Source organism: Dermacentor albipictus, unplaced genomic scaffold, assembly GCF_038994185.2.
Source record: "Dermacentor albipictus isolate Rhodes 1998 colony unplaced genomic scaffold, USDA_Dalb.pri_finalv2 scaffold_11, whole genome shotgun sequence".
Taxonomy (NCBI): Eukaryota; Metazoa; Arthropoda; class Arachnida; order Ixodida; family Ixodidae; genus Dermacentor; species Dermacentor albipictus.
The window spans coordinates 4,159,972-4,448,329 of record NW_027225565.1 but is presented as its reverse complement, the minus strand read 5'-3'; the positions used below and the strand labels follow the sequence as shown (position 1 = coordinate 4,448,329).

The 288,358-nt window shown below is 47.2% G+C and overlaps 2 protein-coding genes and 1 long non-coding RNA gene across 4 annotated transcripts; 2 read left to right on the top strand and 1 right to left on the bottom strand.

The window, feature by feature from the left end:
* Positions 1 to 63,102: 63,102 nt before the first annotated feature.
* On the bottom strand, positions 63,103 to 73,207 carry LOC139051358 (serine/arginine repetitive matrix protein 1-like). Its single transcript, XM_070528378.1, has 5 exons — positions 72,899 to 73,207; positions 72,432 to 72,785; positions 68,136 to 68,393; positions 67,559 to 68,100; positions 63,103 to 63,250 (listed from the first exon to the last, which is right to left on the bottom strand). Exons 1-5 carry the CDS (start codon positions 73,205 to 73,207, stop codon positions 63,103 to 63,105), a joined length of 1,611 nt encoding a protein of 536 aa, XP_070384479.1.
* Positions 73,208 to 134,948: 61,741 nt separating this feature from the next.
* LOC139051311 (uncharacterized) lies at positions 134,949 to 273,211 on the top strand. Its single transcript, XM_070528317.1, has 9 exons — positions 134,949 to 135,213; positions 139,206 to 139,366; positions 161,002 to 161,217; positions 172,686 to 172,848; positions 183,207 to 183,338; positions 206,668 to 206,787; positions 240,305 to 240,355; positions 241,089 to 241,269; positions 265,396 to 273,211. Exons 2-9 carry the CDS (start codon positions 139,329 to 139,331, stop codon positions 265,596 to 265,598), a joined length of 1,104 nt encoding a protein of 367 aa, XP_070384418.1. The 5' UTR covers positions 134,949 to 135,213; positions 139,206 to 139,328; the 3' UTR covers positions 265,599 to 273,211.
* Positions 273,212 to 275,334: 2,123 nt separating this feature from the next.
* Positions 275,335 to 279,918, top strand: LOC139051264 (uncharacterized). Of its 2 annotated transcripts, XR_011509294.1 has the most exons (4): positions 275,335 to 277,177; positions 277,323 to 277,366; positions 278,502 to 278,576; positions 279,330 to 279,918. It is a non-coding gene; the product is annotated as an uncharacterized lncRNA (long non-coding RNA). The 2 variants fall into 2 exon arrangements; XR_011509293.1 differs by having other exon boundaries at positions 275,335 to 277,366.
* The last annotated feature ends 8,440 nt before the right edge of the window (positions 279,919 to 288,358 follow it).

The following is a 288,358-nucleotide window of genomic DNA, read 5'->3' as shown; positions in this document are numbered from 1 at the left end:
ACTTTCCCATTTAAATATTATCGTAAAACAACTGACAGTTGATCAACGTGAGTAAGGACTGGAGCCGAATCAACAATTAAAGAGTATTTTGCGCGTTTCACTTCGTCAACGAGACGTTCCTTGACAGCCTTTGCCGTATGTTCTATAAATTCATCACAAATCGTTTTTGACAGATACGATGGGTGACTTTTTCCTTTGTTCCCGTAGCGTTTGATGTGCTCCTCTAGAAAGGGATCAAACTGGGCAATTGCCTCAAGCACTCCCATATAATTGCCATTTCTCGGAGAACCAAAAATCTCCTCACTTCCCCTAAACGCTAGGTTGCGCTCAGCTAGAAGCTTAAAGGGACACTAAAGCGAAGCAATAAATCAGTTTAGGCTAATGAAGCATTGTTTGCGAACCCTGTAGGCTGTCATTTCAAAAAAATAATTTGATTATTAGATGAGAAAATGAAGGTGCAAGTATCAGTGTTTGAATTTCGCGCCGAAACCCCAGTGCCGGTACGTCAACGTGACGTCAGGGATTCCAAAGTATGTTTTCGCATTTGGACCGCGTTGGCTGAATAAAGGTTCCCGAAACTTGCCATGTTTAATAATTGGTTCCTTTAGAACACAATGTAGTCAATCTGTACCGCTATATATATTTAGTAGGCCCTAGAAGATGACATCAAAATCAAAGACGTCAGAGCCCCCATGTGCGGGAGCTTAAGTAGGAGCCGCCACCCGTATTTCGTTCTTGCGCTTTTTCTGGCCTACTAAACGTCTTATCGTCGTAAGAGTGATGTTTTTCGTGTTGTAGAACGGCAATTTACTGATGCAGAAGAAATCGTTTCTCACTTTAGTGTCCATTTAACTACAACGACTACGCGCTTCAACACCTCTGTCCAGTAAGCGGTCTCAGTGACAAGATGCTTAACCAGCTCCTTGTCAATTGTGCTGCTCGAGTTAGAGCGGGCGAGCCATGCTGCCACGTAGTTCCGGTGCTGAACGCTATTTTCGTGTGCGCAAACCTTTTCTTCTGCTCTTTTCCAATCAGAAAAGCCGTGCGTGGTGAAAGCAATGAGCTTGCTTGAAATCTAAATTGTTTGCACACGAAACAATAGACGGAACCTTTGGACTCCGAGTACATTAACCAGTGTCGTTCGTACGACTCCCCATTTACAGCTTCTCGCACAAAAAGATGAGGTGACACATAGCGTTTCAGAGTTTTGTATTGGCTTTCGGAAGACGGAAAATGTTCTCCCCGATTTTGAACATACAATGGGCATTCTCAAGGCATACACTCCGAAAGCTGTTAGTATCTGTCAGTGTCTCGAGATCCCTTAACTATATTAAAAAATCCCTATCTGTGTCTGCTCCGTCGATATGTAAACTAGCATATGAAATATTCATCCGTACCAAATTAGAAGATGCGTCTACATTTTGAATTGCGCATCAAAACTACTAGATTGACACTTTAGAAGCTACTCAAAATCATGCCTCCCGTTTTATCTTATCGAATTATGACAACACTATCAGCCTATCTATTGGGCGGCCCCTTTTAGCATCAAGACGTATAATTTCGCAACTCTGCCTATTCTATAAGTTCTACTGTAACTTTCCTGACCTTCGTTCCTCGCTTTTATTTCCACCCGTGCGCTCACAACATCGTCTATTCAATTCTTTAAGTATCCAACGCCTTCGTGGTTCTAGAAACGCTTTCAACAAATCCTTCCTTCCCGCTGCAATAGAACAAGGGAACTCGCTCCCGGAATCCGTTGTTGTAGAGCGAAACCCTTCGAAATTTCGAGAGTTACTAAACACCCATATTTGCAACAAATTATGCAAAAATCTGTTCTTTTTAGTGTCTTTTCAGTTGTTGCTTTTTTGCTTTGTACATGACCTTACCTTCGATGTTCGCATTATTGTTTTGCCCCCCCCCCTTATGTAATACCCCTCATGGGGCCCTTAAGGGAATAATAAATTATTATTATTATTATTATTATTATTATTATTATTATTATTATTATTATTATTATTATATTATTATTATTATTATTATTATTATTACAACGTCCGGCCACTTAGCAGGTTCACTTCGGAGAATCTTGCAACGTACCTCTTGCTGCGGGGGTGTCTGTACTTCTCTGCTGCCACAACGAGAAGCCGTCTCATTCGTCCTCTCGAAGCACACTTTGTGCATGGGAACATGATTATTTGAAGCCAAACCAATAAGAAACAAGTGAGTCGGTTCTTGGACTGTTATTTCCTGGTGCGCGTAAGTAGAAGGAGGCTCATAGGGGAGGTATCGCACCTGTTGATGAGCAGTAGTAGAAATTGGACGTGGCGGACCGGACACCTGGAGCTCTGTGGCAGGGGCCCGGCCGAGTAGCATAGACGTTGCTGACTCAGGAACAGGACCGGGCTCGATTAGCGTCGGTTGCTCAGAAATATGGACGACCGAGGTTTGCACCGTTTTCACAGGATCCAGACAACCAAGACGAGTCAAACCTTTCTTCTTGCCAGGAAACCATGGTGATGCAGTTGGCAAGTCCTCCACAGAAGCACACTTGGTTGTATTGGGAGTTTGACATGGACTCTGGGTAGAGTGATCATACAGCTCCGCGGAAGCTGCATTCAGTGGGTACCTTGTCATCTTTGGTAGCTTCTTTTCAAGCTCTTCTCTTTCTAACATCGCCTTTCGTTCAGATGCACCACTTTGATGCTTCCGACCGAGCATTTTCGTATGAATGGATGCTTATTGTTCGCAGGGCACTTCGTCAATCCAACGCGACCACAGATGTCCAGCGGTGGCCGTCCTGATGACTGGCAATGCTGCCTGGATGGTCCGTAGCTGGCCGACAGTGGTGCGTCCCGCGGGAGCTTCTCCAGCGGGTGGGCATATGCAAGCTTAACCGGCCTATCGGAGATGAATCGTAGCCCGCGATTAACTTCCTTTCATCGACGCGCGCCGTGTCTGTCTGTTACTAGCGCCAAAGCAGGCGTTCACATACGCATAGAGTTCCTAGTACCAATTCCCTCCTTCTCCGTACAAACTCACTCCTTTTCCCGTTCCGTTCCCGTCTTCCTATTGGCTAGGAGCAATCGTCTGTTCTGGGAAGTTCTCGATTTTGCTTTCGCCCCCTCGACGCCGAGAGCGAGAACGAAGGGCAGAGGGCGATCCTCACCCGGGAGAAGTTACGCGCCGTCCTTCGCCTCTGAGTCATCTTTTTCTATTTCTTTATGGAAAGTTCGGCGGCCAGTCTGATCTACTTTTTCCGTCGAGCGCGCGCGACGGTGCGCAGCCACAAGGCAGGAAAGGGCTCTGGAGACAGGCCTTTGTCTCCAACTCTCTAACTTCCCCCTTCACTCTTCTACAACCCTATAGCCCGAGCAGTGAAAATTCCATGCCTCACGGCACGCGGACAAAAGCATGTGTGACGTCTTCTTTCCTTTCCTGCCTAAACTCTGCCATCAGACTCATCATCATCTCCTATCGGACTCATCCTCCATCGCCTAAATAACTATCCCGGTAAAAAAAAAAGTCGAATGGGAGGCACTGTTTGATACTGTAGCACATCCTTTCTATGAGAAGGGCAGTGGCGGAACTATTTGAGACGCGGAGGGTGGCGTGATGGTGACGAGGGGCAAGGGAGATTTAGGTCCTCATCCCACATTACATGTTTTAGGTGTTTCCCGCTAGCCCCACTTCTACAAACAGCACTGGACAGACGGACTGACAGGAAACCACGAAAGCTCTTCTGTTGTAAAATGTGGTATCAAACCGCCGCATCATGGGCGCGCTGTCAATGCGCAGGCGCCACGTTCTTTTTCTATGTCCACTCATTTTCCCTTTCCCCTTCTTGCTTTATATATACGTGCATTAAACTCTTGTCCGTCGTTCTCGGCTAACCACTGGGTTGTCAACGTATCCCTTCTTACATGACGGCAGCAACGCTGCCGCTGCTATGTTACATCTTCCAAGCAAACGCTCCTAGCTTTGTAATAAAGAGGGCCCTGCCGGGGTGGCGAGGGTTTCCGTTTGTGCAGCTCGACAAGCTTTCCCCAAATGATCAGGCTAAATGCATGCTGTTACATTAGGCGGAGGGCCCCGTCTGCTCGTTCTGGTTTTCTCGCTTCATGGTGGTCGTGGGCTATCGTGTCTCTGAAAGAGATAATAGAAGGAGCGGCAAAAACCGGTGCTCGTAAAAAAAAAGAACGCATATGTCGCCTTGAAGAAGACAAGTCCACTTGTCGAATCGTGCGCTCCTGCTTTCACGACCACTATGATGCAGTACTGCGTCCCAGGTCTTTCAGCGCATTTGCAACGGTGCGCAGAAAACGGACCCATTTCTGGCACCCTCGTCAGCACATCCAAGGGGTTACAAATTTAAAGTAAGCGAAATAGGCAAACGCCATTATTTGTGCAAATATTATCTCGAAGAACTTCTGGGGCAGGCCGGGCTGAAGAATCAGTGCTAATGCTGATGATCGTAGTGGTATTTGTGCCGGAGGTCACGACGACGACAACGATGACATGTTAAAGCAGCACATGCCGAATCTAGCAGCATGGTCAAAAACAAGTTGAGGGAGGGGAGATTATTTAACTAAAGTGGCATAAAGGAAAGGAAAAAGATACCATTGCCCATTACTATTCCAATCGTAATTCCTTACAAAGCTCGCTGACTTTACTGTATTTCTAATTTTTCTTGTGGGGATTTGGGCTCTCGTGGTGGTTGTATGGAGCCGTTGAGTTGCGATTCCTGGGGTTCCGATACGTATTCGCAATGTTGGAAACCGACAGTGAACACTGCCGGTTAACAACACGAGTCAGCGCTTCTGTGTTGCTTAGCACCGATGAGCTGACCAGTGTGGGTATCTTCGAAAAGAAAGTCGCCAAATTTAGTGAGTTTCTAGTCACTTTAACACGAATATTGCCTGCCTTAGCGGCTTTTTAGTGACATTTTGACCGTCAGTTCCTTTTTCCGGCAGCACCATATGAGTAACTGCTTCGGGCACTGTCGAAGATATCATAAGTAGACGCATCCAAATAGTTGTGTTTTCGGCGACAGCAGAAAGCGCTGTTGGAGGCATAATTCCTTGCTTTCAACTTCGGCACTTTTTCACGACCGCTGACTGGGGCGCTATTCTGGACATTCCGCCATTTTCTTCGGTGCGTGACGTAGGCGCGACGCAAACAAAATGGCGCTGGTGGCCCAGTTTTGCTTACGTAACGTGACGCCAACTTGACGTTTTGCCTAAGAAACTGAAATGAAGCCACTGAATGTAGCGTTATCGGTAAAGCAAAACAGTTTTCCTCCGCAGTAAAAATAAAGCAGCTATCTCAAAGCGTATGATTATTCCGTCGAAAACGCTTCTCGCTTCCGTCGTCTGCTGCGTACAAGCCGTCGTCTGCTTCAATAGCTAGGATGCGTGTCCCTGGAAAATGGAATGAGTCATCGCATGTTGGCGCCAACGCGCTTGTTTTCTTTCTTGAGACAACATACGCGACCTACCAGTGGTGATGCGCGCACGTTCTAGGCCTCGTTATCGCTATTTCGTGAAACGCAAGTGACTCAGCCCGACTCGGCTGGCTGAGAGACGGCCGAATATCACCGATAGCGTTGCGCGCGCCAGAGATATCCACTAGAACGACGCAAGCGCCGGCGCTGCCATCTCTTGTTCATTTCGCTGGTTTCTCGCACCGCGGGAGGAAACTTCAAGGCGCCGCCTTGCGTACATTTCTTTTTATAAATTAGAAAGAGGCCATTGTCATAACTTCTGATTGTGCGAAAAGGCATTTTTCTCGATTACAATACAAATGCAGCAGTGAAAAGTGGACAACATTGCTGAAAGTTTGCTATATTCAACCAATATTATTTCGTATAAACGCGTTCTTTCAAAAAACGATGGCCCCAAACACAAATGCCAACACCACCCGAGAGCGATGCAAATACTATGAGCACGCGTTATGAACAAAAGATTTTCGTGGCGCCAAACGACGGGGAAAATGTGGCGATACGCATTCCTCTCGGCTGCCATTGCATATGGCTGCCCATTAGCATAATTCGCGCGGCTCGTCGCAGCAAAAATTATGGCGGTAAATCTCAGCAATGGCGGCCCAGCGCAACGTCACGCATCGTCAAAATGACGATTACGAAACAGCCCTTCCGGTGACGCTCCTCACGAGATATTCCTTCAGCCAATCAGCAAGCTGGCATGGCGCATATCTTGGATCGCCACCACATATTCGCGCAATAACAGATGCATTGCACTGGCTTCTGCACGCTACCGCTCAAATTCTTTTTGAAGCGCTAACATCACAGTATATCTGCCAAGGACCAAAAAAATGTATTAGTCTGTAAAATTTGCAGCTCCACGTCACGTTTCGTCATCTTGATGAAAACGCAAAATTGCATTTTGCAATACTTCCGCTTCCCGGCACAAATTTCAAAACGCGTGACCTTTCGACAGCCAATCAGAGAGTAAACATGGCGGATAATGGCGGCCGTGCAGCCGCCATGCGTGTCCAGAATAGAGCCCCTGGTCATCGCAGGAAGTGACTTAAGGTGACACAGGAAGTGATGTGCGAAGCTTAAAGTAATGCTGAGTGCCGCAGGAGCACAACATGAGAACTACCCCACTCAGGCCGCGAAGCCTATACCGACTCAACCTACGTGGCGAAATCCTGTCCGAGGCGGCGCTAAACGAAGGCAGCCGTGTATCATTCAAAGTTCGTTTGGGGGCGCTTGCGAAGGCGCGCGCGAACGCGTATCTTTATCATGTTTGGCGCATTTCGCGGGCTCTTGTTTTTTCTCGGCAGAAACAACCGGGCAAATTTCAGTACGAAAAAAAAAAGATCCTTGAATCCGAGGTTATCTCAGGCGTCCCACTGCAAGTTTACAATTGACATTCTAGCGATTCAAGAAATACATAAAAAGCTGACCAAATAAAATGGAATAATAATTATTATTTAGTGATCAAAAAATACTGCTTGTAGGTACGCACGACTACCGCAAATATGCAGTATATACGATTTCGCTAGAGCTGTCGGTTTTTGTAAAATCTTGGTCGAAGTTCGCTGGCACATTAATTATAACGACTGCTGCATCGCAAACCGCTTTGCACATTGGACTGCGTAAACTTAAACATTCATTAGAAACGAAATATGACTCTTATTTATTTATTTTTTAGAGAAACGCCAAATTTCAAGAATGTTCGGCCGCGCGCTGACGCACCAGATTAAGTTTCTTTTTTTTTCTTCTTTTTTTTTACCAACGTGGTGGCTTCTCGTTCCTGCAGACTCCTGCAGGCTTTCACAACTTAAGGTATGGAAGAAATGAATTTTCACGTGGTCGCGTGCAAGATAACGCTATTCTGTGGAGTTTTTCGAACGAAGGGATTAAGCCCGCTTGCCGGGTGCTTCGTAAGTGCTCGCGAGATGGGGCAACGGTATAGAGCGTTGGCGGTCATTTGCCACCCTCGCTGCACAGTCCCGCCACAGCTTCGGCAGCGCATAGGTGACCACGCTTCCGTAGGATTCCGCATGGGCATATGGGAGGGTGCTACGAACGAGCACGCCCATTTTGTCAATTTTTAAAAAAACGTAAGGGTGAGGAAGGCCGTTTCAACATCAAATCCACCCGAGAGGGTGTTAGTTTCCTTGGTGTGGAGGAGTGACATTTTTCTGACCGCTTGACAGAGCGCCAGGCGCCTGACTGTGCCACAGATGATGACTCCGCCCAAAGCTAGCCACCATCAAGACGCGTCGAAGGTGTTACTGCAGTGTCAGCGCCTAAATTGTCTTCCAGCTAATCAATTAATCAATCGACCGGATAACAAACAAATGAGCAACTCAATCAATCATGTCGGTCAGCTTGCCGGCCGTATTCACAGAATCGCGAACCTATTGCCCTACAACTGACATTCATAACCGTTCGAGCTAATGTGACGTGTTTGCGAATGTACTGGTCAAGTAACATTAGGTTAGGAGAAGAATGATACTGACCCGCCGTGGTTGCTCAGTGGCTATGGTGTTGGGGTGCTGAGCACGAGGTCGCGGGATCGAACCCGGCCACGGCGGCCGCATTTCGATGGGGGCGAAATGCGGAAACACCCGTGCACTTAGATTTAGGTGCACGTTAAAGATCACCAGGTGGTCGACATTTCCGGAGTCCTCCACTACGGCGTGCCTCATAACCAGAAAGTGGTTGTGGCACGTTAAACCCCATTTTTTAATTTAAGAATGATAACTGTTTTCTTATTGACCAGCGAGTGCTGAACAGGTTTAGAGTAGCCGTAGCCATTCCCGTAGCCACGTATTCTTGAACCAAGGTGCGCATGAATGAGCCGTGTTCTAAGTAGCATGCTATTCGTAGCGATCTGTAGCTTCACGATATTTGGTGTAAGCATCCAAGCAGACGGTGCATTCTGTGGGGCGCACACACGCCCATCTTCCCCCGCGCCGTCTCGTCGAGTGGCGGCATAGACAGGGGAGAGGCGCACTATGCTCTCTCCCGATTCTCCCTTGCGACGCGCGCGCGCCCTTCCTCCCCGACTCGCGGGCAGGTAGCTGACGGGCGAGGAGGACATTCCCCTCGCCCTGGTAAAAAGGTACAAAACAGCGCGACCGAGGGAGACCCTCTCTCTCTGAGGCCGGACCCCTAACCTGCCGGACTGGAGTACCTGCCGCAACCCGTGAGTGACCACGGTGCCTGACTATCCCGGGCAACGATGCCAGCCTATTTATTACTATTACAGAGAGGACATCCCTCTGCCAGTGTTCTTTATTGCCGGTAGCAATAAACGTTCTTACAGTTGACGCCGCTGGTTGCCTTATTCGTTCGAATCCGACGTAGCCGCGATTCCCGCGCTACGGGTTGGGGGAGTAACACAAAGCGACTGCGTGGGGCTAGATCCGGAGCTCGCCTTCAGCCCTAGCCGCACGCAGAGTGGAACCCCCACAATTCTGAGTGCGTGTTTACTCGATTTACACGTATTTCGCAACACATGAATTATCTGCCCATGCGGACACCATCTGCAACAAAAAACCCAAGCAATTGGATTGAAAGTAAGCTAATTACAATAATTAACTGTCTGGTTACTACTGTACGCCACGTGTTTACATTGCTCAAGAAAATGATAGCAAAAGGCTAATTACATTTTTCTACACATCGAAAGGGGCTATGTAGAACTGGAATAACTGGCGCCATATTATTTGTTCAATTTACCTGATGACTCACTCGGATCCGCAATACGCGGCTGTCTCCAGTCTCTGTGTGACGTAAGAGCGTGGCGTAAAATGAAGCTGCCGTTGCAATTCGCTCTCCCTACGGTCTTACTTCGATTGGCGCTGCACGCAAATCCCGAATGGATGCATTGTAACTTGTGAGGAAGCTTAAGCGCGGGCCCATCTCTGAAGAGGCCTATTTCCATACACGTAAAACGCAAAAACGTTTTTCTGACACAACCCCTAGGCTGATCTTGATGCATTTATCACACTTGAAAGAAAAAGTTAAATTCTAGTGACTGTTCGGAGCGGAATATCGATTTAGGGTCTGATTTTGTTAAAAGAATTATCAAAAATTGGAAAGTTTGAAAAATATAGAAGCACAAAGTTTACAGATTATTATCTCTGGGCCATAAACAGATAGTGCGGTTTTGTAAACGCCATCCATTAAATCATTGAAAACGGACAAATTGGACACGTCGTTTTATGCCTTACGTCAACTTGTGAACGTGAAACTGAAAAGGTGTCTCCTGAAAATTTCGGTTTTTGCCAATGTTTACTAAAAAACTGACAACTGAAATCGAAAATTCGGAAACAATAGTCACTAGATTTTAAGATTTTCTTTGAAATGCTACACACCTCTTAAAATTTGTTTCAGTGGTTGAGCAGATATACAAATTTTCCATTTGCATGTATTTACATAAGAGCACTCGAGCTAAAGCTTCCTCTTAAGCAGCAGCAGCTAAACGGAGCGCTTCCTTATCAGGCGTTATACATAAGATTCATTCTACGCAGCCTACTGTACGACACAGGAAGGCTGCACTGCAAGCCACGCTTCGCGGTGGTGCGTGTTTATTCGGGTAACTTGGACAAATAATTGCGTGCAGAGTTGTTTCGGTTTGCATGGCCGTATTGAAAAGTAGAACCACGGAACGGGACTTTCATGACGAAGCCCTTAAGATAAAACCAATACCTAAAAAAATACCCCGGCGGGCGGGCATGACGCCAGGAAAACAGCCAGGGCAGACAAACTACGCGAAAAGCACAAGCAAGAGCAAGCGGCGGTCTTCGTCGATGCTGCTAACCAGGGACACAACACATACGCCCTGGGTGCCGTGGACGGAGAATTCTAAATCGTAAATGTGCCCTCAACTAGAGCCGCATCAATCAAAGAGGCCGAAGAAGCGGCCATAGCGATAGCCATCATTAACCCAACTGCCCACACTGTCATTAGCGACTCTAGGAGCACTAATCTCAGGCCGCTAATATTTATGAGGGGCAGCGTGGGGCTGAATGCAGCCAAGATCCTGAGAAACTTCGATCAGGAAGACAGAACCAAAGCCAATCTTCTCTAGGTCCCCACTCAGTCTGGAAATCCCGGGAACGTTGAAGCGCGTAAATTGACCCGAGGTTCAACAAAAAGGGTCACGCTCTCCTTGGAACCGGACACACCATTAGGAGAGGCAATGACTTCCTACAAAGAACTTCCTAACCTATATAAATAGAGCAGGAGAATGTACACTGTACAACACATTAGGCTCACCAAAGCGCACGCATGCACTGTCCTCCACCGAGTTCGATATAGCACCCTTACTACTCCTCATCGCTTGGCGATTTTCACAAGTGGATAGGTTGACCCAATACGCAAGAACTGGAATAAAAACGCCGTGGTCATCCAAAGTCACATCCTCTGGGATTGTGAGGGCCTTCCCCCACCCAGAGAGCTTCTGCCAGCTCTCTTAGGCCATGGGAGACCACATGACGGTACCCCGAATAAAGAGTACACAAAGCAATCATTGCCTGTGCGCAAAACGTCGCCGCAACAAGCGGCCTAAAATTTCTCCTGAATTAGGTTGTTTCCTTCTCCAACTTTTCTGCCGCAAAGACTCTTTTGAGCAGTATTATTTTATTTTTTTATTTATTTATATACTTATTTATTCTAATATACGTTATTGACATACGCTTGTCTTCGTGATGCCTGCACAATTACTATATAGAGCACAAGAGACGAAGTTATGTCCCATACAAACACTACCGTGCTTCATAACGTTAATGTAGCCTATTTACTGAAGTTTAGTTCAATAGCGAATAAGTCGCACCCTCGGAAACCTTTACTACAGCGGGTGATTGAGCAACAGTAAACACAGTAGAGCCCATCGACAGTGAAATTTATTTGGCATGGCCGTCCTTTTGCGCGGGCCTAGTTTAATTCATTGAATGTATCTCCCCATTCCGTTCCTCGATCCTGAATGGGAGGCAAGGCTGATGCGAAGTGTAGATTTTCTCTCGATTTGGCCCCCATGCACTCCCGGTCACTGGGACCTTTCTTTACTTGCGCTTGCCCCTTTTGGTAGCCTTGCCACCAGTCCCCTTGGCCCGACGAGACCTCGACGAGGAGCTGCTGGCCGACATCCTCGAGTTGACCCGCTTTCTTCCGCGGCTTGATGACGAACGTGTACCACGGGCGTGGCGGCGCCGTCTCCCGCCGCTCCTGGTACTCGCAGCAGAGGTGCTGCTCTGGGAATGGCGGCGGCGGCTCTTCCTGCGGCCCCTCTTTGTTCCGCGGCTGCTCTGCGAGGTGGTGGTGGACCCGCCGCGACGGCCGCCCTTGCGCTTGTGGCCACCGTGGCGGCTGCGCGACGAGTTCGTGGATCTCCCGCGGCTCCTCCTTCTCTTGGCATGATGACTGCGGCCGCCATGGGAGTGACTGTGCGAGCGGTGCCGACGCTTCGGAGCCTCGGCCGCAGCAGTGTGAGCATCTCTGGGAGAGGCGCTCCTCGAGCGCGTCTTCCGGCTCACCCTGTGCGTCTTGGGTCCCTTGCTGGTGGACGGGACATTCGCATCGGCGCCGGGTGTCGGCGCCTCGGCGGCCTTTCTCGTCTTTCTGGAAGCCGTTGTCGCGATGGGTCTGGCTGTTACCGACTTCGCTGACCGGGTCCTCTCATTAGATGAAGGCTGCTCCTTAGCGGTCCTTCCACGCGCTCGCTTGGCACTGGGGGCCTCTTGAGAAGGACTGCCTCCATCGTCGGCAGCAGGCGGTTGCCGCTTCGTCGTCCTGGTCCTGGTTTTGGGCGGGGCCGCTCCCTCCTTGGCGGGCTTCTCATTCATGGTGGTCCACGCTCGGTCCTCCGTCCGCCCTCGCTGCCAAGCAACCTGTCGCTATCGTCTGCCTAGGAGCAGACAGGCAAGCGGTGTCCCAGGCGAGCCTTCTGGAGGAGCCGCGCCAGCGGTGGGAGCACGGCCTCCTGCCGGGGTCCGAGCCACCGCCGCTCCGATGGCCGTTCGAGCCTCGCTCTCGAGGCCCGTGCAATGGCTCGTGCAGTGCCGGGCTTCTTTTTCCTCGGTCGCGCTTGTTATCTGGGTGAGCCATTGATCATGATGATGATGATGGTGGCCTCATGTTATGGCCCATACCCACACTGATGTATTGGCCGAGAATTGCGTGCTGAAACGATTACCTTTTCTTTTGAAGTGTTGCAAATTCGATGAATAAAAGAAAGAAAAGTAAGCATACAAAAACAAACAAATTACAAGAGAATAATCAAAGTTTAAGTATAAACCCCATGCAAGCGATCTTCCTCGCGACAAGTCGCCTACAAGTCGTAACCCATGCGAGCGATGACTTCGAGCGACGTCGCCCCAGTGCTGCCGGCACGAGGGCAGCAATATAGGCGCCAAAACTAGCCTAACGCGTGCTTTACTAGCTGAAGTCGGTGTGTTTTACTGTAAAAAGCAGCATAAAATATTTCTGAAAGTCTTGCAGTAGGTTCTTTCCTTGCACGTAAAAGAATTCAATCATTTGCTCGTTCTGTGCGACAGTCGGAAGTACTTGAGTTATGTACATCCACTTCCTGCTTCGCGCGATTCGCTAGTAGCTCATAACAGTTCCGGGCGACGAGCGACAAATTCTATATTTGCAGAACCGAGCGATCGCGCGACAAGACCGAGCGATCTGTTCACGCGACGGCCCGATCCGTCGCTGGAAGCCGTCACTCGTCGCTGTCGCGCACAATATCGCGCTCATGGGGTTTAGCCTTTATTCCTTTTGTTGATTATATGTAACCGCGAACGGCATCAAACACGTCCTTGTGTCTGACCCCTATAACTGACCCACCGAACGATAGTATGATTTCTGATGATATCATTAACCCTAACATAGCAAGCGGAAGGTATAGATGTCCTTTTCTTATCAATTTGTGTCGCCGACATACCAAAGAATAATGATCTAGTGATTCTGTTTCTTCGCAGTATTGACAAAGAGGCGATAGCGTCAGACCAGTCCTTTGCAAATATAAGATTAATGGAGGGACGCGGCAGCGTAATCTCGTGATCGCTACTTCTGATTGTCTTGATGGACACCACTGGATTTTTCACGGAAGGTTAGGTGCTGATAATCCTTCGATGTTGTTATTGATTGATTGACTTCTCTATGAATAGAATATTTTCTACGTCTAACTGCTGTTATGTGCGCCACCAATGGATCAGGGCCATTGTACGCGAAGAACTGCGCAAGGTCTTTCCTTTCCTTGCAACCTCAAGTGGCCTCGTTCGCCGACATCGTGAAAGAAGAGGTGCAGCGATCGCTTGGAGTTCCTGAAGTGCAACCTCAATTACCGCAGCCCCAGCCAGAAGCGATGACATACGCCGCCATAGGCAGGTTGCGAACGTAGTTCCCGCGCCTACTAGGGCGCCCCTCGCGGCGGCGAGCGCGGAAACGGCAGGATACGACGGGCCCGCTTGCGTTCGGAAAGCATGCCTGTGCACTGTCACGGCCTCTCAATTGAGCGGTCGTGGCACTGTTTCGCGCGTAGCTGTTGCCTTTTCTGAGCAATGCCGGAGTGCAACCTGAGCTGCTGCGTAGTGGGCTGCAACAGCACGTACACCAACTCAGGAGGAACAAAGTTTTACAGGTTTCCAAGCCGACCGACTCCAAGACGACTGGATAGCGCTCGTCCGACGGCATAAGCTGTGTTATGTTCCGGCGTTATGCCAAGTGCGTTAACGCTGAATTCTTTGCTTTTACAGCAATGATGGCAGCAACGGGACACCTGCAGTCAGTAGCGTAGCTAGGTCGTCTGGCACCCGGGGCCCATAAGTCTTTTGTCACCCCCTCCCCCCCCCCCCGTGTTTAGTCGAGGAAGGCGAGGATATCAACAATTTCCGTGTGTCTTCAGACGTATATGACACCCCCTCACCCCCCCCCCCCGTTGCTACGCCACCGCCTGCAGTGCGTACCAGGATATGCAGCAAACAAAGTAGTTTGTTCCCACACTGTACCGCAGTAAAGCTGTGTAACTCTTTCCCAATCCTCTCCCATTCAAACAGCGCTATACGGCTTGCTAAGAGATTTCAGGAGGGGTTGCAGCTGGCTGAGCTGGCATACACCCTTCTGCGCCCAGCATATCAACTAAGGGGCAGTTGAGATCACCAAAATTTTTGACAACGTGGTTTATTGGAACCTCCTTTGCACGCACTGACATAAATACATAATACAATACAATACATATACAATACATAAAAGTATTGCACTTCCAGTAACTTGGACGAAAATATTTTCCCAGCGTTCATCCTCTTTTTTTGTGCTTGGGGAGAGCAACCTTAGAATACCACTGGTAGGTCTTACGAGTCGTTCGTACGCCCCACGTTCTTGGATGAGATGTTTTGTTTTCGTATTTGCCGTCCTGTATGTACAGAGAAACTACCGCGGCGTCCTTGCACTTCCGTGCGGTGCCAGCACGGCAATCGCAGCTCCTCGCTAGGATTTGTCTGCTGTCGCCGATCTTCAAGAATCAATGTCGCCTATAATTTCATGCGTCCAAACCGTAGATAACGAAGTAACTTACGCTGAGCTTCACGCATCTCGCTGGTGCATTATTTTTCGTTTGCGGAATAAACCTAGCTGTTACTTCCGATCAGTGCGAGTTCAACACTTCCCTCACGTCGTAGACGTGCCCTACTTCAAATAGAGGACTTCCTTTCCCTAAATTCTTTTCACGAAAAAAGCTATGAAGATCTTGTAATTCCCGAGACCCGGTTAAAATTAATATCGGCACGCTGCTTCGCGCCATCGCTACCGTTTGACAGGTCGCCAAACACACAGCGCGAGCTGCTGACGCCTTGAGTAATCCTACCGCATTCGCGCAACTATTCGTCAGATGGCGCTAGGGGTCGGAAAGACAGGGCGCCGCCTAGCACTTGCAACGTGCCCATGGCACGCCGACATCTCAGTTGAAATAAAGAAAAAGAAATGGGCATGGGCAGGGCATTTAATGAGGAGGTAACATAACCGATGGTCATTAAGGGTTACGGACAGGATTCGAAGAGAAGGGAAGCGTAGCAGGGGGTGGCGGAAAGTTAGGTGGGCGGATGAGATTAAGTTTGGAGGAACAACGCGGACACAATTAGCACATGACCGGGGTAGTCGAAAAAGTATGTCAGAGGTCTTTGCCCTGCAGTGCGCGTAGCCAGGATGATGGTGATGAAGATTCTTCCTCGTAAGTTAGTACCTGTAGAATGCAATCATTTTACACTTTTCAAGGAATGCGTAAGCTGCCGGTCATGATTTGGCAAAGCTTGCCGTGGGCGCTCCGATCCATGTTTACTCTTTCTGTGAATTGTCCTTACACGACAAGGGTCCCCTGTGTGTGATTCTCCTAGATAAACGTACTCCTGCACAGATTCTAGAGGCTGACCGGCGATCATAAATTCTGGTTCTCCGGCCAAGCTATTGAGCATTACTTTTGTCTACTGCATATTAATCTTCAACCCTAATCTTGCATGATCTCGGCTAAGGTCCTGAATAATTTGTTGTAATTTCATTTATTTTCCAACAAATTGATGGGCGCCCTACAGGAGAGAAAAACTGTCGTAGACACCTTCAATAATTGCCGGTGACCCGTCCGCATAACATCATTTTAACAGCTTTAAAATACTACACTGGATTTGGTTTTGAACACCTGCACAAAATACTTTAAGATTATTATGAAATTGCCTCGTGTACAAAGTGAAAAAATAATAGGTATTAGAAAGAGGTAGGACAACTGAAATAACAAAAAAAAACGCATCCCTTAATAAATGGCACTCATCGTATTCATGAAGCATCGCGCTTGAAACTGGCACGTTCACGCACGCATGAAAAAAGACATACACGACATTGTGTACGTCCTTTTCCATGCGTGCATGAGCGTGTCAGCTTTAAGTGCACTGCTTTATCAATATCATGAGTCACCAACTAGACCATCAGTATCTATTAAGGAATCTCATCATATACAATTAGCAGAATATTATTGCACATGACACTCGGAATATTGTTACGACAGCGTGTTCGAACGTACGGCACTTACGGTGCGCATAAAAAAATTCCGAAATCGTTTATGTACTTACGACAGATTGGCACAACAGAATATAAAAAAAGGCAAACGCAATATCCTCAGATTGAAATGAATAATGTTGTGTGGTAGTTCTACAGTGTCGCGCATGTTTTCAGAACACAAGAGAACCATTTTCTACATGAAAAAATATACGCTATTACGGGTTCAATACATTAAAAACAGCACCTAAGAGAGAGAGAGAGATAACATTTATTTTTAATGAGATGGGGTGACTTCCTTGTAGCAGCTGATAATCATTAGAGAAACGGCATCTTGCATTTGACAATGCGCAGGCGTCGAGGAGTGTACCAAGGCAAACTTAAAATTCGTTCTCTCTCTACATCACATTTCACTGCGGTTCGTTGATAGGTCATTGAGTTGTTAACACTTCTGTAAGGTTCCATACGCATAAATACAAAATCAGCAATTAACCATTTTTCGTTGTACATACGAAGTTTGTCGGGCAAACTGAAACACATCTTTTTTTTTTTCAGAATAGAGAAACAATGCCACATACAAATTTATTTCTGTCATTTTTTCGCATGTTCAGAGTACATTTGTTAAAGGAAGCTGACGGCTGGTGACCTACTCCGCTATCTTCAGTTACAGGTAATGGAAGGACGAAAGCACCCAGAGCTTCTCATCTCACAGAAACGAACCTCAACGACCTCTTGCATAAAAGGATGCACGCATACGTCACTATCCAATGAGACAGTTGTTGAAAGCGCTGCGCCCACAGACGAAGAAAGATATTGGGGCTAGACTTTCAGAACACGCTGCGCTGCGGGCTCATGCTCAAAAACACTCCAGAGGGCGACAGACTACACACTACAGCTCATTCGCCGGGTGGCTAATCGGCACCACGGCATGGGCGAGGGCAGCTGCTTCCACTTGTGCAGGCATACGTAACCAGCAGAACCATGTACTCCACACCATATGCCAAACTCGAAGTCGCGGGCTTAGCTAAATAAAACACAATGATCAGACGAAACACAAAGGCAGCCCTGAGCCTTCCAGACCACGCGGCCACCGCAAGGCTAGAGGCCTTAGGCATGCACAAAACGATCAAGCAGCTCTTAGACGCTCTCCACTCAGGCCAAGTCCGTCGTCTCTCGCTTAGCGCGTCTGGCCGCATGGTCCTCCGGAAGCTCATTCTCGAGACCATCCCAGAGGTTAGAGTACATGACAATTCCGCGAAGGTTCAGGGGGCATATTTATGCCCCTCCTCTACCCCGCAATATGGACCCCGAGTTCCATCAGGGCCGTCGGCAGGCCTGTAGTGAAGCCATTTGGCGGCGCTACGGATCGCAATATGGAGTGGTCTACACAGACGCCGCGAGACACGGTCGCGGCGACCTCATGACCACGGTGGTAGTGGATCACAACGGAGGATTGATAGAACACACAACAATCACGGCTGGCCGAGTGGTGCAAGCGGAGGGAAACGCAATTGCCATGGCCATGCATGCGGAAGCGAATACCGTCATCAGCGATAGCTAGCACACCATCGGCAATTTCGCCCGCGGTAGAATTTCAAAAAAGGCGTACCATGTCTTCACGCGGCGCCTTCCCAGCGGCTTGAAAACCCTCGTGTGGAACCCCGCTCACGCGCCTGTGCTCGGCAACGCGTCGGCTCACAGTTTGGCTCGAGATCTCGCACGCCGAGCCTCGTCCGCGGATGCGAACGGCGTGAACGAGGTGGAAAGACACGAGGAACCCTGCGAGATTTATCGTGAAATAGCCCATAGGTATCGCTTGAGGCGTCGCGCGCTCCCACCACCGTCGAAGCAACTCGATAAAACGCATGCGGTCGCGTTTAGGCGACTCCAGACAAACACATGCCCACACCCAAAGTACATTAACAAAATCACAGGGGGCAAGGAAAGCGACCATTGTAGGCTCTGTTCACAAATAGGAACACTCACACACATAATGTGGGAATGCACCTCGCTCGCGTTTTCTCATCTCCCCATCAGCAGCGAGACTGACTGGACAGCCTGACTCACTTCCGGGGATGTGCACCGACATCTTGAACTGGTGGACTGGGCGGAGATGGCCAAGCAGGCCCGGGGCCTTAATTGAGCCTGCTCCCTCAGCCACGTCCCTCTTTGCCCTTCCCCCTATCAATAAAGTTTACCACCACCACAAAAAGTGGTTTCTAGCAGTGCTGCACATTAATTGCAAATTATTTAAATTGCACATTAATTGCAGATTCCTCAAATATTATGTGAAAGTTCACGTGCCCTATTCTTGGTCAATCCCCCATGTTGGGCAAGAGCCACATTACAGGGCCATCATTATCATTATCATCATCAGTGCAGCGGTAATTCCCGCTTTTTTTCGTCGTCCTTCTCTTCGTCCGATTTTCTTCTGTCTGTGAGCAGAGCTTCGTCCTGTACACAAATGGATATTTTTCGTCACTTCCACAGCAGAGATGTGATACGAAATGCAAATTCCGCGTACGTTTTCTATTCCACTTTCATCCACTGTGCAAATGAGAGATAACAACGTCAGCAGGTGTACGTGGCACTCGGTGCGAGGTGAGACGATGACGTTTCCTCCGCGTGCCTGGTCTACCAATGCCCATGTTAGGATCGAGAAGCCAGCCAACAACCGTTTGTCACGTCAGCAGTCGTGCCTGCTGGAAGCTCCCACGAATCTTTTCTCAAGAGCACGTCGCTCTTAAATGAGAACGCACGCAAAAAAACAAAAGCCGTCGGACTCGGCGCGCTCGCTGCTCCGAGGACAACGTCCGACGATCCTACCCACCACTACTTCGCAGTTAGTCGCCTCGCAACGCATCCGGAGCGCCAACCAATGCCACACCAAGATATACGCGAACTTCGGCGGCGACGTGTGCGACTACCGAGGCAAGCAATTCGACTGACATGTGCAGGCCGCGCCAGCGCCTCCGAAGTTCGCGGCAGGTAGCGGGGCAACCTCACTCCCGCCGACCTCCACCACAGCGACATCGCCCTCAGCCGTCCCAAACATAGCGCGTTTCCAGAGAGCCGCGCTTCTGACAACCACGACGCAGTGGAACATCATTCTTACCAGCTTCGCAGCGAGCCACGACAAGGCGACACTGCATCTCGAGTGCTTGTAGGCGACCTGTTGTCAAAGCCGAGGTGCTGCCGGGCCTGTGACTACGCTGGCGCTGATGCCGCCAAGTTGGTGCCTCCGGAATTAGCCCGGGCCGCGAAGAGAACGCGCCTTCTGCGAGGCGTGATGCCGGGCTCAGTTCGACAAAGCTGGCAGGTCGCCACCGGAAGCGGCTGGCAGCCACCTCAGGACCACAAGGAATGTTTCCGTCACCGGTGCACGCCCAGCGCCTTTTCGAGTTGTCCAGGTGGGGACATCGTACAAGACGTACAGACGCTCTCACGATGTTTTGCAACGGCCGTCGCCCATCGCGCAGCTACGCAAGCGGCTTCAAGGGGAGCAAGATGTTGCGGATTCCGACTGAAGCTTTGCGCTGTTGGCAACAGTCGCGCTGCCCATCGCGTCCTCTTCGTCCAGTCAGGTGTGCGACGGAGCCTTTCGGGACAATCAGTGGGAGTGGCGATGATTCTGCTTTCTGGCAAGCCGCCTGGTACGGGAAGAGAGCATCCAGTGCGAGAGCGCGGCCGGGCAATATCCAGCCTGCTGGACTCGCCATCCAGCACCATCCGCGGTGCAGCAGACACCGCTGGTCCTCGACCACCTGCTACCCGTGACGCAATAGCCACCTACGCGTTTTTCGTCGGGGAAAAGCAGGCACGGCGTGCCGTCGCGAGGGCTGCTACCCCCGCGTGACACCAGGCGGAAAAGCAAGAACAGCACGACCACAACAACTAGGTCGAAAGTGACGCCGGAATGTAAGCTCCAAGGGAGATACAACAACGGCATATTTCTTCTGGCTTCTTCCTGGCTCACTACTGACGCGCTTTTTTGTGATGTTTTCGAGGCTGCCTCCTCCAGGGCGCGGCATGGTGCTCGGCACCCGTGTACGACGAGACGCCGCCGCTGCACACGCCGCCTTCGTGTTCGGTTTCGTGGGCGCCGAGCGAACAGCGACGCCCAGCGGACCTGCTGTCTTGGCGGATCGCGGATGCCGTATACATTTGAACCCGATTAGACGCGGCTGTCAGATGTGCCAGGCGCTCCCGTGGAAGCCGGCGGCAAGTCTATTCATAGCGCACGAGATTCGCTCCTTCGAGCTCTAGAAAGACCGCATCCTCGCCAACGGCACAAGCGGCAGCCAAGAAGGAGAATAGGCGCCGACATCGCACGACGCCGCGCATGGCTACACAGTGAAGCTGGAGCCAAATATCGCTCCTGTCGGTGTTCACATTAGCACTGACATCGCTCCTCTTGTGTGTGAGTGCCATAGCGGGGCGAGGGAAAGGCACCGTTATTTCTTTTTTTTTTCGTTGCCGTCTAGAGCTGTCTTAAAATGCAAGCTCACATTGGACAAAAAGTATTTCAATGTATTGCGCCAATCAACAAACTTAATAAAGTAAAGATATCGTTACTTGTTCTAATGTAATAGATCTTTTAAGATATTTAAAGAACCATGCTTATGGTTACCCTGAAACAGGTAGTTTTATCGCGTGCTTTGACCGAGCAACGAGTTTCAGTAGAAAGCGTTCCCGTTTCGAGTCAAATTTAACATCGCTGTACAAAGTTTGTATTTATTAAAAGGATGTGCGCCGTACGTGTGCACAGGAAAGAGCAAGCTAGTGGATAGAGTTGTCAATGGGCGTAAGTACGTGCCGTTTGGGTTGATACCGACGGCTGCCACCATAACGCAAGTCTGCTAGTGCACGACTGTGGGGATTACGTCGTCGAGTGACTCACCGATGCGCTATGCGCGAAGGAACGCTTGAGAGAAAGCAAAGGCCGGTAAGCTTTTCCGCAATGCACGCCTACCATAGGGCGTATCACCCTAAAGTCTTCCTCGGGGGACCCGCTCAATTCGTCAGGCGTGGGGCGACGGCAGGCTTCTATTGAAGCCGCGGTGATTTGGTGGTTGATGTGAAATTCCCGCCGTTGTGGGAAGCAGACGGACGCTGCCGTTTCGCATTAGAAAAGGGCTATTCAGCAGAAAAAATTTTCCAGCTGGTAATTCGGCTTCTGCATCGTTATGGAGCAGCAGTAATAGTATATTCCAGGTGCTTGAGGACAGCTATAGGGACTAGTTGGTGCGGCATATCTTATTTAGTTGTAGCAGGACAACAACAAGGCCCATCTGACACACACAACGCTATTTTTCAACAAGATATTTATTTCCCGTTCTCGTCACTATATGGCGCTGTGTGCGTCAGATATGTGCCTTTCTGTTGTCCTTTTCAGTTTGCGCTACAGCAAAGTAAGGTTGCGTGTGCTTTCGCATGCCCACACTTAATGGAATGGTACATGCTGCATTAGCATAGCACTTGCAGACATAAATGTAAGCGCAGCTCGTACACTACCCTATGAAACCACGTGGCAGGGCCGGATTAAAAAAAAATGGGGGCCCTTGGCGAATGCGCATGCAGGCCCCCTTTCCCTATACTAAAGACCCCCCCCCCCCCCGCGTCGCCTGCTTCGCTACTGGAAATATGCCATCTTTCATTTTAATTTCACCAAAGTGAACAGAACGAAGTGCGATCAACGGGATTATTATTATTGTCATTATTATAAGGAAAACAACAAAACTATATTGAAACGCGTGCTCTTATAAACACCAACACATGTGTTCACTTTGTGATTAATCTGCATTCTATTTTCAGCAAAAGCTACGCTTTAAGCTTCGCGGATGCGTTGTTTGTACTACTGAACCATCCCTATTCAGCAACGCGGGCTGTGCCTCAAGCTCGACGTACAACATACGCACCGGATCTTACGTGGCGGTCGGGTCCCGGCACTCCCACTTGGCACCTGGTGCCCGACTGCTGGGGTAGTGACCACCACCCTATCATCATCGGCCTTCATCCGTTGCAGGCCCGCCGATTGCGCCGCAAGTGTTCTGCGGTGAACTGGGACACCTTTCGTTCCGTTCTCCAAGATACCTCTGCGTACTCGTCACCACTACTTGTTGACCACATACAAAGCGCGCTCAATGAAGCTACAACCATCAGCTGGGTAGACGTCGATCGACCGGCGCCGGATATCGGCCTGCTCAACTTGTGGGCTGCTCGCAGGCAAACTGAGCTGGCAGCATCCCGAGACCCCACTTCTGCACAAGCATGTACAAGACTGAATTTCCTTACTGCTAAGGCCAGCAGATATGAACGCTACCTCTCACGGAGGCACTGGCATACGTGGTGTGAGCGGTTTTCATCCAACACATCGAATGCTTCTCTTTGGCGAACGTTCCGTGCCATGGAACACGGTTGCCGCCGTCTAGACGCGGCAGCCACAGCCTGCTTCGCTGCTGGCTTCTCGCCGGATGATTTCGCCAGAGAAGCTGCCCAGCAGTTTTTCCCGCAGTACGACGTGTTGCTTCCTTGGCAGGCATTCCGACACATATCGACATGTTACCATCTACAGCAGACTCCGAGGGGATTGCAAGCTCTTTCACCATGCCTCAGTTGCTTGTAGCGATAGATGGTACCAGTCGCAAGACAGCACCCGGTCCAGACTCTATTATTATGAGGCCTACAAGAACCTGAGTTCCGCTGTGCTGCCTCAACTCCTCGACATCATTAACAAGGTATGGCTAAATGGCATTGTCCCTCCAGGCTGGAAATCAGCTATTGTGATCTCGATTCCGAAACCAAGCAAGCCGCCGACTGACCTTGGCAAATTCCGACCCATTTCCCTAACGTCAACGCTGTGCAAGCTTGCTGAGAAAATGCTAGCCACACGACTGTCGTGGTGGCTAGAGCACCACGGTTTCTACCAGCCTGCTCAAATTGGCTTCTGTCCATCCATAGGTACTGAAGATGGGCTGGCTGTCTTGGCATCCTCGGTTTTATCGTCAACTCGTAGCCACAGTGTCCGTACTGTCCTCGCTATGGACGTCGAAAAGGCGTATGATACCATCAGTCATGCTATCATCTTGGCTTCAATTGACATGCTGCATTTTCCCCCTAGAGTACGGAATTTTGTCAAATCTTTCCTTGAAGACCGACATTTTGCAATTCACCTCCGTGGTGACGCGGTCGGCTCATTTGTCCCTCTTCGTGGCGTACCCCAGGGATCTGTATTGTCACCCACATTATTCAATATTGCTTTCATCCCTCTTGCATGGCGCTTACACGATGTACCCGATATAAAGTTCTTGTTGTACGCTGATGACATCACGGTATGGAGCACTCATCACGACCTGCAGACTCAAGCTGCTGCCCTTCAATCAGCTTTAGATATCACGGCGACTTACGCTTCTTCAGTCGGCCTTAGGCTTCCCGTCAGCAAATCTGCTTACATGTCAGTCCCCAATCGCTGGGGCCGGCGTACACTCTGCAACACCCATTCGTCTTCATCTATCCGGAACCCCTCTTCAACAATGTTCAACTATAAAAATTTTGGGTCTGATGGCACACGAGTCGGGAACCGGAACTACTTGGCTCTCCAGCGCTAAAAAGCAGGCAATTCAGATGTTGGGTCTGATTAGGCGTATTGCTCCTAAAACGGGCGGCGCCAGCTCATATGTTGCGCGACAATTGGTGAAGGCGGTAGTGCAACCACGCCTTGTTTATCAAGCCCAATTCCAGCATTTGACGAGGGCACACTGGGATCGCCTTGAGGCTGTTAATCGCGAGGCAATGAGGGTCATAACTTGCCTTCGCCGCATCACCCCGGTCGTGGCTCTCCAAGAAAATGCACAGCTCAACGCACAAGATGAGCTGGTGCAGCAGCGACGTGATGCTCGCAGGCTTAAGGCCAGCCTTTCACACTCAACGTGTTCTCTCAAGGCTTGCGCTTTCTCGAAATCCCTTCTACCACCACCATCGCCAGTGCTTCCTCCCTGGCGTTTTGTGCAGCTGAATTACAACAAGCCTAGTGATATACATCGCCCGACATCAACTCACGCGGCGGCGTCACTTCGTGACCGAATTATAGCTCAAGATACCCACCTGCTGCTTGGCTCCATAGTCCTTTACGTTGATGCAAGCATTCAGGACTGTGAAACAACCACTGCAATTTATTGCCTATGCGCACCTGCCCTTAATAAGACGACCTGGTTTCAAATCCAAGAACCTCCTTCCTCCTTTTCTGCTGAGCTCCTTGCTGTACCAGAAGCGTTGTGCTCTGTGACCGCCTTTCCCATGGTCCCCACGGCCCGCATCGTCATCCGCACGGATGCCCTCCAGGCGACGCGGCTTCTGCGACGCGTCAGTCGCAGCCCTGACATATGCCAACACATCCATCTTCTGGCGGCATGCATCCCACAGCCAATATCTGTCGAGTGGATCCCACGCGACCTTCTAAGCATCCAAAGCCGTGCGGATTCCGCGTCCCGTCTAGCGACCTCTCCATCGTCACTGCCTCAAGTCTTTGATGATGCCACCCTCCTATCATCAAGAAAGGAGCACCTCGGGCGCCGCACACGTGCACTCATACCTCCGTGTGCGGTAAACCTCCCCCGCAGTCTTAACCCGTGTGGGGGAGCTTGAGCTTCGGAGGATTAGGGTCGGGGTTGCCCTCACTCCTGCCGCGATTAGGAAGTGGCCGCACTTTCGCCCCTTATATCCTCGTCCTGAGTGTCCACTCTGCAAGTCGCGAAATGCTGAAGCCGACATCCACCATCTGCTGTGGGTTTGCCCGGCACTGAAAGCGACGAGGCTCCGGCACCTCGCAGAGGCGGGACTCTCGCCGCATAATCCGAGAAATTACACTGCTTGGACGCAGGGACCGCATTATGGATCCCACTTGGACTTCATTAGGTCCGCAAATCTTTTCTCATTCATTTATTCATCCTTATTCACCCCCATCCCATGCCCCTGTATGCCCGGAGGCATTTACCCTCGCATATAAAAAAGAAAAAAAAATTTGTGAACTCAAGACGAACAAGAACGTAGAAAAGACTACACAGCTCATATGTCGATCCTTCTGAATCTAGGCTTTGTTTGAATCACTAAGTTTAATCCCGCGAGGAGACGCATGGTTCTATCCAAAACATTCTTTATTAAAAAAATTCAAGCATCAGACTGCAGTATTCGTTTCAAACGTTACTCTCTAAATATGCACTAGGTACATACAATACTTAAGGCAATACGAACACCAAAAAATGCACTACAATACAGATGAAAATTACCACCCATCATTACAAAACATTATTTGAAAATATTTTTGTTAAAGGTAAGACAAGCAAGGTCGACATCAAATAAACGTGGCACTATCTAAAACAGCAAAAATACAGTTCTTTATATGCACGCTAAATATCACAAGAAAAACAAACAAGACACAAACAACGAAGATTTCCATATGTTGAATTACACTGCTCAGCGTTTCATTGGCAACGTGGAGGCTGGCAGGCGACACAACGAACTTTTTGAAACTATTCATGTATAGCGCAAACAGTCCTCTTTTAAAGTGGCATCTTTCACGCCTTCGCTTTGGCGAAATCAGATACAGTCTGTACGAAGGACAGATCGCGGAGGAGGTCACTATCAATGGACATGATAGCAAGCGAGTTTACCTTGTCGTCAAGGAGGCTCGAACGAAGGCAATCAGCGACAACTTGGAAAAAAATCCTTCGGTCTCACAGTTTGCCACGGGTATGCTTAAGTACATTCGCAAAGCAATAAAAACGTTCGGAAACACATCAATAAGCTTTCTTTCGTGCAGCAACTTCATTATTCCCAGGGGACTCGTGTCCTGGCACACAGAGTTGTGCAGAAAGTTCGCAAACTGAACGATTTCATCGGAAAACGCTTGCTCCAAATCATTTTGTAGGTTTTCACAAACTTCTCAGCCAGCTTTGCCAGAGAGGCCTCGCACGCAACTTCTGTCAGCAATTTTAAGAATCCGATCCTTTCGCAGAATTCACTGTAGGCAGCCTTTCGCACTCGCAAAGCAGAGCCTAGACTGTCAAGTACAACAATGTAGGTCTCTACGATAAACGTTTTTCTAACTGGTAGCGCACTATCACTTGTTCCGTCCGAGTGCTTACTCAAAACGATCCGTTTGCCCTCATCCTTATAACATTTATTGGTACTTAGCGTGCGTGCTCTCTCTTCGAAGGTATCAAAGAGAGGTCGCAAAACATTAACAAAGCCTTCTAGAAAGCTCAGCACGTATACCGCAGTTGAAATGTCTAGGCCTGGTTTCTGAAGTGCTACGCTCGTTTCATCAAAGCGCTCCAGGATTTCACTCCAGAAAATCGCCATGAATGCAGTCTCTGGTTTTGTCATTTTCTTGAAGAGAGGGTGCTCTTCGCACCTAGTGCCACCGTTTTCTTCCTCGTACTTCGATATAGCTTCAAGGAAACAACAGACTGCATTGAAATTTTTTAGAATGGCCTAACACGATTCAGCGTGTCTTGACCACCTGGTCTCAGAGAGACTTTTCAAAACAAGCTGCTGGCCACTTTCGCCCATGCTGTCCAAAAGATACCTCCATCGCTTAGGTGAGGCACAAAGAACACATACAGTCTCTGAATTATAGTGAAAAATTTGACTACCTAAAGGCAACTGTCAACGCTACACGCGCCAAGTTCAGTGAATGACCAGCACACGGGACGTACTAGATTGCCAATTCGTTCAGGTGTTTGGTGTCAGCTTGCAGTCCTTTGTATTTTCCTGAACTATTACTCGCATTATCATAAGCTTGCACCTACAATTATCAATTGAGATGCCATTGGTCGTCAAGAGGGACATCACGGTATCGAAAAGATACAAGACGGTATGCGAAACAAATCCAAGAAAGCGTTCGTGCACTTTCCCATTTAAATATTATCGTAAAACAACTGAGAGCTGATCAACGTGAGTAAGGACTGGAGCCGAATCAACAATTAAAGAGTATTTTGCGCGTTTCACTTCGTCAACGAAACGTTCCTTGACAGCCTTTGCCGTATGTTCTATAAATTCATCACAAATGGTTTTTGACTGATACGATGGGTGACTTTTTCCTTCGTTCCCGTAGCGTTTGATGTGCTCCTCTAGAAAGGGATCAAACTGGGCAATAGCCTCAAGCACTCCCATATAATTGCCATTTCTCGGAGAACAAAAAATCTCCCCACTGCCCCTAAACGCTAGGTTGCGCTCAGCTAGAAGCTTAAAGGGACACTAAAGCGAAGCAATAAATCAGTTTAGGCTAATGAAGCATTCTTTGCGAACCCTGTAGGCTGTCATTTCAAAAAAATAATTTGATTATTACATGAGAAAATGAAGGTGCAAGTATCAGTATTTGAATTTCGCACCGAAACTCCAGTGCCGGTACGTCAGCGTGACGTCAGGGATTCCAAAGTATGTTTTCGCATTTGGACTGCGTTGGCTGAATAAAGGTTCCCGAAACTTGCCATCTTTAATAATTGGTTCCTTTAGTACACAATGTAGTCAATCTGTACCGCTATATATATTTAGTAGGCCCTAGAAGATGCCATCAAAATCAAAGACGTCACAGCCCCCAAGTGCGGGAGCTTAAGTAGGCGTCGCCACCCGTATTTCGTTCTTGCGTTTTTTCTGGCCTACCAAACGTCTTATAGTCGTAAGAGTGATGTTTTTCGTGCTGTAGAATGGCAATTTACTGATGCAGAAGAAGTCGTTTCTCACTTTAGTGTCCATTTAACTACAACGACTACGCGCTTCAACACCTCTGTCCAGTAAGCGGCCTCAGTGACAAGATGCTTAACCAGCTCCTTGTCAATTGTGCTGCTCGAGTTAGAGCGGGCGAGCCATGCTGCCACGTAGTTCCGGTGCTCAACGCTATTTTCATGTGCGCAAACCTTTTCTTCTGCTCTTTTCCAATCAGAAAAGCCGTGCGTGGTGAAAGCAATGAGCTTGCTTGAAATCTAAATTGTTTGCACATGAAACAATAGACGGAACCTTTGGACTCCGAGTGCATTAACCAGTGTCGCTCGTACGACTCCCCATTTACAGCTTCTCGCACGAAAAGATGAGGTGACATATAGCGTTTCTGAGTTTTGTATTGGCTTTCGGAAGACGGAAAATTTTCTCCCCGATTTTGAACATACAATGGCCATTCTCAAGGCATACACTCCGAAAGCTGTTAGTATCTGTCAGTGTCTCGAGATCCCTTAACTATATTAAAAAATCCCTATCTGTGTCTGCTCCGTCGATATGTAAACTAGCATATGAAATTTTCATTCGTACCAAATTAGAAGATGCGTCTACATTTTGGAATGCGCTTCAAAAGTACTTGATTGACACTTTAGAAGCTACTCAAAATCATGCCTCCCGTTTTATCTTATCGAATTATGACACCACTATCAGCCTATCCATCGGTCTGCCCCTTTTAGCATCAAGACGTTAAATTTCGCAACTCTGCCTATATTCTATAAGTTCTACTGTAACTTTCCTGACCTTCGTTCCTCGCTTTTATTTCCACCCGTGCGCTCACAACATCGTCTATTCAATTCTTTAAGTATCCAACGCCTTCATGGTTCCAGAAACGCTTTCAACAAATCCTTCCTTCCCGTTGCAATAGAACAAGGGAACTCGCTCCCGGAATCCGTGGTTGTAGAGCGAAACACTTGGAAATTTCGAGAGTTACTAAACACCGACATTTGCAACAATTTATGCAAACATCTGTTCTTTTTAGTGTCTTTTCAGTTGTTGCTTTTTTGCTTTGTACATGACCTTACCTTCGATGTTTGTATTATTGTTTTGCCCCCCCCCCTTATGTAATACCCCTCATGGGGCCCTTAAGGAATAGTAAATTATTATTATTATTATTATTATTATTATTATTATTATTATTATTATTATTATTATTATTATTATTATTATTATTAATTTATTATTATTATTATTATTATTATTATTATTATTATTATTATTATTATTATTATTATTATTATTATTATTATTATTATTATTATTATTATTATTATTATTATTATTATTATTATTATTACAACGTCCAGCCACTTAGCAGGTTCACTTCGGAGAATCTCGCAACGTACCTCTTGCTGCGGTGGTGTCTGTACTTCTCTGCTGGCACAACGAGAAGCCGTCTCATTCGTCCCTTCGAAGCACACTTAGTGGATGGGAACATGATCATTTGAAGCCAAACCAATAAGAAACAAGTGAGTCGGTTCTTGGACTGTTGTTTCCTGGTGCCCGTCAGTAGAAGGAGGCTCATAGGGGAGGTTTCGCACATGTTGATCAGCAGTAGTAGAAATTGGACGTGGCGGACCGGACACCTGGAGCTCTGTGGCAGGGGCCCGGCCGAGTAGCATAGACGTTGCTGACTCAGGAACAGGACCGGGCTCGATTAGCGTCGGTTGCTCAGAAATATGGACGACCGAGGTTGGCACCGTTTTCACAGGATCCAGGCAACCAAGACGAGCCAAACCTTGCTTCTTGCCAGGAAACCATGGTGATGCAGTTCCTTTTCACGCTCTTCCCTTTCTAACATCGCCTTTCGTTTAGATGCACCACTTTGATGCTTCCGACCAAGCATTATCGCATGAATGGATTCTTATTGTTCCCAGGGCACTTCGTCAATCCGACGCGACCACAGATGTCCAACGGTGGCCGTGCTGATGACTGGCGCACGGTGCCTGGATGGTCCGTGGCTGGCCGACAGTGGTGCGTCCCGCGCGAGCTTCTCCAGCGGGTGGGCATATGCAAGCCTAACCGGCGTATCGGGGATGAATCGTAGCCCGCGATGAACTTCCTTTTATCGACGCGCGCCGCGTCTGTCGGTTACTGGCGCCAAAGCAGGCCTTCACATACGGATAGAGTTCTAGTACCAGTTCCCTCCTTCTCCATACAAACTCACTCCTTTTCCCGTTCCGGTCCCGTCTTCCTATTGGCTAGGAGCAATCGTCTGTTCTGGGAAGTTCTCGATTTTTCTTTCGCCCCGTCGACGCCGAGAGCAAGAATGAAGAGGAGAGGGCGACTCCTCACCCGGGAGAAGTTATGCGCCGTCCGTCGCCTCTGAGTCATCTTTTTCTATTTCTTTATGGAAAGTTTGGCGGCCAGTCTGATCTACTTTTTCCGTCGAGCGCACACGACGGTGCGCAGCCACTAGGCAGGAATGGGCCCTGGAGACAGGCATTTGTCTCCAACTCTCTAACTTTCCCCTTCACTCTTCTACAACCCTATAGCCCGACCAGTGAAAATTCCATGCCTCACGGCACGCGGACAAAAGCATGTGTGACGTCTTCTTTCCTTTCCTGCCTAAACTCAGCAATCATACTCATCATCATCTCCTATCGGACTCATCCTCCCCCGCCCAAATTACCATCCCGGTAAAAAAAAGTCGAATGGGAGGCACTGTTTGGTACTGTAGCACATCCTTTCTATGAGAAGGGCAGTGGCGGAACTATTTGAGACGCGGAGGGTGGCGTGATGGTGACGAGGGGCAAGGGAGATTTAGGTCCTCATCCCACATTACATGTTTTAGGTGTTTCCCGCTAGCACCTCCTGTACCAACAGCACTGGACAGACGGACTGACATGAAACCACGAAAGCTCTTCCAAGCAAACGCTCCTAGCTTTGTAATAAAGAGGGCCCTGCCGGGGTGGCGAGGGTTTCCGTTTTTGCAGCTCGACAAGCTTTCCCCAAATGATCAGGCTAAACGCATGCTGTTAATTTAGGCGGAGGGCCCCGTCTGCTCGTTCTGGTTTTCTCGCCTCATGGTGCTCGTGGGCTATCGTGTCTCTGAAAGAGATAATAGAAGGAGCGGCAGAAACCGGTGCTCGTAAAAAAAAAGAAAGCATATGTCGCCTTGAAGAAGACAAGTCCACTTGTCGAAACGTTCGCTCCTGCTTTCACGACCACTATGATGCAGCACTGCGTCCCAGGTCTCTCAGCGCATTTGCAACGGTGCGCAGAAAACGGACCCATTTCTGGCACCCTCGTCAGCACATCCAAGGGGTTACAAATTTAAAGTAAGCGAAATAGGCAAACGGCATTATTTGTGCAAATATTATGTCGAAGAACGTTTGGGGCAGGACGGGCTGAATAATCAGTGCTAATGCTGATGATCGTAGTGGTATTTGTGGCGGAGGTCACGACGACGACAACGATGACATGTTAAAGCAGCACATGCCGAATCTAGCAGCATGGTCAAAAATAAGTTGAGGGAGGGGAGATTGATTCAACTAAAGTGGCATAAAGGAAAGGAAAAAGATTCAATTGCCCATTACCATTCCAATTGTAATTCCTTACAAAGCGCGCTGAGTTTACTGAATTTCGAATTTTTCTTGTGGGGATTTGGGCTCTCGTGGTGGTTGTGTGGAGCCGTTGAGTTGCGTTTCCGGGGGTTCCAATACGTATTGGAAATGTTGGAAACCGACAGTGAACACTGCCGGTTAACAACACGAGTCAGCGCTTCTGTGTTGCTTAGCACCGATGAGCTGACCAGTGTGGGTATCTTCGAAAAGAAAGTCGCCAAAGTTAATGAGTTTCTAGGCACTTTAACACGAATATTGCCTGCCTTAGCGGCTTTTTAGTGACGTTTTGACCGTCAGTTCCTTTTTCCGGCAGCACCATATGAGTAATTGCTTCGGGCACTGTCGAAGATATCATAAGTAGACGCATCCAAATAGTTGTGTTTTCGGCGACAGCAGAAAGCGCTGTTGGAGGCATAATTCCTTGCTTTCAACTTCGGCACTTTTTCACGACCGCTGACTGGTCATCGCAGGAAGTGACTTAAGGTGACACAGGAAGTGACGTGCGAAGGTTAAAGTAATGCTGAGTGCCGCAGGAGCACAACATGAGAACAACCCCACTCAGGCCGCGAAGCCTATACCGACTCAACCTACATGGCGAAATCCTGTCCGAGGCGGCGCTAAACGAAGGCAGCCGTGTATCATTCAAAGTTCGTTTGGGGGCGCTTGCGAAGGCGCGCGCGAACGCGTATCTTTATCATGCTTGGCGCATTTCGCGGGCTCTTGTTTTTTGTCGGCAGAAACAACCGGGCAAATGTCAGTACCAAAACAAACAAAAAAATCCTTTAATCCGAGGTTATCTGAGGCGTCCCACTGCGAATTTACAATTGACACTGTAGCGATTCAAGAACTACATAAAAAGCTGACCAAATAAAATGGAATCATAATTATTATTTATTAATAAAAAAATACTGCTCGTAGGTACGCACGACTACCGCAAATATGCAGTATATACGATTTCGCTAGCGCTGTGGATTTTTAAAAAATCTTGGTCGAAGTTCGCTGGCACATCAGTTATAACGACTGCTGCATCGCAAACCGCTTTGCACATTGGACTGCGTAAACTTAAACATTCATGAGAAACGAAATATGACTCTTATTTATTTATTTTTTAGAGAAACGCCAAATTTCAAGAATGTTCGGCCGCGCGCTGACGCACCAGATTAAGTTTCTTTTTTTTTCTTCTTTTTTTTTACCAACGTGGTGGCTTCTCGTTCCTGCAGACTCCTGCAGGCTTTCACAACTTAAGGTATGGAAGAAATGAATTTTCACGTGGTCGCGTGCAAGATAACGCTATTCTGTGGAGTTTTTCGAACGAAGGGATTAAGCCCGCTTGCCGGGTGCTTCGTAAGTGCTCGCGAGATGGGGAAACGGTATAGAGCGTTGGCGGTCATTTGCCACCCTCGCTGCACAGTCCCGCCACAGCTTCGGCAGCGCATAGGTGACCACGCTTCGGTAGGATTCCGCATGAGCATATGGGAGGGTGCTACGAACGAGCACGCCCATTTTGTCAATTTTTAAGAAACGTAAGGGTGAAGAAGGCCGTTTCAACATCAAATCCACCCTCGAGGGTGGATTTGATGCGGACACCATCGCAACAAAAAACCCAAACAATTGGATTGATAGTAAGCTTATTCAAGAGCACAATAAGCTATGCTTCCTATCCAATTTTAATGGGTACCATAACCCATCTATTAGAGATAGACGTGCTACTACAATGGCTTCAGCTCCGGGAAAAGCTGCAGTTTATATATCATCGCATATTGCTCACACAGTGATTGACCTGGAGCCATGGTATAGTGGTAATCAAGAAGTTGTCGGGGTCCTGACACGACCAGTGAAGACTCCTGTCATTCTAGTGTCATTCTACGCCAGACCTCAGCGCACACGTTTGAACTTGGGGTGGATAGCCCATCTCCGGTCTACGTACCCGGGAATTCCTATTCTCGTGGGTGGAGACTTCAATGCCCCACATACACAATGGGGTACAAGTACAACTCCCGAAGAGGATACCAAGTTAAAAACATCATGAGCGATGCCACTTTTACACTGCTGAACCATCATGCTGTGGCTACCTGTACTGTACCCGCAGTATCTAGAACAAACGCTCCAGACCTCACGTGGTGGATGGGTCCTGGAATACCGCAGTGGCGGGTGGAACCAGATACATGGGGCAGTGATCATATGCCAATAATAATTGGTTTGCACAGAACGTGCATAAAGAAAATTCGACGACGAGTAACAGTCACGCATTGGGATAAGTTTCGGGAATCATCGATTGATAAAGTACCCTCACAGCCCTCAGAAATTCGTCCCGCTTTGAAAGAACTGCTACGGAGGAACACCACTGTAACTACAGTTGAGGAGGAACAACCTCAACCGGACCTCACCCTTTTGTAACTTTGGGCAAAGCGACGTCAGGCAGAATTGTATGCGTCGAGAAATCCCGATGCACCAGGTAGCCGTGCACGTGCTAACCATATAGCGGCGAAGGCGCGTCAGCACGAAAAACAACTTTCTCGACGACGATGGTATGAGTGGTGCGAGAATCTTGGATCGGGCATTGGAAACAGAGCACTTTGGCGTACGTTCCGGTCAATGGAACGCGGTCATGAGCAACCTGACCATGCAGCGAGCGTTAGGTTAGCGATGCAGAGTTCGCCTCATCAATTTGCAGAACACGCTGCTGGAGCGTTTTTCCCGAAATACGATCAAGCGTCACCTATAAACTGCCCCGAAATTGATGAGTCTGACACAAACTCGAAATCCGATATATCCAGCCCTTTCAGCATGGCCGAACAAATAGCGGCGATTGAAACTTCGAGGCAACGAACAACACCTGGTCCCGATAGTATTCCTTATGAGGTTTTCAAGAACATGGAAGGAGCAGCTCTCGACGCACTTCCTCAGGCCATTAATAAAGTATGGGAGACTGGAAACGTTCCACCTGATTGGAAGCATTCAATTGTTGTCGCGATTCCGAAAACAGGAAAGTCTCCAAATAGCCTGCAGTCTTTACGCCCTATTTCACTAACCTCAACTGTCTGCAAACTCGCTGAAGAGATGCTGGCCACACGAGTTTCCTGGTGGCTTGAACGCCACGATAAATATCATCCTGCTCAAATTGGATTCCGTTCTTACTTGGGAACTGAAGACGGACTTTCTATCTTATCAGACGATGTTTTACAGGTTTCTCCACACAGTCACGCTGCGCGCACGGTAGTAGCAACAGATATAACGAAAGCTTATGACAATATAGACCATGAAACCATTATAGCCAACCTCATCGATCTGGGACTTCCACCGCGGGTGATAAAATTCATCTACTCATTCCTTCAGAATCGCACATTTGCGATTAGAGTAGATGGAAGGCAAGAAGGATACTTCACATCGAACAGAGGAGTCCCACGAGGTTCGGTTCTGGCTCCTCTTCTCTTCAACGTTGCTCTAATACCTCTAGCCTGGCAACTACATCGGATTCCAGATGTGAGGTTCTTGATCTATGCGGATGACGTCACTTTGTGGTCCGTGCATAAAGATATATCTAGACAAACTCAACAGCTTCAAGAAGCCCTTGATGTGCTGAACAACTACGCTCGGAAAGCAGGATTGGACATTTCCGCCAAAAAATCAAGCTATGTTGTGGTGGCCAACAAGAAAGGACGCACAAGAATCACGCAGCACCCCTTTACATTTAGACTCGGCGCAGTGACAATCCCTGAGGCTTCTGAGGTCCGCATACTGGGTCTCGATATTCACCAATCCGGCAGTGGTGCACACTGGCTCCGTAAAACCAGACAGAGTTCGACAAAAACACTTCACCTTATTCGTCGCATTGCAGCAAAAGCAGCTGGAGCTCGTAGTGACGTAGCTCGACGGTTGGTGCGTGCAGTCTTGCAGCCACGAATTTTATATCAAGCACAATTTCAACGGCTGACGTTGGCACAGCTGGCACAGTTGGCGATGATTAATCGCGATGCTATGCGCACAATCACAGCACTGCCCCGCATCACTCCGATACCAACCTTACAGGAACATGCCCAGCTCAACACAATTGCAGAGCTAATTTTGCAACGTGAAAAAGCACGTGAAATAAAAAAGTAACTTATTCCGGCTGTCGCTGCGTTGCATGCTCATTTTCACCGCGTCTCTCGGATTGACAATCAGCCCTATCCAATGCCTCCCTGGGAATTCACCAGCATCACAACTAATAAGCCGACGAAGTTACGACGCAGCGATACAACACGTACTATTCACGAACACAACATCGTCGATGCATCGTGCGTAAACACCTGCAAAGTCTATACGGATGCTGCCATTCTCCCACACGGTGGAAGGACATCATTCCTGAGTACTACGCATAATTTCATCAGCGGCCACCAGCGCTATTTATCTACGGAAGCCAGCGCTCTAGTAATGGCACTTCAAGCCATCCACGACGCTGTGCAAGATGCGACATCTAAGCTTCCTACCATCAAGCAACTAGACATCTTCACAGATTCTTTAGCAGCTATTCAGGAACTCAAGAAGGTTGATAAGGCGATGGAAATCTGCGAGAGAATACACAATATGAATAGTAAGACAGCTACGTCCGTCAAGGTACACTGGATTCAAGGCCATTCAGCGAACCCTCACAACATTGCTGGTGACAAGCAGGCACACTGCCCTCCTAGTCCTGATCCTCCACCTATTCCCCTCCCACCCCAACCCCGTAACTCGCTGCGAGCCCGTAAAAATGTTCTCCGACAGGAACGCGCTCTTATCCCACCGTGTGTCTGCTCCCTCCCCCTTCACCTTACTAGGGCGGAGGAAGTTTTGCTTAGGAGGCTTCGGGCCGGGGTGTGGCCCTTACAGCGGCTGTTATCTCAAGGTGTAACTGGTCGCATTTACCACTGGGTGCTACGTGTCCATACTGCTCCGTTCCTGTGGTGGAATCAGATGCATACCACCTAATATGGACATGTACGGGTTTACAATCGGAACACTCGCGTCTCCTACTGCAAGCCGGCCTCTGTTACAGTGTGACAACCAGCAATGATCGCTGGATACATGATAACAGATTTCACAAAACACTGCTTAAATTCATACACAACACAGGCCTCACAGCACACATATAACACACATATACGCAACAACAATTATGCCTTAAGGGCAAGCCTTCATCGCAATAAAAAATAAGAAAGTAAGCTAATTACAATATTTACTCTCTGGTTACTACTGTACGCCACGTGTTTACATTGCTCAAGAAAATGATAACAAAAGGTTCATTACATTTTTCTGCACATCGAAAGGGGCTATGTAGAACTGAAATAACTGGCGCCATAATATTTGTTCAATTTACCTGATGACTCACTCGCATCCGCAATACGCGGCTGTCTCCAGTCTCTGTGTGACGTAAGAGCGTGGTGTAAAATGAAGCTGCCGTTGCAATTCGCTCTCCCTACGGTCTTACTTAGATTGGCGCTGTACGCAAATCCCGAATGGATGCATTGTAACTTGTGAGGAAGCTTAAGCGCGGGCCAAACTCCGAAGAGGCCCATTTAAATACATGTAAAACGCAAAAACGTTTTTCTGAGACAGCCCCTATAGCTCATCTTGACGACATTTACTACACTTGAAAGAAAAAGATAGATTCTAGTGACTGCCCGGAGCGGAATTTCGATTTAAGGTCTGAGTTTTGTTACGGAAATTTTCAAAACTTCGAAAGTTTGAAAAAAAAATGGAACCACGAAGTTTAACAATTAATATCTTCGCACCATAAACAGATATTGCGGTTTTCTAAACGCCATCCATTAAATCGTTGAAAGCGGACAAATTTGATATGTCATTTTATGTGTTGCGCGAATATCTTACGTGATGTACAAAGGTTCTGCAAAAGCTGTATTTCCATATTACTAAATTTTTCGAGATTCATGTGTAACCTATCAATTTTGTCCGCTTTAGATACACTGCTACATGCATTTCACAAAATCGTGGTATCCTTTTTTATTGCTAAGTTACAGGGTTATAAACTGCAAAGTTAAACTGAGAATGTGTCTCCTGAAAATTTAGATTTTTGCCATTTTTTACTAAAATATTGCCAACGTAAATGGAAAATTTCGAAACAATAATCACTAGATTTAAAGCTTTAATTTTACATGTTGCAAACATCGTAAAATTTCGTTCAGGCGTTAACGAGAAAAACGAATTTTCCATTCGCATGTATTTACATAAGAGCACTCGAGCTAAAGCTTCCTCTTAAGCAGCAGCAGCTAAACGGAGCGCTTCTTTATCTGGCGTTATACATAAGATTCATTCTACGCAGCCTACTGTACGACACAGGAAGGCTGCACTGCAAGCCACGCTTCGCGGTGGTGCGTGTTTAATCGGGTAACTTGGACAAATAATTGCGTGCAGAGTTGTTTCGGTTTGCATGGCCGTATTGAAAAGTAGAACCACGGAACGGGACTTTCATGACGAATCCCTTAAGATAAAACCAATACCTAAAAAAATACCCCGGCGGGTGGGCATGACGCCAGGAAAACAGCCAGGGCAGACAAATTACGCGAAAAGCACAAGCAAGACCAAACGGCGGTCTTCGTCGATGCCGCTAACCAGGGACACAACACATACGCCCTGGGTGCCGTGGACGGAGAATTCTAAATCGTAAATGTGCCCTCAACTAGAGCCGCATCAATCAAAGAGGCCGAAGAAGCGCCCATAGCGATAGCCATCATTAACCCAACTGCCCACACTGTCATTAGCGACTCTAGGAGCACTAATCTCAGGCCGCTACTCTTTATGAGGGGCAGCGTGGGGCTGAATGCAGCCATGATCGTGAGAAACTTCGATCAGGAAGACAGAACCAAAGCCAATCTTCTCTAGGTCCCCACTCAGTCTGGAAATCCCGGGAACGTTGAAGCGCGTAAATTGACCCGAGGTTCAACAAAAAGGGTCACGCTCTCCTTGGAACCGGACACACCATTAGGAGAGGCAATGACTTCCTACAAAGAACTTCCTAACCTATATAAATAGAGCAGGAGAATGTACACTGTACAACACATTAGGCTCACCAAAGCGCACGCATGCACTGTCCTCCACCGAGTTCGATATAGCACCCTTACTACTCCTCATCGCTTGGCGATTTTCACAAGTGGATAGGTTGACCCAATACGCAAGAACTGGAATAAAAACGCCGTGGTCATCCAAAGTCACATCCTCTGGGATTGTGAGGGCCTTCCCCCACCCAGAGAGCTTCTGCCAGCTCTCTTAGGCCATGGGAGACCACATGACGGTACCCCGAATAAAGAGTACACAAAGCAATCATTGCCTGTGCGCAAAACGTCGCCGCAACAAGCGGCCTAAAATTTCTCCTGAATTAGGTTGTTTCCTTCTCCAACTTTTCTGCCGCAAAGACTCTTTTGAGCAGTATTATTTTATTTTTTTATTTATTTATATACCTATTTATTCTAATATACGTTATTGACATACGCTTGTCTTCGTGATGCCTGCACAATTACTATATAGAGCACAAGAGACGAAGTTATGTCCCATACAAACACTACCGTGCTTCATAACGTTAATGTAGCCTATTTACTGAAGTTTAGTTCAATAGCGAATAAGTCGCACCCTCGGAAACCTTTACTACAGCGGGTGATTGAGCAACAGTAAACACAGTAGAGCCCATCGACAGTGAAATTTATTTGGCATGGCCGTCCTTTTGCGCGGGCCAATTTTATTCATTGACGGCATCTCCCAATTCCGTTCCTCGATCCTGAATGGGAGGCAAGGCTGATGCGAAGTGTAGATTTTCTCTCGATCCGGCCCCCATGCACTCCCGGTCACTGGGACCTTTCTTTACTTGCGCTTGCCCCTTTTGGTAGCCTTGCCACCAGTCCCCTTGGCCCGACGAGACCTCGACGAGGAGCTGCTGGCCGACATCCTCGAGTTGACCCGCTTTCTTCCGCGGCTTGACGACGAACGTGTACCACGGGCGTGGCGGCGCCGTCTCCCGCCGCTCCTGGTACTCGCAGCAGAGGTGCTGCTCTGGGAATGGCGGCGGCGGCTCTTCCTGCGGCCCCTCTTTGTTCCGCGGCTGCTCTGCGAGGTGGTGGTGGACCCTCCGCGACGTCCGCCCTTGCGCTTGTGGCCACCGTGGCGGCTGCGCGACGAGTTCGTGGATCTCCCGCGGCTCCTCCTTCTCTTGGCATGATGACTGCTGCCGCCATGGGAGTGACTGTGCGAGCGGTGCCGACGCTTCGGAGCCTCGGCCGCAGCAGTGTGAGCATCTCTGGGAGAGGCGCTCCTCGAGCGCGTCTTCCGGCTCACCCTGTGCGTCTTGGGTTTCTTTCTGGTGGACGGGACATTCGCATCGGCGCCGGGTGTCGGCGCCTCGGCAGCCTTTCTCGTCTTTCTGGAAGCCGTTGTCGCGATGGGTCTGGCTGTTACCGACTTCGCTGACCGGGTCCTCTCATTAGATGAAGGCTGCTCCTTAGCGGTCCTTCCACGCGCTCGCTTGGCACTGGGGGCCTCTTGAGAAGGACTGCCTCCATCGTCGGCAGCAGGCGGTTGCCGCTTCGTCGTCCTGGCCCTAGTCCTGGGCGGGGTCGCTCCCTTCTTGGCGGGCTTCTCATCCATGGTGGTCCACGCTCGGTCCTCGGGCCTCCGTCCGCCCTCGCTGCCAACCAACCTGTCGCTGTCGTCTGCCTAGGAGCAGACAGGCAAGCGGTGTCCTGGGCGAGCCTTCTGGAGGAGCCGCGCCAGCGGTGGGAGCACGGCCTCCTGCCGGGGTCCGAGCCACCGCCGCTCCGATGACCGTCCGAGCCGCGCTCTCGGGGCCCGTGCAATGGCTCGTGCAGTGCCGGGCTTCTTTTTCCTCGGTCGCGCTTGTTATCTGGGTGTGCCATTGATCATGATGATGATGATGGTGGCCTCATGTTATGGCCCATACCCACACTGATGTATTGGCCGAGAATTGCGTGCTGAAACGATTACCTTTTCTTTTGAAGTGTTGCAAATTCGATGAATAAAAGAAAGAAAAGGAAGCATACAAAAACAAGCAAATTACAAGAGAATAATCAAAATTTAAGTATAAACCCCATGCAAGCGATCTTGCTCCCGACAAGTCGCCTACAAGTCGTACCCCATGTGAGCGATGACTTCGAGCTACGTCGCCCCAGTGCTGCCGGCACGAGGGCAGCACGAGGGCAGTCGGTGTGTTTTACTGCAAAAAGCAGCATAAAATATTTCTGAAAGTCTTGCAGTGGGTTCTTTCCTTGCACGTAAAATAATTCAATCGTTTGCTCGTTCTGTGCGACAATCGGAAGTACTTGAATTATGTACATCCACTTCCGGCTTCGCGCTATTCGCTAGTCGCTCATAGCAATTCCGGGCGACGAGCGACGAATTCTATATTTGCAGAACCGAGCGATCGCGCGAAAAGACCGAGCGATCTGTTCACGCGACGGCCCGATCCGTCGCTCGAAGCCGTCAGTCGTCTTTTTTTTTTCTTTATTGCCTGTTTTGTACTTCTATATCAAACAACAAATGACATTTGAGAAAACAAGACAAATTTGCAAGTTTTCAGCACCAAGTGTCAGCCTTACTGTGCTGACTATTTTAGAATTCTTTGAGCGCGGTCAAGGGTTCCACCCTCGACAGCCACGCAGGTACACAATCTTGTGCTTTCTGAATTTCCACAAATCTCGACATGCATTCTCGGAAAAGCATTCGTGCAGGCCGAGCATCCGGATCGCAGTGATAGCCCGCCATACGGGCGCGCCATAGACAGTGAAGGCCAACTAGCATAATAAGGTCAAATGGCAGTCCATCATCGTTTTCTATAGATAAATATCTAATACCCTGTGGATCTAAAGGAAAGTCTTTTTTCATAGTCCTCTGAAGTACATCCCAAAAGAAGACACCCGCCCAACAATCTAGAAATACATGATCGATAGTTTCCGGTTTCTTACAGATCAAGCAATGCGAGCCCCAGGGTCAGAAAAACCCACGATCTTCTAAAAAGGTTTTGACATTCAACGTACCCATGTGAAGCTTAAAAAAGAAAGACTTGGTCTCTGGCGTTACTGGCATTCTTTTCACCCGCTTAAGCACGTCTTGCCCTTGGCCTCCACTGTATATGGCCCTGTACATTGGCACAGGGAGAACTAGATCGCATACATCTTTGTACAATGTTTTACGTTTCACTGAAAAAAGGTACTCATTTGAAAATCTAACGGACAAAAACCGTACACTTAAAATAACTTCTTTAAGGAATCCACAAACAGGACCGCTCATATTGTCTGTGCAGGCTACTGTTACGAACTTCCAACCGGTGCCACCAGTGTTACGGACATCCAACCGGTGCCACCAGTGTTACGAACTTGTACCGCTGCACCACGATTACGGCTTTGTGGTCCCGTAGCGCTCGTCACCCGTTTCGTGACAGAGCGTTGGTAGCGAAGACTCCGAGCCTGGCGTCGATGAGAATAACAAAAGGGACTTTATACATTATATACAGGTTATCATACAGGACATGAACGGGTCGGCACTGGGGCCGAGTGCTCACAACAAACGCGACTGTTCTCGCACGACGACGTCCGGCGAAAACGCGTGACACATCTCACCCCAGTCGGGAGCGACACTCTTTCCCGGTGGGACGGCGGATCCTGTTTTTCAGGCGGCGTGTCGCTGCTTTTATAATCCCCGAGGACCATTGTCACTCAAACGGCCCAATACAAAGTCAGCACACGACGGTCGTCCGAGGGGTCCAACCAGCGACCGCGCTGGCCACCCGGTTCAAAGTTCGCGCGCGCGGTGACCTCCAGGCAAAGGGAGGTGCGGCGCCGGGCTGTCTGGCACACGCTGACATGTCCAAACTTGCGGCTCGCCGAGGCTTCTCCCGCGCGCTGCCTGACGGCTCAGCATCTTGACTTGTGAAGGGAGAATTAGGGCGCTCGCAGGATAGATTCCGCATCTTGCAGATTCGGAATCCGGGCTTGTGGTAATGGCACAACACTACATAGCTAGGTAATGCGCTCCTTAGCCTCACTTGGCACACCGTGCGCAAGAAAGGATCGCTTAAGTCGCGGAAAAATAAAAACCGGTTTACGACCTGTCGTATAAAAAGGTGCGTCATTCCCAAACCTCCGTCTTTAACTCGCCTGAACAAATTCGTTCGACTGCATCGTTCCCAATTCGAAGCCCACGCAAACACTGCGAATACTCGGTGCAACTTCTGTATATTTACCCTCGAACAATGCAATACCTGCATTACATACCATATTTTCGCGACAAAAAATAGATTGCAGACTGTAGCTCTTGCAAACATTGACAGATGTCCACCTTTCCACTTGTTTGCTTTTATCTGTGTTTCTCTGGTTTGATCTTGCCAATACTCATCGTTATTTTTGTAATATTCCAGTGGGACGCCTAGGTATTTAACGGGTGTCGTCAGCCACTTGACATTGGCGAAAGTGACAGGGGTGGAAGGCCATTCTCCGTGCCAGAAGCCAAGACACTTTCCCCAGTTTACCATGCTTCCAGTTACCTTGCCAAAACCTTTCACTACAGCGATAGCTGCAGCTACACTCTCTTTATCTGTACAACAGACTGCGACGTCATCCGCATACGCCAGAATTTTAACTTCCGATGCATTTAATCTGAAGCCGTGAATGTTGCTGCTTGCAATGATCGCTAGGCACATTGTTTCTATGTATATACTGAACAGAAGGGGACTCAGGGGGCAGCCCTGGCGTACAGAACGCTTTAGGTTAATGGCGGCCCCCACTGACTTGTTAACAATGAATCGCGTAGTGCAGTTCCGGTACGCCAAAGCTACCCCGTCTCTAATGATGGATCCGACATTAATGTGGTCTAGGTTGTCAAGCAAAATACCATGAGGTACACAATCAAACGCTTTCTCGAGATCGAGCTGTAGAATTGCCACCCCTGCTTGCATAATGTCGCAGCACTCCATCACACACCGCATCTTATGTATATTAGTCACAATCGAACGCCCCATAATTCCACATGTTTGGTGAGGACCAACCAATTCCTTAATTACTTTCTGTAGCCGCCTTCCTAGCACTTTCATCAAGATTTTATAATCACAGTTAGTTAATGATATAGGCCTGTATGAGGAAACCAATTTTAACTTCTCTGTCTCTTCTGTCTTTGGTATTAATACAGTATGAGCTTCCCCAAAAGACCGGGGCAGGACATCTAGTTCGTAAGCCTCATTAAAAAGAACTGTAAGCAGATGAGACAATTCTTTTTAAAACGTCTTGTAAAACGAAGCGCTCAGACCGTCAGGCCCTGGCGACTTGCCGAGATTCAGGTTATCTATAGCCTTTTCTACTTTCGTTTGTGATATGGGTGATTCCAACTCTGTTCTGGTGTCATCTTGCAGTCGTGGCATTCTCTCAAGAAATTCTTCTTTAAATCTCTCTGCATTCACAGGTCTGGAAGCAAAAAGCGCTTCGTAATGTCGAGTAAAAGCACGTCCTATGCTGTCATTGTCTGTCATTACTATCCCGTTATCTTCAATAACATCTATATGGTTCCGCCGGGCGCGACATTTTTCGAGTCCAAGTGAGCGTTTTGTTGGACATTCATCTATAGCCATCGCTTCTACCCTGGCTCTCACTTGCGCTCCGCGATAACGGTTCTCATCATAAAGCTCCAGTTTCTGTTTGATACTACGCAGATCTTCGGCATACACACCTGGCGTTTCACATTCAAGCGCTGTTAGCTTTTCAAAAATCGTCTTGAGCTCTTTCTCTTTCTTTTTGGCTTCAAATAATAAAATGCTGGATCTTTCTATCGCTTTAATTTTTATCTGTTGTTTAAAGATTTCCCACTGCTCTCCTATTCTTTCCCCACTATCTTCATGAATATTCTTAATTGCACGAATCACAGCTTCATTGAAAGATTCATCCCTTAATAAATATAATAAATAAATATCGCGCTCATGGGGTTTAGCCTTTATTCGTTTTGTTGATTGTATGTAACCGCGAACGGCATCAAACACGTCCTTGTGTCTGACCCCTACAACTGACCCACCGAACGATAGCATGATTTCTGATGATATCATTAACCCTAATTTAGCAAGCGGAAGTTATAGATGTCCTCTTCTTATCAATTTGTATCGCCGACATACCAAAGAATAATGATCTAGTGATTCTGTTTCTTGGCAGCATTGGCAAAGAGGCGATAGCGTCAGACCAGTCCTTTACAAATATAAGATTAATGGAGGAACGCGGCAGCGTAATCTCGTGATCGCTACTTCTGATTGTCTTGATGGACAACACTGGATTTTTCACGGAAGGTTAGGTGCTGTTAATCCTTCGATGTTGTTATTGACTGATTGACATATCTCTATGAATAGAATATTTTCTACGTCTAACTGCTGTTATGTGCGCCACCAATGGATCAGGGCCATTGTACGCGAAGAACTGCGCAAGGTCTTCCTTTCCTTGCAACCTCAAGTGGCCTCGTTCGCCGACATCGTGAAAGAAGAGGTGCAGCGATCGCTTGGAGTTCCTGAAGTGCAACCTCAATTACCGCAGCCCCAGCCAGAAGCGATGACGTACGCCGCCATGGCACGCCGACATCTTAGTTGAAATAAAGAAAAAGAAATGGGCATGGGCAGGGCATGTAATGAGGAGGTAACATAACCGATGGTCATTAAGGGTTACGGACAGGATTCTAAGGGAAGGGAAGCGTAGCAGGGGGTGGCGGAAAGTTACGTGGGCGGATGAGATCAAGTTTGGAGGAACAACGTGGACACAATTAGCACATGACCGGGGTAGTCAAAGAAGTATGTAAGAGGCCTTTGCCCTGCAGTGCGCGTAGCCAGGATGATGATGATGAAGATTCTTCCTCGTAAGTTAGTACCTGTAGAATGCAATCATTTTACACTTTTCAAGGAATGCGTAAGCTGCCGGTCATGATTTGGCAAAGCTTGCCGTGGGCGCTCCGATCCATGTTTACTCTTTCTGTGAATTGTCCTTACACGATAAGGGTCCCCTGTGTGTGATTCACCTAGGTAAACGTACTCCTGCACAGATTCTAGAGGCTGACCGGCGATCATGAATTCTTGTTCTCCTGCCAAGCTATTGAACATTACCTTTGTCTACTGCATACTGCATATTAATCTTCAACCCTAATCTTGCACGATCTCGGCTAAGGTCCTGAATAATTTGTTGTAATTTCATTTATTTTCCAACAAATTGATGGGCGCCCTACAGGAGAGAAAAACTGTCGTAGAAAGCTTCAAGAATTGCCGGAGACGCGTCCGCATAACATCATTTTTAAGTGCTTTATAATACTACTCAGCATTTTGTTTTGAACATCTGCACAAAATATTTTAACATTATTATGAAATTTCCTTGTATACAAAGTTACAAAATAATAGGTCTTAGAAAGAGGTAGGACAACTGAAGTAAGAAAAAAAAACCGCATGCCTTAATAAATGGCACTTATCGTATTCATGAAGCATCGCGCTTGAAACTGGCACGTTCACGCACGCATGAAAAAAGACATACACGACATTGTGTACGTCCTTTTCCATGCGTGCATGAGCGTGTCAGCTTTAAGTGCACTGCTTTATCAATATCATGAGTCACCAACTACACCACCAGTATCTATTAAGGAATCTCATCATATACAATTAGCAGAATATTATTGCACATGACACTCGGAATATTGTTACGACAGCGCGTTTGAACATACGGCACTTATAGTGCGCATAAAAAAATTCCGAAATCGTTTATGTGCTTACGACAGATTGGCACAAAAGAATATAAAAAAAAGCAAACGCAATATCCTCAGATTGAAATGAATAATGTTGTGTGGTAGTTCTACAGTGTCGTGCATGTTTTCTGAACACAAGAGAACCATTTTCTACATGAAAAAATATACGCTATTACGGGTTCAATACATTAAAAACAGCACCTAAGAGAGAGAGAGAGAGATAACATTTATTTGTAATGAGATGGGGTGACTTCCTTGTAGCAGCTGATAATCATTAGAGAAACGGCTTCTTGCATTTGAGAATGCGCAGGCGTCGAGGAGTGTACCAAGGCAAACTTAAAATTCGCTCTCTCTCTCTACATCACATTTCACTGCGGTTCCTTGATAGGTCATTGAGTTGTCAACACTTCTGTAAGGTTCCATACGCATAAATACAAATTCAGCAATTAACCATTTTTTGTTGTACATATGAAGTTTGTCGGGCAAACTGAAACACATCTTTTTTTTTTCAGAATAGAGAAACAATGCCACATACAAAGTTATTTCTGTCATTTTTTCGCATGTTCAGAGTACATTTGTTAAAGGAAGCTAACGGCTGCTGACCCACTCCGCTATCTTCAGTTACAGGTAATGGAAGGACGAAAGCACCCAGAGCTTCTCATCTCACAGAAACGAACCTCAACGACCTCTTGCATGAAAGGATGCACTCATACGTGACTATCCAATGAGACAGTTGTTGAAAGCGCTGCGCCCACAGACGAAGAAAGATATTGGGGCTAGACTTTCAGAACACGCTGCGCTGCGGGCTCATGTTCAAAAAAACTCCAGAGGGCGACAGACTACACACTACAGCTCATTCGCCGGGTGGCTAATCGGCACCACGGCATGGGCGAGGGCAGCTGCTTCCACTTGTGCAGGCATACGTAACCAGCAGAACCATGTACTCCACACCATATGCCAAACTCGAAGTCGCGGGCTTAGCTAAATTAAACACAATGATCAGACGAAACACAAAGGCAGCCCTGGGCCTTCCAGACCACGCGGCCACCGCAAGGCTAGAGGCCTTAGGCATGCACAAAACGATCAAGCAGCTCGCATGGTCCTCCGGAAGCTCATTCTCGAGGCCATCCCAGAGGTTAGAGTACATGACAATTCCGTGAAGGGTCAGGGGGCATATTTATGCCCCTCCTCTACCCCGCAATATGGACCCCGAGTTCCATCAGGGCCGTCGGCAGGCCTGTAGTGAAGCCATTTGGCGGCGCTACGGCTCGCAATATGGAGTGGTCTACACAGACGCCGCGAGACACGGTCGCGGCGACCTCATGACCACGGTGGTAGTGGATTGCAACGGAGTATTGATAGAACACACAACAATCACGGCTGGCCGAGTGGTGCAAGTGGAGGGAAACGCAATTGCCATAGCCATGCATGCGGAAGCGAATACCTTCATCAGCGATAGCAAGCACACCATCGGCAATTTCGCCCGCGGTAGAATTTCAAAAAAGGCGTACCATGTCTTCACGCGGCGCCTTCCCAGCGGCTTGAAAACCCTCGTGTGGAACCCCGCTCACGCGCCTGTGCTCGGCAACGCGTCGGCTCACAGTTTGGCTCGAGATCTCGCGCGCCGAGCCTCGTCCGCGGATGCGAACGGCGTGAACGAGGTGGAAAGACACGAGGAACCCTGCGAGATTTATCGTGAAATAGCCCATAGGTATCGCTTGAGGCGTCGCGCGCTCCCACCACCGGCGAAGCAACTCGATAAAACGCAAGCGGTCGCGTTCAGGCGACTCCAGACAAACACATGCCCACACCCAAAGTACATTAACAAAATCACAGGGGGCAAGGAAAGCGACCATTGTAGGCTCTGTTCACAAATAGGAACACTCACACACATAATGTGGGAATGCACCTCGCTCGCGTTTTCTCATCTCCCCATCAGCAGCGAGACTGACTGGACAGCCTGACTCACTTCCGGGGATGTGCACCGACATCTTGAACTGGTGGACTGGGCGGAGATGGCCAAGCAGGCCCGGGGCCTTAATTGAGCCTGCTCCCTCAGCCACGTCCCTCTTTGCCCTTCCCCCTATCAATAAAGTTTACCACCACCACAAAAAGTGGTTTCTAGCAGTGCTGCATTTTAAATTCCAACTTTTACAATTCTCTTAGTGATATTTGTGAGAGACATCCTAGCGTTACATTTATTCATTGTGCTGTTTCTGCCAGTTAATGTCTGTTTCCATTACTAAATTGCACATCAATTGCAGATTCCTCAAATATTATGTGAAAGTTCAGGTGCCCTATTCTTGGCCAATCCCCCATGTTGGGCACGAGCCACATTTCAGGGCCATCATCACCATTATCATCATAAGTGCAGCGGTAATTCCCGCTCTTTTTTCGTCGTCCTTCTCTTCATCCGATTTTTTTCAGTCTGTGAACAGAACTTCGTCCTGTAAACAAATGAACATTTTTCGTCACTTCCACAGCAGAGATGTGATACGAAATGCAAATTCCGCATACGTTTTCTATTCCACTTTCATCCATTGTGAAAATGAGAGATAACAACGTCAGCAGGTGTACGTGGCACTCGGTGCGAGGTGACACGATGACGTTTCCTCCGCGTGCCTCGTCTACCAATGCCCATGTTAGGATCGAGAAGCCAGCCAACAACCGTTTGTTACGTCAGCAGTCGCGCCTGCTGGAAGCTCCCACGAATCTTTCCTTAAGAGCACGTCGTTCTTCAACGAGAGCGCACGCAAAAAAAAAAAAAAATTGGAGGACGCTTAAGCTTCGCCTTCAAGAGTGGAAGGCGACAGCGTTCCCGTCGACCCGCCAAGGGGTGTAAGACAATGCGCTACGGCGCAGCGATCACTTACGAGGCGCCCCGCATCGGACACGGTGAGCGTCGAGCAACGCAGTGTTCGGCGCGGCAACGAAATGTGCGCCTGAGCAAACAGAACGAACCAAAGAACTCGGTGTCTCGGAGGAGGAAACGATCTACGCCAGCCGAACGTCGTGATCGGCACGGGCAGAGAGATAGATAGATAGTAATCTAAAGAAAGGAACGGCTCTTGAGTCTGCAACCCGTGTGAGAGAACGGCGAAGCGTCGTCAGGGGAGAGGGAGTCGGGGCATGCGACGCGCCTGGCACCGGTCCGCGCACAGCCGTGGCGCGCCACCTTTCGGGGCAGTGCCGTACGTTGAGAGGAGGGGGTCTTCTGTGTTTGCCGCAAGATGGCTCTGCGTGTGCGGTAAGCACAGAAGAAATGTTGCGGAAACGTACTGCGCTACTCATGTAAATGCGACTTCTGTAAGTTACATGCTCGTAATTACCGATATACACCGCAGTATAACTTTCTACGACACGTTTCTGAGGCAACACCGCATTCACTAGAAGCGCTTTTGTACTTCTTTCAAGCATCGAACTCGTGGCTAAGGTAAAACCATCTGGTAGTCCGGAGAAGGCTCTTCCGTTTAGCGGGAACCGCGGCCAAGGGCCGCTGTAACCGCTCCTGGGGAGCAAGACATTCTGCGTCCGTTCACTGTTTTTCACTATTTTTATCCACGGCGAAGTTAAAGCACGGCCTTACCGTGTTGAGCACTTCAGAGACGCGCTTTCAATACTGATGCTGCTGCCGGAAGTGGTGGCCCTCGGGGCTTATCAGATGAATCATGTGTGGGCCGTAACTTTTTCCAACGAGGCGGCAAAAAAGAAGATACTTGACGCTGAAGCATTTCTTGTTAAAGAACATCGATGCGTGGTCATTGACCCGTGCAATCAGGGTGTCAGGCTCAAGCTCTTCTGGCTGCTGCACGGTGTTCCTGATGAAGACGTCCGAACAGCGTTGGCACCGTTCGGGAGAGTGACCGAAGTGACGAGGGAGAAGTGGAAAGTACAAGGCTGCAACGACAAAGGAACCACAACACGGTCTGTGGTCCTTAAACTCAAGCCCGGAATGACAGCGGACGACCTACCACATCAGCTTCGGGTCGCGGAAGACCTGGCTCTCGTCATTGTCCCGGGCAGAGCACCCCTCTGCCTCCGGTGCCGTGGCACCGGACACATTAGACGAGAATGCCGGGTTCCACGCTGTGGGCTGTGTCGTCGCTTCGGCCACGACGAGACCCAGTGCGTGAGAACGTACGCCAACGTTGCTGGTCCAGGCGGGAGCGAAGACACATCGGAGCTCCTTATGGATCAAGAGGATGCCGAGGAGGCCGCTAAGGAAGCAGCTGAAGGGGCGGATGCTCAGTCTACATCTCTGGACATGAAGACCGAAAATGTGAACTCGGAGGGGACTGATAAGGGCAACGTGCCCGATTCGACGCCTCCACCTGCCAAGGTTCAAGTCAAGGAAAGTGGTGTTGAGGCGACGAGTGCGTCTTCAACTATCCAAGCAACCCCAACCAGCGCGGTTGACAAGACAGTCAGCATCTCCGAGAGCATGGACATGACTTCCAACGCTAAAGGTGCCGGAAAACGGTTGCGCGACGATGTTGAGGACCGCAGCCGAGACACCGACGGCGCGGGTACCGAAAGACCGGCACAGAAAACCCAGACGGGCCGAAGGTCGACGTTGAAGGTCAAACTCAACGTGCCGCCAGACAGACGGCTGCTACACGGGCCACCTCCGCCTTAGCGGAGGTAGTGTCCCGGGAAGAACTTCCAAAACCCGATCTTTGATCGGGAATGGGCCTGCGACTACGTGGGTTGGCAGTCGTCGGCTCGAAAGGGAGGGCCATGTTCAACGAGCATCACTGCATACCAGAGTCCGTATGTTTCCTAAGAAAAATTGTGTAGGGGCGTACTCTAAATCTAACCAAAACAATGGCAGACGCTATTAACCTCACCAGTCCGCTTCGTTTGGCGACATTAAACGTCAGAGGGTTGTCGCAGAGGCGAAGACAGTGTCAGATAAGTCGCATATGTTACTAGAAAAAGACATTGATTTGATGGCTGTACAAGAAACAAAAATTGAATCTGAAGAAAAAACGGCTCGTTTGGTTGAAATTTTCAGAAATAAGTACAATGTATGCGTTTGCCACGCGAGTGGTACTTCTGGGGGCTGCCTTTTGTTTATTAGAAATAGCATTGGGATAATAGAGCAACAAGTTACTTGATGTGAAGAGGGGCGTTTGCTTATTTGTGATTTTTCTTTTTCTGGATTGCTGTGGCGGGCGGTTTGTGTATTGTAGGGGTTGAGGGACGGACTTCGGGATGAAAACCTAAACTTGGGAGTATTTATTTTACATTATTTACAAGGAGACGTCAGTAACAGTCGTACACTCATTACGGGCCGGCAGCAACTCGGACGCTGCGGCCCGCGGCAAGAAGTTCGAGAGAGGTGAATCAGGGAATCAGGGAATGTCCTGGTCTCTCCGGAAGGCTTCTTATAAACCCTTCGAGCACTGTAAGTCACGTCATGTTCGACCAATGGGAGAGTCCGCTCAGATGACGCCACTTTCAGCCAATGGTAGGCGCCCGTATCGCGTTGTCACACCCGGCGGCTTTCTGCGGTCTTGCCTCGCAGTGGTGCAATCCACTTCTTCTAAGATGGAGAAGGAGGGGGGGCGCTCATGCTCCATTGTACAAGGGCCCACCTGCTCCCGGTGACTCGGCTCCGCAGCGGTGGCAAATGCCTTCTTCAAAGGCGAAGGGGGACGATTGAGCTCCATTGTCCCAGGGCCCCTTCTAATCCCGGCGGCGCACGACCTGGGGGCCGCAAACTTGTTTGCACTCGTCGGTTGCTCCTCTGGAATGTGCTTTCCTGCTTCTGCATTCCTCAATTAGCTGTGCTGCGTTTCGAAGTGGTTTGGGGAACTCGAAGTAATCGCAGGAAACAGCTCCATATCTAACAGCTCGTCCTCGCCCCGGTTGTTCTGAATGGCCGGTGAACTCAATTCGCTGGCCATGAGGAACGCTGAAAAAAGCTGCAGGGTACTGGGGTCGAGCCTCGTTTGACAACCCTCGGGATCCTGGGCCCTGGAGAACATACGTCAAACAAACCAAACAACACAGCGCTGCACCACGCGTAAGCGCAGGCTCTTCACCCCTGACTCGCCAGGCTATTACTGAGTCAAAATCAACCCTGATCTTTTAGTTCCCCAATTTTGACAAAACAGTTGTAACCACCCTTCCAAACAGCTATCCATTTCTCCTCGATTGCCGACAAGACCAGAGTACCATTGTTGTTGCAAGACAAAATGTCGTTGACGATGCAAACAACAAATGAAAACAGCCGAACATAACTTAAGTGGCCTAACTACACGAACAGCATGTTTCCAATCTATCGCAGTGGCGTACTTATCGCACGTATTGGTGCCACTGAACAATCTGGTCAACCTCACAAGTACGTAATCACAAGCGCACTAGCCTTGTGGTCACTAAACAAAACGCGTACTTGCGTTGTAGGCAAACTCTTCATTACGCTTACTCACGTTTCTTCTTTTAGTCCCTCTAGGACACGTGACTTAAACGAACAATTAAACTCGCGGGACTTACACACTCCGCAGAACCCTTAAAATGATGCGTCTTCTACTAACTCTTTCCACGCACGCTCACTAAAGAAGTCAGAATACGGCTGCCCTCCACACACACTAGCAACCCAGTCATAAAGTCTGTTTCCTTCCGTCCACACAGGACACGCGCTAATGGAACTAAGAACGCTTCTCCGTGCAAATCACGCACTTACTGAAAACCTACGCGCTTAACCTTAGAAAATTCAAAAACACTTAAAAAGAAAGAAGGTTAAATAACACACGCACTTTACCATAGGCCTTCCGGCGATAACCTTGACCTTCAGGTTACTCACACACACACACACAAAAAAGCCTATCTACTTATTAATGAGCATCTCGCGAGACAACAGGTTTACATAAAACGCATCTTTCAAATCTTGGAGCTTTCTCAAACCAAAACATAAACAAAGCTCATACCTTAAACGTTGAAAGAAATCCTAGTCTCAAATCGCGAAAACTTTCCGATGCTCAAAATTAAAACAAAATAACACGTTTTACTTCTACGGAAGCTCTCTTGGCCTCCCTTTCCAAACGCTTATGACTGACTCATACTTTGAGCCGCACTCGGGGTGGGCGTGGTCTGAAAGCTACTCTGGCTGCCGAGAGACAACAAAAGGGCTGACTAACTATCAGCTCCCCCAAGACGTTACGGTCTCCTGCCAATTTGCGTCCTGGCGCCCCGCTTTCTTCACAAACTCGATTGACCGCGTCGCTACTCCCCACCTGGTCTCGTCCTGCCACCTTGCGTTTCTTCGAACTGCACGCTGAGCTGTGAAAAGAACTACGGAACGACGAGGAGTTTAACTGCCTCGTGCCCTTTGTCCGCGTCCGTGCAGAACATGCTTCGCGGTCCCCTTTTGACCTGTGGCTCGAACGTTCTGGATGCGTCAACATCGTCCTGAACGACCGCACCTTCTTCCTCGCGCCCTGCCCTTTTGGGTTTCTCGCCATCTTTGGCGGCGCTACATTAATTACCGACTTTCGGTCTTTACCGCGCTTCTTTTTACGGCGCTTTCTCTTCGCACTCACTTTCATGTCGCCTTCTTGTGCCTCGTGCTGGCCGGTACACGTTTCGTCGGCCCGGATAGGTCTCTTACCCGCACAGTCTGAGTGATTCTCACTTAAATCAACACTCGCTCTGCCTCGACTGGCGGACAGCTCAACCGACTCTGGAACAATGCAGCAGGCTTTACTCGAGTTAGACAACTCGCACTCTTGCGAACTGCCCTCTACTACATTGCCCAGCTCACGCTGTGCATCGGCACACAGCCCGTCGGTATCGATCGCTGTCTCACGCGCACAGTCCGAATGATTAACTGAATCATCCCTATCTAGGCTATCTAGACTGGCGGAGAGCCGCACCGATCCCTGAACAATGCAGTTGTTCTCTCGTGGACTACGGAGCTCGCCAACCCGAGAACTACTCTCAACTGCATCGTCCAGTTCGCACCTCACTTCTGCACGTAGATCTGGCTCTACATGGGTGCTCGCGTCCGTCGGGTCAGCAGTACCCTTTTCGTCGCTAGCAACCTCGCTAACATTACCAGCGACGCACACACGCGGTAACTGTGCCAATTTGTTCGCAGCTGGCCTAGCTGTCTCCACAGTCATCTGTTGGCACAGCACCTCGTCGCTCTCACTACGGCCTTTAAAGGCCTCTGTTGCCACTAAGGCAACGTTAGCAGCTAGCCCTTTCCCTTCACTTATGACTCTGCAGCTAATCTCACAGGCACTACTCTTTTCGTCGGCTTTTGGCGAAAATCCGCTAGATGCTTCCTCATTCTTTCGCTCTGTACTACCTACAGAATTCTCAGACAGCCGTTGTCTCTGTGCCAATAACTGATCACAATACTGTATCTCTTTGATCAGTGCTGCATTCTCTCTCTCATACTTTCGCTCACGCTCAAGCTTACGTTCCTGATACTCACGTTTGCGTTCATTCTCACGTTCGTGACGCTGACACCTAAGAGTAAGTTCTTGAAGCTCCTGCTTCCGTTCATTCTCGCGTTCTTCACGCTTAAGCTCACTCCTAAGTTCACGACGCTCCCGCAAACGTACACGACGCTCTCGCTCCCGTGGTTCCTGTATCACCTCCCAAGAAAGCTCAATGCTTTTATCATCATTGCCACTATCATTAATCGCCTTTATGATAGCTGGCGTTTTCATCCGTTCGTCCGCCTCAACTCCCAAATCGTCGCACACCAACAACAAGTCTAACCTCGTCAACCTTCTAAGATCCATGGCAGCTGCCCCGACAGGTGGTTAAAACTGTTTTCCTTAATTAATTTGTGCAAACACACAATGCATCAAACTCCCGATTCCCAGAACTATCAAAATGAACACACAGCATTTGAGTCTGGCGAATCGTAAGGAAAAAAACCACGCGCTCACTTACGGTTGCAGCACCCTGCCATCCGGTTCATTCGTCCGCTGTTCCCGGTTCCTCCGGACTCCCTGGGTCGAAGGCTCGCTCCTTCTTCGCTACTCCCAGTTTCTTCCGACCTCTTTCGACGAAGGCTCTCTCTTATTCATTCTTCCCGGTTCCTTATGATCTTTCTCGACGAAGGTTGATCCGTAGCGCTGCCACCAGCTGATGCATTGGGAGGCGATCCTACCGCTGCCAACCAGATGTAGGGGTTGGCGTACGGACTCCGGGATGAAAAACCCAACTTGGGAGGGATTTATTCTACATTATTTACAAGGAGGTGAGACGTCAGTAACAGTCGTACAGTCATTACGGGCCGGCAGCAACTCGGACGCTGCGGCCCGCGGCAAGAAGTTCGAGAGAGGTGAATCAGGGAATCAGGGAATGTCCTGGTCTCTCTGGAAGGCTTCTTATAAACCCTTCGAGCACTGTAAGTCACGTCATGTTCGACCAATGGGAGAGTCCGCTCAGATGACGCCACTTTCAGCCAATGGTAGGCGCCCGTATCGCGTTGTCACACCCGGCGGCTCTCTGCGGTCTTGCCTCGCAGTGGTGCAATCCACTTCTTCTAAGATGGAGAAGGAGGGAGGGCGCTCATGCTCCATTGTACAAGGGCCCACCTGCTCCCGGTGACTCGGCTCCGCAGCGGTGGCAAATGCCTTCTTCAAAGGCGAAGGGGGACGATTGAGCTCCATTGTCCCAGGGCCCCTTCTAATCCCGGCGGCGCACGACCTGGGGGCCGCAAACTTGTTTGCACTCGTCCGTTGCTCCTCTGGAATGTGCTTTCCTGCTTCTGCATTCCTCAATTAGCTGTGCTGCGTTTCGAAGTGGTTTGGGGAACTCGAAGTAATCGCAGGAAACAGCTCCATATCTAACAGTATACGCCCCTAATAATGCTCGAGAACGTGAACAATTTTTCGTTTATCTGAGGTCTTTCTTGCGGTGTGAAAGACATGTTCTAATGTTTGGCGACTTCAATTGTGTATGCCGGCCGATAGATCGATCGAAAAAGCAACTTAGCCACGATAAAAGTCACTTCTGCATGAAATTTTGTGTGATGTTGATCTAGAGGATGTTGGGAGTGTTCTTGGTTCTTACAGTCATGTGCAATACACGCATTTTCAAGGAGACAGCCACTCAAGGTTAGACCGCATCTATGTTCCTGTTCACTTAGTTCCACTACTTTCTGAATATGGTGTAGAATGTGTCAGTTTCAGTGATCATTGTTCGGTAACGGTTACGATAGATATGAAAAAGAAAGAACAGAAATTTAATATACACCTATGGAAACTTAATGACAACCTTATGCAAGATGAAGTATTTCTTAAAAGAATAAAAGAGAAATTAGGCGCTGTTCTCCTTGAGGATGCAAAAAATGTTGTAGAAGCTTGGGAGATGTTGAAAACCGAAGCGAAAACAATTGCTTTAGAGAGAGCATGCGTGTTGCGGCAGAAACAAAAGCAAGAAGAAAAGCAACTGCAATGCACGTTGGCATACCTGTTGAACATGGAAAGCGGCGGGGCTGGTATATTTGCACATGATATTAAACAAATTAAAGCGAAACTTGAAGTGATTGATGAAGAGAGATATCGTGGCGCGGTTTTAAGAGCACGCGCTGAACGTGTATGGCTGGGTGAAACGCCCACCAAGCGAGCTTTAAGTGAAGAGAAGAGGTACGCTATGACCAAGGAAGTAAAAGAAATCGTTTTTCAAGGGCAGCTTACAAATGACGGGGAAATGATAGAACGTGCTTTCGTTGACTACTATAGCACGCTGCTAAGCAAGAGGACAAGCGACATCTCTGCGTTTAAGAGTGAATATTTACCTCTTATGCCGAAAATTGATGGTCAACTCAAGGATGCTCTTGAGAGGCCGATTTCTGTAGCAGAAATTGAAAAGGCTATAGATGACCTTAGTGTAAGGAAATCGCCTGGACCGGATGGACTTGGGGCAGCGATATATAAAATTTTCAAGGTTGAAATGGCTGGGGCTCTGCACCGCGTCATAACCAAGTGTTACGAACAAAAATGGTCGCCTCCTTCTTTCCGACAGACACACGTAGTACTGATACCTAAATCAACAGACCCCATTAAACTTCAATCCGTAGAGACCTACCGGCCAATAAGCTTAGCAAACATTGATTATACAGTATTTATGAAGGTGCTCGCCCATCGCCTACAAAGTGTAGTCAAATCCCTGGTAGGTACACATCAGACATGCGGTATAAAAGGCAGGACTATATTCACAAATATACATATAGCGCGAAGCATACTTGAATGTTGCGATACCATGGGAGATCATGTAGCTATGCTACAACTAGATTTGGCCAAAGCTTTTGACAGGGTGTCCCACGAAATCCTGTTTATACTTCTTGATTATGTTAATGTCGGATCAGTCATTTTGGACGGGGTAAAAATGATGTATGATGGTTGTACCACAAACTGAATTATTAACAACAAACTGAGCAGGCGGATTGCAGTAATGTCTAGCATAAAGCAAGGCTGTCCGACCTCGGCCTTGCTCTTTGCACTTTATTTAGAACCTTTCTGTTTAAAGTTACTACATAGCCATAATATTCGCGGGTACACATTCCGTGGTAGAGAAATAAAAGTTTTAGCTTATGCCGACGACATAGCAGTGTTCTGTCGCGATAAACAGAGCATTGCAGAAGCTGTGAGGGAAGCCCAAGCTTTTTGCAAGGCTTCCGGTAGTGCCATAAGTTGGTCAAAATGTTTAGGGCTTTGGCACGGGAATTGGCCAGATGCACCAGAGGTCTTTTGCAAAATGCAGTGGAGTGTATTACCCGGCACTTATCTTGGGGTTCCGCTCAGTGCCTACCGTGAGCCAATCGAATACTGGACGAGCGAGAGAGACGGAATGAAAGAGCAAACTAACAAATGGGGAGGCCACAACTTTTCGATGTTTGCTAGGGCCAAAGTATGTAATATCTTTTTAGTAGCTAAAGTTTTCTACGTCCTGCAGGTGCTATGCATGAGCCGATCTTCAATTCAAAAAATACACAGAGTGTTTGCAGAGTTTATTTGGGGTTCGGTGTGGGAACGCACGAGCAGAAGTAATTTGTTTCACACATTGCGCAATGGGGGACTTGGTTTAACGCATTTGTTTTTCAAGCAACTTGTATCGAGATTTGTTTTCTTCCGCGACCAAAGCGATGGGTTTCTGCGGACGGTAATCCAAGTGAGATTGCGCGACGCTTTGCCCGATTTTGTTGTATCGTCGCACGCAATCAAACCGATGGCACTAAAGGGCTATCTGCGTGAATTTTCCATGGCGATACGTCTTCTAAACGCTCGTTTTTCGAAAGACTACTTGTTTGCAGTGTCACGAAAACAATTGTATAAGGATCTTGTTGAACTGTTTATACCTACACCAGTGTATCGTTCTATGTATTACTTAGGGCCTGAACGAGATGTTTTCAAGCGTGTCAATAATATGCCTGTACGAGCTAACACAAAATCATTCTTTTTCAAACTGCATACCGGCACACTGCCTGTTAAGCCATGGCTAAGAAGCAAGGGCTTGTTTGTCCCATGGTCAGACAACTGTCTTATATGTAACAAGGAAGAAACTGTCGAACATATTTTTCTTGACTGCCACGATGCCCGCTTTCTTTGGGACATCCTGCAAAGAACTTTAAAAAAGGAGCTTCCTATCACTGCGTTCGGCATAAGGTTTTTGCCATGTGCTGAACCTGACGGTGTGCCGGTGGACATGTTGATGCTATTGTGTATGCAAAGTGTGTGGCGAACACGTATGGCTGTACGCAATGCTGATGTTGATGCAAGGCCAGCAATGTATTATTTTACTGAGAATGTTAATTATACAAGCGAAGTGTTGAAATCGCTAAGTGATCCGCCAAATTGGCTTTCAGTGTTGGACAGTTTGGATTCGATGAAGCCATTTTAACATGACACGTCAGTCTTAGTAACGACTAGACGTTTTAACATTCGGTTTTATTTGACAATATTTGTATGTACTTGCCAAGCCGGTAATAAAGAAAAAAAAAACTCGTGGCTGAGTGGTAGCGTCTCCGTCTCACACTCCGGAGACCCTGGTTCGATTCCCACCCAGCCCATCTTCGAAGTTGCTTTTTATGTATGAAGTGCCTGCAGTGATTTATCGCTCACGGCTAACGCCGCGGACGCCGACACCGACGCCGACGACACCGGCTTTTCTGCGACACGACCTCCTTAACGCTATCGCGTTAACACCGTCGGACTCGGCGCGCTCTACGCTTTGGTGCTGCTCCCGAGGACAACGTCCGACGATCCTACCCACCACTACCTCGCAGTTAGTCGCCTCGCAACGCATCCGGAGCGCCAACCAATGCCACACCAAGAGATACGCGAGCTTCGGCGGCGACGTGTGCGACTACCGAGGCAAGCAATTCGGCTGACATGTGCAGGCCGCGCCAGCGCCAGCGAAGTTCGCGGCAGGTAGCGGGGCAACCTCACTCCCGCCGACCTCCACCACTGCGACATCGCCCTCAGCCGTCCCAAACATAGCGCGTTTCCAGAGAGCCGCGCTTCTGACAACCGCGACGCAGTGGAACATCATTCTTACCAGCTTCGCAGCGAGCCACGGCAACGCGACCCTGCATCTCGAGTGCTTGTAGGCGACCTGTTGTCAAAGCCGAGGTGCTGCCGGGCCTGTGACTACGCTGGCGCTGATGCCGCCAAGTTGGTGCCTCCGGAATTAGCCCGGGCCGCGAAGAGAACGCGCCTTCTGCGAGGCGTGATGCCGGGCTCAGTTCGACAAAGCTGGCAGGTCGCCACCGGAAGCGGCTGGCAGCCGCCTCAGGACCACAAGGAATGTTTCCGTCACCGGTGCACGCCCAGCGCCTTTCCGAGTTGTCCAGGTGACGACATCGTACAAGACGTACAGACGCTCTCACGATGTTTTGCAACGGCCGTCGCCCATCGCGCAGCCACGCAAGCGGCTTCAAGGGGAGCGAGATGTTGCGGATTCCGACTGAAACTTCGCGCTGTTGGCAACAGTCGCGCTGCCCATCGCGTCCTCTTCGTCCAGTCAGGTGTGCGACGGAGCCTTTCGGGACAATCAGCGGGAGGGGCGATGATTCTCCTTTCTGGCAAGCCGCCTGGTACGGGAAGAGAGCATCCAGTGCGAGAGCGCGGCCGGGCAATATCCAGCCTGCTGGACTCGCCATCCAGCACCATCCGCGGTGCAGCAGACACCGCTGGTCCTCGACCACCTGCTACCCGTGACGCAATAGCCACCTACGCGTTTTTCGTCGGGGAAAAGCAGGCACGGCGTGCCGTCGCGAGGGCTGCTACCCCCGCGTGACACCAGGCGGAAAAGCAAGAACAGCACGACCACAACAACTAGGTCGAAAGTGACGCCGGAATGTAAGCTCCAAGGGAGATACAACAACGGCATATTTCTTCTGGATTCTTCCTGGCTCACTACTGACGCGCTTTTTTGTGATGTTTTCGAGGCTGCCTCCTCCAGGGCGCGGCATGGCGCTCAGCACCCGTGTACGACGAGACGCCGCCGCTGCACACGCCGCCTTCGTGTTCGGTTTCGTGGGCGCCGAGCGAACAGCGACGCCCAGCGGACCTGCTGTCTTGGCGGATCGCGGATGCCGTATACATTTGAACCCGATTAGACGCGGCTGTCAGATGTGCCAGGCGCTCCCGTGGAAGCCGGCGGCAAGTCTATTCATAGCGCACGAGATTCGCTCCTTCGAGCCCTAGAAAGACCGCATCCTCGCCAACGGCACAAGCGGCAGCCAAGCAGGAGAATAGGCGCCGACATCGCACGACGCCGCGCATGGCTACACAGTTAAGCTGGAGCCAAATATCGCTCCTGTCGGTGTTCACATTAGCACTGACATCGCTCCTCTTGTGTGTGAGTGCCATAGCGGGGCGAGGGAAAAGCACCGTTATTTCCTTTCTTTTTTTTCGTTGCCGTCTAGAGCTGTCTTAAAATGCAAGCTCACATTGGACAAAAAGTATTTCAATGTATTGCGCCAATCAACAAACTTAATAAAGTATAGTTATCGTTACTTGTTCGAATGTAATAGATCTTTTAAGATATTTAAAGAACCATGCTTATGGTTACCCTGAAACAGGTAGTTGTATCGCGTGCTTTGACCGAGCAACGCGTTTCAGTAGACAGGGTTCCCGGTTCGAGTCAAATTTAACATCGGTGTACAAAGTTTGTATTTATTAAATGTATGTGCGCCGTACGTGTGCACAGGAAAGAGCAAGCTAATGGATAGAGTTGTCAATGGGCGCCTGTACGTGCCGTTTGGGTTGATACCGACGGCTGCCACCATAACGCAAGTCTGCTAGTGCACGACTGTGGGGATTACGTCGTCGAGTGACTCACCGATGCGCTATGCGCGAAGGAACGCTTGAGAGAAAGCAAAGGCCGGTAAGCTTTTCCGCAATGCACGCCTACCATAGGGCGTATCACCCTAAAGTCTTCCTCGGGGGACCCGCTCAATTCGTCAGGCGTGGGGCGACGGCGAGCTTCTATTGAAGCCGCGGTGATTTGGTGGTTGATGTGAAATTCCCGCCGTTGTGGGAAGCAGCCGGACGCTGCCGTTTCGCATTAGAAAAGAGCTATTCAGCAGAAAAAATTTTCCAGCTGGTAGTTCGGCTTCTGCATCGTTATGGAGCAGCAGTAATAGTAAATTGCAGGTGTTTGAGGACAGCTATAGGGACTTGTTGGTACGGCCTATCTTATTTAGTTGTAGCAGGACAACAACAAGGCCCATCTGACATCTGACGCTATTTTTCAACAAGATATTTATTTCCCGCTCTCGTCGGTATATGGCGCTGTGTGCGTCAGATATGTGCCTTTCTGTTGTCCTTTTCAGTTTGCGCTACAGCAAAGTAAGGTTGCGTGTGCTTTCGCATGCCCACACTTAATGGAAAGGTACATGCTGCATTAGCATAGCACTTGCAGACATAAATGTAAGCGCAGCTCGTACACTACCCTATGAAACCACGTGGCAGGGCCGGATTAAAAACAATGGGGGCCCTTGGCTAATGCGCATGCAGGCCCCCTTTCCCTATACTAACACCCCCACACCCCCTCGCGTCGCCTGCTTCGCTACTGGAAATATGCCATCTTTCATTTTAATTTCACCAAATTGAATGGAACGAAGTGCGATCAACGGGATTATTATTATTGTCATTATTATAAGGAAAACAACAAAACTATCTTGAAACGCGTGCTCTTATAAACACCAACACATGTGTTCACTTTGTGATTAATCTGCATTCTATTTTCAGCAAAAGCCACGCTTTAAGCTTCGCGGATGCGTTGTTTGTACTACTGAAGCATCCCTATTCAGCAACGCGGGCTGTGCCTCAAGCTCGACGTACAACATACGCACCGGATCTTACGTGGCGGTCGGGTCCCGGCACTCCCACTTGGCACCTGGTGCCCGACTGCTGGGGTAGTGACCACCACCCTATCATCATCGGCCTTCATCCGTTGCAGGCCCGCCGATTGCGCCGCAAGTGTTCTGCGGTCAACTGGGACACCTTTCGTTCCGTTCTCCAAGATACCTCTGCGGACTCGTCACCACTACTTGTTGACCGCATACAAAGCGCGCTCAATGAAGCTACAACCATCAGCTGGGTAGACGTCGATCGACCGGCGCCGGATACCGGCCTGATCAACTTGTGGGCTGCTCGCAGGCAAACTGAGCTGGCAGCATCCCGAGACCCCACTTCTGCACAAGCATGTACAAGACTGAATTTCCTTACTGCTAAGGCCCGCAAATATGAACGCTACCTCTCACGGAGGCACTGGCATACGTGGTGTGAGCGGTTTTCATCCAAGACATCGAATGCTTCTCTCTGGCGAACGTTCCGTGCCATGGAACACGGTTGCCGCCGTCTAGACGCGGCAGCCACAGCCTGCTTCGCTGCTGGCTTGTCGCCGGATGACTTCGCCAGAGAATCTGCCCAGCAGTTTTTCCCGCAGTACGACGTGTTGCTTCCTTGGCAGGCATTCCGACACATATCGACATGTTACCATCTACAGCAAACTCCGAGGGGATTGCAAGCTCTCTCACCATGCCTCAGTTGCTTGTAGCGATAGATGGTACCAGTCGCAGGACAGCACACGGTCCAGACTCTATTATTTTGAGGCCTACAAGAACCTGAGTTCCGCTGTGCTGCCTCAACTCCTCGACATCATAAACAAGGTATGGCTAAATGGCATTGTCCCTCCAGGCTGGAAATCAGCTATTGTGATCTCGATTGCGAAACCAAGCAAGCCGCCGACTGACCTTGGCAACTTCCGACCCATTTCCCTAACGTTAGCGTTGTGCAAGCTTGCTGAGAAAATGCTAGCCACAAGACTGTCGTGGTGGCTAGAGCACCACGGTTTCTACCAGCCTGCTCAAATTGGCTTCTGTCCATCCATAGGTACTGAAGATGGGCTGGCTGACAGAAGCAGACGGTGCATTCTGAGTGCGTGTTTACTCGATTTACACGTATTTCACAACACATGAATTATCTGCCCATGCGGACACCATCTGCAACAAAAAACCCAAACAATTGGATTGAAAGTAAGCTAATTACAATACTTATCTCTCTGGTTACTACTGTACGCCACGCGTTTACATTGCTCAAGAAAATGATAACAAAAGGCTAATTACATTTTTCTACACATCGAAAGGGGCTATGTAGAACTGAAATAACTGGCGCCATATTTTTTGTTCAATTTACCTGATGACTCACTCGGATCCGCAATACGCGGCTGCCTCCATTCCCTGTGTGACGTAAAAGCGTGGCGTAAGATGAAGCTGCCGTTGCAATTCGCTCTCCCGACGGTCTTACATCGATTGGCGCTGCACGCAAATCCCGAATGGATTCATTGTAACTTATGAGGAAGCTTAAGCGCCGGCCCAACTCCGAAGAGGCCCATTTAAATACATGTAAAACGCAAAAACGTTTTTCTGAGACAGCCCCTATAGCTCATCTTGACGACATTTACTACACTTGAAAGAAAAAGTTAAATTCTAGTGACTGCCCGGAGCGGAATTTCGATTTAAGGTCTGAGTTTTGTTACGGAAATTTTCAAAACTTCGAAAGTTTGAAAAAAAATGGAACCACGAAGTTTAACAATTAATATCTTCGCACCTAAAACAGATATTGCGGTTTTCTAAACGCCATCCATTAAATCGTTGAAAGCGGACAAATTTGATATGTCATTTTATGTGTTACGCGAATTTCTTACGTGATGTACATGGGTTCTGCAAAAGCTGTATTTCCATATTACTAAATTTTTCGAGATTCATGTGTAACCTATCAATTTTGTCCGTTTTAGATACACTACTAGATGCATTTCACAAAATCGTGGTATCCTTTTTTATTGCTAAGTTACAGGGTTATAAACTGCAAAGTTAAACTGAGAATGTGCCTCCTGAAAATTTAGATTTTTGCCATTTTTTACTAAAATATTGCCAACGTAAATCGAAAATTTCGAAACAATAATCACTAGATTTAAAGCTTTAATTTTACATGTTGCAAACACCGTCAAATTTCGTTCAGGCGTTAACGAGAAAAACGAATTTTCCATTCGCATGTATTTACATAAGAGCACTCGAGCTAAAGCTTCCTCTTAAGCAGCAGCAGCTAAACGGAGCGCTTCCTTATCAGGCGTTATACATAAGATTCATTCTACGCAGCCTACTGTACGACACAGGAAGGCTGCACTGCAAGCCACGCTTCGCGGTGGTGCGTGTTTATTCGGGTAACTTGGACAAATAATTGCGTGCAGAGTTGTTTCGGTTTGCATGGCCGTATTGAAAAGTAGAACCACGGAACAGGACTTTCATGACGAAGCCCTTAAGATAAAACCAATACCTAAAGAAATACCCCGGCGGGTGGGCATGACGCCAGGAAAACAGCCAGGGCAGACAAACTACGCGAAAAGCACAAGCAAGACCAAACGGCGGTCTTCGTCGATGCCGCTAACCAGGGCCACAACACATACGCCCTGGGTGCCGTGGACGGATAATTCTAAATCGTAAATGTGCCCTCAACTAGAGCCGCATCAATCAAAGAGGCCGAAGAAGCGGCCATAGTGATAGCCATCATTAACCCAACTGCCCACACTGTCATTAGCGACTCTAGGAGCACTAATCTCAGGCCGCTAATATTTATGAGGGGCAGCGTGGGGCTGAATGCAGCCAAGATCGTGAGAAACTTCGATCAGGAAGACAGAACCAAAGCCATACTTCTCTACGTTCCCACTCAGTCTGGAAATCCCGGGAACGTTGAAGCGCGTAAATTGACCCGAGGTTCAACAAAAATGGTCACGCTCTCCTTGGAACCGGACACACCATTAGGAGAGGTAATGACTTCCTACAAAGAACTTCCTAACCTATATAAATAGAGCAGGAGAATGTACACTGTACAACACATTAGGCTCACCAAAGCGCACGCATGCACTGTCCTCCACCGAGTTCGATATAGCACCATTACTACTCCTCATCGCTTGGCGATTTTCACAAGTGGATAGGTTGACCCAATACGCAAGAACTGGAATAAAAAAATTACCGACGATTACGTTACTTCCTAATGCGAAATTAGAGCGCAGCAAATAAGCTGTTTCACCTTTTCGATAGATTGAGGCAAAGAAATCGAGCAACACATGTATGCGCTATCACAGAATTTTTTTTTTATTTTTCACACGTATTCCTTTAACAAAGACTCCACTAACAGTTCTTGACAGTCATGAAGGAAGCTTTGTGGTCGGAGAAATAGACTGATATATGTTCGACTTGGTACACCAATGCTTGATTCTCAAAGACGAGATCTATACAAGTGCCTCGCGAGGTTGTCACAGCCGTGGGACGCGTTACGAGCGAGAGGAACGGGATGTTCTCCCGCATAGGTGTTAGGAAATTGCTGTTTGTCTTTATGTCAACATTAAAGTCCCCCACTACTAACATCGGTGTGGATCGATGGACGGTTAATGCGAGTTGCAGGAAGTGCACGACGTCTTTCGTGAGTGCGGTAGCGGACTCACGAAAGCGGTATCAGTCGGTCGCTGCTAGCGCTGGGGGGATGAAAGGGGGGCGGAGCTGGTTACGAGGCCGACGATAACGCCGACGACGACGCGAAACCCAGGAACGGACGCCAAAGAGCCATTTGTGTAGCCAGCCCTCCTCCACAGTCTCTCCTCCTCCCTTCCATCATCCTCCCTCGCCCGGAGAGCCGACAGCGCGCATGCGCGGCGGCGGAGCAGCAGATTCGTCGGCGAGCTGGTTACGAGGCCGACGACAACGCCGACGACGACGACGACGACGCGAAACCCAGGAACGGACGCCAAAGAGCTGCGCTCTAAAACGCCATAGTCATCCAAAGTCACATCCTCTGGGAATGTGAGGGCCTTCCCCCACCCAGAGAGCTTCTGCCAGCTCTCTTAGGCCATGGGAGACCACATGACGGTACCCCGAATAAAGAGTACACAAAGCAATCATTGCCTGTGCGCAAAACGTCGCCGCAACAAGCGGCCTAATATTTCTCCTGAATTAGGTTGTTTCCTTCTCCAACTTTTCTGTCGCAAAGCTTCTTTTGTGCAGTATTATTTTATTTTTTATTTATTTATATACTTATTTATTCTAAAATACGTTATTGACATACGCTTGTCTTCGTGTTGCCTGCCCAATTACTATATAGAGCACAAGAGACGAAGTTATGTCCCGTACAAACACTACCGTGCTTCATAACGTTATTTGTAGCCTATTTACTGAAGTTTAATTCAATAGCGAATAAGTCGCACCCTCGGAAACCTTTACTACAGCGGGTGATTGAGCAACAGTAAACACAGTAGAGCGCATCCACAGTGAAATTTATTTGGCATTGTCGTCCTTTTGCGCGGGCCAATTTTATTCATTGACGGCATCTCCCCATTCCGTTCCTCGATCCTGAATGGGAGGCAAGGCTGACGCGAAGTGTAGATTTTCTCTCGATCCGGCCCCCGTGCACTCCCGGTCACTGGACCTTTCTTTACTTGCGCTTGCCCCTTTTGGTAGCCTTGCCACCAGTCCCCTTGGCCCGACGAGACCTCGACGAGGAGCTGCTGGCCGACATCCTCGAGTTGACCCGCTTTCTTCCGCGCCTTGACGACGAACGTGTACCACGGGCGTGGCGGCGCAGTCTCCCGCCGCTCCTGGTACTCGCAGCAGAGGTGCTGCTCTGGGAATGGCGGCGGCGGCTCTTCCTGCGGCCCCTCTTTGTTCCGCGGCTGCTCTGCGAGGTGGTGATGGACCCTCCGCGACGGCCGCCCTTGCGCTTGTGGCCACCGTGGCGGCTGCGCGACGAGTTCGTGGATCTCCCGCGGCTCCTCCTTCTCTTGGCATGATGACTGCTGCCGCCATGGGAGTGACTGTGCGAGCGGTGCCGACGCTTCGGAGCCTCGGCCGCAGCAGTGTGAGCATCGCTCGGAGAGGCGCTCCTCGAGCGCGTCTTCCGGCTCACCCTGTGCGTCTTGGGTTTCTTTCTGGTGGACGGGACATTCGCATCGGCGCCGGGTGTCGGCGCCTCGGCAGCCTTTCTCGTCTTTCTGGAAGCCGTTGTCGCGATGGGTCTGGCTGTTACCGACTTCGCTGACCGGGTCCTCTCATTAGATGAAGGCTGCTCCTTAGCGGTCCTTCCACGCGCTCGCTTGGCACTGGGGGCCTCTTGAGAAGGACTGCCTCCATCGTCGGCAGCAGGCGGTTGCCGCTTCGTCGTCCTGGCCCTAGTCCTGGGCGGGGTCGCTCCCTTCTTGGCGGGCTTCTCATCCATGGTGGTCCACGCTCGGTCCTCGGGCCTCCGTCCGCCCTCGCTGCCAACCAACCTGTCGCTGTCGTCTGCCTAGGAGCAGACAGGCAAGCGGTGTCCTGGGCGAGCCTTCTGGAGGAGCCGCGCCAGCGGTGGGAGCACGGCCTCCTGCCGGGGTCCGAGCCACCGCCGCTCCGATGGCCGTTCGAGCCTCGCTCTCAAGGCCCGTGCAATGGCTCGTGCAGTGCCGGGCTTCTTTTTGCTCGGTCGCGCCCATTAACTGGGTGTGCCATTAATTTAGGCTTCATCATCTTTTTCTCCGCAGGAGAGCTACCTTTTATAGAATTCCAGCGTTTGACTCTCAGTTATCGGTGTAAATAAATGTACGGCAAATAATAAGCGAAATTTATTTTTGAAAGTATGCTTCTAAACGAATCCCTTCTTTTTTAGCTCCCGCGAGATTGATGGCCGTAAATAACGTTTCTCGAGATATAAACAACCACTTGGGCTTCTGGGTATCTGCAACTATAGGTATGTGCCCATTCTGCACCAGTCCCTGAGATTGGGTACGTGCTGCTGAGAGATAATGTGTGTGGTATTATGCCTTAGATGAACTCGCATGTGTGTCATACTTCGCTGTGCACGTACACATCTCATCAGCACTCTTCCCTCGAGAAGCAGCACACATTGCCATTGACTATATAACCGCTACAGGCGACGAAACTGTGGGCGTGTCGTCCGATACTGCATCGCACACCTGGCTAACGCGGACTTGCTTCGCGTCGTCGAGATTGCAACATTGCGTTACAGCGCCGTGTTCTAATGCGACAGCATTAGAACACGGCGCTGTAACACGGGCTATCTATCTATCTATCTATCTATCTATCTATCTATCTATCTATCTATCTATCTATCTATCTATCTATCTATCTATCTATCTATCTATCTATCTATCTATCTATCTATCTATTATTCTATCCATATATCTGTCTATCTATCTACGTTTGTATCTAACCATTCTCCCTAAACCTACTGGTGCAGCGGTGGCGTAGAGGTAGAGCATCCACTTAGTGTGCAAGAGGACCGTGGTTCGAATCCCGGTGCTGTGCAATTTTCCACCGGATTAAAGAAATCCGCGTGATGATAAAATTGCACAAAAAGGCCTGGAGTGCGGCCTGATCCCGGTGACCAGAACCGGTAACGCACTCCCTCGGCAGAGCAGGATTGGCCACCCTGGTGCAGTACTTCACCAGAGGGTGCTAAGAATCCCTGGTTCCGGACAGGCCGCCATTGAAATCTGAACCTGGCAACATTTAACGCTAGAACGTTATCTAGTGACGCGAGTCTAGCAGTACTACTGGAGGAATTAGAGAGCAGTAAATGGGATGTAATTGGGCTCAGTGAAGTTAGGAGGACAAAAGAAATATACAGTGCTAAAAAGCGGGCACGTCCTGTGCTACAGGGGCTTAGCGAGGAGACGAGAACTAGGAGTCGGACTCCTGATTAATAAGGATATAGCTGGCAGCATACAGGAATTCTATAGCATTAACGAGAGGGTGGCAGGTCTTGTTGTGCAACTTAATAAGATGTACAAATTGAAGGTCGTACAGGCCTGCGCACCCACATCCAGTCATGGTGACCAGGAAGTCGAAAGCTTCTATGAAGCCGTGGAATCGGCGATGGGTAAAGTCTAAACAAAATACATTGTACTGATGGGCGACTTCAATGCCACGGTAGGCAAGAAGAAGGCTGGAGGCGAGTCAGTGGGGGAATATGGCACAGGCTGTAGGAATAGCAGGTGAGAGTTATTAGTAGAGTTTGCAGAACAGAATAATATGCGCATAATGAATAGCTTCTTCTACAAGCGGGATAGCTGAAAGAGGACGTGGAGGAGCCCGAATGGCGAGACTAGAAATGAAATAGAAAACGAAATAGGAGTCATTTAACAAGCATAAGACAGCTGACATATAGAAGTATAATATGGATAGAATTCAGCGTACTCTCACGAACGGAGGAAGCCTAAAAGCAGTGAAGAAGAAACTAGGAATAGGCAAGAATCAGATGTATGCGTTAAGAGACAAAGCCGGCAAAATCATTACTAACATGTATGAGATCGTTCAAGCGGCTAAGGAGTTCTATAGATATTTATACAGTACTAGTGGCACCCATGACGATAATGGAAGAGAGAATAGTCTGGAGGAATTTCAAATCATACAAGTAACAATGGAAGAAGTAAGGAAAGCCTTGGGAGCTATGTAAAGGGGGAAGGCAGCTGGAGAGGATCAGGAGACAGCAGATTTGTTGAAGGATTGTGGGCAGGTAGTTCTAGAAAAACTGGCCACCCTGTTTACGCAATGCCTGATGACCTCGAGAGTACCGGAATCTTGGAAGAACGCTAACATAATGCTAATCCATAAGAAAGGGGACGCCAAAGACTTGAAAAATTATATACCGATCAGCTTACTGTCCGTTGCCTACAAAGTATTTAGTAAGGCAACTGCAAATAGAATTAGGAAAACTTTAGACTTCTGTCAACCAAAGGGCCAGGCAGAATTCCGTAAAGGCTACTCAACAATAGTTCATATTCACACTATCAATCAGGTGATAGAGAAATGTGCGGAATATAACCAACCCTTATATACAGCTTTCATTGATTACGATAAAACGTTTGATTCAGTCGAAACTTCAGCAGTCATGGAGGCAATAAGGAATCAGGGTGTAGACGAGCCGTATGTAAAAATACTGAAATACATCTATATCGGTTTCAAAGCCACTGTAGTCATCCATAAAGAAAGCAACAAAACAAAGGCGTCAGGCAGGGAGATACTATCTCTCCAATGCTATCCACAGCCTGTTCACAAGAGGTATTCAGAGACTTGGATAGGGAAAAATTGGCGATAAGAGTTAACAGAGAATACCTTAGTAACTTGCGATTCGCTGATGACATTTCCTTGCTTACTAACTCAGACGACCAACTGCAATGCATGGTCACTGACCTGGAGAGGCAAAGCAGAAGGGTGGGTCTAAAAATAATCTGCAGAAAACTAAAGTAATGTTCTACAGTCTCGGAAAAGAACAGGAGTTTACAATAGGTAGCGAGGAACTAGAAGTGGTAAGGGAATACATCTACTTAGGAGAGGTAGTGACCGCGGATCCGGAACATGAGACTGAAAGTGACCCGAGGTTCATCAAAAAGGGTAGCGCTCTCCTTGAAACTGGAACCCCCGATAGGAGAGCTATGACTTCCTAAAAAGAACTTCTCAATCTATATAAATAGGGCAGGAGAATATACACTATACAACACAGCAACCTCACCAAAGCGCAGGCATGCACTGTCCTCCACCAAATTCAATATAACACCCTTACCACTCCTCATCGCTTAACGATCTTCACAAGTGGAGAGGTTGACCCAGTACGCAACAACTCGAACAAACACGCCACAGTAAACCAAATTCACCTCTTCTGCGAATGTGAGGGCCTTCCCCTACCCAGAGAGCTTCTGCCAGCTCTCTCAGGCCATGGGAAACCATATGACGGTCCCCCGAATAAAAAGTACAAAAGCAATCATTGCCTTGGCGCAAAAGGTCGCCGCAAACAAGCGGCCTGATATTGCTTTTGAATAAAGCTGTTTCCTTGTCCAACTTTTCTGCTTTAAAGCTTCCGTTGTGCAGTTTTAGTTTATTTATTTATTTATTTATTTATTTATTTATTTATTTATTTATTTATTTTATTCTAATTGACGTTATCGACATTATTTTTCGCTTGTCTTCGTGTTGCCTACATGAATACTATATAGAGCACAAGAGAAGTAGTTATGAGCCGTACAAACACTACCGTGCTTCATAACGTTATTTGCAGCTTATTTACTGAAGTTTAATTCAATAGCGAATAAGTCGCACCCTCGGAAACATTTACTACAGCGGTTGATTGAGCAACAGTAAACACAGTAGAGCGCATCCACAGTGAAATTTATTTGGCATTGTCGTCCTTTTGCGCGGGCCAATTTTATTCATTGACGGCATCTCCCCATTCCGTTCCTCGATCCTGAATGGGAGGCAAGGCTGATGCGAAGTGTAGATTTTCTCTCGATCCGGCCCCCGTGCACTCCCGGTCACTGGGACCTTTCTTTACTTGCGCTTGCCCCTTTTGGTAGCCTTGCCACCAGTCCCCTTGGCCCGACGAGACCTCGACGAGGAGCTGCTGGCCGACATCCTCGAGTTGACCCGCTTTCTTCCGCGGCTTGACGACGAACGTGTACCACGGGCGTGGCGGCGCCGTCTCCCGCCGCTCCTGGTACTCGCAGCAGAGGTGCTCCTCTGGGAATGGCGGCGGCGGCTCTTCCTGCGGCCCCTCTTTGTTCCGCGGCTGCTCTGCGAGGTGGTGATGGACCCTCCGCGACGGCCGCCCTTGCGCTTGTGGCCACCGTGGCGGCTGCGCGACGAGTTCGTGGATCTGCCGCGGCTCCTCCTTCTCTTGGCATGATGACTGCGGCCGCCATGGGAGTGACTGTGCGAGCGGTGCCGACGCTTCGGAGCCTCGGCCGCAGCAGTGTGAGCATCTCTGGGAGAGGCGCTCCTCGAGCGCGTCTTCCGGCTCACCCTGTGCGTCTTGGGTTTCTTTCTGGTGGACGGGACATTCGCATCGGCGCCGGGTGTCGGCGCCTCGGCAGCCTTTCTCGTCTTTCTGGAAGCCGTTGTCGCGATGGGTCTGGCTGTTACCGACTTCGCTGACCGGGTCCTCTCATTAGATGAAGGCTGCTCCTTAGCGGTCCTTCCACGCGCTCGCTTGGCACTGGGGGCCTCTTGAGAAGGACTGCCTCCATCGTCGGCAGCAGGCGGTTGCCGCTTCGTCGTCCTGGTCCTGGTTTTGGGCGGGGCCGCTCCCTTCTTGGCGGGCTTCTCATCCATGGTGGTCCACGCTCGGTCCTCGGTCCTCCGTCCGCCCTCGCTGCCAACCAACCTGTCGCTGTCGTCTGCCTAGGAGCAGACAGGCAAGCGGTGTCCCGGGCGAGCCTTCTGGAGGAGCCGCGCCAGCGGTGGGAGCACGGCCTCCTGCCGGGGTCCGAGCCACCGCCGCTCCGATGACCGTTCGAGCCGCGCTCTCGAGGCCCGTGCAATGGCTCGTGCAGTGCCGGGATTCTTTTTGCTCGGTCGCGCACATTAACTGGGTGTGCCATTGATGATGATGATGATGGCCTCATGTTATGGCTCATACCCACACTGGGGGATTGGCCAAGAATTGCGTGCTGAAACGTTCACCTATTCTTTTTGAAGTGCCACTTATTCGATGATAAAAAAAAAACATATAACGAAAGGGAGATAAGAAAACATACAAAAACAAATAAAATACAAGACAAAAGTTAAAAAGTTATTCGTTTTGTTGAGTGTATGTAACTGCAAACGGCATCAAATACGTCCCTGTGGCTGACCCCTATAACTGACGCACCGAAAGATAGTATGATTTCTGGTGATAACATTAACCCTAATTTTGCGAACGGAAGTTCTAGATGTCTCTTTCTTAACAATTTGTATCGTCGACATACCGAAAAATAATGATCTAGTGATTCTGTTTCTTGACAGTATGGACGCAGAGGTGATAGCGTCAGACCAGTCCTGTGTAATTATAGGTTTAATGGAGGGACACGGCAGCGTAATCTCGTGACCGCTACTTCTGATTGTCTTGATGGACACCACTGGATTTTCCACGGAAATTTCAGGTGCTGATATTCTGTCCATGTTGTTATTGATTCACTGACATCTCTATGAATTGAATATTTTCTATATCTGATTGCTGTTATGTGAGCCACCAAAGGAAGAACCGGCATTATAGGTCCACTCAGGGATGCTCGCGCTAATGCGGCTGCCATTTCATTTAAATGTAGGCCACAATGTCCAGGTACCCATAATAGTTTTAGAGAATTCAACTGCGGAGGAACTAATGTTAGAAACGTCTTTATTGGTGGCGAATTGGGTGAAGCCGTAAGCGAAGTACAGACCGAAAGCTAATCTGTTATAATAACCGCACTTATTGAGTTCGACGGTAGTTTCCGAAGCGCTAATACAATTGCTAAAAGCTCGGCTTCAAAAACAGGTGTGAAGTCTGGCAGTCTCAGGGAGAATGACCAGCCAAGCGGAAGCGAGAAGATGCCTACGCCCGCCTTTTCGTTGTTCACTGAAGCGTCTGTAGCTATTATGTTATTTGTTTGCACGTGTGCTAGGAAATCTTGCAACAGGTTATTTAAAAAAGTGGCTGATTGAAACTTAGAGTTTGGGGGGAAAATGTCATCAAAATCTATCTTAATATTCTGATGTGATTTGGTTGACGGAATTACCTCTCGAATGCTCACATTCAGGCTATCTAATTGTTTTTGAACAAATATGATCTGTGGAGTGTGAAATCGAGGCCAATGAGCAAGGAAGAAGGAATTTGGATCATTAATGAATGCGTATTCAGATCGTCTAAGCGGCAAGCTGTAAAATTTCAGGAATGCTTGAACTGTTAAGATGCGAAATCTGCAGGGCAATGTTGGAAGGCGCGCTTCTTGGTAGATAACATTAATAGCCACAAACCCGGGGAGTCCCAGACACAGGCGTAGGGCCTCACGCTCCAAAAGAACCAGAGGCTTTATTTTATAAGCAGGGCCGCCTGAGAACAAGACACACCCAAATTCCAATATGGGGCGCACATACATTTTATAAATCATCAACAATGAATCCCTACGTAGTCCATATTTCCGGTTACTCATTCTGCGCAGAATACCTAAAGCACGTTGTGCCTTACCTGCTACACTCTCTATGTGTGGACTCCAGTTGAGTTTTCCATTATATGTGATTCCCAAATATTTTAGAGACTCAAACTGTGGAATGGGTTTTTGCTTGGAAGTTATAGAAATTGAAACCGGATCTATGACCGAGAACACTAAAATGGCGCTTTTGCTTACGTTTAATGACATACAAATTGTCTGAAGCCATACTTCTAGCATGCTCATGTATCTTTGTAATTTTTGGTATAATGTGTTAATGTCAGTGTCGGCAGCAAAAAATGCAATCTCATCTGCATACACGTAAACGTGCACGTCCTGACAAGTGGGGATAGCGCTCAATAATATATTAAATATAAGTGCGGGTAGGACAGATCCTTGGGGAACTCCGCGAGTTTGTCTGAATTTAGACGAAGAACATCCGTCCTTGAAGCAATAAAATTCTCTTGATCGCAAAAATTCTGCTACCCACGCGGTTATATAATTGGGGAAATTACGAAGCTGCAGCATATCCAGTAGAATTGAATGTTCGACGCTGTCATAAGCTTTAGCTATATCTAATTTCATCAAAGCACAATATTCTCTCATTTTCCGGGCAAGTTGGATGCGGCTCTCTAAATCAGCATGGGCACACCATATTGAGCAATTAGCTCTAAAGCCTATTTGATTTGGACTTAATATTAAATTATTTGTCATCCAGATAGTAATTCGGCAGTGTAATACCCTCTCTATGACTTTGACCATATTAGAAGTAAGAGAAATAGGTCTGCCCGCGGTCAAAAAATCCGTCAGGGCTATCTTAATGGACTTGTAGAATTCTTGAAGGTCAGTCAGGAATTCTTACAGGTACTCTCCCAATACCAATAGGATTCTTAAAGGTCAGTCAGGAATTTCTGCAGGCACTCTCCCAATAGCAGTAGGATTCTTAAAGATCAGTCAGGGATTCCTACAGGCACTCTCCCAATAGCAATAGGATTCTTAAAGGTCAGTCAGGGATTCCTACAGGTACTCTCCCAATACCAATAGGGTTCTTAAAGGTCAGTCAAGAGTGTCTATATGCACCCTCCCAATACAAACAGGGCTCTTAAAAGTCATGTAAAAAGTCTTACAGGCAACCCTCCAATGCCACTAAGAGTCTTGTCGTTTATTGGAGATCCTTTACATGTAGCTTTCGTACACCAGTAGGGCGCTTAAAGGTTAGATAGATTTCTAAGGGCATCATGACCGTCCGAAATGAAAACGTCCGCGCAGCCGATTAACCGAGTTGAACGTGTAAAACCTCATGAAAAATCTGCAGTAATCAAAACCGCGATCAGTCTTTGTTTAGTGTTTTTACTTTTATTTAGCCTTTGTGGTGCCGAAATCGGCAGATGCATGAGGCAACTAGCAACCGAGTGGCTTTCCGCAGCACATCGGTGAATGATATTTCTTCACCTCATGCTAATTACGGTTACACAAAAACATGAGTTGCGCTACCTTAAGAGTGTCGAGGAGAGCAGAAACTAATTGCCGCTATTTTAGCACAGCTACCGCGTGAGTATATTATGTATATATAGTATATATAAGCGACATCACAAACTTGGGCCAGTTAGAAGCGGAATGAAGGCTGCGCTACAATATTTTTCGGTGACTTGTCATCAACTCATAAGCTCAGCGGGTGATTAAGATCTCGTACTCTATTTTTGTGGCTGCGAGCAATACACCATGCATCTATGCGTTGCTCTTTTGCACCACTGATTTCATCAATGTAACGACAAAACCGAACTGGTCATGTCGAGTGCAAATAAAGCTTCAATTTCCTTAATTTTGTTTGTCCTGTTAAAAATGGAGTGTGGAATGCGCACATGCCTGCCTACTGACTGGCATACAAGCTGGTTGAGACGCACAACAAGAATGTTATTCCTTCAGCCTGCGTAGGACTAGCTGTGCCAATATGTCTTAAAATTGATTCAATCATGCATTTGTGCCATTAACGGACAAACTAATAGGGACCGATAGACTGGTAGACCAGTAGACTTGTAGAGACCAATAGACTGGTAGCCCATCAGACCGGTAGACCATCAGACCGGTAGACCATCAGACTGGTAGACCTTCAAGGTCCGAAATTACGTATAGCCATCAGACATGTAAGCCAGTAGCTTGATGGAATTTTTGACTGGGATGTTTTCTATGTTATAACCTAGTCCTTGTTTTTTAGGTATCGGGATTACTTTAGCTACTTTCCAATCGTTAGGTATCCAGGCTTTGTGTAAGGAATAGTTTATAACGTTTAGAAGGTCGATCCAGGAGATATATCAAATAAAATTTTTATCATGTGCACGGCAATTCCATCAGGACCAGGGGCTGACAAAGTTAAGTTTCGAATCACTTGGGATAATTCAGGCAATGTAACTTCAGTATACACTAAGGATGGGGCTACTTTTTGCAAATTGTACGACATCGATGACGTGAATCTGCTCTCCAAGCCTTTAGCCAGGAGTTCAAGAGATTTTCTCATTTCATCGGGAGACAGATTGACATAATCAATATTAGCTGGCGATGGCAGAATTTTCCGATATCTCATATATCTAAACAACGATTTTTTGTTTTTAGATTTAGAAAGGAAATCATAATGTTTCCTATCATAATCCTCTTTAGCTTTAGCAACTGTACGTTTAAAGACTGCAGCTTGAAACTTGTAATCAAACCAATTTTTGGGGCACTGGTTGTAGAGGAGCTGCTTCCAAGCTGCCTGTCGGCGTAGGTGGTCTCGCGTGCAGTGTGTATTCCACCAGATGTTTGCTTTGCAGATGTAACACTGAATTCAGCCTTTTTGTATGTTCATTTAATTACCGCACAAAGTTTCATAGCCTTGGTGTCTTCCTGCTCTTCGGAATGAGAAGCCAAATGTACCTTAAGATCGGATTTAAATTTATTATAATCTACAAATACGCGTACCTGGGAGCACGATGGCATAATCGGGCAAGCAACTTCAACCATTATTGGAAAGTGGTCACTGTTGGTTGCACAGTCCAAGGCTGTCCAGGATGAGTTAGTGAAGGACGAACTTACGAAACTTAAATCCAGTGCGGAGCGGGACTGTTTACAAATATATGTAGGAATTCTAGAGTTCAGACAACACAGATTATTATCATTGTCCAATCCCACAAGCGTTTGCCACATTGGTCAGTTCGAAAGCCCCAGCACGTGTGATGGGAGTTGAAATCTCCAACCAGAATTTTGTCCTTGCACCATGAAGTCACTGCTGAGTTCAAACATCGAGTGTTCTGTACACCCGCAGGAAAGTATGCGTTTACTAACGAGAAAGGTAGACACCCTGGTATAGTTGTATCTAATGCGAGAATTTCACTTTCGGGGGACATATGTTTATATGAAATCTTTGCTTTAAGGCTAATTCTGTTATTGATAAAGAAAGCTAAACCTCCGCCCTTCGATGGACGGTCCAGTCGGCAAGATCGATAGTTCGTCAATTGAAAACTTTGATGTACTGAAAGCCATGTTTCTTGCAAAGCAATGATATCCGGGGAGAATTTCGATGATAGATACAATAAATCTGTTGCTGCTGAGTAAATTGATCGGCAATTCCAATGAATAATTTTGAGGAGACCTATGGTTGCGTAAGTATGGACTCAGTAACTGCCTTACCTAAAATGTTTTCCTTTAAAAAATCTTCCTTGGTAAGGCTGTCTTTCTGATACTTTTTTGTCTTTGCCTGAGTTAGAGTCGTAGCTTTTTTAGACAAAGGGGACCTACATCGTTTTAACGATCGAGGATCCATGTCCATTTCATCTGCGCCCTCTGTATTATCGTTGGAGCCTGTGCATTGGGTCTGGTTAACATCGACTGGTGTGATTACAATTTGGGCATCTTGCGACGTGTAATGGGCGGTTACTTCCTCGTTTGAAGTAGGTGGACACTCAGTAGTTCGCGAAGTTATACCAACTGCTGTTGTTGTTGCAAATATGAAATCGAGGGTTCGACGGAAGCCCGTCTGGTCGGGATGAATCATTGAAGAAGTAAAACGAAGGACACCGACCAACATAGAAGTGCTAAAAAATGAAAAAATCTAAAAGACGTTTCGGCTTCGCTACGGAAGCCTTGTTCACAATGGGATGACGGAAGGTTCATGGAAGCTTATGTATGCTTTAGAACGTGACGTAAGCAGCGCGTGTATGACGGGGGGGAGGGTACCCTCATTTCGATTAAGCGTGTGACGTGTTTTTTGTATCTCCAGTGACTCCAGATACAGACGCGATTTGTGGTTTCTTTCTTGGCCGATAATTCTCGAGCGATCCCAGTCGATATTGTGGCCCGTTGCATCCGCGTGCTCGGCAAGGGCATTCGACACTGTACGCTTCTTTTCGACATCTTTCTGATGCTGCCTCACTCTCTGTTTGAAGTTGCCCGATTCACCGATGTATGCGTAGTCGCAATCTGCGCAGGGTATCTTATATACCACGCCGGGAAACGATTCTCTCGGAAGCCTGTCCTTACCGCCGACGAGTGCTTGCCTCAGCTTACATACGGGCATGTGCGCCACCTCAACGTCATAACCACGTAGAACGCGAGACAGGGTTTCGCTTATCCCTGGAACGTAAGGTATGGCAGCACGCTTTCTTGGTCGGGGATTGGTCTGACGTGCTGGATTGGACAGACGGCGCTCCACAGCAGTCAAAAAGGATGTGGGGTAGCCGCTTGCCGAGAGATCACCTCGCACGTGGTCCAAGTCAGTGGAACGGCTTTCTGCTGTGGTGCAAATGCGGTTCGTACGGTTGAGCAGTGAGGCAGCAACCGACCTTTTGTGAGCGTCTGGATGAACGCATTGAAAGTTCAGGTAGCGGCCAGTGTGTGTGTCCTTACGGTACACGCTGAACGAGAGCCGTCCATCGAGTCTGGTGACAAGTATATCTAAAAAAGGGAGTCTGTTGTCGACCTCTGTCTCAACTGTGAATGTTTGGAAAGGCGTGCTCTCGCGTCCTTCAGCCCTAGGCCAAAAGTTTTTCTGCGCTATGTGGACGACCGTTTCTGTCTGATTCGGCGCAGCGCTTTGGATTCGTTCACTGCGCACCTAAACAGTCAAGAAAAGGCCATTGCCGAGTCCCTGCTGAAGTCCTTCCGACCAAGTTCAAAGCCTCGTGGGGTGGATCCACAGGAGAGGAGGAAGTATGAAGTTATGCCCTATGTCCACAGCGTCTCGCACGGCCTGAAGAGGGTCGCTGGTAAATTCGGCATACAGGTTTTCTTTTCGGCACCTTCTGCGCCTGTGTCGTGTGGTTCTTTCTCTGTCTTGTCCTTTTTTGCGCAGTTTTTCTTTGTTCCCATAAGCGAAACCCTGTCTCGCGTTCTACGCGGTTATGACGTTGAGGTGGCGCACGTGCCCGTATGTAAGCTGAGGCAAGCACTCGTCGGCGGTAAGGACAGGCTTCCGAGAGAATCGTTTCCCGGCGTGGTATATAATATACCCTGCGCAGATTGCGACTACGCATACATCGGTGAATCGGGCAACTTCAAACAGAGAGTGAGACAGCATCAGAAAGATGTCGAAAAGAAGCGTACAGTGTCGAATGCCCTTGCCGAGCACGCGGATGCAACGGGCCACAATATCGACTGGGATCGCTCGAGAATTATCGGCCAAGAAAGAAACCACAAATCGCGTCTGTATCTGGAGTCACTGGAGATACAAAAAACACGTCACACGCTTAATCGAAATGAGGGTACCCTCCCCCCCGTCATACACGCGCTGCTTACGTCACGTTCTAAAGCATACATAAGCTTCCATGAACCTTCCGTCATCCCATTGTGAACAAGGCTTCCGTAGCGAAGCCGAAACGTCTTTTAGATTTTTTCATTTTTTAGCACTTCTATGTTGGTCGGTGTCCTTCGTTTTACTTCTTGAATTGTTGCAAATATCTGCGCCATCTGGCTAGTTAGAATTTGTGTCAGGGACTCACAAAGGTTTCCAGCTAGGCGCTCCATAGATTTTTCCATTGCCCTTTCGATGGCATTAGCAATAGAAATTGAAAGAGACGCATCCGTTGCTGTCACCTGGCGGGCTGTGACGCCATCGTATCCCTGTGTCCTAGAATGAATTTCCACTACGGCTTCTCTACGCGAACGTCTTCGTTCAATGATTTCCAGAATTTCAATTTCCCGTGCGTTTGCTGAGCAATTAGAATAATCTGCAGGGTGCGCGTCATTGCAAAGGCAGCACCTTTCTTCCTTGCTTTTGCATTCGCTAGCATTGTGCTCTTCACCACAAATTCGGAATCTGGAAGCAGATCTACATCCTTTTAACGTGTGTCCGTAGCGCCAGCATTTCACACATTGGAGGGGACGAGGGCACAGAGGTTCCACTCTGTAGATTAGAGGCCATGCCTTTATCTCTGAGGGTCGAATTGTCCCTGCAAATGTGGCTATGATCGACTCAGTAGGGATCCTGTTTTCCTCGACCGTACGTCCGCACCGATAAACTGAAATTACACCCGCGGGTGAAAGCATCTCTAATACCTCTGTCGGTGTCATGTTCACGTCGACGCCGCGGACAAGCCCTTTCACGCATGCCAAGTGGGGAGGAATAAATGCGCTCACCGGATTGGCGGCAAACAGCGAACACTTTAACAGGTCTTGTACACAGGACTGGTCGGCCGAAAAGCAGAGGACTCCACCTCTGCATAACTGGCAGACTTCAGAGATGGTCTGGAAATGGGCCGTCGCCGATCGCAATTCCGCCTGAATCGCTTTCGGATTCTTCATCCGTATGACTCCGTTATTAGTTGGGACAAGAGCCACAGGAACTGATGTGATGCCGTTGCGTAGAAACTGATCCACAGGTAACTCCTGCGGAGGAATAGAAGCGGACCAGGGGAAGGCCCCTGGCCGTGGTGAAGAAAAAGACATCTGCGTGGTCTGATTAGCTAAATAATAATAGGACTAGCAAAACTGTTGAGAAGCGATAAAAGAGAAAAAAAAACAGCTATGCAATCCTAGGCCAAACCCCTGTGAGGCTACCTTTTATAGAATTCCAGCGTTTCACTCTCAGTTATCCGTGTAAATGAATGTACCGCAAATATTAAGCGAAATTGATTTTTCAAAGTATGCTTCTAAACGAATCCCTTCTTTTTTAACTCCCGCGAGTTTTGTGTACGTAAATAACGTTTCTCGAGATATAAACAACCACTTGAGCTTCTGGGTATCTGCAACTATAGGTATGTGCCCATTCTGCACCAGTCCCTGAGATTGGGTACGTGCTGCTGAGAGATAATGTGTGTGGTATTATGCCTTAGATGAACTCGCATGTGTGTCATACTTCGCTGTGCACGTACACATCTCATCAGCACTCTTCCCTCGAAAAGCAGCATACATTGCCATTGACTATATAACCGCTACAGGCGACGAAACTGTGAGCGTGTCGTCCGATACTGCATGGCACACCTGGCTAACGCGGACTTGCTTCGCGTCGTCGAGATTGCAACATTGCGTTGCATCGCCCTGTTCTAATGCGACAGCATTCTTTAGGTACATCACTCACATTGCCGGGGGTACCTATCTATTGTTACGTTTCACCTCCGACGTGCGGTATAGCCGGCGCGGATGCATGGGACGGCGGGGCTTCGTTCACAGCGGCGGACATTTTGGCCAGTTCAGCGCTGCCGCAACGACTCCCGCCAAGCGCGTCCAGGCATGTTTCAATGCCACGTGTCTTCGTGTGTGCGTGTGTGTGTGTGCATGTTGGCGCCCACGCTTGTCAAAGCGCGGCAGCCGGGGAGAGGAGCTCCCTAACTGTGAAGCGCGGAGGTCTGACCGGCACCGGCCCAGCGGATACGTCACTTCTTGTGACAACGTGTACGGGCGCCGCCGTCACGTGCGCCTCATCCAAGCCGTTCCTTCTTGCCGTCGACTCCGAGAGTATAAAAGCAGCCGCCCCCGGACGCCAAGAGAGAGGCTTCGAATTCTTCCGTCGAGTAACGTGCTCTCACGTCTCTCCACTTCGGTCGACTTGACCGGCCGCTCTTTTGCGAGGCTATAATAAACAAGTTGTTCTGTTAGCAATCGACTCATCCTTTGCCAGGACCTTCCGATGCTTCTAGCTGTGCCCCAGGCCGCCAGGCCAACGCTGCCCTTGGGCTTGCGACCCAGATGCAACAACTGGTTGCCAGCGGTGAGATCGCGACAACGGAGGCCAGCAGCGAAGATATGCGGTCGACTGTATGCTGAGCAGCACAACGACCACCCGGGAGTAGTGCAACGAGCCCTGTGTGATGACTGGTTGCCTGCAGCGGAACGACTGCGCTGAATTCTTGGCAGCGAGGTTCGGCGAGTGCGGGACTTTCTTCTTCTGAGTTTTGCCAGGCTTTTGTTAGTGTCAGAAACAAAGCTGGTAATTGTGGTTGTCGTTGCTGCCGGGTTAGTTTGCGGCAAGACAATAGTAGGCATTAGAGAAAGCAGCATTCAGAGCAGCCATGGATTGGAAGTCGTTGCGCAAACCGAAATTGCTGAAGCTTGCAAGAGAGTTGGGTCTGGATGTCTCAGACAAACTCAGAAAACCAGAACTGCTAAGGGCTATTCTTGAGTTAGAAGCTGAGGATGACGAGCTGTCGGAATGCCTTGAGACCATTGAGGAGAGGGAGCGCGAACGTAAAGAGCAAAAAGAGAAAGAGAAAGAGGAGCGCGACCGTCAACACGCTTTGGAAATGAAGCGTCTCGAGGTAGAGATGTCAGGCACACGGTGCAGGAGAACGAGCATCGTTCAAAATGACTGACCTGCTGCGGCCGTTTAAGCTTGGAGAGGACATTGGTTTATTCCTGGTTAACTTTGAGCGAACGTGCGAGAAGCTGGGGTTCTCTCGGAAAACGTGGCACAGCGCTTACTCACTTTGTTACCCGGCGAGGCGGTCGACGTAGTCGCTCACTTGAAGAGTGAGGAGGCAGAGGATTTCGACCAAGTGAAATCGAGTCTGCTAAAAAAGTACAGGCTGTCAGCGGAGGCATTCCGTCGGAAGCTTCGGGAAAATGAGAAAGGCAGAAGTGAGTCATATACAGAGTTTGCCTACAGGCTTATGTCAAACATGCAGGAGTGGCTCAAAGAAGAGAAAGCGTTTGGTGACCACGAGAAAGTTCTGCAGTGTTTCGGGCTGGAACAGTTTTATAGTCGGTTACCTGAGAACGTGTGGTACTGCGTCTTGGATAGGCCAGACGTTAGTACGGTGGCTAAAGCCGCCGAGCTAGCCGAGGAGTTTGTGACGCGTCGGGCTCGCGGAGCTAAGGACGGTCAAAAGGGTGAATTTGGCTCCAAGTTTGAGAGGACGAAATTCACACCTATGAGAGCAAGGGGGGGGGGGGGGGGGGACACGTAGTGCGGATGCGAGTGAAAGCAGTCCAACCGAACGTAAGGAGACGGCGGCAGCCGAAGCCGAACGCAGAAAGCGGTTCCAGACGAGGCAAGTGCGGGTGTGTTATACGTGCCAGAAGTCGGGTCACTTTTCGGCGCAGTGTCCAGAAACAAAAACAAAAGTCGTGTTTTTGTCATTATGCAGCACTGACGAGAACATGAAGCTTCTCGAGCCTTACATGCGAGACCTCCTCGTGAACGGGAAAGAGTGCCGAGTGCTTCGTGATTCCGCAGCTACAATGGATGTAGTTCACCCCTCTTACGTAGAACCCGATATTTTCACGGGCGAGTCGTGGAAGCAAGCCGTGGAAGCTCATAGCGTGTGACTGCCCGTAGCAAAAGTGCTTATTGAAGGACCTTTCGGAGCACTTGAGACGGAGGCCGCAGTGTTATCTATGCTGCCCCCCCCCCCCAGTACCCGTACCTATTTTCGAACAGGTCCGATCACCTCCTGCGCGAGAAGGGGCTTTTGTTTGGTGAGGCTAGCGTTCAGGCCTTAACCAGATCGAGAGTTCGGGAGCTCGCTGCAAAGGCGGTAGTTGCGGGGCCGACGTTGTCGAACAATGAGAAAGGTCGGAGGCGCAGCAAGCTGATATTCAGAGCATGTCCAAACTTAATAAAATAGAGCCTGTAGCGTTGAAGGCACCAGATACTGGAGAGGAAATGCCCGACGCGAGAAAGTTATAAGAGCTATCTGCAGATTTGCTTATCGCGCCTACGTCAGATGGACGTATTAGGTTGCTAAAAGTCAGCTGGTCGGCTTTGATAGCCGAGCAAAAAAGGATGGCAGCCGAGAAAACATGCGCTGCAATGTCAAGGAAGGTATCGCCAAGAAAAATGCTCGTTTTGTGGAAAGAAGTGGGGTCCTGTACCGGAAGTATCTAGACCGCAGGGGAGTAGAGCTCGATCAGCTGATCGTGTCTCAGTGCTACCGTCAGGATCTGTAGCGCTTGTCGCATGGAGGTTCGTGGTCCGGACACCTAGGAGTTAAGAAGACTAAGGACCATCTCTTGCAAGAGTACTATTGTCCAGGGTGTTTTCGTGACGCAGAACACTTTGTGAGGACATGTGGCACCTGTCAGCGGGTCGGCAAACCAGGGGACAAATCGAGGGCGCCGTTGAAGTTGGTACCTATCATTACGGAGCCTTTTAGACGGCTCGTTATTGATACAGTGGGACCTCTGCCGGTAACAAACACGGGGTACAGACACATTTTGACTGTGATCTGCCCAGCGACAAAGTTCCCTGAAGCAGTGCCGCTTAAAGAACTCAGCCCAGTTGAGATTGTCAATGCACTACTGTCCATATTTGCGCGAATTGGTTTTCCTGCGGAAATCCAGTCAGATCAGGGCACAGTGTTTACTAGCGCTTTGACGACAGCATTTCTCGAAAGGTGCGGGGTAAAGCTGTTACACAGCTCAGTGTACCACCCACAGTCGAATTCCGTTGAGAAGCTCCACTCCGTCATGAAGCGCGTGTTGAGAGCATTGTGTTTTGAACAACAAACTGACTGGGAGCTGTGTCTGCCTGGGGTGATATCTGCATTAAGGACCGCGCCGCATGCGGCTACGGGGTTTTCGCCAGCTGAGCTGGTGTACGGTCGCTCGCTGCGGTCTCCGCTTCGCATGCTTCGAGACTCGTGGGAAGGCAGGGGCGACGACCCAGTCGTGGTGGAGTACGTGCTTAGGCTCCGCGAACGCTTAAGAAGGGCCCAGGAGTTGTCAGGTGAAGCAATGGCAAAGGCCCAGCAGAGGGCCAAGGTTTATTATGATCGGACAGCCAGGGCCCGTCGTTTTGAGGTGGGCGATGAGGTAATGATATTGCGCACATCGCTAAAAAACAAACTCGACGTGCAGTGGCAGGGCCCAGCACGGGTTGTTCAAAAACTGTCGGACGTTAACTACGTGGTGAGTCTGCCAGGAAAACGGAAAGCACGGCAAGTTTACCACTGTAATCTGCTCAAACCCTATAAACAACCGGAAGCAGTGGTGTGTATGCTGGTAAACGTTCCCGAAGAGCTTCCGGTCGAGCTTCCGGGACTAGGCTCAATGACGAACATGGAAGACACCGATCAAGTCATTAGTGAGTTAATCAGTAAAGCACCGCTGTCGCCTGAGCAGAAAACCGAACTACACCAGCTCTTACAAGAGTTTCAAGGTCAGTTCTCTGAGAGGCCTGGTAGGACTTCTGTCCTTACTCATGAAATAGAACTTACCTCCCCAGAGCCAGTACGATCCAAGGCGTACCGGGTGTCACCCCGCCAGCGCGATATTATGGAGGCTGACGAAAAGAAAATGCTACAGCTCGGTGTTATCGAGGTGGGTGAGAGTGATTATACCTCCCCTTTGATTTTAGTTGAGGTACCGGGCAAGGAACCTCGTCCTTGCGTTGACTACCGCAGGCTTAATTCCATCACTAAGGATCAAATTTATCCGATCCCTAACATCGAGGAGCGCCTTGAAAAAGTTAGTAGCGCTCAGTTTATTTCCACCCTAGATCTTGTCAGGGGTTATTGGCAGGTTCCACTTACAGAGGAGGCTAGTAGGTATGCGGCGTTCATTTCACCAATGGGAACATTCCGTCCTAAAGTTTTGAGTTTTGGTTTGAAGAACGCGCCATACTGCTTTTCAAGCCTCATGGACAAAGTGTTGCGGGGACAGGAAGAATTCGCTTTACCGTATTTAGACGACGTAGCGATATTCTCCGCATCCTGGCCTGAGCATATGGCACACTTGCGGGCAGTGCTAACCCACCTGTGCGAAGCGGGCTTGACAGTCAAGGCTCCCAAGTGCCAGTTAGCATAGGCCGACGTTGTCTACCTCGGTCACGTGATTGGACAGGGTCGTCGCCGCCCCTCTGAAATAAAGGTGGCCGCTGTGCGAGACTTCCCGCAACCGCGCACGAAGACCGATATTCGGTCGTTCTTAGGTGTCGCCGGCTACTATCAGAGGTACATCCCCAGGTACTCTGATTTCGCGGCTTCCCTGATGGATGCTCTAAGAAAAACAGAGCCCCAAACAGTCATCTGGGACGAGACAAGGGAAAGAGCTTTTAGCGTCCTAAAGAGCGCCCTAACAAGCCAGCCTGTGCTACGATCGCCAGACTACAGAAAAGGGTTCTTTGTTCAGTGCGATGCTAGTGAGCGAGGCATGGGCGTTGTAGTGTGCCAACGGGAAAATGGAGAAGTGGATTACCCCGTCCTGTATGCTAGTCGTAAGCTGACCAGTCGTGAGCAGGCGTACAGCGCCACCGAGAAAGAGTGTGCGTGTCTCGTGTGGGCCGTTCAGAAATTTTCATGCTACCTAGCCGGCTCGAGGTTTATCATTGAGACGGATCACTGCCCTCTCCAATGGCTGCAGACCATCTCTTCCAAAAATGGCCGCCTCCTGCGCTGGAGCCTCGCTTTGCAACAATATTTCTTTGAGGTGCGTTACAAAAAGGGGAGTCTCAATGGTAACGCCGATGGCTTAAGTCGAGGCCCCTAACGTAGGAATCAGCCTCAAAGTTGTTTGTTACTGATGCTTTACTTCCTGAGGCAGGATTTTTACATATTGCTTTTGTTTAGTGTTTCAAAGTTATAACGTGATTTCTAGTGCAATTTTCCAATTTGTGGACGCGTTCTGATGCTGCTAGACTACTGTAAGGAACTAGGTAGTAGTATAAAAGGGGAAAGAGCCTGGCATGGCTTAGTGAGGGTTGTGTCGTGCTTGCTGGCTGAGCGGTTGAGTTTCGGCGTAGTTCTAACGCTTGCTGGGAACGAGAAAAATGGCAACTCTCCCGAAGTCACTTTGCAGTGTCCTGTGTGAACCTGAACGTGAGAACGAGGCCTTCTCGGTGCGCTGCGCTCAAGAAACGCCGAGGGACGACCGACTTCGGTTATGAGCATCATCGAGCGACATCCCTCCGGACAGCGGATGCAGTCCCCTGACCATCGGGATCTCCTTCTCCCGGCGGGGCGGTCTGTTACGTTTCGCCTCCGACGTGCGGTATAGCCGGCGCGGATGCAACGGACGCCGCGGCTTCGTTCACAGCGGCGGACATTTTGGCCCATTCAGCACTGCCGCAACGCCTCCTGCCATGCGCGTCCAGGCATGTTTCAATGCCACGTGTCTTCGTGTGCGTGTGTGTGCATGTTGGTGCCTACGCTTGTCAAAGCGCGGCAGCCGGGGAGAGGAGCTCCCCAACTGTGAAGCGAGGAGGTCTGACCGGCGCCGGCCCGGCGGATACGTCACTTCTTGTCACAACGTGTCCGGGCGCCGCCGTCACGTGCGCCTCATCCGAGCCGTTCATTCTTGCCGTCGACTCCGAGAGTATAAAAGCAGCTGCCCCCGGACGCCAAGAGAGAGGCTTCGAATTCTTCCGTCGAGTAACGTGCTCTCCTGTCTCTCCACTTCGGTCGACCTGACCGGCCACTCTTTTGCGATGCTATAATAAACAAGTTGTTCTGTTAGCAATCGACTCATCCTTTGCCAGGCCCTTCGGATGCTTCCAGCTGTGCCCCAGGCCGCCAGGCCAACGCTACCCTTGGGGCTTGCGACCCAGATGCAACACTATCTATCTATCTATCTATCTATCTATCTATCTATCTATCTATCTATCTATCTATCTATCTATCTATCTATCTATCTATCTATCTATCTCACTATCTATCTCGCAATCCGTCTATCTATCTATGTATCTATCTATTATTCTATCCATATATCTGTCTATCTATCTACGTTTGTGTCTAACCATTCTCCGGCCTATACCTAAACCTACTGGTGCAGCGGTGGCGTAGAGGTAGAGCATCCGCTTAGCGTGCAAGAGGACCGTGGTTCGAATCCCGGTGCCGTGCAATTTTCCACCGGATTAAAAAAATCCGCGTGATGATAAAATTGCACAAAAAGGCCTGGAGTGCGGCCTGATCCCGGTGACCAGAACCGGTAACGCACTCCCTCGGCAGAGCAGGATTGGCCACCCTAGTGCAGTACTTCACCAGAGGGTGCTAAGAATCCCTGGTTCCGGACAGGCCGCCATTGAAATCTGAACCTGGCAACATTTAACGCTAGAACGTTATCTAGTGACGCGAGTCTAGCAGTACTACTGGAGGAATTAGAGAGCAGTAAATGGGATGTAATTGGGCTCAGTGAAGTTAGGAGGACAAAAGAAATATACAGTGCTAAAAAGCGGGCACGTCCTGTGCTACAGGGACTTAGCGAGGAGACGAGAACTAGGAGTCGGACTCCTGATTAATAAGGATATAGCTGGCAGCATACAGGAATTCTATAGCATTAACGAGAGGGTGGCAGGTCTTGTTGTGCAACTTAATAAGAGGTACAAATTGAAGGTCGTACAGGTCTACGCACCCACATCCAGTCATGATGACCAGGAAGTCGAAAGCTTCTATGAAGCCGTGGAATTGGCGATGGGTAAAGTCAAAACAAAATACATTGTACTGATGGGCGACTTCAATGCCACGGTAGGCAAGAAGAAGGCTGGAGGCGAGTCAGTGGGGGAATATGGCACAGGCTCTAGGAATAGCAGGGGAGAGTTATTAGTAGAGTTTGCAGAACAGAATAATATGCGCATAATGAATAACTTCTTCTACAAGCGGGATAGCTGAAAGAGGACGTGGAGGAGCCCGAATGGCGAGACTAGAAATGAAATAGAAAACGAAATAGGAGTCATTCAACAAGCATAAGACAGCTGACATATAGAAGTATAATATGGATAGAATTGAGCGTACTCTCAGGAACGGAGGAAGCCTAAAAGCAGTGAAGAAGAAACTAGGAATAGGCAAGAATCAGATGTATGCGTTAAGAGACAAAGCCGGCAAAATCATTACTAACATGGATGAGATCGTTCAAGTGCCTAAGGAATTCTATAGATATTTATACGGTACTAGTGGCACCCAAGACGATACTGGAAGAGAGAATAGTCTGGAGGAATTTGAAATCCCACAAGTAACAATGGAAGAAGTAAAGAAAGACTTGGGAGCTATGTAAAGGGGGAAGACAGCTGGGGAGGATCAGGTGACAGCAGATTTGTTGAAGGATTGTGGGCAGATGGTTCCAGAAAAACTGGCCACACTGTTTACGCAATGCCTGATGACCTCGAGAGTACCGGAATCTTGGAAGAACGCTAACATAATGCTAATCCATAAGATAGGGGACGCCAAAGACTTGAAAAATTATAGACCGATCAGCTTACTGTCCGTTGCCTGCAAAGTATTCAGTAAGGTAACTGCAAATAGAATTAGGAAAACGTTAGACTTCTGTCAACCAAAGGACCAGGCAGAATTCCGTAAAGGCTACTCAACAATATTTCATATTCACACTATCAATCAGGTGATAGAGAAATGTGCGGAATATAACCAATCCTTATATACAGCTTTCATTGATTACGAGAAAGCATTTGATTCAGTCGAAACCTCAGCAGTTATAGAGGCAATAAGGAATCAGGGTGTAGACAAGCCGTATGTAAAAATACTGAAAGATATCTATAGCGGCTCCACAGCCACCGTAGTCCTCCATAAAGAAAGCAACAAAACAAAGGCGTCAGGCAGGGAGATACTATCTCTCCAATGCTATCCACAGCCTGTTCACAAGAGCTGGATAGAGAAAAATTGGGGATAAGAGTTAATGGAGAATACCTTAGTAACTTGCGATTCGCTGAGGACATTGCCTTGCTTAGTAACTCAGACGACCAACTGCAATGCATGCTCACTGACCTGGAGAGGCCAAGCAGAAGGGTGGGTTTGAAAATAATCTGCAGAAAACTAAAGTAATGTTTAACAGTCTCGGAAAAGAACAGCTGTTTACGATAGGTAGCGAGGCACTAGAAGTGGTAAGGGAATACATCTACATAGGACAGGTAGGGACCGCGGATCCGGATCATGAGACTGAAATAATCAGAACAATAAGAATGGGCTGGAGACGTTTGGCAGGCAAGAGAAAAGTGTATAACAGCTTTTTCTTAGCAGTACTCACGTACGGGGCAGAAACCTGGGGGCTTACGAAAAGGCTCCTACTCAAGTTGAGGACAACGCAACGAGCTATGGAAAGAAGAGTGATAGGTGTAACGTTAACGGATAAGAAAAGGGAAGGGAACAAACGCAAGTTAATGACATCTTAGTTGAAATCAAGAAAATGAAATGGGCATGGGCAGGACATGTAATGAGGAGGGAAGATAACGGATGGTCATTAAGGGTTACGGACTGGATTCCAAGGGAAGGGAAGCGTAGCAGGGGGCGGCAGAAAGTTAGGTGGGCGGATGAGATTAAGAGGTTTGCAGGGACAACATGGCCACAATTAGTACATGACCGGGGTAGTTGGAGAAGTATAGGAGAGGCCTTTGCCCTGCAGTGGGCGTAACCAGGCTGACGATGATAATGATGACCTACGTCACTGCGTTGATCGCGGACGGACTAGTCACACACCGGGCTGATGGGCTGAGAGGTAACATGGCCTGAAAACAACCATCGAAACAACTTGGGTCGCCGAGTATGTGGCAATGTGAACATTCATGCCGTTCATCAACGAACCTTTTACACGCCAGCACGTGTCACTGTACACGCGGAGCTGGGTAGGCGCACCTGCTCGAAATAACTCTTTCACTCCGCCTTAGAGCACTCGGTATGCGCCACTAGGTCTGTGTTGGTCTGCAGTCAACCTCTCTGATGCCAACTTGGGTGACTAAGTATGTAGAGGACGAAAGAAAGATCCCTTAACTTTCCCCTATATGTATGCTGAGAGGAATCAAACCCACGTCACAACGGTTGCTCAAGGACAGCAAGCCGGCGCATTTGCAGGCTGCTTCACAATTGCACTGGGAATCCGCCGCATTTCAATGGACGCCGTTCACCCCAACGCTTAAGCGAGCAGCGCTATGAACGCACAGCGTATGCGCCACTCTTCAATGAACCTCTCGCCAACTTGCGTCACTATGCGCCCCTGAGTGTGCGGCAAGCGAGTTAACAATTATCAGCGTTCACACGTACCAGAACAACACGCTTCTCGTCTCGGAGGCCACACGCGGATGTCGGGGCACTGCCACTACATAGTGCAGCGTCTCCAGAAAGAATCTCGAGAAAGAAATCCCGGTTGCCGCATGACGCGTTTCTTAGCCTTCGCACCCAGCAGAGCGCCGTGACTTTCGGAGACCACGCGCAGGCTTCGCGGTGGCAGCCACAGATGGCGCCGAGTGTCCTTAGGGAAGCGCGAAAGAGCAACTACATTGCAGTACATGCCTCCTGCATAACTGGCTTCGACAGCGGCAATACGTTGTGTCGCTATATTATTTCAAATCCAGGGCCGGTTCACCTAACTTGGCAAGACGAGCCCAGATCGGGGAAAGAACGTATAGAAACCTTCGCTTTATGAAAGGAATAGTGAGCTTCAAGGAGCATATTTTATGCACTAATATTTAGGTAACATTTATTAATGCTACAGCACTGTACGCCCCATCAGGCGAAAATCTGTCGGCGACGGCATGACCGAAATGTGGTACCAAGAATGGCCGACAGCGCAAGGAGTAAAAACGCATAAAAATGCTGGATAGGCGCCAAGTTTCTCAGGGAGATTCGTGTAAAAAAAACAAACAAATGGCTTTAAAGATAAAAAAATTCACCGACGATTACGATACTCTCAAATGCGAAATTTGAGTGCAGCTGTATACGTGTTTTCATTTTGCGATATATTGGCTGGCGCTGACAATCTGGCTCGTGCGGCACGTTCCAAGCGGAGGGAAGTGTGGCGTGGCTGCCTTGCTAATAGGGAGATAACGAAGGCAGCGCGTCTGTGACGCGTGCGTGACGCCTGGGCGCGAATCGCAACAACCGCCGCAGACAGACCTGCCCTCATGCAAACCTTTGTTTCCATATGTGGTATTGGCGGCGTCATCGGTGAACAGGTGATGCACTAAAGCCCGTAAAACTTCGTAAAATAGCGACACTTTTTTAAGGAATACCGCCTCCTGCTCGCGCGGCCGTGACGAGACCGACTCAGCCTAGCTATTGGCCAACTTGTTTCACGCGGGCTCTCGCGAGGAGTTCGTTTGTTTACAGTCGTGTTCCACCGTCATTTATACTTGACAGGCGTCTACCAACTGGCGAGAAGCACACGTTTGCGCCGTTTTCATTCCGTGTTGTGTTGGTTTGCGAACGCCTTGAGTGAGTGAGTTAGAACTTTATTTAGGTCCTGAGGGGAAATCAATTCGGCGGCTCCACCGAGGTCGGGGCCGGTAGACAGAGTCCTTCGGCAACGGCCCGGGCCCTCTGGACAGCCTTGAGCTGAGCGATGAGCTCTGTGCTTCTGAGCGCTGAGTCCGAGGAAGACTAGTCGGGAAAGTCCGTGCTCGCGTTGGCAGGGCACAGCCAGAGCATGTGTTCGAAGTTGTATTCGTGGTCGCAGTGTGGGCATTCAGTAGGAAGGTCATTATTGATCCTGCCTAGTGTTGGTGTGATGTATGTCCTAGTCTGCAACTGTCTGTAAGTGACGGCCTGTGCTTTTCTTTAGCTTTGGGTCAGGAGGAGGAAACATTCTTGGTGATAACCTATGATTTGGAGTGATTTCGTGGCATGATACGAGTGGGTCTTTGTTGTCTAGGTCCCTCCAGGCTGGGTTGAAGCGAGAGGGCGGACCGCAGACGCGGAATGTGAGCTCTCGCGCCAGTTGGTGTGCCCGCTCGTTCGAATTACAGTCAGGAGATCCGGAAATGTTGCCCATGTGGGCCGGGAACCATGTGATGTGTGGGGACGTGAGGTTGTCTCCTCCCGTTTCTTGGAAGAAGATGGTGTTGATAACCGTAGCAGCTTTCCTAGAGACGAGGGCTGACGAGATGGTTCTAATAGCTGTTCTTGAGTCCAAGTAAATGACTGACGCTCCTTTGCAGCTTCGAAGGGCCACCGCGATGGCCATTTCTTCTGCTTCGTGAGTGAAGTTGGTAACTACCGTGGCTGCGTTGACGAGTGAGCCAGGGGAGTTCACCACAGAGACCGCGTAGGCGCCTGGATTCCAATATCTGGCCGCGTCAACGAAGAGGACTTGCATTTCGTTCCGTTTGATGTTGTCAAGGATTGCCTTCGCTCTCGCTTTTCTCCGCCCTTCATTGTGGGTGGAGAGTATGTTTCGTGGTATGGAATCAACGGTTATTGATCTCTTGGCGTTTGTGCATACAAAAGGATAGACAGTTGGGCGAGTTGGTACGGTAACATGGTGTTGGCTTGTAGCGCGAAGGGATCACGGACACAGAAAGGAGCAGACAGGACGAGCGCTAACTCTCAACTAAAATTTTTTTTAAAACGAAGAACATATTGACACGTGTACTTGTCTTTATCGGGCGACAAGTTTCGCCGCCGAACAAATGTTATCGCACAGCGCGGGACGCGCCTGCATGTATACGAAGTTTCTGGAAAGTTATCGATGCTTCTATCCGCTGTCTGTTGTCGCCGAACGTTGTGTTATCTGATTTCATCGCTTGACACGAATGGTGTAGAACATTTCAGAAGGCATGCGGGTCCCAACGTTTAATCTGGAACATTCGATGATTGCTGTATAAAAGCCGACGCGCTTGACTCGCTGATCAGATTTTCGACGATCGCCGAGCGTGTTCGCCGCTATCGTTGTGCTATAAGTGTAGCCTGTTTTGTGGGCACAGGTTCGCCCAATAAAAGTTAGTTTTGTCGTTCACAGTATTGCTACTGTGTTATTCAACGTCACCACCACGTGACAATATATGTAGGTGATTGCAAAAACCGCACCATAAGAACATGACAAGGTAAAAAAACATCAGTTACACATATCAGGGGGTATGGAAGTCAAAGAAGGAAACAAAAAAAATTCACTCATCAATAGAAATAGTCAATAGTCAATAGAAAACTACAAAACAATCTTAAGGAATTGGCGGTGCATGCGTTTAGATACGTAGATGACTACCTGGTGTTTTGTTCTCGCGATAACTACACCAAGAAAGCTACGGATATTTTAAAAGTTTTTAGGGAATGTGGTGGGGGCCTAGGTTTCACGCTTGAGCTTATCCAGGGCAACAAATTACAGTTTTTAGATCTGTGCTTAACGTTCCAGAATGAGCATGTCTGTTGGCATTATTCGCCTAGGGCTAAGAAGCCACTGCTTGAATTTTCTTCTTGTCATTCTAAACTTGTTAAACAGGGGATAGCTTATTCAACTCTTAGGTCTGCCATTACTAAGTCATGTCCTCACAATATGCAACAAAGTTTTTCACAACAGATAGAAAGGCTTGGAAAGGCTAGCTATACCGTGCATTTATTATCACTAACCTGCGAAAAACTTTTAAAATGGGTAAAAAGCCCCGGTAAGAAACAAGAAAAACAGAAAAAAGAAACAAAGTTTGCTGTGGTACCCTATATACATAGATTATCCCATGGTTTAAGGAACGTGGCCAATAGATATGACGTCAATACAGTTTTCTCGGCCCCTCGCAAGTTGTCTAACATGTGCCCTATGATAAATAGGAAACTTGAACAGGGTGGCAAAAAAAAGAAAAGACGACTGCGGCGTTAAACATGTGTCCCCTTTAGTGCCTTGCAACACCGGTATAGTTTATCGATTCCACTCGAGTGCGGGAAAGCTTACATTGGACAGAGTGGCAGGTGCATTAACATTATACTAAAAGAACACAAACATTCACTAAACAACCCTAATGCATGACATTTAGCGTCACACTGTTTCATTTGTGGTTGTAAACCTTTCTTTGAAGACACAAAAATTCTTTCCAGACACAAATGCCAAACCACACGGGAAATTATCGAGGCATTACACGTCAAAAGATTAGGAGACACTTGCGTTAGCCATGCATCGTTGTCTCTGTTAGATTGCCAATTTCAGTACCTTCGCAATACGTGTACTAATCTGGAGTAATCTTTTTTTGTTTCCTTCTTTGACTTCCATACCTCCTGATATGTGTAGCTGATGTTTTTTACCTTGTCATGTTCTTATGCTGCGGTTTTTGCAATCACCTATATATATGTTCTTCGTTTTAATAAAAATTTGCTCAAGGAAACATAGAAAAAGACTTTGCGGACCTCCCACGGGACATCCGTGCCAAGATCACGGTATGACCTGTACCCAGAAACGTACACCCCGAAAACAACAAGGGCATGCAGACGACAAGCGAGAGGACAATTCCTCCTTAACCAAGCCTTGGCGAACCGCGAACGCTCAGCTTTTGTGGACGCGGCTGCATACGCTGGAAACAAAGCTTTCGCAGTGGCGGTTGTGGACGGCCGCGGATCCACAAGACATGCAGCCACGATAATCGCAAGGAAGCCTGAACAGGCCGAACAGGTTGCGATCGCTGTTGCGCTCACCGACGACAATCTTTGCCATATCTACAGCGACTCCATAGCCGCTATCAGAGCTTTCCAAAGGGGCACGGCCTGCGCACAGGCTCTCAGAATTGTTACAAAGAAAGAGATTAAGAAACACGTCATATACTGGTTTCGGGCACGCTTAGGACCAAAGATCGGCGACGTCCCCAACCTTAACGAGGCGGCACACTAGGCTGCGCGCGCGCGTACAGACCGCGCTGCTTCACCCAACCACTCGGAGAACAAGGACGCCCCGACTACATACAATGAAATCACTAAACACTACTACCTACAACGTAGAGAGTATAGCACGCCACACCACACGCTCACTCGAGCTCAAGCGGTTACACTCAGAATGCTACAAACAGACATATACCCCACGCAAAACAGACTACACCATTACATGCCTGAGCTCTACGACAAGTCTTATTGCACCAATTGCAATAGATCCCTTAACGTATATCATTTACTCTGGCCGTGCTCGCAAGCTCACATAAACTACGAACAGGACAAGCGCAAGTTTGAAGAAGCAATCCGGAGCGAAGAACTCGCTCTCCAACTCTGGGCCGTCCAGCAGGTAAGCGACGCCGCCAGGAAACTCAACCTCCCGGTTCCGTCGTGGGAGACGCCCACTCCATGAGAGCCCAAAGCTCTCGTGGCCTGCAGGACCTAGAATAAAGTTCATTTCCTTCCTTCCTTCCATCACAACGACCTGCTGCGCCTCCGGATGCCAAAATAGTTTCAGTGAACGCAAGAAGCTCCTCACGACACCGTCCGATAAGCGCGACGGGTTAAGATGACAGGCATGGATTCATCAAATTGGGAGTGATAACTTCAACCAACATCCTACACACGACCATGCGAGGTTAGTCGCGAGTGCCTCATAGTATAATATTTGTCAGTCTTGCGTAAATTTTGCGGCCATAACGTAGCAGATAATGTACAGTTCACTGATCATGTTGCCATTTAAGTGGACGTTCTAACGCGACAGCGTTAAGGACCCCGTGTTGCAGAAAATCCGGTGTCAGTATCGGTGGGGTTCTCTGTTAGCGAAAACTTCCTTACGTATTTAGCCATATGTAGGTGGCACGCCTTGCTGTATGACATGCGGTATATGGGGGTTATATTCCCACGCTATTCTATCACTAATGTTGCCCATACCTTGTCTTACGTTCTAGACAATGTTGTTTCTCGGAATTTTGGGAATGACAACCCACATGCAAATGTCATGAAAGAAAGCGCAGACAGCTAGTTAGAGCATTCCTTTTATGTTAAATCTTCTCAGACTTCACTATTAAAAGTGCCAAACAATAACAGAAACCTCAAGATGATGCAATTCTTATGTCGCTGTTCTGCCCATCCTTCGGGATCGGTCCGCGCAAAAGGCCGCGTTTCTACAATAAAGCTTGCATTCGTCGATTACATTACGGTTACATAAGCAGCAGTCGCCAGATTCTGTAGATTCTGCGCAGTCAATTTTTCATTATTGAACAGTCCATGCTGAGCGGCTGACAAAAACTGTCATTTAAGCATGAAATGTTTTACGCTCCCATTCTAACTTAAAAAAACGAATTATGGGGTTTTACGGGCCAAAACCACGACCTGATTAGGAGGCACGCCGTAGCGAAGGACTCCAGTGTGCCTTGAATAGACTCGATGACAGGCCATTTACGGAAACGAAGATCTTGGGAGCCTGGCCTTACAGTTCATTAGCGCAGAAAGCAGTTTGAGCGCGTTTTCACTACCTGAAGACAACAGACTTGAGTGCCCGACTATAGACATCCTACACCGAAGTTCTCTCTCTCTCTCACTCCCCATTCCCCTCCCCACGTGTAGGGTAGCAAACTGGACTCAGTCTGGTTAACCTCCCTGCCTTTCCTTCTTCCCTTCTCTCTCTATCTCTCTCTCTCCAGAAATTTTTACCGCCTGGGGTTTTTTAAAGTGCAGATAAATCTAAGCACACAGGTGTTTTCGAATTTCGCCTTCGAAATATGGCCGCTGTGGCCGGGATTCTATCCCGCGACCGCGTGCTCAGCAGCCCAACACCATAGCCACTGAGCAACCAGGACGAGTAGCTCCCATTCCCGGCGACCTACAAGTGAACTTGAGCCAAAAGCCAGAGCCGTTATCCAGGCACTCAAGCGAGAACGTGCGGGCATCGATTATTGCCACTCTTTTAGCAAGAAAGCGGCAGCTCTCCACCAATTTATACAAAAACTCTACAGTCGCTCTCGATGTGGTATGCCCGCAGGAGGTGGGTGCTAAACCGGCCAACCTCAAAGGATATCGCACCCTGAGTGACCCCCTCAGTGAGCTGGTGAGCAAATCAATCACGGCAACTAAGGTGCAGCTATAGCCTACCAAGTGATAGACCAATTGTTAGGTGATCAGCGTGATTCCGAATAAAAGAGGAAAGACTCACATGATGATAATAAACATATACAGCCAACCTAAAAGCAAGAGTGAAGACATTCCCCAGCTTTGTGCGCGGACTAAGTTCCTAGCGGGCACCAGAGACAGACTAGTCGTAGACAGCAACTTCAGCCCTCCCAACACAGGATATGGTTACGCTAACGATTCACCGAAGGATCGACTGATGGAGTCGGCGATTGATTGGTCTGAGACTCGTCACACACCCGGCGACTCCCACTAAAGGAGGGAATAGTATGAGCAAGGTCACAACACCTGATTTGACAATAACCTACAACACCACGAGAGTCACGTGGTCCAACCTTCGCGAGAACCTAGGTAGTGACCACGACATAATCAGCACTTACCCTTCCCCAAAATCCCTAAGGTAACAGCGGAAGTGATCCTGACGGACTGGACTAACTACAGGAAACACCGTTTATTAAAAGGCGAAGTCACCCCGACGGACATACAGACCCTGATTTTGTGAGGCACGCACACGAGTCGTCATCCGAAAAGGTGTCGAGGACAGCCGAAGCATCGGCGGTGGACAGGCACCACGTCACCCTATGGAACGAATGGCACGAATTAGTTAAAAAATGAAAGCAACAAAGATATAACAAAGCGCTCCTAAATCGCATAGCCGATTTTTCTTTATTGATTTATTTAAGACAATGAACACATTGTCTTAGGGGACACGCCTAAAGGCACACATTTGCCTGACTAGGCCCTGCCACCCGTACATTGGCAGCAAAATGGCAGTGGCAGGCTTTAAGGAGGTCACACATGAAATTAAAATAGTACGCATTTTCCAACATTTGAGTAGACAATTCGCATAAGAAGAAAGAAAAAAGGTTAAAGTTTACACAGTTTTCTAATCACTTGAAGCACATCATTTTGACCGTTGGCTTCTCCGGATTTGACCGGAAAAGCCAACGAATATGCCGCAAAGCTGTCTCACGAGGGCTTGGTACAGTTATTGCGGCTCTCTACGGACACTCTGGGAATAGCCAAAATGTGAGCAATCCCCAGAAGTTTGCTGGATCCGGACAACACCAGAAAGGCAGACTCCAACGGATAGCCGACGACTTCACAGGCACAGACGAGGAGCTCATTGACAAACTAAAAGGGCGCTATCGGCATAGAACACAACGGCAGTAGCAACAACACCTACACGGCAACAACAAGAACCACAGCAGCACTCCAAATTTAACCTTACAGCACACAGAGGCATACCGATAAGAACTATACGGTCCAATAAAGAGGGCGGAGGTATATTTGCATAAGGGGACATTGCACTAGCACGTAAAAATGACACGGACAGGAACATGAAAAGAGACACACCGAACGTCTTTTTTCATGTTCCTGTCCTGCCCTTTCTTACGCTCAAATGGAATGTCCCCTTATACGGATAACCGCGGACTAGCCCAGCTTTCTGCCTTAAAGGGTATATTTGTGACGGCAAAAGCAGCCAAGAACTCCGCTGCAGGGTGTTAGGAATAGCCGTACGGGGTGGCAACGTGCCAGCTTTCAGCCCGCTGCACGTGTTCCAAACCCACCAGACGGGGCGCCCTTCCGAGAACTGCGGATGACCGGCAGCCACGTGGCGCGCAGTCAGCTCAGGAATGTGGTACGGAGCAGAGTTCCACGAAGCCCTCTGACGTCAACACCGAGAGCTGTGCGGCACTGAGAGCTGTGCGGCACTGAAACCTGTGTGTGTGTGCAACACGAACATTTCCGTCCACGGGGCCCTCGAACGTGTGAGCCTTTGTGTGTGTAGGCTCGAACGTGTGTGCCTTTGTGTGCGTGGGCCGTACTGCGGGGCGGCGGCAAGTTTACAATTATTGGACGAACGTTTTCGTCCACGTGGACCTGGAAGAATGACGCCGAACGATGACGTCGAACTATGACGTCAGGTGGAGGGCTTATAAGCAGCGTTTGCCGACTGCTAGAGTGTGCTCGTATCGTGCTCGTCGTCGGGAGCTGAGTGCTCGTGGTCATGCTCGAAATGTAGTAGTGAGCTGTGTGCTCGTAAACTGTTTGCTGTATGTTAGTTTTGCGGGCTTCATATGGGAGTCGCGCAAGACTGCCAATGTACCTCATGTTTCAAATGTTAAGACTGCCATTAAATTCCTGCTCGCCTAGTCCTGTCGCCCCAAGTTCATCCCTACAGCTACGACCGCCAACTCTTACAAGGGGTAGACAAAATACTAAATGCCATGTTCCGTAATCTCGATGGCAATGTTTTCGACCAAATAGAGGAAATATTCAACTCCAAGTACTTCGAGAATGGATCCGTTCCGCCTGAATGTAATGATGCCAAAATCATCACCAACCCCAAACCTGGAAAGGCCCCCATCTCTCGAGGCGCTGAGATAGGCGCTGAGATCTCGCTCAGGTCGTGCAAGGGCAAGCTCTGGAGAGGGTGATAGAAACCAGGATTCAAAACTGCATGTATAAACTGTGGGGATGCGCGACTCTCGCGCGTCCCCTGATATGTTCTTTTCCCGCATAGCTCCCATCTCCTGTAATTCGGCTTCGCCGCGTGGCTTCATGCTCGCGGCAGTCGGTGCGGTTGAAGCGCAGTACGAAAGATCGCGCGAGTGTTGCGCTACTAACGCCACCTAACGGCGGGGTTACTTGCGCGCGGAAAGAAGGCTCTTCCTCTTTGATTCGGGGTCGGCAAGCTGCACGGACGTTCCGCGAGTGCGCCGATCCATGCTTCTGCGAGACCGTCTCGGGAGGGGTCGTTCGAACGCGCCACCGTTCGCGTGACCGTATGCGCGAACGACCAGGCGTTGGGATACAGCATGGGGCGAACATATTCGCTCGTTATCCGGTCACGGTGAGTCGGACTTCCTAGATTTGTCGCGCGCCCATCGGCATGTTTTGTGGATAGCAACTCGGCTAGCAGGCATTATTCTATGAAAGGTGCAATAAATGCCCTTGTGATTGCTTGCACTACTGTGTTGTCGTTCCTTTGCCCCAAGAGCACGGATGAAACACAGTCCCTTCCCAAAAACAATGATCGGCTTCAGAGCAGGACTGTCGACACAGGGCGCTTTTCTCTTGGTTAATGTGGAGGTCCTGGAAGTGATAGCCCAGGGGAAGGAGGACCTAATATTAGCGCTGGACCTCAAGGGCGCCTTCGACAATGTCTCGCACGAGGTGGTCCTGCAAGAATTGGAAAATACCGTTTGCGGTGAATGCATATTCAACTATGTGAAATTCTTCCTAACCGACAGAACGGCAACGATCGGCATCACCATAACGCGATCGAGCCGATTCCTGATGCGCAACAAAGGAACACCACAGGAAGCGATAATTTCGCTACTCCTCTTCAACCTAGCGATGTTGCAGTCTGGCCAGGAGACTGGATGCCATTCCACGGTTGGGTTACGCCCTCTGCGCGGATGACATATAACTCTCTGGGTCACGAACCGATCGCTAGGGAAAAAGGAAGAAACACTACAGGAAACACCAGACTCCGTATCGGATTTCGCCAGGACGAGCGGGCTTACCTGCGCACGGGAGAAATCCGAAGTCATACGTGTCCACTCCAAATACTGAGAACGAGGGGGAAGTAAGTCTAAAAGGGGACAGACACGCAGACGCGGAAGTCTCCAAAGCCCGAATACAAGAGTCCTGGCTCCAGAACAACTATAAGGCACCCCACACATTCAAAATGCTGCGAACCACAACAAAGAACATAGCGAAAATGATCCACAGAATCCTATATCACAGTCAGGGGTTGAACACGCTCCGACTCGCTCAAGCCCTAGTCATGATCAGAGTGATGTACGGCTAATATCACTTGCTGGGACAGAACGAAGAAAAAACAAGTAAACGTCCCAATTAGGAGTGCTTATAGGGCTGCTCTAGAGTTACGCAAGTGCACGTCAACCGAAAAGTCGATGTCACATGGATTACGCAACACTTACGCCGAACTCAAGGAATCAGTTCTCGTCTTGTAGAGGGAACAGATAGACCCACGTGTGCAGGGCAATTCTCGCGAGAGTGGGAATTCTTCCCTATCTCCAAGACTCGGGGGAAGTGTTGGTCTGCGGGATGAAGTGTCGACCGCGACCAAGAAAAGGATCTCGGTGGCACCTGTACAAAAAAACACGCATGAGAAGTAGCGCGTGGGTCGACGTCAAGCCAGAGCCAAGTGGCTCAGGAAACAGCATGACAAACCACAAGACGAGGAAACACTCTACGTGGAAGAGAGCGAGCGTCTCCTGTATCCTGGTCGTGGCTGAGCATGGCTGTCAGCCCCGCTAAGTGCGTATACGAGGTGCGCCAGTCCTATTTGGGAGGTAATCTACGGTGGGTGCAAAGAGACTGGCTGAGCCGAGATCGCCGTTGTTTGAGTGTACTGACTACCCGCGCATTTATTTGTTAGAGGTCGTGTAATCTCGAGCTAACTTAGTTTCTAGCACGTTTGCTCAAAGTTTAGCCAGAACGCATCCATGTCTTTTCCAAGCGTGTACGTCCTTCATACCGCAGAAATAACCGCTGTGGGCACTTGCCATCTATCTAACCAAATATTGGACATTAATAAAATTTGGTAGAAAGTACTGACAATTGTGTTGATGCAACAAGAACGTAATTATGTAGTACGCATATTCTTGAAGAGTAATAATAAGGTATATGCCAGACTCGAAAAAAAAAGCATAAAATATCGTTCATACAGATCGCAAGCACTTTACAAACGTAAAAATGGCGGCAGAACCCATCTCACAAGGACATGTCGGCGGTAATGCGTTAGCATAGAATCAAAATAGCGTCAAAAGGTATTGCCATTGTCGAAACGACTTATGTATGAGGCGTGTGTATTGCATCAGGACTCCTCCTGCGCGCTTCACTTAGAACACTCGGTGTCATCTGGCACCACAGCCGCGTAGCCTGTGCGTGACTACCGGAATGTAGGGCACGCCGGTGTGTGCGAATGCTGAAAATTGTTCCCTCGCTGGACACACACTCCGTGGCACGTGCTCGGTGACCCAAGTTGGCGAGACGTTCATTGAAGAGCGGCACATAGCCTGTACATTCCTGGCGCAGCTCCCTTAAACGTTGGCGTGAAAGGCATTCTTTGAAAAGCGGCGCATTCCTGGTGCACTTGCGGCGCCGCCTGCAAATGCGCCGGGTTGCTGTGGTTCAGCAATCCTTGCGACGTGAGTTCGACTCCTCTCAGCATCGCGGAAATTTAAGGGGTCTTTCTTTCGTCATGTTAGAGCGGCACCTTCTCAGTGGCACCTACCTGTCCACCCGAGTTGGCGTCAGAGACGTTCATTGAACACCCGCACAGACCCAGTGGCACAAACGCAGTTCTTCCAGTCGGCATCAGAGTTTCTTCGAACAGCGACACCTACCCAGTCCCGTATCGACAGTGACCCCATCGGCGTAAAAGCTGTTTGTTGAAGAGGGGGGCACGTATGTACACATTGCCACATACTCGGTGAACTAAGTTGCTCAGAAGGTTGTTTTCAAACCTTGTTACCTCAGCACACCGGCCAGACGCGCTGTCCGTTCGGTGACGCACTACCCGGTTTGGCGGTAACACGGCTCGGTACCATCATACATACGCCGATCCAAACATAGATATATAGTTGGCCCCCAGAAAGTAGTGAAGTGCCCTGTGGGAATGCTAACGCACATAAATAGTTTCCCTTATTCGCTTCCCGCCTCGGCACTCTATGTATACTCCACTTCCTGACAACAGGCAGATGTCTCTTTTTCCCGCCGCAGCGACACGGCAGGGATTGTGGAGAATGCGAAGAAACAACCACTCAAGTCTCACGGCGTCAACGACGACGAAACCTGTCTTGACATGAAGACTAATACGACTAAAGGCGCTGCCATTGATACAACGCTACCTCTGTTGTGGCTGCACGGTGCCAGATTACCACGTGCAGATTACGCAGCGATAATTTGTCTTATAACGACATAAATATTTGTACTGGGGACCATTCTTTCCTTGTTACTTTTTTGCTTTACGACTTGAAACGCGTCTTCCTCCCTTCTTTCTTTCCATGCCCGTGACGGAAGCGTTGACGCAGCAGCGGCCATGTTGTGGTGGTGCCGAAGAGCAGCACAGCTTCAACGGCACAGCAACGCCGCAAGGATGTCAAGTTTGATATAAGTGACTTCACGCGTTTACTTCGAAATAAAATTGATTCGTGGACCTCTTAGGCGCTGGTTATAGTGGTTTTGCAACGTCACTGATAACCAATGTGGAGGGGAAAAACTTGCAAGGGAGCAAGACGTCACGTGTTGTCAAGGAAACTCTCTCCAAGAGTGTCTCGTCCCTTTGCCTGCTGAAATTTGGGGTACGTCGGGACGTTGACATTGAAAACTTCTGCCTGGCTTTTAGCTTTGAGGCCTTGAAATTAACGTTTTGTTCGTTCTTTAATAATACGACTTGCATTTCTAGATCTTAAAGAAATATGTGCTCTCACGCATTGCGCTTTATTTATATTTTATGGCTGGACCCCAAGGTTGTCATGTGATGCTCCCTGCATGGTAGCTTTTTCCTTCCTCCATTTTGTTCACCATGAGCTTGAATACGAGAGCAAATTAGCGAACAGATGGAAGGGTGCTACCACAATGGATTGGTGTATTGAACATAGGGCAAAAGAGCCACCGCGGCGCCTTAAAGAATTTGGCGTTGCGCTGCTAAACATGTGACCGAATCGCGGCTGCGGTGGCCACATTTTAATGTGGGCGAAATGCAAAAGCGTCCGTGTCTCGTGCATTGGGGACACGTCAAAGAACCCTAGGTGGTCAAAATGAATCCCGAAACCCCCTCGACGGCGTGCCTCATAATCAAATCGTTGTCTTGGCACGTAAAGCCCCAGAATTCATTCATTCAACATCAGACTGAAAGGAAACCAAAAAACGAGCACAAAGCAAATGCCAATAAAAGGGCACGCGAGAAAAACACTGACTGCTTGTGGTTTAGCTATCTCTGATGATCACGCTTATTAAAGAGCTCGGGTTGAGCAAACGGCGCCTTAGACCTCTACACACAGATTATGTAGGCAAAGCGTTACCAAAAATGAATGTTTTCTTCTTCACCTTCGCACAAAAACGTTTAACTCTGTAATGTCCCTGCCACGATAGCGTTCGCGTGATCAATAACGCTCAATACTTCCGTGAGCGCTCCAAAGCAGTCGCGATTAAGGATGGACGCAGCATGACCATTAGTTAATGGTTCCTTCTTCTAAGTGGCGTCGAAGTTGGGCTAATTTGAGACGTTTTCGAGGAACGTATGCAACACCACGTGGAGCTACGTGGTATTTTTGCATGGAAGCTGTACAGCTCTACTTCCAATGGGGTCTGTCGTCTCCGTTGGCAAAAGGTCGCTATGCGCGCCGTCGGGTTCCCCTCTGCACCAGCAGATGGCGCTCGCCTCCGCGCATCCGCCACAGCGACGGCGCCTGCAATGCGGGGGAAAGGAAAAAGGAGGGCCGTGAAGTTCGCATTCCCGCATAGCGTTCGCCGCAATTATTTCCCAGTAATGGTTACGGCTGCTTAAGCTGCAGTTGTCGGGAAGCAACAACTGTGGCATTCGAAGCAAGGAGTGACGTAACTGCACTTTCGTGTGTAAAAGAAGAACCCGCCTAGCGAGTGATTTGTGCTGTGACAGTGCTATGGGAAGGCCACGCACAGTGAGGACTCCTGAAGAGTAGCGTGCATACGAGGCTTGGCGAAAGTGGGCTGAAGTGTATTTGTCTTCTCTCTGGTCCACTCTTTGTAGGTTCACGAAGTCGCGGCGCAAGCCAAGTCGAAGGCCGTTGAAATGTCTTCGGCTAATAATTAGGTGAAGTGCGTCGCAATGGGTAAACATTTTAGTTGTCCATTGCAGCTTCGCTGTCCAACCACCTTCACATCGTGGATTGGAGACAACTTTTTCGTATATGGTGAACCAGGAGGCAGCATATGGCTGAGCCACGAATATTGCACCTTGCATCCTTCGTTAATAGCGCGTCTTGGCCACTAATCTCGCAGCGCAGAAGCGCCATTTTGTCAAATTGTAGATTTTTAAATCTCGCGTGATTTCTTTGCACTCCGAACAAATTAAGACAATATCATAAATCTCCTAAGCAAGGAATGATTTGTATATCTCTCAATAATCATGCTCTCCAACTTCCGCACTGAAGATTTCACGCTTAAAATAATTATTCAAATGCTGGGTTATTAACTGTTGGTAAATAAACACCTTAGGTCCCATTGAAACCTACATTGAGTTGCTCAAGAGGACAGTGAAAATACAAAGTTGGTTGCGTTTTCGTAGCGTACATGTGGACTTTGTAAGGTTTGTTACACGTTAGCCTATGTAGACATCTTCCGCATAAGCTGGCAGATATGCAAAAATATTTGACGTCTGGGATTTCTCTGTTTCACGTTCTAAGGTGTCATTTCTCGTATTTCTGTTTACTTGAAACGTGCGAAGGAGGTTGAAACATACGGGGAAACAAAATATTCGCGTGTTAATTTTTTTTTTTATTTGACGAAACAAATTACAAGCGAGCTAGTTGGTACTAATCTAGTACTGACTAGCCGATTACAAAATGATGGTAGGGCTCGTCTCACGATTTATCTTTATCGTCTTTGCGAGGGCACGAGAAATTTTTTAGAGTACCATGAAACTTTTATTTACGCCGCGTATGTCCATAAGAAGCTACCGTCAGTATCTTGATCAGTGCGCGGTAACAACGCCCGTGCGCTTCTCGATCTCGAAAGAAATGGCGTGAGCGTCATTTGTCTAGTGGATCCTGTGCATTCATAGAGTATACAGACAGACACCTACGGAGTGTAGATGATGTGCCGCAGTGAGTGACGCGTCACATACCGCCGTATAGTCTCGTGGGTCAGTGAGAGGATGGACTGTTTCAGTGCGCGCGACAAGAGTTTTTTTTTTGCAATAGCAATTACTTCAACCAAAATTATAGTCAGCGACTCTACGGGTGCGGTAATTAATTCTGCCAGAGGCAGAATTTCTCCCGAGGCGAACAGAATCCTGCAGACCTGCAGAGATAGCAGGAAACTTGAAATAATCTGGGCACCTGCGCACGCCTCCCTCGCTGGGAACGAGGCGGCCCACGAATTAGCTCGAGGACTTACATTCCGAGCTGGTGGGCTACCCGAAGGCTTAACGGGGTGGGACCGCTTAGTGTGTTACAGAGAGATCACACAACACTACAGACTAGGGCGGGTTAAATATCCTCCGGTTGATATAGCCTTAAACAAGAGCCAGGCCTCCACTTGGCGTCCCCTGCAAACCAACTCGTTTCCAAGCCCGGTGTCGTGCAGCCTCTACTACCCGGGTCAGTGCTCCAGCCAGTGTAAGCTATGTAAAGCCAGGGCTAATCTTAATCACATTCTGTGAGAATGCCCACAGGCTCCCTCTGAGGGAATAATAAAGTCTTTAGAACAATGGGAGACCTTATTACTCAGCTCCGATCCGGAGATTGAACTGAAGACCGTCCGACTGGCCGAAACCGCCGCTAGGGTCCAAGGACTACTGGCCGTCGTCTAGGTGGGAAGGCTTAACGCCTTCCCTACATCTGTTGGACAAATAAAGTTTTACAATCCAATTCAATATCTTTCTTTTTTTTTTTGCGACGGAGTGTATACGCACACTCCAGGCGCATTTCGGTTGCCGAAGCGCCCGCAATCATGCTGCTCCGGTATCGACTGCGCATGCGCGACCCCAGCGTGATATCTTAGAAGGTCTGCAGAGAGATACCCGCAGTGTTTGACTGCAGAAGCGACGAAGTACTCTGCGCAGAGAGAGAGAGAGAGAGAGAGATGAACACTAGTAAGTAGTGGAGCTGGTGAACACGCTCACTCCAAGGCGTCGCCGGTCCAATCTTTCAGCGCAGCGTTGATGAAATTCACCAGGTACTCTTGCGCCGGTAAGGAGGTAGCTTGTGGCAGCCACGTAGCCTATGGAGTAGAGGGGTGGAGGGACAAGGCAGGAGAGCGGGGTATGCCGCAGAGAAATGGGAACCGTCGTTTCGCAAGCACTGACGTCACTCGCTTAGATTACGGAAACTTGCAGGGTATAGTCCCGGAAGGCTCTTTGCTTCAAAAGTCATCTGACTTTCTCACTTTCACAGCAAACGTTACGGCATATGACGTCACTAGATAGCGATACCGAGGCCGGAGGTCTTCCTAAATAACAGGTCAGTGCGCAGTGAGTGTGACGTCATCGTTGAATGCCACCGTTCCCGTAGTTACATACAGAAATTAATAGAGGGAAATAAGGTGTTAGTGTCTACCGGAAATGCAGCAAATACGGCTTCTTCGAACTTGAAAAATCCTGATTAAGTAAAGCTTTTTGACTGTTTGACGAAACACGCGGGATGATTTCACAAATCAGTGCATCTCTCTTCATTCTCTTTTTAGCTGAACGGTCACGATGCCAGGGCACGCTGCAGTCGTTTGTATAGAATGCCTTGTCATCTTTCCCAGTAATAGGCATGATATAAGAAAAAATTAAACAATGCGATAAACGTCGCCCAAGTCGTCTGCCATTGAAACCTCTTAGCGGCCAATCACCCTACGTGATGTCACCGCGCTGAGCATGCATGAGAACACTGTTGATCTTCGACCTAATATTGCTAAAGTGAAGCCGCGCATGTCGCCCATAATGAACATGGAAAGGTTGACTACTCCACAGTGAGTTTTAAGGAATAATTTTAGCATGCGGTTTACATCCGAAAGCAACAAAAATATGACGCCGCATGGTGGCTTCCAATTTAGACCATCTGGGATTATTTAACAGGCACCTGTATCTCGGCACACGACATCGAACTCTGTGACCTAAAGCTCAGCAGCAGGAAGCCATGGCAACCCAGTCACTGTGGCGAATGACGCAGCATTTAACCTTTTCGCTGTGTATAGAGGGTGTTTCATGGAACCTGAACCAAGCATTTAAAAAAAGTGGTTAACCGTAGCTGAACGGAACCAACGACACATGGTTTGCCGTCATGTGGCGCTCGTTAGAGTATTTCTTTTTATATACCGCTTAATTAGTTAATTACCTAAAATTGATAATTCAAAATGTTATTGTTCACTTAAGAGCCAATTGCGTTTCGTTAGGTTTTAGAGGGGATTCAGAAAGGACCGATCCAGTATTTTTGCGCCAACGTACAAGCCTCGGGGTGATTCTATTGGGTGGTTAAAGTAAGCCCGCGAAATACGAAATAAAGCAACGTGACCGCGCTCATATGCTACCGCACTGCAGCGCTCGCGCCTCGCACAAAAGAACCGTGCGCGCGGACCGTGGCGAAGTGAGCGGCCGCGGCTCTGGGCATCGGCTTGGCAGTGAGTCGGCATCTTTGGCGGCGGCGGCACACGGAAAGGAAGCGCCGTCGTCCCTGATAAGCGATAGGCCGGAAGCACGGTTGAGAGCGCTGCAATGCGATAGCGCATGAGCGCAGTCACGTGCTTTTATCTCGGATTTTGCGGGCTTTCTTTAAATGCCGAATAAATCACCACGCAGCATGTACGGGGCCACGCAAATTTGATCGGTCGTTTCTGAATCCACTCCGCAATGTAAAGAAATGCACTCTATACTAAAGTGAGTATGAAAGTTTTGGATAATTCTTCCCTGTTAGGTAATTACGCGTAATATAGAAACATTACTTTGGGTAGCGACACCTGGACGCAAGCCATATGTATTTGGTCGCATCCATGCTGCTGTTAAGCACTTTAAAATCGTTGCTTAAGGCATAGAGTTTCTCACTACATTACCTAGAGGGAAATCTGGCGCTGCTGCGCTGTGGTATGCATGGGAATGCCGGTATATGGTGGATTCGGGTTGGCATCGTTCTCGTAGAGACAGGACACCTTGAAGACGCGCTTGGCAAGTACCGCTCCGTCTGTCACAATGATTCATTTTCTACTAGAACACCACGTGAAAAGCTGTTTTAGCTTTATTATTACGCGAAAACATGTTTTGTTTAACTATGAGAACTTGTTATTTTGTGTACAACTACATGTTGCATAAAAAAGTATCAGCGGGCCGCTAAAGTTGGAGGACAGACGACAAGGTTCTCGATCGCTTTGAAACAGTTGGTCGTCTGTTCTTGCTTTTCTTCGCTTGGTCATGCATCGTGGGTGAGTGAAGATGTAATATGCGTGAATGGAAACATTTTATGAAGATTTTACTTTGAGAACGCGTTATTTGCGTAGCCATATCCACGTTTTAGACGAAGCCTCTTGCAACACCAGCCAACACGAGCCTCGCAGACGCATATACCGTCATTCCCATGACGGCACGGTGCCCCCTTAAGAAACTCCCATAGACGGTGGCGCCAGATTACCCTCTAGGTGTTATAGTGAGAAACTCTATGGCTGAAGGTTACGTGATAGGTACTTCAGGGTGAACAAAGTTTCCTTGCCTTTTTCCTGCTTGATGTCAAATCAAGATAACTCACTTTAACAGCATTCTAAATCATGGCTAACAAAACGTACAGCTTATTCAAGTCATGACATTTAAATCCCATAATTTGAAAAAAATCGCGCGACGAGAAAAGATTCATGTCTTCTCTCCAGCGCTAGAAAAACTGTCCAAGATATGCAGGCTAGGTGACAAGGATTGCACAGTATCAGTAGGATGCACTAAAAACAAAAATTCTGTTTCCTGCTCGGAGCCTGTTGCTTATAGAATGCCCTTGTGGGAAAGTACAAATGAGGGCCAATTGACGGAGAAGTGTGTCAGCACAAGATTAGTTGAGCGAGGTTACAGAGCTGGCAAGTATCGTTTTGACTTATCGTCCTATTTGACGCGACGTCCGCAGGAGCCCTGGACTAAGGGCGCCTCCCGCACAAGCAGAAAGACACCTGCTTGTCCTTTCTTTTATTTTTTTTAAATAAATGTTTCTCCTCCTCCTCCTGGTTGGTTTCCTTTGTATGACAAGTTGGGCATTAGGCACAGGGAGAAAGATAAACTTGAAAGATACATGAATCGTATTTGTTAGTCTGAACAGGAGATCACTCCTTGCTATTTACTATTGCTTTCTTGCGGATGGTTTAATCATTTAATTAAGGTTGTATTGTTTCCGGTTTCTCCTTTCCACGCTGTGAAATATGTGCCCAAAAGTCCGCGTGTTCCGGGCCAGGATAACAATTGCAAGTCGGTGTTCTCTGCGACTTGTGTCTGAGGTCGTCGTTCGTCTAACATGCTCTGAATTATCTATTATGCAAGATCACTTACAGCCTGAATTTACGTTTTAGCGACCTTATCTAGTTCAGGAAAAGGAAAGTTCTAGAAGGAAAGTTCAGGAAGTTCAGGGCAGCCCCCTCACCGCAGCCCATGCGTCCACTCGCGTATATCGAAAGTCACCGCAACAATCCACTTATTCCTCGTGATCTCGTTCCGCATAAGATGCACAAAGAAAAGGGGAGCTTTTTGCAAATGTGTTTCACTTAGTTCCTGGCACTTATCTGAAAATATATTAGGCTGTTTCACTTGCTTAGTTAAACATAACTGGAAGATGCATGGTAACAGCGACAAACATCTGTGCCGGAGGAAGAGGCGACCCTCAGGGACAGTCAGAAATTGGAGTAGTATTTCTAAGATTGTTTCATTGTCTTAGTGGAACCTATGGAACGAGATTATGAGTGTACATAAAAAAATGAAATCACTTGACGAGCATGAAAAGCAAGAAAATAAAAACCTACGTTGGCACAAACAGCCGCGCATATGAGAAGTACATATTCTGATGGTGTATGTACAAATCGGAACGCTCGCGTCTCCTACTGCAAGCCGGCCTCCGCTACAGTGTGACAACCAGCTATGACCACTGGATACATGACAACAAATTCCACAAAACACTGCTTCAATTCATACACAACACAGGCCTCACAGCAAACATATAATACACATATATGCACCAAGAATTATGCCTTGAGGGCAAGTCTTTATCGCAATAAAAAAAATGTGCGAGCGCCGTTGTGTGTTTTATATGCAGAAGGGAAGTTCGCTAATAGGCTAACAGATGGCGCACTGACATGCGTGCGACGGCCAGGTTCGTTCGACTGGCCGTCGGCAGCCGGACGTGGCGGAAGTGGCTCGCGGACGCTCCTGTGCACGAGGCTTCAGCGACTTCGTTCGTAGCTAAGTACTCTTTTATCTTTATTAGCTAGTGTTTTGAAGTGTTTTCTTTTGCATGGAGTATGGGCGCAAATTTTGAATTCTTGGTAGTAGTAAACGCGTGAGTAAACGTACCGGCTTTGTCTAGGTCTGGCGGCTCCCCCGTTAGGCCTAGGTGGTAGGAGGGACCTATTTGATCATCATCATCATCATCAGCCTAGTTACGCCCACTGCATGGCAAAGGCCTCTCCCATACTTCTCCAACTACCCCGGTCATGTACTAATTGTGGCCATGTTGTCCCTGCAAACGTCTTAATGTCATCCGCCCACCTAACTTTCTGCCGCCCCCTGCTACGCTTCCCTTCCCTTGGAATCCAGTCCATAACCCTTAATGACCATCGGTTATCTTCCCTCCTCATTACATGTCCGGCCCATGCCCATTTCTTTTCCTTGATTTCAACTAAGATGTCATTTACCCGCGTTTGTTCCCTCACCCAATCTGCTCTTTTCTTATCCCTTAACGTTACACCTATCATTCTTCTTTCCATAGCTCGTTGCGTCGTCCTCAATTTCAGCAGAACCCTTTTCGTAAGCCTCCAGGTTTCTGCCCCATATGTGAGTACTGGTAACACACAGCTGTTATACACTTTCCTCTTGAGGGATAGTGGCAACCTGCTGTTCATGATTTGAGAATGCCTGCCAAACGCACCTCAGCCCATTCTTATTCTTCTGGTTATTTCAGTTTCATGATCCGGATCCGTGGTCACTACCTGCCCCAAGTAGATATATTCCCTTACCACTTCCAGTGCTTCGCTACCTATCGTAAACTGCTGTTCTCTTCCGAGACTGTTAAACATTACTTTAGTTTTCTGCAGATCAATTTTCAGACCCACCCTTCTGCTTTGCCTCTCCAGGTCAGTGAGCATGCATTGCAATTGGTCTCCTGAGTTACTAAGCAAGGCAATATCATCAGCGAATCGCAAGTTGCTAAGGTATTCTCCATCAACTTTTATCCCCAATTTTTCCCACTCCAGGTCTCTGAATACCTCCTGTAAACATGCTGTGAATAGCATTGGAGAGATCGTATCTCCCTGTCTGACGCCTTTCTTTATTGGGATTTTGTTGCTTTCTTTGTGGAGGACTACGGTGGCTGTGGAGCCGCTATAGATATCTTCCAGTATTTTTACATATGGCTCATCTACACCCTGATTCCGTAATGCCTCCATGACTGCTGAGGTTTCGACTGAATCAAACGCTTTCTCGTAATCAATGAAAGCTATATATAAGGGTTGGTTATATATTCTGCACATTTCTCTATCACTTGATTGATAGTGTGAATATGATCTATTGTTGAGTAGCCTTTACGGAATCCTGCCTGGTCCTTTGCTTGACAGAAGTCTAAGGTGTTCCTGATTCTATTTGCGATTACCTTAGTAAATAGTTTGTAGGCAACGGACAGTAAGCTGATTGGTCTATAATTTTTCAAGTCTTTGGCGTCCCCTTTCTTATGGATTAGGATTATGTTAGCGTTTTTCCAAGATTCCGGTACGCTCGACGTTATGAGGCATTGCGTATACAGGGTGGCCAGTTTCTCTAGAACAATCTGCCCACCATCCTTCAACAAATCTGCTGTTACCTGATCCTCCCCAGCTGCCTTCCCCCTTTGCATATCTCCCAAGGCTTTCTTTACTTCTTCCGGCGTTACCTGTGGGATTTCGAATTCCTCTAGACTATTTTCTCTTCCATTATCGTCGTGGGTGGCACTGGTACTGTACAAATCTCTATAGAACTCCTCAGCCACTTGAACTATCTCATCCATATTAGTAACTATATTGCCGGCTTTGTCTCTCAACGCACACATCTGATTCTTGCCTATTCCTAGTTTCTTCACTGTTTTTAGGCTTCCTCCGTTCCTGAGAGCCTGTTCAATTCTATCCATATTATAGTTCCTGATGTCCGCTGTCTTACGCTTGTTGATTAACTTAGAAAGTTCTGCCAGTTCTATTCTAGCGGTAGGGTTAGAGGCTTTCATACATTGGCGTTTCTTGATCAGATCTTTTGTCTCCTGCGATAGCTTACTGGTTTCCTGTCTAACGGCGTTACCACCGACTTCTATTGCGCACTCCTTAATGATGCCCATGAGATTGTCGTTCATTGCTTCAACACTAAGGTCCTCTTCCTGAGTTAAAGCCGAATACCTGTTCTGTAGCTTGATCCGGAATTCCTCTAGTTTCCCTCTTACAGCTAACTCATTGATTGGCTTCTTGTGTACCAGTTTCTTCCGTTACCTCCTCAAGTCTAAGCTAATTCGGGTTCGTACCATCCTATGGTCACTGCAGCGTACCTTGCCGAGCACGTCTACATCTTGTATGATGCCAGGGTTCGCGCAGAGTATGAAGTCGATTTCATTTCTAGTCTCACCATTCGGGCTCCTCCACGTCCACTTTCGACTAACCCGCTTGCGGGAAAAGGTATTCATTATCCGCATATTATTCTGTTCTGCAAACTCTACTAATAACTCTCCTCTGCTATTCCTAGAGCCTATGCCATATTCCCCCACTGACTTGTCTCCAGCCTGCTTCGTGCCTACCCTGGCATTGAAGCCGCCCATCAGTATAGTGTATTTTGTTTTGACTTTACCCATCGCCGATTCCACGTCTTCATAAAAACTTTCGACTTCCTGGTCATCATGACTGCATGTTGTACCACCTTCAATTTGTACCTCTTATTAAGTTTCACAACAAGACCTGCCACCCTCTCGTTAATGCTATAGAATTCCTGTATGTTACCAGCTATTTCCTTATTAATCGGGAATCCGACTCCTAGTTCTCGTCTCTCCGCTAAGCCCCGGTAGCACAGTACGTGCCCGCTTTTTAGCACTGTATATGCTTCTTTTGTCCTCCTAACCTCACTGAGCCCTATTATATCCCATTTACTACCCTCTAATTCCTCCAATAACACTGCTAGACTCGCCTCACTAGATAACGTTCTAACGTTAAACGTTGCCAGGTTCATATTCCAATGGCGGCCTGTCCGGAGCCAGGTATTCTTAGCACCCTCTGCAACGTCACAGATCTGACCGCCGCCGTGGTCAGTTGTTTCGCGGCTGCTGGGGACTGAGGGCCGGGGTTTGATTGTTGTATTCATATGCGGGGTTGTGGCCAAGTACTGCACCAGGGTGGCCAATCCTGCTCTGGTGAGAGAGTGCGTTACCGGTTCTGGTCACCGGGATCAGGCCACACTCCAGGCCTGTTTGTGCAATTTTCTCAACACACGGTTTTTATTTATTTTTTTTTGTATTTTCCGGTGGAGAATTGCGCGGCACCGGAATTTGAACCACGGTCGTCTTGCACGGGAGACGGATACTCTACCGTCTCCACAGTAGTGAAATTAAAAAATTAAATTATGGGGTTTTATGTGACAAAACCACTTTCTGATTATGAGGCACGCCGTAGTGGGGGACTCCGGAAATTTCGACCACCTGGGGTTCTTTAACGTGCACCTAATTCTAAGTACACGAGGGTTGCAATGTGGGCTTGTTGGTAATGCATCTTCAAGGGGAGTATGGTAGCGCGATTCAAAGACGGGACAAGAGAAGACACAAAGGGACACACACAGCGCTAACTTCCAACACTGTTTATTGTCGAAAACCAGGTCGTACTTATACACTCAGAGAACATGAGTCACAGCCACGTGAACAGATTAACAATCATAGCGATACATTTTGTGATTAGTTAGGCCATGCGCAGAAATTTCAGTTCTTTTTCAGAGAGAGCCAATGATGGTTTGCTGATACATGTATCCCCTAGGGCATCAATCTGCTCGGCTTCTATTATAAGTCTAGTGAGTTCGCACTTGTTTCTACCGGTAATGGTTGTTGATTCGAAGAGAGGGGAGCACTTATGTTGCTTACAATGAAGGGAGAGAAAGCCATCTGATACAAGTTTGTCGACTTTATTTTTGTGTTCGCGCAGTCTATCATTTATGCATCTGCCCGACTGTCCGACGTAATACTTCCCACACGATAAGGGTATACGATATACAATTGAAGTCTTACATTCTCTGAACTTCTTCCTGTGTTTAACTTGGCACCTAGGGGCACTTGCTTTCTTTTCTGGTCTTGTTTTCCTGCACAGGCTGATTAGTTTGTTGGGTGCAGAAAAAACCACATCAGTGTTTCCTCGGCGAGCAATTTTCTTTAGGTTGTGCGACAACCGGTGGATATACGGTATCACTGTTGGTCTTTTTTTCTCTCGGTTCCTATCTCTTTCCGCTCGTTCAGCAGTCCCTGATTGCTGCACTTGCCGAAGTATTCCCTCTGCAACTGATGTCAGTACATGATTTGGATAACCTGCTTCATGCAGCCGCATGGCTTGTTGTGTGAAGGCTTCGTCAGTGCAATGATGGCATGATTTAGTAAGTGCGTTAGTGAAACACATTTTCGCAATTCCTCTTTTTACCAGTTTAGAATGGGCTGAATGATATGACAACAACGGTTTATTTTTCCGGGGACTGTAACACCAGCAAGTTAGTTCATCACCGAAGGTAAATTTAATATCCAGAAATTTGATCTTTTGTTCTATGGGCACTTCGAACGTTACTTCTAGAGGACAAAGGCACTTGCGTATAATATTACTAATAGCTGAACACTCTGTGTCAAAGTTGTCTTGCTGAACATTCACAAACACCAAAAAATCATCAACAAATCGAAATATTTTAACAACTTTTGTATCATTGATGCGTGAGCACAGGTCTCTGTCCAGCTTGGCTAAGTGCAGGTTGCTTAATTATACTATTTATTAGACAAGCTTAACATGCTCGAGATTAAGGATCCGTTCATCACGAGAAATTCCGAGGAAGTGTTAGCCTTTGTAGAGGCCAACTGTAACGCGGGACTAAAGGCCTTCTCAGCAGATGTTAAGGACCTGTATTATTCTTTGCCGCAGAATGAATTGTTAAGTTGTGTTCAATCATGTATAGATGAATTTGGGGCAGTAAGATTTAGCACGAAGGCGGGCACAACCGTTGAATATTTTTTAGAACTTCTAGACTTGTACATGAAGTCAACATTTGTGCAAAGAAATGACATTGCGTACCTTGAAAAACAAGGGATCTGTATAGGATCCTGCTTAGCGCCTGTTTTAAGCAACCTGTACTTAGCCAAGCTAGACAGAGACCTGTGCTCACGCATCAATGATACAAAAGTTGTTAAAATATTTCGATTTGTTGATGATTTTTTGGTGTTTGTGAATGTTCAGCAAGACAACTTTGACACAGAGTGTTCAGCTATTAGTAATATTATACGCGAGTGCCTTTGTCCTCTAGAAGTAACGTTCGAAGTGCCCATAGAACAAAAGATCAAATTTCTGGATATTAAATTTACCTTCGGTGATGAACTAACTTGCTGGTGTTACAGTCCCCGGAAAAATAAACCGTTGTTGTCATATCATTCAGCCCATTCTAAACTGGTAAAAAGAGGAATTGCGAAAATGTGTTTCACTAACGCACTTACTAAATCATGCCATCATTGCACTGACGAAGCCTTCACACAACAAGCCATGCGGCTGCATGAAGCAGGTTATCCAAATCATGTACTGACATCAGTTGCAGAGGGAATACTTCGGCAAGTGCAGCAATCAGGGACTGCTGAACGAGCGGAAAGAGATAGGAACCGAGAGAAAAAAAGACCAACAGTGATACCGTATATCCACCGGTTGTCGCACAACCTAAAGAAAATTGCTCGCCGAGGAAACACTGATGTGGTTTTTTCTGCACCCAACAAACTAATCAGCCTGTGCAGGAAAACAAGACCAGAAAAGAAAGCAAGTGCCCCTAGGTGCCAAGTTAGACACAGGAAGAAGTTCAGAGAATGTAAGACTTCAATTGTATATCGTATACCCTTATCGTGTGGGAAGTATTACGTCGGACAGTCGGGCAGATGCATAAATGATAGACTGCGCGAACACAAAAATAAAGTCGACAAACTTGTATCAGATGGCTTTCTCTCCCTTCATTGTAAGCAATATAAGTGCTCCCCTCTCTTCGAATCAACAACCATTACCGGTAGAAACAAGTGCGAACTCACTAGACTTATAATAGAAGCCGAGCAGATTGATGCCCTATGGGATACATGTATCAGCAAACCATCATTGGCTCTCTCTGAAAAAGAACTGAAATTTCTGCGCATGGCCTAACTAATCACAAAATGTATCGCTATGATTGTTAATCTGTTCACGTGGCTGTGACTCATGTTCTCTGAGTGTATAAGTACGACCTGGTTTTCGACAATAAACAGTGTTGGAAGTTAGCGCTGTGTGTGTCCCTTTGTGTCTTCTCTTGTCCCGTCTTTGAATCGCGCTACCATACTCCCCTCTAAGTACACGGGTGCTTTCGCATTTCGCCCCCATCGAAATGCGGCCGCCGTGGCTGGGATCCGATCCCGCGCCCTCGTGCTCAGCAGCCCAACACCATAGCCACTGAGCAACCACGGCGGGTCCCGCAGGAGTTGTACGCCTCATTGAACCTACAGTGGTGCCCTATTTGATCAGTCAAGGTTGACCAATCTGAGCTCGGTTATTCCGCACGGATGGCACTCGGCTAGAGAACCTGGTATTTATGACTTGCACATGTGTCGCCATATCTAATTTATTTATTTATTTATTTTTATTTATTATACCCTTAGGGCCAAAGGCATTACAGAGGGGAGTGGGTAATACAGGTTACAAAGACAATAAATACAATACAGTGAATTTTGTTAGGACATAATTTCAACATTCTCCAAAACAAACAAAGGTTGTTAGTGCATCACGAAATCGTTGATTATCCTCAATGGCTGCAATATCGGGAGGGAGGCGGTTCCATTCGACAGATGTCTGGGGAAGGTATGAGTGAAAACAAGCTTTAGATTTGCATTTTTGGATGCCAACCTTGTGCCGATGATCAGTGCGATTGGAGATGTATTCCGGTGGTGTGATAAGATAGTCATGTAGCGTGACGTGATGATATACCTTGTGAAATAGAGTGAGGCGACTGATTTTCCGACGGGATTTTAAAGATGGGAGAGAAAGGTTAGTTTTCATGGCTGTGATACTTGCAGTACGGTTGTAATTTGAAAAAATGAAGCGAACGGAGTTATTTTGTATAAGTTCAAGAGAATATATAAGATTTTCATGCCCAGGGTCCCATATAGATGACGCGTATTCAAGTTTAGGTCTTATTAGTGATTTATAAAGTAGGAGTTTTAAGGACGAAGGAGCAGAAGAGAAGTTGCGACGTAAATACCCTAACATGCGATTAGCGTTATTGGTAACGTATTCAGTATGGGCATTCCATGTTAAGTTTCGTGATATATGTACGCCTAGATATTTATATGATGTGACGGAATCAAGAGGAATGCCATTAAGACAATAAGAAGAAGGGGAAGTGTTAGAGCAGCGAGAAACACGCATGACCTTACATTTGTTAATATTTAATTCCATTTTCCAAGTTTTACACCAATTAGAGACCAAATTAAGATCGGTCTGGAGATTATTAATGTCGTTGAGGTTACGTATTTCGCGGAAAATTACACAGTCGTCAGCAAAAAGGTGGCTGGCAGAAGATAGGGTGGACGGAAGGTCATTAATATAAATTAAGAATAGAAGGGGTCCAACGACGGATCCTTGTGGTACACCAGATAGAACGTTAGTAAGCGGTGAAGTTGAGCCATTAGTGAAAACAAACTGCCTGCGGTTGAGAAGGAAAGATTGAATCCATCTAAAGACATGTGGATCAAGATTAAGATGACTTAATTTATAAAGCAACAATTGATGGCATACTTTGTCAAAAGCTTTCGCGAAATCTAAAAAGATGCAATCCGCGAAAGATGACTGGTCAAGAATGCGATGCAATTTATCAGTGAATGAGAGTAGCTGCGTTTCGCAGGAGTATGTTTGACGGAAACCATGTTGCGTAGAAGAAAAAAAACAGTTATCATCAAGAAAGGTGGCGATGTGTTTGAAAATTATATGTTCTAGTAATTTGCAGCATGTGCTAGTGAGTGAAATGGGACGATAATTTTGAGGCAAGTGCTTATTACCGGATTTGTGAAGTGGGACCACCTTCCCGATTTTCCAGTCGTTAGGGAGACTTGATGAATCAAGTGACTGCTGGAACAATTTTGTTAGTATAATTGAACTAAGCGGCCGGAACGAAGCCTCCCTTCTCCGCCGGCCAAGAGGGGAAAACGCGCTTTCCGATCGCTCAAGGTTGCGCGGTCATAGTAATATAGCTCTAGCGTCTAGGAAAAGCTTAAACAGGTTCGAGGGCGGCACGCATAGCGTGGGAAGCTAGCCGCCAGAATACCTATCTCAAGGACTGCTGCTGACGAGGGCGAAATACCTTCGTGTAATTATAATAACCCTAATAGGACTACTTTCGAAATAACAAAAAAGAAAAGAAAGGAAACGGCCCAGAAGGCTATACTACGAGAGCTATGACTGATAATTTTCTATATATATGTGTATTCATCTCATCTATGGGATCTAATGCGCGCGTTGTTGCTTTGTCTCTGCGTGTATTAGTTAAGAGAGCCAGTTCAAGGGCGGAGAAATGAAGGAAAGGAAGGCAAAATTGCAGCGCCGTGGTTTTAAAGCACACCCGTGGTAGAGAAACGGAAGGCGATATAAGCGTGCGTGGCTATGATACGTACACGATAGCACAGCAATCAGCACTCGAATATAATTAAAACCCTAATAATAATTGTACATATTCATCTCATCTATGGGATCTAATGCACGCGTTGTTGCTTTGTCTCTGCTTTGTCTCTGCTTATAAGGCTTATTTAATTCTTTCAGCTAGCTCTTCGGATGCTTACATGGAGTAGGGAGTGATAATTCTTTAGTTTTGTTTGGGATAGTGGTCGAGGTCGGCTTTGCGTGAGTGATTTGGCGGACGTGCTCGTTGAGCCTAAGGACGTAGGCCTAGCGATGAAACCGAAGAAAGGGAAGGCCGCGGGGGACGCGGAGCAAGTGCAGTGCGACGAGTGCTTGCGCTGGTGCTCCCTCGACGAGACCAGTTTCCAGAGCTTAGCAGACGCGGAGGAGTCTAGCTTTACGTGCAGGCAGTGCGAAGGGGTCAGGGAAGCAGTCCAAAAACAAGTTCGAAGAGCTGAAAGCAGACCTGAGGGAGGAGCGGGAGAAGCGGGTAGCTTTGCAGGCGAAAGTCGCCGAATTGTTCAAGGTGGAAGCGGTGCAGGCCGCGCAGTTAGTAAGGACCGTGGCCGAGCTTGACGAAGAGAAAGAAAGGAGCGCCGAACTGAAAAAGCGGCTCGACGCACTTGAGACGCGTGCAGCGGAGAATGTCGGGTCAGGACACCAAAGCGGTGGCAAAGACTCAGAAAGTAGGGTAGACCCTACAGGCGAAGTGGGAGGCAGGGAGCCCAAGCAAGCGGTCGCCAGCTCGCCGCCGGTGAATCGGCGTAGCTATAGTGAAGCAGCGCAACACGCCCCGAGTGAGGCGACGCTGCAGCCACAGGAAGCTAGAAAGAGCGGCACCTACCTTGAGGCCACGCGGAAAAAGCAGGAGCCCAGGGGACAATGCCCTTTGTCGAGTCAGAATCACGCGGAAAAGGACACAGGGAAGCAGGGAGAGGTAGGAGAGAGTGAAAGGGTGATTATCGCTGGCGACTCAAACATGGCTGGGTGCTCAAAAGCAATTGTGGAGAGGGTGAAAGGCGACAAAAGAGTGGCGGTGGGCACATTTCCAGGGCGGACACTGAGTGCTGTCATGGAGCGAGCAAAAGAAAAGCTCACGGAAAGTGCCCACGTACGCAACCTTGTCGTAGTACCAGGTGGGCTAAATGACGTCCTAAACAGGAAAGGGCCAGGACTAGCCCAGCGCTTGGCGAAGGGGGTGGACGACTTGCGCGAGCTATCCCCTCAAGTGCAGATCGTGGTGTGCACGGTGCCGGAGGTGCCTGTGCGTGACAGTCACGTACAGAGAGCCGTAATGGCTGCCAATGAGAAAATATGGAAAATGAGCCGAGAGAAAGGCTCCGAGGTTGTCGAAGTAAACAGGGAAGTGAGAAGGTGTGGTGGTTTTAAACGAGATGAGATCCACTTGAATTACAGGCTAGCACGAGAAGTGGGCTGGCGACTTGGGGGTCGCGCTGTTGCTTTTTTAGGGGGCGCGGGCGCTCAGGAGGTCAGAGTAGGTAGTAATAAAGAAGGTCCCCTAGGGGAACATCAGCAGAGCATCGCCGTCGATAAGAGAAAAAGGAGGAAAGCAAGAACAAGAGCTCGCCATGCAATAGGCTACATAAACATGCAGGGCGGCAGAAGAAAGGAAAAGTGGGCAGAGATTGAGGAGCAGTTACATAGAGAACAAATAGGGGTGTATGCGGTTACAGAAACGCACCTTAGAGACTCAGAAGAGCCGCCAGTTATTGAGAATTATGTATGGGAAGGGTGCAACAGAACTAAGTCGGAAAGAAAGAGAGAGGGAGTCGGAATGCTCATCCATCAGGGAGCCAAATGGAAAAGAGTAAATTCACAATGTCAAGAGCATCTTTGGTTATCAGGTACAATGAGTACGAAAAAAAACTTGGCTTGGAGTTACGTATTTGTGGACCGGAAAAAATTGCACAGAGAAGAATAAAGAGTTAGTCGAATGCATAAGCGCTGATATTAAGGGTCTCGGGAGTGGTGCTGAAATTGTCCTATTAGGTGACATGAATGCCCACATACAGGATTTAGATGGCTATACCGACAATAACGGGAAGTCAATGCTAGACCTTTGCGAGCAACATAACCTCGTGATCGTGAATACAGGGCCTAAGTGTGAAGGACAGATCACGTGGGAAGTGGGAAACCGGCAATCGACCATTGATTACTGTCTGATGACAGAAGGAATTCAGGATAAGTTGAGAGAAATGGTCATCGATGAGGAAGGGTTTAGCAGCATAGGGAGTGACCATAAACGCATCATTTTGAAAATGGCATATGTAGCTGGGAAAGAGAGCAAGGAAAGCACAATGGCCAGTCCAAATTTGAACGCTGAACAAATTGCAAATACAGTCACTAGAGTTGAAGAAGAACTTGGCAAGTGGCCAAGTAAGGAGTGGGAATATGGTGAGCTTCTAAGTGTAATAACGACAGAAATACGGAAAGAGAAACAACATGTTCGTTGGAAAGAAAAAAAGAAACCGAAAAGCTGGTGGAACAAGGAGATACGAGAAGCGATCGCCGAACGACAGAAAGCATCTCGAGAGCACAGGCAGGCAAAGAAGGCGCAGTTGCCACAGGATGAAGTAACCAGTAAATGGGAAATATACTGGGAGAAAAAGTCTATGGTTCATATACTGGTGCAAGCAAAATTAAAAGGTGAAAGTGAACGTTGGTTGTCAGAAATACGTGAGAAAAAGAAGGCCGTACCTAGAATATTTTGGAATCACATAAAATTATTAGGCAGGAAGTCACCAACAATGCAACAACATATCCTAGACGAAGATGAAAACAGACTGGAAGGAGAAGCGGCAATAAATTACATCCGAAACGCAACAGCCGAATCCTTCCAAGGCAATGACGAGGTTGTACTTGAGGAAAAAAATAACATGAAAGAGACCCAAGTGGAAAAGGAGCTGGTGCTGACAAATTTAAACTGGAAGAAAGCGGAAGAGAAAATTCCTAAGCGCACAGCCACAGGGCTAGACGAGGTTCCCGTTAGGCTGATAAATGAACTGGGACCAAAAAGTAAGGAAGTTCTGGTGAAAGCGGTGGAAAAACTTTTAAGAGATAGACGAATACCAGACAGTTGGCGAAAAAGTAGAATGAATTTAATTTATAAAGGTAAGGGGGAGAAAGACAGAATTCACTCGTATAGACCGTTGACCATTACATCGGTAATATACAGGCTAGCAATGCAGGCAATCAAATTAAAGCTTCAAGCATGGGCAGAGAATAATGGCATTTTGGGAGAGCTTCAGAATGGCTTTAGAATAGGTAGGCATTTGGATGATAACTTGTTTGTTCTTACTCAGTGTATCGAAATATCAAAAGCAGAAAGCAGACCGTTGTATGTGGCCTTTTTGGACATTACAGGAGCATACGACAACGTAGACCCCAACATTTTGTGGGATATTCTGGAAGGGGAAGGCTTAGGTAACGATTGTCTACAGCTTTTGAGAGAGATTTACCTAGAAAATACCGTTTGCGTTGAATGGGAAGGGATGAGAAGCGCGGAGAAAGTTCAAATCAACAAGGGACTGAGGCAGGGGTGCCCTTTATCCCCGCTGCTGTTTATGATGTACATGGTGAGGATGGAGAGGGAGCTAGAAGGAAGTAATATCGGGTTTAATCTCTCATACAAACAGGCAGGTACAGTAATAGAGCAGCAAATTCCAGGTTTATTTTATGCGGACGACATTGTGTTGCTCGCTAACAAGCAAAGTGATTTGCAACGTCTGGCTAATATCTGTGGACAGGAAGGCAACAATTTAGGTTTGGAATTTAGTGTCAGAAAATCAGGTGTTATGGTATTCAATGAAAACAGTGAACAGACAGTGGCAATACAGGGCCAAGAAATACCTCGGGTAACAGAATATAAATACCTTGGTATATGGATAAACGAAGGCAATGGATATATGGAAGCACAGGAAAAAACCATAACAGTCAAGGGGAAGAGAAATGCAGCCATAATGAAGCACAGAGCGCTATGGGGATACAATAGGTACGAGGTCCTACGAGGTATGTGGAAAGGTGTAATGGTTCCAGGACTTACTTTTGGAAATGCGGTTGTTTGCTTTAAATCAGGGGTACAATCAGGGCTCGACGGGAACCAAAGGTCAGTGGGTCGCCTCGCATTGGGCGCTCACGGGAAGACTACAAATGAAGCTGTGCAGGGGGATATGGGCTGGACTAGTTTTGAAGTGAGGGAAGCTCGCAGTAAAATTGAGTATGAAGAACGGCTGAGGAATATGGAAGAAAGTAAATGGGCTGGGAGAGTGTTCAGGTATCTGTACAGGCAAAACATTGATTCACAGTGGAGGAAAAAAACTAGGAAGCTTACCAGCAAGTATGCGGCCTGTGGGGTGGGCAACACAGCAACAAAGAAGGTCAAGCGGAAAGTTAGAGAGGCTGAATTAATCTCACGGGTGGCGGCAATGGAAAAGAAACCTGCCATGAGTAACTACTTAAGAGGAAAAAACGAAATCAGGAAAGAAACCATTTATGATAACTCAAAGGGAAGCTCATTACTTTTCGAAGCGAGATCGGGATGCCTTGAACACGCACCTATAAAGCGAGATATAAGAAAGAAGAAGCATGTGCTTGCTGCGGTAAAGCTAGGGAAACTATGGAGCATGTTTATTAGAATGTGGAGACGTCTATCGAGCGGTCGATTTAGGCACCACTGGCCTCCTTGAAGCCCTTGGGTTCAGCGGAAGCAGTGGTAAAGCAAACAGGTCCGCAATAGACATTAGTAAGTGGCGATTGGAGGATTGGTGGAAGAAAAGTAGGGAAACGACAAAAGACGGAGACGTACAAAAACACAGTTCGCAATAGGGGATCAGAAAATTTGAATGTGTTAGTTCATAGTGTTTTTTTTTCTTTTCTTTTTTCATTGGTTAACCTAGGTAGGATATCAGGCAGCACAGTAGCAAGAGCTTGGTGGCGCGACCCACCGCCCCGTTCCAAAGGGGACGCTCATAACATCCATCCATCCATCCATCCATCCAATAAAACCCCTTAAACTATAGAGGCTAGCCTCTGTACTTAAACTTCGTAAAGTAGCGACTCTCCTCCTCTGCCTGCGCTCCTCCTCGTTTCTCCTCTCTTTCCCGCATCCTCCTCGACCGTTGCGCCGCCTACACCACTCGAGCGTAGCAGACGACCTTTCGCAGAGTGAATGCATGCATAGCAAGGCGGTGTGCTTTAAGCGTTCGCGTTGGCTTTCCAGCTCCGAGTAGCTTCGTGTACAGCACATAATTTCTATATGGACGGTTATACGAATTCAGTGATGGCAGCTTTTCTGTTCGGTTTTGAGAACTATTTTTTTGTTTTCAAGTAGCTGAACGAGCGCTAACGCTGTGCCATGACGACTCTGAATGTATCGCGTGTGCTATAATTAGGAGTTGTATCTGTGCAACGTTTACCAAGCGTATTCTCTTGTCACTGTGCGCCGCGTATCTGATGCACGCGGTCATTGTTCACATGTGCTATTGTATCGCTAGCCAATCGCATGCCTCGGCTGCACCCATGCTCCCTTTATAAGGCGAAGCCACTGAATCGTTCCTGTCTGTTATGTTCATGTTGCTGCCCGAATAAATACTTGACTTCACGGCGTCTCTGGTCAACATTAGGCATGCAACATCTGTCAAGTGCGTGTCGCAAGATCTTGTTGCAAATTGTTGTAAATAACACATTTACAATCTAATGCCAACATCCTGACCTCCAACAAGCCCCATGTAGCCTAAATAATCCGCGCCATTGGTACCATGTGAACCTGCGGCACGTACAAAGAACGACAGAGGGCATGAACGATCGCTGCTCTTAAGGTTCGAAAGGGTTTTACAAGCTACAGTGCCGCCAACTTGCGTCCTTGCCACTCTTCTAAGCGAGCGCAAAGGCTCAGAGGTGGGCGATGGTGCTATTATGTTTGTCATGCCTAAATGTCGACATAAATACACGTGGCCGATCATCGAGTCGGCATTCTGCGTAAATAGAAAATGAAATCAGTTTTTTTAGCATTCGTTCGCGAAGCGGGAATGCAGAAACAGTGCTTCATTCGGGATCAAACAGGTGCATTATTTTTTCAGGTTAGTGACTCATCACGAATAACATTTCATTGTGCGTTAGCTCATCCGTCCACGAAGTGATGCACTTGTCGCGAACCGAGTTGCACTAAGGTGCATGCATTGAGGAGGGTTGCGCTCGCTCCGAAACAACATTTGCTACATATGACTTCAGTGATAACCGCGCGAAGAATTTCCGCGCTATGACGCGGCCGAAATTGCAGTAAGTGAAATGATGCAGTCTCTCATATTGAGACACAATTTGTTGTCTCATTACGTGTGTACATCTCATAGACAAACGAGCTAATAGTTGAACGAACGAGTAAAAAAAATTATGGGGTTTTACGTGCAAAAACCAACTTCTGATTATGAGGCACGCCGTAGTGGAGGACTCCGGAAATTTTGACCACCTGGGGTTCTTTAACGTGCACCTAAATCTAAGCACACGGGTGTTTTCGCATTTCGCCCCCATCGAAATGCGGCCGCCGTGGCCGGGATTCGATCCCGTGACCTCGTGCTCAGCAGCCCAACACCATAGCCACTGAGCAACCACGGCGGGTCTTCAGTCTTTCTCATGTTATAGTTTCGAATATCAGTTATTTCCGCCTTGTTGATCAGTTTTGACAGTTCCGCGAATTGCGTAACGCTGTGCGGCCGCCAGTCCCATACAACCGCGTAGAGCGCAGGACTCTGCGATTCTAGACGTACAGCGGTCACCGCGAAAGGTTAGAAAAACACCCACATAAGTACAGCAGAGAAGTGGCTACGTGAGGCGGTTCGACCGATAACTGTAGGAGCGTCATTCAAAACAAGTAATTGTTCTCCACTTCCGGCGGCGTTTTCTCTACTTCCTTTTTAAATAAAAAGATGTTAATCCATAAATATTCTCATAAACAACGGTTAACTTTTTTTATTATTCGCTTTTGCTTGCAGTTTGGTTGTTGCCTTGGCTCTCTCCCTTAGTAGATCGCTTAATTTCTCAACTCCTTGCGATTTTTGTTTCCAGTTGCCAATTTTGCGCGAAAAGTGCTATACAGCTAGGGAAAAACAGACGAGGTAACAGGCGACAGTCATCTTGCTTATGGGTTTAAGGGTTATTGCAGGGTTCCATGATGGACGCTCTTTCACATTATTTTATTTCCCACCATCTAACCCATATCACGTGTATATGGTTCCGGGCATCTGCCAGCGTCGCGGCGAGCCGTAACTCAAGGAAACAATGAAGCAAAGGGATAAGTTAAACGCAATTGGCGTTTCCTCCGGCCGCAACTCGTTCCATAAGAGTACAGACCAGCTGAGTAACAGCCGCATCCCTCTCCTGGTCCCCGGATCAGCCTAAACAAAGAAGGTTGAACTAACAAAAGCAACAGCTATGGGCGTGACGGTTGAATAGATGGTGACAACTGAACGCATCTCGAGTTAATCGCGTGGGTGCGGAATCTACGAGAAAACTGTCCTTCACATTACAAGAGATGCCGATAACTACCGCCATCTAAAAAGAGTGAAAAAGGCATCATAATGCTGAGCGATGAACAGCTGCGAAGTCTCAATCAACATTGATCTGGCGGCGCTTTAGGAATGTGTGAGGAATGGTGGCGTGGGTGGGGAGTGGGGTATGCCACTTGATTTCGGGGGGGGGCCCCGGGCCCCTCCCCCCCCCCCTGGGTACGTGCTTGGTTGCGCCCCGGCATCGGAGCTCTCGATAGCGGAGAGCCACTTGTCCTCATTGATTTGTTCTCTGCCTCGTAACGAGGGGCAACGCCAGAGCATATGGTCTAGGCTAGCGATGTCATTGCAGTGCCTGCAAGAACTAGTGGCATAGGTGTCGGGATAAAGCTTGTGGAATAAAGCTAAGCTGGGATCCGAGCCTGTTTGCAATAATCTGCATGAGGGCAAATGCCTGCGCTCTATTCAACTTCTTGTGTGGAAGGGGAAAGTTTCTCCCACCGTGATAAAAGTGCTGCGCAATTTCATTGTATGTGGTGGGCTGATCTCTGTTCTCCACCACTGCGGGCCGGCGTTGGAGTTCTCCATGGTCGCGGAAAGCGAGACCTCGCGCCTTGGAGTGGGCCAGCTCGTTGAGGTTTGTGGGGCCTCGCATGATAGATCCCATGTGAGCGGGGAACCACGTGAGAGTGTGGGTGGCGATGCTTTTGCCGTCGAGGATGCGACAGGCTTCCTTACACACAGCGCCAACGCTGAAGGCGCGGATGGCTGCCCTGGAGTCGCTGAAGATATTGGCATGTTTGTCGTCCAGGAGGGCCAAGGCAATGGCCACTTGCTCGGCCGCACGTGACGACGTGCTTCGTACCGAAGTGGCGTTAACGGTCGAACCTCTGTGGTTGATCGACACTACCGTGAAATTGTTACTGTTGCCATGACTGAGCCGCGTCAACAAAGCAGCTGCCACCAGGGAGTTCTGTCGCGCGGCGTAGGAGCGCCACTGCCCTGGCCTTCCTTCTTTCTACGTTACACTGGGGATGCATACTGCGCGGCGCGGGCGATATGATGATGCTATCTTTCTGCTCTTTCGGAAGGCCCTGGTAGGCGTCTTCGACAGTCGCCGGTGGGACGCCCATCTCTGTTAGGAGTCGTCTGCCTGCCCTGGTGCCGGAGAGCCTGGGAATCTGTGCCCTTTCTTGCGCTTCTGCAATCTCTTCCAGGGTATTTTGAATACCCAACTGCAGGAGTCGGTCGGTGCGTGTGTAGTTTGGTAGTCCGAGCGCGCTCTTGATCCCCCTCCTTATCATGGCATTCAGCTTGTCTCGCTCGGCCCTCTTCCAGACGTGCATGGCCGCTACGTACGTGAAATGGCATAACAAGAAAGCGTCGACTAGCCTTGACTTGAATAAGATTTTTTTTATAATGGCTATGTATATATGATCCAACCATACTTAACTTCGCACAGAGAGATTTTTCCGTAGCGTACCACCAATTTTCGCTAAATTTGGTCTTGGTGGCTTTTATAGTTCTGCCAGGACAGCGGGCTCAATTCTCTCCCGCACGCATATAACACTCTAGTATATTTGTATAGGTAATTTATTGCGAAAGCCACAATTAGAAATGTATTTCGAACTTCATGTGTACCTACTCTTCACTCATTAGCTTGTCCTTACAGTCACCGAAAAAAAGAACGAATCTGGCTCCTTTATTTCAATGAGGCGAAACGCATGAAAAACCACGCATGAAAAAAGTAAAAAAATAAGATAAATTAAAAAACATAAGGGTTCAATAATTATTCTTAATGCTTCTAAATAAGCCAGAAACGTTAACATTTGGAACGCTGCCTTCAAATTATAATATATATGAAACGCACAGTTCTGTTGGGACATCGGGAAACCTAGCTAACAGCAGCAGCGTGATACTCTCCAACACTTTTTTACAATTGTTTTAATCCTGTGGTTAACCATCACACATAAACTTGGTGGATAGTTGCCCGTATGTTTGCAAAATTTGACCTCAGTTGTAGTTGTAGTTACGCCGGCGCAGCCGTCTAAGTATTACACCGCTCGTAAAATAGACTAATAACGCTATGGACCACTTCTAAACGTATTCTACTGGAAAATGAGCATTTAGCCCACCCATTTGGGACATTGCCTACACATTGGCCATACCCTGCCCCTAATTTTTCAAAGACATAAACAACATGCCTTCTTTAGCTTCCAGAGAACGCCGGAGACATAAACTACGAATCTCGTGTGATGCACGAAAACAAATGGAAAAGCGGGTGTTTATAGGCTAATCTGCAACCTTGCATTTAAAGCAGGAAAGTGAAAGTTTCGCCACGCATTGCACTTAAATTTCTCTCTAACGTCACATCATAAGAAGCCAACAAACGCTGACGCCAAGGACAACATAGGGGAAATTACTTGGGCTTAATAAATGAAATAAAGAAACCATAAATTAATGGAAATGAAAGTGGATGAAAAAACAACTTGCCGCAGGTAGAGAACGATCCCAAAACCTTCGCATGTGGGATTGTTCCTCACCTGCGGCAAATGACATATTTTGTCCCTACCACCTCCCCCCCCCCCCCCCTTTTTGAAAGTGGGGAGAAAATACCCCCGGTAGATACACCTATGTCGCCTTGACTCGTAATTCACAACTACGCAGATTTGTCACGACTCACTCAAACTGAGACTCGCGCCCACTCGAACTCTCTCAGACTCACACACACTGAGACTCACGTGTGTCTCTGGAATAATTTTAATAATCTGCTGTCCTTTGCTTTAGCGTCCATAGAAATGTCAGCAGACAAGCGCCATCGCAATACGTACTTTCACGAGCATTGGTGAATGCAGCTGTTGCGGTAACTTGTCTAGGAGTTCCTTCGGTACAGATCAGACAAGCGAAGTTTTCAAACTTTTCCCGCCAAAACATGATGATGTCACATAGCTTCCAACTGGTTCCAATGCGCTGCTCACGCGTACAACTACGGTTCTACAGTTCTCTCGGAGTAACAAAAACATATACCAAGGGATGTAATCTTTTGTTAGTTGAGCTTCAAAGTTTTAAACACGAAGCTTCCTTGGCAGCTTATTGGCAGCTATCCAAACCGTATGAAATACTCCTCGACAACTTTTTTCTTTTCTTTTTTTTTAATTTACAACCAAATATATCTACAGAAGACGCATATGCAAATTTTCAAAAATATTTAAAACAATGATGATGATAATAATGAACGTAGATGCTGCTGCCTACTGGTGTGCGTAAAAGAAACAGCGCAACAAATTGCATCTGCTCCGAGATATCCCCATGAAGCTTCTATTAGCGGCGAGAATTTGGAGTGGCGCCCTCTTGCGAGTGACGTCACGGCCAGGACGCCGATCGCTGCGGCTCGCTCAGCTGCCGCGCGCGCTCGTTCCCTTCGTGTATGCTTGGGGTGTGGATGTCTGGAGCCGTGCTTATTGAAGGGCATGTCGGCTTCTTTCTGCTGCCATGCCTGAACCACAGTTCCTTCTTCGAAACCACTTGAGTCGAGAAAATTTACGGCTTGGACATGGCAAGCTATGTAGCCTTGAAGGGGTCTACTGGTTTTACAATGCATATGCATGTGCCGTGTCTCTCCATAAATTTTGCGTAAAAAGAATGTCTGCAAATTGAACACGCGAAGTTATGTATGATGCTTCACTAAACACTTAACATTCCCTTGGCATTTAGCTATGAGAGACATTGCATTTTACATGGAAGAAAAATGTTGGTAACTGGCGTCAACGTGTTATCCGTGTTAGAAAAACACTGTTCAGCGAAGCTGTCATCATGATTCTTTACTCTGGTGAGTTGTTCTAGTCAAGTATGGCCATTTATTAATGCTTAAAAGAAAGAATTAGGCGCGCATTTCTTATGAAAACTGTTGCTGCTACTTTCATGCCTCTCTGAAACAGGCCCTTAAAAAACGAATTGCGCATTGCTGATAACTCGACGGCGCGTCATGTTGAGCATTTACGTAGTTAATTCACAAATACCGTAGTAGCAATCACCTGAGAGAAAAGTTTCATGGTTAAGATCGAGAGCCAATCGATTGCAAGCGATTAAATATTTCATGATGGCCAGGCCTCAGTAGCCTTTATCGACAATATGGCGCACACCCCTCATGCAACGGTAGCACCCGACTGTCGGTATGGCGAGGCACCCATTCTTCGCGAAACCCATCAGCTCACTGCCACTTCGAATTGAAACCAGAAAGCATTTCTTACAGCGCCAATTGGAATGCCTAAAGTATTCTCGAGGGACTACAGCGCAGCTTAGATTGCCTAGAGAAGCAAAATTCAAGCACCTTCTGCCTCCCCATGGCTCGATCCAGCGTTGTTTATTTATACAAACGGAGAACTATTCGTTTCGAAACCGACGTCGGTTTCGTTTCGTCGTTTCGTTTTGACATAAAAGAGAACCTCGCAAACCTTCATAAAGAAAACACCACAAGCCTTACATATTTCACTTGATTTTCGACCCTCCACCGGGGAATCATGATATCTTCAATATCTCCCATAGTACGAATGATTGACCCTTCGACTTTTTTCTGGCTGCAACCATTCGGTCCAAAAGGCTTATTTCACAAAAAAATTTGGGGCGAGCTGCCTGTGCCAGTTCGCCAAACAGATTCGTCATGTATATTCCTCAAGCAACTTCTCAAGTGAGTTCGACGTGTGGCACAGAAAAGGGAATATATATTTCTACATTCCTTTTCGTATTCTGCAAATAGCTGTAAGCCTTTATTAGCTTTACTTCAAATTACCGCCACTTAAAATAAACACGTGAAGAACCGTCTAATGTTGAGAAGCAGATAAAGAAGCAATTATAGTCGGGCTTGTAGAATCTAAACTGCAGTGTTAAGTCCTCGTGTTACTGCCGAGCGTTTCTGTGAAGAAATCCAAACATTCGTTATTATACCATGAACCACTCGTAGTGAGCAAACCTGTTTTAGCAGATTAAAATCAAGGTAACTTTTGTAGATGTCATATATAGCCAGCGTTTGTGACATACTTGTTGCACCGCGGCAAGCATGGTATCATAACTGGGTTCTTTCATGCTATGTTTTTGCGGTTGTCGATCCGCGCATGAAAAACCCGCAATGGGCTGATCTGCGCTCCTTCGGCTGGCACTGTAGCGTTGCCTTTGAGAGCTGCATTGTCGTCAAAGAAATGAGCTCTTTGAATAAATTTTTGCGAATTAGGACGTCGTAAAAATATATTTGAGACGACCGTCATAAGTATACAAGCAGAGAGAACGAGGGCGAACAAACGAAAACACTGCAGAATTAAAGCACCCGGACACCGCCCGAACTATAGTCACTGTACCCGAACTGTAGCAGACGACAGGTGCGAGTCCGTGCCCTGACGTCACGTGAGCGGCGCTCGCAGCGCCCCTGTAGTTCGTTCTCGGGGCATGATATGCCCTTGCTGCTGCTCGCGTACGTATGGCGTACGTATGACAGTGCCATGGCGGGAGCTGCGCTTGGGCTGCGTGCAGTGTCGCCGCTCTCGTCGGTGTATTTGTCGCCAGCTGTTTCAAAGGCCCTATTCTGAATGCAGCTGCGGTGGCTCAGTTGCCATGGGGCCTCGCTGCAGAAGCCGAGGGAGGGGCAGCTGTCTCCAGGACGCCGCGACATTGAGGACGGCAGCACTTCTCCCATCCCAAAGCGAAACGGCGCTGCTCCGGTGAGCGCTGGAAATATCGCTTCGCGCAAGGTTTTTTCAGTCCGCGACTTATAATTATTGTGCATAAAAGAAATACTGCTTGAAGTTATTGATCGCAGCACGAGGCATCTGACGCCTTTGCAGAGCTTCTCACTCCCATGTCGCTTGGTGCATCGCCAGCAACGTCCAAGTATTTTGTTGACGCCGCGCTTTTGCGCGAGTACCAGCGCGTTCATGTGCGAATGCGTGTTTACGCAGTTGGCACAGTTGACACATTTGATGCATGTATGCGTCCTACCGCAGTTTCGTTATTATGAAGGACAAATATTCAACTACAGCTTCGTGCGCCGACTCAGAAATCTGCGTGTTGTTTCTGCAGATCTGTGAAGGCGACTGAAACTCATCCACTGTATTCCCTACGCTAAACAGTTCCGCGCTCTTCATAACCTGGAAACGTGTGCGCCTTCTTCATTAGTAACATTTACTCTTTCTTTTGCTGTGGAGGCAGTTCTTTCTTAATACAGCATAATCATCAGTGTAGAAGCTACAAGTCCACGCAAGCAAACTGCCAGTGTATTCTTGCAGCATCCTTCCTAAACAAAGCATACGTTTCTTTATCAAGGAGATCTGGTGTAATACAGCTTGGCGCAGGAAATCAGGAAAGTTCAAGACAAAACGAGGATGCTCTTTAAATCTGCAAGGGGGCCCGCGCTGAACGTTAAAGACAAAACGAGAATGCTCTTTAAATCTGCAAGGGGGCCCGCGCTTTACTAGAGACGATAATTTCGCAGAACAATTGCTGCTTTTCATTTCATTTTTTGTGGTAACTGTAGACTAAAGCAGCCTAGACTTGGCTTAGTTGCGAAAAAAAAAGAACATGTGGCTGGTTGCTACTGTACAGACGTGCAACAATATTCTGTTGCTATTTGTCACGTAAGCTACTTGTTTTCTAAGAGTTGCACTGCAGGTCTGTCACTCACTGAGATCATGTGGTAGCATATGTTTCACAGGAACCATATCAAATAGAAACTTGATATCCTCCTAAGAGGCGAATACAGCTATGGGACATAATCACTTTGCCATATACTTTATATTATCTGCTGGCATGTCACGAACGTGAAATAATTTTTAAACTTTTAAATACTACGGTTAGATGCCAAAAGCCGCATCTCCATGTACATGGAAGAAGTAACTATCTTCTCATGTTAGCTATGTTAAAACTGTATTCGATTGCCTAAATCCAGAAATGAAGATAGAGCTATTTGTAGTGCATTGCCATGTTGCTGCTGCATTCTGGATTTTCATGCAATCTCAAATAATTCTAAATCCACTTCAAGGTTGCTTTCCACCGTCTGTGACAACATAGAGGTTTAAGTCAATTTAGTGTCAAAGTTCTCGAAAGCGGTTGACAAGAATATGAGTAAACCTCTTCCATACAGTTCCGTATGCATTGGACTTCATATCCCGAATGAATGTTTTGAGTAATCACTTCTGAGTGAATTTTGAAGAACAAAAAGGAAATTGAAGGCAATGTGCAATATATTATGCAAAGGCGATATGTGAGCCAGATGGGCTATGATAGTCATTTCATGACCCAGGAACCAAATGCGTACAGGACGAGGGCCTAGGTGTGCCCTTCTATTATAGGTCATTCATTTTATTTGTTCACATGTATCAATTTATTTGTAACTTGGGGATAGTGACGTGATTTCTGCCATTCATGAAACTTTCATTTAACCTATTTCACTTCAAAACACAGCTATAAAATGATTACAACAATAAATAATGGTCAAATGTAGCTATATCGCGTGCTGATTTTACATAATGAACACAAGTTAGTTGTTTTTAGCCATTCTGTATATATCAGATTACTGTTAAGCTGCTTACATCTCAACCAACTGAAATTCATTCAGAAGATGTTGGAGGAACATAGCCATCTACTTGGGAATCAAGTATGTGTGTGCCTCCAGATGAGCACATATTGACAAACCAATCATGTGGCTTACATGATACAGAGGAGAAATCATTGCTCAATATGCATTATTATGTTTATGCTCAATTTGCCCACACTGCATGTGTGCCTGTATTCTCTCTCTTATGCGAGATCACAAGCTCCACTGTGAACTATCACAAGTTCTGGATTGTGCTGGCAGCATACTTTAATTTGAACTTGTTACCACAAGTGTGTACAGGTACACATAGACGGTTAAGCATGTTCAATTGCAGTGTCTTGTATAAACAGCTGCTATGTGGTATGTGCGGAAGATTGATAGGAGTACTAGTGTTATCATTTAATTTTTTTTTTCTTTGCAGATAAAGATTGTTGAACACATGAGCACTGAAAATCATGGTCATGTGTTCAACTGTGGTATGAATGAGGATTGGTACCTATGTGTAACTATTAAGTGCGGTGTCCTGTTCGCTGTTCCTCTTCAGCTTTCTTTTTTACCGTTTCCTTAAAGGGACACTAAAGAGGAATAATAAGCTGTACTAATCAGTTATGGTTCTCCAATATAAAAATGGCCACCCTTACTGTCAGAAGAGGCTAGGTAATCCTGAAAAAATGCAAGAATAGAGGTAGGTGACTCTGAAGTTCCTGCTCCAGCTGGTTGTGTCATGAATTTCGACAGTTTCGACAGCATCCTGTTGGGTATAGTTAATTGTTTATGGGTAAGAAGGATGAAATTGCATTCTTAAGGAATCAACACAATTTAGCAAGGTTCCAGAATGCCTAAGCCAAAGCAGCCTAAATATAAACTACTCTGAAATCTGTGAATTCACACTGATGCACCTGCACTGTAGTATCAACGTCAACTTAACAAAAAAAAAGGAAGTTTCGCCTTCATTTGGTCCACCGGCAATCAAATTTTTGACTGGCAAATGAATGGAAACTTATTTAGTGTTGCTCTTTTGTGCCCTTAACTGTTACTACCATGATTACACTGTGACAACTTAAGAACTCGTCAAAAGCACTCCAGAACATAGTCTCGAGAACTGCTGATAGTGTCGTTCACTTCTGCCATGACGTCATGAAAACGAGTGAATGTAATCAATTGCCACATCTGTACAAATTGTTGTAGAGTTGGACAGTGGTGTATTTGTCACTTAATTCTTAGATTGCCACCGACTATAGTAAAAATTTATTGGTCCTCCAAAAATATGTGCACTAGTTGCAAAGCCTGATTCAACCCATAAATCACATGATTGTTAAAAATTAGGTTTACATTGAAATGGATTACCTGGTTGTATTGTCATAAAATTTGTGCTTGTGCTTCCTTTATAGGAAAAGTTTGTCATTCCATATTGTTGACAGATCAGTAGTCTCCTATGTGAAATGGCAGTAAGTCTACCAGTAAATGGGGAAGAATTGGCCATGCTGAGAATCACAGTATTAGAGCTTTCTGTTGGACTCTGCTGTCAGGGATGCAGCAAAAGCGTTGACTTCTTTCTTTTGTCTTACTGTTGCAGTCACTGGCAGGCAATGCCCCGTCATGGCTGTGGCATTGCATTGCTAAACTCAAGGTCGCGGGTTTGATCGTGTTCGTGGTGGCTGCATTTCGATGGAGGCGAAATGCAAAAATACTTGTGTACTTAAATTTAGGTGGACATTAAAGCACCTCAGGGGGTAAAAATTAATCTGGAGTTCCCCACTACAACATGCCCCATAATAAGATTGTAGTTTTAGCACGTAAAACCACAAATTTAATAATTTTTTAATGCCCAATGATATCTGATAATGTAATGGCATTCCGGTAGCTTCACCTTCTCCCTTTCCCTTGTTCTCTATCTCTACTTCTCAACAGGTCTCCTCTTTACGCTGTGCTCTTTTTTTTCTCTTTTTGCATGTGTCTGCATTATCTTCTTTTTGTGGTTGTTGTTGGTGGTGGTGATGAGGAGGCTATCAACAAATGAAGAATAATTGGTTGTATTCGTTGACTGTTTTGCATAGTTCAAAGACCACATTTGTCATTCTGATAAAGCCTGTATGTGACACCTTCCTTTTTCCTTTGCAGGCCCTTCAACAATGCACTGAGACAAGTGTGAACATGTAAGGCCATGGTGCAAGGTCACAAAGACAGGCTGCAGTGTTTGGGAGATGCATTTGCATGAACTTTGCCTGACTGGCATAATGAAGCATGGACAAGCCCACTCTTAGGAGAGACGCTGCAAGAAGGTTGGACTCGTTTACTAACTGATTATTCGCTGGGCATGAAATGTTTATCCTTCCTTTAGATGAGCCACTGATGCCTGCACTGTAGTGCCAATCCTTGCTTAGTTAACTGCAGGTGCTGGATCTCGGCACACTTTGTGATGCCCAGATGTTATTGAGCACTGTGTCACTGCTTGTAAACTGTAGCTACCTAAAAAGTTGTTTATATCTTACATAGCTTGATTTTATCCTTTTAGGCTTGCTTAATGCTGTTCAGGTTTTCTGCACGCAGCTCTTTGGTTGTGATGGCTGTGTTGTTGAGTGATTTTCATGTGTGGCAGCCAGGGCACGAAAAGTGCAAAAGCCATTTTGTTTGTGAGCAAAAAGAGTCATAAATATTAACTTTGAAGTCATTGAAACTACCATAATATCTTGAGTCATTGCCTATTCCATCACCCACCCTCTTTTATTGGCAGAACATCAATTTCAGAATTGTGCCACATCCACAAAATGTCCTGCACACTGCAAACATTTATAAAAAGTGTTGGTTAATGGCCGTTATCAATAATTGTTCTTGTTATATTCATGAGTTTATTTCTTTTATTCTGAGACATGACCTCATCGTGCTTTTCATGCTGAATTATGTCAGCTAGAGTGGTGGGCGGTGACCCAGCAGATTACAGTTGTGAAAAAAAAATTTTTTTACTGGCCTTCAGCAATGAAGACTGCCACAATTTGCGAAATTGTATTACGAAAGGTTTTATGCAACATATTTTCTGTAGTAGTTGTCTATGCCTCTCAGCACACGGATGCATGTTTTAGTTGTGAGGAACTACACTGACTTACAATTACCAAGACAGAAAAGGATTGATGACTCGTTTTCATATTCTTCAGTAAAGTCATAGTGCCTGTATTATGTGTTAACAAATTGTGAACTTATGACAGATCTCGTCATAATGTCACAATTGCAGCATCCTTATGCACTTTGCAACGACAGTTGTCAGATGACACACAGATGAGACACTGTGGGGAAAAGGCATTGTACCGATGGTCTTCCGAAACACCTCTTTGTTCATGTAGAGAAGTATTCTACCTTATCTTCAGTTGACTAAATTCCTACATACCATTACAATATCAAATGGGTATTTCTGCTCTGCCCTATAATTTACCCATTTGTTTCAGTACTAGAAAGAAAGTTATTCACAAGCAAGCATGTGCCATAGTGAAACCTTTTGTATGACTGATATGATGCAGGACTTGGCTTAGCTGCACAGAATGTGCCACGTGTTGTAATAGCATTTCGTATATGTAGTTTCCTCGTCCATTTGTGATCCAAAGCCACTGCAGTGTCTTTGCTGAAGTTGTTTAAAGGGACAGACAACTGCTCAGAACACGAATCGAGACAGCCCTGCTGATGGAATTATTCTCTATCGTAGTGGCCAGAACGAGCCATGTTTTCCTCATTAAACGTAGATTCATATTTTTAATTGGTAAATAAAAGTCATGAAAAATGACCTTTGGCACCTCATGCGACGAAAACGAAGTTGCATAAGAGGTTCACCACGTGACCTTCTATTAGTGTACACAGTTCCTGGTATTTTTATTAATATTGAAATGCCGTATACTTTTTATTTAATTTTTTTTTACAGTGTGCAGATCAGCCTTCGTTTGTAGTAAGCAGAAAAGTGGCACTGCCTTCGCCTTCATTTTCGATGAGTTGGCTTGGCTCGTCTATCGGAAGAAAAACGACGGTGGGGTGCAGCCAGCCATGACGTAGGCGTGGACTTGGGGAAAAACGCGGTACAATTATAAGAGATGTCTGTACAACAACACGAACTTGTTGCCTCAGCTTTTTATTTTCAAAACTGATTGAAAAGATTAAAATGTAGGTGGTTAACCACAATTACACTCACTCCTGTGAAAGCTGAACGATTGGCAGCTTTCAGAATTTGCGAGGCAGGCTATCGACATCACTCTCACTTCTCAGCGTTGCTGGAGGAGGGACTCTTAGTTCTTATAGGCTGCTCAGATCAAAAAAAAATTCTGCTTACTAAATATCCACGTGCTTTTGCAAGTAACTGCTGCAGATGTAAACACTACCAAAGATGAGCTTTCCATGGTGCCATAAAAAACTAGGTCCTTAAAAATTGGTTGTCAGTCCCTTTAAGTAATACATGCTTTGCACGTTTAGGTGATTTCCAGTACAAGGATGAAGTACTTGATGACACTACTTGTCTTATGGCATCCTCGACAAACTGCACTGGTGCACACAACAGCACCCTGGTGCGCCATTTCGTCCAATCATCCTTGCACCAGGATGCCTCAGTGCACACTGGTGTGGTTGGTCATGGATGCCATTAAGGAATACAAAAGCTCCCTTTATTTCTTTCTTTCTGTTTCTTTTTCGCTTTCAAGGATAATAAATTGCCAGATGATTATCCTTGACAAGCTCTAGTTTCTGTAGCTTGTGTCAAATAAAAGTTGTGTGTGTGTTCTTTTATTTTTATGCAGTTCAAAATGAATGCAAAGTGGAGTGTGGTTTTTGGGGTGGAAGGCATAGTCATAGTGGCAATTGCAGCTTGTGATTAAACATGGCGTTGCAAGCCGCTGAACACGCAGGTTCACCCAATTGTATTGGTATTGGGACTCGCCATGCTGCCAAAGATTTAGTGCGTTGCACCATCCTGCTCAGCACAATCTGTTCTCTCTACACAGGATAAGCTTTGATTGGAGGGTTCATAGCTGTCGTTTCTCTGGAAATATGGTGCATCCCTCTCACCCTTCCCTGTGTCCTTTCTTAGCCTATATCAAAATGTGAAGCATTGAATCAGCAAGAATGGGAGGCTGTATTTCGTGGCAGCGGAGATTGTTCAGCACGTAAAACTCCAGAAATCAATCAATCAGTTCTCAGCAGCACCAGATTAAGGAGGCTGCAGCGCTAAACCCCATTTGTTTTGGATAATCTTATGTTGGGCTAGCTGGTACATAGTTCTAAAATGAAAAACATTGCAAGTAATGGGACAAGAAAGTGAGACAAACCGTATAGAGACAGCATAGAAAAGCAACCACGATTTACTCTCTAGCTGTGGGAGAATGGGCTTCTCGTAGGGGCCAGTAGCTCTAGGCAGGCAAGTTCATTAATCTGGACTTGGTGAGTGGCTTGCGATGACACGTGAACATCTATGCAGCTGCCATGACATTGCTTTGACCCACTAAGCCACACTGTAGTTGACTCTCATTTTGAAAGTTTGAAAGCGTCATAAAAATATTAAGTCTCGAATGCTGAGATTTTATGCTATGATTATCAGGTTGTTAGCTGCCTCCTTGCTTAAAAAGAATGAAAGGGGGAGATCTCGTGTCAGTACTTTAATAAGTGCTTTATTAATTTGATCAAACGAGACCTTGTTTTTTTTTTTCATTATATCTTATTTTCAAACTTCACTTCATTGACAACCCTTCTAAAGCTTTTTCAGCCAATCCACTTCATGTTTTAAGCATGAAAACACTGCACCACTGTCGGGCCAAGTCGGTGTTGTTTTCGCTTTCCAAATCGTTACTTTCGGTAGAAGTGATGCCAAAACTATCATCATACTCTTTGCCCAAAGAAAGAAACTCCAGTATGTTGTAGCTTCGACGGGGCGGCCGGACGGAGGATCTACGGCATGAGGCCTAAACGACCAGGGCACGCAGCACCGCAATAAAGAGCCGGACTGCTCAAGTCAGGGACCAGACCAAGAATTACTTTATTCCAGTGAGGGGAAACACAGCAGGGAGCTTACAGCGTTTGGCGCTGAGTGGCACCCAGACGTAAATGATTTAAAACCGAAACTGGAAGCCGACACAGAATATTACATCACCTCTTCCTTGAGAGAAAAATGTGCCACTCGCTCTCCTCGCACAAAGCAAGTCGTGAGTTAAAGAAGAACACATGTTAGCACTGTAACACACGTGTTTGGTGATGACATCTTTATACAATAGAAAATGTCATCTTTGGCTTCCCCATTTTAAAAGAAACGCACAACATGAAGACTGAAAATAAACATGATTGCACTACAGTTCTGAAGAGCTTCAGTACCCGTCTTGGGAAGACGACAAGATGCACACTTGCACACACAGATCACACATGAAAAAGAGTTTGTGCACAGAGTACAAAAAGTAGACAGTGCGAACATCTGTGTGCCCCCTGGGACAGCACTGATGGGTGGCTCATTCACCCTGAGCCTGACTTGAGACAGCTCTATGGCTGTCGTGGATTGAAGACTGTGCGTACAAAGCACTTTACACTCCCAAGAAGTTGGAATAGTCCCCCCGTAAGGATGCTAAAGACCTAAATAAAGCTCAATACTTTTTGGTATGAAAGACAAATTCATATGACGGTCAGTACCGTAGTGATGATGTGCGTACTGCACATTTACGCTACAAGAAACGTAAGGTATGCCCTATACCGGTAGTAACTGGAAGAAAAGGTGGAAACCATCATCAAGGGATGGGTAGTCACTGGAGTGACTTTTCAGTGAAGTTTTCAAGAAAATCCTGTCATGCAGGGCATTTCACAAGTTTGGATGCATTCCAACGTTTGCCATTTTCAAGCGTGAAAGTGTTTCGACCTACCCTACGGTAAATCTTAAATGGACCCGAGTATTTAGGTCCGGACTTTCTCGAATTACGTACTCGTACAAGATCTCCTGGACGAAATTGGGCATTTTGTTGCGCAACGACAATCCACGTCCGTCTTAACACTTTCTCTGTCAGAGTCTAGCAGCAGCTTTTGTTTGCACATGCAACTCGCATGCGAGCTGTCAGTTGCAGGCGCCATCATTCCAAATCTTCCCAAAGGCGCAAAAAGTGCACGATTCCAAAGAGTATGGTCTTTGAGTGTTGTCTCCCCCAAAGTGCTGCTGCCATCTATGTAGTAGGAAACAAATACTGCAATAAACGCACCATCATCAACCGGGAAAACTAGGATTCTCGGGTATCTTGAGTAGTCTGGGAAAACACAGGGAAAACTAAAGGAATTTGTGCTTTTATCAGGGAAAATTAGCTGTAATTTTATTGAAAGAGGTCAAAGTCGCGGTAATGTTGGCTAGAGTAAGACAGGAATCGTAAAGAATAGTCTTTGACACCCTGTCGTCGGCTGGAGGAGTTGCCCCTGTACAGTCAACGACCGACTTTCCGGATGCCCGATATTTCGGACGCCTTTGCGGCACCGCTACGTACCACATGGAGTCAATGTATCAGAACGTCTGATATTTCGAACGCAAAAACTCTTCGCCGTCCGATTTTTCGGACTTTTTCCGTGAGCACAGCACCAAAACGGCATTCATCGAAGCCACCACCGCCTCCGTTTTGATTACCTCGCCGCCTCGAACCGATGCTCTCGCACGCAGATCCGCTGGCAGCCGTAGCCACCACTGCGGCAACGCTAGGCCTAGCTGCTTCGACGTTCGCTATTAAGCTCCTTGCCGTTGGATGCCGTGTTTTTATCGAAAGAATTCGCCGCTAACAGCAATGGCACCTACTCCGCCTCTGTGGTCCTTGCGATTGACTTAGAAGCTCAGAAAGTATGGTGCGTTGCATAATGCTGGTTCCCGAAAGTGAACTTCGCCTCTGTACAGAAATGCTACTTGAAGCATACGCAAAAGTATTGCAGTGAAGCATAACCGTGGGAAGGGGCTATTGCCACAGGACACAGTATGTATTCCTTAATTATACACGCGTGCAGCCGGTATTTCCTGTCACAGTACGAGCGCCGACGTGCCTATTATGTCTATCGACAGGCCTTCTCAGTGTTTTCGAATCTGCCTGTAGCGGTTTGAGCTCCTAAGGGCTGTAAATGACATGCATCTATTTTTTCCAACTGGCCGATTTTTCGGACGTTTTCGCGGCCCCTAGGGAGTTTGAAAAATCGGACGTGAACTGTGCGACTGACCAAGAAGGTGCTTCAAATGGTCCGTGGAGTGAACAAGCGACTGAAGGAGGAAGAAAACAGAAAGGACCAACACATTGAGGAATGAAAGGGAAAGGAAGAGTGCTGCCGCCGTTTTGAAAGAGCTTGAGCTCAAAAAACGAAAGCGTTGGCTGATGCCGAGATGCAGGTGTCCCTCATCCAAACCAAAATAAACTCTTTAAAACAGTGAAACGCAATACTGTATGAGGCGTCGTGCGTGGGCTGAGAGTATGTCAGCATAGTTGAGGTTGACTTACGAGCTGTTGAGGGAGGATCTCAATTGTGACAAAGTTCGGGCCTCATACCACTAAGCTTGCTATCAATTGATAGAAATAGCTCTTATTCGAAAATATTTCCTTCTGTATGCATCTCTTTTTTATTCGTATTTGAGAATGTCCAACTCGATTTGCAATTTTTTTCAAAGACATTTTATTTGCTGTGCATTTTACTAACCCCTCCCTTCTGTTCTCTTTTTGAATAACATAAGCACTACTCCTTAGTATTCAAACTGGATTACTAGAAAGTGATGCTTACTATGAGTGACTATGAGTGATGCGTACTATGAGTGTCACTTTCTGGTAAATGCTTACTAGAAAGTGACAGCATCAGAAGATACGGTTTCAGCCCGGCTTGACATGAAACATAGTTCTGTGTCACTCAGGGGAATTTTGCAAAGGCACTCGGGGAAAACCTGGATTCCAGCGCTGACGAAATGGCTGCTATCTATGTTGTAGAACATGAAGGCTGAATCAACACGGCCTTCGAGGCGCTGAAAAAGTGCACACATATTTGTAGTAAAACAAAAAAGAGCGAAATAACAACAGATTTCAAATGCTTGCACTCCAGCAGTCTCTTTAGTAGAAAAGAAAAACTAAGTGGATGTGCTTAGTTTGTCCAAATCGCTTTGAAAATAGGATTATTGCTCTTGACGAGCTGAGCTTGTCTAAAGCAAAATTAACCATTGTTGCCATGGTCTGAGCATTGCAAACAAGTGCAGTGCTGTGCGATCGTGCATGCGAAGTATAAAATGGGTCTGTGAAGTGAAAGCGGTTGAAATTTCAAAAAGAAGGCTGCATATGGGAGATGGCAGGGAAGGAACGCCGCTTGCAGACTCTAGCCGAGGCAAAGAGGGAGGGAGTCTCTATTGAGAGTAACGGTCACCTCCTGGCGGCACGGTAACAGGACTGTTCAATTTCTTCTATCTCCTCCAATTATGAACAGATTTGAAAAATTATCTCCGTAAAATTCTCCCTAGATAGCGCCATACAGCTTCCTGTGTATAACAAAAATTTGCAATGGGGCCAGGTGAGGGGTTTTTAAAGAAACACTAAAGGCAAATATAGAGTCAGGCTAAAGTGTTACATAGGAGCTGCAAGATTTCCAGTGCATCACTTTTTTATAGAACATAGCTTTAGTAATAGAGAAAATGACGTACACCCAAGGCAGGATTACCTTCTCCTTTATGAAAATAAGCTACCATATCTTATGGTGTGATGCCCCATTGATAAATGGTAAATTGCACACAACCACTGATAAGGAAAAAGATAACTACATAGCATTTTTGAAAAAAAAAAGCAGTTTGGCCAGTTTTATAATTGCAGTAGCAATTATATGGACACTCCAGGCAAATTTTTCCCACTAGCACCATGTGATATTCCATATAAAGGCCAAATCCAGTAAGAATGAGCGGCCCAAACACCTTATGCTGGCAGCACATTGGCAAGCATGCGAGGGTTAGCCAAGAAGGGTGCTGGCTTGATCTGCACCTTATGTTTAGTGTCTCGTGAACAAGCATGCGTCTCTCCAGCCTGGCCATGGCTGCGCTTTGCTGTCTGCACAACTGAGCGCATATGCGGCCTGCGCAGGCACGTACCCAAGGCCCCCCCCCCCCCCCCCGAAATTAAGCGGCATACCCCCCCCCCCTCCTATCCAGCCAAGGCACCACTCCTCACACACATTCCTAAAGGTTTCACAAATCAATCTACTCGACGGTCAACACTTTGCTGCCTTTTACAGCGGAAGCAGTGTATGACTAAGTTTCGTAGTTTTTTTCGGCGTCCGTTAACAGAAAAAATCATGATCTGGGCAGATCCTGGTCATAGTGCAAAAAGGGTCCAAGATCAATGGCACATACCCCTGTGGACTTCGAAATCTTCGGGATGGGCCCACATATGGGGAGTTCTTAATGCCTGCTTCACCTCCACCGCGGGTCGGCCCGGCATTGCACTACCTTCGGGATGGACCCACCTGTGGGGAGCGCTTAAACGCCTGCTTCACCCCCGCCGCGGGTGGGCCCGGTATTGTAATATCTTCGGGATCGGCCTACGTATGGGGAGTTCTTAATGCCTGCTTCACCTCTACCGCGGGTCGGCCAGGCATCGCAATTCGGAATGGACCCACGTGTGGGGAGCGCTTAACGCCTGGTTCACCCCTGCCGCGGGTGGGCCCGGTATTGCAATATATTCGGGACCGGCGTACGTCTGGGGAGTTCTTAATGCCTGCTTTACCTGCACCGTGGGTCGACCCCGCATTGCACCACCTTCGGGATGGACCCACGTGAGGAGAGCGCTTAACGCCTGCTTCACCCCCGCCGCGGGTGGGCCCGGTATTTGAATATCTTCGTGATCGGCCTACATATGGGGACTTCTTAATGCCTGATTCACCTCCACCGCAGGTCGGCCCGGCATTGCACTACCTTCGGGATGGACCCACGTATGCGGCGTGCTTAACGCCTGCTTCACTCCGCCGCGGGTCGGCCCGATATTACATTATATTCAGGCCGACCGGCAGCGGATGTGAAACACTTTGCTTTTCGTTTGAGAGTTTTGACTGTCGTCAGCTTTCACTGCCATTCCATCTTCACGGAGTGGAATAGTTGTCAATTTTTTCATTTCTTTTGGAGGGCGGTAGTTATCGGCATCTCCTGGGGTGTGGAGGCCAGTTTTGTCATCGATTCGGTGCCTGCACGATGAACTCAAGATGAATTCAGCTGTCAGCATCTATTGCACCATCCATTTATTGTTTTAATTATAATATTTTTATTTATTTATAATTCCCAACACAATTTTTATGTCATCATCGATTCAACGATCACGCGCATCCCTGTTGCTTCGTTAATTCAATGTTCTTTGTTTATACTAATCCAGGGGCCAGGAAAGGAATTCTGTTCATAGTCGGCTGGTCTGTATACTCGTGGAACGAGTCGTGGCTGGAGAAAACGCCAGTTGCGTTTAACTTTTCCTTTTGCTTCATTATTTCCTCGAGTGACACCTCGCCACGACGCTGGCAGATCCTCGGAACCATATATCTACGATATGGGTTAGATAAGGTGCAAAATAAGATATTGCGAAAAAGCGTTCATTATCAGACCCTGCAATAACCCCTAAACCCATAAGCAATATGACTGTCACCTGTTACCCCGTGTGGTTTTTCCCTTTTTGTACAGCATGTTGCGGGCAAAATTGGCAACTGGAAACAAGAGTCGCAAGGAGATGAGAAATTAAGCGACCTACTAAGCGAGAAAGCCAAGGCAACAGCCAGACAGGGAGGAAAAGCGAAAATTGTTTGTGAAAATATTTATGGATCAAAATCTTCTTATTTAGAAAGGAAGTAGAGAAAACGCCACTGGAACTGGAGAATAATTCCGTGTGTTTTGTATTACGCTTCTACAGTTATCAATCGAGCCAACTGACGTAGCCCCTTTCCTGCTGTGCTAAAGGGGGGGGGGGGGTGGAGTTATAACCTTCCGCGGTAGGCGCAGTACGTCTAGAATTGCAGTGTCCTGCGCTCTACGCGGTTGTACGGGACTGGTGACCACGCATCGTTACACAACTTCCCAAATAACGACACGAGTCGGTTTTGCTACTTGGTAGAGCAGTAAACGAGGGATGCAAAAGAACTGTGACTGTTGCGCAAATATACATTTATCTGAAGTTCTTCCAGGGCTAATTCAAAAAGCGTTACTAGAAATCTTTATTTTGCAGTCTCGCTTGTTAACTTGTTCTTGGCAAGGTTCTTCCCGCGCACCTTCCATTCGTGAGTCCATTTGATGTGGTTCTTTGTTTGCCAAATAAAGAAGTGTGTCTCACAGGCGTACCTGTGAGATACACGTTATTTCAATTCTCTTTCGCGGCTTTACGCGTCCTTATGGCAAATGGTGGGCATTATTCACATTTGTACTAGTAAAAGTACCCTCCACCTCATTTGCATAGAAAAATTACCTTGGGTTGGGCCCCCCCCCAAAAAGAAATCCTGCGTACGTGCCTGGGCCTGCGTGCCATATCTTGGAGGTAGTCTGCACCAGTGGGTACAAAGATTAAGGGCGAGTCAAGATGGTTGGCGGCTTCATGCATAGGCTGTCTTCCTGCTTGTCCAGTGTTGTACGTCACGTAATCTCAAGTTTCAGAGATCCACTGAAGCAGCAGGCAGCACAAAAATTCACTGCTCGCTGCCAGTGCTCTTCATCATGCCAGCGTTGTGAAAGCAACTGCTCACAGTCATTGAGTGAGCTATGTTTGTTTGTCTATGCACATGTAGCACCAGCTTGCTTAGTTCGTAAGCAAATGTTTACTGCACTTTATATGGCCCATAAAGCCACGAACCTTACTTCGTGTAGTTGGCAAAAATTTGAACTGAACCACTGAACTTTGCTAACGCTGTCAATACTTCGAGGAATGACAGAAACTCAAAATGGGCACAGGTATTTGCATAATTGAGAACAGAAAAAGCATTTGCCATATATACTCATATATGCTGCACTTTTTTTCATCAAATTTTCTCGGGTGCGGGTTATACTCAAATCAGGCTTATAGCTACACATTAACACACTGTAGTGTTACTGTGTCAGATAATTAAGACTACTGCTGATAATTAAAAACTGGTGTGTCAGAATAAAAAACTGGTGACCGACATCCACATTTTATTTCACTATTTATGGCCGCTTTCAAGCTAATCACTCTCGGACGAGCTAGCCTCATTGGCGCGCTCCAAAAGCTAGTTGTCCTCTGTGCCATCCATGGCGTTTGATATTGCCGCGAATCTATGCAGTGCTTGCTCACTCTTCAAGTCTGCCGCCATGCGACGCAAGGCGCGCCCAGTTGAGACGCGCCACGCAACGCAAGACGCGCTGCCGCCATGAGACGCAAGACGCGCCCAGTTGAGACGCACCAAGACGCGCTTTAAATTGAGCGCAGACGACGGCGGCGGGCATTCTGTTCGACGACCGCCGAGCACGCTGGTCGCCTCGCCGTCACCGGGTAGTTCAGGGCATTGTGGGTGCGAGTCAGCCCAATAAACAGTCTTCTTTTGGCAAACCTTTGTCCGTCCTCATCGTCCCTGCGACCGCCGTCACCACTACGTGACATCTGGTGGAGGTGCGGGGTAGCCTCCCATGTCCCGGACGCGTCCTTCAAGTCGTGAAGCCAGCCCTCAGCGCTTCGCACCCGAGGACGAGCCAGCAGTTCAGCGAGCCAGCCGACGTCTCCAGGGAGAGGATCCTGAGTTCGGGACCTTGCCAGACCACACCAGAAACCGAAAAGACGCCGCTACGAGTACTGCAACCTCGCCGAAGATGACGACACCGATCATACTGCAGCAGCCGCGGGGGCCACCAACCTTCAATGGATCCCTAGGCGAAGACCCCGAAGAATGGTTGGACCAATTTGAGCGCGTGGCATCGTCCAACAAGTGGGATGATGCGGCAAAGATTGGACAGGTATTTTTCTCATTGGAGGGCTCCGCACGCACGTGGTACGAAAACCACGAGTCGTCCCTAACGACATGGGAGCTGTTCAAGAGGGAGCTATTGAAGGTATTCGGCAGTGTCATGAGAAAAGAAAGAGCCGAACGACTCCTCGAGTCCAGGATCCAGCTGCCAAATGAGCCCGTCCGTGGTTACGTCGAAGAAATGAAGCGCCTATTTCGCCGTGCCGACCCCGAGATGGCCGAGGAAAAGAAAGTTAAGTTTTTAATGCGCGGCGTAAAAGAACAACTCTTTTGCAGCCTCGTCCGCCAGCCGCCAAGAACAGTCGAGGAATTCATGCAAGAAGCCAGCACGATTGAGAAGACCCTCGACGTCCGGGCTCGGCAGTACAACCGCCCTTCCTCTGTTTGTGCAATCCGTACGGACACGACGACCACAACCAGCGACAACTTGCGGGAAGTGATCCGCGAAATTGTTCGCGAGGAGCTACGCCGATTACTGCCATCTTCCGCACAGCCGCAAGCAGCAACTCTCATGGATGTGGTACGGGAAGAAGTGCAACAGGCACTTGGCACCCCGACGGCCACAGAACCCCAGGCCATGACGTACGCCGCTGTAGTACGCACTCCTCAGCCCCAACGACAACCACTACATCCTGTCCGACATGAACAACTTGGTCCCGGACACCGCCTCCCTGTCCCCGCCCGTCCAACCTACGAGCAACGCTTAAGCCCCAGGAAATGCGACGCCTGGAGGACTTCCGACAACCGGCCGTTGTGCTTCCATTGCGGTGAGGCCGGCCATATTCTTCGTCACTGCCCATACCGACGTATCGGTCTTCGAGGATTTGCCGTTGACGTCCCACGACCACGCTTCGGCCAACGTCCGCAGGAAATCGACGAGTACCTGCGTCGAGAGGAGTACACGCCGAACCGCCTTTCACGCTCACCATCGCCGTCAACGTCGCGCTTTGCGTCGCCACGCCGCAGCTACGCAGCCGCGGTACGGGGAAGGTCTCCGAGCCCCCGTAGGGGAAACTAAAGACGGCAACCTCTGGAGGTGAGGTTGCTCACGAACGAAACGCCGAAGATCCTCCACCGACAACGCTCCATGAAGACGCGCCCGCTACGCAGCATGAAGAAGCCCCACTCGCTGCACCGACGCCGCAGAAGATGACAACCCCGACCACGACGCGAACTGCCTTCGAAACGACGCCTCCACCCACAAACGCTTCGACGATACGTCCTACCCGCGACTCGAATACGCGACGAAGCCGTAACCCGACGCCGAGGGCGACGTGCAATGCTAGAGCCAAGACATCCGACTTAGAAGTGGCTATCGACGGTAGGAAAGTCACTGCTCTAGTTGACACAGGAGCCGATTACTCAGTGATGAATGGAACATTCGTTGCGCAGCTGAGGAAAGTCACGACCGCTTGGGATGGCCCACAAATTCGCACCGCAGGTGGCCACCTCATTACGCCATCAGGACGATGCACAGCGCGAGTGACTGTCAAAGGACACACCTATCCTGCGACCTTTGTTGTGCTACCGCAATGCTCCCGCGAAGTGATCCTGGGCTTGGATTTCCTTAGTGAGCATCAGGCGATCATCGACCTGCGATCCAAGCTGATTACGCTTTCGACGAACGAGGCCATCCCTTCGATGAGAACTCTGGGAAATCACTGTGCCCTGAGCATCCTGAAAGAAGAAGTGAGCGTCCCACCCCGTTCAAGTGTTATCGTGACCATAGGTGCCATGAAAGCCATTAACTCTGAAGGCATCATCGAGGGGAACAGGCAGTTGCTTCTCGACAGAGGAATCGGTATCGCAAGAGGCATCGCACATTTCCGCAACGGCCAGACCGAAGTACTGCTGACTAACTTCAGCGAAGAATACCGGCACATTAACAAAGGAACGGCGATTGCTTTCTTCGACGAAATATCCGACGTACGGGATTCCTTCGCCCTCTCCGACCCATCCGCAGAAGGTTCGTCTGACCATGAGAACTCGCCCACTTTCGACATCAACCCAGCCCTGCCCCAAAACAGACAAGACCAGATCCGCAATCTGCTTCAAAGTTACAGCCAGTGTTTTTTGTCATCGCCTAAGGTCCGACAAACGCCCATTGCCAAGCATCGCATTATAACCGACCAGCACGCCCGACCTCTCCGTCAAAGCCCCTACCGTGTGTCGCCGCGAGAACGACAAGCCATCCGGAACCAAGTGGAAGAAATGCTTCGCGACGACGTCATCCAGCCATCAAACAGCCCATGGGCTGCACCGGTTGTTCTAGTGAGAAAGAAAGACGGCGCACTTCGATTCTGCGTTGATTACCGCCGCTTAAACAACATAACAAAGAAGGACGTCTACCCCCTCCCCCGCATCGACGACACACTGGACCGGCTTTGCAACGCCAAGTATTTCTCATCGATGGACCTGAAGACCGGCTACTGGCAGATTGAGGTCGACGAAAGAGATCGCGAGAAGACAGCATTCATCACTCCTGATGGGCTCTTTGAGTTCAAGGTGATGCCATTTGGTCTCTGTTCCGCACCAGCGACGTTTCAGCGGGTGATGGATACAGTGCTCGCAGGCCTAAAGTGGCAAATTTGTCTGGTATATTTAGATGACGTCGTTGTCTTCGCCTCGAACTTTCAAGAACACCTCCAAAGACTCCGGACAGTGCTCGATGCCATCAAGTCGTCTGGCCTAACCTTGAAAGCCGAGAAGTGCCACTTTGCTTATGCAGAGCTGCTGTTTCTAGGCCACATCATTAGCAGGGAGGGAGTACGCCCAGACCCGCAGAAAACAGCCGCTATTGAACAGTTCCCACCGCCGGCCGATAAGAAAGCTATGCGCAGATTCCTCGGACTGTGCGCATATTACCGACGATTTGTGAAAAACTTTTCGCGCATCGCCGAGCCCCTGACCCAACTAACGAAGGCAAACGTGCCATTTAAATGGGAAGCGCCGCAAGCAGAAGCCTTCAAAGAACTCCAGCGCCGTTTACAGTCTTCACCGATCCTCGCACATTTTGACGAAAACGCTGATACTGAACTGCATACCGACGCAAGCAGTGTGGGCCTAGGCGCCATCCTCGTTCAAAAAAGCGATGGGCTGCAGAACGTCATCGCATACGCTAGCCGCTCCCTTTCCAAGGCCGAGGCTAACTATTCCACGACTGAGAGGGAGTGCCTTGCCATCATCTGGGCTACGTCGAAATTCCGCCCCTACCTGTACGGACGACCGTTCAAGGTGGTCAGCGATCACCACGCGCTGTGCTGGCTTGCCAATTTGAAGGACCCCTCTGGCCGCCTCGCTCGATGGAGTCTTCGCCTCCAGGAGTTTGACGTCACCGTGGTTTACAAGTCCGGACTCAAACACTCTGACGCCGATTGCCTCTCACGAGCCCCTGTAGATGCGCCGCCACCGGACGACGATGAGGACGCCTTCCTGGGACCCATCAGCTCCAGCTCTTTTGCCCAGCAGCAACGCTCGGACCCTGACCTGAAATGCCTCATAGAGTTCTTGGAAGGCAACGTTTCTTCGCCCCCTGCCTCATTCAAGCGCGGACTTTCTTCCTTCTGTGTACAGAATCATGTCCTCATGAAGAAGAACTTCGCAGCGAACAAAACAGCCTACCTCCTTGTTGTACCTGCTTGTCTCCGCGAAGAAGTTCTACAGGCTTCCCACGACGAGCCGACAGCGGGACATCTCGGGTTTACTCGCACTCTCCGCCGCATTAAAGAAAAGTATTACTGGCCCCGCCTTTCTGCCGATGTCGCACATTATGTGAAAACCTGCCGAGATTGTCAGCGACGAAAGACACCTCCCACCCGACCAGCAGGATTCCTGAACCCCATTGAGCCCCCCGCAAGACCCTTTCAGCAGATCGGTATGGACTTGCTTGGCCCTTTTCCAAAGTCAACGTCCGGAAATAAATGGATCATCGTAGCCACCGACTACCTGACTCGCTACGCCGAGGCAAAAGCCCTACCGAACGGAACAGCAGCAGAAGTCGCCAAATTTTTCGTGGAATGCATTCTTCTGCGACACGGCGCCCCCGATGTACTCATCACGGACAGAGGAACAGCATTCACGGCGGAACTAACGCAAGCCATCCTGCGTTACAGCCAAACCACCCACCGGAGGACAACTGCATACCATCCGCAGACCAACGGACTAACCGAGCGCCTGAACAAAACCATCGCCGATATGCTCGCCATGTATGTCGATGCCGAACACAAGACCTGGGACGTCATCCTGCCATTCGTTGTCTTCGCCTACAACACCGCAGTGCAGGAGACCACCCAGATGACGCCTTTTAGGCTCGTCCACGGAAGGGAGGCCACGACCACGCTAGACGCCATGCTGCCCAATGTTACAGAGGAAGAGAACGTCGATGTCGCCGCCTACCTTCAACGCGCAGAAGAAGCTCGAAGGCTTGCCCGATTACGAATCAAAGACCAGCAACGAACCGACACCAGACGCTACAACCTACGAAGACGCCACGCGGAATACAAGCCAGGAGACCAAGTCTGGGTTTGGACGCCCATTCGGCGCCGTGGATTGAGTGAAAAGCTATTGAGCCGCTATTTCGGCCCATACAAGGTTCTTCGTCGGCTAGGTGAACTGGATTATGAAGTCATCCCTGACGCCATGACTGCATCCCACCGACGCCGCGTACGACCAGAAGTTGTTCATGTCGTCCGCCTGAAGCCCTATTATACGCGCTAAAGGACGCTGCATTTTTACACTCTGTGTTTATTTTCGCACGGTTCGTTTTATTTGTTGCTAGTGGCATTATTTCTATTTATGCATCGGGTCGATGCCTCTTTCAGGGGGGAGTAATGCCGCGAATCTATGCAGTGCTTGCTCACTCTTCAAGTCTGCCGCCATGCGACGCAAGGCGCGCCCAGTTGAGACGCGCCACGCAACGCAAGACGCGCTGCCGCCATGAGACGCAAGACGCGCCCAGTTGAGACGCACCAAGACGCGCTTTAAATTGAGCGCAGACGACGGCGGCGGCCATTCTGTTCGACGACCGCCGAGCACGCTGGTCGCCTCGCCGTCGCCGGGTAGTTCAGGGCATTGTGGGTGCAAGTCAGCCCAATAAACAGTCTTCTTTTGGCAAACCTTTGTCCGTCCTCATCGTCCCTGCGACCGCCGTCACCACTACGTGACAATATCATCATCATCATCATCAGCCTGGTTACGCCCACTGCAGGGCAAAGGCCTCTCCCATATTTCTCCAACAACCCCGGTCATGTACTAATTGTGGCCATGCCGTCCCTGCAAATTTCTTAATCTCATCCGCCCACCTAACTTTCTGCCGTCCCCTGCTACGCTTCCCTTCCCTTGGAATCCAGTCCGTAACCCTTAATGACCATCGGTTATCTTCCCTCCTCATTACATGTGCTGCCCATGCCCATTTCTTTTTCTTGATTTCAACTAAGATGTCATTAACTCGCGTTTGTTCCCTCACCCAATCTGCTCTTTTCTTATCCCTTAACGTTACACCTATCATTCTTCTTTCCATAGCTCATTGCATCGTCCTCAATTTGAGTAGAACCCTTTTCGTAAGCCTCCAGGTTTCTGCCCCGTAGGTGAGTACTGGTAAGACACAGCTATTATACACTTTTCACTTGAGGGATAATGGCAACCTGCTGTTCATGATCTGAGAATGCCTGCCAAACGCACCCCAGCCCATTCTTATTCTTCTGATTATTTCTGTCTCATGATCCGGATCCGCAGTCACTACCTGCCCTAAGTAGATGTATTCCCTTACGACTTCCAGTGCCTCACTGCCTATTGTAAACTGCTGTTCTCTTCCGAGACTGTTAAACATTACTTTAGTCTTCTGCAGATTAATTTTTAGACCCACTCTTCTGCTTTGCCTCTCCAGGTCAGTGAGCATGCATTGCAGTTGGTCCCCTGATACAAAGCAAGGCAATATCATCAGCGAATCGCAAGTTACTAAGGTATTCTCCATTAACTTTTATCCCCATTTCTTCCCAATCCAGGTCTCTGAATACCTCCTGTAAACATGCTGTGAATAGCATTGGAGAGATCGTATCTCCCTGCCTGACGCCTTTCTTTATAGGGATTTTGTTGCTTTCTTTATGGAGGACTACGGTGGCTGTGGAGCCGCTATAGATATTTTTCAGTATTTTTACATATGGCTCGTCTATACCCTGATTCCGTAATGCCTCTGCTGAGGTTTCGACAGAATCAAATGCTTTCTCGTAATCAATGAAAGCTATATATAAGGGTTGGTTATATTCCGCACATTTCTCTATCACCTGATTGATAGTGTGAATATGATCTATTGTTGAGTAGCCTTTACGGAATCCTGCCTGGTCCTTTGGTTGACAGAAGTCTAAGGTGTTCCTAATTCTATTTGCAGTTGCCTTACTAAATACTTTGTAGGCAACGGACAGTAAGCTGATCGGTATATAATTTTTCAAGTCTTTGGCGTCCCCTTTCTTATGGATTAGCATTATGTTAGCGTTCTTCCAAGATTCCGGTACTCTCGAGGTCATCAGGCATTGCGTAAACAGGGTGGCCAGTTTTTCTAGAACTACCTGCCCACAATCCTTCAACAAATCTGCTGTCTCCTGATCCTCTCCAGCTGCCTTCCCCCTTTACATAGCTCCCAAGGCTTTCCTTACTTCTTCCATTGTTACTTGTATGATTTGAAATTCCTCCAGACTATTCTCTCTTCCATTATCGTCATGGGTGCCACTAGTACTGTATAAATATCTATAGAACTCCTCAGCCACTTGTACTATCTCATCCATATTAGTAATGATATTGCCGGCTTTGTCTCTTAACGCATACATCTGATTCTTGCCAATTCCTAGTTTCTTCTTCACTGTTTTTAGGCATCCTCCGTTCCTGAGAGCATGTTCAATTCTATCCATATTATACTTCCTTATGTCAGGTGTCTTACGCTTGTTGATTAACTTCGAAAGTTCTGCCAGTTCTGTTCTAGCTGTAGGGTTAGAGGCTTTCATACATTGGCGTTTCTTGATGAGATCTTTCGTCTCCTGCGATAGTTTACTGGTATCCTGCCTAACGGAGTTACCACCGACTTCCATTGCACACTCCTTAATGATGTCCACAAGATTGTTGTTCATTGCTTCAACACTAAGGTCCTCTTCCTGAGTTAAAGCCGAATACCTGTTCTGAAGCTCGATCTGGAATTCCTCTATTTTCCCTCTTACCGCTAACTCATTGATCGGCTTCTTATGTACCAGTTTCTTCCGTTCCCTTCTCAGGTCTAGGCTAATTCGAGTTCTTACCATCCTGTGGTCACTGCAGCGCACCTTGCCGAGCACGTCCACATCTTGTATGATGCCAGGGTTAGCGCAGAGTATGAAGTCTATTTCATTTCTAGTCTCGCCGTTCGGGCCCCTCCGCGTCCACTTTCGGCTATCCCGCTTGCGGAAAAAGGTATTCATTATGCGCATATTATTCTGTTCCGCAAACTCTACTAATAACTCCCCCCTGATATTCCTAGTGCCTATGCCATATACCCCCACTGCCTTGTCTCCAGCCTGCTTTTTGCCTACCTTGGCATTAAAGTCACCCATTAGTATAGTGTATTTAGTTTTCACTCTACCCATCGCCGATTCCACGTCTTCATAGAAGCTTTCGACTTCCTGGTCATCATGACTGGATGTAGGGGCGTAGACCTATACAATCTTCATTTTGTACCTCTTATTAAGTTTCACAACAAGACCTGCCACCCTCTCGTTAATGCTATAGAATTCCTGTATGTTACCAGCTATATTCTTATTAATCAGGAATCCGACGCCTAGTTCCCTTCTCTCTGCTAAGCCCCGGTAGCACAGGACGTGCCCGCTTTTTAGCACTGTATATGCTTCTTTTAGCCTCCTAACTTCACTGAGCCCTATTATATCCCATTTACTGCCCTCTAATTCCTCCAATAGCACTGCTAGACTCGCCTCACCAGATAACGTTCTAGCGTTAAACGTTGCCAGGTTCATATTCCAATGGCGGCCTGTCCGGAGCCAGTGATTCTTAGCACCCTCTGCAGCGTCGCAGGTCTGACCGCCGCCGTGGTCAGTTGCTTCGCAGCTGCTCGGGACTGAGGGCCGGGGTTTGATTGTGTTGTTCATATAGGAGGTTGTGGCCAAGTACTGCACCAGGGTGGCCAATCCTGCTCTGGTGAGGGAGTGCGTTACCGGTTCTGGTCACCGGGATCAGGCTACACTCCACGCCTGTTTATGCAATTTTATCAACACGCGGATTTTTTTTTTTTAATCCGGTGGAAAATTGCCGGCACCGGGATTCGAACCACGGACCTCTTGCACGCGAGGCGGGTGTTCTACCTCTACGCCACCGCTGTGACTCTAAAGCTCTTTGCGATGGTGCCTACTGACACGGAACGCCATGCATCCTGAATACAACTGCACACTTGCTGAAGAGATGCTCGCTTCAGTCGCCCTGTCGGAGTTGTTTCGTGGTTGCCTGTGGCCATCAACTCGGTGTAGCACCGCCGAAATTCCGTCTTGAATGCCCAGTTTACGCAAACATCAAGCAGTTGCAGAATGCTTGTCAAGCCACCAGGAATCGCGGTCAAGTCCATATGGCAGTCGGCCAGCTGAGCCTCACTCTGTCTGTTAGGTCGACACACAACGATGATGATAATAGTATGTGGTGAGTGGGAAAAACTAACTGGTGCCATCTTGTAGCACTTTTTGGGACTAGGCACGTTTTTGGTGTGGTTTTTTTTTTTTCAATTTTTGCGTCCAAAAGTTGGGGGTGCGGGCTATACACAGGGGCGGCTTAACGCTAGTGTATACTGTAATTAAAAGAACAGAGTGAAATCTGTAAACAAAGGAAGAGATTGAAATGCACTCTACATGAGAGAAAGAAAAAATAAAGACGTAATATTCTACGAGATGGAAGGCAGTGAATTACATGTATGAAAAAGGGAAAAAAAAAAACGTGGCCTTATAGAAATCTAAGAAAGGGTTGCCTGCACCACACGGAGAAGCTGGACTAGGCCTACGTATGGTGCAACGCAGCGTACACTATTCTAGTCAAAATTATACTTGAAAAACAATGAAAAAAAGAAGTTCTGCATGGACTAAGAAATACTCCATCTGCTGATTCTTGCATACAGGAGCTGACTCGATGTTGAAGGTGGACTGGCGACTTGGGTTGACGACAGTGATAAACCTATGAAACGGGTAACCACACTTCTCGCGAATACCGACCCACCGCTGTCGCTGCTGCGAACACACGTACCCATTCAATGATCGCACCGATTGAGGTCCGAAAGTCAACTGCCAGCACTGCCAAAAAGTTGCTTCACTCTTTTGTACTGACATCACTAAGCTTCCTATTGCATTCTGTAGGTGCAAGAAAAGGACTACGCCCCTATAGCGCCAGTGTTGTGAATGGGGGGGTGGCAGGAAAAGAAGAAAGGTATGTAGCAAGGATACGCTAGGAAAGGGGCCTTAAAGCAGGTTCTAGACCCAAACGTATTCCTCGTAGGATGGTGGGCACGTAGGGACTTCAGCCGTTTGTGACAAAGCGTTACACTTGCAGAAACCTGTCAGCATAGCTAACCTGCTCTCATAGCAAAGCAGCATGTGGTACATTGTAAGAAAATCAACACAGGAATCAAATGACTGGAAGCTAAAGCACTGAAAATCTTTATTTTGCCAATTAAGTTTTTATACTGTACACCAAAACAAGATAAACATTTTCTGATAATGTTCCTTTATCTCGTCTCTATCATGCACAGGCTATGGCTTTTCGAAACAATTGGCTCTTTCTTATTCAGGGCAACAGGTTGGCAGCTTATACAATTTATGCCTGCACATGCTATTTCAACTGCCCATGAATAACCAACATTAGTAGGTCACATTCTTTATGCAACTTTCTTGTATCGATAAGCCCCCCTCCCTGTACGGCTTCTTGTTTTGCGAACTGCTCCTGACCATTGTGCCGCACGCGGGGTTGGGTGATACAGGCGCCGGTGCAGAGTGGCCTTGTTTCTGCTGCTGGGCTATGCACTCATTGTCGAGTGGCTCGTGTACTTGGTGGCACCTTACTGGAACTGGCCCTACCTCCCGCTGACCGCTGGGATCGGCACCAGGCTCCTGTTGGTGGCAGACCCACAGTTGTTGGGGCGTGTCAACACGGCACCTGGATTGTTCGGCATCATTGAGCGCTGGGATGCTGATCGGTGAGTCGCACATTGGGTGTAAGCCTGCAGAACCAAGCGCACTCCACAACACTGGCTATTGTTTTCTTTTTTGTCAAGATAATGCAGCCATTTTAATGCAAAGCGTTCTTTGCGAACCCTTCTGGACTTTCCTTACCATGGCTTACCATGGCTGCTGTCCTGCCAAATATATTTGTGGATATGTATACAAAGACTATGTGAAGGTACCCACGAAGTAACTCGTGTAAACCTTGTATGTTGGCCACGCATGTCCAGCTCTCTTCTGCTTAACAAAAATTAACCTCCTGCATAGAACCTGCACAGGTAATGTCGGCTCACAGTCATCTCTAAAACACGCCGATCTGTTAATGGGATGGTGAGTTATATTTTACGGTTTCCTTCATTTACTTTATTTTCCTTGAATTAGCAACTTAGTATGTGTCACTGGGTTCTTGGCCAATCCTCCAGAATTGGCATGTCCCACTGTGGCGCAAGATGTACAGAAGCCCTAATTGTTTTTTTATGTATGTCGTACTTTTCTGGCCATACACCTGTCATGATCAATTTGTATGCATCACCATTAGTTTTAAGGCATATAATCAACCGCTTTACTTATACTTCTCTTCACGTATGTTCCAACATGTGTATTAGATCTGCCTGAGTGCTTTTTTTTTTAATGAAAATTCGAGTAGCTTTATAAATTCTGTCTGCAGATAATCATACCTGTACTATGATTTACTAGGGAGGCATCAGCAGTGCCAGAGCCATTTCATATAATGTAAAATCATACATTGCAGTGTTTTTTAGTTTTGCAGTAGTGTAGAGCTTAATGCTTTGCTTTACTGCATTAAACATAGTGAGTATAGTAAATCAAAAAAGAAGGAAAGATTACACACTGCCATTATTGTTCTACACGATCACCACATGCCACCTAACTCCACTCCACTTGTTTGTCCCATCTTTCTCTTCATAAAGGGTGCCCTCTGCAATCTAAATGGGCTTCTTTGGTTTGTGTGATGTTACATATCAACCTGCTGCTGCTGCTTTTAAAAAGTGTCAACTTATAGGAGTGGCATGCTGTTTACTGCCGTATAGACTTGTATAAGGGCTGCACTTTTTTTCCACAATTATGAAGAGGTGTGGCCCTTACACGTGTGGGAACGCTTGACTCTCACACATCCCCAGATGTTGTTTTCTTCGCATGGCCATGGCTCTCGCATCTCCTGTAATCTGGATTGCCCACATAGCTGAGCACAATCAGTGGTTGGTGTAGTTGCAGATTAGTATGAACGATGGCACGAGTGTTGCACTGATAATGCCACTTATTGGCACGGTTACTAGAGCGCAAAAGGGAGTGGCCTGTGCCTCTTTGGCTTGGGGTCGGCGGCATGCACGGTCGTCTCGCACGTTGGCCAACACACTTTGCGGGACCGTCCCAAGAAAGGCTTTGAAGCGGGACACCGGGATGGACGAACATCATCGTTCGAATGCGCCACTGTTTGCGTGACTGTACAGTCAACCGATTCTTTAACAGTACTGCGTAAGCGTCGACTGGCTGGCCGGTCAGCACCTTCTAACGGCGCGAAGCAACGAAATCTGTAAGAGTAGCACATGCGCGCCAAGTACACTGGGAGCAAAAGTTTCATCTGCTAGGCTCTTTCCACCAGCACGACACAGCCCCTGACACGATTATCTCGGTGCAAGCTCCCCAGCTTATCGGAGATAACGGCTTCCAGTGAACGCGGTGAGCATGCGCTACTCTTGCTGATCTCATCACTTGGCGTGGTTAGAAAGCGCTGACCGGCTGGTCCGTCACCACTTGTGCAGTACTGTTAAAGAATGGGTCGACTGTACACATGAACGATGAGGCATTGGTGTCCATTCACTCAATTTCCTGTCGCGGTGAGTCGGACTTCCTCAATTTGTCCGTGCCTGTCAGCATGTTCTATTGGTGGTAATTTTACTAGCTGGCATTGGTGTATAAAAGGTACACTAAATGCCCTTGTGATAGTCTGCATTACTGTATTGTCATTCCGTTTTCCCAAGAGCACATTTGAGACCCCACACAAGGGACTGAAGCTTTTGGTCAAAATTGTGCACAGTCCAGGTCCTCGGATGTACCATTGCATCAGAGGTTAACCTGCAGCTCTCGCCATCTAGTAGCGGCACGCGGAAGTATGCAGTGCATGAAAATTCTCCGATGTGCACGTGACATTGAGGCACTGAACACGCTTGTTTTTGGTTGGAAATTATTTTTTCTAATTTTGGGCTGCCGATTTGGGGGTGCCGCCCTTACACGAGCCAATAGAGTAATCTTTGCTCACTGAGGCCAGGCTGTTGCAGAAGGAGCCATACTATTTAATGATTCTTTAATTGTTCCATCTTTTTCGTCCGTCAGCATTAGATCACATTGTGCTGCGTTGTTATTGCCGAAATCAGCCACTCAACACGGAGGATAATAAGAAATTAATAGACCTATATCTGGGTTATCAGATGCACAAACTTTCCTCGTGACAGCCAGCTTTTGCCTGTGATCAATATTTATGGAAGTTCTGTGGGAAAGATGTAGACAAAGGAAGGGACTGTAACAAAAGCAAAGAGCTTGAAAGAGAACAAATCATCATCCACCTGAATTGTGTAGCAAGTAGCTCCAAAGAAAACGCAAAAAAGTTTCCCAGAAACACGTTCGGGTTTCCGTTGTAGCTACTTGCTACAATTCAGGTGGATGACAATTTTTTACACTGTCACGTACTTTCCTCCACTTTGCAGGCTTTCTGCAGAACTAAAAGCTAAGAGATTGAAGAAATGCCTTCATTTTGGACTGCCAGTGTGCAGTACAACAATGGTTGGTGTTCGGTGCCTGCTGGCATTTGGTTGCATTTGGAGAGTCGCTGCACCAGTGTTCTTTAGCACAGTTCACACTTTTGTTTACATCTTATGCTTCGTGTGTCACAACTGAACAGCACTCTGGCCAAGCAACATTTTTAGGAAAACTATAGTTTCCGAACTCCTTTACGAAAAAGGTCCTTTCAATATGGCTTCTAGAGTGAAATTATGCCTAGAACAAGGTAAGGTATATTTTAGGTTTCTTTCTTTCTTGTAACAATGAAGATATCAGATATTTGACTTATGCTGACTACCCAACAAAAAAACTTGGTTTTTAAGTGGCAAGATTTTTACAGAAGTAGCAAAAAAGAAAACAGGTGGCTGCCCATAATGTACAGTCGACCAAAAAAGTTTACGGACCAAGAGATCTGACAAAAAGCTGAATATATCCTCAGTCTCAAAACACAGCCTGGTATTCCCATGTTTAGCCTTTTGTGGCATATGCGAACAACATTGTGGTGCCCAATTTTACTGGCTGCTCTTAAAGGCTGCTCGTATATATTGAATTTTCTGAGATGCCGTGGTCCGTAAACTTTTTTGGTCGACTGTACATACACCTAGAAGATTTCTGTTAAAAAATAATTATATGTCTATTATTTTTTAAATAATAGTTTTTTTAAACGGGTCCTGTACCACTCTTTATCGAAGTTGAGAAATGCATTTGAAGTTAAAATAGACTGTTTCAGCAATACTTTGCCGCGAAAATTACTTCAATACATTCAGAAGAAGCGGAGTTATTGGCAATCAAAGGTCGTATACGGGACCGTACACTGTGCTCCCATTCCTTCAATTATTTGCACTGTGAAGGGGACGGTACAGTGGGGCATGCCCACAACGTTCTGCCTACTGCATGTCACCACGGCGTGCAGTTCAAATTTGATTTAAGATGTTCACGTAGAGGCCACTACTTCCAATTCTGACACCTACGACGCACGAAACGTAGCCAAACGCAGTTGTCCTCAGTGAACCGCCGTCCACTCAGCCAGCAGACTGGTTGTGGCACCCTGCGGTGGCCGCAGTATTTACTCTACACAGCTGACCGCAGCTACATGCGACTGTAGTGTGTACGTGCAGCATCTGCATTGTGTGTGACAGGGCTCGGATGCACACTTATGCTCATCTGCTCCAGTCTGGCTGTGCTTCATAGTGCGGGCATGCTTTGTCCTACACCAGCTCGACCGAGGCATAGTTCGCGCATCCAACTTGTGCATTTTTCAAGCGCCATCAGTAACTCATGACAAAGCACAGTCTGCCAAGGCATCTAACCAGGAGCGGCCAGGAGTGAGCGCACGCTACTGGCAAGCGTGCATGTTGTCTGACCTTAAGTTTCGTGTGGTTTGAGGCTAGTTGAGTATTCAATATTAGTCTAAATTAGCTTTACCTAACGGCTTCAACACTGATAAGCAAGGTGGCAAAAGTTTACTTCCTACACGGGCGGCTGCAGCTGAATGTGAGCAGACGATAGTCCACTTCTTCCGGAAGTACGGGATTATCAAAATTTGAAAACAGATTTTCGCTTACTTCAGCCTTTTTACTAAATTGCATCAGTGAATATGTGTAACCGACAGTAGAAGGAAGTACACTGATCCAAACACCCTTCGTGATTGATGTCAGCTATTGGCCAATACCAGCCACGTATGGGAATCTGCTGCATTATGAAATGAAGTATCCAGAAAATAGTGAGGAGCAGGCTTCTGTTGAAAAGAGAGTGTTTGAGAGAAAATTTTGCAGCCACCCTGCGCACGGCTGCAAAATTTGGCTAATATGTTCACAGCAGTGTATGCTATCTGTAGACTGCGTTTCTTCACCAAGCTCGAGGGGTGGTTCAGGACCAGTTTAAATGTTCAGAGGAAGATAATGTAGAAACAATCTATTACTTTTCAGTAATTCTTTAATTACATTCTCTAGGCAGTAACTTGTAACTGGAATCAATTGCATCATTACCAACTAGCCCAACTCTCTTCTTTACTTACTCTGACCTTCAGGACCCCTTTAAGCTGACACACTCAACTGCTCAATATTGACGCAAAATAAGTTTGCACGTGATGACACGGGACCCTTAAGGCGAGAATGACGAAGTTCGTGGTTGCGCGCGCGCGCTCTCCGAGGACCAGCCATCGCAAAAAGGCAGACGTTTCTTTGCCAATCTGTCGGTGGTAAACCGTTTTAGTTGTAATAGCTGGGTGACATTTCTGGTGGAGGTGCGGGGTATGGTCGATGTTAAGGTCTCCGGAGGAGGAGGAGGAAAAACTTTATTTGCTCTAATTGGGTAGAAATTAGCGGTGGCAGCTGTGGTCGGCCATCTTCACGGTCTTCTTCTCCATCTGCGCAGGGTCGACGCCCCTATTCCAGGGCACCACTGAGGGTGGCTACTCGGCGAGCGTGCCTTACTAGTCCATGCTGGACTTTCGGGTCGCTGCTGGAGAGCACCCTCTCCCACTGCTCCGCACTCGGGTCTTTTATTTGAAGGAATTGTTGATTCTGAACGCATTCCCATGTAATGTGATATAAGGTGGGCTTGGCGCCGCACCAGGGGCAAATGTCTCTATACTGGGTGGGAAACATCTTGCTTAGTGTGTTTAGGTTTGAATATGTTCCTGTTTGCAGCCTCCTCCAAGAGGTTGCTTCATGCTGATTTAGGCTGTTGTGGGGTGGAGGGTATTTGATTCGGACCCCCTTATAGTAATTCAAAATGTCTGAGTAGCTTGGGTTGACTGGTATGGGTTCCTCAGGGTCGGTGCTTGTGGCCGCTCGGTTTGTGTGCTCTCCGGAGCATACCCCAGACCTAAACCCGGCGAGTAATTCAGCCGAGCTTACCCCTGTGCACGTATGTGCCAGCCGACGTCTCCAGGGACTCCAGCCACAGCATGGTCTGCTACCTGAACGAACTAGAATGACGAACCAACCACCTCCTGCCACTCCTGCAGCATCGCACGTTGTCGTCAATCACATCCGGACGCCGATGACTGGCTTGACCATTTTGACAGGGTTGCCAACCTCAACGACTGGAACCACGAGCGTAAGCTACGCTACATGTACTTCGCTCTTGAGGATTCTGCGAAAACATGGTTTAAGAACCACGAGGCGACACTGACGTGATTGGAAGAATTTCGTAGACAGTTCGTCAATGCCTTTGCCAGGGCGGACAGGAAGGAGAGGACGGAGTTAGCGTTGGAGGCAAGAATTCAAGGCCCGAATGAGCGAGTGACGGCTTACGTAGAAGACATGAATCGGCTTTTCAGACGTGCGGACCCTTCTATGACTGAAACAAAGAAGGTGCGCCATATCATGCGCGGCGTCAAAGAGGAAATCTTTGCTGGCCTCATTCGAAATCCGACGACGACACTTGTAGAGTTCCATGACGAAGCCACTACTATAGAAAAGGCCCTTCAACAGCGGGCCAGGCAAAACAACCGTGACGCCATGATTTCAAGGGAGCGCTCTGCCGTTACCCTCGGTAACGACGTTGGCGCCTTGCGAGAACTCATCAGGGCTGTCGTCAAGGAGGAACTGCAGAAGATGCAGACAACCACTGCCCCTGTGGGACAACTTTCCATTGCGGAAATGGTGCGCACTGAGGTCCGACAGGCGGTCCATATTATTGGACAGTACGAGGCACCACAGCAGGGACCGCACATCGAAATGAGTTACTCTGAAGCAGTACGCCGTCCGCCACCCTTAAGTGCGTGCAGCATGCTACAGCCCACTCAACAAATGGACGTAAGCTTCAGGCTGCCTCGCAGCCCACCGCACATCGCTGAAGCAAGGACTAGGAAGAGCGACGTCGGGCGCACCACAGACTACAAGCTCCTTTGTTTTCATTGTGGTGAAGCCGGACACATCTACAAAATGTGTCCTTATCATCATGTGGGGCTCCGTGGATTCTCACCGAATGCACCTCGTCCACAACCTAATGAGCGGCTGCCGTAAATAGAGAGTTTCGTCGTGGATCGTCGCAGTGTTGATCAGCGATGGCAGGAGCCCCGTTTGTCATCTCCTGCTCGTTACAGGTCACCATCAGCAAGCCAACCCTTTACTTGCGGCGCTCTGAGATACCGCTCGCCTAGCCCGGCGGGTCGGGAAAACTGAGTTCAGCGACCTCCGGAGGTGAGGCCGCTGACGACGACCGTATGCAAGATCCTCCGCTACGACGACAACGACGAAAACAGAACGACACACACGTACAGACGGAGTCAAACACCTTACGAGAGGTAGTAACGTCGAACATTCCCGTCACCATAGACGACGAAGAAATAATGGTGTTAATCGACACTGTAGCGGACATCTCAGTTATGAGCATGGACCTTGCCTGCAAGCTGAAGAAAGTTTCTACCAAGTGGACTGCGTCGCAGATTCGCACTGCAGGAGGCCATCTGCTAACCCCGGTAGGAAGATGCACAGCACGAGTGAGCATTCATGGGTTTACGTACCTCGGAGATTTCATTATCTGCCCAAGTCGTTCGAGGGACCTAATTCTGGGAATGGACTTTCTGCAGGCTAATGGAGCTGTGATTAACTTACAAAAGTCTCGGGTAACGTTTTCGACGGCGCAGGCCTTAGCAGGGAGCAGCACTGACAACACGCATGTCAACGCCTTGAGGATTGTTGACGAGAACATCGCGGTGCTGCCAAGGAGCAGCGTATTGACCCTCGTCACCTGCGACACATTCGACGGCTATGAGGGTATTGCCGAGGCAAACATCCCGCTGCTGCTCGAAAGACACATCTGCATCGCCCGGGGCCTTGTTCGAATACAGCATAAGTGCTCGCAAGTTTTGTTGACAAACTTCAGCCATGAGTATCAGCACGTCCCTCAAGGTACAGCTGTGGCATTCCTGAACGACATTGCTGACTTCTTAGACATCGGCACATTACAAGTGACTTCACCGGCACATTACAAGTGACTTCACCAACTCACGCCAGCCTGAATACCCGTGTCCACATTAATGCTGACTTAGCAGATGTACAGAAGGTTCAGCTGCTGGGCCTACTGACAGAATTCTCCGGCTGTTTTTCCACAGAATCCAAAGTCCAGCGCACTTCCGTTACGCAACACCGGATCGTTACAGAGGAGTCGGCGCGGCCTGTTCGTCAGCATCCATATCGCGTGTCACCTATGGAGTGGGAGGCGATTAAGCGTCAAGTTCAAGAAATGCTAAATGATGACGTCATCCAGCCGTCAACAAGTCCGTGGGCATCGCCTGTCATACTAGTAAAAAAGAAAGAACACACTCTGCTTCTGCGTTGACTACAGACGGCTTAACTGAGTCACCGAACACGACGTTTATCCCCTGCCACGGATCGATGACGCTATGGACCGTCTGCATCATGGTCAGTTCTTTGCTTCGTTAGACCTAAAGTCAGGCTACTGGCAAATCGAAGTGGATGAGCGTGACCGTGAAAAAACCGCCTTCATGACTCCCGATGGGCTGTACGAATTTAAAGCGCTGCCTTTCGGTCTCTGTTCCGCTCCTGCTACGTTTCAACAAATGATGGACACTGTACTTGTTGAACTAAAGTGGCAGACGTGTCTAGCGTACCTAGACGACGTTGTTGTGTTTTCCAGCACGTTCGATGAACATCTCACCCGGCTACAAAGTGTCCTTACTGCAATACGCAAGGCCAACCTCACCATCAAGCCAGAAAAATGTTACTTTGGCTTCCAGGAACTCAAGTTCCTAGGCCACGTGGTCAACTCTCAAGGAGTACGACCAGACCCAGAAAAACTCCCTGCCGTTGTTGAGTTTCCTCGTCCTAAAGACAAAAAGGCTGTTCAGCGGTTCCTGGGCCTCTGCGCTTACTACCGTCGTTTCGTTGAAGGCTTCTCAAGGATTGATGAACCGCTCACAAGACTGGCACGACAAGATGTGCCCTTTGCGTGGAAAGAAGACCAAGAGCAGGCCTTCACTGAATTGGGTAAACGCCTTCAAACCGCTCCAGTGCTGGCGCATTTTGATGACACCGCGGCAACTGAAATACACACCGACGCCAGCAACGTAGGACTCGGGGCCATTCTGGTTCAATGGCAAGATGGTGCAGAACGTGTAATTGTGTATGCGAGTCGTAGTCTGACAAAAGCAGAAGCTAATTATTCAACGACCGAAAAAGAATGCTTAGCAGTCGTGTGGGCCATCAGCAAGTTCCGACCCTACTTATACGGCCAGCCATTTCGAGCATTCAGTGATCACCACTCGCTCTGCTGGCTTGCCAATCTACGAGACCCGTCAGGTCGCCTCGCTCGTTGGAGCCTCCACCTCCAGGAATATGACATAACTGTTGTCTACAGACCCGGCCATAAGCATAGCGACGCTGACTGCTTGTCACGTTCTCCTATTCCCTCGACATCCTCCGACTTGGAGCTAGATTTGCCGTTTCTTGGTGTCGTCGACGTGGTGCGCATGGCTGACTATCAACGTGCAGACTCTGAGCTGCTTCCAGTCATCCGATATCTTGAGGGAGCTGACGTTGTTGTCCCACGCCCACTTTCACGAGGATTGACGTCGTACTGCCAGCGAAACGATGTTCCGAGAACAGCCAGGAAGCGTTCCTTCTCATCGTCTCGACGGCACTGCGTGAGGAAGTTTTACAGGCGTGTCGCAACGTACGATCCCTGTGCCGGCCACTTAGGCTTCACGAGGACTTTAGCGCGCATACGGCAAAAATACTATTGGCCACACCTATTTTCGTCGGTTCAGCGCTATGTGCGAACGTGCCGTGACTGTCAGAGGCGTAAAGTTCCACCCATCAAGCCTGCCGGCCTCCTTCAGCCTTTGGATCCGCCTTCGGCGCTGTTCCAGCAAGTGGGAATGGACCTTCTTGGGCCGTTCCCCATGTCATCCTTGCAAAATAAGGGGATAATCATGGCAACTGACTATTTACCTCGCTATGCGGAGACGAAAGCTCTGCCACAGGGAACTACTGCTGAAGTCGCCAGCTTGTTCGTCCACGACATTGTGCATCGTCACGGTGCACCCGCTGTACTCATTACTGACCGCGGTGCAGCGTTTACAGCGGAGTTATTGCAACAAGTCATCACACTGACACACACCGACCACCGAAGACCACAGCCTATCATCCCCAAACTAATGGCTTAACAAAGCGCCTAAACAGAACATTAGCCGACATGCTCTCCATGTACATTGATGTGGAACACAAAACATGGGATGAAATTTTGCCCTACGTCATGTTTGCTTACAATACCGCTGTGCAGGAGACCACCGAGTTTACACCATTCGAGCTTGTTTACGGACGTCGCATTACAACCCCCTTAGACGCCATGCTCCCGGTATACCACGGAGCCACAAGGAATGACACCACTAAAATTTCATCGAGAAAGCCGAGGAAGCTCGCCAGCTTGCTCGGAATCGCATCCACACCCAGCAGAATACCGATGCCTATTGTTACAACCGGACCCGACGGAATGTCCAGTACTTACCAGGCGACCGCGTGTGGGTGTGGACATCTATCCGACACCGGGGACTCTCAGAGAAATTGTTGCGTCGCTATTGCGGGCCCTATGAAGTTGTACACCGTCTCAGTGATGTGAACTACGAGGTGGTGCCTCAAAGCTCTGATCCTGGTTCGAACCAATGCCGTCCCCATGCTGAAGTCGTCCACGTAGTACGGATGAAGCCGTGCCACACACGCGAGAGATAAGCAACCCTCACAAACCGCTTCAGCATTGCGTACATTCCTGTATGGGATTTTTTTTTTTTTTTTCTTGTCATGTTGGCACTCTTGCCCATAGTGTGCGCCCGCTGCCCTTAAAGCGACCGGGCCGGTCGCTTTTGAGAGGGGAGCAATGACGCAAAATAAGTTTGCACGTGATGACACAGGACCCTTAAGGTGAGAACGACGAAGTTCGTGGTTGCGCGCGCGCGCTCTTTGAGGACCAGCCATCACAAAAAGGCAGACGTGTCTTTGCCAATCTGTCGGTGGTAAACCGTTTTAGTTGTAAGAGCTGGGTGACAATATGATGACCATAATTTTCTTTCTGTTTTTGTCAAAGCAATGAAATTTAAAATGTATTCTAACGACAAGAAGGTAAATCATCCTACAAAATTTTGTTACGATTGGCTGAACAGTTGAAAAGCTCACCCTTCAGCACTGCATCGAGACTTTTGGTTGTTGGACTGGTGCCACACATGAGTGTGCATGGCCAGTCATTGCTAATTCAGTCTTCGTGCTGAGTTTTGTTCATTATTTTAGCTTGTGGACATGTGCTTGTAGGTTTGCTTTGAGCAGAGAGGTTGTATGATTAATCACTTTCAATATTTTCTATGACTTCTGTCTGTAGTGTTACGAGCATTTTATTTTTATTTCTTAGCATGTATCTGTGATACTTTGAACCCCTCAGGGCTCCTCAGAATCCCCTTTTCTTGTGGGGGTTGTTCATGGTGAAGAAATGTGACTAAAACAGTGATTATTAGCCAAGCCTTGGCTTGGCCTAAAAGCAGTGACATTTTTATTATTACATAATTGTGATTGTAGCTGACTTGTACATATGCTGATATGTACTAGTGGCTTTCAGTAATATATAATATTTTTGGAGTAGTTAACCGAAGTCACTAGAAACTTTGAATGTCTCTGCTTTGCAATTGCAGGTACATCAGCAAAACATTTGCCCTGGCGAATGACTACTTCAAGCCACATGTGGTCATATTTCTTGGAGACCTCTCTGATGAGGGCGAGTTAGCCACTGATGATGACTTCCGGTCATATGTAGAGCGCTTCTTTGACATCTTCACACACATTGACTACAGCCAGGTACAGTATGAGTAGAGCACGAGCATATTATTTTACTGATTAACATTTTTGTCTTCAAATTTTCATAATGTAATATGTCTATATGTAAATTTACGCTTTATTGGGAAGGAAAGTTATTGTAAATTGTCATGATTTTGTTTAAAGCCTCGTCTCATGCACGCTCTATGTATAACAAGAAACATACATGGTCTTGTATTGCAGAATAACTGTATGGTGCACAGCACATGCTAGATCCTTGTCAACACGCTCTGTTCAACACCTTTTCTTCGTTTGTTCCTCAGGTGTTCTCAAACTAGGTAGTATATTTAGTATATTTTGGCAGTGCCATAATTCACAAGTATATTTAAGCCTTGATTTTAAGTTAGTACAGTAGAAGCTCGTTGGTATGATCCTGTGTCCCAGTGCCACTGTTCACAACCAAGAATGCAAAAAATGACCCCATACAGTTATGCTTCTTTTTTACCGGTTAATATATTCCTAGAAAACAAGATCTTTTGGCACCAGCATTCAGTATACCACCAAACTGCAATCGTATGACACATTTTTCCGATGTTAAACCCAATGTAAAGAAGAAAAGGTGCAAGGCATGCACGATTGAGAACAGCAGGTACCCGCAATGTCAGTTTCCTCGCAGTACTTGCCTGCTCGTGTCTTGTGAAAACGCCGCCACGCACTCGGTTTCTTATTTCAGTACCAACAAGTCTCCTTGGGGCTCGTCGCAAGTCGCCATTCACAGATATTGCTGCCAACCCATTGCGATAAGCATTTTCACCTATCGGCCTCGCAGCGCATGTGAAGTAGGAAGCGTATTGAGTGGTTTTAATGGACAATAACCCAAACATGCTGCTGTTCCCTGCTGCAGACAGCACTGAGTGAGCGTCATGTTTCATTCTGGCGGCATTGTATTCCGGCGTTACCCACCAACTCGATTTCATTTAATTCCCATCGCTGAACAATAACGAGCATCTGGGATCGCTTAAGCCCCACGAACTCTATGCGCATTGGCAGCACGTGCTGGAGCGATTCTCATAGGGTGGGTGCGTCAAAACTTCCCATTAAAATGCTCTGCGCAAACAAGTTGCTAAGCCCGGCCAAATTCGAGGAGCACGAACGTAAACTTGCCGAAGCCGCAAAATGTACGTTTCATCAGTGTGCCTCTCGCCACTAGGGTTCCACCAGATCGGCACGCGTTGATGTATCGTGCTGCAATAATTCACACACTTCGCATTATGTAGTATGAACTACAGTTCTGATCCAAATTTTTTTGTAACTTTGGATTGTGTGTAGTCCCAGTTAGTAAGCTTTTCTTGTTTTCATTTTCCCATTATGTATTATTGAGGTTCCACTGTACTTCTTTCTGTAACATTAGTGTGCGAAAGATTTCCTAGCTACTTTCATTGTGAGTATAGTCGAATGCCACTAAAATGAAGTGCTTCGGCCTCCAAGAAACCTTCGTTGTACAGATCACTTCATTGTAAAGATTGTGCACCATACTGCTTACATAAGAGCTGGCTAAACACAGTCAACGAAAAGAAACCTTTATATCACATGAATTTAAGAGAGACTTAGTGAAATAATCCGTAAATATTTTTGGCCACACTTCATCTCACAAAATGTGCTACTGGAAGTGACATATAGTGCCAAGGTGCATGCACCGTGGCGAAATGCAGGAGTGACTCAAGTTAAAGCTGCAGTTCGTGGAATGCCACTGTCGCCTCTGTTGCTTTGAAGATTCTTGGTTCATTTACAGGCTCATCATGACTTGCCTTCATTAACATTCGCATCCTTTCCGCTCTAATTTGCTTTGAAGACATTGTTGGTCGTCAGCTCATTTTACATCATCACGCCACCATCAATTGCAACCATGTGTCAGCCGTCTCACCCACTGCTGTGTTACGAGAAGCAGCGTACGAGTTGAGCAATTCCTGGAGCAATACAGCAGGACTGTAGCACTCGTTGACATTGGCAAGCTCATAAAGTGCGCCGCTCACGCTTCCGTTAGCGTTATGTAGTGCAAAGCGCAGCTCTGTGGTGTTCGCAGAGGGCAGTGACAGCACCGGTACGTGGCATTCATTACAAATCGACTGTCGGGGATGCTAAATTGCTGCATTGTACAGGCAAACTTGTTGTTCAGTCGAACCCACTTAAACCTATATTCAAACCAACGGTGGTGATATAGTGGCTTTGATGTTGCGCTGCCAAGCCTGAGGGCGCGGGATCAATTCCCTGTCAGGGAAGCCACATTTCAATGGAGGTGAAATGCAAAAACTCCCCGTGTACCATGCATTGGGTGCACGTTAATGAACCCCAGATGGTAAAAATTTTCAGGAGTCTCCCACTACAGCACGCCTCATAATCATATCTTGGTTTTGGCACAAAACACCCCAGAATTTAACTTTGAACATTGTTCAAGTTTCAAGAAAATCCCATTGTTATAAACCTATGGTTATTATAACTGGGTTGCAGGAAAAAAAGCAGAGGGGACAAACATTGAAACATCTTATTTAAACAGAAAGACACACAGTCAAACCCACTTCTAGCAATACCAGTTTTAACAATACTGGAATGTAACAACAAGCAGCTACCTCACCCTTAACGCTTGTGTATGTTTTATGGTAACATAAATCTTACTACAATGTTCCCATGCCACATTATTGGATATAGCAATTAAGCCTGGCTACTGGGTCTGCTGGCAGCCATAGCCACCACTGCGGGAATTCTAGGCATAGCTGATTTGACGTTCGCTATGAAGCTTCTTGCCGTTGGGTGCCGTGTTTTTTATTGAAAGAATCCGCTGCTGTCAGCAATGGCACGGACTCCAAATTTGTGGTCCTCGCGATTGGCTTAGAAGCTTGGAAAGCATGGTGCGTTGCGGAATGCCGGTTCCCAAGTCAGCTTCACCTCTGTACAGAAATATTGGTGAATCATACGCAAAAGTATTGCAGTGAAGCATAACAAGCTTGGGAAGGGGCTATTGCCACTGGACACAGTATGTATTCCTTAATTATACACGCGTGCACCCGGTATTTCCTAGCGCAGTACGAGCACCGATATGCCTGATATGTGTACCAACAGGCCTTCAGAGCGTTTTCGAATGCCTGTGGCGGTTTGAGCCGTTAAGGGCAGTAAATGGCATGTATTTATTTTTTCCAACTCGCCGATTTTTCGGACGCTTTCGCGGCCCCTAGAAAGTTCGAAAAATCGGATGTGGACTGTGCAACTGACAAACAAGATGCTTCAAATAGTCCGTGGGGCGAACGAGTGGCGGAAGGAGGACAAGAACAGAAAGGACTTATGCATTGAGGAATGAATGGGAAAGGAAGCGTCTTGCCGCTGTTTTGAAAGAGCTTGAGCTCAAAATACGAAAGTGTTGGCTGATGCCGAGATGCAGGTGTCCCTCATCCAAACCAAAATAAACTCTTTAAAACAGTGAAACGCAACACTGTATGAGGTGTTGTGCGCGGGCTGAGAGTATGTCAGCACAGTTGAGGATGACTTACGAGCTGTTGAGGGAGGATCTCAATTGCGACGAAGTTCGGGCCTCATACCACTGAGTTTGCTATCAAATGATAGAAATAGCTCTTATTCGAAAATATTTGCTTCTGTATACATCTCCTTTTTATTCGTATTTGAGAATGTCCAACTCGATTTGCAATTTTTTTCAAAGACATTTTATTTGCTGTGCATTTTGCTAACCCCTCCCTTCTATTCTCTTTTTCAGTAACACAAACAATACGGCTTAGTATTCAAATTGGATTGTCTTTTTTTTTTTCATGTGCTTACTAGAGAGTGACAGCATTGGGCGATATGGTTTCAGCCCGTCTTGACATAAAACATAGTTCTGTGTCACTCAGGGAATTTGGAAATGTCAACTTAGTAGACACCCTGGAGCATTGTAGTAAGCTGTTGATTTTACCATAGAACACATAGAAAAGTTGACAGTGCATTAGCTGTTCATTATTTTAACCAATATTTTGTTAAAACTGGTATCGTTGAAGTGAGTTTGCCTGTAGTGGTCTTCGTTGTAGAGGCATTCACAATACATATAAAAGATAGCAATTTGGACAGGACATAATTACTCCTTCTTTATACAGGACATTTCATAGTGGAGGTGTTCAACTGTATCTATTGGTTGCATTTTTTTTTATTTCTTTTGTACTTTTCTAGGTCTTTGACAGCATAAAAATTCAGTAATACCTTAATAACTCAATGTAGTAAAAACCAGAAAGCTTTTCGAGAGAAGCCAATTTTCGAGATAAGCATTGTTGCGGAAATTGTAGGGAAAAGTCGAATTCTTTTTTAAAGATTCACCACAACTAACTAGCTTTCTTACAAGAGCTTCTAAACTGGCTCTTCATAAAGGTTTCAAAGAAAAAATTAAAACATACCAAAGATATCAACCAGTTCCTTTTTGCGGCACTGACGTTTTATTCAGTGCAGACAAACTGCATGGCTGGTCTGCTTTGCGGTAGCACTTGGATATAGAAAGGTATCCTCTAGCTGCTTCACATATCACATGAGCCGATCGTTCCCACTGCTGCACTCAACTTTATTTTGCAGCAAGCGAAGCATGTTTATTGTTTCACCTGATGTCGGCAGCTCTTGAGGTCCTTCGTCGTCGTTGCCATCCTTTCCGTTTGTAGCCATTCCAGCTATTTTGGCGTCAGTAAATTCACCTGTGTGCGTTATATACTGTGTGGTATATCCTGCTCGCATCGCACGTACACGTGAACGCTCGCATTGTTTTCTGTGGCACCGTTCTCGGTGAATTCGTGCCGTGCGTGTTACGTAAAATAAAATTCTACGTGACGCACACAGCATGTGCATATTTATTCTATGTCGCATACAATAAAATTAAAATGGAAATCGCACCTCCGATGATAAATCGTGTGCATTGCATAAAACGAACAAAAGTAACTGCATCAAGCTTGCTATTTTGCAGGGCCTGCCTCTGCACATGTCTCTCCTGTCACATGATGAGATGGGCCACATAATTTCTTCAGAAAGTTGTTATGCGACTAGGTTCCCACTTCACATTCGGGGAACCTGCCGTGATTGCTCAGTGGCTATGGTGTTAGGCTGCTGAGCACGAGGTCACGGGATTGAATCCCGACCACGGCAGCCGCATTTCGATGGGGGCGAAATGCGAAAATACCTGTGAACTTAGATTTAAGTGCACATTAAAGGACCCCAGGTGGTCGAAATTTCCGGAGTCCTCCACTACGGCGTGCCTCATAATCAGAAAGTGGTTTTGGCACGTAAAACCCCATAATATATATAATTTTTTTTCACATTCGGGGAAAGCACCCGCTTTCAAGGTGCAAGGCTGCTGCAAGACGCAGCAGCCTTGCTCGAAGCTTGTTATACCAGTGTCACATGGGCACATTTGGAAGGCCTTCCAGTCGACGGCCTTCGAAACGCCACAACTCTATCGACTCAAAGACGTTGTCGCGCTGCTACACGGCACTTTTGAAAAGCCATTGAGTGGTTCAGGCATTTTTCGCAAAATTGTATGGCACTGCGGATCTTTATATTTGTTTTCATGTCACGATAAGTTAAACAGCATTAAAACCTCTTAAAAGCACTATAATTTCTTTTATGTTTGTTTATACATATAAAAAAATTTGTTTATTCATTGCCATACATATATGTTTAGTTTTTAAGTTGTTGAGTAGCGAAACTGCGGCAACGTTTGTGCCGCTCGATGCGGCTGCTGTTTTGGTGTGTGTTCGCACATGTCAAGTGGCAAAAAACTTTACTGAATAATTAATAACACTCATATATAGTATTTTTAGAGAATTTAGGTTTGATTTGTTTTTTTCTAACCGTGAGTACGAGCACACTATGAATGAGAGGGTATGTTCGCGCTGTTTCCGCTTCCGTTGCTCGAAGGCCATCGAGATTTCGATAGAGTTGTAAGGTGCTCCGTTGACTCGATAGACTATTGACTCGGCGGCCTTCGAAACCGCCCGTGTAGCAGCTCGAACTTGACCTTTGAGTCAACTGGCTATCCGTTGGAAGGCCTTTCAAACGCCCGTGTGACACGGGTATTAAACAGTCTGGTGGTGGAGTTTTTGTTCCACTCTCAATCAAGATTTTGAGATATCCACAATTTGGCCCAAGAATACTTCGAGATAAAGGGCAGTAAATATATTGCACATTTGGGAAATGGCTCGGTGCCTTGGAAAATCTCCAACTTAGCCAGTTTTTCGATACACGAGAGTTCGAGTTCACAATGTATTACTGCATGCCCCAAAATAGCATTTCAATTGTCCACGAAGTCCTCATCGACGTATTAGCATCCAGACCCAAACACAGTCCACCCTTATATTCGACTTAGCACTATCAACGATTGCACTGTCGGGTGTAGGTCCTTTGCTGGTCCTTAATACCCGTGTGGGCAAATTGTTGGGCTTCTTCAGCAGACCGGAGGTAACATTGTCATGCATAAATTGTTTAGATTTTACTGGTGACCATTTTTTACTGTCTTACCACTGTTACAAAGTTGTCACTTGGCACAAGACGTGCCTACTGTAGTCGAAAATTCTTTAATGTTGTTCCAGGTTCTAAAACAAAAGAGTTTTGTTGAATCAGATTGCGTGCTTGTCACGAGTAGTGTTGTATGTTTTTGAATATAACAAGCCCCAGCGTTTACATTGCAATGTGTGATGAGTTGCATATACATAGCTGACGCACTTGACCTGTCGGATCAGATTTGACACCAACGCTGGTAGTGTAGGCCTCTGCACCGTGCTTATCCAGGAGAAACTTTAGATACAGTAGGCTAGTATTTACTGAGTGATACTTTTGTAACATTGGTTAGCTGATGAAAAAACAATCACCGGTACGAAGTTCAATAACTTATATGTGACAACATAGTTAAAAATTCTGCCTGTTTGAAACATACTTAATTCATACATTTATATGTATGTTTTGGGAGGTGCCACCTTTTGAAGGCATTGAGGAAAAATGACCAAAGACCAGTTTTCACAATTGATTACGGCAAAGCTTGCATTAAGAAATGGTGAGACAGCTTCTGACGTGCTCTCTTCATTTGTGATGAGAGTTACAGATCTAAATGAATGCATCATTCCCTAACATCTGCCTGTCTGACCACGTGAAAGGACTCGCAAATGCAAGGATTCACACCGCTTTACTATATTTTGCTTCCCAAATCTTTAATGTCACCAAGTCAAATAAGATGCATCGAGCAACAGAAGTTTCACGAACGACTCGGCAAAAGTGAAAAACTCGAATCTGCTTATAATAAGCATAACAGGTCACCGTGATGACAACATAATAGTTCTAGAAGTAGTACAGTAGAATCGCGATGATGTGATCACGCCTGATACGAATTTCGGGATGATACAAATTTTGTATAGATCCTGCTCAAAGTCCATCAGCTTACAGCATGCTAAATTTCTAATGTTGCAAATCGCTTTTCGCACAGCGGCAGATGATATGAACAATTGGCCCTTCACGCGATCCCCGGCAGAGCCAGCAAGGAAGCCACGACTCACCGGTAGCACAGGGCACTGGCCGTGGTCAGGTCAGCTGAGTGGCCGCGCCGATCCCCATTCCTGTTGTCGCAACCTACGTCACTCCATCGCGACCTCCCCCTCCTTTATGAAAAAAAGGTTTTTTCCTTTCAATAACCTAGAAACTTTATCAGGAGCCAGCAATCCCACGCTGCCCAGTCGGGCCGCGTCAGCAAGATCTACTGCATTCACTTCCATGGGTAGCCTTTTATCTGTATTCCATGCCTTGCGCTGTCTTTGACACCGGATGAGAATTTGAAACTTTTCTACCGCGGCAACTGTCAGATCACACGCTATCAAGTATCTTGGCTGCCACAAAGAAAAGTAAACAGATCCCTTATTTTGCACAAATAATATCCTTATCACCATCAGGCAGCAGCTAGGATGCAGCAACTAAAGAAACTCTTGCTAACCAGGCAGCTCTTGAAATGTCAGCCTCGGAACACATGAAGTGTGCAACTCGGTGCTGCCAAAGCGTGCACAAAACAAGCTCGCCAATGATTCAAATTCATGCCAGCCAATAGGAGCGCTACTGCAGTGCCCACCACATGACTGCAGTAACAAAGTGCAAGTCAAGTTTTCCTTTTTCACGCTCGCTTTTGTTGCTTTTATTTCTTCGTGGAGAAATAAAGCACTGCAGCCATCTGAATCTTTGATCTCTTGTATTTATGGCAACACCAATATGGCAGCACTGCATTCATGGAAAGTCACGCTCATATGATCAGCGATGTGATAGCACTCCCTCAGCCCAATTTTCTTCGCAATTTCAAGGACAACAAGCTAAAGAATTGTAATTTTCTCATTCTGCTTTGTATTTCTTCCAAATATTTTGCCATGAGATAACGGAAGGTCTTGAGATTGCAGGGGGGAAAAGAATGTTATTCCCCAATTTTTTAATAATCTTGGTTGATACAAATTTCGGTTGATACAAATTTTGTGCTACCCTGAGAGATTCGTATCATCGAGATTCTACTGTAGTGGAGACCGCAGAAAAGTGGTTGTTTCAAGGTAGACATGTATAGTAGTCATTTCCTCAAACAACTGCAAGGTTTCAGATACATAGTGAGGCTTATAGCGCGTGAAAAAGACAAGGACGAAAGGGAGACGTGACACACACAGGCGCTAACTTGCAACAACCTTTATTTCGAGCAAGGGACCCATACATACATACAACTTTTTCGCGTACATCATACATGCGCTGTTTGCAAAAATCCCTTACACACCATTGCGCAGGTATGATAACTCTTTGCGGGAAAGGGCAATCGATAGTTTTGACACACGGTTATCCCCAAGCCAATCAATCATTTCTGCTTCTGTAATTTCACATGTTATCCTACCTTGGGCTCTTCCCACAATGGAGCAGTCTCTGTATGCTGGAGCACACGTCGAGTTGTCACCGACATCTACCCTGGCAACAGCGCACTTGCAATGCCTGCAGTGGGCATCAAGGAACCAACCCCGCTTTTCTGCTACATTATACCGATGTTCCTTTAAACGTTCGTTGAGGCACCTTCCCGCTGTGCCCCACGTAGTTCTTCCCACACTTTAAAGGAAGGTTGTAAACAACTGCTTCCACACATTCAACAAATGGTTCCTGGTGTTCCTTGACGCCCACTGCAGGCATAGCAAGTGCGCTGTTGCCAGGGTGGATGACGGCGACCACTCGACGTGTGCTCCAGCATACAGAGACTGCTCCATTGTGGGAAGAGCCCAAGGTAGGATAACACGCAAAATTATAGAAGCAGAAATGATTGATAGGCTTGGGGATAACCGTGTGTCAAAACTATCGATTGCCCTTTCCCGCAAAGAGTTATCATACCTGCGCAATGGTGTGCAAGGGATTTTTGCAAACAGCGCATGTATAATGTACGCGAAAAAGTTGTATATTTGTATGGGTCCCTTGCTTGAAATAAAGGTTGTTGCAAGTTAGCGCCTGTGTGTGTCACATCTCCCTTTCGTCCTTGTCTTTTTCACGCGCTATAAGCCTCACGATGGCTTAACAACTAGCCCAAATCACTGCTTTGCTTCAGATACAATTTATCATGTTTCTGAACAAATAAAATGCACCTGTGGTAACAGATAAGTGGTAAAAGCTTGTGTCCTTCATGTTTTTCACAGTTGATTTTCAGCCGCGATATTTTTATCCTAGATATACTAACGCGGTGTTTTGTTTCATGTTGCTGACCATGTGGCATTGTGAATGTCCTTGTGTGACATGTTTCCCATAAAAATACTATTTGAGATAGTGATTGGTGGCAGGTTTGTAAGAATTTTGCTGAATTTCAGGAGTCTGGCCAGCTCTGCAATGCATTGATCACTGTGTTATGCCACTGACCTCAAAGTTGTGGGTCAGGTTCTTTGTTTCTTTGCCAGTAAGTGCAAAAACTCTAGTCTGGTGATCTCCAGGCAGTACACAAGGGGAAAAAAGATCAAGCACCTTGGCTAAGTTGCTTTGTAACATCACAACAAAAATTTTGGCTTTAAATCCAAAGTCCTGACCCTATAACAAGACAGGAGCTTGCCTTTTATATTAGTTGTAAAGGTTCCTTTAGCATATTTTATACTGTAAAATCTGCCTGATAAAATGAACTTGTGGATTCAGTGCAACCAATTTAGTGTAATCATCTTGATATGCCATGGAACTGAAAGCCATAGCATAATTACTTTTTCTCCACGTGAAGTTTCACTGTGGTGTCTCTCACAGCTTTTTGTATTACTGTAGGTTGTTAAGTGGTATCACTATGTGCAAAAGTACATGCAAAAGCATTGTTCAGTGGCTGAGTATCAATCCTTACAAATTTCTTCCGCTAAACTATGCAGGCCATTTTTCTTCCTGGAGACAACGATATTGGCGGAGAAAGAAAGTCCGTGGGCAAGGCTGAGCTGGAACGTTTCAACTCTTACTTCCGCAACGACACTTTCTTGACTTATCGTGGCATCGACTTTATCAAGGTAAGCGTTGTCAATAGGCAGAGCACATTTGTCTGCAATGCACACACCTCAGGAACTTTCATTAGTGGCCCCTGGAGCGTGACGTCAGTTCAAGAAGTCAAGGGGTATGTGGCACTGTGAAACAAGGGGCATAGAAGCCTTAACCATATTTACATGCATGTGCCAGTGTGAAGCAAGGAATATAGAAGTTGTGACATGTGCAGTGCATAAGCATAACCGTTGCATGTGGCTACACGTTGCGTAAGATGAAAGTAAACACATCGCTGTTGTGTAGCATTTATTTAACTGTTTCACTAAAGCTTTGCGTCACATAAACTCCAATGTGTGCATTGGATCTGCATAATTTTTCTCTGCTTGGCAATGGGCATTGAAGGACAGAGCAGTATAGGTGACCATGGCAATACCGCATAGTGTGTAAGCACCCCATCAGCTGAATAATTACAACTTCCAGTGAACTGTTCACTACCGTTGCAATATATGAATGCTAAAGTTGCTCATTTGGCAATGTATAGTCGAACCTTGATATGTCGAACAGCGCGGTGATCGCAAAATAGTTTGATATAGCCAGAATTCAATATACGTAAAATCGCGTAAGAAACACATCAGAAGCTTCTACAAATCAATCAATGAACCAAAGGCACGATTGGGGATTGCTGTTCGGAGCGCGCATTCGGTTGCGCCGCGCGCAATTGGCCTAGGCAGTGCCGACTTCGTCTGCCACGTGAAGGCGGCGCGGTCTAGGCCAATCGCATGCAGCACAACCGAATGCGCGCACCAAATAATGATCCCCGATCGCGCCCTAATCGTGGCGCAGTAAATACTCACGTGAAGCTTCACACTAAGTATTTACTTCTTTGGCTGAAAGTACTACAGCAGTGTAGCTTGCTTCTTATTGGCAGCCACATACTTAGACATGGAGTCCTAAACATAGTCTAAAAGATGCACAAGCGATAGGCCATTGGCGTTGAATGGCCAAAGCAGCTACAGCCTCAGTTGTAGTCGGGAGTTGGGCAACATCAGCGCTTGCGGATCAACCTCGGCAGCGTCTTCGTTTGGCAGCTGCTTCTGCTGCGATCTTCACGTCTGTCAGTCGAAGCATTTTGAAACACTGTCAGTAACGAAGTATTAAGTGGCGTCTGCCAAGGCGTCTATGAGTGAGCCCAGTGAGCACGCTGTCGCATGTTTTTGCGGATGCAAACCGCCAGTTCTCGCAAGGCTTGGCAGGTGCAGAGCACAACACTGAGGAGGACTCAGTGCGGCAAATGCAATGCGTCATTGACTTTCTAGGGACCCTAGTTGATGCTGTTGAACTAGACAAGCCTGGCTAGTTCCAAAGAGTCTAAGGAGTCTAACATACAGTGGAATCTCGATAATACGAATCTCACGGGGTCACGGGAAATATTCGTATTAGCTGAAATTCGTATCATCCAAACAATTAAATCTAGCTAAATTAAAGAGTGAGAGGTGAATTCACTCAGGTACACGTACGTAAAAAGCATTTATTTCTTGAAGGAAAAGTCTCCGATGACCTTCTGCTTCTTTTTCTTTGTCAGGTCAATTAGCAGACTTTGTTCAAATCCATAAAAACGCGTGCACGTGTCGTCGCTGATTTCATCAGCGGCCACAGCACGCCTCAGAACTTCCGAGCGCATGCAGCGTTTCAGCCGCCGGTGGTGGTCCTTCGCCGTCGCCCACGTCAAAGACAAGAACGCGGCTAGAAGCACAGCAGCCACTCCGTCTGATGGCACGCGGAAAAGGAGGAAAAGCACAAAAGCAACAAAAGTGCCACCGCTTCAAACTCTTTGCGCCCAGTTGCGTCCGCGCCTCTGCACCAAAAGAGAGAGGGAGAAATCGCGTAAGTGCGTGCTGTTCTCTTTCACTGTCGTCGGTGGGGCTCGCGGTCGCGTCCGTCCGTGCGCTGGAATGGTGCCAACTGTGGCCTCTTCTCCGCGCAGCGGCGCAACCTCCTCCCCTCCTTAGCAACCGGCGCGCCGGTCGGGGGCGCAGCTGCGCATAGCAACTGTGACGTCACACAGTAGCGGTAGAACGAGCGCGCGGGCGTCAGCGGTGGCAGCTGCACTGCCGCTCCTTCGTCAGACGTCAGGTTGCAGTCGAGTGAGACCAGTAGCTCCGAAGCAGCCCAGTGATTGCGCGCCAAGCGGTTCTGGAAGCGGCAGCGGACGCCGGATTCCCCCAACATCCAACGCCAGAAGAACAAGGAGCGAATGCGCGAGCGACGAATGAACGTGTCACCAGATGCGAAAGCAAGAGCGGCAGAACGGAAACGCCAACAGCGACTGATTAGATCGCCGGGTACTAAAGGCAGGGAAGCAGAACGCAAGCGGCAGCAGCGACAGGCGATATCGCCGAACACCAAAGCGAATGAATTGGAGCGCAGACGGCAGCAGCGTCTGGCCTTCGCCAAGCACACTTTCAAATTTCCAGTGTCTTCGGTAATATTCGTATCAACCGATGCGGGTCGTAAATTGATTCATAACAACCGTTCTCTAGCTCATTGGAAAGTAATGGGGCTCAACCGAGACCACAGAAAAATTCGCATCATCCAGAAATTCGTATTAGCCGTGATCGTATCATCGAGATTCCACTGTATGCGCGAGTCAATGGGTCTCTCGAAACCCAATGGCGCAATGAAATGTAAAGGCCCCTTGCGGGCTGCGTTGCGATCCCGGACTGCACAGGGGTCCGAAAAAGGAAGCAGCAACGGCCTGTCCCAGGCGCTCACTCGTTGCCAGGGCAGAGCGAGAGCGTACAAGTTGGCACCCGAAAGATGGTGAAGTATGCCCGGGCAGGACGAGACCAGAGGAAACTCTGGTGGAGGTCCGAAGCGATTCTGACGTGCAAATCGATTGTCCGACTTGGGTATAGGGGCAAAAGACCAATCGAACCATCTAGTAGCTGGTTCCCTCCGAAGCTTCCCTCAGGATAGCTGGCGCTCGATGGGAGAGCAGACACACTTGGCAAAGCGAATGATTAGAGGCATTGGGGTCGAAACATCCTCAACCTATTCTCAAACATTCAATGGGTGTACGGGAGGCCTTCTGGGTTGAAGCCTCCTGCTGCGATGAGAGTTCCAAGTGGGCCACTTTCCGTAAGCTGTGGCATGAACCAAACGCCGAGGTAAGGTGCTCGAGTCGGGATGCTTAAAGGGACACTAAAGCAAAACAATAATTCAGTTTAGACTAATGAAGTATTGTTTGAGAACTCTAAAGGCAGTCATTTAAAAAAAAATAGTTTGATTATTAGATGAGGAAATGAATGTCCAAGTATTGCTATTTGAATTTCGCGCCGAAACCCCAGCGCCGGTACGTCAGCGTGACGTCAGGGATTCCAAAGTATCTTGTCGCATTTGGGCCGCGTTGGCTGAATAAAGGTCCCCGAAACTTGCCATGTTTAATATTTGGTTCCTTTAGAACACAATGTAATCAATCTGTACCGCTATATATAATTAGTAGGCCCTAGAAGATGCCATCAAAATCCAAGACGTCACAGCCCCCAGGTGCGGAAACTTAAGTAGGCGTCGCGACCCGTACTTCGTTCTTGCGCTTTTTCTGGCTTACCAAACGTCTCATCGTTGTAAGAGTAGTGTTTTTGCCGTTGTAGAACGGTAATTTACGGATGCAGAAGAAATAATTTTTCACTTTAGTGTCCCTTTAAGACAGCAGGATGGGGGCCATGGAAGTTGGAATCCGCTAAGGAGTGTGTAGCAACTCGCCTACCGAAGCAACTAGGCCCGAAAATGGGTGGCGCTCTAGCGTCGTGCCTATCCTCGGTCGTCGCCGGCAGAAAAGCACGAAATGTGGGGGTGCTAAGCCGCGACGAGCAGGAGGGCCGCAGCGGTGGGCGTTGAAGGTGTCGGGCGCGAGCCCGCCTGAAGCCACCGCTGGTGCAGATCTTGGTGGTAGTAGCAAATACTCAAGTGAGAACCTTAAGGACTGAAGTGGAGAAGGGCTCCATGTGAACAGCAGTTGAACACGGGTCATTCGGTCCTTACTAGGCTGGTAATAGGCTGGTGCCCTCTATTGTGCTGCAGTAGTGGCGTAGAAGGGATGAAGCAGCTACAGCCTCAATTGAAGTCGGGAGCGGGGCAACATCAGCGCTTGTGGGATCAACCTCGGCAGCGTCTTCATTTGGCCGCTACTTCTGCGGTGATCACCACGCCAAGATTTGGAAACGCTGTCAATAACAAAGTATTAAGTGGCATCTGTCAAGGCCTTAATGAGGGAGCTCAGTGAGTGCGTGCCAGTCCTCGCCAGTCCGCCAGTCCTCGCCAGTCCGCCAGTCCTCTCGAGGCGCGGCAGGCGCGGAGCGCGGCTCTGAGGAGGAGTCAGTGCGACAAACGCTATGCATCGTTGACGTTGTTGAACTAGCCAAGCCGCCATGTTTGTATGCCGCTAAGTTCAAATGGCACCCTCAGCACGATCGATGTGTGTAGCTATAGTGCACAGCAGTCGGGAACGGCCATCGCGCCACCGCTATCTTCGAGGGTGTTGCAGGAAAGCTCACCGCCTGTCAACAGAGTGCACGTGGTCTGGGGTGGCAGAGTTCGATATAACCATTTTACGTCCGACCCCGTTCGAAATGAAAAAAAAAATTAAAATGCATGCGATTTTCCCGATGCTTTAGAAAGCGTTCGATATACGCAATAATTCGATATATCCATGTTCGATATATTGACGTTTGACTGTACTTGCTGCAAATTATCCTGCTAGCTATAACCGAAAGTTAAATGTACTGGGCTTCCCGGATTGTAGTAGACAAGAGCGAATCCATGAGCCGAAGTCGCACAAGCACCACTTGTAGCACCATCACTTGTCATGTTTGAGGCTAAATAGACTTGTGGTTCAGCCCTCCAACAATCCTTGTGAAATGTGCACAATCTTGTATCAAAGGGCATCTCATGATTATTCATGCAAAGAAAAAAATATTTTGCCTCATATGAGCAAAGTTAGTAAAAATAATATATTGGCCCTGCCACACCCTTGTGCTTCCCCCCTTTTCCCAGTGAACTTCTACTGTGCTTTAATCTATGATGCCATTATGCCCATATGAAATTAGACCCACCATGCTCCACCCGTTACTGCACAGAGCATGGCACTGAGCTTTGGCATCAGCTGTTCTGCCCAACCTCAGAGGCCATAACATTATCACAGTGTTGTTTTTCGCTACCAACAGGTGGTACCGTGACTCTGCCAATGATAAAATTTCATTTTAAGGCGAAAGCATACCCCTGATACCCCTGGCACATGCCCTGGCACATACCCCTGATGGTCTGGAAAATGTGGCGTGGGGTACAGAAAGTCTTGTGAGCTTTCCTTGCACAGACACGTGCTCGTGTCGCTGCTTGCCAGTTCGTCATCTTCTTCCTAGCTGGCTCCGATGCCGCTCATTATGCCAAAAAAAGGCAAAGTTAATTAAGATAGAGTTAATTCAACCACTTGAACCCACGACCTTTGGTGTTAAATAGGGCAAAGTTAATTAAGACACAGGTAATTAAGGCACTCGAACAGACGACTTTTGGTTGTCAAAAACAATAAGAAGTAACGCATTTGAATGAGAATAGCAAGTAATTTAATGAATGTCTCTTGAGCACGCAGGCTTTCGTCTTCACCCTCTTTGGTGTATGCTAAAGTGACTGCTGATTTTTTCTTTCCACTACAATTACTGCTCAGTTGTGACGCCCAAAGAAACCCAGCCTATAACCATATTCTTTCTAAATGCATGAAAATATAAATGAAAACTAGTGGAGCTTTTGGGAAGCTGTAGGGAAAAAGCAGGCAATCTTGGTGTGAAATTGCAGGCTCCATGCTACATGTGTAGCGTAAAGGAAAGACAGCACCCATTCAACAGGCTGGCTGTTCTATTCTGCCTCCACTTTCCTCTGCTTCCTCGCATTCTTAAAGCTAGCAGCCCAGCTCACTCTGGCTCTATACTTGGCCACGCTGCAACTGCCACTCCACTTTCAGTGGAGTGGCAGTCAAGTGGGTGCCACTGAAAGAAAGGCAGATTGCAGCGCTTTAGATTTGCTGACGGACGCAGTTCTTTATACGCAACACATACACGGGAAAATTGTTTCATTTTCTCTTGTCTGTGTGCAAGGCAGATGCCGAGGACCGCACACCCCAAGTGTTCTCGCCCACACATGCAGTAATAATGAAGGGCCCTTTGAATTTTGCACCTAATTTCTTTGAAGATGATAGTGCACCTTGTTGCACCCACACCTCGTCGCCGACATTGTAATCCAGTGTCAGACAGTGGTGGTGATCGTAGTACCGTTTTTGCGCCTGTTGGGCATGCACATTCCTCTGTGCACCTCTGTTTGGACATTGCAGCAAAGTGTCTGATGTGCAATGGAATGTCCCACTTTTACAGGCGTGTCCAAGCTGAGTGTAGTGCCCAGTGTTGGAAGTTCGCCGTACTCGATCTCATACAAGGAGGTGCCCGTGGAGCTCTGTAATGTCATGTTAACTGCGTATGCAGCCACTTGAAGGTGCTCTTCCCAATCAGCTTCACCTGGCTTGTTTCTACAATACTGTGCGAGTCAAGCTTCGATTGTCTGGTTCGACCTATCTGTCAGACCATTTGCTTGTGGGTGGTATGCTGATGCGAAGTGGTGCTCAACTCCAGCTAGTTGTAGATAAGTGTAAGTGCAGAGTTTGCGGCTGCAGAATGTGGTCGACCTGTCGGAGATGAGCTTAGGGAGTATGTGTCTCCATTCAAAGTGGTCCCATTAGGAACTTTATGATAACTGTAACTTTCCGACATCCAACGACGTTGCTCCGATTAGACCTAACAGGCTAGACAGTTTGGCCAATGGTGCGGTTGTGACGAAAATTAAAGTTTCGCTAAAGAAGGATATGCAAAGCACCTAGACTGAGCCACAAACACTGTCCATTTGAGCAGCAAATGAAAACGAGAATAATCAAGGGATGTTGAGTTTCACTAAATTCCACGAGGTAAACATCGTAGTTGCCCTGTATAGTATGAAGTGGAAACCCATAGTATATATGTCCCTTGGGCTTGGTTATGGACTGCTTGTTTGTGTAAGTTTTGTAGTTAAGGTTATGTTCATAAACTGGTACATGCCTACAAGCTTTGAAGACAGAGTCAGAAAAACGCTTCTTGTTGCAACTTGACAATACATAGATGCCTTCTCAGAATAAATGGAAAGACACACAGTGTCAGCTTTGAGCAAGCGTTGTCATCTGTCATGGCACATTCACACCAAGAAACGTTCTATCGCACAAGGAGCCACGCGATTGTCAGCGACAAAATGGGCACATTCAGACAGGATCTCTCCTTGCATGCGACAGTATTCTCGTTGCCGCCCGTTAACTCTCACGAGATGCACTAACACTCGCCGGGCCACCTTTCACAGGTTTGTTCCAAATTCATGGTTAGTGCAAGATTGTTATGCGAAGCATATTACGAGGGCTCAACCCAGCTCCTCAGGCGCGGCGGTGACCATGAAATCACGTGACACCGTGACGTCACGACAGAGGAGAAGTGGCTTTGGCTCAACTCTTGCAAGACGGGCTGGGTGGGAATCGAACCAGGGTCTCCGGAGTGTGGGACGGAGACGCTACCACTGAGCCACGAGTACAACGCTTCAAAGCGGTACAAAAGCGCCTCTAGTGAATGCGGTGTTGCCTTAGAAACGCGCTGTTTCTAAGGCGTGCGTCTCTTGCTCAGGCGCACATTTCGTTGCCGCGCCGAACGCTGCTTTGCTCGACGCTCACCGCGTCCAATGCGGGACGCGTAGTCGCTGCCCTGTAGCCCATTGTCTTACACCCCTTGGCGGGTCGACGGGAACGCTGTCGCGTTCCACTCTTGAAGGCGAAGAAGTAATGCATGAGTTGTTTCTTCGTCTAGCCGAACCAAATATAGCCAAGCAACAGCAGTTCACCAGGCTAAACAGTGGTTCAACAACTAAAATAAAGGCTAGTATGCTTCGCATCCTGGGCTTAACCTTACCTAAGCCACAGCCATTTTTTTGTATGTATCCATAAAATAAAGAAAGAAATACACTGTACACACAACAGTCGCACACATACTGCATGGACAAATACGGTGTGGAGCATCTATAAAAATTAAGAATATTACTCTCGTCTTGCTTGGCTCCATGCTTCATTAGCATCGCAAACACTCGCGTTGCACCCCACCTGCTGATACACACAGTGCTGGATAAACAGCGTTCCTATTTGCATACAAATCAGTTTTGTAAGGGGCTGGAATGTTCACATTAATTTTCTCCCAACGCAACTGCACAGAAAGAAGAGCTACATACTCGCTGTGAAAGCCCGATTTGGCTTGTATCAACACAACATGGGAAACACACATGCACGCTTAATCTTCAGTTATTTTAATGCACATAACGTCCATGTACTGCACAGTAGACTTGTCCTGGAGGCTTCTCTTCACTCAAAGCACGGCTCAAACACACAAAGGCCAGCAAACATACTTGCGAACAACTAAAACAGCGACATAACATGCCATGGCTGTACCATTTGCAAAATAGCTAACCGAATGCACGAAAGAAGATACCCCAACAGCGCACCCCCGCAATGAGAAGGGGATGATTAGTAAATGTTTGGCGCCGCTGCAGAGCAGCACCTGTCTTGGTGGCCTGCCGCCACGGGGCAAGAAATATTTAGGAGTGGGAACTCCACTGCTTGTTGCGACCAGAAAACGTCACAAGCCCGTGGAGCAACTATCATGCTGGTGATGCCCGGCAGCCGAAAAAGAAATGACCTCCGTTTCGGTTGCCAAGGCAACTGGTCGCATGTGTTGCTCGCGTTCAGCCACGCGCCTGGCACAAGTTCTACTGAGGGCACTCATGCGCGCTTCTTGAGCGCTGGTAGCCTGGACAGCGATTGGTGCTATGCTTCAACCATGTGAGCCCAGTAAAAAAATAAAATGCACTCCTTTTAATGACCACTATAATAAGATGACCTCTATCTTCTAGTTGTACACAGTGCTATTGTTTGACACCCATGCAATGACTTTGATTGGGTAGGTGTAAGTGCTGCTGGCATTTGTCAAAGGCAAACATGTCTTTAATTTCTTCAAGTATATGACCAAGCTGATTTTCCTCAAGCGCATGGGCCTCACACGCTGTGTGAACATCGCTGATGTTCACCGCCGTTGATGTTCCTGGCTTGTTGTACTATACACTCATTCTTAATCTTTCAACGGTAGCATGACTGATGCTTGACAACGCTTCCCGGGGAGCCCGCTTCTTTTTCGGGGATGTCAAAAATGCTGGAGATGGAAGAAAAATGCAAGGAACAGCCTCTGGATGCAGTCCGTTTTTTTGGTGGTGGTCCAGGATTACCTTGCCTCCAAGCTCACCGTAGTATTTATCCTGTTTCATCATGTTGCTCATGAAGTGATTCTGACGGCCATCCCCAGGAATCACCGCAGCCCATGCTTGCACTCTTTCAGGATCATTCGGAGCCTTGAAAATGCTCATCTTTTCCGTGCAATACTTGTACCCACTTTTGCACTTTCCCCGCAGGGGCGTCTGCGTCAGCAGGCGTTTGGTGTGTGGCGACACCACGGACCCGAGCACACGAGGGTTGGACCCTCCCGCGTGTAGCCGTGCGCGGCTTAGCCGTGTCTGGGGAAAAGGGGATCCTGGGGGTTGAGCCGATGCTGGGTGTTTGGACCTTTAAGGCCCCCCGGCGGAGGCAACACACCCCTTTGGCCTCTGCTTCACATAGACGGCACCCCCGGACTGACCCACCCGGGGGAAATCGGCAGTCGCCTCTTCCTATCTCTTCCTCTCGAATCTTTGTCTTTATCTCTTACTTTCTTACCTTTCCTGTCTTCTCCTCTCTTCCATTTACTTCATTCTCCTCGGCGGCAAGGGTTAACCCTGTGTGGTTATCCAACCTTGGGTACACCATATTTGGTTATAGTGGCGGCGTACGGCTGGCGTCGTGCAGACTTGCGTGCAAGCTCTGCCACGTCCCCTCGTTGGGCTCCGTGGTGGGTGGTCGGCGCTGTTGCCGAATTTTTATACATTTTCATGGAAACCTCTTTCCCCAAACTTCCTGATCGCCCTCAGAAACGAGGGCGCACCGAAGAGCTCTTTCAATTTTTCGGACGACAAGTCCACAACTTTCCTCGATTTCACGTCATTCACTCAGAAAAGCCAGACAAACTAGTGCGATCCATTTCACCGTTCCTTGTTTCCAAGTCTTTGACCGAAGTTTTCGGTACAGGATATAAGGTGTCGAGAATGTCAAGTGGCGATCTCCTTTTGGAGCTCCAAAACCAGAAGCAGTATGAAAAGCTGCCGAAACTTGTCGCATTTGGCGAGACCCAAATAACAGTAACCCCGCACCGTACCATGAACACAAGCCGCGGTGTTGTCTCGGACGATGACTTGCTGGAGCTCACGGAGGATGAACTCTTGGAGGGCTTCAGTGACCAGAACGTTATCAATGTTAAAAGAATTAAGATCAGGCGTGACAGCAAAGAAATCAAGACCAAACACCTTATATTGACTTTCGGCTCAAGTATTCTGCCCGAGTCTGTAGAGGCCGGGTACATCAAGCTCCGTGTTAGGCCATATGTGCCAAATCCGCTTAGATGTTTCAAATGCCAACGCTTCGGTCACAGTTCGCAGAGCTGCCGAGGCCGTCAAACCTGTGCGAAGTGCAGTGCACACGAACATACTTCTGAAGCTTGCGTGAACACTCTCCATTGTGTAAACTGTGAAGGCGAGCACGCCGCATACTCGCGGTCGTGCCCGTCCTGGAAAAAAGAGAAAGACATAGTCACAATCAAAGTAAAGGAAAACATATCATTCAAAGAGGCACGCAGGCGGGTAGCATACTTGCCAAAGAAAAGCTTTGCCGAAGTGGCGCGTCAGGGGGCAGCGTCACAACGGCCTCCGGCGGCTGTCCGACCCACAGGCAGTGAGTCGGCAGCTACGCCATCTGCCCCCACGGCGGTTGCAGCTAGCGCTGCTCCGTCAACCCTGAATGAGGGATCATCGACCCCGAAGGTTGGCGCAGCCGAGGTTGCCCCGGCCTCCCCGGCCCCTTCCTGCGCTGGCAACAGCCGGCGCAGCCAAATCCCTCAGGGAGCCTCATCGACCTCCGGGCTGGTGGGCGCAGGGGTCTTGCCCTCCAAGGCGGGACCCTCTCTAGTAACTTCTCGCTCGCAAGAGCACGTGTCCGACGCCTCACACGAGGCAATGGACACTACACCTTTCCTCACGGCGCGCCAAGCGCCTAAGGAGCGGCGAGGCTCCCTCGAACGCTCCAGAAAGGGCAAAACCCCGATTACAGGGCCTCGAAAGAGCTCTGTAATCTAAGACATCTTTCAGTTTCCGTACACACAGCACCAACTTACTTTAAATATGGATACACAAATCATACAGTGGAACGTCAGAGGTCTTCTTAGGAACCTTGATGATGTACAAGAGATTATACACAAACACAATCCAAAAGTGCTGTGTCTACAGGAAACACACCTCAAATCACAACACACAAACTTTCTCCGACAGCATGTTACTTTTCGCAAAGATCGCGATGATGCAATCGCATCATCGGGAGGTGTTGCAATTGTAATCCAAAAGAGCATAGCATGTCAACATTTACAGCTACGAACGGCCCTTGAAGCAGTGGCGGTTCGAATTGTTTTGCTAAACAAACTTATCACTATTTGCTCGATTTATATACCTCCACACTACAAACTAAGCAAACATGAATTTCAGTCCTTCATAGATGAATTGCCAGAACCGTACGTTGTACTTGGGGATTTCAATGCGCACAACAGCCTGTGGGGCGACTCTCGTATAGATGCGCGAGGTCGTCTTGTTGAACAGTTCCTCTTCTCTTCTGGTACATGCCTGGTGAATAAGAAGGCACCCACATATTATTCTCTCGCCAACCGAACATTTTCATCCATTGACCTCAGTCTAGTTTCCCCGTGTATATTGCCTGAACTCGAATGGGAAGTTATGGAAAATCCTTACGGGAGCGACCACTTCCCCATACTAATAAGAACATCCAAAGAAAACGAATATCCTCCACAAGCTCCTAGGTGGAAGATAGACACAGCCGACTGGCAGAAATTTCGAACTCTCTCTAGCATCTCATGGGCTGACCTATCTTCTTTAGAAATTGATGCTGCTGTGGATTATCTTACAGCATTCATAATAGATGCCGCATCACATTGCATACCCGAAGTAAGTGGTTTGACATGCAAACCACGTGTACCGTGGTGGAACAGCGAGTGTCGAACCGCCCGTAAGAATCAGAACAAGGCGTGGGGGTTGCTGCGAGCTTCTCCCACCGCTGAGAATCTTATCAACTTTAAAAAAATAAAATCCCAAGGTAGGAGAACCCGCCGGCAGGCCAGAAGAGAAAGCTGGCACAAATTTTTATCGAGTATTAACTCGTTCAGAGATGAGGCCAAAGCCTGGAACAGGGTTAATAGGATTCGAGGGCGACAAACATATTCACTCCCTCTAGTAAATACACAGGGCGATACACTGAAAGATCAGGCCGACTCACTTGGGGAGCACTTTGAGAGTGTATCAAGCTCAAAACATTATTCGCAATCCTTCCTAAAATATAAACAAATAGAAGAATGCAAGCCCCTCATCAATAAATACCGACAGAATCAACCGTACAACTGCCCTTTTAGTATTGCCGAATTGAAAGCTGCCTTGAGCGCATGCAAAAGCTCCTCACCGGGATCCGATAGAATCATGTATGAAATGCTCAAAAACTTACACAATGACACGCAAGAAACACTACTTACACTTTTCAACACTATGTGGGACGCAGGGTACCTTCCAACAGCATGGAAAGAAGCTGTTGTGGTCCCTGTTTTGAAACAAGGGAAAGACCCTTCTTCAGTGGCAAGTTACCGCCCGATAGCCCTCACAAGCTGCATGTGTAAGGTATTTGAAAAAATGATAAATCGGCGACTCATCCATTCCCTTGAACAAAACAAAATGCTTGATCCCTTTCAGTGTGGCTTCCGAGAAGGGCGCTGCACAACCGACCATCTTGTACGTATTGAAGGACATATTCGTGACGCGTTTGTACACAAACAGTTCTTCTTATCGATATTCCTCGATATGGAGAAGGCGTACGATACGACCTGGCGCTACGGAATCTTGAAAGATTTGTCAGAAATGGGCATTCATGGTAATATGCTAAACATAATAAAAAGCTACTTGTCCAATCGTACCTTCCGGGTGAAAGTAGGCAATGTGCTGTCACGTCCTTTTGCACAAGAAACCGGTGTACCCCAGGGTGGCGTGCTCAGTTGCACACTCTTTATTGTTAAGATGACAACACTTCATGCTTCCTTACCACCGGCCATTTTGTATTCAGTCTATGTGGACGACATTCAAATCGGTTTCAAATCCTGTAATCTCGCAGTGTGCGAGCGACAGGTACAGCATGGTTTGAACAAGGTGTCAGGGTGGGCAGAGAAAAATGGATTCAAAATCAATCCTCATAAGAGTTCTTGTGTTTTGTTCACAAGGAAGAGAGGCCTAGTTCCGGATCCCTGCTTGGAAGTCTGTGGACAACAGATACCTGTAAACAAAGAACATAAATTTCTAGGTGTCATACTTGACTACAGACTCACTTTCGTCCCCCACATTAAACATCTTAAAGAAAAATGTCTGAAAACAATGAACATAATGAAACTTCTTTCCCAGACCACGTGGGGTAGTGACAGGAAGTGTTTAATGAATCTATATAAAAGCCTCATTCGATCACGACTAGACTACGGTGCCGTCATTTATCACTCTGCCGCCCCGAGCGCACTAAAGATGCTAGACCCTGTTCACCATCTGGGCATCCGTTTAGCCACAGGAGCTTTCAGAACGAGTCCCGTACAAAGTTTATATGCAGAATCGAATGAGTGGTCACTTCATATCCAGAGAACATACATCAGCCAAACATATTTTTTGAAAGTCCACTCTAATCCCGAACATCTCTGTTTTAACACCATTAATGATATGACATATGCTACACTATTTCGTAATCGTCCTTCCGTAAGACAGCCTTTCTCGCTGCGTGTGAGGGAGCTTAGTCATGAAATGCATGTTCCAATCCTCGAACTTCGCCTAATGCATCCAGCCAAGCTGCTACCTCCTTGGGAGTGGCAGTTGATACAATGCGATACATCTTTCATGGAAGTTACAAAAAACGCTCCAGAGATTGAAATCCAGATGCATTTCCGGGAACTCCAGCACAAACACTCCTGCACGGAGTTCTACACAGACGCATCGAAGTCACACGACGGGGTGTCCTATGCAGCCGTCGGGCCATCCTTCTCGGAAACCGATGTACTGCATGCGGAAACTAGTATCTTTACGGCTGAGGCTTACGCACTACTGTCGGCTGTGAAGCATATAAGGAAATCAAAACTCCAGAAAGCAGTCATATATACGGATTCCCTTAGTGTTGTGAAGGCCTTGATGGCTTTCTCTAACCACAAAAATCCAGTAATTAACGAACTTTATTCTACTCTGTGTAAAGCGTATATAGGTAATCAGCATGTCATCATATGCTGGGTGCCAGGTCATAGGGGCATCGAAGGTAACGTTCTTGCGGACCAGATGGCCACGTCAGTTACATCGCATTCTGCTAATCCCACCGCTGCAGTTCCTGTCACAGACCTGAAGCCCTTCTTACGGAGGAAACTACGGAACCAGTGGCAACGGCTATGGGACGCGGAAACAAATAATAAGCTCCACGTGATAAAGCCACAGTTAGGATTCTGGCCTTCAGTAACAAAATCACGCCGGACAGATGTCCTATTCTGTCGTCTGAGAATAGGACACACATTTGGCACACATAACTTTTTACTCACCGGAAACGAGCCTCCAACCTGTGGTAGATGCGGGGAGAGGCTGACCGTCCTCCACGTCCTCCTGGAGTGTCGGGAAGCCGAACATGAAAGAAAGAAGCATTTTCCCTTAGCATATCGGCAGCGCATCCCCCTTCATCCAGTAATGTTACTAGGCCCAGAACCGCTGTTTGACTCCAGCGCAGTCCTGGGCTTCCTGAAAGATGTTGTATTACATGTTATAAGCCCCACACACTCATAGCATCTCCTCTTTCCAGAGGATGCCGCTGTGATAATTTCTTTTATGTAGCACATGCCTCTAGGCCCTTGTGTCTCAAGGGCTCTAACGAGGCAGTGGTGCTCTAGTGAATTTTAGAATCTTATATATTTTCTATTTTGCATCATTCTTTTACGATGGATTTTAATGTACATAGTATTCATTAGTCATCGCCATAATTTTATAGTACGTAGATTTTACGCACTTTACAGCGAATATTTTTAGGCCACTCTACAGCCAAGTCACATCTTCATAATACACCGTCAACATTAACACTTGTCATGGCGCTCTTTGGCCAAACCTGGCCCTTGCGCCACAAAAAACCACACATCATCATCATCAACTTTTGCACTTTTCAATGAAACACCTGCGTCCCATCTTAGGCTAGCTAATTCGAAAACGCATTTGCGCATAGCAGCGGTCTTTGCATTATGGCCCTCTAAGAGACACCGACAAGAACTGTTGCTGTGTGACTTAAGGGCATACAAACACAATGTTATGGCATGCCCACTGAAGTGAATGTCCGTGTCGTCTGCTTGTCGTCTGTTTTGAGGGGAAGACACACACCGCCGAATAGAGCGCGCCCGAGCTGCCCACCCGAGTGTCTGCTTTTTTTTTTTTTTTTCGGCGACTTGCAAGACGGCACTACAAAGCGCCGCCACTGCATGCACCTCCATTGGCACATGCTAATTTGTGACATTATCTGGTCGCCCGTGCTGACGGGAGTTTCAACTCCTAAATATTTTTCCTCCGTGCCTGCCACCTTGTTGGTTTTGTTGGGGTCCCCAGCAAAAACATCATGACTGTATTCGCCCCCCTATCTCCTCTGTTCTCTCAAAATCTCGCGTTCTGATTGGCTTGCGACAAGCAATTCTTTTTTTTCCATCAACAAGAATCGGTCTCAGACCAATCGGCGTGACAATGGCTTTTTTCTGTAGCATTACGTCGCGCAATGTAGATTTTCCAGTGTGAATGGGGAGTCATTGTTGTGCGGCTTCAACCGAAAATTTACCCTCGTTTGAAATCTTCTCGACTGCGCTTCTTAAGCTCTTGTGACATTACACAGTGAACAACAGATTATTCGGACACTGATAATTTGGACATGCTTGATTATTCAGACAGCCCCACAACACTGCCACTAGTGCCATGGCCTTGTATAAGAACGACCGGAATTTCGGACGCCTTGAAGCTTTTTGTGCCATAATTTGGACTACAACTGCATAACCGTGTGCTATATTATTCACCAGGTCAATCAAAATAGCGATATTTTCGTTTTTAGACATTGCCAGCCTGGTCGTCGACCACATTTCCAGTGATCCACGAAACCAAAACTAGCAATGCCTTGTCGATATAGTAATTGCCAGTGAAAATTCGATGTATGCATTGATTGCACTTTCATCTGTGTGTAGCGACAGCATGTCAATGTTCAAGATTAATGTGTGCAAAGCATTGCTCTGACCACTGACAAAGCATGAAAAAGAATAGCATATAAGGCATTGCTAGAAAATCGCAGCCATGAAATGTCTAGGCCAAGAGCAGGTGCATATGTGTGCACAGCAGCATGCGTTTAAAAACTTGGGTCATATTTTTGGGCAATCGCTTTCGAAAGATACTTTCATTTTCGTGTGACTAGCACCCAGACTTGCACATGTTGCAGAAAAAAGTAACCAATTACGATTACAATTGCTCCTTTCAAGAATGTAATTGATTACAGTTACCAGTTACTGCCTCAAGAGTGTAATTGAAAAAATTACTCAAAAGTAATTGATTGCTTCTATGTTACTTCTCTCTGAACCTTTAAAGTGTCCTAAATTGCCCCTCAGGCTTCTGAAAAAAAAGAAAACAGTCTGCAGGTAGCATATGGTGCTATGAGCATCTTGGCCAAATTTTTCAGCAGAAGCCTGCTCCGCAATCTTTTCTGGACGCCTTATTTCGTAATATAGCAGATTCCCATATATGGTTGCTGTTAGCTAATAGCTGGCATTAATCTAAAAGGCTGTTTGCATCTCTTTGCTTCTTCTTGCTGTTACTGTGTGTATTTATTGATGCACTTTAATAAACAGGCTGAAGTAAGCGAAAATTTGCTTTCAAATTTCGATAATAATTACGTACTTATGAAAGGAGCCGACTATCATCTGCTCACATTCAGTCACAGTCGCAAACGTAGGAATCAAACTTTGGCCACCCTGTTTATCAGTGTTGTAGCCGTTGGGTAAAGCTAATTTCGATTAGTTTTGAACACTCAACTAGCCCCGAACCACGCTAAACTTAAGATCAGACCACACGCATGCTTGCCAGTGTGCGCTCACTACTGACCGCTCCTGGTTAGATGCTTTGGCAGACTTCACTTCGTATTGAGCTATTGATAGCACTTCAAGATGCGCAAGTTGAATGCGGCTATTATCCATCAGGTAAGCTGGTAAAGAACAAAGCCGGCCCGCATTACGTAGCACTGCCAGACTGGAGCATGTGAGCGCAAGCACGCACTTGAGCTCTATCATGCACAAAGCAAACACTGTGCCTATGCACTACAGTTGCATGTAGCTGAGGTCTGCTATGTAGCGTAGATACCGTGGCTGCCACATGGTGCCGCGACAAGTTTGCTGGCTGAGCACCTAGCGGCTCGCTGAGGACAACCACATTTGGCATGTCGTAGGCACCTAAATTGGAAGTAGTGGGGTCTTCTACTTCAGCTGAAAAGATGCTGAAAGTTTTAAGGCCCTCACATGATTCAAAGTGGAAGACATATGTGCCGAGCAAAACAATGCATGGGCTCAGGCAGAGAAGCAAGTTGCAGCAATAAAGATATGTGGGCAATTGAAATATTCAGCTTGCGAACAATGCGCCAAACATTCTGAGCAAAATGAGGCTCAGGCAGAGAAGAAAGTGGCGCAGATCAAAACACACAGGCAATTCAAATGTTTTAGGTACAACTGCTTCCACGAATGTGGCCACTGCCTAGCATTCGGCAAAATGTATTTTCTATGCTGTGGAACTAAGCACTTTTGGGCTAGTTGCAAAAAAGGGGCTCAAGTGAGCAAAGTACGCGACGAGCAAGCTAGCTTCAAAATCCTCAATGCTGTGTGTTCTTTGCTGGACACCGGAACAATGTGAACATCCATAATCAATTTCGAATTGTGCACCACAGTGACGTTCAGTAGGGGCAGGGCATTGTGGGCCCACCCCGCTCCGCCGTAGCCTTCACAGCGCAAGTCATTGAAGAAGTAGCGGAAGCACCACTTCGGGGATGTTTGATTGCCACTTACTACGCTACTGCTGAACACATTGAAGTACTTTTTGCAGCAAAGTATTTGAGATAGCCCATTTTAATTTCAAGTACATTTCTCGGCCTCAATAAAAAGTGGTTCAAAGCCCCTTTAATAACCTTGCACGTATACAGTAAACAGAACATGCTGGCCAGGCACTTTGAACACATTCTCTGCAGCCCTTCACATATTCCTCATATTCACTAACAACTGGTTTTCGATTAATTCGTCGGTCATCCTCTGTAAGGTCGTTGTGAATGTTCGCCTTGGTTAAACTCATGTGTGCATTCTTTTTGTTTGGGTGAAGTGCATGCTTGCTTGACTTCTCTGGGGTCCAGTCTGTGTTTGTGTATGTGTTGCATTTCAATGTTGCGCTGTTGGCTCGCACTTGGGCCACTTCCAGAGAACGCGTGCTTTGGGAAGGCGGTGGCTGGATGCTGTTTGGCAAAAAGAGAGCGGCAGGGGTTCTCTCACACTGGTTATGGCGAGCGACATAAATCGAGCAGCGAGCCACTGTAGCGGCATTTGGAGAAGGGAGTCTTTGGGGAGTATTTGAGTCGGGCTGAGGTGGCGCGGGTGGCACGAGCGGCAGCCACCGCCGGTGCGAGTTACGCAGCTCGAAATCACAGTCCCGCGGCGGGGATGAGAATGTGCGCGACTGAGCGGGCAGTGTGGTCTGAGACTTGAGAGAACAGACCGATCTCGTCAAGTGCCCGATTGGAGCGACGGACTGACCCGAAGCCTTTGCTCAGCCGCATTCGTTAATGTGAACCTTCTTTCCTTGTTTACTATATATACCCAGTGTAACCGCTAATGTCTGTCCGTAAATAAATTCAGTTCAAGTTATTGAGATCCAGCATGTTTAGTCCCAGAATACTGAAGCAGAGAACAGTGCAGCGGCTTAGGAGGACTAACGAAAACACCAAAAAAGAAGAACCCAGCGGAGGAACATAAACTTACTTCTTCCCTTGTATTTCTTGTGAAGACATGAGCAGTGCCGCTGAAAACTCGCTCATTGTGCACGCTGGGGGATAAGGCAATGTTGTAATGTATACAGATCTCGCACACAACATTGTGGTTTCTCAGCATCTGGGTCCTCAATGAAGCATGTGGGGTGATGTGGGGTTCTCCTCCGTACTCTTGGGACAAAGGAACGACAACACAGTAGTGCAAACAATCACAAGGGCATTTATTGCACCTTTCATAGATCAATGCCTGCTAGCCGAGTTGCTATCCACAAAACATGCCGATGGGCGCGCGACAAATCTAGAAGTCCAACTCACCGCGACCGGAAGCGAGCGAATATGTTCGCCCCGTGCTGGATCCCAATGCCTGGTCGTTCGCGTGTTCGTTCACGCCAACGGTGGCGCGTTCGAAGGCGGCCACGCGAGGTGGTCTCGCAGAAGCATGGGTTGCCGCGCGCCGAAGCGCCAGGAAAGAGGGTCGCTGCTCGCGCGGCACAGCACGTCCGTGCTGCTTGCTGTCTCGAACCCAAGAGCAAGCGCCTTCCTTTCAGCGCCCAAGTAACCTCGCCTGTGGGCGGCGTTAGCAGCGCAACACTCGCGCCATCTCTCGCACTGCGCTTCAACCACATCGACCGCGCGGGCGTCACGCAGGCCACGCGGCGAAGCGGGAGTACAGGAGACGTGCTATGTGGGAAAAACATCAGGGGAGGCGCGAGGGTCGCGCATCCCCACAAGCACAGCCGCTTCATTGTTCAGAAGACACTTCAGAAGGTGCTCCTGGCTGAGCCAATGAAAAGCTGAAAAAGTTGTCCAGATATGATTTCCTGGCATTAAAATCCTGAGTAGCATTCACTATCAAGACATACCAGCACCGCTTCAATTCGCCAACTAACATTTGGGGGAGCCGTTCAGATGAAAAAACAAATACTTAGCTCCCGGGTTTGCCTGTTTCAATATGCACATCCACAAGGCAGCTGCGTGGCATGACTTTAGGCGTTCTACTGTAGCTGCTGCCAAATTGAGGTTCACAAAGCTGCGTTGCCTTTTACAAAAAAAAAAGAAAAGCTTGTCTCGTCAAAAAGGTAAATGTGCACATGTAATTGGTTACTGAAAAAAAGTAATTGAATTACAGTGAGGTTACTTAGTAAACAAAGTAATAGTTAAATTACAAAGTTACCAAGACATGTAATTGATTACAAGTAATTAATGACGTAATTTGTTATGTACAAGTCAGCTAGCACCAGACACATTGACAAGTGGCAGCATTTCCACATTCTGATAACATAGCGCAATAATTCTTCACATTATTTACATTATTTACGTAGTTCCTTGTTGCCTTATTATTTTAACGGTGTTTGTGCTTGACTATAATAACGGTAATGATGCAATACATTTCTTGTCTTGTTGGCATTATTGTAACCTTGATTGTTGCGCGATTGTTGTTACGTCAATACTGACCTTGTAACTGGTCTCTGTAACTGTAATTATCTTTGTCATAACCTCTCCGTTCTATTTATTCTCTTGTATAATCCCGTAATCAAATTGTTATATGCCCAAGTTTTTTATTGTATAAGATTTAGTAAGTAACACCTTATACCATGTTCCTATGTATAACATACAGCCCTTCCTGTTACAATCCCTGATGGGATTCACAGTATCAATAAATGAAATGAAATGAATGAAATGATGCATTTACGACTTGCTAGTCACATGAGAGATGGTACGCTTGGCACAGTGCATAGATGCCGTTGCATCTTGGGCTATAGTCAAGTGAAATTGAAGCTATTTCCGGAAGTTATGGTCCGAGAATATGGCCCACCATTGTGGAACTTGTGGAATAAAGTAACTTATTTTTGGGCGAATCTGGCATTTCGGATTTCCGATAATTCTGACTTTTTGGCAACCCTGTCAAGTCCAAATTATCAGTCAGCGACTGTATGAGAGTACACAGGTGTGATTTGTTTTCTCTGCGAGGAATTAAGCTCTTAACCATGGCACTCCGTAATTTACTGCTCATCATAATCATGATCAGCCTATTTTATGTCCACTGCAGGACGAAGGCCTCTCCCTGCGATCTTCTGTTACCTCTGTCCAGCGTCAACAGATTCCAACTAGCATCCGCAAATTTCCTAATTTCGTAGCACCACCTAGTCTTCTGCCTTCCTCTACTGCGCTTGCCTTCTCTTGGTACCCATTCTGTAACCCTAATGGTCCAATGGTTATCTAACCTGTGCATTACATGACCTGCCCAGCGCCATATTTTTCTCTTAATGTCAATTAGAATATCGGCTATACCCATTTGCTCTCTGATCCAAACTGCTCTCTTTCTGTCTCTCAAGGTTATGCGCAGCATTCTTTGTTCCATTGCTCTTTGCACGGTCCTTAACTTGTTCTCAAGCTTCTTTGTCAGTCTCCAAGTCTCTGCCCCATATGTCGGTACCGGTAAAATGCACTGATTGTATACCTTCCTTTTCAATGATAACGGTAAGCTTCCAGTCAGGAGCTCGCAATGTCTGCCGGATGCCATCCAACCCATATTTATTCTTCTGTGAATTTCCTTCTCATGGTCAGGGTTCCCTGTGATTAGTTGACCTAGGTAAACATACTTCTTCACAGACTCTAGAGGCTGACTGGCGATCCTGAACTCTTGTTCCTTTGCCCGGTTATTCATCATTATCTTTGTATTCTGCATATTAATCTTCAACTCCACTCTTACACTCTCTCTGTTAAGGTCCTCATTCATTTGTTGTAACTCGTCTGTAGTGTTGCTGAATAGAACAATGTCATTGGCAAATCAAAGGTTGCTGAGGTATTTGCCGTCTATCCTTATTCCTAAGCCTTCCCAGTTTAATAGCTTGTTTGGCATGTTCGGCTCAAAGGTGCAGGTTACAAGGCCTATAACCTCAAGCAAAGCTTGCCAATGTAGGTGAATAGAATTTTGACAGTTAAGTTTCATTTTGCGACATATTTTCTGTCTGTGCTGTCTCATTTTGCAACAGTGAAATTCCTGCGGAAATGAATTTCTTCACTTTTCCCACTAATTTCATTGTTGCAGGGCTCAACTGTAGTAATACGTGACTAGCATGCAATAAACACTTATTGATGCTAAAGAAATGTCATTTTAGCTCTTATTAACACCATTTAATATTCCTTCTTCTTTTGTTCACTCACGATATGCATGGAATGGAATGATCTGTCCAACTTTGTAACTAGCGGTAATTCTTCTGTTGAGTTTTTATCTTTACTTGAATACCAAATACACAATTAGTAATACATATGAGCATTAGCATTTATCTTTTCTATAGCCCTGATTATTATGCATTCATACTTTTTTGTTGGATACCATCTATTGTAACATATAAATTTTGTTGGTAGCATTTGTCTGTTAAAGCCGCCATGTTGACGTAGTGGCTTTGGCATTGAGCTGCTAAGTCCGAAGGCATGGAAGTGAATTCTGGCCGCAGTGGCTGCATCTTTATGGGGGGCAAAATGCAAAAACACCCCTGTACCTTGCATTGGGTGCATGTGGTAGAACCCCAGGTGGCCAAAACCCTAGGTGGCCAAATTAGAAGTCCCCCACTATTGCGTGCCTCATAATCATATTGAAGTTTTAGCAATAATGACATGTAATTTGTTATGTATAAGCAAAACCCCAGTATTTAATTTTAATTTGTCTGTTAAAGAAATGTACTACCTCTTTTTCAGTCATGGTGTCAGTACCTGTGTTTATCAACTCAGAAGTGTGATATCAGTTATATTAGTGTTGTTTTTGCCATTTCATTATGCATTCGTAAGCTGGTTGGCTATTAAATACTGTCTTGTAAAATATCTTGTCCTGCTGCCATGTGTTCATTAGACTAGTGAAAATAAAAATAAAATATATTTGCAGCCAGGTTCGGCATGATGAGTACGTGGGGACATAGTGTCTGCATTCACCAACAGTGTGCCTTCCAATCTCTGTACTGCTTGCCCAGGTGAACTACCTGACAACCTCATATGCCTACCGGTCTCACCTGTCCCAGCTGGGAAGCAATGTTCGCTTCGTCCTCTCTCATGTGCCTTTATCCACAAGTTATGGTCGCTATATCAAGGATGTAAGTGTGCTACAGTTTTTCCCACACAAGATATTAAGAAAGCATTGTATTCATGAGCGGGCCAAACAGAAAAAGACAGTAAAGTAGAAAAGTGCCTCATCCCATTACAGGGCAGTGAACGCTGTAAGTTTGAGTACGTATGAGCTTTTTAATGCAGCTTTTGTGCTGAACAGGTAATTGTATTGCAAGCTGTTGCAACCTTTTATCTCTCTTTTGTGGGTGTGGAATGCATTGTAGCTTTAGAGGTTGTTTGTGAAGATAATGTCACTTAAACTTGGTGTTAGCTTTTGAACATTTTGTCACAATACCTTCAGTTTTAATGAATATCTTTCAATTATTTCAATATGCGCACAGCTTCCTTGTTGTCTGCTGTGAAAGCCAGCTAGCAAAGGAAGTTGTGTTAGAAATCAATACCAACTGTTGTTTTCTGACTTTTTTATTGGCCCACCAAATAGCCCATGTGTGTGCCTTACTAGGTTCTTTCTCCTGGATGCAAAATGAGACAGTACAAACAATACTCGTACCTTACCAAAGCTGCTCTGCTTTCATGTTATGCTATGCTCTTGACATCCATGTGCATGACATTTTTAATAACACTGTGATCTTTTTCTTGTTTAACTAAATTGTATGGAACAGTGCATAAACATGTTCCAAAACGATTACTTTCTGTTTCTAATTTCAGTTTGCTTTACTCCGAAAGTATTTGCTGCTGAATGTTCTGGTTTTCTCTGATAAAACTGCTCATACAGCTGAAATGTCACTTACATCACATTTACCCCACAGGGGCGTCTGCGTCAGCAGGCGTTTGGTGTGTTGCGACACACCAAACAGAAACGTACCCGAGCGCACGAGGGTTGGACCCTCCCACGTGTAGCTGTGCGCGGCTTAGCCGTCTCTGGGGAAAGGAGGATCCTGGAGGTTGAGCCGATGCCAGGTGTTTGGACCTTTAAGGCCCCCCGGCAGAGGCAATACGCCTCTTTAGCCTCTGCTTCACATAGATGGCACCCCCGGACTGACCCACCCGGGGGAAATCGGCAGTCGCCTTTTCCTGTCCCCCTCTTCAATCTATTTGCTTTCCTATCATCTTTCTTTTACTGTCCTATCATCTCTTCTCTTCCATCACTTCCTAATTTCCTAGGGCGGCTAGGGTTAACCTTGTGTATGTGCCCTCCCTTGGGTATAATATATTAGGTTATAGTGGCAATGTACGGTTGGCACCTGCAGCCTTACGCGTTAAGTTCTGCAGCGTCCCCATGTTGGGCTCCATGGTGGGTGGCAGCCATTGCTGCCGAAAACGAACCAAAATACCATGGGAACACCCGCATTTCCCCGCCTACTTGATCGTCACCCTCAGAAGAGGGGACGCACCGAAGACTTCAGCACATGTTTGACCCGAACAAGAGAGACCTACCCGAAATACCATGTTGTACACAGCGAGAACGCTGCGAAACAGGCCAGACTTATCTCACCATTCATAGTTTCCAAATCTTTGACCGAAGCCTTAGGGTCAGGTTATAAGGTGACAAAAATGCCAAGCAGAGGCGTTCTTCTCGAGATCCCTAAAAAAAATCAGTACGAGAAGTTAGGCAGTCTGGTGACATTTGGTAACATACCAGTTTCCATCACACCACACCGATCAATGAATAGCTCACGCGGAGTCGTGTCAGAGGCAGACCTTCAGGATTTGACAGAAGCTGAACTCCTGGAAGGTTGGAAAGATCAAAATGTGACTGATGTAAAGCGAATTGTCCTTAGACGGGACAACAAAGAAATTCCGACCAAACACCTCGTCTTAACATTTGCATCTAGCGTTCTTCCGGAAACCATTGAAACAGGATACATTAGGCTAACAGACCGACCATATATTCCAAACCCTAGACGTTTCCAATGCCAAAGGTTCGGCCATGGCTCGCAGAGCTGCCGTGATCAAATAACTTGTGGAAAGTGTGGAGTCCAGGACCACCCCTCCGACAGTTGCAGTGGCACACCCCACTGTGTGAACTGCAGTGGTGACCATCCAGCCTACTCACGCTCCTGTCCGAACTTGAAGAAAGAAAAAGAAATAATCACCCTCAAAGTCAAAGAAAACATTTCGTTTAAGGAAGCCCGTAAGAGATGCTCACCTTTCCACAGCACACCTTATGCCGATGCGGCGCATCGGGGGGCAGCGTTGCAGTGGCCATTGCCAAGTGCCCAGCCCGCGTGCAGCGAGCAGGTACCTTTGGCTCCTGCGTTCAGGGCGGAAGTAGGTAAGCCTACTACATCCAACCAGCAAACAGGCCAGGCTACCTATCGGTAGCCGGCCCCACAAGAGTTATCTGAGGCAACCTGCGCTATACGCAGCGATCTCGCAGGACCGATAGCAGCCACGAAGGTAGGCGCAGCCAAAGCTGCCTCAACCTCCGCGGCCCCTTCAAGCGCTGGCAACAGCCGGCGCAGCCAAATCCCACAGGGAGCCCCATCGACCTCCGGGCTGGTGGGCGCAGGGGTCTTGCCTTCTGAGGTGAGACTCTCTCGAAAATTTCTCGCTCTCAAGAGCGCGTGTCCGGCGCCTCACAAGAGGCAATGGACACACCACCTATCCCCACGGCGCACCAAGCGCTTAAGGAGCGGCAAGGCTCTTTGAACGCTTCAGAAAAGGCAAAACCCCGGCGGTTACAGGGCCTCGCAAGAGCTCTGTAATCTAATGCATCACTTCTGTTTCCGTATACACAGCACCAATTTACTTTAAATATGGATATACACAAATCATACAATGGAACATCAGAGGTCTTCTGAGAAACCTTGATGATGTACAAGAACTCATCCACCAACACAATCCAAAAGCGCTGTGTTTACAAGAAACACCTAAAATCAAAACACAGACTTTCTCCGACAGTATATAACTTTTCGCAAAGATCGCGATGATGGTGTTGCATCATCGGGCGGTGTTGCCATTGTCATCCATAAAAGCATTTTGTGTCAACTTTTACAGCTACAAACGCCTCTTGAAGCAGTGGCGGTTCGAGCTGTTCTTCTAAACAAACTCATCGCTATTAGCTCTCTTTACATACCCCCACATTACAAATTAACGAAACATGAATTCCAATCCTTTATAGATTAATTGCCAGAACCTTATGTTGTTCTGGGTGATTTCAATGCACACAGCAGCTTGTGGGGAGACTCTCGTATCGATGCGCGAGGTCGTCTCGTTGAACAATTCCTTTTTTCGTCCAGTGCGTGTCTGCTGAATAAGAAGGAACCCACTTATTACTGTCTCGCAGACAGAACCGTTTCTTCAATTGATCTTAGCCTAGTTTCCCCGTCAGTACTGTCTGAACTCGAATGGGAAGTTAACAACAATCCTTACGGAAGCGATCACTTCCCCGTACTGCTAAGAACACCTAAAGAAAAGGAATATCCTTTACAGGCGCCTAGGTGGAAGATTGACACAGCCAACTGGGAGAAATTCTGAACTCTTACTAGTATCTCATGGCATGACATGTCCTCGCTAGGAATTGATGCTGCTGTGGAGTATTTTACAGCCTTTATAATAGACACCGCATCTAAATTTATATCAGAAATAAATGGTTTGGCATGCAAACGGCATCACCCGTGGTGGAACGACGAATGTAGGATCGCTCGTAAAAAAACAGAAAGCGTGGGGGTTGCTACGCGCTTCTCCCACTGCGGAGAATCTTATTAACTTTAAGAAAGTAAAGTCTCAAGGCAGGAGAACGCGCCAACAGGCCAGACAAGAGAGTTGGCAGAAGTTTTTATCGGGCATCAACTCATATGCAGATTAGGCCAAAGTCTGGAATAAGGTTAATAGGATAAGAGGGCGACAAACATATTCACTCCCTTTGGTAAACACACAAGGCGATACCCTGCAAGACCAGGCAGACTCACTTGGGGAGCATTTTGAGAGCGTGTCAAGCTCAACAAATTATTCACAATCCTTTCTCAAATTCAAACAAATAGAAGAATGTAAGCCATTCATCAGAGAATCTCGACAGAATGAACCATACAACCGTCCTTTTAGCATTGCCGAGTTGAGAGCTGCCTTGAGTGCATGCAAGAGCTCTGCACTGGGATCTGACAGAGTCATGTATGAAATGATCAAAAACTTGCACACTGACACCCACGTTACACTACTCGCACTTTTCAACACCATTTGGGCTGTCGGATACCTTCCAACCGCATGGAAAGAAGCCATTGTCGTCCCTGTTTTGAAACAAGGCAAAGACCCTTCCTCAGTGGCAAGTTACCGCCCGATAGCCCTCACAAGTTGCCTTTGTAAGGTATTTGAAAAAATGATTAATCGGCGACTCATTCATTTCCTTGAACTGAGAAAAATGCTGATCCCTGTCAGTGTGGCTTCAGGAAAGGGTGCTCCAGAACTGATCACCTTGTACGTATTGAAGCAAACATCCGTGACGCATTTGTACACAAACAGTTTTTCCTATCCATATTCCTCGATATGGAGAAGGCATACGACACAACGTGGCGCTACGGAATCTTGAGAGACCTGTCAGAAATGGGAATCCATGGTAATATGCTAATCCTAATAGAAAACTATTTGTCCACTCGTACCTTCCGGGTAAAAGTCGGCAATGTACTCTCACGTCCTTTTACACAAGAAACTAGTGTACCTCAAGGAGGCGTGCTCAGCTGCACGCTCTTTATCGTGAAGATGAACACGCTTCGTGCTTCATTACCAGACAGACAGACAGACAATGAACTTTAATGAGGTCCTGAGGGACTAGCCGGTGGAGACCCGTTGGGGCCCCCGGCTCGCCGCTGGCTGCTCCCATGTCGGAATCGGGAGGCCAAGCCTCTCCGCTCTTTCACGGGCCCTCTGGACGGCCATGGACTGGAACTTGAGTTGCGTACTAGATATGGCCTCGTCCCAGTCCCGTTCGCTGGTGAGGGACGTATCCCGTAACGCAGGACACTGCCAGAGCATATGAGGTAGAGTGCTAACCTCCCCACAATCCGGGCACTGTGGGTCAATTTCTGGATAAATCCTGCTTAAGAAACTTCGCGAGGGATATGACCTCGTCTGAAGCATCCTAAGCGTGATCGATTGTGACCTGCATAGATTTGGATGTGGAGGCGGGAAGCGCCTGCGTTCCTCTTTATAATGGGCGACAATCTCGTGAAATGTTAATAACGGGTCGCTGTGGCCGAGCTCCTCCGGATCCAATGTAGCCCCATCGCCGTCGCGGCGCGTTAATTCTCGCGCACGGCGGTGAGCAATTTCATTGGGGTTCGGACGGCCCGGCCGCACGTTGTCGCCCATGTGAGCTGGGAACCATGTAATATAATGCACGGGGTCACAATTAGTACCGGACTTCTTTTTCAGAATCACCTCCACCTGTCTCGCAACCATTCCCGAAGCGAAAGCCCTGACGGCCGCGCGTGAGTCAGTGTAGATATACGGCCTTTTTGAATCCTGCATCGCCAGCGCCACCGCCACCTGTTCTGCCACGTCGGCCGTCACAGCGCCAACCGAGGCCGCAGATAGGAGCTCGCCCTTTTCGCTGACCGCCGTGACCGTGAATTTACCGGAGCGCCCATATTGAGCTGCGTCCACGAAGGCTTCCATGCCGACCGTTTTCTTCAATATCGCCCTGGCACGAGCTGCTCGCCTGCCCGCATTATGTTGCGGGTGAACGTTTCTAGGGAAGGGACTGACGACGTAGGTCCCTCTGGAGTTCTCGTCCAGCTGAACCACCTCGCTGTGATTGAAACGTGGCTGCAAGCCCGCAGCCTCCAAGAGGCGCCTACCGGCGCTGGAGCCCGAAAGCCTCGTGATCTGCGCCGCTCGTTGCGCCTCTATGAGTTTGAGGGTCGTGTTATGAACGCCGAGCTGCATTAGCCTGTCCGTGCTCGCCGTGATCGGAATACCCAGTACCTTCTTGACGCTTTTCCGCATCAATGTGTCAAGCTTGTCCCTTTCAGTCTTTGTCCACTGCAGGGCCGAGACCACATAGTTGATGTGGCTCATAAGAAAAGCGTGATGCACCCTAAGTAGGTTGTCCTCGCCTAGGCCCCCCTTCTTATTGGAGACTCTCATGATTAATCTGAGAATATTCTCGGTTTTGGCGGTCAGGTGCGCAATGGTTTTGGCATTACAGCCCCTGGCATCGAGCAACAATCCTAGAACTCTAATCGAATTCACCCTGGGGATCTTCTGGCCGTCCCGTGTGTATACATCTATGGGGATTTGCTCGAGCGGCACGAGCCCCCGAACCCCCTGCCTTGCCGGCCTGTATAACATAAGCTCTGACTTGGTCGGGGAGAGTTGGAGACCCGTGCCCTCCAGGAAGGACTGGGTCACGTCCAAGGCCTCCTGGAGTGCCTGTTCCACGGCCGCCTCCGAGCCTCCCGGACACCAGATCGTAATGTCATCGGCGTACAGCGCGTGCCCCACGTTTGGCACGGCGGCCAGCCGCTTCGAGAGTCCGTGCATTGCAATGTTAAATAGGAGGGGGGAGATCACCGCCCCTTGTGGCGTGCCTCTGTTTCCTAGCGGGAATGGTTCTGATTTGTTCTGCCCCACCTTGACGACCGCCGTCCTGCCCCTCAGGAAGGACTCCACAAACGCGAAAAATCTACCTCCCAAGTTCAATGCCGAAATCTCATTTAATGAAGTCGTGCGACACGGTGTCGAAGGCTTTGGACAAGTCTAGTGTAAGAATGCCCCTGACGTCTCTAGTCCTGTTGTCAATAACCTGTCTTTTTAGCAGTAGCATGACGTCCTGCGTGGAAAGAGATGGTCTAAACCCTACCATATTGTACGAGAACAACCCCTCCCGCTCTATGTGTTTTGAAATCCTGTTATGTATAACGTGTTCGGCAACCTTACCTAAACATGACGTTAGCGAAATGGGCCAGAGGTTGTCCAGGCTTGGGGGCTTTCCAGGCTTAGGAATCAGTACCACCGTCGCCTGCTTCCACGAGTCCGGAACACTACCTTCCTCCCATACCTTGTTGATTTCCTTTGTAATGGTGCTAATGGACCGGTCGTCCAGGTTCCTCAAAACCCGGTTAGTTAAGCCATCCGGCCCAGGGGCCGACCTACCATTGAGATTGTAGAGCACCTCCCTGATATCTGCCTCAGAAAACGGATCATCGAGCTTTGGGGCGTCCTCCCCCACGTATTGAGGGCATTCCCGTAGTTCATCCTTTCCTACCGGAAGATACTTTCTTGCCAGGTCTCGGAGAAGGGACGTGTCGGAATGACCTTCCTGTTTTTGCTTATGCACAAGTTTATCTACGGAGAGTCTCTGATTACCCTTGGTCTGTTTATCATCGAGCAGGTGCTTAAGAAGGTTCCATTTTCCCCCCGTGCGCATTCGCCCGTCTGCTGCAGAACAGGCTTCGTTCCATTGTTGCCTGTTGAGCTCCAGACAGTGTGCCTCTATGCTGTGATTAAGGTCCGCGATCTTCTTTCTCAGCCTGCGATTTAGCCTTTGCGTTTTCCACCTCTCCAGCACAGACCTCTTGGCCTCCAGGAGATGCGCCAGGCGCGCGTCCATCCTGGGGGTCTTAAGGTCCGTGGATATTTCCTTGGTGGCCCTTTCAACGTCTATCTTGACCTGCGCGAGTAGATCCTCCAGTGCACCGTACTCCGACTCATCTTCGTCCCGTATCTTTCTGAAGAGATCCCAATCAACGTACTTAAATATCCTAAGCGGGGCCGCTCTGATCCTGATTGATAACGCCACAATGTGATGGTCGCTCCCTAAATTTTCTTGCAAGTTAGTCCAGGCTGCGTCAGTGTTTCTAACAAAAGCCAGATCTGGCATCGTGTCCCTCGAGACCGAGGTGCCTATCCTCGTGGGAAAGCGGGGGTCCGCCACTAGGGTCAACGCGCAGTCTTCTGCCGTGCTCACTAAGTTCACTCCCTTCGCCGTTTGTCTATTATAACCCCAGGCCATGTGCGGGGCATTGAAGTCCCCTGCCACTATCAGAGGGCTGTCACCCGCTATGGCGACTGCCCTGCCTAGGAGTCCGTGAAAACTCTGCCTCTGATCTGTCGGAGGGCTGTACACATTGAGGACGAATATGCTCTGTTTGATCCTGCCACTAGGGATTATCTCAACCAGCTTCGCCTCCAATCTAGTGCTAGCATCAGCTCTGCCTATTGTGATATCGTGCTCCTGGAAGGAAATTGCCTTCTTAACCATAGTGATCACCCCTCTCCTACCGTCCCCTCTCGTCGAGACAACGCGGTAACCCGAGAAGGTCGCTTCCTCACAAAGGGTCTCCTGTAGGAGCAGGACATGCGGTTTGTCCGCTTGTGCTTTCACGAACTGTTGTAGCGAGGCCTTGCACCTCTTGAAGCTGGCACAGTTCCATTGCCACACAAATAATTTGCCTGTGTTGTCCGCCATTGTGTCTCTATATAGTTAGCATCCCCTTGAGCGCGGTGCACTTGCCCGACGCCTCGGAATCCTGATGTGCTTTCTTAACTTTACCGGCCACCTTCAGTCTGCTTACGTCAACAAGCTTAGCCTCCATTATCCCCATTCTGCGGTTGAGGGTAGCAATGGCCTCAGACTGTTTCTTAATGGTCTCGGATTGCTGCTCGATAGCTCCGGACTGTGTCTTAATCGCCTCCGCTAATCGATCGAGGAGTTCTGCAAGCGATCCTTTCGCGATGGTCGCGGCGGGCATGGAAGCCGATACGGACGCCTCCTCCATCAGCTCCACCGCAGCCTCGGTCGACTCGGGAGGGGGCGCCTTACGCTTTGCCTGACCCAGCACTGGCTTTTGCGCTGGCGCGGGCGACGTGCTGCCATGACCGTGCTGTGCTTTACGAATCGATTCGAGGTCTGCCCTCAACTTACGCATTTCCGCCTTGAGCTGCGCGTTTTCCTGCTTTAAAGCCACAAGACGTGGATCCTCCATCTGCTCTGGCAGTGTACCGTGCGTTACCTTCTTTCCAGTCGTCGTCTCCGTGACCTTGTCCACCCAGGTAGGCCCCTCCTGGATGCGAACACTGGAGCGCGAGCGTCCCCTAGAACGGGAGCGCGCTCTGCTGACGGGACGCCCGCTGGATCGGGAGCGCGCTCTGCTGTCGGCGTGCTCCCTGGATCGGGAGCGCCCTCTCGTTGCCGAAAGGCCGCGGGAAGGGACCGCGCCTGCCACGCTGGCATCACGTGATCCTGCAGCCACTTGCGCCTCCCGGGCGCGCCGCCTACGACGCACGATGTACGGCACCTGGAAGCGCTGGCTGCACCTGCGGTCGGCCGTCGGGTGCGCGCCTCCACAGATGGCGCACTTTGGGTCGCACTGATGATCTTCTGGTGGGGAAACCAAGGCACAACCGCGGCATTTCCTTTTGTCTTCGCCGTTAGGGCAGACGTCTGCTCTATGGCCGAGCTCTCCACACGTGTAGCAAACGTCTACTTGCCTGCGATACAGGGCGCAAGGCAACATGACCGTCCCGCAGACCACGTGATTCGGCACCCGTTGTCCTTCAAAGAGCACAACGATCGTGGGGGTCTTCTTGATTCTTCGTACTTCTAATGCCTCGGGGTTTCGGTAGTTGACAATGAGCGCCTTTAGATCGGCGTCGCTGATCTCGGGGTCCACCCCCCGCACCACTCCCTTGCAGGTGTCATCCGATGCCGCCACGTATGCTGCCACGTCGAAGGGCCTTTCCTTCGTGTGGATCCTCTGGATCTTGGCGTAGGCGCGCGCATTCGCTTCATGCGGCGTGGAAATAACGAGGATGTTCTGGATGCCATTGGGGCACACCGTGTCATCCTGCACTTGCGTCGGCGCCAGGGCCGCCGCCATGGCCAGCGCCCGGGCGAGGTGTATCAAATCCGACTTCTTTAAGTCCAGCCCCCCTCGAGGTCGGACGATGATCTTGAATTGCTCCCTCGGTAATCGGGGGAGCCTCGAGGCGTCCACGATACGCTTCAACGCGCTCCGTGGTGCGGCAGTGCGGCTGCCGCGTTTCTCGCCTTTTTTCTTCGCTTCGGGCCCCGGCATCCGCGGCTCGCCCGGCCCGGTCTTCTTCTTTTTGCCCAGCGCTGTTACCCAGCCTGAGCACTCCGCATCCTCCGGACTAATATCCATGCCTTCAACAATCACCACTCTTGGATTGGAGGCCATAGCACCGCGTCTCGCCGCCACTCGCCGAGCGTCTCGAGCGAGCGTCTCGCCGAGCGGCCACCGCTCTGCCGTTACGCTGAGCGCGTTAGGTTTAGCGGCGCGCCAGCGTGGTCCACCAGAAACAGCTCGGCGAAAAGTCACAAAAGCACCCACCGGTGAAAGTTCGGTGTCCTCCGGTTCCTTGCGACCAACCGCGTCGAATACTGCAATTGTGTAACGTGGCAGCCAAAAGAACCTGCCAAAAACATTTAACAAAGCGGGAGCCGGTATTCAGCCGTCCGCACTGGTCGGCTCTTCTTCTTCCTTCATTACCACCTGCCATTTTTTATTCTGCCTATGTGGACGACATTCAAATGGGTTTCAAATCCTGTAACCTCGCAGTGTGCGAGAAACAGGTACAGGATGGTTTGAACAAGGTGTCACAGTGGGCAGAGAAAAATGGATTTAAGATCAATCCTAACAAAAGTTCTTGTGTTCTTTTTACAAGAAAAAGAGGCCTGATCCCAGATCCTTGTTTAGAACTGTGTGGACAACAGATACCTGTAAACAAAGAACACAAATTTCTAGGTGTTATACTTGACAATAAACTCACTTTCATCTCACACATTAAACATCTTAAAGAAAAATGTCTGAAAACAATGAACCTAATGAAACTTCTATCGCAGACTATGTGGGGTAGTGACAGGACGTGCATAATGAATCTCTATAAAATCCTGATACCGTCACGATTAGATTACGGTGCCGTGATCTATCATTCTGCCGCCCCGAACGCGCTAAAGATGCTAGATCTGGTCCACCATCTAGGAATCCGCTTAGCCACGGGCGCTTTTAGAACAAGTCCCATTGAAAGTTTATACGTAGAATCAAATGAGTGGTCACTTCATCTGCAGAGAACATACATCAGCCAAACATATTTTCTGAAAGTGCACTCTAATCCTCAACATGGTGCTTTAATACCGTTAACGTTATGACATATGCCCCCGCAGGGGCGTCTGCGTCAGCAGGCGTTTGGTGTGTTGTGACACCACGTACCCGAGCACACGAGGGTTGGACCCTCCCGCGTGTAGCCGTGCGTGGCTTAGCCGTGTCCGGGGAAAGGGGGATCCTGGGGGTTGAGCCGATGCCGGGTGTTCGGACCTTTAAGGCCCCCCGGCAGAGGCAACACGCCTCTTTGGCCTCTGCTTCACGTAGACGGCACCCCCGGACTGACCCACCCGGGGGAAATCGGTAGTCGCCTCTTCCTGTCTCTTTCTCCCCAAATCTTTGTCTTTATCTCTCACTTTTTTATCTTTCCTGTCTTCTTCTCTCTTCCATTTACTTCCTTTCTCCATGGCGGCAAGGGTTAACCCTGTGTGGATATCCTACCTTGGGTACACCATATTGGGTTATAGTGACGGCGTACGGCTGGCGTCGTGCAGGCTTGTACACAAGCTTTGCCGCGTCCCCTCGTTGGGCTCCGTGGTGGGCGGTCGGCGCTGTTGCCGAACATATTTTTCTCATGGCAGCGCAAGCCTCTATTCTCTATGATCGGCGTCTGAAAAGATGTCACACCGAAGCAACGTTCCAGTTCTCTTTTCGGAGCAATGCTCCATCATTTCCTAAGGTCTATGTACTGCACAGTGAAAACAACGTACCAGTGAGAAAGCTCTCTCCATTCCTAGTGGCCAAGTGTCTAAAAGAAAAAATCGGACCTACATACAAAGCCTCCAAAATGTCTAGCGGGGACCTCCTCCTAGAACTCAATGACAAAGACCAAGCGCAAAAGCTCACAGAACTTACCAGTATTGGTAACGCAACAGTGACAATTTCACCGCACAGAACATTAAATACAAGCAGGGGTGTAATATCAGAGGAAGATTTTATTGGCTTAAGCGACGAAGAACTGCTGGAAGGTTTCCACAAACAGAATGTTACCAAAGTCCAAAGAATTTTCATCCGCAGGAACGACCAAGAAATCCCCACAAAACATGTAATACTCACCTTTGGAACGAGTGTAATGCCTACCTCGCTGGGTGCAGGTTATGTAAAGGTAAATGTTAGACCATATATTTCGAACCCCAGACGATGTTTCAAATGCCAAAGGTTTGGACATCCTTTGCATGCATGTCGAGGACGATCTACTTGTGCTAAATGCAGTTCGAACGATCACCAAACTGACAATTGCACCTCTTTGCCACTTTGTGTCAACTGCAAGGGAGATCATCCCGCTTATTCGCGGTCCTGCCCTTGCTGGAAAAAAGAAAAAGAAGTAATTGCTCTAACAGTGAAAGAAAAAACCTTGTTCTATGAAGCTAGAAAGCGGCTGTCGTACCTTCCGCGAAGAAGTTACGCCGATGTGACGCAGATGAGGGCAGCGTCACAGAGGCCTCAGGAGTCCTCCGAGCCCACGCGCAGTGGTCCCGGAGTGACCCCTCCCGCCCCCATGGTGGAAGCAGCCAACGCTGCTCCAGCCTCTTCAAACGCCCTGCAGACACCAGTCCCGCAGGGCCCTAAGATCAAGCGAACCCCAAGGCCCGAGACACGTGTCTCGGCGCCTAACTCTCGATCCTCCAGCGCCTCAGAGAGAGCGATGGAGGTCAACGCAAAAACCCTGGTGTCATTGACACCAAAGGACAAGCGCTCTCTTGAGCGCGGTAAGCGGGACAAAATCCCAATAACCACTCAGAACAAGAAAGCGATAACCTAAAGGTTATCACTCATTTGTATAAGCCTTTTAAATTCCATGTCACCTAACATCTCACCTCTTATTCATTCCGTAGTGCCAATTCTTACCTTTCAATTTCAAAATGGCTTTTATTATCCATTGGAATTGTAGAGGTCTCATACACAATTTAGGTGACATCAAAGACATCATCAACATCTTAGGTTGACATCAAAGACATCATCAACATCTTTTCACCAGTTGCTGTATGTCTTCAGGAAACGAATCTCGGCGCGAAAAATAGTCAAATTCTCAAAGGTTTCACCGTTGTCCGAAGGGACCGCGAATGTTCCACCCGTTTGTCAGGCAGAGTGGCTATAGTCGTGCAAGGCGGCACTCCTACCCGAAATGTCCAATTGAATACATCCTTAGAAGCCGTAGCTGTCACCATTCTATCTTACAAAACCATCACCATTTGCTCACTGTATATTCCACCTCACACCCACTTCACTACTAAACAGAAAATTTAACAGAACAATTACCAGAACCATTTCTTTTAGTTGGGGATTTTAATGCTCATTGTACTCTTTGGGGCAGCGTCAAAACTGACCAAAGAGGACAGCTGGCTGAAGATTTTATCCAATCCAATGATATCTGCCTTTTAAATTCAGGTGCGCCAACTTACTTCTCACCGACTTCCCGCACATTTAGTTGTTTAGATTTAGCTTTTTGTTCGCCCTCTCTTTTTACTGATTTTAAATGGGAAGCCCTCGACACCTCATATGGTAGCGATCACTTACCCGCTCTCATCAAACTCCTACCATCACCACAAACATTTGTAACAAGACCACGCGAAGACCAACGAATGTGGGACCAGGTGAGGAAATTTAGAGGACAGTACTCATCTTACACAATACCGTTACTTACAAGTCCAGGCACACAAACAACAATACAAGAACAGGCAGATATACTTGGAGAACATTTCCGTGATGTATCCAGTTCAGGGAATTATACAAAGGAATTTTTACAATACAAACAGTCTGCTGAAAAACAGAAGATGCCCACAACTGGTGCATCAAATGAACCATACAATTCCCCCCTCACACAACAAGAAATAAACAGATTTCTTTCTGCAGGGAAAAACACAGCGCCAGGTCACGACCGCATTCACTACGCCATGCTGGCTCATCTGTCTCAGGCATCTGTAAACACTCTCCTTAAATTTTTTAACTTAATCTGGGAATCTGGCATAATGCCGGAAGAATGGAAAAAGTCAGTAGTAGTTCCATTTCTAAAAGCCGATAAATCCCCCACATCCACAAGCAGCTACAGACCTATTGCCCTCACAAGTTGTTTGGCAAAATCATATGAAGGCATCATCAATATAAGACTTTCATTTATTTTAGAATCAAGAATTGACCAAGAATCAAGAATTGATATTGACCCCCATCAGTGTGGATATAAGAAGGGTTGTTCAACCACTGACCATCTCGTCCGTCTAGAACATGAAATTAGATACGCATTTTTAAACAAACAACACTGCCTTGCAGTTTTCTTCGATTTAGAAAAAGCCTATGATACCACATGGAGATATGGAATTTTAAGAGACCTGGCTGACCTCGGCATCCGAGGTAAAATGCTTAACTGCTTAGCTGATTTTATGTCTAATAGAACATTTCAGGTACGTCTTGGCTCAGTACTATCACATACATTTAAACTGGAAAATGGTGTTCCACAAGGCTGTGTTCTCAGCACGACACTCTTTATAGTAAAAATGAACTCAGTTAATAAGGTCATACCGTCGTCTCTTATGCACTCTTTATACGTAGACGATCTCCAAGTGGCTTGCCGTGCCTCGAATTTACTAACCTGTGAAAGGCAGCTTCAACTCACAATAAATAAACTTGCACAATGAGCTAACAAAAATGGTTTCCGTTTCGCCACACAGAAAACAATTACTGTTTTGTTCTCTCAGAAACGAGGGCTACACAGCGATCCAGTCCTAAAATTGAACGACACCATACTGCCAGTGAAACAAGACCATAAGTTTTTGGGAGTAACCTTTGACACCAAACTTAACTTCCTAACTCACATAAAAGCACTAAAGGTTAAAGGAAATAAAGCTCTAAATATCCTTAAAGTTTTGTCTCATAAGCACTGGGGTTCCGACCGAACGTGCCTTTTACGTGTTTACCGGTCTCTTGTGCGTAGCCTTTTAGACTATGGCTCCGTCGTTTACGGCTCAGCCAGACAGTCCTACATCCAACGACTTGATCCGGTACATAACCTTGGACTGCGACTGGGAAGTGGTGCCTACCGAACTTCACCTATTCCAAGTTTATACGTGGAGTGTAATGAACCCTCCTTACAGCAGCGCAGAGCATTCCTCACTTTTTCCTACGTACTCAGAATTCAGTCATCACCCCAACACATATGCTACAACATCCTCACACAATGCAACACGCGCTTACACTACACAAATAAACCGACCACGATTAGGTCACTTGTCCTGCGGTATGAGCAATACTGTCGGGATTATGACATCCCCCACGAAGTCCTCCAGGTTGCCAAGAAACCACAACGGTTGGCCCCGTGGTACGATTTCACACACTTATGTGATTGGACGTTAACACATCTAAAGAAAAGAGACATCCCACACGAACACATTATACAAGAATTCCGTGCATTTCAGGACAAATATCAAAATAACATGCAATATTACACTGATGGCTCTAAAACAAAAAATCACGTGGGTGTGGGGGCCGTAACGAAAAATTGGGAAACAAGTATTCGATTACCACAACAAGCCTCTGTCCACACAGCCGAAGTATACGCAATATGGACTGTAGTTAAAAAGAGCATAGCTGACAAACACGAAAACACAGTAATATACACTGATTCATTAAGCACACTGAAGGCTCTACACGCGAAATCCGAATGTGAACCCCCGATAGGCGATATTTTAAACATGGTAACATTAAACAAATACGGCCGGTCAATTAGGTTTTGCTGGGTACCAAGCCATGTCGGTATACCGGGTAATGAAGCAGCGGATAGGTGTGCATCAATGGCAGCGCGAAAATACATAACAAACACGGCGCTTCCATATTGGGATAGTATCACGGCGATTAAGAAGGCCTTGACGGCCAAATGGCAACAGGCATGGGACCATTGCTTAAGCAACAAGCTACATCTTACTAAACCCGTAATTGGTGAGTGGAAGTCGTGCACTCACCAGCAACGGTTCTATGAGGTGATCCTGTGCCGACTTTGGATTGGACACACACATTTAACACACAACTTCCTACTCCGAAAAGAAAACCCGCCGACTTGCGAAAAATGCAATTAACCCCTTACAGTAATACACATCCTTGTAACATGTCCACAGTTTGAAACACAGCGGCGGAAGCTTTTACACAACCTATATAATGCAAACACACCTCTACACCCTACCCTACTACTGGCAGATGACCCGCTAGTGCCATTTACTAACCTGTTCCACTTTTTAGAGACAACTGGTTATTTACACGAACTATAATGCAGTGCAGGTTAGCCTGCTCTAACCTTGTGTTTCCTTTTGTCTTGTGACTGGCGCAGCATGGCCTTAGCTGCCTTTGTGCCATTAAACCCCAACTAACTAACTAACTAACGTTATGACATATGCAACACTCTTTCGCAATCGTCCCTCCTTAAGACAACCTTTCTCGCTGCGCGTGAGGGAGCTTAGTGAAGAAATGCATGTCCTACTCTTCGACCTTCGCCTAATGCATCCAGCCAAGCTGCTACCTCCTTGGGAGTGGCAGCTTATACAATGCAATACATCTTTCACTCAAGTTACAAAGCACGCTCCAGAGATTGAAATCCAAATGCATTTCCTGGAACTCCAGTACAAGTACGCCTGCACCAAGTTCTACACAGACGCATCGAAGACACACGAGGGGGTGTCCTATGCAGCCGTCAATCCATCCTTCTCGGAATCCAACGTACTGCATCCGGAAACTAGTATCTTTACGGCTGAGGCCTACGCACTGCTGTCAGCCGTAAAGCATATAAAGAAATCGAAACTCCAGAAATCAGTTATATATACGGACTCCCTTAGTGTTGTGAAGGCCTTGATGTCTTTCTGTAACCACAAAAATCACGTAATTATTTAACTCTACTTCGTACTGTGTAAAGCATATATATCTAACCAACATGTGATTATATGCTGGGTGCCTGGACATAGGGGCATCGAGGGAAACGTTCTAGCGGACCAGATGGCCACATCAATTTCATTGCATGCAGTTAATCCTACTGCTTCGGTCCCTGTCACAGACCTGAAGCCTTTTTTAAGAAGGAAACTGCGAAACCACTGGCAACGTATGTGGGACGCAGAAGTAAATAACAAACTGCACGTGATAAAGCCACAGTTAGGTTCTTGGCCCTCCATAACAAAATCATGGCAAACAGATGTCCTATTCTGTCGCCTCAGAATAGGACACACATTTGGCACGCATAACTTTTTACTCACTGAAAATTATCCTCCAACCTGCGGTAGATGCGGGGAGAGGCTGACCCTCCTACACGTCCTCCTGGAGTGTCGGGCAGCCGAATCTGAGAGAAGGAAACATTTTTCCCTAGCATACCAACAGCACATCCCCCTACATACCGTAATGCTACTCGGCCCAGAACCGCTATTTGACACCAACGCAGTCCTAAGTTTTCTTAAAGATGTTGTCTTGCATGTTGTTAGCCCCACATGTTCGTAGCAGGTTCTCTCTTCAGAGGATGCCGCTGTGATAGCTCTTTCGTATAGCACATGCCTCTAGGCCCTTGTGTTTCAAGGGCTCTGGTGAGGCAGCAGTGCTCCAAGTAATTTTACCATCTCGTATATTTTCTATTTTGCATCATTCTTCTGTGATGGATTTTAATGTTCATAGTATTCGTCATTAGTCATCGCCATAATTTTATAGCACGTAGATTTTATGCACTTTACAGTGACTATTTTTAGGCCCCTTTACAGCCAAGTCACATCTTCTTCACAGAACTCGTCATTCCACCGCAAAATCACTAACACTGTCTTGGCGCTCTTTGGCCATATCTGGCCCTTGCGCCACTAAACCACACACATTCATTCCTTCATTTACATTATATTTATTGACCTAAATGGGCTATCTTGCTACTGTAACCTCACTCAATATAGTTTCATTCCAATATACTGTGAAATAATAAACTATAAAATTGACTGTAAGATGGCTCAAACTCGTTATGGTGGCAGAAATATATGCTGGTACCAAAAAGTTCGAGACTGGCTGTGTTTTTAAGAAAGTTATTTATTTATGTACATTCAAACACTATCATGTTCGAAATAGCCAGCAATGCAGCGGTCCCACTATTCTTGCCACTTTGTGAATATGTCCTAGATGTCTTCTTTCTAGAAGGAGTTGAGCCCCCTTTTCCAATTCGAGCTTGACTTGAGCAGTCTTTCCAAAACGACAACTTTTGAGCTGATATTTTTTTAAATTTTGTGATGAGAATGAATGTAGCACATATTGGGCTATACACACTACAGTTGCACGTAGCTGAATCTGCTGCATAGCATAGATACTGCAGCCACCATGGGGAGCTGCAATGAGCCACACCAAGTGATGAGACTAACGTTACTATAATAACAATGACCGTAAGTTTGGGTTGCCAACAGAGCCCGTCAATTTCCTATCAAAGAAAAAAAACACGACATTGAAGCCGGCTTGCGTAACACTGTAGGCAGGACACCGCCACCAGGGGCCCCTTTAAAAGTTGTGGGGTCTGATGTGGGATTCTCACACCGTACTCTTGGGACAAAGGAACGACAACACAGTAGTGCAAACAATCACAAGGGCATTTATTGCACCTTTCATAGATCAATGCCTGCTAGCCGAGTTGCTATCCACAAAACATGTCGATGGGCGCGCGACAAATCTAGAAGTCCGACTCACCATGGCCGGAAGCGAGCGAATATGTTCGCCCCATGCTGGATCCCAACGCCTGGTCGCTCGCGTGTATGGTCACGCGAATCGTGGCGCGTTCGAAGGCGGCCAGGCGAGACGGTCTCGCCGAAGCATCGGTCGGCGCCCACGTGGGAGACGTCCCCCGCCGTGCGCCGACCCGCCGGGAAAGAGCGTCGCTGCACGCGCGGCACGTCCGTGCTGCTAGCTGGCTCCAACCCAAGAGAGAGCGCCTTGTCTCCCCCGCACCCAAGTAACCGCGCAGCGGCGCGACGCTCACGCCATCTCTCGCACCACGCTTGTAGCACTCCAATGCCGCGGCCCACGCGGCGACGCCGCACGGAGACGGGGCTATGCGGGAAAACAAGCTATCAGGGGAGGCGCAAGGGTCGCGCATCCCCACAAAGTACACTAAAAACACACACTGGAAACCTGCATTCCTCCATAAAAGTGGCCACATACAACAGGCCACTGAACAATTGCGCCAGGCAGAGGACACATTCGGCACCTCAGTGACAACCTCATATGCCTCCAGGTCTCACCTGTCCCAGCTGGGAAGCAACGTTCACTTTGTCCCCTCTCATGTGCCTTTATCCACATGCCTTTATGTGCCTTTATTCAAATGCACATGCACCATGCTCCACTGGCAACCTCAGCACTGTGTATGCACTGCCCCATCTCTGCTTAAGTTTGCCCACTACCAGTGCCGTGAACTGTGCATGAATTGTTGGCTATTAGCATGCAAGTCGCACTTTAAATGTCCTTTTATTCTCTTCACCAATAGTTTCCACAATATCGGTAACATCACATGCTTCATGCTGAATGAAAACCAGGCAACTGCTGGACACAGGGGCCACACTTTTCAGCCCTCTTTTAGTGTAAATGTGATATGTGCATATAAACACTATGCACTCCTACTGCTCACATGTGGGTGGATTTCTTTGGGAAGCGTAATCTCCAGGATTGACAAATGGCAGCACCAACTTTAATGCACCAGTTAGCCTGCTTTATTTTGTTAGGAGTGCCACCTAGTAGGTTTGGCTCTGACATTTTAAAAAGCATTGTCATCCGCCTTAGAAATTTTTAAGTGGCCATAAAGAATGCTGGTTTGCGTTTTGAAAACTCAGGTGAATGACCCAAAATAATTTGAGCAACATGGATCCTTTCATGTAGACTGCTGAAATCTGAATATTAGGAGTCCACTTTCTCAATATTGTTTCGAACTGTGGGGACAAATAAAGCCTTGACAAGGGGACACTAAAGAGAAAAATAAGTTGAGCTGTATTAGTAAATTACCCTTCTACAATACCAAAATAAGCCACTTTTACAGTGAGAATAAGCTTGGTAGGTGAGAAAAGACACAGAAGGAAGTTCCTGCACCGGCTCACCATCACGGTGTATATTTTGATGGTGTCTGCTCGGTCCTAGTTAGTTTTTCATCAGTAAATATGGACTGCATGGTATCAGGAACAAGCCTGTGACTTAGCAAGTTTGCAGAAATTTTACTGCACAGCAATGGCCAAATATGAAAGAATGTGCTAAAATCCGTGATGTCACACTGATGTACTGGTGCTGAGGCTCAGGTGTGAAATTTTGAAATGTAAATTTGGCCTTCATCTTCTAAAAATTGCCCTCTTACCGTAAAATTAATGTAAATAGAGTTTCGAAAGAATATACATTACGAGTCTAAACAGGTTGAGTGTTTCTCTTAAGTGTCCTTTAAGAGTTGAAGCTCCAAACAGGGCATTAGGGATGAACCACTACCTGTGGTGCCCTGTTCTTCTTAAAGCAAAGCTTTCTTTGCCCAATCCCCCTAGGTGTAATGGTGTGCACACGTAACAATTTTTGTGCAATAAACAACTTGCATAGCATTTAAACATTTAAATCATGCAACTTTGCTGTCTGCGAACGCCATGTCCAGCATGCCTTAAATAAAGTGGCGAAATGGGCTCAAGAAAACGGTTTCAGGTTGAGCCCACAGAAAAGTACATGCATTCTTTTCACGAACAAGAGAGGAACAGTACCATGTCCTGCTATTGAGCTCTCGGGTAGCGGATTACCCGTAAGTGCCGAGCACAAGTTTCTTGGCATCATATTGGACTCGAAACTCACATTCATCCTGCATATTAAATTAAATTCTTGAAGGCTAGCCCCCGAAGGCAGAGATCTAACTTGTCTCGAACTCGACTTCTGGCAGTCTCAAGACAGCTTCGCCGCGCGTCTTAAATCGTTCTTGAGCTTGCGGACGACTTGCGAACGACTTAGCTGGGTCGAAGTCCGCCCAAGTTTCAAGTCTGCTCCCGGGCTAGCTTGAAACAGACTTCATGCGTTATTCCAACATGGCAGCCTCCCGAACGGACGTCGCACGGAGGTTAGCTGCTTTCGAGTTGGCTTGCCACGCCATGGATACAGCATTTTCAGAGGCGCAGCCCTTGCTGAATATTTCACGACCCGCCCTACGTGACCGAGGGCATCTGATGGAGCTGTATGACGACGAACAATTCCTCGGTCGCTACAGATTCACGAAGAACGCCGTGCGACTTCTCGCTATGTTGCCTATCCGGGTAAGTGGGGACAACAGGGGACAGCCTGTGTGCCTCCCATGCTGCAGTTGCTGATGGCTGTGATGTTTTACGGCGCTGGCATGTTTCAAACAGTCACCGGGGGTCCAGTCGGCATTCTTCAGTCAACAGTGCGCCGCGCAGTTGGAAAGGTGACGCTGCTCATCGCGAAGCACCTGCGCCCGAAGCTGGTGCGCTTCCCGCAGTCGCGAAAAGATTGATTGCGAGCCTATTTTCTCATCTCCAATGACTACACATGCCATACATAACCAGTTATTAGCGCTCACGACCATATTTATGCTCGGCTTGCCGAACTGTCACGCACTCAACCACCAAATACGAAACATGCGCATCAGCATAATAAAAAGTAGCCCAAATGAGCCAGTCATGCAGAACATGTGCGCTTACCAGTATTGTGGCGCTCTCGCTTTTCTTTCGCAGCTTCCTCTTTCCGCTTTTGCTTCAGGTTGGTCCAGCATTTTTTTTTCAGTTGCAGGTGATCACGCCGCGTAATCCCGTGGTTGGCATTATATTGTTTTGCTATTTCTTTCCATGTCTGATTCTTCTTGGTCAACGACGCGACATCAGTTTTCTTGCATTCCACAATATGCTTGTAGTCGTTCACGAGTGTCATCAGCAGGCTCTTTTCGTCTTCTGTAAAACGGGGTGCCATCTTGAATTGCGGTGCATTCTCTTGGGAGGAGAGCATACGTGAGTGCCACATTTCAGCGTCAAAGCCTCTTGACAGGACAGCAATTTCGTACCAACTGCAGCGCGTGGCCGTCGCGCAAGCCCCACAACTTGTTTTCCTAACAGACGACACTATCCTAGCAGACAACACACGCTGCCAATTTGCGATGTCTACGACTGTGCCACACTCTCCCTCTCATTGTTCTCGACAAACCCTCCATGCGAAGTAGACAAATCGTTTGCACGTGTCATTTTATTTATTTATTTTGTTTTTTATCGGGTGTTGTCACCCATATGGGTCTGGACAGGGGACTCTACGGTGCTCGGTACTCCTCGTTCGCAGCATATGTTGCAGTTTTTTCTTGTTTATGACTCCGGCCTAGTGCGTTCGAATAGGTTGGCCCTTTCTTGAAAGGGTCACGTAGCCCGACCAGAACAAAGGCCGTCGTCTTCCTGCTGGAACGTCTGTAGGCGAAAAGGGACGCGCGAGCTCCCTCAGAAACCGACCGTATGCCTCGTCCCAACCTCTTATATCCGATTGCCGGCCCAGACGGCGCACAAACACCTTGCGGCAATCGAGAACAAAAGCCGTTGAAAGACCACCATACAAACTAACCATTTCGTTGGCTTCTCTACCGCCATTTATACAAACGCGCAACAAGACCTCCGAGTTAAAAATAAGCTAAAACAAAAATAAATGTGACTATAAAATTGATTTGCACTCAAATACACTGTCGTCTAAAAGTGGAGCAGTGACTTGAAAAAATGGTGAAACCTGCAACTCAAAAAGCGCGCCAAAACACCGAAACTTGAAGACCACTTAAACCCGCCGGGAATGCGCGCTTTCTGCAAGCAACACTGCCTATCGCAGCGGCGGACGTAGCCAGATGGAATAAGTTTACCCAAACTGTACTTCAGCACTTAGGCCCTGCCAGAAATTTGGAAACATAGATACTTTTTGTGCTGTACAACGTGCCTTACGCTAGTAAATTTATTGTTAACCTCGAACACAGACGAGCAACCTGCTTTTGCATTGAAGTACAGTCTTGACTTGACGAAGCAAGTCAGCTTGAGCGTCTATGAAACGCGAAAGCCGACTTGAGCGTTTTGAAGTCCGCTTCTTGCTTCGGGCCGACTTCTTCAAGTCAAGTCCAAGCACGATCCAAGTTAGATCCCTGCATTCGGGGGTAAGTGTCTTAAAACAATGAACTTGTTAAAACTTCTATCAAGCACAACATGGGGCAGCGACAGAAAATGTCTTTTGAACTTGTATCGGTGTCTTGTCGGCTCACGTCTTGACTACGGTGCTATAGTATATCAGTCCGCTACACCAAGTGCATTAAAGATGTTGGATCCTGTCCATCATTTAGGAATCCACCTTGCAACCGGAGCTCTCAGGACAAGCCCCGTACAAGCCTTTATGCAGAAGCAAATGTATGGTCACTCCATCTTCAGAGGTCATATAGCAGTTTTACATATTTCCTTAAAATAAATCCAAACCGCAAACATCCCCCTTATTCATGCATAAACGATATGACCGCTGCCATACTCTTCAATAACCGACCTGCAGCGAGAAGGCGTTCTCTTTGCGTGCAAGGAACCTTAGTGAGGAAATGGGTGTTCCGGTGCTTGAACATTGTCTTATCGCTCCAGCGAAAATATTACCGCCATGGCAGTGGCAGCTGATGGAGTGTGACGCGTCCTTTGTAGAGGTCACTAAACATGCGCCAGAGACGCATATTAAAATGCATTTCTTAGAACTGCAGTAAAACTACTCGTGCACAGAGTTTTACACAGACGCTTCTAAGTCACATGCCGGGGTGTCTTACGCAACCATTGGTCCATCCCTTTCAGAATCCGGTGTACCCTGCAACAAGTATCTTTACAGCTGAGGCCTACTCCCTATTGTCAGCTGTGAAGCATATAAAAAAAATCTTAACTTCAAAAAGCAATTATATTTACAGACTCCTTAACCCTTTAAGGCGCCTTGTACACAATTGTGTACATTGTACTTCTGGTGTTTTTTTTTCGCGTTTAGGGCGCGCAATTTTCTATTAGGTTGGCTTTAGCACATTCCCAAACTTTAAACTGACAACCATGTGCATTTTGGGCACCATCTGTCGCATTTCCGTGAAGATGTTCATATCAAAACAAGAAATGGCGGACGCCGGAGCAGCAAAGAGCGGTGAGTCAAGTTCTTATTTTTTTTAGAGCCACTTTTTTTTTATTGTGGCAAGCGAAAAAAAAATTAGACGCGCTTGTGCATCATATGAAGTACCGAGGAGTGATAATTTTATCCTTTCTGAGGAGATGACCGAACGCTAACGCTCGCACGCGCATGTGTACACGATTGTGTACAAAGCGCCGTGGTCGCTGCAGAAATGAAGAACGCTGAGAGTTGCTTTGATTTTCTTTCCAGGTTTTTTGGCTATTCGTCGTTCTTTCTACAATGCAAACAAGTATAAGAAAACCCAAAAGACAGCTGAAAGGCTTTTGGAGCTCATTGCTGATAAATGTTTCAGACGTTGGGGAAAGTGACGAAGAAGAAGCCACGTGCGAAGCGACCGACGCCTGCGTTGCACCTGCGTTCACCAACCTCACAGAAGAGGAAGGCGGTGCTGCAGGGGAAACGCAAGCTGAAGAAGTGGACACAGAGTGTTTTTTCCTTTTGTGAACCTGGGTATCTGCAATTCTTGGCTGGACGACCACCGTGACAATCAAACGCTGCCTGGAGCTAAACTCCTATATTTGATGAATTTTCGCTTGCTTGCAAGCTGCCGAAGCATTAATTAAATCGGTACTACCCGAGAAAAAGCGTGGAAGGCCTTCTCTTGCAGAGATCCAAGCACCACAACCAAAGATATGGCAAAAAAGCAAGAATATCGCGTCCTTGCACCGACGCGCACTACGACTCCTTTGACCATTGGTCCGAATCCCACGACCAGAACGTGCGAATTAGGTGCAAGCTCAAGAAGTGCACATGAGGCACCCGGATATTCTGCATGAAATGCGCCGTGCAACTGTGCTTGACGAAAGAGAGCAATTGCTTCCTCGCATTCCACAAGTGAATTTTGTGACCACCGAGGCGCTGTGTACACAATTGTGTACGATGTTGCAAATAATAAAGTTTCATAATAACTTTCAAGAATTCGATGGTTTTGTGTTTCTTAGGTCCCAAAAAGAATGTTTATATATAAAAAGATTTTTTTCTATGCATAATTGCAAGTGGCGCCTGAAAGGGTTAAGCGTCATAACAGCCTTGAAGTCACTCTGTAAACACAAAAACCCAGTACTTGCTGAGCTCTATTCTATTGTCTGTAGAGCGTATATATCAAACCAGCATGTGATTATAAGCTGGGTGCCTGTCCATAGGGGCATCGAGGGTAACGTTCTAGCGGACCAGATGGCCACATCAATTGCATCGCACGCTGTTAATCGTACCGCTGCAGTCCCTGTCACAGATCTGAAGCCCTTGTTGCGAAGGAAACTGCAAAACTACTGACGGCAGCGCTTGTGCGAGCTGGAAACAAATAATAAGCTGCACATAATAAAACTTCAATTGGGTTTCTGGCCTTCTGCAACAAAATCACACCGGACAATGTCCTATTCTGTCGTTTAAGAATAGGACACGCATTTGGCACCCATAACTTTTTACTCACTGGAAATGATCTTCCAACCTGTGGCAGATGCGGGGAGGTCTTCAGAGGATGCCGCTGTGATAGTTGTTCCATATAGCATATGCCTCTAAGCCCTTGTGTTTCAAGGGTTCTGGCGAGGCAGTAGTGCTCTAGACAATTTTAGCATCTCTCATATTTTGTATATTGCATCTTTCTTTCCTAATACATTTTAGTGTTCGTAGTACATGTCAGTAATCATTGCCATAATTTTACTATGCATAGATTTTATGCAATTTACACCAACTCTTTAGGCCCCTTTACAGCCACGTCACATTAAATTCACAGAACCCGTCAGGCCACTACGAACTCATAAACATTAGCATGGCACTCTTTGACCATACCTGGCCCTTGCGCCATTAAACATCAAACATTCATTCAACTTGCATAGCCCTGAATGCTGACCATCAAAGTAGTGCCAGTGAGCACACGTGTGTTTTGCATAACCAAATAATAGACCGCCACATAAAACCTGTACATATAATGTAGCCTCATAAGTATCTCTAAAGCACACACACCTCTTAATAAATCAGTGCACTATATTGAACGGCTTATTTGATTTGCTTAATTGGTGCTACCCAATTCTTACAAACTGTGTATGTGCCATCATCAGATGCTCCAGCTTATGTAGGGTGCAGTGGCGTAGCCAGAAATTTTGTTCGAGGGGGGCTACGCCACTGGCCCAATATCGGACTAATATATATATATATATATATATATATATATATATATATATATATATATATATATATATATATGCACGTTGCAGCTCAGCCTCCTCCTTAAGAGGAAGCTTTAGCTCGGGTGCTCCTATTTAAGTACATGTAGAAGGGGACTTAGTTTTTTCCTGCAATCACTTCACCAAATTTGACGAGGTTTGTTGCATTTAAAAGAAAAAGTTTAATTCTAGTGACTACTGGTTCCGAATTTTTCATTTAGATGGTCAATTATTCATTAAAAATGGGCCAAAATTGAAAATTTTCAGAAAACGATACTATCAAGTTTAACACTCCATGACTCAACAATGAAAAATGATATCACAATTCTGTGAATCGCATCTAATAGTACATCTACAGCGGACAATGGTTTTGGCCCGGTCTTGGAATGTCTTTGCAACGTCCTTTGAACCGTTTGCTCCAACGCTTCACAGTGGTCAATGAAATGAAGTGTTCAACGTACACGGCAGTCATATGGTGATTAATTTCTATTTTGGAAACACCTTCAGCTGTCAAAAACTTTGCGACACCGAGCTGCTCAACTTTTGAAGTGTCCATTATGTGACGCAACCATATTCAACGTAGTGTATGAGAGCATTAAAGCACATTTATCTTCACACCTGCGTGTCACTTTTGTAAATGAGACATGCCGTTCTCCTACGCGCATGCCTCGCAGATAACGAACCGAACCATTATTGCGCGGTTAGGGTAGGCTCACTTTCATTTGACTCGCCCTCGTACATTAGAAATGCAAAGAAACAATGGGATATACAAATGCGAAAATACGGCTTGATAAAGGACAAAAAAGTGTCACTGGAAACAAAGTTCACTGCATGTATACACAAGACCTCGCAACAAGATATTTAAGTATACGTATAAGTCTCCAATGAGTCTATGTATGTAAGAAGAAGTAACTGTATATAATGCGTCAAACAAGGCAAATAAAAATGTTGCACAATCATAGATTCACAGAATCCTAGATTCCGCCCCCATTCCATCCACTCCCCCCGATGTATTGCGCGCGACGGAAGGTGGCACGCTTGCTCCCCGCTTTTCTCCTTTGCGCACACAAGACTGAGCCACCATCGTCGGCTCACCCATTACATTTCCCCTCCTACACTTTCACTCGCACATACAGCATGCAGCGCGTGGTCACGATGTTATCGCCCTTGGACTTTATACAAAACATGAGGGTGACGGCGACGGCTGGAATGCGCCTGGAGTGTCCATGTAGTGGATCCGATTCCGCCGCCGCCGCCGCCGCCGTGAGCGTCTGCACAACGAGCGGATGTTTATGTTCGCGGCGCCGGCCTCCTCGGCGGCGTGGAAGTCACGTACAATAAGTTTCAGTTTCAACGGCGCTCGGCTACTCGCCGGTCGCTCTCAAAGTTCGTTCTCTTCTCTCTGCGCGCGTCTGTCTATAGCGGACGCATTTCGCGCCCCTATAGCTTGGTGACCCAGACGTAGCAAGCTCACGCAATGGAAGACGAAATGAACACTACAGTAGTCAGCAACGACGCCCCGGCTCCTCAGCCCCAATCAACAGTGCCAGGCGACATCCCTGCCCCCAGCGCTGCCATGGACGCCATTTCCAATGCCCAGCTGCAGCTGCCGCCGTTTTGGCCGAAGAATCCCGAGAGCTGCGTGACCTGCGTGCAGGGTCCACATCTCTCTCGTTTGCTGAGGTGCCACTGCCGTTTTCCTCCGGTACGATCGTCTGCGACATGTCAACAGGCTGTGCTCGTCCATTTGTGCCTTCCTCGCACCGCCGTCAAGTCTTTGACAAGCTACACGACTCGAGCCATCCTGGTGTTCGCGCCACTCAGCGCCTCATCACCTCCCGTTATGTGTGGCCCGGCATCAACGCAGATGTCCGCCGCTGGGCTGGAGAATGTCAACGCTGCCAACGTGCAAAAACGACCCGCCACACCAAGTCACCACTTCAACCCTTCCGTCCGCCCGACTCTCGCTTTGACCACGTTCACATCGACATTGTTGGTCCACTGCCTTCATCGCGCGCTAAACGATACATCCTCACCTGCGTTGACCGCTACACGCGCTGGCCTGAAGCGTTTCCCGTGGCGCCAACCGTGGCGTCCGTTTTCGTGGCCGGTTGGATATCTCGTTTCGGCTGCCCCAGCGTGGTAACAACCGACCGCGGACGACAGTTTGAAAGTGAGCTCTTCGGAGCGTTAACAAGCATCCTCGGTATCCGCCACATCCACACAACTGCATACCATCCGTCAGCAAATGGAATGGTGGAAAGGCTTCACCGCCAGTTGAAAGCCGCCCTCATCGCCCGCGACGCTCGAACTTCATGGGTCGACGAACTGCCGCTAGTTCTACTAGGTATTCGGTCGGCCATAAAAGAGGACCTCGGGTGTACTGCTGCCGAAATGGTCTACGGGACGACACTACGTCTACCCGGCGAATTCTTCGCACCACCTGCAGTCCCCAACCTCTCGCCTCCTGCCTACGTTGAGCAACTTCGGTCGCTCTTTGAGCGCTTGCGACCTACATCACCTCGACAGCCCTCCACTTACGACGTTTTCGTAAGCAAAGACCTAGCTGCCTCAACTCACGTTTTCGTGCGCCGCGAAGGCATCCGACCCGGCCTCACTGCACCGTACGACGGCCCGTTCGAAGTACTACAGCGCGGAGAAAAGACTTTTACTGTTTCTGTGAACGGCCGTGAAAACGTGATTTCAATCGACCGTGTGAAGCCCGCGTACATGGCAAACTTGTGCGTTCCTCTTGCACTCCCCACTTGTTCCCCGCCCGATTCTCCCCCATCCGTACCCTGCCCCGTGAGCAAGCACGTGTCCTGGGTAGGGTGTATCCTGGGCATCAGCGCGACAGCAGCGACCTTTGTATCTACGGGGGGGAGCCCTGTAGTGGATCCGATTCCGCCGCCGCCGCCGCCGTGAGCGTCTGCACAACGAGCGGATGTTTATGTTCGCGGCGCCGGCCTCCTCGGCGGCGTGGAAGTCACGTACAATAAAGTTTCAGTTTCAACGGCGCTCGGCTGCTCGCCGGTCGCTCTCAAAGTTCGTTCTCTTCTCTCTGCGCGCGTCTGTCTATAGCGGACGCATTTCGCGCCCCTATAGTCCATATAATTGCTTTCACAATAATATAATAAACGTATCCGGCAACTGAAGCGTCCCGTCACCCATTACTTTCCGCAAAAGAAGTATCAAAATCGAACTTTCACCATGCGACAATTCGCTGCGCCGCAACAATGTATTTTTTTTTTTTTTCTGTGAGGGGGAGGCACCGAAATGAAAAAAAAAAACGCATAGGAAAGTATGTTGGCCAGAATCGAATCCCTACTTCGGGCACCTAATGGGGCTACGGAAGGAATAGCGAAGAAAACATGAGACGCTTGGTCCACTGAGAACCATACGCATACTGCTCAGTATCCTACAGCGGCGAAACAAGACTTTCCGGAAAGGTTCCGCTCAAGGAATGCGGTGCAATCCTTCGAGTCCGCACAGTGATGGCGGCGAGCGACCATTGTTTTTTTTTCTCATCTGCTAGCCAGAAAGCGTCCAAAACTCTGTCAGGTGAAAATCCACTCGGCCAGAGCAAACTGAACGTGCACCGAAGTGCACCGCACGGTGGTCGGGGCCATACGAGAAAAACGTATGCGCTCTGGTTGGCTCTGGCAGCCCGCGGGTAGGGTAGCGAGAAAAAAAAAATAAATTGAAGAGGCTCAATGTGTTCTCGCGAATAAAAGTCAATGGATGGATGGATGCAAAACTTTAATAAGGTCCTGAGGTACGCGACTCAGCGCGCTGCGGGCCGCACCCACGTTGGGACAGTCAGGCCTTGCCCGACCGCCGCATCGTGGGCCCTCTGGACAGCCCATAGTTGCGCTCCGGCATCAGGGCTCTTGATAGCGGAGAGCCACTTGTCCTCGTAGATTTGTTCTGTGCCTCGTAACGAGGGGCAATGCCAGAGCATATGGTCTAGGCTAGCGATGTCATTGCAGTGCCTGCAAGAACTAGTGGCATAGGTGTCGGGATAAATTTTGTGGAATAAAGCCGGGTTGGGATATGAGCCTGTTTGCAATAATCTGAGGGTCAATGCCTGCGCTCTATTTAACTTCTTGTGTGGAAGGGGAAAGTCTCTCCTGTCGAGATAAAAGTGCTGCGCAATTTCGTTGTATGTGGTCGGTTGATCTCTGTTCTCCACCACTGCGGGCCGGCGTTGGAGTTCTCCGTGGTCGCGGAAAGCGAGACCTCGCGCCTTGGAGTGGGCCAGCTCGTTGAGGTTTGTGGGGCCTCCCATGATGGATCCCATGTGAGCGGGGAACCACGTGAGAGTGTGGGTGACGATGCTTTTGCCGTCGAGGATGCGACAGGCTTCCTTACACACGGCGCCGACGCTGAAGGCGCGGATGGCTGCCCTGGAGTCGCTAAAGATATTGGTATGTCCGTCGTCCAGGAGGGCTAAGGCAATGGCCACTTGCTCGGCCGCACGCGACGACGTGCTTCGTAGAATAAATAAAAGTCAAAGTAGAAAAAACAAATAAGAACGTAGTTACTTTGGCTGGCTTTAGTGTCTTGACATGGATGTTCTGGCGTAGGTTAAAAAAAATGTTGATATTTTTTTATGTGACATGACGGCACAAATGTACCACCCCAACGCTTCGTCTCATTAGACCTCGCTGCCTGCTTTGTCAACTCGTCTGCTAGTGTGTTGATTTGGCTTGTCTCGTTGTATGTTCCGATGCAAGACTTTAGAAAAGTCAATAGACCTTTGGTGTCAAATGTTTATAACAACATTAAACCCACAAGTTCTGCAATTGAAAATCTAAAGCACAACTTTGGAAATGTCAATGCACCTTTCACATCAAGAGCTTATGAGATTTATACCCATAAAGTTTCGCAATTGATATCCATGCGCTCCATAGATTCCGTAGCCTCAGTGAGATGCCGCGGCGAGCCCGCTCACCATCAAAGCGCCCTTGAAACTTTGTGCTTGGATGGGACTGCTTGGCGTTATGTGACTCCCGGTGTATGGGCGCTGCCACGAAATCCAGCCCGAGTAAGCAATCTTCGCGGTTAAATGTCTTTTCGAGCGTCAAAAAGACATTCTAGACAAAATCTAGAGTGATTTCCGGCGCCGGGGGTCGCTTTGGTCAGCGGTGCATGGACAGCACGAAAAAATTTCAAGGGGGGGGGGAGCTGAAGCCCCATAAGCCCCCCCCCCCCCCTGGCTACGCCCCTGGTAGGGTGTCCCAACTAACATTAACCAAGCTGTTCAATGCAAAAACGATTTTAAAAACATGGTGTAAGATTCAATTATAAAACCTATGGTCTATGTGTGTATACACACACACAAGTGGAGTAGACGCCACGGCAGCATAGGAAGTGGCGATCGCCCTAGCGTGCGTTAGTACAGACACGAGGGTGATTATTAGTGACAGCAAATCGGCAGTAAGAAATTTCTGCAAAGGAAAAATATCGGACTACGCGTACAGCATGATATCGAAAGGCAACCTAGACAGAGGGATCACCCTAACCTGGTGCCCCGCTCACTCCAACATACCAGGAAACGAAGCCGCCAACGCCCTCGCTTGAGCGCTCATTATCCGGGGGGGAGGACGGCCTCAACCTAACTTTAAGGTTGAGATGCTCACGACCTACCACGAGGTCATAGAGCACTACAGATTAATACGCCGGAAATATCCATTCCCGAATAGGTCCCTCACGTCCACAGAGGCAGTCACCTGGCGCCGCCTGCAAGCCAAGGACCACATGTCTCCCAGATGGCGATACCTCACGCAAACGGGAAATCCGGAGGACCAATTCTGCAGATTCTGCAATAAAATAGGAACTCTAAGACATATCCTACGGGAGTGCAGCTACTCCCCGGGATATAATTTATTCAAGGACGAAGAAGCATGGGAGACCGCGCTTTATAGCGAATACCCGGCAGCACAAGCCAACATTGTCTGTCTGGCAACCGAAGCAGCAAGTCGCTTCGTCTACTAACCCCTGTCCCTTAGGGTGACATCGCGCTCCCTGGACGCCTACGAGCAGTACCGGAGCTCCGGTGTCACCCCTTAGGGACAATAAAAGTTTTTACACACACACTGTAGGCCTTATAATTGTATTTTACACTATGTCTTCTTAATAACTTTTTTGTTGTTGAACATCTTGGGTAACATCAACAGGGGCACACAGCATAGCATGGAGTTTTGACCAACAAAGTAGCGCTAGTGAGCGTGCCTCTGCATTTTCAAACAATAAATCTGCATAACACCTGTAAGTATAATATCAGCTCGCAGGTATCTCTGAAGCACACAGACCTTTCAGTGGAATAGTGCCTGATTTTTAATGGCTTCTTTGATTTGCTTATTATTTTTTATAGTATTTGCCCTACCTCATACATGTGCCACTGGGTATGTGCCACTTTGAAACAAGGGTTATAAAAGCCTTAAATGTATTTACATGGTTCGCATTTTTCTCTGCGTAGACCCCTCCTCACCATTCTTCCCTCGACAAACATCAAACATCACCTTCATCCTTGTGACATATCTGCATGAACATCTCACATTGTGCAACCACGTGAACTGCTGTTTGCATTTTGGCATGCAAACAGTCCTTGCGGGATTCCACAGAACTGATGTGCCATTTCAGTGTCCCACTGCTTGAGTTATCGATTAATTCCTCCTCACTCTGCAATCGGCTAACCTCCTGGTTAGCTCAGATGGTAGAATGACTGCCCCGGAAAGGCATTGGTCCCGGGTTCAAGTCCCGGACTAGGGCGATTTTTTTCTTCAACTGCAAGGCCTTTTTTTCTGAGAAACCTGTATTGGTTTCCTTTGTAGCTTCGTGCTACCATTCGGGTGGATGCCAATTTTTCCCTTTCACTGGTATTGTACCACGGTGTTATTCTTGCACAGAAATCACGGCCATAATGTATTGTATCTGGTTGCCAGCAACCACAAAGCGCATTCAGGCTACAATTTCAACGTGGTCGTCACGCTGTCATGTAAAGTTAATTTGCAAGGTCATGTCATGCCAGAACTTGTTTTATGCTGATGCCAGTCTGTTTTGACCTACCACTCATCTGTTGTATTGTGGCTTCTGTGGCTTAGCATACTACTCTCAAAAGTTTTTTTTTGTCTTTTTTTACACATCCACAGGTAGTGAAAGAACTGAGACCTGACGTGATGCTGGCTGGGCATCGTCATGAGGCAAGTATTTCTTACTCTGCAGCTTACATTTGGAAGGGGTTTTTCTGCTAAAATTGGCTGTATCCTATAACGCCATCACTCATTGTCTCCAAATCTGGAATGTTTGAAACTTGTTTCTAAAGATTATGTATTTTCATATTATTTGCTATTGAGGTAGTTCTGGAGACAGTGCCAAATGGGAACAGTATACGTTAAAACAGAGAGATGCACATTCGAAGCACATTATGAACCTACAATGTCAGCAAGACGAGTCCCCAAGCTGCTTTGTTACTTGTAGCTCAGGGCGCACATGAACACTTAAGAACAGTGGCCCATATCTCTGACCAGTGCATCAGTCGTAGTGTGTGATGCACAGATGTCCATTCTTGGCTTACATCTGTGTTAGCAATATGTGTCAACCAAGCTTTTATGTGTGCTTGCATGTGCTTCGCTGCGATGCACTTAAAGCCTTTGCCTATTTCAGCTCTATTCTCTGCCTCACCTTTTCGAAAGTCCTCTGAAAATTAGCTTCTGCCATTAATTGAGTGTCATTTGATCAAGCTCACGAAGGCATTAGACACATATTCAGGTATAAGGCATGTAAAGGCAATGACAGAGATAACATACACACCAGATGTGATCGCCTACTTTGGAGGAGTTGGGATTGGCTCACGAAATTGTAGAATACACAAAACCAGGTTTTAAATGGTGTGCTTCGAGCTGTAATACAGTCTGTCTCCTCTGAATGCCGCAGTCCGTGCACCTAGTGGCCGAGCAGAACACTGGCAGTGTAGAGCACCTGGAGTTGCGCCTGGGCTCCGATCGGCGGCCCGTGAGGATGGACCTGTCAGCAGGACGCTTGCACGAGCTCCGGCTGCCCCCTTGCTCCTATCGCATGGGCACCCACTGGGTCGGTTTTGGAGCAGCCATCCTCGGCAAGTGGTGCATGAGGAGGGGAAGGGACTCCTTGAGCATTGTCCTTGTTTGGGCTTCGCTCAATTTTCTCTTTTGTCACTTATGCAGCTGTAGTGTGAAGTAACGGTACAGGCCTCACGGTTGTCAACAAGGCATAAAAAGGTTATCAACAGTTACGAGCTCTTCTTGATGCAGATCATTTTCCCCCAGAAGTTAAAGTGGTAGTCGCAAACAGAAAAAATCAGTACATAGAAGTGCTGCCGGAACAGTTTTTAGCTCTCCACTGTTGCCTTGTATTCTCCTTGGAGCCATATTCTTGAGGATCACCTTTAGGAATAACGCAGTGTCCATCATGCTGCCTTGCTGGAAAAATGGCCAGTTCTGTCACGGTAGTATCTGAAAACTTGACATGAAACATGAACACATGAAACCATGAAAATAAGACATGAAATCGATGTTGATAAGAGGTTTGCCGTGAAAGGGTTGTGCTCCCCTCGTAATCTGCCTTTTCTCCATGAAAAATTGAAAATACTGTATTTAATTACTCATGTAAGGCTACCTCTGTGCAAGGCCTGCGCCCCCACTTTGGAGCACGAAAATTGGAAAGAAAATGTTGCACTAAGTGTCACGTGCATACCTGCGTGCTGGTTAATTTCCACAAGCCACTACCAGATGGCAATAGCCCTGTTGACAACGCATCATCATCATTATCACGTAATCACCAGATCACACGACATAGGTCCAGTGTGCTTCAACGATATCAGCTGTGCTGTGGCACATTGTTTAGCTGCATCATACTTTCAGGCGCATTTCACTAGTGACGATGGGGAAGGACCCAACGCTATATACAGTGGAACCTCCATGCATTTTAGAAAAGAATGCAAGAAAAAGCATATTAACCGAGGAGGCATACGATTGGAAGTCACTAAAATAATTGACAGACTCAACTGCAGTTCGACTCTACATAATGCGAAGCGTTGCGTGAGTCAATGCAGCACAAGACGCCGACGTGCGCCAAGCTGGTGGGGCCCATGCAGTCTTAAATGAATGTCGCGTTTGTGTCTTTGGGCAAGCTTTCATTTGCACTGCTCGAATTTGGCCTGGCTCAGCAGCTACATTGAGCAGGATATTTTTGCTGGAAGTTTTGACATGCCCCCTTGGTGCTAGAACGTTGCGGCATGAGACGCCAGCTCGTGTCAAGCTGGTGGCATGTTTGGGTTATCGCCTATTAAAAGCATGCAGTATGCTCACAACAGCACTTCGCCCCATGTGCTGTGAAACAGATATACGAAGATGCTTATCGCAATAGGGTTGGCAGCAATAGCTGTGAATGCAGCATGCAACAACCCAGAAGATTTGCTGGTACCGGAGTAGGAAGCTAAGTGTGCGCCGGTGTTTACACTTGAGATGTGTGGGCGAGTATTGTAGGGAAGCCGCTGTGGCGGGCAGCTACTGTTCTTCATGGTGAGCGCCTCACTCCTTCTTGTTTGCATGGGATGTAGCGGCTACAAAATGTGTCATACCATCGCAGTTTGGCGATGTGCTGAACAATGATGCCAGAAGATCTTGTTTTCTGAGAATGTGTGAACCAGAAAAAAAGTGTAGTTGTATTTGTTCATTATTTGTGCTCTCGATCACGAGCGTTGGTGCCGGGAAATCGTACATAACAGGATTGGATCAACACAGTTCTACTGTACTGCGGCCTTCAAAGGGGTGCTAACAAAATGTTGTCTCGTCTTTGTTGCTTTATCAGATAGCTCAGTAATTACTCTTTAGAGCCTCAATTCCAGAAGAGCGCAACATGTAATTAATTACATTACCTTTTAATTAGACCAGTTCACACACATGCAGGCACACATATGCACAAACACACATACACACACACACACACTCTATTAAGACTGTGCTGCCCAACAGCTGAGCCCATTCAGCACTCAACAGGACAAGATGGGAGGGTATGTGCTCCTGTGTTTCCTGTAGAAGCCAATAATTGGAAGATCCAGTTTGGCAGCTTTTGGCAACATAATTACTGTATGTCCTTCAACCATCGCACCAGGCTGGTTGGCGTGCTCTTGTTAGTGATACCACATAACCGCGACCTCTAGTTTTTGTGACAGGATGAGCCTTTTCGTGTTTGCTACATTTGGTGCATGTTTCGAACAGGTCGTATGAAAGGTGCTGTAATTAGGTAGTTATTTGTGGTACTCTGGAGTCATGGAGGATTTGTACTAAAGTAATGGAGTTGATTGTTGTATTCATATAGGAGGTTGTGGCCAAGTACTGCACCCGGGTGGCTAATCCTGCTCTGGTGAGAGAGTGCGTTACCGGTTCTGGTCACCGGGATCAGGCCGCACTCCAGGCCTGTTTGTGCAATTTTCTCAACACACGTTTTTTTTTTTGTGTGTGTGTGTATTTTCCGGTGGAGAATTGCGCGGCACCAGGATTTGAATCACGGTCCTCTTGTACGGGAGACGGATACTCTACCGTCTCCCCAGGAGTTAAATTAAACAATTAAATTATGGGGTTTTACGTGACAAAACCACTTTCTGATTATGAGGCACGCCGTAGTGGAGGTCTCCGGAAATTTCGACCACCTGGGGTTCTTTAACGTGCACCTAATTCTAAGTACACGGGTGTTTTCGCATTTCGCCCCCATCGAAATGCGGCCGCCGTGGCCGGGATCCGATCCCGCAACCTCGTGCTCAGCAGTCTAACACCATAACCACTGAGCAACCACGGCAGGTCCCGCAGGAGTTGTACGCCTCATTTAACCTACAGTGGTGCCCTATTTGATCAGTCAAGGTGGACCAATCTGAGCTCGGTTATACCGCACGGGTGGCACTCGGCTAGAGAACCTGGTATTTATGACCTGCACATGTGTGACCATACATAATTGAGGATATGTATAATTTTTTTTTTTAGGAGGGTTTCCGTACCGTGATAAAATGAAGGAAAAGACAATAAAAAGAAAGAAAAAAAAGGAAAAAAGGGGGGAAAAAAGGAACATAACATGTGATTTGAACTCGTGACCCTTGAATGTTGCCCAGAAAGATAGCTCAATCGGTTGGTTCGTCAGGCCACAGGTTACTTTCAAGCGCCATAGCTCCTGCTCCGAGCCTCATACTTACGTGGAAAAGGACTGATGTTGTCCGCGACAGTCGATTTTTGCAGATTCCGAGTGGTTGGAAGGCATAATTTCTTGGAAAAATGGCCGCCCGAGGAGAAGAGTGAACTCGAGCGGCTTTAGAGACTAGGAAAACTGCCCTAAAATATTTAGACTTGAAGGAAAGCTTCGTTAACTAACTATAACACGGCAATCAGCACTCAAATACGACGAGAGAAATTATTGAGACATGAAAAATTCCCTTGAAATAAATATGGTTTGCGAGACAAATGCTTGTAAGTATTGAACCTCTTAAAAGATGAGGGGGGAAATATGCGCTCACCGAGAGGGCATCGTCCGCACGAGACCACCACCAGACACCTTACTGAGATGTGGAGGGCTCCGCGGCTGGAACGAAGCCTCCCTTCTCCGCCGGCCAAGAGGGGAAAACGCGCTTTCCGATCGCTCAAGGTTGCACGGACATAGTATAACTCTAGCGTCTAGGAAAAGCTTAAACAGGTGCGAGGGCGGCACGCATAGCGTGAAAAGCTAGCCGCCAGAATAGCTATCTCAAGGACTGCTGCTGACGAGGGCGAAATACCTTCGTGTAATTATAATAACCCTAATAGGACTACTTTCAAAGAAAAAAAAGAAAAAAAGGAAACGGCCCAGAAGGCTATACTACGAGAGCTATGACTGATAATTTTCTATATATATATATATGTATTCATCTAATCTATGGGATCGCATGTGCGTGCTGTTGCTTTGTCTCTGCGTGTAGTAGTTAAAAGAGCCAGTTTAAGGGCGGAGAAGAAGGAAGGAAAGGAAAGCAAAATTGCAGCGCCGTGGTTTTAAAGCGCAACCGTGGTAGGGAAACTGAAGGCGATATAAGCATGCGTGGCCATGATACGCACACGACAAACTGCCTTAAAATTTTTAGACTTGAGGGAAAGCTTCGTTAACAAACGGTAGCACAGCAATCAGCACTCGAATATAATTGTAACCCTAATAATAATTGTAAATATTCATCTCATCTATGGGATCTAATGTGCGCGCTGTTGCTTTGTCTCTGCGTGTAGTAGTTAAGAGAGCCATTTTAAGGGCGGAGAAGAAGGAAGGAAAGGAAAGTCTCTGAAGCAAACTTGCAGCGCCGTGGTTTTAAAGCGCAACCGTGGTAGAGAAACGGAAGGCGATATAAGCGTGCGTGGCCATGATACGCACACGACAAACTGCCTTAAAATATTTAGACTTCAGGGAAAGCTTCGTTAACAAACTATAACACGGCAATCAGGCGATGGAATCGGGAATCAGGAATCCGCGATGGGTAAAGTCAAAACAAAATACACTATACTGATGGGCGACTTCAATGACAGGGTAGGCAAGAAGCAGGCTGGAGACAAGTCAGTGGGGGAACATGGCATAGGCTCTAGGAATAGCAGAGTAGAGATATTAGAAGAGTTTGCAGAACAGAATAATATGCGGATAATGCATACCTTTTTCCGCAAGCGGGTTAGTTGAAAGTGGGCGTGGAGGAGCCCGAATGGTGAGACTAGAAATGAAATCGACTTCATACTCTGCACGAACCCTGGCATCATACAAGATGTAGACGTGCTCGGCAAGGTACGCTGCAATGACCATAGGATGGTAAGAACTCGAATTAGCCTAGACTTGAGGAGGGAACGGAGGAAACTGGTACACAAGAAGCCAATCAATGAGTTAGCAGTAAGAGGGAAACTAGAGGAATTCCGGATCAAGCTACAGAACAGGTATTCGGCTTTAACTCAGGAAGAGGACCTTAATGTTGAAGCAATGAACGACAATCTCATGGGCATCATTAACGAGTGCGCACTAGAAGTTGGTGGTAACGCCGTTAGACAGGAAACCAGTAAGCTATCGCAGCAGACGAAAGATCTGATCAAGAAACGCCAATGTATGAAAGCCTCTAACCCTACAGCTAGAATAGAACTGGCAGAACTTTCTAAGTTAATCAACAAGCGTAAGACAGCGGACATCAGGAACTATAATATGGATATAATTGAACAGGCTCTCAGGAATGGAGGAAGCCTAAAAACAGTGAAGAAGAAACTAGGAATAGGCAAGAATCAGATGTGTGCGTTAAGAGACAAAGCCGGCAATATCGTTACTAATATGGATGAGATAGTTCAAGTGGCTGAGGAGTTCTATAGAGATTTATACAGTACCAGTGGCACCTACAACAATAGTGGAAGAGAGAATAGCCTAGAGGAATTCGAAATCCCTCAGGTAACGCCAGAAGAAGTAAAGAAAGCCTTAGGAGCTATGCAAAGGGGGAAGGCAGCTGGGGAGGATCAGGTAACAGATTTGTTGAAGGATGATGGTCAGATTGTTCTAGAGAAACTGGCCACCCTGTATACGCAATGCCTCATAACCTCGAGCGTACCGGAATCTTGGAAGAACGCTAACGTAATCCTAATCCATAAGAAAGGGGACGCCAAAGACTTGAAAAATTATAGACCGATCAGCTTACTGTCCGTTGCCTACAAAGTATTTACTAAGGTGATCGCAAATAGAATCAGGAACACCTTAGACTTCTGTCAACCAAAGGACCAGGCAGGATTCCGTAAAGGCTACTCAACAATAGACCATATTCACACTATCAATCAAGTGATAGAGAAATGTGCAGAATATAACCAACCCTTATAGCTTTCATTGATTAGGAGAAAGCGTTTGATTCAGTCGAAACCTCAGCAGTCATGGAGGCATTACGGAATCAGGGTGTAGATGAGCCATATGTATAAATACTGGAAGATATCTATAGCGGCTCCACAGCCACCGTAGTCCTCCACAAAGAAAGCAACAAAATCCCTATAAAGAAAGGCGTCAGACTGGGAGATACGATCTCTCCAATGCTATTCACAGCATGTTTACAGGAGGTATTCAGAGGCCTGGAGTGGGAAGAATTGGGGATAAAAGTTGATGGAGAATACCTTAGCAACTTGCGATTCGCTGATGATATTGCCTTGCTTAGTAACTCAGGAGACCAATTGCAATGCATGCTCACTGACCTGGAGAGGCAAAGCAGAAGGGTGGGTCTGAAAATTAATCTGCAGAAAACTAAAGTAATGTTTAACAGTCTCGGAAGAGAACAGCAGTTTACGATAGGTAGCGAAGCACTGGAAGTGGTAAGGGAATACATCTACTTAGGGCAGGTAGTGACCACGGATCCGGATCATGAGACTGAAATAACCAGAAGAATAAGAATGCGCTGGGGTGCGTTTGGCAGGCATTCTCAAATCATGAACAGCAGGTTGCCACTATCCCTCAAAAGGAAAGTGTATAACAGCTGTGTGTTACCAGTACTCATATATGGGGCAGAAACCTGGAGGCTTACGAAAAGGGTTCTGCTGAAATTGAGGACGACGCAACGAGCTATGGAAAGAAGAATGATGGGTGTAACGTTAAGGGATAAGAAAAGAGCAGATTGGGTGAGGCAACAAACGCGGGTAAACGACATCTTAGTTGAAATCAAGAAAAAGAAATGGGCATGGGCCGGCCATGTAATGAGGAGGGAAGTTAACCGATGGTCACTAAGGGTTACGGACTGGATTCCAAGGGAAGGGAAGCGTAGCAGGGGGTGGCAGAAAGTTAGGTGGGCGGATGACATTAAGACGTTTGCAGGGACAACATGGCCACAATTAGTACATGACCGGGGTAGTTGGAGAAGTATGGGAGAGGCCTTTGCCCTGCAGTGGGCGTAACTAGGCTGATGATGATGATGATGAATGGAGTTGATAGATACCTAAAAAAAGTGGAGAAGGGGGGAACTTTTGTGTCAGTACTCCTTCAAGCTCCAGGTGACTGCATATGCATGCAGTTTCATTTGAGACCGTTGTCAAGAGCTTGAAGGTGACTTGAGTCTCAAACAGATTGGACAGCACGGAGGATGACCAGCTTTGTGAGGTTGCTGATGAAGCGAGCTGAATAAACAACAAGGGCAGTGGAAGTGATGACAACTGAATGAAAATATTAACTGTCAGCCTCCTCCAGTGATTGCATTATTCTTTGTAGCGCTTGAGTGCAGTTTGAAGCTTCACTGAGTAGCCATAAGCCTGCCTCATGTAAGGTCCACACCCTGTAAAGAGTTTAGAAGTGCAGATGTCATCACACAGGTAAGTACAGTAGTTTTGAAAGAATATTACCAGTTTAAATGTTTTAATGTTGCCCTTTAGTGTACCTTTGATTAATAAGGCACTAGCAAACCTTAGTTAATTTCTTATACACTGGGTCACTAGTAAGGTGTTGTAAGATTATCTTTTTATCTCTACTGGCTCTGTTTAGGAACCACTATGTCTTCATTAAAACAGCCAGTATACTATGTGCAAAATAAAGAGCAGCTGTTTTTGTTTTTTGATTCAAGGTCTGTCCTCTTCCATATAAAAAAGCAAGAAAGCAGTCAAGATAGGCCTCTTCTGGCTGCTTTCTTGTTTGAATTAGTCAAATGTTAGGAAGGCATTCTTTTTCTTCCTCACCCCCCCCCTCTCTCTCTCTCTCTCTCTCTCTCTCTCTCTCTTTATTCGTTTCGAGCCATTGACAGAGAGACAAGGATGAAATCATCTTGTTTTATATGTTTTGTCTCGCTCTTCTGCATCATATTTATAAAACAGCATGTCAGCGGAAGGAGTTCTATAGCATAGTTTTTTCCTTCCTAGTTTTTTGATGCCAAGTAACTGGTTCCTAAAATGAGCTTCTCTGCATGTTTGACACTCACATTTGCCATCTGTCATGTTTGTGCAAGATAAACAAGTGTAACTCTTGTCATTTGTAACCATTGTAAAATGGTGTCATTAGACATGTTACATGAAGCGGAAGCTTACAGAAAAAAAATTGCTTGCATTTTACTGTGACTGAAACATAGCAGGACAGCATTGTGACTGCTTGATGAGTGCTAGCTGATGAGACATTATGTGCAGGTCAGTTCCTGTAACGGAACGATTGGGGGGTGGAGGTTTTTTTAATTGAACTAATAATAGAATGCTTTGTATGCAGACGATTTTCATTAATTTATGCCACTTGAAATTGTGTTTACCTTACACATGTAGAGTGCATTACCCTTGTGCAAAGCACTAAGTGGTGCACCATGGAGCAAAAAAAGCACTGTCTGACCACAGATGCTGGTTTTTAGGTGCATTGTATGTATGTATGTATGTATGTATGGATGGATGGATAGGCACGTCACTGTGCACGTAATTCTTTAACCTGTTGAGGGTAAATTTTTTCAACAAAGGCATTCCCCCCCCCCCATGCAGGTCATATTTTCTATCGCAGATTTTAAATTCTTCGGAGTGACTTATTCCAAGAAAATAAAATAACTTTTAGGCGACATAAAATCAACTTTAAAAAGCAGACCTCTTAGGTTACGCAAATCAGTGATTGTCAACCAGCACACTGCTGCTGATTGTTTTGTAATTCCATTCCATTTTCTTTTGTTTATTCCGTATTAACTGATCTAACCATGATCCCTTGTCATGGTCTTTTGTTGCCTTGCAAGCACATGTGGAGTTGCAGTGTATACAGTCAAACCTTGATTAAACTAAATTTGCAATGTAGCAAGCTATTTTCCTTTCCCTATCGTAGTTCCATTGAAAACTGTGTGTGCGTGTGTGTGTGTGTGTGTGTGTTTAAAGCGCAGCTCTTTGGCGCTCGTTCCCACGTTTCGCGTCGCCGTCGGCCTCGCTGTAACCAAAATCATCATCCGCGCACTGCTCTAGCTGCACGCGCTCCTGCTGCCACCTCTCGTGCGCGGCTTGAGTCTTGCTCTCCCCTTGTCCTCCAAAGTCAGATCACCTGTTCCCGCCTATCCTCTCGCCCCCTTCCTCCGCGCAGCGCCATTGCGGTGACTCTCGCCGCTACCGTCCACTCTGCCCTCGCCTTCCTTTCTCCCGCTGTCGTGGCACTGCCGCGGTGCCGGCTGCGGGCGCTCCTTGCTGCCTCGCGCGTGGTCTATAGTTCTCCACTCCTCCGTCTCTGCATCACGTGGCTGTACGGCACTCAGCTGTGTCTCTCGCTTCCCCGTTTGCGGGACGCGTTCCTCAGTGGCATTTGTCGCCTCTGGCAATGCTTGCGCCTGGCTGTCCTCCCGCCTCCACTCTTGCCCTATACCTCCCCTTACCTGGCACAGTGCCGTTGCGGTGACTCGAAAGACAGTTATAGTGTTTTGTCCCCTTACTTCTACTTCCCACCCCAACCTTGTGCGGTCACATTGAGGCCTGTCTGTGAGTGAATGAGTGTGTGACCTCTACTCAATACCCCTGTTCTCCATCCGTTACCTCGTCCCACCTCAGAAGAAACATAATAATTGCTAATCTGCCCCCTCTCCCCCCCCCGCTTTGCTGTGGTGACCCACTATAAGGTGGCACATAGGCGCATCACCGGAGCGCCGGGTTGATAGCGGCGGATTGTGGTGTGCGCTGCCCGATCCGAAACACAGAATCGCCTCCGTTTGGCACTGCGTGTTCTGTATGTAGTTGCCTATTGTTGAAATAAGGCGGCAGCTGCGCTCAAAGATCCCATTACCAAGAAACATAATCGTCGGCCTTTATTTTTGGCACGGTTTAACAACGTAATTTCGTAACATGGTTTCGATTTAATGGAGTTTTCGGACATTTCAAGCATGTAGTTAGAGTCTGTATGGCTGGTAAACCTGTTTAAAACATTTGACAAAAGTTATTTGCAAGCATCCTTCCACATGAAATGTTTGAGCGAGCCATCGAAGCATCCGCAATAGGACATGGTATGCAGGAAACTGCTGCGCCATTTGTTGCATTCATAAAAACTTTCAGAGGGAGGCCGCGGGGAGTGGAGGAGGAGTTGAACACGCGGAAATGTGATCAAGCACATGCTAGAGCCAGGGGGGGGGGGGGAGTATTACAGGAGACAAGCGCCTGTCTTCCCTTATCCCTTTGTGTGCACGTCTCCTCCTCTGCCCTTGCCGTGGCTGCACATGGCTGTCCATACATGTGCCCTGTGCCGTATCTCGGAGGTAATCTACGGCAGTGGTGTCACCTCTTGGCAGTGGTTACTACGCTGCTTGGCGCTCTACTAAAGGTTACTACTACTTTTTACTACAGATCACCATTTCTGTTGGAGCTGCATTCCGGCGTTTTGGAAAGAAGCGGTCTTCGTCACGTGCGTCGCCGTGGTCAGCGAAAGCACGGAAGACGTAGCTTTTGGACTGGCTGCCACCAGGAGGCATAGTGCCAATCATCTGCTATAGGGAATCTCTCGGCATCTTGCGATACCGCCTTTGCCATAAAAGCAGACTGCCAGCCACCCGTCCTTTCACTTGGCAGTGGTGACCATGCTGCTTGGCGCTCAACTAAAGGTTACTGCTTCTTTTTACTACAGATCGCCATTTCTGCTGGAGCTGCATTCCGACGTTTTGGAAAGAAGCGGTCTTCGTCACGTGCGTCGCCGTGGTCAGCGAAAGCACGGAAGACGTAGCTTTTGGACTGGCTGCCAGCAGGAGGCGTAGTGCCAATCATCTGCTATAGGGAATCTCTCGGCATCTTGCGATACCGCCTTTGCCATAAAAGCAGACTGCCAGCCACCCGTCCTTTCACTTGGCAGTGGTGACCATGCTGCTTGGCGCTCAACTAAAGGTTACTGCTTCTTTTTACTACAGATCGCCATTTCTGCTGGAGCTGCATTCCAATGTTTTGGAAAGAAGCGGTCTTCGTCACGTGCATCGCCGTGGTCAGCGAAAGCATGGAAGGCGTAACTTTTGGACTGGCTGCCACCAAGAGGTGTGGTGCCCATCATCAGCTCTAGGGAATCTCTCGGCATCTTGCAATACCGCCTTTGCTATAAAAGCAGGCTGCCAGCCACCTGTCCTTTCACTTGGCAGTGGTGACCACGCTGCTTGGCGCTCAACTAAAGGTTACTACTTGTTTTTACTACAGGTTAGTGCCCATTGTACATATGCATTTGCGTTTCTATTCATACAGTTTCGTTGCCACTGCCAAGTTTGAGTGTGTATTTGCTTGATTCGTGCATCAGTTGACGTACGTTACGATTGCCGATATGGCTAAGGAACTTGCAAAGCTGAAGAAAGGGATAAGAGCTGAATTGCTCAAAGAAATTAACAAGAATTCAAAACATTTAAAGATGCATCAGAACGGGACCTCAGGAACGAGATCCAGGAGGTGCAAAATGAGCAATGCCAAATGAGTAAATAGAGTATTGACTTTTTGCATGAGTCAGTTGAAAAAATGAGACAAAAGCTCGATTCTGAGCTCTCAAAGAATGCAAGTAAGGCAAAGGAAAATGATGAACTGCGTGCTAAATGTGCTGCTCTGGAAAAAGCAGCTGAACTTGAAAGGTGACTTACACATTCAGAGCAGTACTCACACAATGCTAATATGGAAATACAGGGCATTTAAAGAAAGAAAATGAGGACCTTGCTACTATTTTGTCTGATATAGGCACTGCAATCCATGTGCCAATCAGTTCATCTGACGTTGAGTGTTGTCACCGTGTTCCAACACGCAACCCGGATAAAACAAACATTGTCGTTCAGTTTAAATCTAGAGCTTAACATGACGCCACCTTGAAAAAAAGCAAAGAAAACGAGAATCACGAACAGAGACCCAGGATTAGAATCTACATGCCCCGTTTACGTGAACGAACTTTTGTGCCCAGCGCTAAAGAGGCTGTTGGCATGGCAGTGAAAAGGAAATATGAGCATAAATGGAAATCTGTGTGGACCAGCAACAGGAAAATCTATGCAGGGGAAAGTGATACATCTGATGCTGTGCAAATATCGGAAGAACATGATCTTGCTAGGATTACGTCTACTGTTTCTGACGTGACTGGGAACGCTCACTAAAAATCGCCATGAAATATCATGATTTCATCTTACCGCATCGTTTACAATTACAATCTAACTCTAGCATTTCCATTCTACTCTTAAATGCTTGATCTGCAGTCAACAAACAAGAAATTATTCGTAATTTTTTTATCTGTTTTCTTTTAAGTTCGATATCATTATGCTAACCGAAACATGGTATCATGACAGCAATGCTCGGCTGTACCTTGACGGCTGTGCTGATTACGTTTTTAATTGAACTGATAGTCGGGGGGGGGTGGGGGGTGTAGCAAACTATGTCTCGTCGGGATGGAACTGTGAAGAAGTATCAGAATTTTGTAAAACAACCAAAGACTATAAAATTTTAATGCTTAAACATTACTCCGGTATAATTTCGGTCGTATATTGCCCACCAAATGGAAATATATTTGGCTTTCTAAATTTCTTTGATAATTCACTGGAATATGTTTCTGCTAACGAATTTCGACTTGTCTGCAGGGAGACTCTAACGTAAGTTTTCTTGAAGATACTGCTGCCACACTGGATTTTACTAATAGACTTAGCTGTGCGGAATTTGTCAACCTAATTAACACACCAACTCGTGTTACGTTGTCTTCGTCTGCATGTCTTGACATTCTTATCACGAATATCGACACTGTCGTAGAGCATACTGGAACAGTAACGTCCGACGTCAGTGATCATTGTCCTGTGTTTATGACATATCACATCAATGTGAGAGAAATTTGTTCAGAGTCAAATGTTTTTGCTATACAATATATAACTAATAGAAATGTGAATCTTTTTAAACGCAGGGTTTGCAATTATGACTGGCCTTTCCTATACGAAATAAGTGATGTAAATGTCGCCTATTCCAAGTTTATTTCAGCGTTTATACAAATCTACAGCACACCTTTTCCTTTCAAAATGATTAAGCAAACCAAAAAGATAAGAAAACCCTGGATTACACAAAAACTTTTTAAAATGATAAAACACAAAGATAAACTTACCATAGATCTCTTACTACACGCTCGCCTGAAACGCTAACACTGTTTAAGAAGCACAGAAAGAAACTAAATACAGAACTTAGATGCACTAAGAATGCTTATCATGAGCATCTGTTTGCAGACGCCACTGGTAAACATCCTGAAACCTTGTGGAGAATTATCAATAAGGTTCTTGGCTGCGAAAAGCGTTCTACCTCACCAGACAAGATAATCTATAATAAAAATTATATTTCAGGTTTAGCGCTTGCAAACCATTTCAATAAGTTCTTTGCAAGTATAACCGTGCCACAGCAAACTCGGCCTGATACGTCGTCGTTTCATTCCGTTTCGAACAGCTTATTTTTAAATCCCACTAGTGAATCTGCCGTATTTAGCATTATTATGAACCTTAAAAATAGCAAAGCTCTTGACATTGATGATATCCAAATAAAACCTATAAAGTATGTTTTAGAATACATCACTCCAGCTTTAATGCATATCTTTAATCTAGCTTTACAGTCTGGGGTGTTTCCAGAAAAGCTGAAAATGAGTAGGGTAGCTGTACTTTTTAAGGGAGGCAACAGAAACGATGTGTCAAATTACAGACCCATCTCAGTCGTTCCAGTATTTTCCAAAGGATTAGAAAAGATTATTTTTTCTCGCTGGTCAAACTTTTTTGAAAGACAAAACATTCTATCTAGTGCTCTGTTCGGCTTTCGTAAAGGCAAGTCAACAGAAACTGCTTTGCTCACACTAAAGGAACATGTACTATAAAACACAGAAAGAAATCTTTTCATATTGGCACTAGTCATTGATTTAAGTAAGGTGTTCGATTGTATAAATCATAAAATTTTGCTATGGAAATTATCACAGAATGGCATTAGAGGTACTTCATTAGCATTATTTGAGTTTTACCTTACTGATCAAAAACAATCAGTATGCATAAAATACGAGAAGTCAAGTTTTGTTCCTTTACTAAATGGCATGCCACAAGGGAGTGTACAAGGTCCTATGCTTTATAACCTCTACATTAACAACATTACTAATATTGATACAACTGTAAAATTTATCGTGTATGCCGATGACACCAATCTTCTTATTTCTGGTCTGAATTCACAAGAATTAATGGAAAAATGTAATTATCTACTCACTAAGCTATCTGAATGGTCAGTCGCTAATTGCCTAAAAATAAACCCTACGAAAACTAAAGTAATGTGATTTCACGAAAAAAAAAAAAATTTCTTACTAGTAATGAAACTTTAGTGGGTGCTGGTAAAGAACTGCAAATTGTGGATAAACCTAAAATATTAGGCATCACTTTTTCTTCGCACCTTACTTGGGATAAACATATTGAAATATCTGCACAAAAATGTCTATCATAGGTGTTCTGTCTCAATGTCGGCGTCTTCTTCCAACCAAAGCAAAACTGAACATTTATTATGCCTTATTTTCTTCCAATTTAAATTACTGTAGCTTTGTGTGGGCGACTACAGGAAAGACGAATATTATGAAAATCCTTTCTTTGCAAAAGAAAATGATTCGGCACATTGACAACATGGGTTATCTGGAGACAATGCGACCAGCGTTCTTAAAGCATAAAATTATAAAAATAGAATATTTCTACACTTCTCGCCTTCTAAATTCATTTTATTTCTCAAATACTGCCTTCAAGAATTTCCTAGTGTCTAGTTCATCTTTGACACTAAAATTCAATTCTTCCAATACAAGAAATAGTGATATGTGGTACGTTCCGTGGTTTCGTAATAAATATAGCCTACAGTCATTACAAATAATCTACCATATATCTTAAATAAATATCAAGGTACATATACTTCTTCATCCAAGGAACTGCGAATGCATTTTGTAAACATGTGATCAGTGATTGTTTATCATTTTTCAGAGACAACTGTGTTACTGATCTTGTAACCCATACACATATATTTCTATCTTCTGGTGTATCAAATATATATATATATCTTTAGTTTGTATTTTCTAGTCTCCATATCCGATCGAATTGTGTTAGCTTTGTTAGTTACCCTTACACACATACCTCCATTTTCCTGATGTATCAAATATGTTTTTTCTCTGTTTTTACATTATTTTCGGTCTTGTTATTGTGCATTTATGTAATTAATTTATTCTGAGTGTCTAACAATGTTATGATTTTGATGCAGCCACCATGTATGCCTTGTAACGGAACATCGGCCTAGTCAAGCTGTTTTTCCAACAGCTTTAGCCTTTGGTGTCAACCAGAACACTTGTAATTCTGGAAATAAAAAATAAATAAATTGAAATTGAAGTGCAAAGGCCAAGTCGAGATGGTTGGTACAGTAAAAACCTCAATTCGAAGTCATTGGGACCGCAAAAAAATATTCGAATTAAGTGGGTTTTCGAATTAACGGAACAGATAAAAAATGCAACCCAGGCAAAAAATTACACTTCAGGAATGCACTACCTTTATTCGGCGATCTTTGGATTGCTTAAAGTATTCAGAGATGCTGGTTTGCCGCGTCCTGTAGTTCGAGGCTCCAAAGGTCATGTTTTCTAGTTGCCCAACTACATGCAGCATTTGAGAATTTCCACCGTGGCACTCAACAAAACTGCGGATAACATTCAGCGACCCGGTGACTTCCCAGAGAGCGGATGCTCGGGGAGCACATGGTCGCATCAGCGGTAGCTTCACTCTCCAAGTCTGAGTAGCACGTTTGTTGAGCATATTCAAAGTTCAGCTACTCGATGAAGCCGACTGCACCAGATTTGCTATCCTCTGCGCAGAGTGCATTGATGCGATCGCAATACTCGGATCCTTCTTCTTCAAGTGCACAAGAATAGTCAGCATCGACGGTGCTTTCCTTCAAGAAGCCAGCGTGCTCAAAACATCGCATGATCAAAGTGGGTTCCACTTGCTTCCATGCATACACAATAAGACATATGGCCCCGAGGAGGTCTATGGAGTACTCCATGTCATTGTCGTAGCAAAGAAGCATGCGCTTGACCAGGTAGTGGCGGTAAATGTTGCTCATGTGGTGAATGACGCCTTGGTCCATTGGCTGCGATATCGACGTGGTGTTTGGAGGAAGAAATACCATCCTGATAGCTTTCAGGTGTGGGATGTCACCATGTGCCGGGCAATTATCAACAACGAAGAGTACTACTACATTCGTGCCTGTGACCGCGAACTTGCGGTCAAGCTGCCGAACGTAATCTTCAAATACTGCACCTGTGACCCAGGCTTGTGCCAGTAGATAAGCTCGTCCCTTGGCGGCAGCCATGCATTTTTAAAGCAGCGAGGCTTCCCACTCTTTCCAACTACGAGTAGCGGCAGCTTGTGCTTATCGCACATGTTCGCGCCGAACAGAACGGTAATTCTTTCCTTGCCCTGCTTTCGATTCTTGACCATGGTGTCCTTCGCTGCAAACGTTTTTGTGGGCAGCATCTTGTAAAAAAGGGCTGCCTCGTCAAGGTTGTGCACATCGTCTGCACCGTACTCGCTAAGCAACAGAGCCAACGTGTGTTTCTTCCAGTCGTCAACGTCGCTTTCGTTTGCATTTGCCGCTCTCGCCACAGACGGCTACAAAGGTGAAATTATTGCGCTCTTTAAAACGGCTGAACCATCCATTGCTACACTTGAACTCTTTGTGCCCAAGCTGTAGAGCCAAGTCGTTGGCCTTCCGCAGTATCGTTCGATTGACGGGAAAGTGGGCTGTGTTTGCTTTCTGAAGCCAGCCAAGTAAAGCTGATTCCACATCTTGGTACATGGGAGCCCGTGCTCGCAACCGCTTTGAAGAATATGTAGGCCTCCAGTACCTTCGACTTGTTATTCAATATTGTGTCCCGCCGTGGTTGCTCAGTGGCTATGGTGTTGGGCTGCTGAGCACGAGATCGCGGGATCAAATCCCGGCCATAGCGGCCGTATTTCGATGGGGGCGAAATGCGAAAACACCCGTGTACTTAGATTTAGGTGCACGTTAAAGAACCCCAGGTGGTCGAAATTTCCAGAGTCCCCCACTACGGCCTGCCTCATAATTGGAAAGTGGTTTTGGCACGTGAAACCCCATAATTTAATGGGGTTTCAAGACCGAGTTGGCTGTACCTTTCAGCCAACTCGGTCTTGGAACACGTATTCTTACCCGTTTCTTGGATCAAGCAGAACTTCTGCTGCAGTGTTGTAAAGTCTTATACTTTGGCATCTTAGCTCACTAACACTCGTGCACAGTTCAAAAAAAAAAAAAACCACGCTAGCTGCAACACCCCTAACCACCGCACACAAAGAAATGGCGCAGACCAGCATTGCGCGCACACATGTCGCCGCAGGCGTGGAGAGACAATAGGCAAACGGCAGCCAGTGGCAGCGGCACGGAACACGTGCTGACGCTCTGGCCGCTGCGACTGTGAGGAGCGGGCAGAGTAGGGGACGAGAGCACATTACAAAAACCGGTATGCCCACTGTGTTGCAGTGAAGCACGTCTTCTCCTCTGCAGGCGCGCGTTTCGGCGGTGCGCAGGGCGTACCGTAAAATGATTTTTGTGCTAGCAGTACTACGGGTCGGGCGCTTCATCTATAAATAATCACGATTGCTATGTGGCATCACCTTGCGGCTCTGAATGGCCGTCGTTTCTTCGGGTTTGCGGTGTAGTGGGGACCGGGAATTGCCGCATAGCACACCAAATCTTCGAATTAACCGGGTTGGCCTAGGCCGCTGATTCAAATTATCCGGTCAAATTTACATCGGAAAATACAGGACTGCAAAAAACCTTCTAATTATCCGGGATTTCGAATTAACGAGGTTTTACTGTACTTTGATGCGCATCATATTTTCTGCATGTCTAGTGCTGGCAGTAGCATAATCTCAAGTTTCCAACACACTATGTGAAGCATTCATTTGCGTTGTGACAGCGAGTGTTTGCAGTCACCGAGTGATATTTGTTCATGTTTGCCTAAGCACCTGTGACACCGATATAACTGTGAACCTTACTTTGTATAGTTGTCCCTTTGCTATCGCCATCAATGCACGTCTTTCTGGAGAAACTGCAACATTTTTTTTTTTTTCGGAAGGAATATCCATATCTTTTTACACTTCTGTTTTTAATTTCCGGACGCCATATGACGACAGCTGTGGGCACTAAGCAAGGTCAGCCATGACATCCAAGATTTAAGGCGCTGTGCAACGCAACGCACAAACCTCTGACTCCATGAGCCATGCCGATGCATTGCTCTCGACACAATCTGCACCGCACATGCTGGCACTCATAATCGCACTATTACAGCCCAACCTATTGCACTTTGTTTATAAGTGCTTACGGACACGATGCTATCTACCAGGAATGTTCTGGGAATTTGTTAACGTTCTTTTACTGCTGAAACTTGAATTAACGGAATTCGCAATTTCACAAAGTTCTGGGCTGCATGAACAACTTCACTATATCAACACTTGACTTTGAGTAATTCCTTCAAAAAAAATTTCCTGTTGATAGTCAGCACTTGTGTCTAGATCATTAAAGAAGACAGCGTAAGGACATGCACAACAAAGCAAGGCATGCCGTGTGAGCACCCACTAGAAACCTCAGGGGTTGTGCACTCATTAGAAAAACGAAGCGAATGAGAAGATAAGATACAGTCAGTTCTTTCACATTTCACAGGAATAGACATGCATGTAGAAGTATCGTTGCTTTGCAAGCGCTAGCCTGTAAACAGAATGATCATGCATTTGCGGGAGAGCCATGTGGGCGAGCATCTCACGGCAAGGCTTTGAGAATTAAGAAACAATATAGAAATCAGTTTTCATGGCACCTTTAACTCAAAAGGACACACATAACAATGCTGAATGTGAAGCATACAAGCACGGGCGTTCGCACATGGCAGTAAATTAAGTGAACGGTAACACTCCTAGGGCACCATTATTGCAGGCCGCATAGCATGAAGCAAAAGCTCAGTTCTGCCAAAAGCCAAGGGGTGGTAGTGCATAATGCATTTATGACTCGTAGGAGGCTCAAGCTCCTCCATAGTGACACTATAGGCAGCACTTTGTACTGAAAAGGCACGTTTCTTCAAACGTTCAGTCATTTCCTTAGTACGTCAGTATTCCATTACCATTGGGGACTTGTTTACACGAATGTACATGTGCAACAGTGACACTCAGAGGGTTAAACAGGAATATCCAAATGTGTAGAATGCAGGTAGACATGCTGCAAAGGGTAGAGTGATGCTGTTACCTTTGATTCTTTGGTACAGTGTCGAGGCCAGATTTCAGATACACATAATTTTTACGACAAAAGACAAATTGGTGCACAATCTTCCTGCAGTTAACACACAAATAGCACTTAATGCTAGGCCACCACATTTCGCACGTCTTTGAAAGAAATAATGCTTGCGAATTAAAGAGGTTATTCTGGTTTAAGAAGGATGCGTGGCGCATGGTTAAAATCATACACCCAACCATTACACTCACTGCACATGCAGCAATGCTGACAAAATAGTTGAAATCACAAGACGAGCTATCAAAAACCAGAGAAACCATGAGCAAACCAAATCTAAAATTTGAAATTTTGTGATGTAAAACTGACGAAACGCTAATGCAGGAATCGGCTTATTTCTTTATGTGAAAGGCTTCTAGCAATTCTCGAGCCAATGCATGCCGGTTCTTTCCTATCATCTGTGTGTTACCAAACTGCAGCACTCAGCCACACGAGGCGCATCTGAAGAGCAGGTGTGACCCTGTTCCATTCTTAATCAACGAACTGTGTACCTTTAAATGGTAATTAGTGCAGCATCCTGTTTGCTGTGTATACTGCTGTGGCAGTACACACTCTGCCACAGCTCAGAGGTATCTCAGACTGTGCCCATGGCGTAACGCAGAAAAGGCCTGGCATGCTTCTATTCACACACAGGCTTAGCACTTTGGCAATAAATGCAGGCACAGAGCCTCCAGAACATTTTTGGAGCAGAAAAGACCAATGTGACATTGTGCCACTTTGCAACCTTCCTCTGGGTCTTGTTAGATACGGGACCGTTTCCTGAGCCTACTTCGAGTTCACCAGACCACATCGAATCACACCACAGCTAATTAAGGAGCGCAGAAGCACGGATACCACATTCCCGAGGCGCGGCACGTGCAAAAAAGTTGGCGTCCCCCTCCTCATGTGCCGCTGGTGGAGATATTCACTGCTTGACTCTTCCCGAAAGTGAAGCCAGAGCCTGGCACTGTTCCAGGTAACGTGGGTCCAGAGGCAAGACGGCTGTAAGGCACCGTGAAAACCCTGTCCGCCTTGGTCCGCCATCGCCCCCATCCGCCTATTGTGACGGCGCATTGCAAGTCAGCAAGGCAAGACCGCAGGGAGAAGTAAATCCTCGGACAATGGGGGACCAAGCAGTGACCCTCTCCGCCGGGTGTGACACCATCACACGGGCGCCTACCATTGGCCGAAAATGACGACACCTGAGCAGGCTCGCCGGTTGGCCGAAAGTGGCGTCACCTGAGCGGGTTCTCCCATTGGCCGAACGTGACGTGTCTTCGAGACACCGAAGGGCTTAAAAGACACAGACCGAGAGCATTCCTAGAGCATTCCTTTGTTGATCTCTTTCGAGCTTCGTGCCGCGGGCCATTGCGTCCGAGTTGCTGCCGGCCCGTAATGACTTTAAAACTGTTAATTGACTCTCACTGTAAATAATGTAAATAAACCTCTCAAGTTTTTCATCCCAACGTCCTCCTCAACTCTTAGAGTATGGGATATGGTTATGGGTAGGTTATGGAACTTCACCTGACCCTTTCAATTTCAAAATCTCTGACAGGTGGAAAATCACACTGAACATGGCTATGAAAAGGTGCCTGCTTTACCGTCGGCGGCGACCACTATCAACCCACACAGCAACAGCAATAGCTACACACCGAGCCATAGAGTTATTATAACCAACTCTAGAGGCAAAGCTCGCTATAGTGCCCCGGCATTTATATCGGTAGCTGCAAGAGCGCTGCAATGCTGCTACACTGTGCAGGTATGTAGGCACAGACAATTAAATGCGATTTAGATGAAACCACAATGAGACGCACAATCAACACGATCCCAAGCCTCCCTCGGAATGGTGGCGCCATCTAGTTCAGGTGGCTTCAAATGCACCATTTCACGCGTACCCTAAATATTACATAGGAATTTTACAAATAGCAATCGGATCTTAAATATATTTGGAATGAACTGCAAACATTGTCTATACGTACATGCTCCATGTAAATGCTTGTTTGATATTTTGATTATTTTTAGTGCTAAAAAAATTAGCAGCAGCAACATGGCAGCACCATTGCGGTTGCCACTTTTCTCACCCAGTTTTTTCTATGTGCAGTATACTAACTGTAAGCAAAGAGTGGTGATTGAGTCACATGATGCACGTTCCGCACTTTTGTTTGTCGCGCAGATTGGCCTTATGATAAAGATGGGAAAGACCTTCTGTATATTGAAGGAAAAACTGGAAAGCAAAACTTTCTATGCAATAAAAGGTTGCCTAATACAGAAGTCCACTATTAAACGAAGAACCTTATTGGTATTTAGCACAACATAGCATCACTAATTCTTCTGCTTCAGAGGTAAAAAATATCACATTATTCTATTGATAAAAAAAATATTTTCGAGACCTTTATGCTAGAATTGAGCTGTAATCTTTACTGATGTACCAATTTGGAGTTCCCTTTAGTAAGAGTAGACCAAACTGTATATCTTGATTTTTATGTGCCTAAATGACTAATAGCTTGCTACATTCTTGTTATTCAATGCTAGGAGAGTCCCGAGCATGTGCATCACCGTGTTTATTTGCCTGAATTTTGTAAGCACTAAACTTTGCACTAAATTTTTCTGATTTATTTTAATGTTCGATTCTATATTTGATTTGAAATATATTATTCAATTTTCACACACCTCCTGCTTGTTACTGTTCTCCATCTGCTAAGCAAAATATCGCAAAGTATCAGAAGTGAAACAACGACAAACGTTTTCAAAGTAAGGCAGTAACAAAATGGGTAATGCAAGATTTGTCTTCTTGGTTTCTTGGTGGAAGCCTGTGTGTCAAACTGGTTTGTGCTTGTGGTCTATCACACTTAGTTTTTCTGGCAGTCTAGTCAAATAGCAGTTCTAGCTTTTACACTAAAACCAGTGATTTTTTTCCTTGCAGTGGGCCCTTTTACATATGTTTATGGCGTGCAAGTCTTTCAGCAGCTTTATTTTTTCTTTTTACACAACTTTTGATCTTTTCCAGCAACCATTTATTTATTGCTTTTTGAAAGCTTGTCATACAGCAGCCATTCATTCTTGGAAAGCTTGTTTGCAACCAGGAACTATGGAAGCTGTGAGGCTATTTGTGCAGTTATTTTAATGACAATTAGTGATATTGTGTTTAAAACTTATCCTTTGTCCCTGATAATTAGCTTTTCTTTTTTGCACTATTCAGTACAGGGGTAGTACCTAATTATACCAAACTAAATATTCCTGCTGTAGAAGTCTGGTCTGCATTTGACCATTCAATACTCTATACTTACTATTTGTATTCAATTCATATTCGAAAAAGTTTATATTCACCCACCTCTAGTAATCGGTATAATGTCAACTTCACATGTTATATAATTACAATCAATAAAGAAATAATTACGTATCTTGGAGATAGGATCCTATTCACCATGGACCAAGCTGAATGACACTTGTATTTGCATAACATAACATGAGGGTGCACAAACAATGATGATTTGATCTAACATTAGCTCCCCCCACTATAATTGTAGTAGTGTAATAGAATCACTCTGTTGGAGGCATTAAAGGTTGGAAACCACTGTAATGTGAAATGCATGGAGTCAATGATTTCTGTGATGGCACTCCTTCTGTAGCTTCTGCAGCATTGCCTGCTAAAGATGAAACACTGGTACAGTGAAACCTTAATAATGTTTACCTGGTGAGAATGTGGCATAACTACGCACTAACAGTGGTATTCACTGAACTGCCATCTACAAGTTTGCGTCTTTTGACGTGCGCTGCTGCTGCTGCTGCCAACAAAGAAATAAATGGGATGCCACCATAATTGTTACCTAAATTTTGCACTACAAAGTTTCTTTTCTTTTTCTTTTATAAAGCTGTGAGAAAAATTGTGGCTCTCTTGCACGACCAAGCAGCATTTCAGAACTTTGGTTGTCAGGCTTTCCCCTATGCATGTGCACACGTTCGTACAACACTCTGCTGCCAAGTGAGAAGCAACACTGCTTTATTCATTCAAATGTGTTACCTGCTGCTGCATGGTGCCAATCAGCTCGTGCAATATGTGTGCAACGTGTCGCATTCCAAGCACATGCCGTCATTGTGCTTGGATGCTTGCTGTACCATATGCATGCATATTTGTCGGCAGACTGCCCCCGAGTTCCGTAGGAGCGTCTGTGCAGTGAGCTTTCTTCATGCTGCCACTGATATGCCACTGCCCTGCATGATGTGGTGCACATCTTGTTGAGCCAATGTGATGATGGCAGGCTGCTTTTGTTTCTGCAAGCAATGCGCACTTGAAGCCATCTCAGTCAAAAAGGCGTCTAAGAATGGAAGTGCATATTTGGAATCACCTATTAAAAGTGTGCAGTATGCATACAACGGTGTCATGCACTATGCCACATGCTCTGCAAGGCGATAGTTAAACGATAGGTTCGCAGCAATAAGTCATATTGCCACGATGATGGTTACATTCTTTGCTGGGGTCGCCACCATGCCTCAGTGGATTTCCGATGCTTATTCATATAGGTATCACCACATTCATGCCAAAGCTAGAATCGTTGGTAGACTGGGCTCTGCACTTTCTGAAAAGATGAAAGATCTTTTCTGGCGTGGCATGGCGTCAGCCACACCGCAAGTCAAGGCAGTGCAGTTAACCTTTATGCAACAAAAAGTGATCATGGTGCACACTAACCGGTAGGCATAGGACAAGCCACTACAGCTTAAGTGGTTTATGGAGACTTGGTCATGGGGCATTCATTGCAACTACATCTTGACCATTGGTACAGTTTAAGCAGGTACATATTAACGAGGTTTTGCTCGGTAGTATTACGGTGAACTTCAGCCAGTGACCTCGAATTAAACAAAGCAGTGTACAGAGCTGAGAATGTGACAGCTATGCACGATTGCACTGTTTACTTATTAGTTATGCACAAGTCGCAGAGAAAAAAAAATTTGTAAATAAACACTCCTGTTCATCTCATCAATGGCAGATCCTGATCGCGTGCTGACATACGGTGTGCTGTGGTCCCCGGACCGGCTGCTCTACCTGGCTGGCTACCTGGTTGTGCTGTTTGTCTGTGCCGTCCTCTGCCTTCCTACTGTATGGCAGCTGTGCGGCTCTGTATGGTGCCAGTTGTGCCCAGGGAAGTCTTCGCGGTTCTATAGTGGAAGTTTTCTTCCAATTTTCCACTGATGGCATGCATGTGTGTGTGTGCGTTTGCCAGTCGCATAGCCAGGGGGTGGCCACAGGCAAAATGACTCGCCTAGTTGGCTGCACTGAGGAGCTATTTAATGTGATAGACTAGCATACACCTCTCCCACTGCGGTGACTGAGTGGCTACAGCATTCTGCTGTGGACCAGTTTGTTTCTGGCCGTCACAGCTGCAGCTGCATTCCATTCAGATGAAAATGCAAAGATGCTCATGCATAGAGCTTTGGGTGCCCGTTAAAAAGAGCCCAGAGTGGTCAAAATTAATGTCAACCTTTCTATGCAGCATCTCTTACAGCTGCTGTGTTGCTTTGGGACATTAAATGCAGCGAGTCAGTTGACCAGTAAACTTCTATGCAGAAGAAAACCCTGGCTGTGTGCCTGGTGTGTGCCCGCTGTTGAAGGCATTTCCCGTTGCAATTTCTTGTCGTATTTTTTTAGCGATGCTGTACTACTTGCTGCTTCCCACTTCATCCGCTCCTTGACTTCTGGAAGTATGCACATGATCTCTTGTTCTCACAGAGGGGTATTATGAGAGGCATGTGATGCAAGTAGGGAAGCCACAAACTATAGCAATGTTACATTTTGCACGCAGAAGGGCACTAAAGGCAAACATCAGTTTAGGAAAACTATAGGCTGGTGCTGGGCATAATGTCCAAAGCATCAGTCATATCAGAAGCAGGGCGTTTCTGAGAAAATGACAAAAATGTTGCGTAGTTGATCATCAGATGAAGTCACTTCCTTTAGAGCACTTCTGTTTGTGTGGCAATGCAGTCAGCTCTAGTGCCTTGATTTCTTGGACTGATTACAATAATGAATACTTCAATGTCGGTACTAGAACAAATGCCAGGAGCATCTTCAAAAGCCACAGTTTAATTTGGATTGGAGGGCCCCTTTAGTGCCACTGCTTGGTTGTCTTAGCTGTTGCTCTGTTTTATTCCCACAGCCATTGTCATCCACATCCATTTTTCAAATCTCTGGATGTTCTGTGCATTGGCAAGTAGTCTTTTTGAAGACACGTGAGATATGCCTGCCAACAAAGTTTTACTTATATGCACCAGGGATTCCTAGGCTGGGCTCCTGGAAAAAAGGTTTTGCAAGCAGTGTTTTCGGCCCTTGTCTGAACGAGAATGAATACAGGTAACAGCTCCCTCATCTCAAACACCTCTTACATCTGGTGGTGAGTGGGTGGGCTGTTTTCTATTGTCACAAAGTGTGCTATGACCTAGCTGTTCTCGGTCCTATCCACTGTGAAATTTAAGTACTGGGTGCACAAGGTGTTTGACTACATAATGATGACTTCAAGAGTAGCAACAATATTTCAGTCAAGAATGTGAATATTTGTTCCAAATTACATTGTTTCTTTCACTGCTGTTTTCTGCGGCTGTTAAATAAAACCATCTTCAGCCTCGATTATTTACTGAATTCAACTTTAGTAACGGCTGCATGCTCCTCTCACATAGTGCGGGTTAATGTTGAGCAGTTCTTCCACAATTGCAGCTTGCAGCGAGTTTTCAACATTGTGTGGCTGCTTGTCAGCTTCCCTCTCAGTGATGCTACCCATACATAGCAGCGTAGAAGATTTATGTTGGGAACCAGGGACAGCACATTGAGGGCAGCGTGGCTGCATATGTTCACAGCCAGCCACTCTTGGGTCACACAGGCCCTGTGGGAGTAAGCAAAACTATTACTAAAGAGCGGCACCTAGTGATTTCATGCACAGAAAGCCTGGCTGTTGGCTCTGTCACTTGAAGCTGCTCGGCAATGGTCATTATTGACCTTTCAGGGTTCTCGCTCATCATGGCCTTCACTTGCTGGAGAAACTCAACTGCCTGAGGGGTATCTAACCACTGGCAGTGCTCTTTTGTCTTTGTCTTGGATGATAATTGGCCAAGGCCATAAACTGTTGCCTCAACAACCCTCCACCCCCCCCCAAAAAAAGAATTTGCCAACATTCAATAAGAAGGTGATGTCCAAGTCTTTGTTTTCTTCATGTAAGGAACTAGGACAGCATACAGATTCATCTCTTGTGTCAGGCTGAAAGGTGATACCCTGGAATAAGTGTGCTAGATTGGTGACAGAGGGGCTGGTGGAAATGAAGTTACCACCTAGACAGATGGGATGAAAATGTTATATGTCTGTGGTGATTTGAAGCTGTGTCTTCAAATACCTCGTGCACCCAGTACTGGAACTAACTGTAGATATAGCAGTAGACTTGAGGCTTGTCCAAACTGCCCAGTGACTGCTTGGTTAATGAACCAGGTGCACTCTTTTATCTAATACGAGTGCTGTTTTCATTTTTATTTCAGTGCTGTAAGTGTGGACATTCACAGAGAGTCTATGCATGTGTGCCATGAGGAGCAAAGGACATGTGTTCCTCAGTACTTTTCAAAAAGTGGCGGGGTTACCCTATGTCAAATGTTTGGGAATCCCTGATATCTACTATGTAGTGCAGCCAAAGCTATGCTCTGTGTAATGCAATGATTGGAGGAGCAGATAGTTCTGCACAAGCACAGCAAGCCATTCTCACCACAAGCACAGATTGAAGAACCATTCACAGAAGTAGCACACCTCATAGGAAGTACAGGGGCATCTCGCAATACTTCATAGTGGTTTCCCGCTTACTCAGCATGTGCAGTTCACTCACAGATGCTGGCACCAAGCCAGAGCCCCTTAATTAGTCACTTTACTGTCCTCAGACTGGCCTATTAGGTGTCATTGTTAGGCTCTAGCCAATGATACTACAGTGAAATCCAGATCATTCGAAATCTCTTAATTCAAATTGACAGATAACAGAATCCCGACAAAGTCCCGCGTATTCGAAATGAGAACTCCCTCGAATTCGACCTTGAAAAACTGCGCAGCAGTTATTTTGAACCAAATTTCTCACTGCCATGGAGCGCTTTTCAAACAAACCCGAGCCAAAGGCGGAGGCTTTATGCATCGCTAGCTGCGTTAATGTTGCACACCGTAAAAATGATAAGAAAAGACACACTAGAATCCGAGACCAAACTGGAGCAAGCAGAGCAGCACGTGCCTTCCTTTCTCTTCCGGCTTAGAAGAAGCAGAAAGGAGACCTTAGCCTTAGCGTGAGCTTGATCACATCATCGCCAATATTGGGCATGCAGGAGAATGGCGCGCATCAAGCCACCGTACTTCCCGGCTCATGCTTGCATGTTTTCTCTCGCACACACAGCAAACTGCACACGAGGCGCTATCTTATCCCACTTGGACTTTATACAGAACTTGGGCTTCTTCCAGCACATGTCGTCGTGTGCTTATGGAAGAAAGATTACTTTCAATGTGAGCCCAATGATGATTTTGTGCACTGTATTACACAATTGATTGGGGGCTATATTTAATTGGGCTCTCCTTAGTTTGAACTCATTTTATTTAAATAAATTTTTGGTCCCCTTTGAGTTCGAACTAACGAGCTTCTACTGTGTTAAATACTTTAGTGATCTTACAGGTGACACAACACATAGTGTAGCTCTGGCTGCACTGCACAAGTGTGATGAGATGGAGTGTGGTTATACGTGCCTGGCACACATATGTGGCCTGGGCTGCTAAGCTGCAGCGGAGGTTTACTGGCACTGGTTTTGTCATAAGGCATGACAGCTGAAAGTGTGCACATGGCTCACCTGACAGCATGCGATAGCACCTGACAACAGGTTGCCATCAGTTCCAGGTTACTTCACAAAGTTTTATTTGTTTATTCCTGCAAAAGTATACAGCACTTGTGCACATCTTGAATGGCCACCTACAGGCACACTGCTTATTATCACACTTTTTTACGTAAGCAGTTTTGTTTGTTCCCAAGGTGGCACTTGCTTAGAAAATGCACAGGATTATTGGGTCACTTCTTCAGTTGGTTGCTTGTTCTGCGCAGTCCAGTGGGGCTGGAACAAACAGAACAAGCTTCAGACTGAGCTGTGGCACTCAGTCTGAAAATATGCATGTATCGCACAGGGATAGTTCACAACAGTCTCTGCTCTGAAGGTGTTGCAGCACAAGTGTCTCTGACTTCAGGCAGGCAATACTGGATGTCATCTCTGTGACCTTGATATGTCTGCTGAGCCATGCTGAGTTTGCAAAAAGTGCAGCCAAATGGGACTCGGTGTAAAGTAGAACAAGCCCTGGTTGTGCACTGTGCAACATATACAGCCTGAAGCAGTTTGGAGGTGTTCACTTTTAGGCTAACTGTACCAAATTAGGGGTCTGCTGCAGAGCTGATTTTTGTAGAGAAAGCAAGAAAAGGGCATCTCTTCAGCTGGCCATTTATCTCTGCCACTGTGTTCATTACCGTCACAATAAGAAAAGCCACCACTGCTGCAGGAAGTGGCTTGGACGTCTGGTTTAGTCGACGTTTATGCAGTCATCCTCAGGTAACTTTAGACTCTGCACTTGCACAGCATGTACATTTTAAATGTTACAAAGCTCAGTGTCAGGAGCTTTAGATTGCATTTGTTTGAGTGCTTAATGCAATGTTTCCTCCTTTTTCTACCTTTGTTAAGCATTTTATTAATCATGGAAAGTGACTTATTTTCATATGATGTACTTGCAGCCTTTGCTGGAAGGAAACTATTCATGTTGACCTTCCTGTTATGTGGATGCTGCATTTTCTGAATTCCCTTGACATGCACTACACTTGTGCTGAATTTTGGCATACAGCTCTAAGGGAAGAATAACGGTGCTGCTCTAAGAGAGCTCAGTGTCTACAGAATACTTTGCACTGACAGTTTGGGCTGTTGTGAATGTATCTGCACATGTTGCAGAGCAGGTAATCTGTAAGGCAGACTATATATAGTACATTGAGATCAAGCACTAAAGATCTGATTTTAGCTTGCTTTATGTCGCACAAGCAAAAAAAAGGTGTACCTAAAAGCGTTCATTGATATTTTGGTTCCTCAATCATTGTTTAGATGTAGTTGTGTCCTCTTATTCAGTTCAGTTGTAGGCCTTTTAATATGAAACATTTCGATGTCCATTATAGCACTTGACACATGTCAAAGTTTATGTTCTTTATCAAGTATCCAGCAGGGCTATTCTAAGACTTCAGTGTCTTACAAGAGCTGTATGTGTGTGGTCTGGAGCCATTTTCCAATTTCAGTTCATGAAGGGACTGTCCTCCAGCTGCGTGCACTAATTGGGTAGGTCAGTGAAAGCAGTTAGACTTATCTACTTGTGGCAAAAAGTATATTTCCACTGACTACACTCTTTTACCTCAAAGTATAAAGGCACATCTGCTGAAAGTGGACTAGCCTACCATCTTCTTTTACATAAAAAACACAATATTCATTGTTATTGGGTGGAAGCCCTTTAATGGTATCAACTTCTTTAAGTGTTATCTTTAATAATTTCTATCTTTTTATTTTTTTCCCACAGCTATAGCTTCTAGACTACAGGCATGACTTCATGTTGTGATGCCACATTTAGTTGCTAAAGCAAGGCATCCAAGATTATCATGTGTGACTGATCGTTGAAGCCACAGAATGTGCAGTAGAATAGACGCAATGGAACATGGTGCTGCTGCACACTTATTAACAGCCTAATTCAGTTTGTTTCAGTGCTGTAGAACACACTGTGTCAGCCACTAAGCGCATGCACCTGAAGGACGAGTCCACCAAGGCATTAGACTCATAGTGCAGGTTTCATCATAGTATTCATTGCGAATCTTTTGGCACACTACAACAGCTGTATTTTAGCTGGGACTCTCTACATCATCATCAACCTTTTCAAATTCCCTGCAAAATTTTCAGTTGCTCATTCTGTGTCAGCCGACACCTTGTCCTCTGCCACCTTCAACTGCATCTCCCTTCTCTTGGCGTCCATTCGCCAACACCAGTAGAGTTCTGATTATTTGCTCTGTGTATTACGTGACCAGCCCAGCTCCACTTCTTTCACTTAAATTGCACTAGAATATTAGCTGGCTGTATGTGTTCTTTAATCCACACTACCAGCTTTCTGTCTGTTACAGATACCATTTCTTGTTCTTTTGTTTATAGCATGCTTGACTATTTTCATTTGTTCATGGGTGCATTCATTCGTCACACTTTGGTTCAGGCTCATGACGTAAAAGAATGCGGCATGAGATATTCAATCTTGGTTCGAACCAACGAGTTTGCATTTTCAAACCGAACATTCTAACCACTACGCCACAACTGCTTTGCATGAGCCGACAGATAATACCTACATTGGGGGCTGACAAATGGAGATGGCATTCCAGCAGGCTCATCCCATGCACTGTGCCATGGTGCCCAGTGATATGCAGCACTGATAAAGACGTGTTGCTTGTGTCATCCCCAATTTTAAAAAATTTGCCAGGTCTAAAGGCGAGCTCAGTAAAGGCCACCTTAGAGAGTTCACTAACCGAATGTATGCTTACTGATGGACAGCATGTCTGTTCGCTGATGCATGCTTCTTGGGATTACAGAGGGGAATGGTCATCTTAATGTGGTCCAAGAGTTTCCAGTTGTTTGAGTGGCACTGAACCTCTCCTAATGCTCTCCAGGAATACCAGGAGGTTCTTCTCAAGATCACTTGGTATTCTTCAAGTGCATCAAGTTGAGGGGTCATAACGGCTGTTTTCTTTTTTGTAATCAGCCAGGTCTTTTTTTCCAACTGCTCCTCAGCCCCTGCCAGTTTTCTTTCACATGTTGGTTTGCAGACATCTTATTTTACATGCGAGCTGGTTTTTCATAATCACTGCAGGCCTGCCAACTTTTCACTATTTCATTGTTGTGATCACATTGGCCCACTTATTTCCTGCACTCAGTGTTCACATAAAGCAGTGAGTTGTGCTGATGCATTGCACACAATTTGCCACATACACTGTCTTTAATAGGGAAAATGCCAAACAATGTGCATTCTGGCCATGTTGTTGAAGTTGCATATTTTCTGTAGTTGGATTAATTAGCTGGATACATATTTGTGAATTGATATTCCACATAAAAATACGGTCAGCTGTAGGCTTATTGCCAACTGGAGGATGTTGTGTGTGATTATTGTTCTGATGTATGTCCTCGTGTAGGTTTCAGCACATCCAACTGTAGTTGAACCTCATGTATGCGTAAGAAAATGTAACGGGAGAACCAGTTACAATCAGCTCAGCTGTAGAGTTTGCACATTGAGAGCCGAGGCCCCAAGTCTTTTAACTGTAACTTATTGGTCTAACTTGGTCGGTCCATTTCCATTTGTAATGAGCAAAAAAAAAACCTGTGAAAAAACCAACCACTATAGGCAGAATTCACCAGTTATAACAGTTCAGCTGAGTAGGTATTTTTACCTCAGGAGATTATGGACCCATACCATCCTCAACAGGTCATTTGAGGGGCACAGGTTTTGTCCACGTACATCAAAAAAATAAAGAGAAGTGTTGCCACATTTTACTACTAATTTTCAGTGGAGAGTCGTGCGCCTTCCTGTTACCTCAGCCTACATGGCCAGGTTATTGAGATTGTGGTAGTCTTCTACTTTATGTATAGTATGGACACATGAACTACCACATTTTCATAGACAATGATTTTGGATGTTATTTTATACTTGTTACCGCAGCCATACATAGTAGGTGCACGGCTCGGAGATTTAGAATTTTAATGCAGTGTGCACATTGCTGTAGAAGGTAGATGGTAACATTTCAGCCACCAAGCTGCAATGGGACCTGCCGTGGTTGCTTAGTGACTATGGTGTTAGGCTGCTAAGCACAACATCGCAGGATCAAATCCCTGCCACGGCGGCCACATTTCGATGGGGGCAAAATGCGAAAACACTTGTTTACCTAAATTTAGGTGCACGTTAATGAACCCCAGGTGGTCTAAATTATTCCGGAGTCCCCCACTTCGGTGTGCCTCCTAATGAGATTGGGGTTTTGGCACGTAAAACCCCATAATTTAATTTTTAAACTGCAATAGGACATGCAGTTGCTTTCTCCTTGTAGAGAAATACTTATCTACATGTTTGGTATAAAGTTTGTTAGTTTGGTTAGTTGAGTCACACAACACAAACTACCTTTGTCTTACAGGCTTTGCACTTTCTCACAAAAAAGACAAGTTCTGTTCAGACTTGAAGATGTTGTGATCACGACTAGATGTTGCAAGGTTGTTTTAGAATTTCTGCAGCATGCTGTGGGTTACTGGTTAACTCAGTGGTAGAATCTTTTTTACTGCATCATCTAGCTTTTGTTTTGCACTGATGACACTACAAGGTAGGTGTGACATAGTGCACTGCTACTGAAGCCTGAAATATACTGTTCATCTGCCAATTACTTGCTGGCAGTAGTGTGAAAGGTGCTTAATTTTGTGTTCTTGAACGCACTGTTGCTTAGTATAATTCAAACTTCTAACTTAATTCAGCAGGCTCTGGCTCAAAGAGAGGTATGCCCGAAACACCCTGGCAGTACACTGGTGGGTTAGTACTATAGCAGTAGTATACTATAGCTGATGCAAGATTCTAGTATTTTTCCACGGTTAGAGGCTCAAGTTTCAGCTGTGTTGCTGAAGACAGAGGGTGGTCTGTATTACTTCTCTTTGTCTTGTAGAAAATAAGGGATATGCCAACAGTGTAATAGATTTTGCAATTTTAAATGGGCACCATACTGATGGGTGAGTACATACAGATCGACCCTGCTTGTTTGTCTTATTGTGGGCATGTCTGAACCTGCTTGGTTCTGTCCAGATATTTTAACTGGTTGTGACAGTTTGCTCATGCGAATTGGAAAAAGCCAGAAATTTGTCTTGGAGGACTTAAAACTCATGTGTAAAACAACCTAGACTTTGATACGCTTTGCTGTTGTGAAAGCATTTTGAATTTCACTTTCGAAGTTACTTGTGTGTCAGCAAAGTGCATTGTGGTGCAGTGACAGCATCCTTTAATTGCACACTCTAATATTGAACAGCACCTTTATTTGTACTTAAGTGTCTACTTGCAGGGTTAGTTCCAAGAGGCTCAAGCACAAATGCTGCTTGCTTTTTTTAGTAACCTTGCTACATATGCCCTCCACATTGGTTTATCTTACCTAGTTGATTTGTTTATTCAATCTGATCTCATGAGATCGGTTGCATAATTGCACTATACTTTATGTAGTTTGTTGAAGCAATTTTTGCTGCAATGATTGTCAGCTGGAGTGTAAGGTTTTTAGCGTGTTTGTTCCAAGCTGAACGAGATATAACAATGCCCATTTGGCATTGTTAATGTGTAGTATGCACTATATAGCTTGGCTTGCAAGTGTTCCTTGTACATAGAATGACTACAAGAACATGTATGAAACATCAAGATACAGATTTTTTAACTCTTGAAATTACAAGTGAGATCGTTGCGAGAGGCTGATTGTGTGTAAAATATTGGTGATGGAAATAAAATATAGAGTCTGCAGAAATATCATTTCTTTACTGAATACTTCCACTTTGTGATACAGTAGATGCTTGCAATTCATAAGGACAGTACAGCAAAGAAAAGTTAGGCAATTTTTTATGGTGAAGTATCATTTGCAGCGAAATGTGGTAGTCACCAGTGACCTCATTAACTTACTAAAATTCACTAATCTCTCTCAATTTTAGATCACATGCTGCAAGTGTAGGCTTAAAGCCAGTCATTTCTCAGTACATGCAAATGCATGTACTGAGAAATGACTGGCTTTAAGCCTACACTTGCAAGGAATGTCACTGTACAAGGAATGTCAGACTGACAATACTTTTGAGATATCCAGCTTCTGAATGTACAGCAATGTAGCATGCTTCAGAATATAACATGAGGCACTTTCCTCAGCTGTTAATTTTGAAGAAACTCTTGCATTTGTAATGACACAGCGGAATACCAATTTTTATCAGAATATTTTACTAGTCATATTTGGGATTGGATGGGCCGAAAGTAGTAGCTGGGAATTTTCGAAATTCATATCTTATGGCCATGTGCTGAATGCCAATAGGCATCAATTTTGTGATTACAGCAAGTACAATGAGGTTACTCATTTGCTTAATGAAATTTTCGTTAAGTTTGTTGGCAATCATCATGCAGTTTCTGATGTCCTCTGCTACTCGTATATAATCGAAAATACCACTTCTTTGTATCTTCACTGCACTGACTTAACTTTTGTTGCCTGTATTGAAACACCCCCATATTTCCACTTACAGCCATCTTCAAAAATAAAGGCCAAGGGACAGGGCATTAGAGCACTTAGTGCAAGGTTTCCCAGTTTTTACTTTTGGACCTGCCTTGTGATTTACTTAGCAAAGTTTCAGTTTGCCATAAAAAGAAGCTGGTGCAATATTTTTAGCCATATGATTGGCTAAATTAAGCGTCCCCATTGGCCGGTGATTGTCCCTGCACATTAATTTACAGGTTGTACTGTGTTCAGCTTTTATAACTTGGAGAAGGTGTGTTGTTCCTTCGAAAACAAGTCTTGCCTATCTAGCAATAAATATGCCTGTTAGTAAACACCAACTAGGCCAAACTATTCTGGATAAACCACTAGCATGCAACTGTACAAGGCCATTACATTTTGTAGAATTGTAAAGAACACATTACCACTTGCTTATCGTCAAAGCTTGTGCTAGTCCATATTGCAAACAGGTGGGCTGTGGTCATGGTAGATACATCATACAAAACTTATTTAGCACACCAATTTCATCAATTGTCTGGCTGGCTTTAAAATTTACTTATACTTCACTTCACTTATAATTCACTTATACTACTTGAGATTGACCGCCTTATGGCCTGACAGTTCACTTTAGACAGTTTTGCTCATTGCCCGAAAGCGTTTCGGTCAACCAGCCATTGAAGCACCAGCTCCTGTGCAGCATTGCTGCTCTTTACGTTGTGACCATGGAGCAAGATGGCTGCAGCAGAGCAGGTTTTCTCGGCAAGCACTGCTTGGAGCATATTGTGTACCAATATCCACGGCTTGTATGATTGTGCACTGTTGCACCAAAGTCGAAAGCTGAATAAGCCACATTCCAGTTTTTCTAGATTGGATTACATGGTTGAAAGTTGTGAACATTTTCTATTTAGCATCCAAGCAAGCTTTTCTTGGCATCGCTCAAGTTCCCCGACCGCATCCAATCGCCGTCGCATTTTAATTAAAGTGCGCCGGGGCGCGTCTACCATATTACCGGGCCCAGGCGCATTTTAATTAAAGTGCGCCGGGGCGCGTCTACCATGTTACCGGGCCCAACAGATAAGTTCGCGACCCGCACGTACCTCATGCACCGCACTTCGAGCTATAGTCTTCCCCCCCCTTCCCCCCTGCTTGACTCTTCCCGAAAGTGCAACGGGAGGCTGGCATGGTTCGAGCTAGTTGATCTTGGTCCCGAGCAAAGCTGTTTTGCGGCTCTGGAAGGTCGTTCGAGAACAATCCGTCTCCTCCAGCTGAGCGCTTCCAGGCGAGAAGGCGACGCCGGAGGCAAGTCAACCCTCGGACAATGGAGCCCTTGGAGCGTCCCCATTGGACGAATGTGACGGCACTTGCACGGGCGCCTACCAGTGGGGGGAAATGACACCTGAGCTGGCTCGACGATTGGCCGAAAATGACGTGACCTAGAGGGACCGAAGGGGTTAAAAGTGAGAGACAGGTAGAGGAGCTTTTCGTTCTTGCCACGGGCCGCAGCGTCCAATTTGCTGCCGGCCGTCGATGACTTTATGACTGTTCATTGGTTTGTGTTATTACTGTAAATAATGTAAATAAACCTACAGTTCTCAAAATCTTCCTCTACGTAGGCCAACTCCCGCACTCAATGGCAAGATCTAATAAAGCACTAAAGGTGAGATGTGGCAGCGAAGAGCAGCCACTCGATGCTCAACACCATTCTTAAGTATGGGTGCAAAGTATTTGTGCCACGACTGCCGGCATTAGCTAGCTCGGCAAGCAAGTTGCAGGGGAAGCTTTAAGCCTTGGCATAAAAGGGACACTAAAGAGTATTATTTAGTTCAACACTACTGGTAAATTATGATTTTGACAGGCCCTACTTACCTAGGCCTATTGGCCGCGAGATCGAACAGAGTCGTCGTCTGCTAGCCGCTACGTTTGTTTACATGTACAGTCGCGGACAGAATATTATGGACCATGAAATCAAAGAAAAAGCTGAATATCTCCGCAACCTCACAACGCAATCTGGTATTTGCATTTTGGACCTCGACTAGAATATGCTAACAACGTTGTCGTGGGCAGTTTTACTGGTTACTGCTACAGGCTGCTCGGGAATTGAACGTTTTCGGAGATTCCGTGGTCCATTTTATTCTGTCCGCGACTGTACGTGTACAGCGCACGTATAATTTAAATTTAGAACTTGCTGGGTGAGTTGGTGCACGGCTATGTTAGGAAGAGTTGCTCGTACAAAAGGACGAACACTGGTGATATTTCTATCTTCGTTTTTTCCTGTGTTCGTCCTTTTGTATGCGAACTCTTCCTAACATATCGTTTAAAGTTGCGTGTTCCGTAGCTGTAGCACAGTCGTAAACGGGGGTATTTATTTTTTTGATGATGTAAAGGCTCATTTCTATCTTTTTTTCCTATTTACAAAAATTGTTTCAACAAAATTCAGGCCCTAAATCGAAATTTCACTTCGAACAGTTATTAGAATTTAACTCGCGTATGCAACAAATTTCATTAAAATCGGTCCAGGGGTTATCTCAGAAAAGCGTTTTTGCGTTTTACATGTATTTGAATAGGCCGCGCCGGAGTCGGGGCCCGAGCTAAAGCTTCCTCTTAAAATAATTGATGACTATCCACACCATTCTCACGCACGTAATCATGCAAAATATCCTTGTCTAAAATGCTACGTTTTTAGTGTTACCGCAAAATAAACCTGTGTGAAGCCAGATGGTGATCCTGCCACTACGCTGCCTCTTATAGTGGCATAACTTGTATAACTAAACTTACTATATTTTATTTCACAGAGGATAACAAAAAAGTTCCAGTTTCGCCCGGAAGGCGAAGCATCGATGGAGATAGCAAACGGACATCTATACGAAGTAAGGATAGTATAATTTTATCCGCCGTATAACCTTGGAAACATTCGCTTACTAACTGAATTAATGAGCATGGTATCAGCGCGCACACTTGCTGGCAAAGCGCTGATGTGAGCAAGTGCGGCAGCTGTAGCGAGCGAAAAGTGACCTTCGTGCGGTCTATCGCTTCAAAGCAAGAGCGGCGAGAACACAGCGCGCACAAAGGTGCGAGCCGTCTACAGATCCCTTTCAAGGCGCGCGCGGCCGTGTAAAGCACGTACTTTCTAGCGGTGTCGAAGACTCCCCACCCCTCCTTTCCGCGCTGCCTCCCCGCTTTCCTCCATATATGGCGCGCGAGATTGAACCGCGATTGCCAGTATCCTTTGCGCCCGGTCGCGAAATGCGCAGTTGCTGCCGGAGCGCAACGCATCCCATCCCCCCGCGGCCTTTCGCGCGATGAAGACCATTAACTGATGAAGACGGCGCGTTTGCTCTCCGCTTTTTTCCTTCGCGCGCGCTTGACTGAGCCGCGATCGTCGGCTACCCTCGCGCGCTTTCGCTCGCACATACAACATACGAGGCGTGGCGACGGTGTTATCGCCCTTGAACTTTATACAGAACATCACGGCGATGGCGAAAATGCGCCTGGAATGTCCGTATAATTGCTATCGCAATAAAATAAGTAAAAGTTACTAATGTATGCGTACAAGTGGTGAAGCATAGTCGCAATAACTAGCACCTTTAACTTCACTGTACAGTGTTACGATCGGCATGCAGGTCTACTGAACTCCTTTTACGGCCCGCTGCAATTGTTTCGATCGACCTGCGGGAGTAGCGATCTTCGGAGAAGCGACCTTCGAACCTTTCCCGGTGCCAGCGAGTCTAGCCACGTCCGGCGGACCGTGTATTGTTGGTTGATTCGCTGTCGCCTTCACGGTTTACTTGGAGCAAGAGAGCTCCTGGAAAATGGTGTTTTGCGGTGGTTTCTCATGGGCCACGGAGGTCGTCACAGTCAATGGACGGACGCGGCGGCTAGCTGCGGGGTCAGCTCTGAAATCAAGAGTCGCCTGCTCGGGTCAAGCGTATCAACCCGTCTACGACGATCCACTCACCTCGGTGTGTTCCGTGAAACCAAAGTGCGGAAGTGAGTGTGTGAACCCTCCCATTCAAAGGCGGGTCGACTACGATGACTTTGGGAGGCTCCCGTTGGACGAAGTTTGAACGTCAGTTTTCCCTCAACTAGGGATCTAGGAAGGACAGCGGGTTTTTAAGCAGCCGTTTCCGGCTGTTCGGTGTGCTTTTCTCTTTCAACCATGCTAGACTGATAAAATGTAACGTTCTCCACCCTTCATGTAGATATTGTAAATAAATCCCATATTCCTCGTTCTCGATGAGAACAACTCCCTCCCTTCAACAACGTCGTCAGCGGGGATGACTCGGACGACGGCATGGACCAGCTACCACTTGTTTCATGCCCGACCCCAATCCTTAAAATAGGCAGAGGCATTTTTAAACCAGTGCAAGAATCGCAGAAGGTTGAGTTGCACAACAGCAGCACCAACGCGCGCCAACAAAAAGCACCATGTATGTTGTTACGATCGGCCTGCGGGGGTAGTGACCTTTGAACTTCTCCCAGCCCGCTGCGTGAAGTCAATAACGCGCAGAGAGCTAAGCCACCTTCCGACCAACGGGGACACGAAAGCTACAACCCGGACTTTTTCGTGGGTTCGGGCTCGCCGAGGCCTGCGCTTGCAAGGGATGTATACGATCGGCTGTCCGTGAAAGCGGACAGCGCATTTTTTTAATGCGAACGCCTTGCTTCCAGCTTTGATCCCCCCGCTACCCCTTGGGTGCCCTGGAGATCCTGAGCCGCCTGCTTTATTATAACCTCAGGTGCTCTCCTGACGCCTCCGTTTGCTGGTTGCTGCATGTGCCCTGCTGGAGCAGTGCTTGTAAAAAATCTATCGTCGCGACAAAAAAGCGACCCGCGACTTATACAACACCAGTCGGAACCTTGCCCCTTCAGACACAGCAATCACCAAATGAGGCGTCCCTGCCCACTGCCTCACCGCGCGGGCAGCCAGCGTCGGAGCGTAAGCACACGTAAGCTCGACAGGCACCGAGAGCGGCGCTGCTGGATGGATATTATGAGCGTCCCCTTTGGAACGGGGCAGTGGGTTGCGCCACCAAACTCTTGCTACTATACTGCCTAATATTCTACCTAGGTTAACAATGAAAAAAGACACAAAAAACACTATGAACTACCACGCCCAAATTTTCTGATCCCCTATTGCGAACTGTGCTTTTGTACGTCTCCGTCTTTTGTCGTTTCCCTACTTTTCTTCCACCAATCCTCCAGTCGCCTCTTACCACGGAGGAAGGAAACTAAGGAGATGCCCTGTCGTCACTCTTTGTGAAGCAAAAGTGAAGCCGGAAGTTGGCGTTGCTCATGGCCATGCTCCGCCTTTTGTTCCACCCTCCTCTCTTGTTTACATCTTTCGCGAAACCACGCCGCGCTGCGCGTGGTTTCGCGCGCGGAGCGCTCGCGCTCGCGCAACATCCGGCAGAGCACGGTGCAGGTAACACAGCGCAACAAGACACGGTGACTAACGCAAACCCGCCCACACAGCGCCTTTGCCACGGCACGAAACCTACCAGAGCAACACGTGTGAGCGCTCAAACAACGCCGCCATTGTGGCCCAAAAGGCGTGGCCATACAGCAAAAAAAAAAATAAAAAAGCAGCAAAAAATGAGAACCTACCACGTCATTTCCGCCACATTTTTTTCCTAGCGCGCGGAGGGGGTGGGGCCTCTCCTTAGTTTCCTTCCTCCGTGCCTCTTACTAATGTCTATTGCGGACATGTTTGCTTTCCCACTTCTCCCTCTGAACCCAAGGGCTTCAAGGAGGCCAGTGGTGCCTAAATCGACCGCTGGGTAGACGTCTTCACATTCTAACAAAATATGCTCCGTAGTTTCCTTAACTTTACCGCAGCAAGCACATGCTTCTTCTTCCTTCTTATATCTCGCTCTATAGGTGCGTGTTCGAAGGCATCCCGATCTCGCTTTGAAAAGTAATGAGCTTCCCTTTGAGTTATCATAAATGGTTTCTTTCCTGATTTCGTTTTTTCCTCTTAAGTAGTTATTCATGGCAGGTTTCTTTTCCATATTGCCGCCACCCATGAGATTAATTCAGCCTCTCTAACTTTCTTGACTTGGCTTGACCTTCTTTGTTGCTGTGTTGTCCACCCTACAGGCCGCATACTTGCTGGTAAGCTTCCTAGTTCTTTTCCTCCACTGTGAATTAATGTTTTTCCTGTACAGATATCTGAACACTCTCCCAGCCCATTTCTTCCATATTCCTCAGCCGTTCTTCATACTCAATTTTACTGCGAGCTTCCCTCACTTCAACACTAGTCCAGCCCATATCACCCTGCACAGCTTCATTTGTAGGACCCGCCGTGGTTGCTCAGTGGCTATGGTGTTGGGCTGCTGAGCACGAGGTCGCGGGATCGAATCCCGGCCACGGCGGCCGCATTTCGATGGGGGCGAAATGCGAAAACACCCGTGTGCTTAGATTTAGGTGCACGTTAAAGAACCCCAGGTGGTCAAAATTTCCGGAGTCCTCCACTACGGCGTGCCTCATAATCAGAAAGTGGTTTTGGCACGTAAAACCCCAAATATTATTATTATTGTTTCTCCTCTTTCACGCTCCCTCCTCGACTGTGGCGCCGCCTACACTGCTCGAGCGTAGCAACGGCGCCAACATGCGCTCCTCGCCACTCTGTAGACGCTTCTCGAGCAAAAATGGCGCTGATGCACGGCGCGAGAGCCCACGTGATGTTAGGCCAATGGCGACGCGGCGTCGGCCTCGACAGAGCGCGCGAGGAGGAGATAGCATTCTTCAAAGCGTGGCGCTACTTTACGAAGTTTAAGGGGTTTTAAGAGGGCAGTTTTTCCTCACCTAGGGAGGAGAGGGTTTTTATAAGCCGTTTTCGGCTGCTCGGTGTGCTTCGTTTTCAGTCATGCTAGGCTGATGAAATGTAACGTTCTCCTGTCTTCATGTAGATATTGTGAATAAATCCCGTACTCCTAGTTCTCGATGAGAGCAAGTCCTTCCCTTCAACAACGTCCCAAGCGTGGATGAGTCGGACGACGGCATGGGCCAGCTACCCCTTATCAAAATGCCCGACTCCAACTCGTGTAATGTATACCGGAACAGCAACTGCATTGCGCTCCTTTCACGTACAGTAACAATTTTCAGAGCGTTCCGAGTAAAAATGTGGCATTGGAGGGTAATATATCAACAGTACACTGCAGTCAACATGTTTAATTGCCAAGCAATAGGCCCAAATCGTTCGCAGCGCAGCCATAGAATAAATAACGCGCAGGGCCGCCGTGTACATTTCAATGCACGCCGCCGACCGCCCATCCACACTAACGTCATAGAGAAAGAAATTTCAACTATGCTAACCTGGAGAGGGTGCTGCCACCTATTGGCCGCGAGATCGACCTATAGGTGGCGGCACCGCCGCCCCGTTAGTGTGGATGCGTCGCCCGTGCGGTGTGTGGAAGTGTAGGGAGCTACTGTTTTCATTTCGCGATTCTGTGCTTCGTGCCCGCAGAAAACGCTTCATTTACCATCGTGAGATTTTGTTCGGTTCCGCAATGCAGCACATATTGCACAGAGCCAGGGATAAGCTTTCACTACTATCCCGTTGACGCGGCACGTCGCCGAGAATGGCTCGTCAGGCTTCGGAACGGCAAGGCGCCTTCCAAGTATGCGATGGTGTGCAGTAAGCACTTCGACGATGGTGCGTTCAAGCGTTCGCTGACGAAAAAGGATGGCGATTAGTCCAATATGATATCACGTTTGGGAATCCTAATCGGCAATCTGGGCATTAATATTTGCTGCATGTGTAGTTGCTGTGTGGTCGCTGTGCGTGTGAAGATCGTTGCAGTCCGCGAAAGTTCGTGTCGGCGTGGCCTGGGATGCCAGTAATGAGTTGCCTGTGCTTTTATATACTTCCGCAAGTAAATTAACCGTGTGTCCACGCATGCAATTTATTTTATAAACTTCATGCGCCGCCTGCGCAGTGAATTCAAGGTTCGCGCTCAGCTGCGAGTCCGTTTAAACGACCGTCACCGAGCGTGACTAGTCACGTTTTCCGTTGTCTTTCCTCAGCCACGGGAACTGTTCTCTGTGTTCATAAGTGTAAATACGAGCACCGAAACACGGCAAGTGTGTACGCGTAATCTCGTACAGATTAAACAGTGTCGTTTCGCGAGCCAACAGCGGATGGTCCATTAAGCGATGAACGAACATGCGCGAGCGAATTTATTGCTATTACTCATATTGATATATTCTTTTCTCTCTTTTATAGGGGGGCGGAAAAAATTGAAGCCCGATGCACTGCATTCAAGCACCGCTGCTAATTCAAGTGCCTGCATGCGAAAGTAATTAAAGGGATCTAATGATTATGATACAACATAAATTATACGTTGCATGCTTTATTTGAGCTTCGTGTAACGGTTGCAACTGGTTATAAAGCGACTCGAAAACATTTTACAATGGTAGTAACACTCTGAAACTAACTCGCGATTTCGTAGGTCTGGCTAAAAACAAAAATTGATAAAGCAACATAAGTTCTCTAAATTTATCGCATAACGTAAACACAGCGCAAATCAGCGAGTCAGCTTAGTGTGATGTAATGTAAACAAATCGCGATACGCGCCGCGACCAACTACATCCGAACAACTTGAGGCAATACTTTACCCTGCAGTGCATGTGCAGTTCAATTCCGCTATTTTTGTCTCGTCGGTCAAATTCAGGTCGACTCGGTGTGGGTCTTTACTAAGCGCGGACGACTGCAGCACGAATGCGATAACGTGCACAGGACCGTCAGAGCAGCAGGTGGAAGCGACGGCACTACACTCAATGATGTGGCCCGCCGCAACGACTTGGTCGCCTTCGACGAGACACCTGACACCGTCCCTAACATGGTTGAGAATTGTGCTTAGAGGCAAGGGTGCTGTAAAACGGAAAAAGAACGCATGTTAACCTCACAACACGTTGAAAGTTGACGAGCGCACATGGTGGGGTCGCGTTAAGCAAATGCTATTCGCATCAGTACACTAAAAACGTATAGCGATTTGCTTTACGAATTTCCGTTACAAAAATGAAAGAATAACAGGTTGAGAGGTTACTAACCATCGAACAAACCGTCCTCGTCAACATCCATCGTGATTTCGCGAACTACGATCGCTGCACACCGCGGCTGGAGCGGCGACGGGCCACCGGCATCCACACTTAGGAGCTTCGTCACCTCGCCGCTAGGAGCCTACTCTGTTCGATCTCGAGGCCAATAGACCCATCTTGCGGCTAATGCCTAGATCTAGTTAATTGGTTATTGGTAAACAAAGGGTGTATTCTGAAAAAACAAAGAGCAATCTAGATAAGTTTCCCTGTGCCGAAACGGCAGAAATGCGAGAAAATACTATGGAATCTGCTACGTCACACCGACATACGGTACCTACACCGAGGTTTCAGTACGAAATTCGAAAAAGGAAAGCTGGGCTGAACTTTTCTTCAGTAATAATGAACCTTTTACTGCCAAATGAATGAAGAGTTTTTCTTGAAAGAGTTCCTCTTGGTGTCCCTTTCGCAGACATTTATGAACTAGAGGCATTTGACTAGCTTTCAACATTCCTGGTTGCCATTCCAGCCAACCACTGGTGATGCAGGTGGCTGCATCGCCAGTAGCAGAGCAAGCATTGCTTTACACGTCATGTTGCCATCTGCTGCAGCATTAGAATGCATGCTCTGCTACCTCAACCAGTGGGAACAAATGCAGTAGAACCTCGTTCATACGTTTGAAAAAGAAAACTCGAGAAAAAATGTACTAGCCGGGAAAACGTACGATCCAGTCACAAAATAAATTCTGCAGACTCAACTGTAGTTGACATCTGTTAGAGGCGTTGCGAGACACCGATGTGCAATGAGCTGGTGGGGCCCTGAGCAGCCCGAGGCCGCGCATTGTTTTGCGAGCTTCGGAAAGCTTAGTTCGCGTTCATCAAATTCGACCTGGGTCAGCAGCTCCTTCGTGCGGGGCATTTTGCAGGAACCTTTAACCGTGCCCACAGCCGCACTCTTCTTCTGCCGTGGTGCCTTTGTTTTGTTGATGTGGTGCATGAATGAATGAAACATATTTTCTGCAGGCAAAAATTACAAGTGACCAACTAAGCTTCGCGCCCCACGTGTGCACAGGCGACATAATTACAGGTGTGCAATCATGTATCAGCTATACTGTGGTGTGTACGGTGCAGAAAAATGTTACCAAACTAGCTAAAAAGTTTTTCGTGCGAGAGTGTCAAATGGGCCGTTGAGTGGAAATGCCGGCACCTGCCGTCTGCATCAGCGGAATGGCAGGTAACTCCCCACTGGCTGCGACGCCACGTCACGAGCACGACTCGGCCAAGCAGAGCGGGCAGGAGGGAACACCTGCTGCCGCAATAGCGCGCGAGTGGAATGGGCATCATCGCGACCCCACGTCACCCTCGCTCTTGGAAGCCTTTGTCGTCCGCACAAGCTCTTGCCTGCGTTTTAACTGCGCCTCGGTAAGGCCAAATCAAAGCGCGCCATGCGTCTCAACACGCTCGCTTGTCCACGAAGAGTTCATAACTCGAAGGACCGCTCAGCGGCGTTCAAATGGACAATTATTTTGCATTCACCGCTCATAAGTGCTCAGGTGTCCCTTCTGAATTGAATTCTGAGGTGTTACGTGCCAAAACCACCATTTGGTTATGAGGCACGCCGTAGTGTGGACTTCGGATTAATTTGGCCACCGGGCGATCCTTAACGTGACCCCAGTGCATGGGACACGGGCAAGTGACTATGCTAAACAGCATAGCAGCCTCCAGGAGAAGACTGGATCGTATATGCCTGCTCAACCGGTGTAATGGCACTGACAGCACAACTGCTTCTGCAGCTCTCTAGCGTCCCCTAGTTCACACATGTTACACATGCCCCCATGGCACAGGCAACTTAAAAAAAGAAACAGCAGTTGGCAACCAAGACCACAAACCGTGCGGGGTTGTGTTAGTCCGCCAGCCAATCACAGAAGCAAACAAAATCGTCGTCATGCGACATATTCAAAATGGCCTCGTACTTGATGCCTCCGGAGCTCCGTCTGCTTTTCATCGACGGATGTGACGAGGTGTGCAACAGACATGGGCAAAAGTATATGGAGTCTCATCATTTCACTCTTCAGAAGTTCACGGTACAGTTCATTTCATTGCTGAGCCCGTTTTACTCATGACACTTCACTGCCAACTGAAGTGAAACTTGACAATAGTTGCAGCGAAGCAAGCGCTTTATTCCAGTTCAATGAATTAGGCTTTCACAATTATACTATAATATACGAGTGGAAACGTATAAAATTACGCACTAATAATTGTATTTTTGTGGTTGCCGCCTTATTTAAGTAACAGCGTAAGTTTGTAGTATGAACTACATGCAGCCTCGCGGAGGAACAATGGCTGGTGGTTATGAGGGCGTGGGCGGGGCTTCACTGCAGACTTGAGTTGTATCCGACTATCTATTACATAGCGCAATGATGGTGCTATGTACTAAGCGCCATCACATTATCAAGTTTTCAGCCGCAGAAACGGCGAACTACACTCCAATACACAGGTAAAAAAACAGATTGACGTGTGAACTGGCTCCAAGTGCCGGACTGCACACAAGCGTGATTCAACTTCCCATCAAGGCTGCTGGATGGCACCAATGCATTTCGGCCACAGCTGTTCTGTTCAAATTACTTTTGGCTACAACTGTACAGGGCTGCCCAATTTTAAGAAGCGTTAGAGAAGCTCCGACGTAGCCTATTCAAATACATGTAAAATGAAGAAACGCTTTTCTGAGATAACCCCGGCACAGATTTTATTAAATTTGTTGCATTTGAGAGAGAAAGTTAAATTCTAGCGACTGTTGGCAGCAAAATTTCGATTTAGGTCCTGAATTTTGTTACAAGAATTTTCAAAAATTCGGAAGTTCGAAAAAAATAGAAGCATGAAGTTTACAAATAGCTCTGCATCAAGAGCAGATATCGCGGTTCAGTAAACGGCATCCATTAGATCATTCAAAGCGGACAAACTCGATACGTCAACTTATATCTTACGTGAACTTGTTACGTTTAATTTGTACAAGGGCTCTGCAAAAGTATTTCCTTATTACTAAATTTCTTGAGATTCATGTGTAACATATCAATTTTGTCCGCTTTAGATGTACTATTGGATGCAATTCACAAAATTGATATTTTTATTGCAGAGTTAAAGTTGCGAACTTGATAGTTTCGTTTTTGGGAAATATGCGATTTTTGCCAATTTTTAATAAAAAATTGACGACCTAAATAAAAAATTTGAAACAATCACTAGATTTTACGTTTTTCTTTTAAATGCAATAGACCTTGTCAAATTTAGTGCACAGGTTGCCGAAAAAACTAGTTCTCATTTCACATGTATTTAGACAGGAGCATCCGAGCTAAAGCTTTCATGCAAGTGGGTGGATTGCACTGTCGGACGTGCCAGTTATGGATGCTGGAAGCAAGTGGGAGCGCACGGCATAGGCATGCAGAGATGAACTGGAGCTACCTGCAGCAAATTTTTTTGCAAGGCTAGGCAGTTCCAGGCTTGTTGCAGAGAGTTCACTTGTGGCGTGTGTAGTCATGTACTAAGCGGCCCACTATTAAAGGGAACACCTGAGTGCGTGGCGTCTGCTCGGTGCCAGTGGCTGGAACGAGTTTCGCGCA

What these genes read in the sequence shown, in the direction of transcription:
- LOC139051311 (XM_070528317.1), top strand. Translation starts at nt 139,329, where the DNA reads ATGGACAAGCCCACTCTTAGGAGAGACGCTGCAAGAAG. An exon ending in AGGAGAGACGCTGCAAGAAG is followed by an intron (nt 139,367 to 161,001) that starts GTTGGACTCGTT and finishes TGGGTGATACAG; the next exon opens with GCGCCGGTGCAGAGTGGCCT. An exon ending in CACACATTGACTACAGCCAG is followed by an intron (nt 172,849 to 183,206) that starts GTACAGTATGAG and finishes TAAACTATGCAG; the next exon opens with GCCATTTTTCTTCCTGGAGA.
- LOC139051358 (XM_070528378.1), bottom strand. Translation starts at nt 73,207, where the DNA reads ATGGATGAGAAGCCCGCCAAGAAGGGAGCGGCCCCGCCCAAAACCAGG. An exon ending in ACCAAAAGGGGCAAGCGCAA is followed by an intron (nt 68,394 to 72,431) that starts GTAAAGAAAGGT and finishes GTCTGCTCCTAG; the next exon opens with GCAGACGACAGCGACAGGTT. An exon ending in TGGCAAGGCTACCAAAAGGG is followed by an intron (nt 63,251 to 67,558) that starts GCAAGCGCAAGT and finishes ATGCTTGTGCAG; the next exon opens with AAGTGGGGTCTCGGGATGCT.